The sequence below is a fragment of the Lissotriton helveticus genome, chromosome 8 (assembly GCF_964261635.1).
Source record: "Lissotriton helveticus chromosome 8, aLisHel1.1, whole genome shotgun sequence".
In the NCBI taxonomy this organism is placed as follows: domain Eukaryota; kingdom Metazoa; phylum Chordata; class Amphibia; order Caudata; family Salamandridae; genus Lissotriton; species Lissotriton helveticus.
The window spans coordinates 1,196,285,410-1,196,573,767 of NC_136069.1; the positions used below are offsets into that span (position 1 = coordinate 1,196,285,410).

Genomic DNA, 288,358 nt, shown 5'->3' on the forward strand with positions numbered 1-288,358 from the left:
GATTTCGTAGTCAGTGTTGTCCCATGCTACCCCACCCGATATAGGATTGGCTGTGAAGTTGACTGAAGAAAGTTCTCTTTTCTCGATGTGTGAAGATGTGTGTGGTTTGAGGATCAAGTTGATTTTCTGACTTGCTGTGTCCATTTTAGCATATTTTCCCTCAATGAAGCGTCCCAATGTTAGTATCATGATGAGCCAAAGTATGAGGATAAATGCACCAAAACCCACCCAAAATTCAATCCATGGAGAAATCAGATATGTTCCTTTCAGTTGTTTCAAAAGTACTTTAACTTTATCTTTAAAGGTTTTTGTTGATGGCTGTGTTTTTGATTCAGTGAAGCCTTCAGAGGAATCATCGAAGTTTATGAAGTAGCCGGATGCAGTTCTGTCAATTGTTCCAATTGCTTCAGGATTACTGTTTCTTGCATAGTCGTTTGTTACTTCATTATAGATTGGTGTGTCTCTGCTAAATGTTTTTATTTGGGTTTTCAGAGGTCTAAGTTCCATTGCAGTGTTGCATAGTCCTTGTTGTAGATCTGTAGGCGTTTCGAATGTGATCAGCCTCTTAGATTGAACCTCTGTGTTTGTAGCAAATCTTGGTGTTCTACTACTTATTGGGAGTCCACTTGGCCTACTATTTGTTATCGGCCACATGATTGTGGTTTTACCAGGTCGATGGATACAACTCGGTTCTCCTTTTTACCAGCAAGCGGCGGTAGTACAACTGATCTTGTCCCGTTGACAGACAAGACAGGAACTGCTTTTCTGTAAGAAGGCCCAAATTCCTTCTTTACCGCGATCTTTTCTCTGACTAGATCCCCGACTTTTGGAATCCAGACAGGTCTTGCTGGGACAGGTGGTGGTTCTTCAGTGGTTGTTGGCTGCTGTTTCAACTTTATGTTGCTCAGGTCTTTTCTTGTTTCATTTAAGTCCTGCAAAATAGCCAAACGATCTTTGATATCAAAGCTTTTTTCCTTCACCACTGAAGTTTGACTATCGAGGTCTAAGATTAACATCCTAGTTCCAAATAATAATTCGTACGGACTGAACCCCTTCAGAGAATTTCTTGGCAGGTTATTTAGACTACGTTGGACACTTATTAGATGTTTGACCCACCCAGCTCCCGAACCTAATATCCTTTCTGTTATAGATAGCTTTATGCCTTGGTTTTTTCTTTACACCATCCCGTATCCCTCAGGAAGGAAGTGAGAAGATTCCCGCTGTGCTATGCTCATTTGGCCATGTTCCCCATCAGGCTGGAGGGCTAGAGTGAAAACAATGGTCAAACGTAGCATGCTCTTAGCGTATATGCCATTTAGACTCGCAAATCTTTGTATAACAGTCCAGACGTCAGCCGAGTGCTGGTGATCTACATTATAAGTGGAAACTAGCCTGTATATGTTAATCGCAAGCCTTGCTTTTTACTGTTGATTTTTTCTGGAGTGAAACGACATGGTATTACACCGTTTCTCTCACCATTGCGATTCCTGTTGCAGTTTGGGCAGTTTTTTACAAACATGGTGTGATGCAGGCTCATGCCTGGCCACCAGTACCTTGATTGTAATTCTTCCAGAGAATCTTTTAGTTTGAGGTGTCTAAGACCCTCACCCATATGCGCGTCTGCAATTAACAAGTTTCTCCTGTCCATGTTTGGAATCACTCTATCCCCCACTCCAGGGATTCGAGCAAAAGGGACGGAGTTTGCATCGATTATGTATGTATAATTGAGTGGATAGTTGATCGGTAGCGCTGAGCAGTCGCCTTTTGATGACGTTTTCACCGCCAGCACTGTTTCACCGTCAATATACTTCACTGTATGCTTTTTTCTTGCTACGGAAGCCGATTTAGTTGCTACCGCTGTGGCTGTCTCAGCCAATGAATTCCCTGCAACGTGAACGCCATCACGCTGATGACTCAGTGAGTGTGTCACGTGAGTCTTTGGTAGTTCTTTTTGTAAAAGAGCTATTTGTTCCCAAAGCAGTTTCTGCTTTATTGTTGCATCTGTGTCATCTTTGTAACCGTTTTGAATCCATGTCTGCAAATCGTTGTTATATGATTTGACGCAGTAATATGAATCGGACACTATAAGTGTCGGGAATTTGCGATCCGCATTATCTAGCGCCATTTTCAAATGCTATTATTTCAGTCTGTTGTTCTGAATTAGTTTCTACTGAGTGTGTTTTTGTTAATAGAGGTCTTAGTTCACCTCCGCGCCACACTTCTTTTGTAATCTCACATGTGGGCTTGTATGCTTGTTCTCCCCAAACGGAGGGTTGAGCATGTCCGTCTGTATAGATTACACAAGCGTATTGTCGTAAGGGCAGAATCTCGATAGGCAGAGGGAATGTTCTTTCGTATTCTAGATTTTTCAGTTCCTCTAGTTCTGGATCAAAGTAGTAGTATACTTTGTCCGTTGTAATTGAATTCACCCATTGTATCCATTCCGGATTCAATGTTGTTGTTGGTAAATTACATGGTGTTGTTAATGCCTCAAAGGCTGATTCTGCTGTTCTGACTGTGATACGTCTACCGTCAGCTTGATCTTTTTCTCTAGCTATTGCGGTTTGAACTGCATGAACAATGTTTTCTTTAATGCTGAATTTCTTTTCAGCTTCTGTGTACAAGTGTGATTTGAATGCAATTGGTACCTTTTCTCCCTCATTAGAGGTCAGGTATGTGAATCCGCATCTTCCTGGGATGACTCGAATCACAAGATTGCGTGTGTTATCACGTGTTTCTAATTTTGTTTTAATTAGCATGTCTGTTTGTAAGGATCTCAGAATTTCTGTGTGTATTTGAGTCCAATTGGTTCTTTTAAAATCTGGTTTTATTAGATCATAAAGGGGTTTTACCCTTTCTGCGTAATTTGCAATGTATGTTCTTCCGAAATTCAGGAAGCCTAGAATTGACTGTAGGTTTTTTAGTGTTCTAGGTGCTTGGAGTACGGCACATTTCTCTAGGAAATTGTCAGCCAGGCTTTTGCCTTCACTTGATAATTCATATCCTAGGAACAGGACTGTCAGATGGGCAATTCTGGATTTTTTAAAGTTGAATTTGTAACCCTCTGCTGCGAACCCAAGTATTATGGTGTTCACTCTCTTCAAGTGAGTCTCCAAGTCATCATCTGTTAAGTATATGTCGTCGACATACGATAATGCTTCGTCATCATAGGTTTGTAGTAATTCTGTTACTCTCGCTGAGAATACCCCTGGGCTATTCTTGTACCCCTGGGCTAACCGACAGAATTGTTTTTGAGTGCCATTTATTGAGAACGCAGACAAATATCTGCTCTCTGGTGCTATGTTTTGACAAAAGAATCCATTAGAGATGTCTAATGTTGTTTTGTATTTTTTGCGCACTATGTTATTCATTAGTGCAGCACTATGCGAGTTTTGCACTGCAAAAGTTTTGCAACATGAGTTAAGGTGTCGGTAATCCAAAACTAGACGATATGAATTGTCTGGTTTGGAGACCGGAAACAAAGGGTTGTTCATTTGTGAGGTGCAAGTTTCAATCACCCCCTGGTATTCTAGCTGATCTAGGATTTCTTTTACCTGTTTTTTAGCTTCTTGCTTAATTGGGTACTGTCTCTGTGCAGTAGGTTGTGATTTTAACTGGATTTTGTGAGGAGGAGAGTCCTCATCCCATCCTACGTGATTTTTATATAAAGCAGGAGCTAGAGCTACTGCCCACTTTCTGGCAAGTGTATATTTTTTATGAATTGGGATATGATTTGAGAAGGCAGGCATAATTATTTCTTCGCCATGAGGGCACTCCCTGACAAACTCTGGTGGCCAGTCTTTTTCAGCTAGAAGGATGTCATAGCCCTTGGAGAGATTATCCCAAAATAGTCCCCTTATTTTTCTAGTCTTATCCCCCTCTATACGTAAAGTTATTTCATATATTTTGTGAGGTTTGCTAACTCTGGTGTCTGCAGTTTCCACTTGAAGATATTCATTCGTGTCCACTGTCTCCAGAAGATTCATAAGGACTTTGCGAGCTATGCTCACTTCTGCTGCGCTGTCTAGCATTGTCTGAGCCCATTCTCCGTTTTTCAGTTGTGTCCTCAGTATTCTCGGCATTGTTAACTACCTTGATACTGGCTACCTTCTTTTTTGGAAATTGTAGTTTCTTTTTTAGATGAGCAGGTTCCTTGTCTTTGGACTTGGCGTGCTCTTCTCTTTGTTCTGATCGTCCTCTTCTTTCCGATTTCTGCGAGGAAGTCTGAAAAGATTGAGAGGGACGTGTATCAATGTCTTGATATCTATCAGGCTTCTTTATATTATCCCTATTTCTAAGGTTATATCTTTTCCCAGAGGGGTCACTCTGGGGTGACCTGTGTCTTTGGTTCGGAGATTTTTCTCTTCGCCTAGGAGACCTTCCTCTGGACTGGAATTTCTTTTCTTTAGGATTGGATTGTTTGTTTCCATCCCAGCTCTTTTTTTGTGATGTTGAATTATTATTAAAAAATATTTTTTCAGGACTTTCAATCAGTTGTGGTTTTACTGGTATTCCACCTAAACTATCTCTACCTAGTTCCTCATAGGATTTTTCTATGATTCTGGCAATCTCAGCTGGTTGGTCTGCTATATCTGTCTCCTTTAACCTCTGGCGGATCGCCACGTTTGCTGCTTCTCCCTTTATGTTGGCTAATAATATAGCCGAGACCTGCTTGAAGTCTTTTAGTAATTTCATACCAAGAGTTAAAGCGGGTTCTGGACCGTATTCGTCTTGAATTTGTTTTAGCACATCTGGTATTACCGAAATGGATGGAACACCGTGCGTTTTTGTGTAGATGGAAGCAAAGACTGTACCCCAAGTGTCACAGTCCTCCACGTGTGGTGCGATTCCCATTGGAAGACAGATAGTCAGAATCCTGTGTTTTTCTAACGGGGTGGTGTCTGGAAACACAGCCTCTATTTGGGTGATTTTTTGTGCTAACCAGAATGGTATTTGTTCCCGTTTAGCTGGTACTTTACCTAGGCAGGATTGTATGTTCTGAGGTGTAATTTTATTTGTGTTCCCCTGGTGAGGGGTCAGCTGTGGAATTTTAATTGCTGGTTGAATTGTTGAAGTCCGCATCACATATTGGACTAATTGTCTATGTATTTTTATTAATTGTTTTAGTTGTACTAAAAGATCTGCTGCAGGCATTCTTTCGAAGTCTGGATGTGGTGTGTATCCGGCTAGGACCGGCCACGTTGCTCCTGGTCTACCTAAGGGACCGAGCCTGGTGATGTGATTATTGTGTTTTAGGGCGCCATTAAATAAGAGCAGGTGCTCTTGAAATTTAAGTGGTACTTCCACCTCCTCGAAAGGAGTGTACTCTTCAGGAGGTTCCTCTGTTTTGTAAGAGTGGTAGTACTTTGTTATAGCATTTGCTGCTGGAAAATGTATCCATGAATAGTATACCTCTGTCTGCCGATATTCGTATGCCTCAATTACGAATATGACTGTGCCACCTCTAGGTGTCAGTCCATTTTCTATAAGGTTTAAAGTTATAGATTTCCTTTTGATGACCGGGATGAGTATTATATCCTGGTCAGCTTCTTGTATAGCAGTATCAGCTGCTACTATTTCAGCTGCTAATCTAACTGCCTCTCTTTCATCATCACTGTCTACCATTTTACCGACAGGAAGCTTATTTTGTTTGTTTGCAGATCAGGTTTCTTATGGAAACAAAGATTAGATGCACAATATTTTGGAACGGTGTATCCTTCAACGTTGACTAAACCAAGAACCATACATAGGAGTTTCCTCCTGCGAGGTCTGGCGGATATTACCTTTTACCCACTCCAGACGTCTTTGGAGTATTATGGGAAAAAGGGGTCTGAGTGAGAAAGCACGACTGAGTTACTCTAAATGTCTTACGTTAGTTTTATCGTCCTTCCAGATACGTTGGGCGCCATGTAGTGTAGTTCCTATTATCCCAATAGGCTCTGCGCATTGGAATAATACCTTCAATAGTATAGGCCTAGACCAGACGTTAACTAGGTCTACTACTGTCGATATTAGACTTAAAGTTTTGGGTTTGCCAGCTAGCTCAGAGTTCACTAGAAACTTTCTCGAATAGGCAAGGAGGAGTTGAACCTCCCTGGATAGACAAGAAGGGATTTAGTTTCTGACAACCATAGAACATGACAACTTTGCTCTCCCCTAATCAAGAGTGTATCTCTAGAGTCGTGTGAACAAAAGGCAATTTATTTTACTCAGTCAGTACGTGCATTCTTAGTCTCATCAGATTGTAGAGAAAAGGAAGAGACGGGCGTGTTCAATAAGAGATGTTATTTATTGATCAGCCTCTTTTCTCATACAAGAGAAATGGATCGATATTATTGCAATACTTATGGTTAAGTAAAGTGCATACATTAAAAGCAGAAGTATAAAATAATACTGTAAAAACATTGATATGGTTTCTAAGCCATATGAAGGTTTAAAATGAATAAAATGAATACATACACATATACATTTGACTAATCGTACTCAACTGGTGTTTCTAACTACGCCTACCCCGTGTACCGGACCTAAGCCTAATACGTGGGCGGGAATAGAAAGTTACAGTTTAAGTTAAGTTTGTTTTGCCAAGTGACTGACTAAAGAATTCTCTGCAAGGGGTTATTCAGTTCTATACCTGGAATCTAGGATGAATGAGGGATGGTATCTCTCGTCTCTGGTCTCGATATTCCAGGCTGCCTGCGAGGGCTACCCGGAAGCGCCGGAGCTGGATTTCTCGGCAGGAGAAAAAGGCAGCTTCTCGTTCTCAGCGCGTCAAGAAGGCGGGGCTGCGCCAGCGGGGTCTGCTCTGCTCTGGGCTTCGGCAAGTCTGGCTGCTCCGATCTCGTCACCACCGCGTGTGTTTGCATAGGGCAATATCGGTAATATTTATACCTTTAAGGTGCCGAGATTGACGTAAGGATGGACATAGATACGTCAATAAGGATGTCATACGACCAGGTCGTTAGCACATTCTTTTGCTGAAGTTCTCGGTGAAATCAAAACAATGGCCGCAGGGTTTTTCCCAGGTCTGTCATAGGTTTGATTTGTTTTGAGAACTCCGTATGCCCTATCAGGGGCTGGAGGAATATCGCTTGTCTAATTAGATGGCAAGCGTTATGACCTAATCAGATAACACGTTCCTGTGCCGTAGTGTGGCTTTATCAGATAACGGTTCCTGCATCATGGGGGTTTTCTGCCTCATGGGATGGCTGCTAGTTAACTTGTTAACCAGAATAGGGTCAGGAATAGGGGGATCGATACAGAACCTATAGGAATACATCACAAGGGTACCTGTAGACTACCATGCTCTGGGACTGTCGATCCCTCTGACCTGTTTGGTGAGACTCTCCTTCGACCTTCCCTATTGCTTCCCTCTGTTCAGTTGTTCTCTGGCGGGGTTTGAGGGGTTGGGTGGGGGGGAGATTTGTGGGGGGGGCTCTTGTGGGAGGTGGGGAAGTTGGGGACTGGGGGTACAGTGGTGGTGACCAAGGTGTGTGTATGCGGATGGATGTTAGATGGTGGTGCGCTGTGTTTTTGCCTTCTAACCCGGCGGGTCTGGGTTCATGGGGAGCATTGTGGCCGAGGGGTGAGGCCCGGAGGGGTGTTGGCTGTCATACGTCCCCCTGGAATGGGCTGTCTGTGGATGTGCGTGTGGGGGTGCATTGGCACGACGTGACTTTTGGTGGCCTTGGACGGGGGAGGCTGAGAGGTCTCTTCACTGCGTAAAAGTAGTAGGGGGTGAAGTCTTCACTGTGTAATGCCTCTTAATATAGGAACATGGAATGTGAAAGGTTTGAATTCCCCGCAAAAACGCCAAAAAGTTTGGAAGTATGTGCATGATCACCAGCTAGATGTGGTGGGCCTCCAGGAGACTCATTTAGCACGCAAGAACGAGCTCCGCCTCAAACATAAAAACTTCCCCCTTATTTATAGGTCATCGGCTTCCACGAAGCATAGGGGGGGTGGCCCTTCTCTTCCGGTCTGCCCTGCACTTTCAACCCATGGGCGTGCGCAGCGACAAGGAGGGTCATTGGCTGATGGTCAAGGGGTTGATGTATGATAGAATGTGCACCTTTGTGGTAGTGTATGCTCCGAATGCGGGCCAGAATAGCTTTCTCCAAGACCTGCTGCGGAGAGCGGATGATTTTGTGGAGGGCGTCCTGTTTTTGTTGGGGGACTTCAACCTGGTTTGGCACAAGGAAATGGATAGCTCTCATACTCAAAGATCCGATACTGGAGTGTTCTCCACTGAAACGCAGCACCTGATAGGTGAACTGGGGCTGGTAGATGGGTGGCGCTCTCTCCATCCCCAGTCGCCGGGACTACACCTTCTTCTCCCACGTCCATCACACTTATTCCCGCCTGGACCATATTTTTTTAAGCCAAGCCCTTAGAGGGGATGTCCGCGAGGCCCGTATGTTCCCACTCTCTGTCTTTGACCACAGCCTACTCGTGCTGTGCTTTAGCTGGTCGGCGAGGGGTGACGGCCTACGAAAATGGTACTTCCCGGCCTCGCTTGTCCGGGATGAAACTTCCTGTAAGGGGCTTCGTAAAGCCATGCGTGACTTTTTCGATCTTAATCCCGTATCCGATACATCGATATTCACCACTTGGGATGCCTTTAAGGCATCGATGAGAGGCACTTGCTTGGCCCTCAATGCTAATCTTAATAAACTGAGACGTAGGGAGCGTGAGGAGCTGGAGGGGGAACTCGCTACTCTTGAACAGGCCCATAAACGGAACCCCTCTAAGTTGACCCTTCGCCCAATATCGGCGGTCAGGGGGAAGCTCAGAGCCCACTATAACAACAGGGCGGAGTTTACTTTGCTGAAACTTCGACACCTCTCCTATTCCCAGGATAACACGGTGGGGAGACACTTGGCTCGCCAGCTTCGGGATAAACGAGAGCGGGAGTATATAGGGGGCATCCAAGATGCGGCGGGGACTCTGCACCATCGGGACGAAACAAAGGCCGATCTCTTCGGGCGCTTTTATGCAGCGCTCTACAGAGGGGAGGCCTCTGACCCTGAGAGTCAACGGACCTACCTGGAATAGTCTTCCGCTGCCCCGGGTTTCCGAGGAGTGGAATGAGCTGCTTGCGGCCCCGTTTACCAGAAAGGAAGTCTTGGAGGCTATTAAACGCCTGAAGCCTCATAAAGCACCTGGACCAGATGGCTATACTGCTCTGTTCTCTCAGACCTTCGCATCGGAGGTGAGCGACTTCCTGGTTTCCCTTTTTAACGCCATGGCGGAAGCTGGGGAAACATCGGGATCAATGGCTGAGGCCGTGATCTCGGTTATCCCCAAACCGGGGAAGGACCCGTCTCAGTGCTCCTCATATCGCCCGATAGCCCTTCTCAATATCGACGCTAAGTTGTACTCCTCTATCATTGCAGGGAGACTCCAGGACCTGATGTCGGCACTCATTCACCCGGATCAATCCGGATTTATTAAGGGACGCCAGACTCACGACAACACGAGAAGAGTCATCCACTTGATTGAGAAGGCTCACAGATTCAGGATCCCGGCGGTCCTGGTGGGCCTTGACGCCGAAAAGGCCTTTGACCGGGTGGACTGGAGCTTCCTCTTTCACACCTTGGCCACCTTCGGCTTTTCGGCTAAATTCCTATTGATGGTGAGAGCGAACTATAGCAGCCCCTGCTCGAGGGTGGCGGTTAACGGCCACCTGTCTGCGTTTTTCTCGCACTCTCCCCTCTGCTCTTCGCCTTGAGTATTGAGCCGCTAGCACTTGCTGTTCTGGGGCACGAGGAGATACGGGGTCTCCTGTTCACAGGAGAGCAGCACAAGATTACCCTATTCGCTGATGACGTTCTCCTCTCTATTAAGGACCCAGCTCATTCTCTCCCCTACGTCCAGCGGGTTCTGCTGCGCTTCGAAGACGTGGCCGGCTTCAAAGTCAACTACGATAAATCCTTTGTCCTTAACCTTACGCTCTCCTCCGCAGAGGTGGACGGATTGCGGCCAATCACTCCCCTGTCGTGGGCCCCCCATTCCATCCTGTACTTGGGGATCCGGCTGACTCCCTCGATTGGGCAATTGTACTCTGCAAACTTTCCCCCGTTACTGGCGCAGACCCGAGCAGACCTGGAGCGCTGGAAGCCGAAGTACATATCGTGGCTGGGTAGAATCCACGCATATCTCTTCCAGGCGCTCCCTATACCGCTAGAGGTTGACTTGTTCCGGCGTCCCAAGACCCAGATGCTGCGATTCGTCTGGCAGGGGGGGCGAGCACGGTTCTCCTTTGCTACTCTCCGCCGACCTCGGAAGGAGGGAGGGGTGGGCCTCCCCGACATGCTCTTATATTACAAGGCAGCGCAATTGCGGGTCTTAGTCGAGTGGTCCCAACAATCCTCGGAGAAACACTGGCTGCACATGGACAGAAGTGTAGCGGGCAGATCGATCTGGGACTTGGCATGGAAGCCTAAAGGAGACAGGCCCAAAAACGCATACATTAGTTCTCCCACCGGCACTACCCTGAAGGTCTGGGACACACTGGCTGGTGATGATCGCTGGACTACGTTCCCCTCTCCCTTCACGCCTATCCATTTTAACCCGGCCTTCCCGCCGGCGCTGCAGGAGGGGCCCTTCGACGTTTGGAGATGGGGGGGTGCCGTGCTCTCACGCATCTGTTCCACGGCCATACTCCGCTTACCTTTCACAACTGTATGCGGGACTACGGGGTGCCGCTTTCCGAGCGCTTCCGTCACATCCAGCTGCTCCACTGGGCCACGTCCCCTGCAGTCAACGATGCTGCCACGAGACCCCCCTCCACTTTTGAGGCATCTCTGCTGCAGACCTCCTCCATGAAAGGAGTTATCTCCTTCCTCTATAACCTTCTGCTTACCTCCGGGATGTCACCTCGCCCCCGGTACATGGGTACTTGGGAGGACCTCCTTGGGCGAGATATTTCAGACGCAGAGTAGTCGCACCTGTGGCGTGACATTGCTGCGCATAACCGTTCGGTGGAACTCAGAGAGGCCTATCTTAAGACTCTCATGGACTGGTACTTGTACCCTGCCAAGCTACATCGCATTTTCCCGTCCTCCTCTGACAGATGCTGGAGGGGCTGCGGTTTGCTTGGGGATTTCCGCCACATTTGGTGGGACTGCCCGATCATCCGCCCCTTCTGGGAGGAGATTCTGTCCCATCTTAAAGAGATTCTAGGATACCCTGTGGCCGACTCAATGGCACATGTCCTGCTGGGTCTTCGAGACCCGGAGCTCGAACACCAGACCCGAGCAGACAAAAAGATACTGTGGTTATGTCTCGGAGCTGCTAAACTCACTTTGGCTGCAGTCTGGAAGAAGCCGGAGGCTCCGGTGATCTCCCTGTGGCACGTGAGGTTGTGGAAACTGCTGAGCATGGAACGGGTGGCGGACATCTTCCTAGGCAACTTCAAAAATGTTATGTTCCACTGGGGCCCCTTGGTACTTATTCTTTCCAGAGGTCTACCATCAGCGGTTTGTCCATCCACGATTCGAGCCCTCCATTTATTTCAGGTGTGAATGTTGTATTCGGAATAACTGCCAGAATGAATGCTGTCACCACCACTGGGGGGAAGGGGCGGGGGGGGGGGGTATGTTCTTTGTTCATTGTTATTCTTGCGACACTCTCAATGACAATGAGGCAGGCTCAGGACCTAAGCAGCGGGCACATTTCTCTCAATGTGGCTCTTTTAACTAACTGAGCGTCCTCCCCGCTAAGACTCTTGGCTTGTGAATCACCTGCGACATTGCCTGAACCATCTACTGCCTACTGGTCTGTTCCTCCGAGCTGAGTGATGTTCGCTCCATTGTCCTTGCCGTCCTGGCGACTTGCCTCTCTGATTGCCCCCTGTGTGGGAAGTTGTGCGGAATTGTCGCTTTTTTTTCCTATGTCTTCTCTTCTTAAAACAAAAATAAAGATAAAAAAAAAATAAAAAAAAGAAACTGGTGCTAATGTAGAGCCCTCCAATACCTTCAGGTGGTGTTGGTGCTATATAAAACTGCACAAAAAAATGTGAAAAGCAAAGTCAGTGGAGGAGGGGATCTGTGCAACAGAGTTCAGCGTGGCAACCAGCGAAGGCAGGAGGTGGACTGGCAGGAGGTGGGCAGGCAACCAACAGAAAATGTGGGATTCCACGGGGAGATCAAGTGATTTGGCTGTAATCACAAAATATAGAACTGAGGCCGAGTCTAGGGAGACAATGTGGTGTCCTCTTGGGAGAGGATTTGGCGAAAGGGTCACAGCTGCCAACTACGAACTGCGAAACCGGGTTTTAATTTTGGCGTCAGCTTAACATCCATGATTCTGGGCAAATGACAATCTCCCCATGCCTGCAAAAAATGAATATGACTTAGTGTAAGGGAACTGGTACTACTGTAAAGCACTTTGGGTAGTGTTGGAGCCAAATAAAACTGCAAAAAAAAACTGAAAGCAGCACAGTGTTAGGCTGGTTAGTGAACATGAAGAAATACATTGCATCGGCAACCACATTTAGAAGGACTACTTTTGCCATGGACACTGAAGAGCAGGCAGACCTTGATGACAAAGACTCAGCCTTGCTCCTTTGAAGAGAATTCAAGTTTATCAACAATGGAGCAAGGAAACACTTCACCAGTGAATGCGGAAAAAGTAAGAAAGTGTCCAGACGGGAGAAATTTGAAGAAATAGAGTCCCACCCTACGAAATGAGAAGCAACAAAGAGAGACATGAACAGTTAGATTATTTAACACAGGAGAAACGTGGCTATGCAATTCCAGTAGAAGACCACAGGTACTCTAAAACAGAGGCCTTCAAACTGCCGGGCGCACCCCCTGGGGGTCTGTGGATGTTTTCCGGGAGGGGCCCGAATGACTCTGCAATTACATGTAAATGAAGATGGCCTGGAACTGTGGCCTTATTCATTCAGTTACACACATCCCTTGAAATGTGGAATAAAAAGATTGGAACAGTGATTTGGAGTGCAGGGAGGTCACAGATTTTCAAGAAGTTGGCTAAAGAGAAAATAACTAAATAGTCTAAGTATTTTGTGGTTTCACTGCCAGCTAACTGCATATAAAACAATTAGAAAACATTAACTGAAAAAAAATCAAGTTAAACTAACCCTTGGTAAATTTACTCTTGAGTTATAAATCCTCAGTTGGCAAGTAGAATCACTGCAGATGTCTGAGTCTGAAACCTGAGGAACACATAACTGAACCCTAGTTGACACTATGGGGAATAGTGACCTTTGTAATGAAAGTGCTGTGAGATCCGAGCCTGTGACAGAAAGCACTTCAAACATGTAAGTTATTACTGCACCCTCGCATTGCACACAGTCTAACATAGATAGGCTGGTGCAAAATGATGCAGTGTTTGAAATAAAATCATGTTCCTACAAAATATAGTTTTTAGTGATAAGTAATCAGACTGTACCTAATGCAAGCATTTTTATAAGTATCTCCATTATTGCAGAGTTCACCTGATCACACCCCTGCATTACCGCTCCCAAAAAAAATCTTTGTCACTATGAAGCATTAAGCAGGACCACTAGAATTATGTGGCAATAGGAGCCCGTTTCGCTTGGACTCTTGTTGCCCCACCCGCATCGGACCAGATACCGGCCATTCTCTTTCCTGCCAGTCAACTGGGAGGGCGCCAAACTACATTTCCCAGCGCTCCAAGCAGCGCAAACGCCGCCGACGCAGTCTTTCGCGCCTGGAGGCGCTCAAGTAGCGGCCAGGGCTTCCGCAGCGCAGGACGTAGGCGTTCGTGCCCGGGCCCGTCTGAGCCCATCAGAGGCCGAAGGAGGCTGGGCTGGGCCCGGTTATTGACATTTACACAGACGCTTGCTGAATCGCGACATTAAGGGGAGCTACCCAGTTTGGGAAGATTTCAATACCAAAGCTGGTGTTGTGTTCATAATACTGTATTCATATGCAACCGGAAAGTGACGGCAAGGAAAATAAACGTGTCGCTCTCAGTTCGCTTGTCGGCAGAAACGGGAGAAGAAGTGTCCGAAGAAGCAGCGCGCTGGTAGCAGGGAATGTAACGAAGGAAAAACGGTAAATTAAAAAAATATATATATATACTATTAAAACCAAATAAGCATCTTCACTTCAGCTGTGTAAGTGACTCCATCAGAAGTATTTTAATAAGAGCAGGCTTTAGAGACTGAGTGTGCACGAATCCAGCAGCAGAATAAAAAGACAACATAAGCGCAGTAGTGCCTATAGACTTAGATGCACTTTACCACAGCCATGCAATAGAGACTGAGTGTACATTCACCTAGCAGCCCAATTAAAATCGGGAAAAAAAAAAGAAAAAGCATAGCAGTGTCAACAATTTATAATTTCTTAATATAAAAAATGTATCTACACATAAAAGAAAATGAGTGACTTAGCTACAGGATGCATATGGAATCTCTCACCCCCTGAGGCATTTCTGCGTGCTGGTAGTGTACCAACTTTAAAGTGGGAAGAGTGGAGAGACTATTTCCTCAACTACATTTTCACAATTGAAGAAGATGCAGAATTGAAGCCTGAGAAAAAGTACAAGATGTTAATGCACAACTTAGGTGCAGGAGGAATAAAAGTTTATAATTCAATAAATAAAAAAACAAGAGGTGGTAATGATGGTGATGTATTCTCCAACGCAATTGATGACCTAAACGCATACTATAAACCTACAGTTTGTGTTGGGGTAGACAGGTACAAATTTTTCCATAGGAGACAGGGGAAGGAAGAGACAATAGATGACTATGTATCTGCTCTTAAGGATCTAGCGATTAACTGTCGTTTTGGAGGACTACACGATGAACTAATAAGGGATCAAATAGTAATGCAAGGCTCGAACGAGAACATCCAAGACAATCTTTGGGCAAAGGGTGAGTACCCACTGCAGAATATAATAGATATAGCGAGGAAGGCGGAACTTACTGGACGATGTGCCAAAGCTGTATTAAAAGACGATAAGATTAAGAAAGATTGTGACCAGGTCAGCAAAGTGTCCGATCAAAAGAGTTGGAAAGTCAACAAGCAACCTGTAAGAAAGGAAGACAGTATCAAACCAGACAAAAGACAAGAAACGGGGAAAGGGATATTGTTACCGATGCCTGAGCACTGCACACATGGCATATGATTTTAGATGTCCCGCCCGTGAAGCAAGGTGCACATTTTGCGGCCTAATTGGTCATTTCAACAAGGCATGTAATAGGAAGAAACCTCAACATGCAAAAGCAGTTGTAGAAGAAGAAGAAGAGCTGGATGATGACACAGAGGAAGACATCAACATGTACATCCTCAACATAGACGATGAACAAGAAGAAGTAGAGGATACAGGAAAAGGAGCTCAGACAAGAACACCGATGTGTACCATGACAATTGGTGGTGTGGAGATAGACTTAGCTGCAGATTCAGGCTCACTATACACCATCGTTAATGAAAGGGTATGGAAAGCAAAATTCAAGGAGGTGATCGGTGAAAGACTCAATAAACCGGACATATTTATCAAATCATTCGAGGAAAAACCAATTGAAATATTAGGGTACCGGACTCTCAGGTTCATATTCAAGAGTAGAGAGGCTCAATGCAAACTCTATGTATCGAAGGTAGGACCATCTGTACTTGGATGGATGGACCAAGGAAGTCTAGGAATCAAGCTGGATCCTAACAGCCGTGAGCCAGTGCTTAGTATGACAGACGCAGACGTCTACGCAGAATCTCAAAGTAAAATGCCTATCAGGACCAATATTGATATTAAAAGAAATGAAATGGAAGAGTCACACATAGAAAATGTGAGAAAGTGTTCCAGCAAAATAACAAGGGATGAATGGTTGGAGGAAAACAAGAAGAACAAAGGCATATGTATACCATCCACTCCTTGGGAAATGATTGGCATTGACGTAATTGGACCGGTGTCTGATGGGAATGAATCACAATATATAATGGTTATGATTGACCACTACACAAAATGGCCAGAAGTAAGGGTCAATAAAAAAAGCTGATTCTCTGCACGTGGTCCAATTCTTGGAAGACACCTTTACGCGTGAGGGATTACCAAAAAGGTTAGTAAGTGGTAACGGGGTGCAATTCACCTCAGACATATTCAAAGGATACATGAAGAAGCACCACATTGAACACATAACAACGTCAATATACCACCCAGCAGGCAATGGAGCCGTAGAGAAATTTAGCAGAGTACTTGAAGGTAACATTCTGATAGCCACTTCAGACCAATTGGACTGGAAGAGAGAAATAATGAAAACAGTGTGGGCATACAGGATAACGCTGTGCGAGTCTACTGGCTACAGCCCATTTGAACTCATACGTGGACGAACTCCACTTACAAAGGACAATGTGGGCTGGGTTAAGGCTGCCTGCAGGGTACACTGGTCCTCAGCGGTGGTGAAAGAAAGACTAGCTCAAACACAATGTAGGAACAAGAGTTACGACGACAAGACCCCTGGATGCAGGAAGGTGGACATCATGACTGGAGATGTGGTGAAGACAAGAAGAAGCAGACATGTCGGCAAGGGTCAAGAGAGATACACCAAACCCCTTGCTGTTTGTGGAGGGCACTGCAATTCCGCACGCCTGAGTGATACGAAAGCCCGGCGTCTCTCAGCATTGTCACCTCGCAAACATCCCGGAAAGGATACAGTGGGCAACACACGGTTTAAAACTACTGCAGTACAATCCGGAACGCAGAACGGTAGTACGGGAAGACAATACTTTTCTGACACTGAATCTGATTTTGAACGTCCTGCAACCCTAGAGCGGAGTAGTGATGATGGTGGGCGTAAAGGCACCTGACCAGAGGACGGTTTGGCCTCTACATCCAGCCCTGCAGGCGCAAGACGCAGGCTACCTGCCATCCCGGTCTGTGACCTGGCTCAACCTTTGGGCAGATGCAGTGCTGGTAGACTGTTTAGACTGCCAGCAAAACTTAGGAACTATACATGTGGTTAGCGGAGCCCTATGCTCCTTTCCTGTTCTTGTTGGTTTCAGTTCTCCCCAAGGAAGGGGGATGTGTTGTGTTCATAATACTTGTGTCCCTCCTAGGACACCTTACCATGTGTGCCCGCCTGTGTCCCTGCGAGGACACCGTACCAGCAGTGAGGTTACCAGCTGGCAACTGTCAGAAGTGACAGTTACCAGCTGATCGCCGAGGACTGCAGCTGCGCTCCACGCTTGAGGAGCGTACATGTTGGCCCTTGAATAAAGGAGTTTAAAACGAACTTCTTGTTTGTTATACTTAACAGCTGGAAAACTGCAATCCCAGCTTCGGGCCACAGTCACCGCAGCTGCTGCATTGTTGGATGCCTTTCCAAAAGAGGCTGACATGGCGACCAACACACGTGAATAAAGCAAGGGTCAGTGGATGAATCAGGGGAGCTCAATTTTACCCTGATACTTGCCTGCTATTACTCTGCCCGGCCCTGCGGTCTTTAAGGAGGGGACTGCAATAGCCAGCATTCCAAGTGGTGCGTTCGCCACCAACTTAATTTCCAACGAAGGAGGCCAGGCTGGGTTAATTCTTTAAGAACTTCAATACTGGGACATTTCGCAATTTCATAGTAACGTGCTTTTATATTTTTCTTTCCCACTGTCATTGACTTTGCACCATTAACATGAGTAAGCGGAAATTAAGTACAGGACAGGGTGTTGTTGGGACACTTGGTGCTTTTCTATTAGGGGCGGAGTCAGCACTTATCAATGAGATTACACTCACAGAATGTAGAGCCCTTGTCCTCTCAGATTAGACTCCCTACTGCCCCTGTTCATGCAAAACCTATGTCAAGTAGTCACGAAGTGTCTTCTCCTCAAATTAGTCCATTGCAACACATAGAGACAGAGATAGAAATGGAAATAGTTTACTTTATATCTTCTGATTCAGAGTGTAGATCTGACAGGCCTACCGTAACCACTAGAAGTCAGGAAGGCAAATTAAGTGAAGAATATGCCACTGATACTCCACCTAAAAAAAGGGAAGAGTTAAGGACCCCAGAAAGAGTAAATCCGGACAAAAAATAACTGGGCGGAAATCTAGAACTGCTATTAATGAAAGAGATCTTAATAAGCCCCCCCCAGTCGCTTCACATACTGTAATAGAGAGGATACCAGATTGTGTACAAGAGGAGGATTATTGGGGTAGATTAGAAACGCTGATATCAGTATTACTGGATCCAATATTGCTAAAATAACTATGTTATAAGCTAGATTAACTAAGCTGGAGGAGCTTGATAATAGCAAACCCCTGGCCTCATTGGTTATCAGTTCAAATATAAGCCCTGATTCGATGTGTAAGGGGGGATGGATAAGGGGGATGGCCAACCTGCGAGTACCTCTCTCAGTGGGCATGTGCATAATTTGATTACCTCTTATAATATTACCCCTAGTACAGCTAATGCCCCTACTCTGACTGGGCACCCACCTTCAAAAGTGGGTCACCCCTCAGTAGATCTCCAGGGACACTCACATCGTATAGCTGAACTCAATGCGAATGGTGGACATACTGTTAACTTTTTAAACGGCATACCTAGCTCTGCTATACGCAGATGACAGAGTATTGATGTCCTGCACACAAGTAGGCCTCCAGAGGGTGATAGACAGTTTTTCTAAATGTATGAAGATCTCGGTCTAAGAGTGAACTCCTCGAAGACTTTTATTATGCAGTGCGGCCATGGTACCAAGAGATCTAAGGACATGTTTGTGAAAGGAGGATTGGGGTCACCAAGAGATTCTCGTATCTGGGAATTGTCTTTGACCAAAATGACACCTGGGTACGAGCTGTTGAAACAAAAAAAATAGTACTCTTAAGAACAATATTCACCCTTACCAACTTTGCAAGAAAACTGTGTAGGAGACCACCTGAAGAGCTTATTAAAATCTACAAAGCAAAGTGTGTCTCCACTGCGGTGTATGGGGCTGGGGTCTAGCGTCTCGCTGATCTGCTCCCGATTCAAAGAGTGGAAACTTCTTTTTTAAGATATATTCTATCTGTACCGAATAGTACTTCATCGTACATATGTCATGCGGAGCTGGGTCTTCCTTTAATTTCAAATGTAATAAAGCTAGAGCCTGTTCTTTTATGGCACAGGCTCTGGACTAAAGAAGAAACTAAGTTAAACAGAGATATTCTTATAGATAGTCTGAAATTGGATGGGGCCCTAAAGATCCCATGGATAAGATATATCCAAGATTTTCTACAAGATTTAGGTCGCATAGAATATTTTACCAACCCGAGAACTACGCAGAGCATAATGAGGAAGGAATTAAAAAAAGAGGGCCTTCTGTTATTGGACAGTATAAGAATGTCATCCGAGATTACTAAAATGACTATCCTGCACCATCAGCTGATTTTAACTATTTTTAACATTCAACCCCATTTAATTTATTTCCAGGCCTTTTTGATAGGTTTTTATTAACTAGATTTAGGTTGGGGGTTTTTCACAGACTTGTTATCCTTCTGAAAATTAATGACTGGGCAAAAGATCTTCAAATGTGCCCTTGCGACAACCACAGTCTACGATACATGTTGTTCTCTTTTGCAGGTTTTACACTCATGTAAGGAAAATTTGTATACTACCAGTTTTAAAATCTTTGGGGCTTTGACAATGTCGGCCTGCTTTCCTCGCATTGCAATATTTGGATAACGAGCACAGTGTTCTTAGGATTGTAACTTTTTTAAAGTGAGTATTGAGACAGAGGAAATGCATGTCTATTTAATCTTTTTTTATTGGAAATTGGAACTACGAGAATTTTACTATGTTTAAGTTTTATTATGAATTATGGATATTATTGCCTAATAGTACTGTTGTATGGCGTTTTAGATTCCGAATGAATTTTCCCGATTCATGCCCTTATTATATAGGTACAATCCACGCTGCCCTTATATAGGCATGAAAATCAAGCCCTTATTTAGGCATAGCCCATGCTACCCAAATACAGGCATGGCTACTTCCATCCATTCATCAACGTCACAACGATTACTTAGAAAAACAGACTCTTATGCAGAAGGGACTTCCCCTAGCCTGGATATTGATTTCTCTAATAAACTCATTATTATGCATGAACAACTATTCCTTAGGGGTTCATCCATGACGTTCATAGGTCCGACTTTACGTCAAAGCTGGCATTCCTAAGCACCTTCAAGGTATAAATATACCTTCACTAGCTATAGCAAAGCACGGTGTGGTTCAGTGCAGTTCGACTACCTACTTGCCCGACGCAGCTCGCTACAGCTAGTGCCGAAGGAAGCCGACTCTCCAGCTGTCGCACTGACAAGAAGCTGTCCTCCTTTGCCCAGTATCCAGTTCCAGTGTTTCTGACTCCCCTTGCGGGGTGTTGGGAAATCAAGTCAGAGAGAGAGATACCAACCTCCTTCATTCTAAGGTATGGAGCGGATTAGAACCTAGAGACACCTTTGGCAATTCTTGGCAGAACTAAACCTATGCTAAAAGACAATCACTTACTACTTCCCTCATACTAGACTTAGGTTAGGTACATTGGGGTAGGCATATTTTAGAAGCACCAGTTGAGTATTTTAGTCTGTGTTATTTATGTATGTATTTTATATGCCATAGCACTAGACAATGCTATTACAGTATTATTTTATAATACTATTCTCGCTGTACGCATTATACTTTGCATTCTAACGATTGTAGCAGTTTATCTCTCTTGCATGAGAAAGAAGACTGTTCAACAAACCTTTTATTGAAAACGCCAGTCTCACTATTTCTCTGCAACTCTGTAGAAACGAAGCATGTACGATTGACTGAGTGAACTAGTTATCTATTGTTTCCACGACTTTAAAGATATTTGTTCCAGTCCTAGGGAAACAAAGTTGTCATGTTTATGCAGTTGTCAGAAACTAATCCCTTCTTGTGTATTTGAAAAAGTTTCTAGTGACCTCTGAGCTAGCTGGCACTCTCAATTAAGTTTAGTATATTCAATAGAGACATACTGACCTCAGTCCTATGTCACATCTATAGGATATATTATTGCAATGCGCAGAGCCTATTTGGAATATAGGACCTAACCAAACAACAGTATGATATTTTTAACTTAGGATATGATTGATGTGTCTATTCTTATGTGCTTTTATGATTATTTGCTACAGCTATCGAATAAAGCTTTCTTTGACTTTGATGTGGCATCTAGGCAACAGGGTTGATTAAATTATGCAAGAAGAAAAGGTAAATGATGCGGCGTAATCCGACACATTTTGTGGTTAGCTTTCCTTTTTTTGTCATTTTGCCTCATGGTAACACGGTCAGGTGAGACATTACACCTCATTAGTACCAGTTTAACACCCAAATACATCAATAAGCAACTGCAAGGTTGACCAATCAACCTTTATGAAGTGCCTTTTACTGCTCTAGATCAATTCACCAGCCACGTTTTAAGTAACTTGTGATCCGGTTGAACTAGAATCACATATTTTGGTTAAAATCTGCAGATTATGCAGCTGATGATGGATTCTGTAGCAAATTCGGTAAATTCGTAACTTTGCAGAAAACGCTGCTGCCTCAGAAACCCATAATTCTAATGACCCTGGCTTTAAGTGACTCAATTATTGGCTGGTAAGAGGCTGTTGTGTAATGGGCGAGCGGACAACCTTGAAGCTGGGAAACCAGGTTTGAGTCTTGGCTCAAGCATCCCGTGATTCTGAGCAAATCACTTAATCTCCCAGCACCGAAAAAATAACAAAAAAATAACATGTCTATCTGTAATGCAACTGGTGCTCATAAAAAGCGATGTAATATCTTCAGGTTGAGTTTGCACTTATTTAACTGTCTGCATTACCACGCCACCCTTGCTTTCAGGCAGAGGCACCTCAAAATCAGCATTAACCATTCAGAGGCAGTTGGTTTTGTAAAGTTTGAGTCCGTGGGGTGGCAGGAAGGAAGTCAGCAGGGTTCCATTCAGATGCAGATCTCGGATCCTCTCGACCCATGGTGCCTCAGAGTATTAGACACAAAAAGAGAGAGTTCTCCCAATTAGTTTCAGGTCCAGAGGGGGGAGACAAAATCAAGCATAAAGTACAGAATACCTCAGTAGGGACCTATATTGCTTTAACATTGAATGAATCTAAACCATTTTTGTAACAGGATGCCAAAGAGGGAAGTGGAAACTACAAAGTATTATCAAAACATATTTTATTTTTCTTTTTTTCTTTTTTTCAGATATGTATATTTTCAGACATTTATTCAACGGTACATACAATTTCATCAAATATCCTACTCAGCACAAAGTTCATGACTATTACAAAATAATTTTGAAAAAATCTGTAAAGTGCATATGCAAACTAGTAAAACATGAGAACAAAAATGCCCTCCGGTAATATATAATCCTAACATTCATACATACATGCTCGCATTCCAATCATACCAGTTCTAATTCTATAAAACATACCTATCAACCAAGACACAAAGACTAAATCCCACAAAACATAAGAAATTGACAACCCCAAGGTGTACTTGATGGAATACAGTAAGAACTAAGATGAGAAAGTTCTGCTAGTTGACTTTTGGTTTAGATGGAATTAACCAGTTTTTATCCAGACAGTAGATGTTGGGCCAACGTACGTTTCGGTGAAAGTCACCTTCCTCAGGGCCAAGGACAACGTATAAAAAAATATGACATAGATACAAAATCTCTATTCATTTTTAAAAGAGCGAGGGCATAGCACAGATTTCTTTAGTTGTACCGAGTTTTTCAAAAGTGAGAGTCCGTTAGATAATAGTAGCCCGGGGTCCGTTAAATGTGTAAAGCGGAGAGCTTCTGTATGTTTCGCATTGCTTCTGTTCGCTTGTACTGTTCGAATCTTAGGTTGGTAAGAGTCAGCCAGCCTTTATATCTGGATATAAGAGGGCTGGTGCTGCAACCGGGGGTTCCTGGGACTAAGCCCAATGTTAAAGATTTACGGGCGTTTAGGGAGGTTTAAATTGCAACCTGCTTGTCAGTAGGCTGATGCCGCGACCGGGGGTTCCTGAGACTAAGTCTCACGTGGGGTTGTCAATTTCTTATGTTTTGTGGGATTTAGACTTTGTGTCTTGGTTGATAGGTATGTTTTATAGAATTAGAACTGGTATGATTGGAATGCGAGCATGTATGTATGAATGTTAGGATTATATATTACCGGAGGGCATTTTTGTTCTCATGTTTTACTAGTTTGCATATGCACTTTACAGATTTTTTCAAAATTATTTTGTAATAGTCATGAACTTTGTGCTGAGTAGGATATTTGATGAAATTGTATGTACCGTTGAATAAATGTCTGAAAATATACATATCTGAAAAAAATAAAAAAATAAAAATAAAATATGTTTTGATAATACTTTGTAGTTTCCACTTCCCTCTTTGGCAACCTGTTACAAAAATGGTTTAGATTCATTCAATGTTAAAGCAATATAGGTCCCTACTGAGGTATTCTGTACTTTATGCCTCAGAGTATTAGTCCAGGAGAAAGAGGAAAAGAGTGAGATTCTTACATATAGTCAAAGAGATGAACCAAAAGAGAAGCACGGTGTGAGGGCTTCATTTTTATGGTTACAAACGACCAGAGATTGCTTCCTCAGAGAGATACCCCAAGGAAGGAGTTGATATAAGGGAGCCTTTCTTATATATAAAAATAGGGCCATCCATTAGTGCAGCAGGTAATACTGTCTAGTGTGTAGGTGACCACTGCTGCTGAATTATGGCTGTCTTACCCTGAAGTGGGTGTCCATTTTCCTTGCTAGCATTAGAGCCCCGGTTACCCTTGCTTTTTAGGTCTCGCAGACCTGCGTTGCAGCGCGCATGCGCTGCTCGCTCTGCGAGGCTTCTTGTAATCAGGACATTTCTGAAGAGTAGAGTTGAAGCCCGGCCCATCAATCTTATTGGCTGGCGTCATTGTTTATGTTAAACCTTGGCGTCTGGCTGAAAATGAGGCTGGTTTGTTACCGCCCTGTCTCCTTTTGGGGCCACCCATTCGGACTCAATGGTTTACTTGCGGCATTACACTGTCGCCTTTAACTAGTTGGTAAGCACTTTTTTTTACATTTGCGCTCGTGTATTGAAAAGAAGAATGTAGCACTTGTGCACTTCACCAGACATGCCCCTAGTGTATTGATGTAGAGTAGTAATTAGACATTCGTAGTAAAACAAAAGCGAACGATCTTTCCCTATGTCTTTCAAGGGCTTTGATGTTCCGGTTTGCTCCAGTAAATCACACACAGAGTGGTTTCCTGGAGTCTCGGGGCAGTCTTAAGATCACTGAATGAAAAGGAAGATTAAAATGCCGGACATTCTTTGCTCATTTGTGCCTCCCGGTTTTACAACTTGCTTTGTGACCACAATTATTGGTAGTCCAAGCAATCAAAAAATGTAGGTTAAAAAAAAAAACACGTTATGGGCTTGGAGCTTAAGTTTAAAGATGGTGCTGCCAGAGGAATGAAATGTTGTAATTCCAGCAAATCAGTCCCACCCCCACCCACACTGACATTTTCGAGGAAAGTGACTGTTAAGAACTAGAGTGCACCATAAACAAATCCAACATTTTTGTCTATAAATAGCCCACAATGCTTATTCCACTAGAATTGGAGCTTAAAGTTAAAGCTTAAAAGCACAAAACCTTTTTTGTTAATTTGTGAAGAAAGGAGGGCTAAAGTTCTGTTTTCTTTCAGTTGTTGCGTTACATTTAATCTTGCACTCCAGAGACGAGGTAATATTTTATCAACGGCTTCCACGTTACTTTTCCTCTTTTTTTTTTTACCATTCACTTAAATGAAATTCATACTGTTAAAAGTAGATGGAAGGACATATTGACTTTATTTTACCATTCACATGATACATGGATTTTCAGTGGCATAAACAAGATTACAGTTTATTATTAGGGAGCTCCCTTTATTTTAGCAACAAATCCGGTTTTGTTTTTTTACGTTTTTTTAAATTTGATGCCCTATAATGGTTATTTGTGATAGCACCTGCACTCAGTCGTGGCCTAAATGTGGTCCCAGGCCTAACAGCATGCCCAATTATTTTTCAGTACGCTATGGCCTTGATTTAGAGTGCATCGCTAAATTCCAATAGCTGTGCAAATACGTGTTTATATTATCCGCTTATCTGTTCAAGAAATTGTGAATACCAATCTACCGCTTGCTAAAAAAAGTCCAATACATTGTTTTTAAAAACAGATGTAGCACCATGCCTGAATAAGATATCTGAGTGTTTTTGTCTGTTAGTGGCAAATTTTTCAGAGAATAGCATCAATAGAAGCAAATTACGCCCACATTCAAGCCACTTGATCCCCACCATGTGATTACACTCCCAGTGAATAGACAGTTTTGGGATCTTTACAGTTGTTTGCATAATCTGAAGATGCTTCTGACGTGTCAAGATCCTCTCTGGCACCAATGTTATGTTACGTTGAATGATTATTTATAGAGTGCCCAGCTACTCAATTGAGTGTGCCGGCGCTGAAGCAGGATGAAGGCTAAGCCAGGTGGAGAAGCCACGCTCTGGAGTTTACAGCTGAAACAACCACGTTTTTAAAGATTTCCTAAACGCTAGGAGATTCTGAGTCAAGCTTAGATCCACTGGTAGATTGTTCCACAATTTTGCCGATTGCACCTGGAAGGAACGACCCCCGATACGTGCCCGAAGGTATCTGGGGGTCCGAACCAGTTGCAGTGCTGCAGACCGGAGTACACGATGTGGGTGGTAAAATTGGACTCTCTTCGTGATGTACCCAGCTCCTAAACCGTGGAGAGCCTTAAAAGCCAGGACCATGGCTTTAAAATTAATCCTTTTGCGGACAGGGAGCCAGTGTAGGGATTTCAGCTGTGAGGCCATGTGGGTTCTGGTGCCAAGCAGGAGTATTCTGGGTCACCTGCAGTCTAGTCAGTAGATACTCAGGCAGCCTCAGATAGAGTACATTCACGTAGTCCAGCCTATGGCTGGAGATCTGGAATTAATAGCCCCAAAAAAGATCTGTGGGACTCCCACAAGAGAGAGAGTTCATCTGAGGCTTTTCACACTTTGGTTTTAGACTTGCAAATTCTTCAAAAGAGGCAGACATTGAACTCATGTTCTTCTTTTTCACGCATACTTATACAGAGGAGCCTGACCTAGCTATTTGTTCCAATTGAATGAGTTTGCTTTTTGGTGTACTTATTTTCTCCCATCGAAGCTATTACACGTGTTGCTGCAAGCACAACAGTAACAAAGAACCCACTATATGCAGCAAACATATGACAGGAAGATGCTTGCCAGGATAATGGGGTATCCTCAGGACATAGAAGGCAAAATGATCTCATTGTTACAAGTTACGCTGTATGACCTCTGCAAGCCCTAGGCCTTCTCATTGTTGAGTAGAAAAATGCCTCTAATATGCAGCACAGGACCTGGATTCAAACCATTCAGTTTAGCCCCTGACTCAATGCATACCATTATCCTTCTGCACCATATATATGATCTTGCCTGTTGAAATAGACAGTAAAACCCAAATCTAAAGCCCAATAATAGCTGAATCCTAAACTATTCCCATACCGTACCAACACACTAACTCCATCAATTATGATCATTCTAACTCTTTTCTGTACCCTAACTGTAAGAAAGTGAATTGCTAATTAATTCGTAGTCCACCACAAGTAATAAAGTCATCGACCAGCTGCTTCCAGTCAAATGTTTCAGTAATTTAAACTTGAGCTCAACCCCTATTAGCTATGCCACAGAGCAGACAGTACCTAAACAGTGGACGTCAAAAATGTGACATTTATAACAATCGTTTGCAATGCAATAGGTCTCACATTTACGCAGTTTGAGCTATTGGCATTGTAAATAACAATGCCTCTTATTTATGTTTTGGTTTTTAAAACCTAAATAAAAGACATTGTCATATCCAATGCCAATAGCTTAAACTCATTTAAATGCGAGACCTATTGCATTGCAAATGTTTGTTAAAATAAAGGGGCAGAAAGAATCACTTGTACTGCAGGTACAGTGGCACCACGAACCAGAGATATGAGGAGCCAGCTAAACCTTAATTATGGCTGTTTACTATTCTTCCTTCTTAGCATTAGAGCCCACTGCACACTTGCCGGTGTTGATTTGGGCCTCAGAGCAGTAGCCCACGGGAGGGGAAAACAAATGCAGTGGAGAAACTTTTGTTTGGTCTCAGAGAGATGGCAGAGAAGGGTGTGTGGCTAGATGGGAGTCCATGTGGGAACTCTTTTTTCTGAAAAGGGCATGTTTAAAGATTAGAGTGATGGTCAGGCATGTTGGCAAAGGGGTATAAGAGGAAGAGGAGTTATCCTGCTACTCAAGACTGAAGTTATCATTAGTGCAGCAAGTTTAGTTGCATTGGGGTCCAGGAGCGTGAGGGGCTCACAACACCTCAATCGCGGAGAGCAGTATTTTTCGCTCAATAACTGTTTTGGTTGATTCATTTGCTGTTTTAGGTCTTATATTTAGTCTTATATTTAGTGTGGTTTATGACCAATAGAAAAAGTTCTCCTGAAATGATCTCAGAATTCATGCCCCCTATGCCGAGGCCCTTCCCACCCGCTCACCCAATCTTTGCTGTAAAGTTTTAGAGGGGGACCTGACTTTAAAACGTTTTGCTTAGGGGGCTCGGAGCAAAAAGTTTGAAGACTTCGGCTATAGAAGCTTTGACATGCCCTGTGATAACTCATAACTGATTCACTTGAGGTCTGATTTTCCAGCTATAAACACCATTTCCAAACGACCACATATGCAGTAGGCACACAACCACACACATATATATATACACATATATATATATATATATATATATATTTCTCTAGGTTCTGCACCAGCCGGTCCTGAACAGGTATTGTCCATGATGGATAGAGCCATTTGTACACTAGTGTCCTAAGGTACTATTGGTGCACACTTGATAACCAAAATATAGAATTTATGTACAAAAGGAGAGGCAGTTGTTAAAGAACTAGTTCCTTATTTTTGGTAATGATGTTTCTGATACTCTATCTGACCGCAGATTCATCACCTTGTAAATACTCCACAGCCGTCAGACTGGATATGTAAACTTTAAAGAAGTACTTCTGCATGCCAGTAGGTGTTGCTATGCGTCTCCGCATAGATGTTGCACTTCTCTGGAAGTGCCTAATGAGGCCACATATAGGCGCCACTCGTGTGCTGATGTCAGTTGCAATCTTAGGCTCAGACACAAAAAGAGTCCAGTTCACAGAATGGGGATGTGGAAGAGTCATTTAGGAATCCACAATTCGATTGAGAATCCACCAGAAATATTGTTAGAGAGGGTAAGCAATTTATTCTTTTGATGGATACTTCTAACTACAGATTCCTCACCTTTTCAATAGATACCGAAGCAACACCACACTCCCCGGTGGTGGGTCGTTAGAATGGCTCAGATCAAAAAGTACTACTCGATTGAACTGGCAAATTTCCCCTCCAGAAAGACCAGACTGTCGATGCAGTAGTGTTTTGTGAAAGTATGTCACGAAATACACATCACAACCTGACAGATGCAAAGGAAAGGTACGGCACATGTTATTGTTGACACTACGTATTCTTGACTGGTGAAAAGATGTATCAAGAGCTCATCCTAATAGTGGAGGATGCCATACACCACCTCAGTATGTAGATGGCAGTATGGCAGATGATGTCTGCTTAGTTCATCTGCTCTGGCTTTCAGGGACCATGCAAGGCGGCTGGGACCTATGAAGATGTTCTGGTGCTCTAACCTCTTCCAGAGGGACAAGGATTGACCACCTAGCACAGGACCTAGGATCCCACAGTGCCCTGCTTGCTGCAATACCATATGGCAGTGGACCCCTACATGTGAACCTGCACCAGCCTCCTTTTTATAGATGGTAGGAGGTCCTTGAGAGACACGCAAATGGTCCATAGCTATAGAAGATTTATGTGGATCTGGCCCTCCACTGGAGGCAAAAGGACTGATCGCCACCCCCTCCCCCCAAGAGAGCTCACAATCCATCAGCAATGCAAATATCACCGCCGTCTGCTCTGGGCAAGGAAGGGGGTTAGGCTGCTGCATAACAGACTGCAGCCCGCTAACTATCACTGCAGATTGTGGACCACGCTCTCCAAGATCCAGATAGAGTAGGAAAGGCGGCCTTTATGCTGGGCCCATTACAGGGGTCGCATGTGCCACCTGGCGTAGTTAATGAGCATGCAAGAGGCTAAGAGAACAAGAAGCCTCACAGCCACCCTAACCTAGATCACCAGAATCATAACCAAAATGTCCTGAACTGGTTGCTGTGGAGGAAAAGCTCTAAACTCCACAATGACCAGTAAGCCCCAATAAATGGGAAACTCTGATGGAATTAGGTGGAACTTCGACTTGTCTATCGAAACCCCAGTTGTTGAGGAAAAGAAATGCAATAACGCCTGCTCTCCAAACATTAGCAGCGACCACTACCATACATTTTGTGACCATCAAAGGGATACTAGTGAGGCAGAAGAGGAGCACAGTAAACTGGAATCTCCCCACTTTGAATCGCAGGTGGTTTCTGTGAGACTTCAGGATGGGTATATGAAAATATGCACCCTGCAGGTTTAAGGAGATCAGTTTCAAGTGCAGAAAGGATTTGAGCCAACATGAGTATTTTGAATTTGTCATTCTGCACAAAGGTGTCCAATGGTCAAGGTCCAATATAGGCCTGAGACCCAAAGAAGAAATGAGAATAAAAATCCCAGTCTCTCTCAGAGTCTTGCACCCTCTATGGCACCTGTGGAAAGTAATAGGCATACCTCCAATAGCAGGAAGGCAGATATGACCATTCAAAATGTGTGTTGGTGTGGGAGGTATATCGGGTAGGGAAAAGAGAAAAGGTAGGATAAAGTCATTCAGAACAATTTGCAAGACACATCTGTCGAAAGTAATAGCTCACTAAACTAGGATAAAGTGCTGGATCTTGCCTCCCACTGGTTGAGCATGTGCCACTAACCACAAACGCAATTGGTTTGTCGGCTGCTGTAGCAGTGGAAGGGGAGTTTGATAACTAATAGCCCTGCTGGTCTGCAGGCTGTCTGATGGTTTTGCATCCCACATAGGTCTGGGCTGTCTGTTGAATCACTGGCTGGGAAGGCTACCTCTGCCTATACGTCAAGCCTCTGGAATAGCCCCCTAAATTTCATGAACTGATGCGGAAATAATTTGGCATGTTCATTAGCTCCAAGTAACATGTAGGCTCAGTTGTCTTTACAGGGTTCCAAAGAGGAGCCCTATAAAAGGGCATATAGATTAGCGAAGCCTTACATTACCGGGGAAACCTCATCCAGGCATATGTACAAAGGACAATAATGTTACTGACTGCCATGCCAATGCAGTCTGTGGTATCCAAATCAATGCAGATAGAATACTTGCCAATGTTCTGTCTCACATGGATGTCTGAGCCAGAAAGAGCATTTGATTCTCCGAGACTGCCAGAAGGATCTCACTGGCAATGTCCCAAAGAGCATCAATAGACAGACTGTGTTTACAGATCGCAGTACTAGGCAAGCACAGTAAAACATATATTTGCAAAAGGCATCAATCCTTTTGGATTCTATATCTTGAGGATCGATTGGAAATGAGTTAGTGTTCATCCTACTGGTTGGGGTCTGTGCAATGAGACTCTTGAGAAGGGTGCTTGGTGATTAAATCAAAAACATTGGATAATCACCTATTACGTCTGCCCACCTGGTGGCTAACAGGTGGGCAAGACCATGATATCAATCAGGTAGCCATCAGAGTATTTAGAAGGGTGTCATTAAATGAAAGCATTGGCCCAGATGCTGACAGCCCAGGCTGCAGAATCTCTGTCAAAGCATTCTCTTCAGACTTAATGGAGGGCAGCTGTAATTCTAGCACTTTGGCTGCTGTAACGAAGAGGGTTGGAACACGTAGGAAGTCAATGAAGTCTTCTTTGTTGAAGTTACACATCAACAGGATAAAACATCCTATCCACATAGCACCAGCAGCAACTGATACGCTAGTGTTCTACAACTATTCAAGCTACATGAACACTCTGGCTGCTGTAACGAAGGAACTTTGTTCGTAGTGGAGTGAGACGTGAGATGGCAGACCATCACACGTTCCACTTTTTCAGACCTCCAGTCCTTTCCTTGAGTCTTGGCCAGTTGGATGGACACCTTTAGGTCTCGATTAAACCTCTCTACCATGCCGTTGGTTTCGGGATGATAGAGAGCACAACGCTTGTGTTTGATCCCCTTTCTTGTCAAATACTCTTCCATCTCCCTCGAGACTAGTTGGACCCAATTGTCCGTCAACAGACAGTCAGGGGGTCCTTCTCTGCAGAAGATATCAAGGAATTTGGCAACATCTTTAGTTTCAGTGCTTAGAGTGACTCTGATTTCCGGAAATCTGGGATACATGTCCATCTGCACCAGAACATAGGATTGAACAGATCTGCTTGTAATCGGCCCCAGGAGGTCCAGAGCTACCTCTTGCCAACAGCAAGAAGGGGTGCCACGTATAATCATAGGTTGAACTTCTGGTGTTCTATATCTTGTCACACGAATTACATTCCCTGCAGTCCGTTACCATGTGTTCTACAAGAAGATCAATGCCAGGCCAATAGAAATGCAAGCAAACCGTCTCCTTGGTTTTCGAAATGCCCAGGTGTCCCTGATGGGCTTGGTGGACAATTCTCAACATAACAGACGAAGGAGGAACCAATCTTGTACCCCTCCAAAGTAAACCAGTGCTACCAGACAACTCATCACATACATTCCAGAACCTACGGACTTCCTCACTCATACCCTTTATGCTTTTCTACCCTTCAGCTACCAACTTACACACATCACGAATTCAACATCACTCTCCAAGGAAGCTTTCTTTTCCATCCTCACTTAAGACATCCTCCATAACCTCACATATGTTCTAATCTTCATCTTCCCTTAGGTCCTCTAAGTCTTCAGAGGCATCACTTGAATTAACATGAACAAGGCGAGAAAGACAGTCAGAGACTTTGTTCTCTGCACCAAGTATGTAGTTTACCACAAAGTCATAGTCCTGAAGTGCAAATATCCACGTACAAATTCTTGAGGAAACAGCATGTAAACTTTTCTTGGTAAACAAGTCCTTCAATAGTTTATGGTCAGAAAGCACCACAAATGAGCTTCCCCCAAAGGAACTTCTTGAGCTTCCTAATGGCCCAAAAAATACAGTTTCTTTTTCAATGACTGAGTATTGTATCTCAGGTCCTACCAGCGCTCTCGAGAGGAACATAATAGTTATTTCTTTACCATTTTTAACTTGAGTACAGCACCCAGGCCCTTAAAACTTGCATCAGTAATAAGGATAGAGCGAGCAGCAGAGTCGAAACTTTGGAGGGAAGGTGCACAACTTAAAGCATTTTTAACATCACAAAACTCTGCTTGACAATGGGCTGACCACCTTAATTTCACACCCTTCTTTAGAAGTGAGCACAAGGTAAAAGTGCGCAAAGCAACCTATGGAACTAATTTATTATAATATTCGGCCACACCAAGTAAGGTGACAGGTGATCCCTAGATTCTGGCACGGGAGACCTTCAATGGTTTTTAACAGATAATCTCTAGGCTTAACACCTTCCTTTGACAACTTCTGTCCAAATAATCAATTTCAGCGAGATTAAACATACACTTGTTTTCACGCAAGGTCAATCAACGTGACCTAAATTGCTCCAAGGCGGCCCTACGCCTCGCATCATGAACCTTTTGGGATGAGCCATATATCAGAACATCATCTTGGTATATTTGCACACCAGGCAATCTATGTAGAATGTCCTCCATGGCTCGCTGGAAGACAGAGGCTACGGAATTCAAACTAAAAGGGAGTCTGGTGAATTTGTATGTTCCAAAAGGTGTTATGAAGGCTGTTAGATCCATAGAGTCACCATCAATTCTGATCTGATGGTAGGCGGCTCTAAGATCTAAGGTGTAAAAGACCTTGGCTCCCTCTAACGGAGTCAGCATCTCCGCAATATCAGGGAGAGGGTATTTGTCAGCGATGACAGCACGATTGAGGGCACGAAGGTCCACACACAGCCTTACCTCACCAGAGGCCTTACGGGCGAGAACCACAGGAGCCAGCCACTCACTTGCTTCAGTCTCAACAATAATCCCTTCTTTCTTCAACTTTTCCAGCTCATTGGGCATAGGGCTAAGGGTACACTACACACTTTGCACACAACTGGGGTGACGTCAGCGCTACGGGTGATCCTGTGTGTATAGTCTGATAAACAACCTAACTTTTCACTGAAAAAGAGTTAAAATTCACTGCGTAAGTCACCCACTTGATCAATTTCAATAGTGTAGAAAATAATTGGGGGGCACTACCAACCAGAATATAAGATCCTTAAGTATTGCCCGGCGGTGTCGCCTCTTGAACCCACAAAGAAGTTAAACTATTGAAGAGGCAGGCGCTGGAGACTGGAAGGCAGGAAACAAGGTTTTTATTTTCTCCGGAGGAGAACACAACGAAACGGGCAGAAGGTATCGTTCTGAGGTGCTCTAACTGCATCCCTGAGGCCTGGCCTCTTATACACATGTTTATCTGTTTATTGCATGTAACACATTCTCGTCGATACTTTGATGTACGGAAAGACATCCTCAGAATCCCCCCCTTTCCCAGCCCGTTCCCACGCAAGGTTACAGTGGAAGTCCCCGCCCCGTTCACAACAGGTGATGATCATCGCGCAGCTGGATATTCCGCCGATTCACGGAGTGTGTGGGGTTTGATCGGGTCTCGTAGGGCGGGGGCTTTGATCAACCCGGGGCTCCCTTGCTGGGGGGGAACTTTCTATTGTACGGGGAGGGGCAAGGAACAGTATCGGCAGAGCTGGGTGTCGGCCTGGGAACGAGGAAGACGAACGGGCACACGGGGAAAAGGGGTTTGCATCAAAGGGCCGGGGATCATAAATGGGAAGAAGGGAGGTGTCGCGCTGGGAACAGGACGAGGGCCTGGGGCAGAGCAGCGCTGAAGAGGGGTTTTATGATTCGCGGCAGGTGCAGGCAGGGGGGTTGTCAGTATGCGGGGGGGATGCCGGCGAAGCTAGGAGTGGGAGAGAGGCGCGCTGGCTCTCGGCGGGAGCAGGGAAGCCATGGTGTTCAAAATGGCGGCTGTTTTACGCGCACAAAAAGGTTAAGGAGAGCAAGAGGGCGCCGATAATGTTGACGGTCTCAGTCAAACTTTCAACAGTCCCCCCTTTTCAACATATCTAGCCACCTTGCTTTACTCAATGTCAATTTTCATCAAATTCCTAACTTCGGTATCATACAATGCTCTCATATGTTCGCTTCCAATGTCCACAGTTTTGGGAAAAATACAACTCGCACATAAAGAACACATAGGTGGCAAACATTGAATTCCTAAGCATAGGCCACATATTACAACTACGGGGATCAGGATAATGGTGAGCAGTCTCCAGCCCCAGCTTTTGACGGTGTCCCAGAACCAACCACCAAGCGACCATTCTTCTTGCTCTTGGTGAACTTCCGAAGAGAGTCTGTGAAGATGTTCGATGGCTTTGTACACTGAGGGTGAGTTGTCCGGTATGTATGTACAACAGCTGGACCCAATAATGCGACATGCTCCTCCACGGTCCGCCAGAACCACATCTAGAACGAGGCGGTTCTGCAGAGCCACCAAACGGACCGCTTGGAGCTCGGCAGTGTTGTTGGCAAAGATGCCCGCTGTGATGTTCATGGTTGTCTCGACTGCCTGGGTCAAATGTCGGATGGCACGGCTGTTTGCCATCGGGCCCCAGAGGGGGACGAGTCCTTTCATAGCATCGAGGAACTGCGCCCCTGTTGAGTCGGCTTGCTCAATGTCTTTGGCTCGTTTTTGCCTGTGGTGATTCGCTGGGGCCACATAAGTTGGAGGAAGGACGAAGGAGATGTAGCAAGTGCCCCCCCAGCCTTTGGGGAGCCAGGTGTAGGCCTTCGTGCCGCAGATGAAATACATGTTTGGGGATGACACAAAGGAAGGTGGATCCGTGGAATCCAGAGTTCTGGTAAAGCGGCAAGCGCTGCGACCCACCAGCTGTGTCCCAAGTCCTTCTACACACATGTGGCCTGTGACGTTGATGACCGTCAGGGCCACAGTCAGAGTGGCAGCCGTTCGTTTCCGCAGATAGGAGAAGGTGGGTCTGGTTGGATTGTTGAACACCTGCATTTCGATTCGTTCTTTAGCCGGGATGTCCATTTGGTTCGAGTCGCTGGGGGTCAGCGGGCAGAAGTGTGTCTTTGTCTTGTTTCGCCCGGCCCCATGAGAAGAATGTGCTGCAGTTCTGCTGGAGGTGGCATTGCCCGTATAGCTCTCTTGCAGGAGGATCAGCCAGGCAAGGCAGGAGCCGTGGACAGAGAAGGGTGAAGGGATGAATGGTATTGAATGTCCAGTGGCATGGGGTAGCAACCCACAGATCCAGCAGTTGGTGGTATTGGTGGCAAGATTGTGCTGGTGAAGTAGCTGCACGAAAGAGTTGTTCCAAAACTCCTTTCGCCTCTCTCTTAGTTGAGGAGAGAGCGAAATTAGATAATGTTCCTTCATGGTGGTAGGCTGAGCAGTGGTTAGGAATGTTTCGTGAGCAGGTGCGTGTTCTTCCATAATCCAGAGCGTAGTCATGAGGAGAAAACAGAGGAGGATTACGATGAAGAGTGCAATTGTCTTTGAGCTATGGAGTCTGTCTATTTTCGGATTTCTGTAGTGGGTATTTCCTGCTGTCTCCGTCGGCTTCTTATTTGGCGCTTCCATCATCTTCTTATCTGGCGCTTCCATCATCTTCGTCTTCAAGGTGCTCGGTAGTGGGCAGGACCACAGACTTAGTTTTAGCTTCTCTCCGGGTAACCCTTGGTAGTTTGGGTCACCGTTCTGAGATCCTTTAACCTAGTCCGTGGCCTACTTAGCCGAAGCTCCCTCCTTTCGACGCAGGAAATACCCTTCTCGAGATGGCACAGTGGGGTCAGGATGTTTTGAAAGTTCAAGTGTCTCAGTATCAGGGTAGCAGTTCAGCGATGGTCGGTCCTGGTTCAGGAGCTCTTCTTGGGTGTTGACGGTGTCTGTCGTGGCCAGGGCTGGAGAGACCTTTTTGCAGTGATGAGCGTGCAGCCAGTGTTTCTTCCCCTCCACTCGAAGTGCGGTCCGAGTGGTGATCAGCACTTGCCAGGGGCCCGTCCACCGGGGTTCCAAACTCTTTGATCGCTGAAAATTTCGGATCAGCACGAAGTCCCCCGGCTGGATGGCGTGACCCGGACCCCTGGAAGCATCGGGGATGGCCTGCTGCACCTGCTGATGAAGGACAGACAAAGTTTCAGTCAATTTGTACAGATAATCAGACATTAGGACATCCGGAACGTCATGAATGGAAGTTGGTTTCGGGGCAGACCAGACGCTCATGGGTCGACCGAAGACAACTTCATAAGGGGTTAAGTGATGTCGGGTGGGGGTAGAGCGCATCGATAGCAATGCCAATGGGAGGGCGTCTGGCCATTTCAGGCCCGTCGTAGCCACTATTTTGGCCAGTTTAAGCTTTAGTGTGGCATTGTGTCGTTCGACAAGCCCAGCAGATTGAGGGTGGAAGACTGCGTGGAATTTCTGTTTAATACCCAGCCCATTTAGGATGAGCTGGATAACTTTGGCTACAAAGTGGGGGCCATTATCACTCCATAAAACACGACAGAGGCCATAACGGGGGAAAAACTCCTTTAACAGAACCTTTGCAGTGGCCATAGCGGTGTTGTCACGGGTTGGATATGCTTCCACCCACTTGCTAAATGCGCACACCACGACGAGTACATATTTCAGGCCTTGGCATCTGTCTAGCTGGATGTAGTCCATCTGCAGGACTTCAAATGGGTGGTTTGGGACCCCAAATCCCCCCCGGGGTACTACAGTTCCTTTCCCGGGGTTGTGTTGCAGGCATATTAAGCATTGTTGGACCAGGCGTTTGGCGGAATCTGGGATCTTGTCATTGTGCCAAACCCTGGAGACAAGTTCGATCATGGGGGCTGATCCTATGTGGGCAGGGGAGTGTGCCATGGTTAATATGGGAATCAAGTACGAATCAGGTAGCAACCATCTGTTCGTGTCTTTTGTCCGCCAGCAGCCTTCATCGTCTTTCAATCCCACCCGTGTCCATTCAGTCAATTCGTGTTGTGTGCTAGCCGTTTGTATGTCTCTAATTGTGTCCTTGGCGTCAGTCCAGTTTTCTGCTTGTGACCTGGTCACGTACATATGTGTTGTCGTTCTATTTTCAGCTGTCGTTCGGGCGGTGATGTCGGCAAGTGCATTTCCCTGTCCAATAATGTCTGTCACTTTCTTGTGTGCCTGGCATTTGATAACGGCAAGTTTGTTGGGGAGGAGGACAGCTTCGATTAAGGCGGAGACTAAATCCCCGTGCAAAATGGGTGTGCCGTGTGAGGTCAAGTATCCTCTCTCCCTCCAGAGGAGCCCAAAATGGTGAACCACCCCGAAGGCATACTGGCTGTCAGTGTAAATGTTCGCTGTGGTTCCTGTTGCCAGGATGCAGGCTCGCGTCAAAGCAATCAGTTCCGCTGCCTGGGCAGATCGCTGGGTGATGCGGGCTGTTTCTACTACAGATCGAGCCGTGGTGACTGCATAGGCAGCGGAAGTGGTACCATCGGAGAGTTTGATGCAAGAACCGTCCACCCACAACTCCCCGTCGGGGTCAGGGAAAGCTGTGTCTCTGAGATCGACCCTACTCCTGGTCTGTTCGTCCGTAAGAGTCACGCAGTCATGTACGGGGTGCACATTGGGATCGTTCTCTGGCAAGGGTAACAGAGTTGCTGGGTTCAGTGTGGTGCATCTTTTCAGGGTGATATGGGGGGCAAGCAAGGTCAGTTCGTATCCAGTCAGTCGTGCACTCGTCAGATGTTGTGTCTTGGTTTGGTTCAGGAGGGTGTCGACTGCATGGGGTACCAGTACCGTGAGGGAATTCGAGAGTACAATCCCCTCACTCTGTCGGATAGAGACTGCGGCAGCAGCTACAGCTCGAAGGCAGGCAGGCAAGGCTCTGGCGACAGGGTCAAGAGTGGCAGAGAAGTAAGCGCACGGTCGTTGCTTAGGGCCGATGGCCTGGGTCAGGACAGATAAAGCGCACCCCTCCCTTTCGTGAGTGTAAAGGGAGAAGGGCTTTCTGTAATCAGGGGTACCCAGGACAGGGGCTGAGCAAAGGGCATCTCGCAGTTCTGTGAAGGAAGTTTGACACTCAGGAGTCCAAGGGAGTGGGAAAGGGACGTCTTTGTTTAGCAGAGAAAGCAGTGGTTTTACAACGAGGCTGAAGTTTGGTAACCATTGTCGGCAGAAGGAGGTGAGGCCTAATAGGGAGCGAACCTGCTTCTGGGTTTTAGGGACAGGGGTATCTAGAATGGTTTGGATTCGATCAGGGGTGAGTTTTCTTCCATCTTTGGACAAAAGGTGGCCTAGGTAAGTGACCTGGGGTAGGCAGAATTGCAACTTCTTCTTGGAGACCTTGTGGCCATTTTCCGCAAGGAAGTGCAAGAGTTGAATGGTGGCGGTAACCGCTAGAGGGGTGGTGTCGGCTGCCAAAAGGATGTCATCGACATATTGTACCAACACCACCCCGTCGGGTAACTGGACTTGGTCTAGTTGTCTTTTGAGGGCCTGGCTGTAGATGCTAGGGCTTTCCGTGTAGCCTTGAGGCGCTCGGCAAAACCTATATGAGCGGGCTTTTAGGGTAAAGCCGAAGAGATATCGGCTGTCTGGGTGGATGGGGATGGAGAAGAATGCGTTCTTGAGGTCGATGACGGAAAAGGTGGTGGCAGTGGATGGAATCAAGGTCAGGATGGTGGTGATGTCTGAGACCACAGGGTACTGGGGTACCACCACTTTGTTGATCTCTCGGAGGTCGATGATGAAACGGTATGCTCTCTCATCTCCCTCCCCCTGCTTCTTGATAATGGGCAAGATAGGGCTGTTGCAAACGTTGCTAACCACTTCCTCTACCACTCCTGCGTCTATCAGTGACTGGATAATCATTACCAATGCCTTCTCGCCCTCTGGCGATATCCGATATTGTGGGAGTTTTGGGAGTGTTGCGTCTGGTCGGACAGTAATGTGCACTGGGTCAATTAACATACGCCCTACGTCCGAATCCGCTTTGGCCCACAGATACGGAGGTAGAGTGTCAAGCAGGGACGCGTCAACGTCGGTGATGGAAAACATGTGTCGGGGGGAACAATGTCTAAGCAGAACGGGGTTGTCGTAAAGAAACACTCGAACTCCATCTTGAGAACACCTAATCGTCGCTCGGAAGTGTTTCAGTAAGTCAAGTCCCATAATGGCGTCAGGGCTATTGGAGGAAAGCAAGAACGTGGTGTCGGTGGTGTTGTTTTCTACGTCAAAGAGAATCGGGGCAGACAAAGGGTTGGTGGAGGGCGTTCCATCGAAACCTGTCGATGTTATGAGTGAGCCAGACAAGGGTGCCCTTGGAATCAGTCGTTTAGATAACGCACTACGTGTTGCGCCAGTGTCTACCAGAAATGGAGACTTGGTACCCAGGACCTTAGCAGTGACATAAGGGCCCTGCTGGTCAACATAGAGCTCGACTGGATCCCTCCCTCGCCCTTGGCTGTCCTATGCGAAGGTGTGAGTGTCGTCATAGTCAGATTGTTGATATTGGTTCTGCCTGGGTCGGTCGAACGTATTTGGTCTGTTTGATCTGTCATTAGTTGCGTCATTTGGGGGCCCTCGTTGTTGTCCCTTAGGTCTCGGTCCGTTTGCTACATCCCTGGGGTCTTTGTTTCTGATCATTTCCAGAAGAACTGGGCACTGGGATTTCCAATGGCCAGTCCCTTTGCAGAAAGCGCACTGGTCTTCTCTAAGGTCTGTGCGTCCACTGTAGGAAGTCAGAGTGCGGTCCTGGGGAAATGTAGTCTTAGGGACGTTTGTCTGGTAGTTTCCCCGGTATTGGTCTCGTCCTATAGTCACCCCTTGCAGTTTGGCAATCATCACCCTCTCTTTTAAGTCCTTCTTCTTTTTCTCTGTCGCCCTATCGTTTTCATTTTTCTGATGCTCATAATATTGGGCCATTTGGAGAATCGCTGTAGGTTTGGAGGCTGCCCAACTACTCTCGCTGGCCTGTAGTTTCTGGGAGATTTCCGATGATAGGCCCTTAACATAATTCTGGACAAACAGATGGTGTCCGGTTGCAGTGGTCATGTCCTGGCCGCTGTAATCGGAGAACACCGTTTCAAACCGGGAGAAGTATTCCGATACATCCTCCTGGGGTTTTTGGCGACAGGCTGTTACTATCGACCAGTCCACTTTCTTTTCTGGGATTAGGGTTTTTAATTTCTCTACGATTTTATCTGGGAGGTCTAGAATGGATTTCAACGGCTTTTGTCCTGGTCCCCGTTGTTTGTCCAGGTCATCGAGTTGTGACCAGGTATGTCCAAACAGCTCAAGGTGGTCGACTTTCCGGATTTGCTTCCACACATCAGCTGGTAGACATAACCCGAAGAACAAGTCGATGTCAGCCAGGGTCATGATCGTTGAACCCAGGGCTGTACCCAATTCAGTATAGAAGGCAGTGGGGTTTTTACGTAGGTCGGGTAGAGATTTCCGGAATGTCAGTATCTCTTGCCGGTCCCATGGCTGGTAGACCCAGTTGTATACTACCCTTCCCTTCGCATCTTGGTTGTTTGCATCATCGTGAGTCCCTGTACCCCGAGGAGGAACCCAGTAAGGGGCAGCCTCACGTATCGGCATCATGGTGTTAGATTGCTCGGTTGGTGGTTCGGTCACTACGGGGGCTGCGGATTTAGCTCCCGGCTTTCGTTCAGTGAGGTGGCGGAAAACCTCAAGCGTACGCGTAAGGAGGTCCGACACATCACACTCGCCCTCATCCCCGATATCGACCTTCCGGTACAGAGTCCTTAGGCTCTCGGGACCTTTGTCTCGATATCGGTCCTCGTATGCATTCAAGACATGATAACACAGTCGTACGGTAAAATGTCGTCTGTGACTCCCTGTATACGAGCTGAACATATCTGTGATGTACTCTTCATCATCCTTCCTTTCTACCAGTGTCCTTGCTATTTTGTCGATCCCCGCTCGCTCATCTTTGTCTAGTCTGTTTGTTCTTGCAGGGCCAGCCCCTCGAGTCTCATGGTCGTCTATCGTTGTTGTGGATGCGGGTTTTAATACAAGGGGTTCGGCTGGCACAGAGGCCATTGGGGCCGACGCTGTGGCGGTACCTTCGTTTGTACCTGGGGGTGGCGCGTGCTGCGCCAAGGGTTGAGAAGGGGCATATGGAGGGGGCATGTAGATGATAGGAGGGCCTAACAGCAGGTCCTCATTGGTTTGTCGTTTCGAGGGTAAATCAGGGTAGAGCATGGAGGGGGTTCTAACCGGACACTGGCTTGGCGTTTCCATTTCTAGTTTCTGTTTAGCTTTCTCTCTTTCCTTTATCTCTTTTTCTAGTTTCTGAGCAGCTAGGTGGGCTGCTTTTCGCAGCTCTTTTTCCAACCTACTCTCAGTTTTCTTTTTACGTTGTTCAGTTTCTTTTCGCCACATGCCGAAGCTGTCAAGCATAGTAGGTGTTGTCTTGTTTTTACCCAGGGCAGTTTCTAGCGTTTTTATTTTATCATCATCGAAGGATCCTATCAGGGGCCATTGACTTTCTTGACCCTTTTTTGTATATTTATGCCATAGTTTACTATAGGCTATAGCGGTCAATCCATGCTTCATGAACATGTCCTTATTAGGGGTGCCTTCCAGTGGGGCTGGATGGTCCATCTCTAATAGGCGGTCCGGGCTAAACAGGCTACTAATCAGTGGGGAGAAGACAGACATGACGGCTCGTAACGAGGGACTAAAAAGTCAGCACTGCCTATCTTATCACTAGGTGCAAAGACTGGACAGAATATTTCTATTCTACGTTGTTTGCAGGCAGTGAATACCTCATGGATCAAAAATAACAAAAGACCAATAAATAACAATGGGGAGAATGAGCAGGTCCGCAAAGATCTGCGTTACCTACCCTTTTCACTATCTGCAAAAAGGGTGGTCTCTTCCCTGTTTGCAGACAGGGAATCTCCAGGAAACAATAGTTTTGCGAACAACAGTTCAGTTTCAAGTGATTATTGAGTGGGGGAGAAAAAATAAGCACGGCTGCTGCCCTACCTATCCTCCACTGCTTGCAAAGAGAGAGCCCGTTGTTTCTCCGTTTGCAGACAGTGAATCTCCAAATAAATAAAAAGAGCAATACTAGTATTTTTAAACAAACAAGCAATCAAGCAATTATTTCGCGACTTGTCGTGGTTACACGACCTTACCCGGACCGCATGGACAGTTTCCTGTCTTCCGAATCCAGCGCCCGATCGTCCTCTCTTCTTCGTTATCCTCGCGGCACTCCTGATGGTTCCCAGTCAGGACCGTAGATCACTCGAGAGAGGTCTGTTCGGAACCAGTGAAGTTCGGATGATCGGCTGTCAGACGAGGGTCTATCGGACAGACGCGTTCCCGATCGTTGCAGTCGTTCACTTTGTCGTCAGGACCTCTCCCACTGGATCCATGGGTCGCTGATGGGCCCCACGCTTGGGACGCCAATTGTAGAAAATAATTGGGGGGCACTACCAACCAGAATATAAGATCCTTAAGTATTGCCCGGCGGTGTCGCCTCTTGAACCCACAAAGAAGTTAAACTATTGAAGAGGCAGGCGCTGGAGACTGGAAGGCAGGAAACAAGGTTTTTATTTTCTCCGGAGGAGAACACAACGAAACGGGCAGAAGGTATCGTTCTGAGGTGCTCTAACTGCATCCCTGAGGCCTGGCCTCTTATACACATGTTTATCTGTTTATTGCATGTAACACATTCTCGTCGATACTTTGATGTACGGAAAGACATCCTCAGAATCCCCCCCTTTCCCAGCCCGTTCCCACGCAAGGTTACAGTGGAAGTCCCCGCCCCGTTCACAACAGGTGATGATCATCGCGCAGCTGGATATTCCGCCGATTCACGGAGTGTGTGGGGTTTGATCGGGTCTCGTAGGGCGGGGGCTTTGATCAACCCGGGGCTCCCTTGCTGGGGGGGAACTTTCTATTGTACGGGGAGGGGCAAGGAACAGTATCGGCAGAGCTGGGTGTCGGCCTGGGAACGAGGAAGACGAACGGGCACACGGGGAAAAGGGGTTTGCATCAAAGGGCCGGGGATCATAAATGGGAAGAAGGGAGGTGTCGCGCTGGGAACAGGACGAGGGCCTGGGGCAGAGCAGCGCTGAAGAGGGGTTTTATGATTCGCGGCAGGTGCAGGCAGGGGGGTTGTCAGTATGCGGGGGGGATGCCGGCGAAGCTAGGAGTGGGAGAGAGGCGCGCTGGCTCTCGGCGGGAGCAGGGAAGCCATGGTGTTCAAAATGGCGGCTGTTTTACGCGCACAAAAAGGTTAAGGAGAGCAAGAGGGCGCCGATAATGTTGACGGTCTCAGTCAAACTTTCAACAATAGGTTTAGGGGCATCAACACCATTTGAAAATAACGGAGGGAGACTGTCGTTTAGAACAATACATGGATCGCCACCTGGAATCAGAATCACTCACGATCAGCTTGGTGTATCCAGCTCACAATACGGTCTCCTCTGGAAGAGATATAGATGTTCCCAGCAGTAAGCCTTCCTTTATACTCTATATCACCCACAAAGTAACCAAATAATTTTATGGGTTGACCACTATATGCAAGCGGTTTGATATCTGGTTTGAAAATCTTCCCTTTGTCACACAAGGATGTGTCAAAAACTTTTTGGGACCAAGGTAATTGTTGCTCCAGAATCAAAGAGCGTTTTAACAGAATGACCGTTCACTTGAACATTGTCTATGGAACTCTTACTTTTGTTCTGAGAAACATGAACCAAAACCTCACCACAGTGTAGATCATCAGGCTCAGAGTCACTTTCATTTTCTATCCAAACTTCTTTCACACTTTTTTTTGTATTTTTGCACCCTACAAGCTTTTGCCACATGAACTACTTACCCACACTTATGGCACTTTGAATTTAGAGCAGGACATGATTTGTAATTAGCTAAGTGACCAAACATGTCACAGCGAAAACACTTTACAATAAAAATCTTCTTGGTTTTTAAAGGGAGGGGTTCACTTTGCTTGGATACTTTTGTTTTAGTTACACTTTTTACTTTCTCCAGTAGAACCATTCTCTTTCTCAATAACCTCAATGCAAGCAAGGGAGTGTTCAATACGTTTTGCAATCAGGATGACCTCATCCAATTTAGGGTCATCTTTCTGCCACAATTTGTCCTTGATCTTTTCTATGTTGCAACCCAACATGAATTGGTCGCAAATGCGTTCATCAAGAGAACCTTGAAATTGACATGCTAAAGCAAGTTTTAGTAAATATGTAACATACACCTTAACAGACTCTTGAGCCAGTTGTACACACTTTCCAAAGTGGTATCTCTCTAAAATGGTGCTCACTTTAGGGAGGTAATGTTTGTCTAGTTTATTTATACAAATGTTGAACTCATTAAGGTCATCACAGTCAGCATCACACAGATCAGGTAAGTGTTCAAAAACTTCTTGATCCTCAGAGCCCAAACAGTGTAAGAGCAAAGCAGACTTTCCCTCAGCACTTAGTGAAACACCACATACTATTGCCTAATTAAGAACAACTTTTTTCCACTTGGACCAACGAATGGATGGTTCACCTGGATTAGAGAGAAAAAAAGGAGGTGGAGGGACGTCCTGCATAGTTAAAGTAAGGGGTGCCAGAAGAGAAGAACTGCCTCAGTAAATAAACAATGTGCTTAATACCACAGAAAGTGTGTATTTCTTTAAAACAAAACAAGTCAAGCTTTTGTAATAACGTGATGGAGGCACATGTGAAGGTAACGGGTGTGCCTACCACCGTAAAAGGCGAGTCTTTAGTAGAATATTGGGGTAGAGAAAGCACTTTACTTACGATATGTGTGCAGCAGCGCTGGCGTAAACAAAGCAGGGTGGTTTTCTAGGCAACTGTTGGAGACAACATGATGCATGCCGTGATGTTAAACAACTCAAGATGTTGTCACGGCGACGTCGTGAAATGTTATGTTATGTTATGTTATTAAAATTTCTTGAGCGCACAGCTGCCCCAGCAAAGGGGCGTCCTGGCGCTTTGACAGATGCTATAACATAACACACTAAAAAGACTAGCCAGAAACTGGAAAGAGGAAAGTTTTAATGGCCTGCCTGAAGGCGAACATATCCTCAAGAGCACGAATGTGGACTGGTAACGAGTTCCATAGGCCAGCCGCTAGAACCCTAAAAGAACAGCCACCCATCCTGCTCAACCTGAAGCGTGGGCAGACAGCCAAATGGAGACCCTCCGATCTTAAAGATCTCGATGGCACATAGGATGTAAGCAGAGTAACAAGTGCCGGTGGCGAAGAGGTTTTCAAAATTTTGAAGGCCAGACACAGCGCCTTGAACTTGATTCGCTGTCTGACCGGGAGCCAATGCAAGGCCATGATGGTACCCGACACCGAACAGTGTCTGGGAAGGCCCACAATGGCTCGTGCCGCGGCATTTTGTACTCTTTGGAGCCTGGAGGCCTCCGCTTGATTCACCCCTAACAGCAATGAGCTACCGTAGTCCAGCCTAGATAGTATTGAGGCCTGAACTACGAGCTGTCTGGTAGGGGGATCAAAGTACTTCAAGACTGGTCTAATACCACGCAATATTCCATAACATGTGGCAGCCACCTTCATGGTGTGGTCCTTGAAGGAAAGCGCAGAGTCTACCCAGACTCCTAGATTTCTCACTCCAGCCACTGGAATAGGTGTGACACCAAGCTCTGACGGCCACCACTGATTACCCCATAGCTCAGCTTGCTTCCCAAGAACCAATACCTCCGTTTTGGTGGCATTCAACTGGAGGCAGTTGGTGCGAAGCCAGCTTGCTACTGCCAAGAGACCCGCCCGGAATCTCGAAGCTGCTACCTCGGGGTCTCCACTAAGTGTCACCGCTAGCTGTGTGTCGTCCGCATATGAGGCCATCGTAAGGCCCCACTGTTTGACGACACCAGCCAGCGGTTTCACATAGAGATTAAATATAGTCGGACTTAGTGAAGATCCCTGAGGAACTCCCGTCTTCAGGGGGTAAGTAGTGGATTGGCCAGGTGGTATAGCCACTTTAAAAGTACGATCAGCCAGAAAGGACCGGAACCATTGGAGAGCGACATCCGTCACTCCCGCCTCCTGTAAGCGCTGGATAAGTATTTGGTGGGACACAGTATCGAACGCAGCGCTTAAATCTAATAATATAAGCGCTGCGGTATGACCCATGTCAAGTACCTGGCGAAGATGTTCCAAGATGTAGAGAAGTGCCGTCTCGGTACTGTGTCCTGACCTAAATCCATTCTGGCTAGAGTCCAAGATCTGGTTGCAAGCCAGATGCTCGGACAGAACCGAGTTGACATGCGCTTCTGTTACCTTGGCGATCCACGGCAACAGGGAGATAGGTCGGTAATTTTCTGGCAGTCGGGGGTCAGAGTTTGCTTTTTTTAATATGGGGGTAACCACTGCCTGCTTCCAGGCCGCGGGTACAGTTCCAGAAGACAGGGACATATTAATGAGATCCAGTATGGGATTGCGACACAGCGGGGAAAGGGTATTAATGAAGGCAGGCTTCAGCGGGTCCGCCGGGGAACCTGATTTGACCCTGAGGCTGAGTCTGTCAAAAGCCTCAACTGACAATTCAGGTAAGATAGCCAGAGGCTCATGATCCAATGTATCAGAGACAGTGGCTTCTCGATCCTGGTGGAGTGTGTCGAACCCGTGATATATTTTTTCCACTTTCTCCACAAAAAAAGAGGCCAGTTTATCACAGTGTGAGTCTGTGCAAATCGCCTCTGCTGTGGATCTATTTTTCATTAGGTCCTTCAGTACCTTAAAAATCAGTTTTGAGCGGTTGGTACTGGTGGCAAATTCCTGGGCATAAAATGCAGCTCTAGCTCTGCATATAGCTCTGTGATAAAACTTTAACTCAGTAAAATACCGGATTTTCTGAGCCGGGTCATATGATCGTCTCCATTCCCTCTCAGTCTTACGGCAGGATCTTTTCAATTCTGCCAAAGACTCGTTATACCAGGGGCTAGATACTTTTGTTCGGCCTTTCGCCCATCGTAAAGGTATCAAAGAGTCCAAGGCGTCAGTTATCCACAGGCAAAACTGTTGGTAGCCTTGTTCCACATTAGTAAGAGTGTTTAGAGGTTTCCGCTCTAATATACCGTAGAACTCCTCCAGCGTAAGTTTATACCACGGTCTTTTAAGAGTTAGCCTTTCCCTGGATATAAACGGCTTGTCATGGACCGGGCAAAGTGCCTCTACAAGTAGATGATCAGTCCACCCTATCCTCCTTGGGTCTGACACCCTTAACCCCTCGAGAGTAGAAAAGAAGGGGTCAAGGATATGGCCTCCAACATGAGTTGGACCGGTGACAAGCTGAGTGAGTTGGAGAGCTTCCAAGTCAGCCAACAGGGAGCTAACGGTAGTGGATGATCCATTATCGAAATGGATGTTAAGGTCACCCAGAATATTGAAGTTGGCACAGCCCAATGCTATAGGACTGACCATATCGGCCAATGCGGATCTAAATACCGAATCATTGCCGGGGGGGCGATAGACCAGCAGCCCACTGAAGGTAAACTGATGGGAGAAGGCGACTTTAAAAATGGCGCTTTCACATGCGGGTAGTCCTGATGGCTTCCATTCTGCTCGAAAACAGGATTTGACAGCCATAGCAATGCCACCACCTCTTGTGGTCCTATTAGAGGTGAAGATGGTATAATTCTGGGGAAATGCCAAGTTCAATATGGCAGAGTTAGAGTCCTGGAGCCAGGTTTCTGTCATTAAGAAAACGTCTGGATCCTCTTTATCTATCAAGTCATAGATGGACAGGTGGTGCTTCACAAGAGATCTCACATTAAGACACCAAATACGGAGATCCCGCGAAACAGCACGAGGCCGTATGACAGGGACGACGTTTTCCAAGGATCGTATTTTGGTTGGGCTCTTAAGAGACCAGCCTTCACAAACGCAGCTGTAAGGGCCAACTAAAGGGTCCACAGTCTTACACACAGAACTCCTGGACCGATGACCTATGGCCAACAGCTCCGAACGTGTATAATATATCATACCTGGCAGCGCGATGAAACGCTGAGATAGCAATTACGACCGAGCCTGCCCTGCCCCGCGCTGCCTCGACGCGGACGAGCGCAGACGGGCAGGACTCAGGCACGACTCCGGCTAAGCGACGGCGTCCACAACTGCGCGTCCCGCTGCGCGGGAGGGGGGAGCTTTAAATAGGCTCTCCAATCGTGGCGCGAGCGCGAGGACGCTCCAAGATGGCGCCTAAAGCTAGACTTACTGCCCAATCCAAGATGGCGCCCGCAGTGAGCCACCCCCGGGATCCAGGCCCGCCAAAACGGCAGTGCGGGAACAATTATGTGCGGAATGGGGACGGGGGCAAGACCCTGTTAAAACCAGGGGGAAGTGCAGAAAAGAAAAGAAAACAAAATACAAAATCAGGTAAGTTAAAACGAGCGCGCTAGCAAAAGCGCTGGCAACAGCAGATATTGCGCGTTAAAATCAGCATCTGTCAAGACCTGACAAGAGCCAGGGTCCGCCTTAAATAGGCTCTCCAATCGTGGCGCGAGCGCGAGGACGCTCCAAGATGGCGCCTAAAGCTAGACTTACTGCCCAATCCAAGATGGCGCCCGCAGTGAGCCACCCCCGGGATCCAGGCCCGCCAAAACGGCAGTGCGGGAACAATTATGTGCGGAATGGGGACGGGGGCAAGACCCTGTTAAAACCAGGGGGAAGTGCAGAAAAGAAAAGAAAACAAAATACAAAATCAGGTAAGTTAAAACGAGCGCGCTAGCAAAAGCGCTGGCAACAGCAGATATTGCGCGTTAAAATCAGCATCTGTCAAAAGCAAGGTAATGAGTGCAGAGACGTTAACAGAATGCTGTGGAAACGATGCAAAGAACGCAGCGGTGCAGAGGAGAGGCGCAGTTGCCTGGGAATGCTGCTCCGATGATGACCCAGTTGATAAGTGTTCACGAGGCGGAACAGGCGCGAGGGGTAACGGTAGGCCTTTAAAGTAAAATTGAGAAAGGTTACTTTTAAAGAGTAAAGTGTGCGCCGATATCGCGAAGCTAGCACAAACAGTACCTCAATCTTCAGAGTGGTCAGCAAAGAAGGGTAGAGTGGTCGTGTACACAGCTGTGTTAGGACGTTTATTTTGTTGAAGGTAGATGTTTTTGGGTCCTTTTCTTTTTGCCAGATCGTCACAAGTGTAACGAAGTGGGTCGGAACACGTAGGAAGGTTAATGAAGTCTTCTTTATTGAAGTTAACATCTACAGGATAAAACGTCCTATCCACATAGTGCCAGTAGCAACTGGATAGATGATGTGCTCTTCGAATTGGCATGTATATATGTAGGCCAATTCGAAGAGCACATCAGCTCAATTATCACTATATTTGTTTTGTCACGAGATTAAGTGTGGTATGATTGGTCTCGCAACTGTATTTTACTGCTGTATGAGAATCAGGCAATTTTTTGAATTAAGCACTAACCCCAGATATTTTGGCTACCCCAATTAATGATGTAACAAGGGGAGTTATGTTTGCTAAAGAATAGCAACAAACGAAATATTTTAAAGAAGGGTGAATTTTCACATGTGCTTCCATAGTCTAGGTCTTTGTGTTTTTGCTGCATACTGAGTGGAGGGCGACCTATTGACTAGCTTTTCCCTCTAAAGCTCCTCTTTTTCTTGAACTGGCAAAAAAAGCAGTCAGTTTTAACTTCAAGGCAACGTGTAAAGATTTTATGCAGCACACAAACAGTACCTAGTCGCATAAGACCGGGCCAACGTAAAACAATATGTCCGACCCCTATACATTGCGTGTGGACTGGGATTGGTCTGCGCTTACTTTCAGTATTTAGACTGGTATTTTGGCTCACCATGCCACTGGAATTAAGCTATCCTGGCTGATATGGGGTGATGCATCAAAACCGGTCCTAGGAAGCTTGTTTCTGGTTCAGGGAGGACATGACTTGGCAGTTCGCGCTGAACTGTTCCCATGGGGAGCAGGGTCAAGACTGATTTGCGTATGACTAGGTGCAAACTGAGATGGTGTGGTGGGCAAACAAATAATGGCTTTAGGCCCAGGTCTCTGGGGGAAAGTGTTTGACATTGTTCATCATTCTGTCCATCAATTGTTCTTTTTGCAACTTTCTAAAAGTGGCATCTTCAAAATTGCAATTTAAAATCCGACTTTACAATTAACCCCTTCCATGCTGCCGTCGGCCATGCCCGTTTTGTGGAAGGGCCGCACTTCTGCAAAATCGGCGGCGCAGCCGAGGGGTTGAAGAGGATGTTTACTTACAATTTCATAGACCTGAAATATGAAATGCTTAGCTGTTCCCAATCAAAAGATGGTACTCATTAAATGTAATGAGGCAACAAAATGTTATACCATGGGACATGTACTTAAAACAGATATAGGTGTTTTTCACTACCAGGACATGTAAACCTTAAAAGTACATGTCCAACTTTTAAATTACAATGCACCCTGCCCTGTGGGCTACCTTGGCCCTACCATAGAATGCATTCAGGCTGCAATGCCAGGGCAGACAAGAGACATGTTTTAAGGTGTTTATGAGGGTGACACAAAAATGCAGCAGACCCAATCAGTAGCATTTGATTAAGATGCCCTGGGTATTTGGTATAACACTTTACAAGGGAATTATAAGTGAATTAAATATGTTAATTAGAAGTAAGCCAATTTTATCATTTTTGGGGACTGCGCACAAGCACTTTAGCACTGGTCAACAGTGGTAAAGTGCACAAGCCCTAAGGCCAATAGAAACGAATTCCAGCAAAAATAGGAGGGGTGAAAGCAAAAGATTTTAGGGTGTGTATGACAACTGGTTGTGCCTCTGTACTTTCACAGCACGACACTGGTTGAGCTCGACCTGATGACATTTGGGATCAGACATGGCCATCAGATCATCCTCTGGCGCTGCAGTCACTGGTGTGGTTCTCGGACTGGAAGTCTGTAGTGGAGTCGGTAAGCTCCTGGAAACAAGTTACAAGTAAACAGAATGCGCTAGGCATGGACCCATCCGTGATAACCCGACTGGAGGTCCCCGAGGTTTCTAGGACAAAAGGCACATGAAGAAGCCTGATACACACTGCAAATGTGTAGCTTTCTGGAAGGCCTCGATCAGCTGTGGGGCGGACCACAACCCGGGAAACTCTGGGCATGTCAGGACCAACTGAGGCATCAGTTCTGTGGCTGGTGCATCGATGAAGTGAGACTAATCATGATGCCCTAGTCCCTTTTCTTAGGAATCAGTGTTGGCATGGAGCAGAGTTCTGCTTCGCTTTTTTATGCTTGTGCTCAGTCTATTTTTTTCCATTCTCTTTATTCAAGATTTACAGGTATATAAATTACTGCAATGGATGTTATAAAGAGCATTAACAGGCAGACTTCTCTCAGTGCCCAGGCACATATCCTTATGTTATGTTGTTAATTTATTTTTCTAATGCGCACAGCTACTCAAAAAGAGTTTCCCAGCACAGGCCCTGAAAGAAACTCTGAAAAACTAGATTAGAATTATTGGTTAAATAACCAAGTTTTTAATTGCTTGCGAAAATTGGGGTACAAATTCTCTTTCCGCATCACGTCAGGTAAAAGAGTTCCACAGGGTTGGGCCAAGAAAGGAGAAGGAGCGACCTCCCATTCTCACCAATTTGAACCTGGGAATTTTGAATTTCTCCTCCGTGGAGGAGCGTAACAGGCGGGCAGGATGATATGGGCGTACCAGATCTTGCAAGTATTTGGGTGCAGAGCCATTCTTGATTCTAAACATATAGCACAGGGCTTTGAATGTTGTACCGTTTTCCACCCTGAGCCAATGCAATTCTCTCAGGGCGTTAGGCATACTGGACATTCTAGGAAGTCTGCACAACAATCTGGCTGCAGAATTCTGCACCACCTGAAGCTTACGCAGCACATCCCTGCTTGCACCCAAAACAAGAATTTACAATGCAATGGTCTTGGCATTATTAAAGGTAGAGCTATTGGCATTGCTCATGACTTTTTTATTTGTTATTCTTATTTTTAAAATCGTAAATAAATGGCATTGTCATTTACATTGCCAATAGCTTAATCGTTTAATAAATGGCATTGTCATTTACAATGCCAATAGCTTAATCGCTCGCAAATGCATGACCTATTGCATTTACACCCACACAGAGCCACACACACACAGTCATTCACATAGAGCCACCTACACAGAGCCACCCTCACACAGACAGAGCCACCCACACATAGAGCCACCTACAAAAAAAGCTATCCACACAGAGCCACACACACATACAGAGCTACCCACACAGAGCCATTCACATAGAACCACCTACACAGAGCCACCCTCACACAGACAGCCCAACAACTAAAGCAAAACAATAGTCAGGTGGGCACTAAAACACAGTATGCTACCACTAGAAGTAATTAACCAGTAATATAATATATTATACCTCCTTCGCCACCCCTGCCCATAAATATAATCTTTTTCGAGTCAGGGGCCCTGTGCTGTACAGTGCGTGAGGCCCGTTAATCTTTCATGTAAGCATCTACGCCGTTTGACTTGCTGGACGAGCTACATATAGTTTTATTCATTCAAGGTTGCCCCCAAACTACAGCTGGGACGGGGGTCGATTCTTCATGAACTTTGCCCTCACTAGGGCACAGGTCATTGGGTCGCACTGGTACGCTTTACATGCATTGTACCGTTATCCGTGATGTGGGGACCATTGATTTTTAAAATTATTTTCAAACGCATAGTCAGTAGAACCCGAACATCCACTCATTATAAACTAGATGCGAATCCACCCACCCCTTGCCGAAACTATTCAGTGTTTGTTTGTTTGTTTTTAGTGTCAGAGGACATTGAATCACACCAGGCGTCAATTAGCATCTGGGATCCTTCCGTGTACTCTCTGCTTCAAATCAGTACCGCATTTCTGAGAAGAAGAACAGGGCAAAATCCCAGGGCGCTCTATAAAGTAACCAGGAATGTAACCCGTTTACAGAGACGGGTTTGGTACCAGGGAGGTTCGTAGTAGAACTCCAGCTGTCCTGTTGGGAAGGCACCTCTCCCTCTACATGTGCCCATGGGGGTAAAGTGTGTGTGTGTGTGGGAGGTTTTCTTGAGTAGCCATAGGGTATCAGCATGGGTTAAGCGCGTCTCTTACCTTGGGCACGTCCTAAACTCGCCCGGGTGCCTTCGCTCAGTGCTGCTGCAGAGCGCGGGGACCGCCTCGGTGTCTGTGGCTGACGCCGTCTGGTTACTGTCGTTGCGGATCCCGGCACCACAGCAGACAGTGTGGTTTGCTCCGCAGTGGCTGGTGCTGCTGCTTCCCCAGTTGAACTTTGCCGCCTCGCCTGTCCCAGTGAGAGCGTCCCTCGATGTCCTGTATCTAAGACTACCTTATGGCCTTTCCCACTTCTTGCTGTGAAAGCCGACTCTCATTGGCCTTTATAGCCCACGACCCCCCTCAGAGCGGCCAATCGCCGATCAGAATGGGACACTCCTCCAGCACCCCCGCCGTCTGATGCAACCCCCCTACAAGCGAGCTTCTAGCAGTGCTAGGTGATTTCAGCAGCAGCGCAAGCTGCAGATCAACAACAATACCAAAAGGGGGGTAGTGGCGCGAGCAGGGGGAGGGGGCGGCTCAGAGGTCTCAAAAGGAAGAGGAACGATTTATGGGTCATCACTTCTTAAAGGGGTGTGGAGGGGGGGGGAAACAAAGGGCCTTCCCGAGTCACCCAGACCGGCTCAAACAGGCTGTGGAGCTCAGGGCGGACTTGGCAGAGAGTAGCTGAACATCCAAGGCATGGCAGTGCCTCCAGCCGGACCGGTACGGGGCAGCCTGCTGACATGGCACAAGACGATCCCATCTCCCGTAAAATACATCACCCCCATAAACATGTTTTCCCGAAAGTGAACATGCCAATCAAACTGTGCCAAGGACCCCATAAACGTCATCACCAAGTACAAACGCTTCTCTCTCCCCTAGCCAGCACAACCCCCACCCATCCAGCGAAAATACCGCCCTCTAACCATATCTATTCGTAAGTACAAACATGATCATCTTATACAAACATGGCCCCATTTCTGTAAAAAAAACTTCTAACATATTGTTCTCCACAGAAAACATGCCCCTCTCTGCAAAAGAAACAACCCGCGCTAACATGTGACCTCAAGTGCACACCCCTCGAATATCCAACTCCTCTTCCAGTTCCTCAAAGCTGCGGGCCCCGAGCTCCCGAAAACGGCAGAGACGAGATGGCCGCCCATGGAGCCCACGCGAGTCGAAGCAGCGGGAGCCCCAGCGGACCTGGCAGGGACCCAGGCGGCAGCCCAGATAGTTTAAAAGCCGCAAGCAGCGGACAAAGTCCATTAAAAACAAGCGGATAGATGCAAGGGCCGGACGCGGTCGGGCAGAAATGGCTGCCGCAAAGCTCCAAAATTTTCGGAATCGGGGGCGTGTTTTTGGGTGAGTGACGGATGACGTCACAGATAGAAAGTACCTAAAAAACACAGCCCCGAATCCGAAAAAGACGGGGCTTAAAGGGAGTGACGCCCCACTCCTCCAATGGCTGGCCAGCATTTACGAGGCCAGACAATGGAGAAGAAGTGTGGGTTCAAGCCCCCTAACCTAAAAACATTAAATCTTCGGACCGAACTGCACAAGCGCAGCCTACGGTCCTTGACCTAAAAAGGATGTTTCCATAGTTCAGGCGAGATGTTACGAGTGCATGGACTACCGTCCTTTGGGTAACAACGTTAATCGTACATGTGACCTTGTTCCAGTCGCAAACTAGACGCATAGTCGATAATTTGCATTGCCGAGAATTGTGTTCAATCACAGGATACATGTTGTAGTCACAGAAAGAAGGAAAAAAATGCCAATGTAACAAATTAGGAGGGAGGGAGGTTGCAGGGTAAGAGCGTTGGGGGTGGTGACCTTTCAAGCTCATCTAGTCAGTGGGATTGATACTAGCCGCATCGGTGTATGCGGCTGGTGTATTTCGTGTTACTCCTGATCATTCGGGGTCCGATGTTGCGAGGGCTCCTCGTTCTCTGCGTGCAATCGCATATATATTTGCAGCGGGCCCCATATATCTTTAGGTTGAGATTGCATGGGCCTTAGGTCCTAATATGTGGACAAGTGTTCTTGACAGAATGCTGCGTCACAGAGCCATTCCTCTCTTTGTGTCCTAACCCGTGTCCTAACCCATTTCACTGCAATGCGTCTCTTAGCAAGAAGGAGGAGCATGGCAGTAAGCTTTCTGCTGTCTGTTAGGAGGTCCCTAACATGACCAAGCAGCGCCGTCAGTGGAGATCTTTCCATGAGTATGCCTGTCATTTCCTCTATAACGTCAAAAATAGTCACCCAGTAGGTTTGAATTTGGGGGCACTTCCAAGCAAGGTAAAGGAAAGCAGCGTCCGGGGAACTACATCGCTGGCATTGTGCCTCAGTGATCAGTCCGACTTTTTGAAGCTCGTCTGACGTCCTGTAGAGTCTGTGGAGGAATTTAAAGTGTATAAGACATAGTCTGTAATTCGGGGAGAGTGCGCGCACTTGCATGCAGCAGAATGTCCATTGTTCCTGTGTGATTGAGATGCTCCAGATGCTTGCGCTCAGTCTTAAGGTTTTTTTTTCTTCTAAAAAAGACATTCTTTATTGTTTTCATCCAAAAGCAGAAATATTAACAATAGCCATCATCAATAATGTAGCAGAGAAGGGCAGCCGATAAAACACAGGCAAATCTAAACTGCAGCATTATACCCAGATTAATCTCCATCATGAACACAGGATGAAGAATCCAGTCAGCACTCGATCATTCAACATGGAGGACCCACCCCAGAGAAATATTTAGACACCATCCGTGGTGGCAGAGTCCTGGTCATCTGTTGAGTAGTGAGTCCCCAGGGTGCATGAAGAATGCCAGAACGTCTGCCCACACAATAGACAGCCCCCACATTATCATCGCATCTGTACAGCTTCAGTCGCACCTCCTCTGCCACTGCCCACTCATCCACATCCGCCCTCCAACACTCCACTGGAACCCACCTGACTCATCTAAGGGAAATGCCCCCTTTGTTTAGCCAGCAGCAGCAACAAGTGTAAGAACTGAATCATCATCTTTTGGCCTGCCTATGGACATCACCTAACAGGCAAAGTGCAGGGTCCGCAGCATAGCCCTCACCCAAGCCACCATGCTCATCCAGAACATTCGTACTGCAGGGCATGTCCACGCCAATGTAAACAAAAGAGGCTACAGAGGCCTGACATCTAGGACAACCAACCAACTTACTTGGGCCCATTTTATGTAGGAGCATCGGTGTAGAAAAGGAGTATGCTTAAATCTGGCTTTGCTTGATATGGACTTCACCAACGCACACATTCTCACCCACTGAGCATCCTTAATATGTATCCCCAGGCGGCTATCCCATGCCGTATGGACAGGGAATGGAGTGCGAGACTGCTCGGCTGCCATGGCTTTGTGTACAAGATAGACTAAGTGGCCGCCCCCTCCATATTCGAACAAGTTCCAAAAAGTGAGTGAAGCCCACTGAGCTGCAGGGAAGGAGGGCCATATATCCCTGACTGTAGCTGCAATACTAGGATGCTACAGGCACTGTCCTGGCCCTAAGCAAAAGCTGCCCCTTGCTGCTTCAAATGTAATAAATTAATTTGGGGAACAAGTCCCCGCAGTGTCTTGCGACCACCCTCCCACCAGGCAGAGACATCCACAGATTCCACCAGCAAACAGAGCGCTGTCAGGTCCCCAAACACGAATTTCCTAGCAAAAGGAGGTCTCTGCAACACCACCATGCTGGTCCATTCCCACAAGGATGTGGATGTCTAATAAGGTATGAGACCCGGGCGGCATGCTTGGTCTTAGACTTGTCCGAGAACTTTCAGTGGGAGGTGCAGCGGTCCTGGCAATGGCCCCAGGACAGGGCCTGCAACTTACACCAAGATTGGAGGCGATGTCTTCATGTGTTCAGCAACTTCGAACATTGCCGCCATGTCTCGAATTGCCTTCAGGTGTATCTGGGCCCATTTATCACATAATTGGAGTTATGTCCAGAGGCCAGGCACCAAAGGCAGACCTCATGCTGGTCTGTGACAGATATTTGCTTTCTGCAGTCGCGGCATGGCTTTAATCCCATAATTTTTAGTGGGGACATTGTTCCCTAGCACACTGTGGGATATTTGGAGTCACTGGAAAACCAACAAAGCCAAGGGTGGAGCTTTGGATCAGAAAGATGCAGAAAGGTGCAGAAAGAATGGAATTAACATCAGCATGGAGGGGTGGTGCCTACATATCTGAGTGTAGAAGCACTTCTACAAACTATTCATCATCCAAACTGGCGTCTGGGGGATATTCTAAGGTGAGGTATCTGTGGTTAGAAGTATTCATCAGAAATATTAAGCCAGTGACTATCCTCATGATTTGCAAATACTAGGTGAGTTGTTGCTTTAGATCCAAAGGCAGAAGCTTGTTGAGAAACACAAAAATGATCTACCACTGCTAGGTTTCCAAGTAGATCAAACCTAAATCATCCGGAGGCTTACAGAGATCATCACGTTTTCAACTTCAATACTCGTGCTCTTTAAGTTGGCTGCACCTCACACCTAATTTTATCTATTTTTACCTATTTTGAGCCTCAAAGACCAACAGTGGAGAAGGTGGAAACATTCAAGTCAAAATCACAAGGAGAAAAGTGTGAAAAGTGTAGACTGACCCGATAACAAGCAAAAAGCATGGGGGCTGGAGTGAACATTGGAATATACAAGGACACAAACAAATTGGCTTGGGGGAGCATGGATAATAAGGAGTGAGTAGAGAGGTAAGTCAGTAAGGCATTGAACTGAGCAGAAAAGTGACAATGAAGGGTCGGAGAGAATGGAAACGGAGAATGGAAAATTAAAAAGGGACATGTAATAACAAAATGGAGGGTGGGAAAAGAAAAGGGAAAAGGAAAAGAAAAAGGAGGGCAAGAGTGGGTAAGGGCCAGCATACGTGGGATAAAATAAAAGATACAGTAAAATGGGAGAAGCTAGGAAGGTTCAGAAGAGTGGACAAAATGCAGGGAGGAGTCACAGAACATAGGAAATGAGAGTAGGTCCACAGGAAATGCCAGAGTGTGGCAGGAGGAAGTAAAGGAATACACCAGCCACAGTGAAGCCAGAGCAAAGCCACCACCAAAACTCCACCCCCGCCATATTCTCTAACAGTCCTGCTAGTAACTAGATTCCACAATCAGTGTCAAAGCAAATTGAATCAGTTCTTCCTCCCACTCTCTCAAAGACATAAGACTATGTTACAATAAACGTAGTGATCCATCACAATTAATCAAACACACCCACATTTCGAACTTGAAAGGATGAGCAGCTGAGACAAGAGAATATGTGCTCCAGTGAGATTCCAGTCATCGAATTTAAAAACATGTACATAAAGCAGACAATTTGCCTTTAGTCCTTTAGCATTAAAACCAAAGTTGCACAGTACAAGAAATAGATTTTGGTTTCCATATTTTATTAAAATAGCATATTCAAACACAAGTAAACAATACAATAAACTTTATTTCCCAGAGAACACACAACACAGTAGTGATTTCAAATATCCCACCCCATGATAACTGAATGTAAAAAGTAATCGTGACATTCTAGAACGCGTGGCCTTCTCTAGACCTTCACATGTTCCTGATTCACATAAAGACATCAAGCTCTGCAACTGAACTCCTTTCACTCCTTATCACGCTACACTAGGAAATGCCAGTGTCTCACTGTCCCGACAGTGCTGCAATGGCAGCTTTCTTGTAGTATGCATAGAATAACGTCTCACATTTAAAGTACCCATTTTTATTTCATAAATAAACTGGTAGTTTTCCACTCCACGTATCTATCATCTTTAGCTTCAAAAAGAAACCAGTAAATAAAACTGTCCACAGACAGTCACAAAATAATGACATCACAGCAAGATAAAAAAAAAACAGACCTGGAGAGACTTGGGATGATGAGTCTAATCTAATCTAGTGTACATAAAAAGACAAGGTTTAAAAAGTGCAAGGCAAGGTTTGCAGTTTTGTTTTTTTAGGCACATCCATTTCTTTAATGCAAGCTTCAGGATGAAATTCCAGTTTCTTCTTCATGACACCTGATCGAAGTCTTTTGTTTAAGAGGGAAAGAAAAGGAAAAGTTACATCCTGCAAAACGTCAAACAGGCATCCTGTCCTGTAATATGGAGTTTTCAGTTCTGTCTTGTTCTACCTTTTTTTATTCTTGCAGGTTTCGGCTTTGGGATGTATTGATTGTTTGCCTGAAATTCAAGTTCTTTTCTAAAGTAGTGGATGGTTTTATTCAAGCCTTCCTCTAAAGGAACCTGTTAAAATGAAAAAAAGAAATTATATGCATAGAATAAAGAAATTTCAAAGTTGAATAACAATGTTTTATGCATAAAGGACAGTCATAGTGGTAAGGCCATAGAAAATGTCTATCTCCTCACCTTTACCTGCAACTATCAATGCAGATGCTGTCCCAATCGACACGTATCCTTCAACTCGGCCTGGCCCACGACTCTCAAACCGTGCTTCAGTTACCTGCAGGATCTTAACACACCCTCACCCATACACTTCAAAATATGTCAGTTTCTAATTATCATATTCTTCAGAAACTAAGGCCTCGCATTTCCAGCTCATGCAGATCGGGCACAACTCTACATCACACTTTCACGATTAGGTGACGTCACCCTACGCACAGCCAGACCCACAACAAATCACGACCCTCAAGGTCTACCAGGATTGCAAAATAAGTATTTCAAACCATATCAGACCAGTATCCAAGATAGCCTTTTACCAACTCCTTTCGCTGTCATCAGCTCTCCCACGATCTTGGTGGTCGTTTAGAACAAATTGGACTACCCGAACGCAAACTCAGAATGTGAGTTCACTGGGTACACTACTGTTGGGTACTTTGGATGTCCATTGATCCCGATGACAACTTCAAAGGCCTTCTGCGATTGAAAGAGAACTTTGTTCTGAAAAAAAGGTAAGTCCAAAGGATATGTGCTATCCAAGAGCGGCTCAGATCAATGACCTTGATACATATACGTCTAGCCCTATGCTCTAACTGCAACTTTGATTAAGCTTTTGGTCTAAAACTCCATTCCTAAAGCCCAACTGGCTGTTATGAAATTTATTCCAGTTGGGGATACTACCCGTATAAGTTCATTACCAGAAGCAACTTTTCAAAAGTACTTTGAAATTTTCTTTGACAAGTGTCTGACCGCTGCACAATATGGTGGCAATACCGGAGGTCACATTTGTCGATGTGACAACTTACCTGCTGTTTTTCTGGGACTCTTCCCCAGATATCCCAAAAACATCAGGACGGAGAGTGGAATCTACATCCATCCAAGCCAAAACATCTTCCAACAACACTACTAGAGTTCTCTACTGTGTTGTACTACACTTCAGCTAGCACAGGAAAAATCCTGGTCTGGAGTGTTTGGTTGACCTCTCACTGGAATTAACATTGCTCATCTTCCTGTTCTAGACAGGGGATAGGGACATGGCATATTTTCATTTTAGAGGGCAGCAGTTTTCATGCCCTGGTCTCTTGTGTTTCTCCATGCAGCCCCATAGGCAGTCACGCCTCAAATCTGCTCATCTTACGGGGGTGAAAATAAATTGCCCTCCTTCTCTGCTCCATATAAAAATCTGCGATGTAAGCTAGACCAACTGGCTATAATGTGCTGTGCATGGAGGGGGAAGGAGAACGCACAACACAAGGGAATGCAAGGGAAAAAATTGTAGACCAATGCCAGCGGATCTACAGTTCTTTTAATGGCATTACAAACGTGGGGCTAAACAAATACATGGGGACTCCCAGTTATGAGCACTTACCCTTCATGTACAAACATGCTGGACACTATCATTACAGGAGTAGGCAGGGGTTTTGTTGAGGGGTCTGGGGTATGACAGACATGGCCAATATGCCAAGGAGGGCAAGTAGACTGTAGCCATCCCTTTAGTCTTCATGACTTTGAAGTGTTGTGGAGTAAAGGCATGGTAGGAGCCTAGAAAGAAATTCCACTTTCCAGCCACAACTGGTGATCTAATGGGTCTACTGCTAACCCCTAATAAATGCAAGATCATCAGCCATGTTTGAGGTATAGGGCTCAAAAATATGATAACTACATGGGATATACTATTTGATACTCACTCACCCTCCAACACTAGTAGTCACAGACTAATGACTGGCAGAACATTGAAATGTTCGGCTCTCCATCGAAAATAATGGAGTGCTCAGTGCTTCTAAAGTCCGGTAGAATCACGGAGCATCAACATTCCAATGTTTGTTCTCAGCAACAGCTGTGAACAAAGGCCTCACAGAGCCCAAGGGGATTTCAACCCCCTCAGAGTCCGTTAAGCCTTTATTTTACAAATTAGAATGGAATGTTCTAATAGCCATAGAGCCCTCCGTGGGGGGCTCTACTGGCCATTAAAGGCCCGCTCCCTTGTTAAAGCCCGAGCAGACGTGGAGGGGGTCTTTAATGGCCGGCAAAGCCTGCTACGCCGGGCTCTAAGGCTATAACATAAGCTGACCCCATTACCGGTCTCCTCACGGATCTGTGTCTATCCTTTCATACACTAGAACTGAGGGGCCTCTGTTATCCAGATACCAAGACTTTAGCATCCCAAATTCACTGCTGACTTGTTTGGGATCCATTATTCATTTTGTATGTTCTTTGGGTTAATAGATTTCTGTTATTCTGGCAGATTATTTATGTATTAGTATGCTGCAAATGATCATACAAATTTGTGTCCAAAGTTGCTGAGTGACTGTAGCATGTAAGTTTGAAGAGAACGCTTCTGCTATAACCCTACAATTATATGCAGTATGGTCTCTGCTAACATGCGGCATCTGTGGTACCTAGGAGGAACTCCAGACCAGTCTTTTTTGTTTTGTTACTAATGCAACTACAGCAATGTTGGTAAATTAAATAAATCCATCCAATGGCCTCAAAACATGTACTACAAGGGTGATGAGCTAAGCTTATAAGCGAGCTCTTACCTCTCCAAAGTACACTATCTTGGAGAAACTACACAAACAAAACAGTATCATTGTTGTCCTGACGTATGACTGCATAATTATAACTTGAAAGAACAAGTGGGACACTGGCATCCTAAACTCAAATCTAAGGTGACTTTACGGGACCTACCACAAGCAATAGGACATCATCACTGTTTTATTTGAAATGTGTGCACCTCACAAATGCAACCAATTAGATCACATTTAAAACAAGCATTGGTAAAGCAAATAGGCTTCACCTATGCAAAATCTATTGGATTTGTCAGTTTTTTTTACATAGTGCACAGTAGTTAAGTTGCTAGGTAACCTGGCATAAATAATAAAAAAAAAAAATAATAAGACGTGGTCTATGCTTGCCACGTCATAGTTGCTCCCCCCCCCTTTAAATCATGTTGAGCAGCAGTTCAACTGTGCAATATGTACAAAAGTTGGCAGGCAATTGCTGTCACAATTCCACGGAAAAACACATTATGCAATCCCCATCTGTAATATATGCTTCGTTTCAGTGCACGAGTACAGCGCACTTTGTCCTATATCTGCTTCAGCAACTAACCCCAAAAAGTTTCAATTAAGGTACGAAGGTTGCATTAAAACAGCCCTTTGAAGTAAGGCAGTTAGCTTGTTTGATATCTGATTGCGAGAGCGTATTGACTTGTAAATCCACCAGAGCTTGAAGTGGCTGCAGGAGGGGCTTAGGAATGTCGCTTTCAGGATATTCCTCTCAAATAATGTAATCATCATTTGACCCTCCCCCACTTTTCCTTTCTTTGAGCAAATGGTAAGCTTAAAGGGGTATTAAGCATGGAAGTAGCTATCCATAATGTAGCAGCACCTGGTCAACCGGTTGCGAGTGGCCTTTTGCACCTATTTATGGTTGCATTTTACTAGGCAGCTGGGGGCAGGGTGGCCCACGGTACTTGGTCGAGGAGCCATGAAACACTTGCCATGTACACATGCAAAGGGACACAGTGTATAGATTTGTCATATGTACGTAAAAATACAGCTGCAACATCGGTTGCAAAGATGGGAATTCACAGCAAGGTAAGACACTGATATTAACAGGACACAGGGACATGCACTCAAGAGTGCATATGGAAACATAACATGCACCTACGCGATCTGTAAGGTCAGCGTTTAATGTGTGACCCTGCTCCTTCCAGCAACACACCACAAAAACCCGTTCTCAGACTTATGCGAGGCAGCGGTTTGATCTTTCCTTACAAACTATTGGTGTGAAAACCTTTAAAAGATCTTTTGGGGGGGGGGGGGGGGGGGGGGGGACTTGTGCAAATATTTGGGCAAAAATGGACGGCGGAAAGAGGTGTTGGGGGTGCAGGGTAGTTACGAAACGGAAGGTATGAGGTTAAAATAATGTTTCAATCTAAATCTGGCTGTGACTGAATATTACATCCAGAATGGGCTCAGAGCATGTGTTTTATCCCTTCCATCTCCTCTTCGAGTAAGCATGAACTACTCAGACAGTTAATTGTTCCGAGTAAGTTGAATATTCTGGAGGAATGCTCGGGTCCCTTGGACAGTGGAGGTAACCAACAATACCCACCATTTACCTGCCCAGGAACTCTAAACCCTCTGGGGTTACAGAGAAGAAGCTTCACACATCAACCAGCTGACAGTCACATTCACTCTTGACGGAATTCAGATTGTATCCAAAGTGTGAAAATTAGTTTTTCTCAGAAAGGAAAGAAAGATGCTAAAATCCTAGTCATATTGAAAACTCTGCTACACTATATAACATCCTAAACTTGCTTCTGATGTTGGACAAAGAAGCACCGGGAGTGAGTGAGTGAGTGAGTGAGTGAGTGAGTGAGTGAGTGAGTGTGTGTGTGTGTGTGTGTGTGTGTGTGTGTGTGTGTGTGTGTGTGTGTCATTTTCAAGACTTGATTAATCCAGAAACTTTACTTGACTCCAACTCCTTGCTCTCACACACTGCTGATGCTCGCTTACTAGGTTGGCATACTTTCAAATTCTGTAAAATTACAAAACAATACATATGACTCACAATGTTACTGGAAAGTGAAATACTGTTCACAACTCAATTACATACCACAGGCTCCCAACCGAGCAATAACTTGGCTTTCCTGATGTCAGGCTTCCGTCTCTGTGGATCATCTTGTGCTTCAGACAGAAACTGAATTTCACTCCCGCTACCTGGCGTAATGAAACAAAACATGGTATTTAAGAATGTTCAGGTATGAAAAATACAATTACGTTGGGGATTTGCAAAAAGAGATAGTAGAAGCAATTTTTGGTTTTATGTACTTCAGGCTGCCGACCAGTTTCATGGCTTTAAGCTTTCGGCAGATGCAAGTGTCTTGCAAGAAAATGTTTGGGCCTTTTACTATATTGTTTTATAGCTTTCCTTCAATAAGAGATATTGGAGCCCAGCAAGGTGAGTGTTTGCTGTAGACAACTGGGCCCGTAAAATAGATAGAGCGCACTTTGCTCCTGGCTTTGAGGTGCACCATGGCGCAAACATGGAAAGTCCGCCCTATCATGAAGAATGCGGTGCTCTAGGGGGAGGCGTCAACTCTGCCTGCCCCTAGGGCAGCGCATTCAAAAGAAATACGGAGCAGCTGTTGAAATGCAGCCCCGTGTTTTTTCTGAACAGGCAGCAACACGCCTGCATTTTTAAAAGGGGTAAGAGATCCACTTGCAGGCGGATGCAGCGAGTGACTGCACCCGCCTGGAAGGGGATTGTCTGCGGGGATCCATGGGACCACCTGTCCCCCCTTCAGAGGGCTGCCATCATGGGGTGCACGGACAGCGAATCACCTTTTATTTAGCGCACCGTTAGTGCGCCTCCCGACAGCTTATTTGCCTCTGAGCCTGCGTCTATAATACGGCACAGAGGCAAAGGGGTCCCTCGTTTTTATGGGGCCACACCCCCATGCAAATGAGGGAATGTCCTCTGATGATAGCGCTGGCACTTTGTGCGCCAGCACTATTGGTCTTACAGAAGGGGACGTACAAGCGTCTGCAGTCCCTTCTGTAATACCAAAGTGCTCCGGGGCATGCAAAGCGGGCGTAAAGACCCATTGCGCCCCAGGGGAACTTCTGTAAAACAGCCCCAGGTGTTATCTTGAGATCATAAGTTTGATTCTTACCATAAATTGATAGTATTAACTTGAGTAGTAGCAATTGCTGTACTTTATGGAGCTTAGAAATAGAACACATTTTGGAAATGCCAACAGGCTCTAGATTTTTATTAATCTCAAGTGCTTGGTAGGCGAGTTTGTGAGCAAGTGGGTGTTTGGTAGTATGAATGGGCAAATCACTCAATGAGCAGTGAGGGCAAAGAAATCGGTCATCGTAAAGCAGTGGGTGAATGAGAGTAGAAAGGTTTGACTGGGAGGATGAATAAGTGGGTAGGTTAGTGAAGGTAAGCGACCAGGGGCTGTATTATGGAAAGTGCCCCAGGGACGCAACGGGTATGCAGGCCTGCTTTGCGCACCCAAAGTACTTTGGTTTTCCAGAAAGGGCTGCAGACACTTGTGTGGCCCTTTCTGTAATACAGATAGCTCCGGAGCACATTAAGCGCCAGTGCTATCACCAGAGGGTGAGCCCTAATTTGCATGGGGGAATTGCTCCATGCATATGAGAGAATCCCTATGCCTCTGCACCAGATCTGAATTATAAATGCGGGCTCAGAGGCAAAGAAGCTGTCAGGATGAGCACTGTCAGTGCGCCACCTGTTGGCAGCCTTCTGGAGCCGGTGAAGGGGGTCCTTTGGACCCCCAGACATCCCCTTGCAGGTAGGAGACGCCTGCAAGGGGATCCCTAATCTCCCTTAAAAGTGAAGGCAGTTTGCCACTTGCACAGTCAAACACGGAGCGACTGCTTCAAAGCCGCTCCGTATTCAACTTGAATGTGCTGCTTCCAGGGCAACAGAAGTCTGCAGCTGCCTTGGGGGGCAGCACATTCCATCTAATAGGGCACACACTCTTCATTAGCGCCAAACGCACCTTTTAAAAGGTGCACTCGGTGCTAACAAGGAAAATGTGCTGCATTGCATTATATGGACCAGGAGCATAATATTAAAACATGGTGATAAATTTGCAAAAGGAGGTACATGAGAAAATACCTAAAGTTGCGAGGGTATTAGAGAAAATACAGGGTGTAGGTTCCACAGGACAATGGGGTTCAAGGTAAATACGTCACAAATACATAGGTACTAAAAAGATATTACAGCCAAAAACGTACAGGGAAGAAACAGTAAGTATGGCTGCTTTATAGTCCTCTGTTCAGTCTGTGCACCATCAGCAAATCATGATCATTCATCAATACCTTTCTTGTAAAGGAATGTTTTGAGCTGGTTCTGGATTTCAAAGTTAGTTGGTTTATCTGATTTCTAAACCACGTTGGGGGGCATGGAGAGGGAATGACGTTTTAAGCCTTAATGCCACGATGGAAAAGGAAAGACTACCAAAAATGTTTCTGAAGATTCAAGGACTTAGCATTGCTCAGCAAACAGTGTTCTGGTGCGTATAGAGCTAAAGTTTGATAAGAAATGCGGGGAGGAGGTGTAGATGGAGCGGAGAACTAGCAACATTGTTTTAAATTGTATTCTGGCTGCCACTGGGAGTCTCCCAGCTAAGTATTAACCAGGCCCGACCTTGCGTAGCTTCCGAGATCAGGCGAGATCTGGCGCATTCAGGGTGGTATGGCCGTAGGCACCACTAGGAATCGATGTAAATAGTGAAGGGATGTTGCCTGCAAGAATGGGGTAGGAGGAAAGGGGCAGAAGGTCAGAAAGGACAAGTCTTGCAGCTTGGCTTTGGATATTATGCGAAGGGTGAAGACAGGGTTTGGTAAACCCAAGAAAGATGGCACTGCAGTAACCAAGCTCCAGGCAATGAGCGCTGTAACTGTGGCACAAAACTTTTCAGTGAGAAGTTAGGGGCAAATATGCACAGCTACGGCAGATGGAAATTGTATCAGACGCTATTTAATCATTCATATTCGAGTTTATCAAGTTGTATTCCTAGACGTTTCACAGAGGTTCCCGTGGTAGGACGCTGGGCAAATTTGGTGAGGGAGAAAAGGTTTGACTATACAAAGAATTCCTTCCCATTACTAAAATATCTATTTGATTAGAGTTTAGTTTCAGTCACTTTCCATTCATCCATTTCTTAATTTGTACTAGGCATATTCCTAGTTGTATGCAAGCGTTAAAGCACATACCAAGAGAAGCCCAGGAATTAGACTATCGAAGGTTACCAAAGAGTTACCAAAGGTAAAGAGACTACCAAAGGTTACCAAATATGATCAGTTTTATATCCAACAGTATTTTATGGCATTTTTCTTTTAAAACCGAATAAAATGACTTTCACCAACTTAACTTAATTTTTATTAAAATTCCAAATCTATCTTCGGACATTGCTGTCAAACACCTACATGGTGTTAGGTTTCCCCAGGCTCAAAAAGGTGTGAACTAATCCAGAAATCTCAAACTAAGTTGGCAACCCCTTCCCAAACTAGCAAACAAGAAGGCAAAAATGTTAATATTTAAGTGCTACACTCCTTAGATAAGTTCCAATAAAACAAAATCCATATCAGAAGTTGCATTGAGGCAAAGAGATAGGAAGGTCATTACCAGGCAGCTAACTACAATGAATATAAATGCATGTGGAGGTGAGCTATTTGAGCTATTGAAGCTCCAACTGTAGTATAATAAAATAAAAAAAAGTGTAAATTATACAATTGTACCATGCAATGAGAACCAGAAAAAAAAGAGTAATCTTTAATAAAGTCAAGGAAAAGACAAAGCTTTATTTCTGCTAGAGTGTGACAACACTATAGAATTTAGGCTTCAGGTTTCGTTGCGGCTGGTGGCAATGCACTGACCATGATGGTGCCACGACCCATATCTGTGAATATTTACCAGCTTAAAAACAAACTACGCTGCTCTGATTAGCTTCAAATAGGACGAACCCCACATCAGAGTTGTGTGGCAGCAACATGTAAGGAAACGGGGTACCTTTTGCATAATTACAACTACTATAATGCATTGAGCTATTAGACATGCAACTGTGATGTATTAGCCATCTCTCAAATAATCAATGACAAATTAAATGGGAGACGATAAAGAGAAGAGGGTGAAATAAAAATAAGCTTAGCTACTCACTGGTGGATCGATGTTCGTTCTGGAAGGGTTTTAGTGTAAGTGAGGAATATCGCCAGAGAATGTTTAACATCACCGTACTCTGAGGCAAAGTAACTTATCGGGGATGGAGCCAGTCCTTTTAACTCAGAGACCCAGTATCACTCCTCCATTTTAAATTAGGTGAGTGCTGTCCAAGTGGCCGACTTCCTCGTAAATGATTTCCAAACAATTTGCTACTGTTGTTTTTGCTTCCATCTAGTCTTGATGGTGTTGCCTTGGGTTCATTGTAGTCCTGCTTCATGTAAAATGACTGAAGACTATTTCACTGTATGTGGGAGCTTCTGCAGGTGTCCCGGGTCAATTAGGGGTTACTGAGGCCAGATTGTGAGGTTCACGGCCAGTTGACACTGGTCTCTTGGAGCTTAACCGTACTATTCGACCTAAAACTAAGCATCAAGTACATCCCTTTAGCACTTGACCCTCTGGGGTATGGCTGAGGAGATCAAGGCTTACTCAGGAAAGTAGTAGTGAGTTGGTTGACTTAACTCAAAAAACTGCAAATAACAGTCAATAAATAAGTTTCTAGCCAGCACTCTGGCTTATCAAAAGCAAATAACTTTATTGCACTCATATACACAACTAGAATTAGTATGCACAACAGTCAAAGGGCATGTACCGGATACGAAAGGGAAAAGTACTTATAGGGATTATAGAAACACTCTTGAAGGTAAAATGTGTCCGGTCAGGAAAAGGGATTCCTCCATATTATCAGTTGGGGGGACTAATCCTGCTGTTTAGCGCGCACACAGTCACTGGTTACTTCTTTCTAACCACAACCTCCTTCTTCAGGGAAAAAGTGCAATATACTTGCAGTCTGGGTAAGTTTGTGTGGTCACGTCAGCAGGCCGCGCCTACATTGGTCTTGGCCGTCGATGCGAGCCTGAGCTGGATATTGGGTGGTTTGTGGCCTGCCGCGCAGAGGGGCTGCCATCTCCGTCCCAGCTGACAAAACATGCGAGAAGCGCTGGTGCCACTACCTTCCAGTAAGGAGCGGCACCAGTAGCATCTTTCTGATGAACGTGCGCTGGAGGCAGTGGACTTTGCGGTCACTGGGATCTTTCCACTTGAGTCTTTCTTGGGCCTAGTTGCAAATCTCTCCACACAAACAGGTGCTCGCCATGGATGCAGAGTGGCCTTCTTTAGGGTGGTCTTTACTTTTCCTTGGCACTTGTAGATACTTGAGAGTCTGACTGTGATGGTAGTTTGCAGCTTGGCATAGCACTTAAGCATTTGTTGGTGCTACACTTCCCAGTGGAACTCACTTTTGGTTGCATTTCAGGAAACCCTTGATCACAAGAGGTGACTGTGGCTACTTCTGGGGAGACACGTCCCAGCCTCAAGCCTCACGCTCTAGATTTTGGTGCAGGTTGCACCCCATATCACAGTAGTGTTGCCAGCTCACCATGCCAGTGCCCTGACAGTCCTTGCTTAGTCCAAACAGCATCTTCTTCATGCAAGGGCACCTCAAATTCCCCTCCCGAGCAGTCCATCAGCTCCCTCCCTTGCATTTTGATGCAGACATCCCCTTCTAGCAGGCTTGTCATATCTCCCCTGGGTTCTGATTCCAAGCCTGGTAAGGAAAGCTGGCAGTTAAGTAACCCAAACCTGGAGCTCAAATAACTCTTCCGCTCATCAGTGGTGTGGACCCTATGCTTCTGGTAAGGAAATCTTGGCACACTGAATTGAGGTTTGTGTTCCATCTTTATATCTAAGTTACAGACAGTGTTTTCCAGTAGTTTAGTTCTGTGACCACTCTAGTATCTTTGTGATTTTGACGCATTCTGGCCCAGTAATCGTTTTTTTCAAAGTGTGACCAGGTAATTGGGGAAGGGGGTTTTAGGAGCTGGGAGGCTCCTCTCCAGAGAAACTCCAAACAAGGGCACTAATAGTATGCAGATGTTTCCACTCAGCTTTCTGTTCTCTGTAAGGGTGACCCTACTGCTGTTTAACCAAGTGGCAGAAAGGGGTAGGAGGGAAGACTTCAAAGGTATCCACTGTCTCCTCTCCTAAACACTCTCATGTCTAGCCCATTAGAAAGACTCCTGGAATGACTGAAAGGACTCTCCAATTGAAATCTGCAGTTTGGACTCCATCTAAGGACCACTGGATTTAGCCACATTCAAAAAGGAAGCTAATGTGGCCATGGCCACATGCACCACACAAACTTCACACACACTCATGAGTTACATATTGCTACACATCTTGTACATTGATGAGCAAAATATCTGGTTGCAATAACTGGGAGACAACAGAAAAGGTGGGAGATGCAGCGAGCCCCTCTCTCCATCAGGTGATAGCTAAAGATGCCTGACCTGCTTACTAAAATCAGTAACTCTGTCACCACAGTTATTCGTCTACAGCCCTTCAAGGTGTATAGTCACACTCTTGCAAGGAGGGGTGCACTTGGTGTGGGTCCCTCTGACCTTAGAGCCCCACTCTAGGTCTTATTCTTTGCCAAAAAGGCCTCCAAACAATCAGTGTATACAGAGGTGGGGGGGGGGGGCACACTATATTAGGGTATGGTGAAGTCCAGGCATAGTGGCATGCTCTCCAGAGCCATACAGACACCTTTCACTGCCCCACACCATGAAACCCAGAAATGACCCTCCCAGTCACCTCATGGTTCATTCAGTATATCATTGTGTTTTAAGTGATACTGCTCTACTAGGGTATCAAACAAAGCTGTGTCCAATCCTGCAGTACTCCCCCTTTTCTGTTCCATAGCAGAGCAGCAACATTACTATGTAGGTGTACTCCAATCTCCCTATGTGCTTTCTGTCAGCTGCTTTCATTGATGAGGATAAAATAGATCTCTGTGTAGGTCCACAAACCACGTCTCGTCCAGAGTTAATCTTTGAGGGTTTTAACTGTGGCAAAAATGTTTTGCTGACATTTTTCATTGCAAGGGAGACAATTCGGAGGTCAGACACAAAAGACCACATCGAAACTAGGCTTCCACAACATTCTGGAGTCAATAAATTGTAAAGCCGGACCTTTCCCAACATTCAAAATTAACTATTCCGCATAACGTTTGAGATGTTTTTAGAAATTGTGGACCAAACTAACTTTTAAATGGCAACTGGTAGCGGAGTAACCCTGCAGTTATCCACTTGACGGCTAATCATTCTGATAGCAGGCCCTCTCTCCCACAAGTATGGACAAAAAAATGTGCGCTCAAGTTTGTCCTGCTCCTAATACATAGGTACCTCTGAGATCTCTCTGCTATTTCACCTTGCAGGTTTCAAGAAGAAATATTAGAACTACTTGAATATCATCAAATTGCGAGTTGGCATTGGGGCTTTGAGGGTACTGCCTAATGTACGGTTTCATTCCTTTCGCCAACTTGTGCTGCAGCAGTCAGGCATTTTCTTTTGAGCAGTATCCTGGAGCAAATAACCTTTTAAGACAGGCTTTCCAATGACTGGATTCGATTTATTTTGTAATCAAAGGATGCTTTATAGTTTAGGAATTCTTACTATACTAAATGCAAAGCAACCTTTTTGCAAGGGGCCCTACAGTGGCCTATGTGCCTCTTTCGCCATATATATTTAAGTCTTAATTCTCATCACTATTTTTACTAAAGTAGGGGCATTGGCTGAACAGCCTTTGGATACTCTGGGGAGCAGGTATCAGTAAATGGGCTTATAACCCAACCATGGGATCATATCATGTGCAAATACATTAAAGTGTATTCCCTTTAGAAATGTAAAATGTCTTGGGTCAACAGTGCTTAGGCCATGTAGAACCTTCCTTCATTATCACCATTTCTCTACAGAGTTTGATTGTAGAGAGCTCCAGAACAGTCCAGGGTTGAGTTCCGAAGCCCATTTCATCATCATTAGGTGAATACAGGCAGTCATCTTTCAATATTAAGGGAACTACAAGCACAGTATATTTTCAACAAAACTGACTTCACAACCTTACTGCTACCCAGACTATTACAGTATGGTATAGGTTTCATACCCTGTTAAATTTATCAGCCTGTTCAACTACGAGATGGTGTTCAGACAAATGGCTGCGTCTAGTTAGGGTGACCTGAAATATAAAAGTACTTTCTTGTGTTTCTTATAAAGGTACAATGCCACCTTCTGACTTACAGCCATACTATGAAAAAGGTTTTTAGATCTAGTCTGATGAATTTCAAAAGGTGAGGAGTCTGCAGAGAGAAGTCTCCAATACACCTTAGGTGCTACATGACCACATTGAATTCTTGATTATAAAGGTGCCGGCTTCTATGTCTCCTTTAGATTCTACATAAAGCAACAGGGAGCAATGGAGTATTACCTGTTCACTTCTAATCATTAGTATGCTGATGACATTTGAGTGTTAGTTACATTTGGCATCGATTTATGACAAAGCATCTCAGGGCATGTTCAGGGCATGTTCAAATCCAGCAAAAATAGGATTCACCCTTATCCACAGGAAAAAAAGAATCTGCAATTTAAATTAACATGAAAGTACACTGAAAGCCAGGGCTCCATCAAACTAGAGACAAAGCAGTGTAAGAAATAACTAGGCAACATATCTTCTACATCTAGATCACTGACAGAATATGGGAACAGAAATATCGTGTGGACACAATATTGTCTCAAAAATATCTCTCTATATCTCTATATCTCTATATCTCTATATCTCTATATCTCTATATCTCTATATCTCTATATCTCTATATCTCTATATCTCTATATCTCTATATCTCTATATCTCTATATCTCTATATCTCTATATCTCTATATCTCTATATCTCCATATCTCCATATCTCTATATCTCCATATCTCTATATCTCCATATCTCCATATCTCCATATCTCTATATCTCTATAGTAATACTTTGCTTACCTGTAGAATTTTAACTTCACAATATTTTTGTCCTCTATATTCTGGACAAGATATTTTGTCCCACAATATTTTTGTTTCCGATATTCTGTCTGAATATCTCAACATCTACGCTCCCAGAACTTGCAATGATATCCTTATATCCATCAGGACTACCCGACATGTCTACAGTTTTGGACAGAGCAGAAGACTAATCTCTATAAAGAACATAACATTGTGACACAGTAGATAATAAATCCTCTAGCCTCCAAAAAACCAACAACCGCTGCCTACAAACTGATTGCAGCTCTCCTTTCGACCCTGTACAGTGCTGCAGTGCCTTTCAATTGAGTACAAGCTATACAAATTGCAAACTTTTAATATTCATGTAATATAAAATGGTCGTCCAAAAACAGAATATACTGTGCACTTTTTATGCAGTTTGTATAGAAGGTAGTCAAACCACAACTCGAAGAACATCACCTAGAGCCATTTAGAATGACAGGGGCAGACAATATTTCAACCCAGTAGACAAAACATACATTGAATTGCAATCAAAATATTTAAATCATTTCTGTTCCACTAAAAGCAGCATTACCAGAGTCTGATAAGAATTTAAAAGATAGGGCACTTACCAACAAGGTTTTTGATTAATTTGGCAAATTCTAGTATGGTGTGCTCTTCAGGATTCCCCTGAGGAAAAAAATCATATGTCATGAAACTCATTGAAAGATGTTATTTTGCTTTCAGACTGTTTACGGAAGTGAAACTGTTCAAATTATTTAAATTAGGCAGTTTAACTGCAAATCTGTGACACCGATTCATTTATTAAACAAAATGTGACATGTATTCATGTTTCATATTTGTCAGTCAGTCAAAGTAGCTTTATTCGAGATGAACTCATAAAAGCAAGGACAAGACATCCATGATACAGATTGACAAAGTTACATAGTACTAAGTTAAAATTACATAATTATAATAATTGATTAGGAAAGACATGATTTAGACAAATGGAAGAGTTAGAAATTCATTTACATTAATTACAATAAATAAAATCATATATTATGAAGTTAAAAACTAATAAAATCTAATTACAATGAGTCAATACATGGTCAAAACTCGATAACTTGGAATTGTTATTCAAAAACAATCTATTGTCCCCGAATTGAAATCTGCCTTCACACCCACACCCATCCTAGGTATTTGGCTACTGCTATAGAAATGAATGGCAAAGTACTGGTGCATATTAGCCTTTCGGCTTCAGAGATTCTATTAGTGCCAAGTAGCTTGCACATTGGGGTAAGCCAAAACAAGCCTTGGGGTTACATATACAGGGCAGGTGAAAAGAAGATGAGCAATTGTTTCCTTTTGAGACCCATAAGTCGGGCAGATATTAGTGCTTACATCAGACCACTTGGAGGTCAATGCCTCCAGGGGTAATGATCCAGCCCTGAGCTGAACATAGAGCTTCCTATCCCCAGGCTTGGTGATAATATCCAAATAGGATTCGAGCCTGGGCATAAGTTTTGACCCTAAAAAAGCCCCCGCCATGAACGATGAATCAGTATCGCTCCAGGCACGATATGCAGCCTGTTCCCAATATTTTTCCTTTAATAGATTCTTAAATGGGAATAGGGCTTCTGCTGGGTTATCCCACAGCGTTTGCATGCCTAGAGCAACAAAACTGTCTCTAAGGTAACTTAGCCACCTAATCTTGTGAAAAGAATCAGAGTTTATAACATCCACAAATCCTGCAGCGTATGGGGAAAGCTCAGGCGTCGACCACAACCTGCGCCAGTATAGAATAGGACGTAGCTTGGCGACATCTGCAATAGCTTTCCTGCCCAGATCATATCTTAGCGGCAGTAGGGGTGTACTCTGAGGGAGACTATTCATGTTTCACATTTGTTTATTTATGTGTTTGCATATAACACTGTGTGTAGCTGTCAGATTATGTACGAGACATACAGCTGTTGCTGCTGATCTTGCAAAAAAGGATAGAGGCACTGGGAATTAAGGGCAAAGCACTGAGCTGGTTGACCTCCTTTTTTAGGAAGTAGAAGTTTCTAGGTTAAGGAGGGACCTTGCTTGTCAGAAGTACATCAACTTAAATGCGGAGTGCCTCATGTGTCATCCTTGAGCCATACACTCTTCAATGTATGTATGCATCCTTTAGCGGATATCTTTTGCTGAACAGACTTTACGATGGTCTTGTATGCAGACAACACTCAGATTGTCGTGTCTCTAGCCTCTAACATTAAGCAAACCCAGGCCACATTTATGGAATACATGAAGCAGGTACATGCATGGATTTATAATAGCCGCCTCAAACTAAATGGCGAGAAAACAGAGTCCAGTTGGTGAGGAATAATCCCTCTCCTTAGGACAACCTTTTGTGGCCATCTTGTCGGGGCAATCGCCCCTTCCAACAGAGGAAGTAAAGAGCCTGAGAGTACTTCTTGATAAGAACCTCACCATTGTGGTACAGGCCAAGAACGTGGTGGGGTCATGCTTTGGTCTTCTAAAAGCCCTCATGAAAACAATCAAATGGCTTGCCATCGGCACATGTAGAATAGTAATACAAGGACTCATTCTATCACGTTTAGACTACGGCAACTCCTTTCATCTAGGAAGTCCTACCTATGTCACAAAAAAACTGCAGCTCATATAGAATGCCGCAGCTACAGTCCTTTTAAATATCCCCGATTCCCTGTCCGTAAAACCGGCACTGGCAAGCCTTCATTGGCTGCCAGTGAGGAAGAGAATTGATTTTAAGATTGGGTATGGTTAATAAGGCAAATCATGCTCAGAGCCAACATATTCTGAAGCAATGTATTATTCCTCACTATAAAGTTCGGAACCTACGATCAAACAAACAATTTCTTCTAAAAGTTCAAAGAATAAAAAATGCGAGAGGTGGTGGGCGTTCCTTCGCCTATCTGGCACCCAGGCTCTGAAACTCACTTCCGCTCTACTCAAGAGCCAATGATAATCTGCTCAGATTTAGGAAGCAATTAAAAACGTATCTGTTTTCTTGATTTACTGAGTCATCTTTTAAACCTCCTGTCAGCGCTGGGAAAAACGTGATTGGGTAGCCATGCATTTTACACGATTCAAAATAAATAAATAAGACTGAGTTTCAACAGACTGGTCTTAGTCATGTCTAATGATCTTCTGTCCGACCTCCAGGACCATTCAATGCTTTTTTTTAAAAGTGAATTTTTCATAGGTTTCCTGACTTGCGTGTGAGTGGGTTCAGATCTTAGCTAGTGGGTATTCCAGGTTCTTGACCACTGCACTCCCAGGGAGCTGCCCCATGTTCTTTCTCTAATAGACTTGTCGATTGATAAACTGAGCGGACACTGACATGTTTTCTGTTAGTTGTGTAGTAAGGAGCCAGCTTCTGGATGCATCCTGGGCCTTTGACCCAGTACTCTTTATGGAGAGTGAAGACCCTGAATTTAAGCCTGGCATTAACTGGAAGCCAGTGGAGTGTTTTCAGTGAGCGTTTGATTTGGGCATGCTGGAGGAAATTTCAGCACAACAATGCAGTCAGTTTGTAGACTTTATAACTGTAAGGCAATGACAGGATTACTTACTGATTGCTTAAGTCCAATGTCCAGGTCATTAACGAACCTTTGTGCAGTGCCTGATCCTGAAGTAGCCCTCAAACTGCAGATCTGATACTCCTCATTCATCTTTGCTATACTAGGATGGGGTAGGGCCTCCACTGGTGTGCCCTCCCTGTAGTCTTACTGGGGCACCTACTCCCTCAAACACTTCAGCACAGGCATGGATATGTACCTGTGCCAGCGTTTTGGGGGACAGTGGCAGCATCTAGAGCCGATGTGTACTGCCTCCCCTTCTCAATTCAGTCCGGTGGCCTGGTTGGATTGGCCCCCTTTAAGTTTAACTTTTAATGAGTGCAAATATGTGCAAACATTGTGCACATAGGTTTTGCAGTAATGATGGCGAATATTTTCATCGATGAAAGTGGGGCATATTTTACAATCACTTTCAGTGCACCAGACGTCAATCTTTACCTGGGATGATTGGGAGCAGTGGTATATTTGTAGAAATGGCAACTGCAGTGTACAAGGTCGGATCTCAGAAACAACAGCAAAGACATCCAACCATCACTTCCTCTCCTGCACCTTCATCTCCAAGACCAGTCGGAGGGGCTATGCAAGGTTTCTCACCAGCTTCTGCCCGCTTAAGTTGGATATGGCTACATGCAAACCGGCAATTCCATGACTGGGACTTCTGAGAAGAGGGCAAGGGTGTCCTCTAACACAGCCGGTTTTCCCAAATATGGTCTGTTGGATTTTTTAAGTGCAAAAGAGGCCCTGAGGAGTATCAGCAGTGGTCTGCTCCTCAAAAAACAACTTGGGTGTACAAGATGGAGATTCAAATATTGAACAATATGAACAGGTTTTTGTCAAACTGTTTTACCATAATTGATTATGTAATTTTTGTGTGTCTTGCTGGAAGCATATTCTGGAAACAAACAAACTAACACACACACACACACACACACACACTAAGAGACTCCACACGGTAGTACATAACAATCTCATATCTCACATAACAGTCCACAACCGTATAAATCAAAAATCCCTTTGCCAACTAGGCAATGGTCATAACATCAGTTAGTGTAACAGTAAATACTTATAAGTTGCAAACTCCATGAAACCAATACCATCACTATACAGATTATGCTGGTCCTGAAACAACACTCGTTATCTTATCATTGCAAGGTATAAAAAGACATAAACCGCAATATCAGGGCATGAAATGCAGCAGTTAGGTTAGAGGGAGAAACCACATGAGTTACCTAACAGAATTGTACATAAATCACCATATGTCATGATGAACTCCTAGGCCACAGTGCTTCTATGCGCTTGTTATAGGTACTGCAGTAACTTTTTACATCACATAGGTGACAGGGTAGGGTTCCCAGGAATCCCGGATTTGCCAGGACGGTCCCGGTATTTGGACAAGTGTCCCGGCACTTTTTTTCCAAATTTAAGAAAAGTAAATTTTTTGTGTAATGCCTGCATTAAAGCAGAGAAATGTCCCATATTTTTTGTTTAGTGCCTAGGTTGAGCATGTGCACTGGTGTAAAATAGATGTGTGCATGCTCACTTTGCACTACTGGAGAAGTTACAGCATGACGTCACTTAGGTGAGCGTTGTAGCTGGAGGAGAAATCCTTTAAAGAGAGACCTTTTCTCTCTGGCTTTCCCTTCTCTTTCTACAATAGCTAGCCACCACCGAGACCTGCTATGCCCTTTATAGAGAGCGAGCATGCAGACAGCAGCAGAATCACGCAGCAGAAAAAAGCGGGAGGGGCTTGGAGTGGAACCAACCTACATGACCCTTCACCAGCCCTAACAGCATCAGCAAGTCAGGACATACCTCCGCATCAGAGTTAGTCCAGCCAGTATCCTTCAGTAGCCACACAAGACTTGCCCTCCCAGTCTGCAAGCCAGCACAAGACTTGCAACATGACTATTTAAATGCTATGTGCCATTTTCTATTTGTTGTTTGGCATGCGTTTTATCCTCCTCCTCCAAAAATACCAGCTATTTGTTAACATTTTCTTGGGCACAAGTCTGAGTTGCAAGTGACTGAGGAGTAGAAGGTAAGTGTGATAGAGGGGATTGATTTGTGTGCACAACTGAGTTTCTGGTCCTGGGTGGAATAGCAATCAAAGCTCACACTTCGAGTGGCCTCCATCTTAGGACACCCCCTCACTGCTTTAAAAGTAAGGGACTTAGAAGTTCTTTTTGATGCAGTTATCTTTTCTTTCCACGTTAACACGGTGGTGATAGGAATCAAATTGCAACTCTCCCAATTTCAAATAACCCTCCCACTTCTCCCACCATTGGGATGGCAAACCTATTTGTAACTTGGTTTACAAATGGACTCCCAAAAATACAACACAACCAGGAGACCAAACTCTGCCAACACAACCAGGTGACCAGATTCTGCATGAACCTGAAGAGGCATGAACAGTTACTATCAGAATTGAAAGTGGGAGAGGTGTGGTGCAGTGGCCACAGCAGCTGCCTCCAGAGCGCGGGGACCCCGTTTCGATCTCCGGGGGCAGCTTAGCATCGTGTGACCCTTGACAAAAGCTCACTTAATCCCCTCCCCCCGACAGCCCCCCAAACATATAACTCTTCGGGTTATACGTTTGCGCTTTACAAATGTTTAACTATTGTTATTATAAGTTACACTTTAGTGGCCATTACATGCAAGCGTCAAGTTAAAAGTACTCTGCACATGGACAAGAGTGCTGGGGAACACTTGTCCACTTCAGAGGGGAGAGCCCAACCACAAGCACTCCAGGAGGTAAATGTGACTGTTCTAGAGAAGACAGATGTGAGGTGTTGGGGGGGTGAGGTTTGAATGATCACAGGTGGATGAAATTGCAGCCTGTCTGCCCACCTTTGTCGCATATGTTTTTCGAGGGCATGTGGAAGTGGTAATCACTAGAGATCTTTGGAAGGGGAGTCCAAATAAAATGTTTTGGTTGTTAAACTGGTACTAATGAGGTGAAATATTTGCCCACACAGATATTATCAAGTGTAAAAATAACAAAATATTGAAGGAATGCTACAAACATGTGCAGCTTAATTTGGCTTTTGTTGCTACACCATTTAGTCAATCCTGCCACACAAGTTAATGCAACCCTGCCACATAATTCCAGTGGCTCTGCATACTATATAGAGACCATTAATTATACAAGCATATAAATCAGTGCATAGGAAATAATACATTGGATGTGGGCTACAAGATGTAGGAGTCATACGTACTGCTAGCCATTAGGGGCCAGATGTAGGTCGCCCAGTACCGGTCGGTAACGGGCGAAATTACCGAATTTCGGCCGTTACCGACCGGTATTGGGCTTTTTAGATGTAGGTGGCATTTTTTTAAGATTCGGTATTTTACCGAATCGGTAATTTATGGATTCGGTAAAATACAGAATTCCTAACATACCGATTCGGTAAATTACCGAATCCAGGATGTAGGGAGCACTCAAGTTGGTGCATTCCTCAGTTAAGGATTCGTTATTTACCACCAAGTTGGTGGTAAATAGTGAAAACCTTTGAAAAAGCATTTTTTTTGCTTTTCCAACAGTGCGATGTGTCAGACATACATGCCCTTAGGGCATGTATGTGTGCCACATGTGCACCCATACCCAATTGAGGGGTGCAACAGGGTGTCAAAGTGACACCCTGCCACTTCAATGTTTTCCCCCATTTACCGAATCGGTATTTACCGATTCGGTAATTGCCATTCACTCCTATGGGCCTCTAGGCCCATAGGAATGAATGGCAATTACCGAATCGGTAAATACAGATTCGGTAATTACCGATGTTAAGAGTGTCTGGCCTGGAGAAACAAAGGGGCAGATTTGCTGAATTTCACATTGTGCAGTAACCAAAGTTCCTGCGTTGCATGAATCCTCCGAGATCTGGCTTTGCTGCTCTATCACTAGCAGTGGCACAATTAGACTGCCTTGCACCAGCACTCCTACTTTTTCACTGTAATGGAATTGTTTGTGCATGTCAAGCATAGGTTGTGTACTGGAATGGTGCCCCGTCCAGTTCAGAATACTATGCTTGACAAAGCAAACCTCATTTCCCACTAGCCATTACAATCAAAATCCACGGATGGTTGCATGGGAACTCTCATGTACGCCCCTTGATCCAAAGTAGCATTTAACACAATTTTACTTTATGGCTACTTTCCATTGCAAATCAGAATTTACGTTGAAAAGTAAAACCAAAGACAATTCTTTGTGCAGGATTTGCGTCACTTTTGTGATGTAAACATGATGCAGCACATTAGAAAATCTGCCCCACAAACTCAGGGTTTAAAACAGAACAGTGTTTGGGGTTGTCTATACTAAAAATGTATTATTACCCAAATAAGCCCTAGTTAGCACCCTCCCATAATGATAGTGTGACGGGAAACACACTATAAGGTTCTAAACCTGTGCATTGCAGTTTGCATGCATCTGTGTTTGTGAAGGAGGCTGTCAGTTCAGTCCCTTTTCGATGTCTATGAAAGCTGTAGTCCTACTTTCTTGTTGATGGTTGCTGTAAACTGTATTTCTACATCCATGTCTGACCTGTCGCGAACGCAACAGTTTTCAGGACGTCATCTCTACATATGACAAGTTCCTAGGAAGGTGAGGGCCCATCACAGGCTTGCACCACAATGGCCACAGATGCAAGTGCCCCCGCCTCCCTCCCCCAAACAGGTAGAATTCAACCGGGACACCTCGCTGGGTCCCCCCCATGTGTCCGGAAAGTAGAGCGCAGCAGCCCACAATTGCACAGGGCTGCTGCTTCACCCAGAAACGCCAAAGGCAGTCTGGAGACCACGCTGGGTCTCCTGCCTCGAGCAGCACAAGGCGGCTGCCCTCCATCCCGCGGTGCAGCTGCCACAATGAAGGCTGACACGCAGAAATGGGCTGGGCTGGGCTGGGATGGGATGGGCTACCCGCGAAGGTAGCGCAAGACGGCTGTCTCTTCCCCTCCAGCCCCCACGTTGCCGAATTTCAGAAAGTGCAAGGCACTGCTCAGAGGTGCCGGCAGGGTTGGTCATCTAGCATAGGCTTCCACCAGCATCACTCCACCAGCACGCTCAAGGGGAGGAGGGCCGTGCTGAGGGGTTCTCAACCTGCGGTGCAGTCTGGAAATCAGCCCTCCATGTCAGCTGATGAAGCCCCTCTGAGGGGGTTTTTTGCAGTGCGGCTGACTATTCACCAGCAACGACAGCCCGGTGGGCTGAGGGGAGGGAAACATGGGCAAAATCACTCTGGGCTCCCCACTTCCTGCAGTGCTCCACATGCCGTAGTTGGCAGTAACCAGGAGCCCCTAACAGTGCTCGCCACACACTGAATTGTAGAAAGCAGGAGAACAGAACAGCGATAGCCCAACGCTGATTGGAAACAGGAACAGCACACTTCACGGATTGAATTGTTCCCAATTGTGGCCAGACTCACGAGTCCCATGCTAATGTTAGGTAGATTTATTTTTGCTCCCTACAATTTCCAAAGGCGAGTAAGAAGGGGGCAGCTAGCAAGCAAGCTTCTTGAGAGCACTGGGGGCACCAAAGCAGAGAACAAGCAGCAGGCCAGCATATCAGTGTCCTTAGTAGGTCAGCATAACAAAGCAAAGCACCATGGCGATTCCTCCTAGCAGCATAACAGTCCCTCCTTGCAATGTGCAGTCTGTAGAGCTAGCAGCATCTGCATACAAGTCCACGCAGTGTATAAAAACATGGGGTCACAGCCCCAGTACTTATACTCATAATGTCTTTGATGTGGAGGTAACTTCAATACAACTACAGAATTGCGCAACACTTCTTAAGCAATTCAATCCCCAGCCCTGGCTGCAGACACAAAACAGGGGGGTAGAGACAGCATGGTGAAAGGCAGGAACAGCCTTATTCATGTGCCGGTGACAACAACTCCCACCACTCTAGCCCAGGAAGACTCATCAAGCTATGAGGGGCACAACTCCGCTCCCTATGAAACTGTCTTGCGAGAATGGCCCAAATAGGCCCCTGTCAGTCAATACCAGGCGTTGATTGGAGCCAGGCTACAAAGCACAAAGAAATGCCCACTTCTAAAAGGGGCATTTCTAAAATAGTAATAAAAAATCTACTTTCACCAATAAGGATTTATCATCACTATGCCAAACATACCAAACATAGCAACGCTACTCCTTCAAGATTAGAAATTACCACAGAAACACCTATCAGTGAATTCCCAATGCTCTATGAGAGTAGTAGCCTCACAGCAGTGAGAAACCAAATAGGCAGTTTGTCGCTACAAGGACATGCCACACAACAAAGGCAAGACCTACCTTTTACCTAAACAGTACCCTGCCCTTAGGGGTGACCTTTAAGGAGTAAAAGGGGAGTTTCAGACTTGGCAAGCACTTAAAATGCAAAGTCACTGTGGCAGTAAACTGCACAGGTAAGTCCTACAGAGGCAGTGGCCTGAGGTTTGAAAGGCTATTCCGTGGGAGGTGCAAGGAGTGCTGCATGCCCACTAGTAGCATTTAATTTACAGGACCTGGGTTTATAGGGTACCAGTGTACAAGGGTCTGCCAGATAAATTAAATATGCCAAACAGGTGTAGACCAATCTTACTAAGTTTACAGGAGAGAGCACATGCACTTTAGCGCAGATCAGCAGTGGTAAAGTGCCCAGTGTCAAAGCCAACAAAAACAGGTCAGAAAACAAAAACTTTGGGGATAACCCTTTAAAAAGGGCCAGGTCCAACACTGACTTACTTGCTGTGTTGTTCTACATTAACATTTAGATTGTTAATTGTCATGTGAAGGCTTTGCGCTATTGGACTCTTGTTTTTACTGTCAAATATCTATACTGTGAGATATTAAAGTGTTGTGTCTTTATATAAACCCACAACCATGTGTGAAAATTCCCATCTTTATTGCAACTTTAATAACTGTTGTACTGTATCTAATTTCAGCCCTACATCAATCCTTGTGAGCTAGGCTTTAAATGTTTGTCCATGTCTACTGGTACAGTCGGGAGGTTTGGAGGCCAGTTCCCATCACAGAGTATCCATTGCCCTGGACAGTGGAGACCACCAGCACCCTTGACTTAATAGTGCTTTGTAGCCCCTGTAACTGCAAGGAACAGCGAAAAAGCTCTACAGGTGAGAGAAATGGGTAGAGGAAAAATGGAGAAAGGAAGAGAGACGACATACTTATCCACACTGGAGAAACTGCCAACCCGTGGAACTCCAGCCTTTGGCCCCCACTGCTGGACAGCCCTCCATGCCCAGCAGGCTCCGTAAAGAGCTTAGGAGTCATAATCAGTAACGATCTGTCCAAGAAAGCCCAGAAAAGCTCAGTGGTCTCCAGTTGCTTTTTCCATCTACGCAGAATCCGCAAGATCAGCAGATTCTTGACCACTGAGGCCTTGACTCCAGTCACCTTAGCCATGGTAATCTCCCGAGTTGATTATGCCCACTCTCTATGTTGGCATTCCTGCTTATCAACTCCATCACCTGTAGCTGGTACAAAACCAAGCAGCGAGTCTAATCTAGCGTCAACCCAGACATCATCATGTCAGCCCTCTGATGAAGAGCCTCCATTGGCCTTCGGTGGCCAAACGCTGTGCTTTCAAGCTGGGCGCACCATTTTTAAAGCACTTACCAGGAACAGCCCTTCTTTAATCTCATCAAGGATTTAGCGCTATAACCCTTCTCGGGAACTGCAGTCCTCCTATCTAAATCTGCTGACTACCCCCGCCTACAAATGGAAAAAACATGGAGGACTTAGCTTCTCAGTCTTGGAACTTTTTGGAACTCGCTCCCAGTAGGGCTTAGGTCTGAGACTTCCTACAATCAGTTCAGACGCATCTTAAGACGTTGCTCTTCTCCCAGGCATATGAGTAGGCTAACTACCTTGTTGACGCCGCCTCCCCATCTGCCCTTAGTGCCATGAAACCGCCTGGTGTGCATGCGCTTACAAAAACCTTTAACATAATACGAGATTGATATAAGACACGTTTGAAAGACTCTTAATTGAAATAGGGGGATGGCAAGAGTTGGCCAAAATGACAGGAAGATCCCAGAGATTAGGGGAGAATGAAAGGAAGAGAGAAAAGAGAGAGGATGTGCCATAAAAAAACTGAGAAAAAAATCCAACCTTCTTATCATTTCTCATCCGGTCATAATTTACCAGACAACACATACCGTGCAAGGGCCTGGACTGTAGCTCTGGAGGGAGCTAAATGGGGGAGCTGCTGAAGTACAGCTGAGGGACCAAACCTGTAGCTGCTGTTAGCCGAAACAGTTTCATTGTGACTAGCTGAGTGACAAAAACCTACAGCCTTGGCAGTTGTCAAGTGAAAAAAAAGCTTGACACATCAAGGCTGAGCTGACAGGTCTGTGCTAATTCTACTTCTGCAGCTCCAACCTCACATTGTATATGTCATGGGGAGGAAAGAGAGAGAGAGAGAGAGAGACAGAGAGACAGACAGAGAGAGAGAGAGAATACTGTTGAGTGGAAAGGGTACAGTACAGCAGCTGAATGCTTCGATGAATCAATCAATGAACACAATCAGCAAATGTAGGCTGTAGAAGTTTATCAGCTAACAATTAAGACAGTAAACCTTGCAGTCCAGCCCCGGAGTCCTCTCAATAAGCTTACCAGAAGGACGTACATATCAGTAATTCTGCAAGGCCTGGTAAAATTCTCCTAAACCCTTCATTTGGTTTTTGCAATTCAAAGAGGCTTCTAAAAACAGGAACAGTGTGCCATACTTGCACCAATATGTACTGAAGCTAAAAAGCACTCCATGAATGTGAAACTAGAATGTAAAGCATAATATATATGCTTGCACCATGCTAAAGCTATGCACTTACAGAGCTCAAGTACATGAACATAAAGTTTCAAAATGTCCATACCTGTGTGAAGGGCAGATTTGTAAACAGTAGGCAACCAATATGGTATGCAAGTATAATATAAGTTAAACTATTGGTAACTACTAAATGAGTGTCATCGTCCACTTGTGCCATTTTTGAAAAACACAAAAAGAGAGGGAACAGAAGTGGTTTGTGCAATATGCTTACCAGGTTGACTGGACTGCTGACATTGTTGTTCATCAAGGACACCAATCCATTCACAAGGTCACTGAAAGTGATTAAGAAAATATAGTTTAATAGTCACAGAGGGGCAGAATAAACCTAAGCTCACCCATTTTCTTATAAAGGCAGAACTCAAATTGAGCCAGAGGCAAACCTAAAGTGCATGCATTATTAGTGCACATCAAAGGCTAAGTGAACATTTATTTAACAAGTGAAGAGAGTGCAGCCTTCTCTAGACCCCATGTATATAAAATAAACTACTTGTCATCCTCAAGAATGGACAACTCCGGTTCTAAACATCATATTTGGCAGTTTATATTTAAATATCTCCAGTAGAATTTGAGTGTTTCATGTTAAAGGCAAAAAAAACACCATTCCACCATAAATTATACCAAAGAAAGGTAAAGAGCTGTTCCTGCCCATGAATATTCCCTGCAAATGGAATCTGACTGCAACAGCGCACACAATATCTAAAACGAATCCATTCTTTGCTAGAGTGGCTTTTTTTCTGATGGCACAAATAAATCTAGCTTTATTTCTAATTTCATTTCTGCTGAAACAATATATATTTGGTGCTTTCCCAGAGTGCCACACAAAAATGAATGTTGACTAATGTCCATGCTGATAAAAGGGTTATTATAAATTATATAAAAGTATGACTAGTCATAAAAATGCCTGGGCGGTGAATTCCGTTCCGCTCGCGGAATGTGGGTAATTTCGCGTTCCGCGGAGAATGCAAAATTGGCCAAAATTCTGTGTTCCGCGAATTTCTTTTGCTTGTTCGCGTTCTCAAATGCGTGTTTACGAGATATTTCCCCCTGAGCACGCAAACAGCGATTGCGAAAAGCAAAAGAGCATCGTGAACAAGCAATTCCGCCCGTTAGCGGAATTTGTGTGTTCGCTTAAATTTTTTACCATTTTGCGGAGAGTTGCGTAACGCGATTACGCAAATTCCGTCCACCCCTAGTCATAATGAGGGTGTGTATGTGAAAAATGCATTTTTTGGGACAAGAACCTTCACCCACCGAAGGTGACATGCTTCATTATTCTGGCCCTTCCTCACAACAAGAACGAAGGAAAGAGCAGCCAAGAGGGCTAGACACCATAACAGATACTCACTCCTGGAGGTACTCCTGAAACAAACCTCTGACAGACTGGTATGTGCAAGCATCTTTAGCCATTTAACTGATACCTTAAAAAGAGTGGTAAACAAGAACTAGCATATCTTAAATACCGGTGAGACACCTCAAGAAACCAATGTCTGCCCTGAAAAAGAGCAGGAACATCAAAGATATAGTGGTCAATGCAAGACCTCAAGTTACTCAGAGGGACAATCACGACACTCTATGGACATTACCCCAAGTCAGGGACATTTCCTTTGTGGATCACGCTCAGTTTGCCATCTGACACAACCACAAACTCAGATTGATTTGGGACTTCGAGCCCCCTCGATTCTGAATAGTCACACAAACTACAATACCAGTGGGGTGATAGATGTCATCACCTGTCCCTGCAAACTCAAAGATGTGGGCATGACACATCTCAAAATAAAGACAAGGGTGGTAGAACATCGTAGCTCTGTGAGGTGTAAGAAGGCCAACACCAATATGATCGGGCATTTTCTGAAGTCACAACACACTAATAAAGTTATTAAATGGACTGTCATTGACAAACCCTACTACACCACACATATGGGTAGCTTGGATGATCTGCTGTTACAGAGGGAACAGCAATGGATTTATAGATTGAAAAGTCATCTACAAGGACTAAATGATGACATGCTGTGGACTGCACCAGGTTCATTGGGCTGATTTAAGATTCACTATTGACCACATTTTGTTTGATATGATTGAATATATGTAGATGGAGTATTACCAGAAGAATATCTGTTCCAAATGCTACCAGCCCTTCTAATAGTCACATCCCACATAGTTTCTAATGGCTATCCGATGGGACTCCATATACCAGAATACCTCACCTACACTCATCTTGTCCTTACAAAAGCCACATCGAAACCCACATCTTAATCAGTCTTCTACATGGTTACAAAACTTAATTAGTGTAATCTTCACTAATTCAGTTAATATGCAGCCATTTGGTTGGTTTTCAACACTGAATTGACAGTGATGCATGCGTGCCCCATAGCAGGCACCAGGACTACAATTAACATGGTCCCTGGGGACTGGCAATCGTTGCAGGACATAGAGACCTTTGGCTGCTCTTCACACCATCAACACGGATCTCTTTAAAAGAGACGCACCGGCTTGAGGCTTGCTCCTCTTGCTGGGTACGCCGAATGAGGACACAGATTCTCAGAAGGTATTTTTAGTCTTTCTTTTCTCTCCTCTATAAGCCTTGACACACAACCTGATCTCTACTTGCTGTGTCACCTTGCCTCTTGCTTTGGCTGAAAACTGGATAATTCTACAAGTGATTAGAGAAGCATTGCTTTGAATGAGTAGTGTGTGGTGAGCTGAATATCCCGTTCAGATTACCTCCTCACCAATTAGATGCCACCAGTCACTAGTACTCACACTGGTGTTGGGCACACTCACCCAGGTCTACTCACATTTGCTTGGTAGTGGACTTGATGTTATTCTGTGTGTAGGTTTGAATGTTTTTAACGTTGTCCTTTATTTCCTTATTATGTAGTACGACAGTGGACCCTCACAAACAAGGAGATTGGGAGTCCCGTTCTGTAGCAGTTGGCTAACCACCATTAGGTTTTATAATTTTTGTTTTCTATCACTGACCGACTATAGTAACGGGTCGCGACGAATGTCCCTGAACCCTTGGTTTGGGTCACCTATAGGGGAGAAACATGTCAACCATAAAAGGAAGGAGAAGAGAAGGAAGAAGGAGGAGGAAAAGGAGGAAGAAGGAGGAGGAAAAGGAAGAAGGGAGGAGGAAAAGGAAGAAGGGAGGAGGAAAAGGAAGAAGGGAGGAGGAAAAGGGAGGAGGAAAAGGAAGGAGGGAGGAGGAGGAGGAGGAGCCGGTGGCGGTGGTAAAGCATGTCATCTTTGAGTGGGTGAGGGTTCTTGTTCTAAAAATGAATTTGTTCACATATACGCTCTTTAGGAATAGGAACACTTGTTTGTGATCTATATTGATAAGGAGTAGCTTGCTTCCGGTTGGGTTATTAACTCCTAACAGACCCCTTTTAGCAACAACTCAACACACAATGCTGGTCAAAAACTAGACACTACGGTTTGCTTCGACAGTTCAAAAAAGGTAACAATATCTGTTGGAGATTACCTGGTACTATTCCTTTTGAACTTCCTAATAATCTGAGAACCAAAACAAATAAATGTTTTGAAATTAAAGTCTGAGACTGAAGGAAATTGCCCCTCCAAACGCAAACACAGAACCCCCCCACAGAACACCTGGCAAAATAAGGGAGCAACCAAGATTAAAAATATTTTTGATTTTTTTCTGGAGTCAACAAAACTTTAAAAACAATTCCTCCTGAAATAATCAATAGTTCACTCAGGATCTGGCTAAGATGAAACTGATTTTACACCAATATGAGCAGACATGGTGAAGAAAGTGCGAAGAGGCAGCCAACGCAAAGTATAAAGAATATGCTAAACTTTATTAAGAAATGTTTGCAAGTATAAGAAAACACATTTCTAAATCTATGAAGTTGCCCAATTTGGCTAAAGGACTCTTCAGAGTTCGAGATAACCTCCAGCAACCTATATCACAAGCATTCGGTTTCCAAAATCCATGGCTTGATGTAACCAAGCAGACTTGCACTTGGAGACCAAAATATCTAACATACTAATGAAATTTAATTTTCTCCCATTACTTATCTACGGACCCCTGATGAGTAAAATAGTTCATCAGGATCTCCGCAATTAACAGAGTTCAAAGCTATTTCTCCAACTGTCAAAGAGATGGTTTCCAGCATTCGACCATTGGGATCACCTAACAACCAAGCAAAACAGTCAAGGTCATGCTCTCCTAAGAATCAGAGATTATAGTCCCTATATTCCATCTGAAACTTAATTAACAGAAAAATACCCTCTGCTTGGAAACGAGTTGTTGTGAAACCCTTACTGAAAAAGCCTAATGTACATCCCAAGCAGGTGAGTAACTATAGACCAATCTCACCCATGTTATTTGGAAAAGTTCTACTGACAGTCAGTGAAATTTATTTTAGCAAAAACTGTTGGATCCACATAAGGCAAGTTTCAGACTGGGCTCAGTACGGAGATGGTGGTGGTGTCTCTCCTCGATGATCTCAGGACAGCGGTGGATAAAGGAGAGCGGTGGATAAAGGAGAGCGATGGATAAAGGAGAGCGGCGGATAAAGGAGAGCGGTGGATAAGGGGGAGGTCACTGCCCTTGCCTTCCTCAATTTATCTGCCACCTTCCACATCATCGACCACTCAGTACTAACTTTAAGATTAATCGAAGCAGGGATCCGTGGCAAAACCCTGAAAAGGATCAAAGGATCCTTTTGTTTCTTCATGAAAGAACACAAACTGTGACTAAAACATAATTCTTTCCCAAGCCCATAAATGTTAAATATGGAACAACACAGGGTTCAATTTCGTCTCTGCTATTATTTAATATTTATTGACACCCACTTATTTGCTTAAATCTTTGCCCAACGTGATCCTGGTTGATGTACCAAACTCAAGCTCCATCGCAGTCAGCATCAAATTGCGCCTAAGATTCAGTCTACAGAATCCATGGACTATTATTGGCACTTCAGGCTTCTTGACTCTTTCTTACTTAAAACTTTTTTTTTTTTTTTTTTTTAATTTTCATATCTCTGGTTGCCCTTATTGAAGTTCTGTCGTTTTGGTACCATTACTTTGTTACATTTTGCTCTATTTTTCTAATTTAGTTTGAGATTTCTATCGTGTTACATTTTGACGTTATCACTGTTTTGATACTGCATTAAATACTTTACACATTGACCTAATGTAAGTGTGTCTGCTCTGCATCATAGCTATCAGGGAATTAATCTCAGGTTAATTATAGTGACTTTGAGGGTTCATCCTGACAAGGGATGCGATTATTATTTGAGGTGGGTAGTCACCGACACAAATAATATTCCAATTCCTTACAACTAACACACAAACATGAATAAATCAATAAATCAATTCCAAAGCAATGCTTAGAGATTGTATTTTAAAACAGCTGAACATCTTCTGACACGGTTATATATCCTTAATGCACATGCACCTTATATTGGCAGTAAATCTACACCCTCAATGACCATAGTAGACCATCAGAGTTTGCCACTCTTCACAGTCTTGGGATTTCACAATCTGCATTTTATTGCAATTTTATGGAGGGATAAGGCTATAATCCTACGTTGTATTTTACAGGGAGAACCAAAAGTGAAATCCTGCTAATAAATAAATTGGGGCATGAATATAGATATGTTTTGTTTTAAAAATCCAAGGAGGACCCACTAAACATGTACATAGCACATAAAAGAAGCAGGAGATATTAATCAAAACTTTTAAATTTCCAAAACAAATGTACAACTGTTTTTTGACCTGTCTACTTAATGCTTAGAACAAGTGGCTGTGTAATTTGGCGGTGGGCTCAATTAGAAAAACAGAACTCACTTTTGGACTAAAAGAGAAGAGAATGTATGGAACAATATTCAATAACCGCTGTACTAAATTTATCAGGCAGACCAACAAGGCTAAGAAGTAAGAACACACCTACGAAAATCCCAAGAATTAAAACAGACCACACACGACACTAATTCTTGCTGAAGCTACCACTCCTTTCTAGAATTCACGATCAGTAGAATTAAAGGCCAAACCATCACTGCTTTCCTTCCACCATCTAAAAACTCACCTTTTCATACTCAAAACTAAACGTATTATCGTCAATATTCCAATCTTCCTTTTGGAGGTGCTGCTCGGATCCTGCTGTTTGCTGATAAGAACCCAAGACTTGTTGTGCTATGATCAGAACCAGCCTTCTTAAGTGCTGATTCAGTTTTCACCTGCTTCATTTTAATTATTTGAATGCATAGTTCTATATAGTGCTCAGGCACAAACTAGAACATTGGGTATTTTACATTATAAGACCAAATAAAAACAGTAGTCAAGAAAGTAAAGATCTATATCTCACACCAGGCGTGCGGTCACGGGGCACTATGGTAGTAGAGAAGGGGCTGCAGACACTTGTGCGATCCCTCCCTTTAATACGGGTACCCTTGGTGCTATCTTCAGAGGGCATTCCTTTGTTTGCAGGTGGGCGTGGTTCCATGTAAATGAGGGATTGATTTTGCCTCGGTGTTGTATTAGTGACAGGGCAGCAGAGGCAAACAGGCCCGTAGGAAAGGCACTTATAGTGCGCCACAAAACGTTGGTACATTGTGCGCCTCCCAATGGCGGACCTCTGCAGGAGGTAATGGAGGCCCTATGAACCCCCCAGACATCATTCTGGTGGCGGGCACATTTACTCCCATAATGCATCTGCAGGGGGATCTTAGACCCCTCTTTAAAGTGCAGGCGACTTGCCGCCTGCACAGAGAAACACGGAGCAGCTTTGTAACAGTCGCTCCTTTTTCACTGAATGTGCTGCCACCAGGTCAGCCCAAGCTCATGACTGCACTGAGGGCAGCACATTTATCATAGTAAGGCGCACTGTCCCTGTGTTCGTGCGGCACACCTGTTTAAAGGTGCGCTGTGGCACACACAGGGACATTGTGTACTGTCTTTTATACGAGACCAGAAGTGCACTTAGTCAAATAGATAATGCTTAAGATTTCTCTTTGCATACTAATGATCAGCTCTCTGGATGGTAGATGCAAGAAAGCATGACGTTTGGATCCAGTTCACAGAATAATAACAGTTGCTGAAAATTTCTCAGGCGCTTAGAGGAGCAGATTAGCACAAATTCACTGTGTGGACCAGAGGGTACCAGATAATCACTGATTTAATCGTCTTACCTAACGTACTGGAAAGCGCGCGTCTGGGTCCCAGAGCCATAAACCTGCAAACAAAATAGAAAAAGAGAAAAAAAGTAATGTTACTTGTGCCGCATGCTGTCTGTAATGTAGCTTCTGCATTGATGAGAATTGCAGTTATCCTTGATGTTCTGTGGATGAAGAAACAAATGTGCAGGTGAAAACAGTATATCCCATTTAATTATACATTTCAATCATCGAAAATCTTTTTCACACTTTACTCTCTGCTAAAAGACTCACCACATATAAAGGTGCCTAAAGAGAGATACATGTGTGACAAAAGGAGTGCACATTTCCTAAACGAGGCCTTTGAAGACCTAGAGTACATGTTCAAACTACTAATTAAAATAACCATGCAATATCTTGGATTCAATATTTTTATGATGGTTGACCAACTAAACTCAAGCAGTGGATTTGACCAAGTTAGACTGATATATATTCTTCTAAACAAACTTTTTACACCCAAAAGCCACTTGAGCTTCATATATGGTTCAACAGAAAATAGTACCACAAAAGTGGCTTCCTTTAGGTTAGTGTTTGCCCCTTTTTAAACAGTCGCTAGAATTAAAACGGATGCAAAGATTGGCTAGGCAAGGAGAGGCAATGCAGGGTTCTTACAGACAGCAAACCAACGGCTACACCGATATACGGACGCCATTACGGCAGTTCCTTCTGTGGTTGAGAAGGTCAGCGAGACGCAGTTCAGTTATTGGCACTCAATTACATGCTCCATTTATTCTTTAAAGCAATGAAGCACTTTAGCATTAGTCTTAGCCCTGCACGTCTCTAGCTGGCACTAATGAATATTTAGTCATCGGAATCCTGCCTGCTTTCTGTCTAAATGGTAATTTGGAGAATTGCGTTCTTTGGTCTGAGTAGTGTTGTCAATCAATTCAACAATTGAAAAGTTTTCTATGGATGGACATTGATTCAGAGACACAGATTTGCCCTACATTACGGATAAGATCAATGTTAATGGGTTATCTTGACGCTATGTATTGACAAAGGGGATTTTGTGGTTTTTGTACAATATCGTATTGTTTTACCTCTATCCTCTACGTGCTTCAGTAGAATTCTTATTTTATACTCACTATGTTGAAGTCCTCTGTGATATAGGACACGCGTGCTAAATTTGGGTTAGAGACCTGGCTAAGTAGCAAATCTTCTGCCTTAGGGTACAGTAATGTAAACAAGATGAATCGATCTTGCATTTTCAGTAAAAAGTCTGGTTTGAAGGGGGCAAAAGCAAGATAGAAGTTTTCCTTGAAGGAAGGTGTCAAAAATGATTTGGGGTGGGGGAGGGGGGTTACAGTTGTCTGTCACATTCTTAAAGCATGTGTTTCAGTTTAGAAAGACAGTTCAAATTTCAATTTAATTTAACTTTATAGCCATTAAAAGTTATACCTTTCAATAGATGGTGCATAACCAATACGCAAAATAGCAGATCAGAACAGTAATACTTGATGACATTACATTTCATTTATAAGAGGATGACTTGATCAGCTGGTAAATCTCTCCTTTTCGGGCAGCTTCAGATAGAATGTCTGAAACATGCGATTTTAATTTTATAGCTGCTAAATAAACCTGTACTTGGATAAGCATGGACTACATTGTGGTCCTCGCAAAGCAGATGTATAATGTTCAGCTATGGTTTCTGAACAGGAATGTATAATAGCCCAACTTGGTATTTCTTTCTTTCTGCCCTGCCCAGTAGCAACCTTAGACATGTCCCTCTCACCCAAGACCCCTCCAGTTCCCTCCTTACTCCCAGTCTTAAATGCACACTCCTTAACTGTAGATCGGCTTCCAGACATGCTGCGGACATAGATGAGCTCATCATTCCACAGGAACTAGACCTGCTATTGTTAACTGAAACCTGGCTAACTGATTCCTCCACCCCACTGATGGACATTCTAGTTACCCCGAACTACGACATCATCAGATTAGACAGAATCGGTAAGATAGGTGGAGGTATAGCCTGTATTCATTGTAGTGACATCACTCTAAATAGAGCCACATCCCCGGTCTTCACATCCTGCGAATACTTCTGCCTAGTCCTTAGCAGCAACGGCAAACAAGCTTGCTCATTGCACATCATCTATCATGCACTAGGTGACAATCTCATTTTCTCTGAAAAAACTCATGGATATGATTTCAACTAACAACGGTATGCAAAACAACCAAATATTCTTCGGCGATTTCAATCTCCACTGGAATGACAACAACGACACAATTGTCAACTGCCTCAGAAGCTTCCTGGATGATCTAGCCCGGACTCAAACCTGCAATGGCCCTTCACATAAGAAAGGTTCAACCCTGGATTTAATCATTTCCAAAACGGACGTCATTCAATTGGAATCGATACCACCCTGCGACTGGTCTGATCACCACATCATTACCTTCCTTATCAAAGAAACAGTCAAATTTAACTCAGTTCAGGCCACAAAACCAAAGATCTGGAAAAGAGACTTGAAACAACTCAACACAAACACACTACCTTTCTCAAGCTACAACCTTCTAATGCCTCCTGCTGGCACCACAGACGAGCATGATCTCACCAACCACTACCTCAACTCGATGACCGCAATAATCAATGAGGTAGCCCCTCTTCAACTTAAGAGAGTCTCCACTAAAGACTCAAAACCTTGGTACAATAGCCTACTCAACAAAGATAGCCGCTCTCTCAGAGTTGCTGAACGCAACTGGAGATCAGTCCCGTCGACTATTCACCTCAAATAACTAAGGAAAAAGAGAAATGCCTATTACAAGAAGATTAAGCGCACCAAAGCAGACTTTTTCAAACACCAACTAGACCAAGCTAGAATTCGCCCCAAAAAACTATTTGAGCTAATCAAAACTCAATCTAAGGACGCCCCTCAATGGTTACAAGACGCCGCCCAAGCGCAACCCAACTGTGAACAATTCTCCGCCTTCTTCACTCAGAAGACCCTCAACATCGAGAACGATCTCTTAAAGGACTGTGTACTTTATGCTGTGCCACATTCACAAACCCCCCTCGTCACCACCAACTACTACACACCAAATCCCTTCAAAGTGTGTCCCAAAGAACAATGCCGCCAGGTCGTCCTTTGACACCTACTCGGAAGAGGCTTTGGGTAAGATTCTAAATGCCATGAAACCTTCAACCACCTCATTGATCCGCTCCCTGCTAACGCTGTTCAAGACCTAACCCCATGGCTGCTTCAGCTATGGACCAAAATCATCACCAGTTCACTCCAACAAGGTTGCATTCCAGATACCCTCAAAGTCGGTCAAGTCTCACCCATCCTTAAGAAACCAACAGCTGACCCCACGAATCTTAACAACTATCGTCCTATATCCAATATCCCAACCCTGGCCAAACTGCTTGAAAAATGCATGCACCACCAACTAACAAAACATATCGTTCACTTTGACCACGACAGCCACCAATCAGGCTTCAGAGCAGGGCACAGCACGGAATCAGCCATGAGTCACATTATTGATGATGGACTTCAAATCCTGGACCAGAACGGCTCATGCCTACTCATCCTACTGGACCTATCCTCAGCTTTTGATACGGTCAAACACGAGAGTTTGCTGGATCTGCTCAGACTGAGGATGGGTCTTTCAGGACCAGTGCTAAACTGGTTTACCTCCTTTCTAGATAACCAAACACAACAATTCAAGATTAACAACACTCTTTCCAACCCAGTTCCAGTAAGGCTGGGCGTCCCACAAGGATCCTAACTTTCCCCGACATTGTTTAACTTGTTCATGGAGCCGCTCACCGAAATTCTTCAAGCGACTAACGTGCAATATCATATGTACGCTGATGATACACAACTGTATCTAAATATTAACACCGTAGAAGACATTAAACAGCTTAACTCCACACTCATGAACACCCAAACATGGTTGGCAGAAAATCTTCTCAAACTGACCGCTCTGAAGACTGAATTCCTCCTTATAGCCCCCCGCTAAAATCCCTTTGATGCAAAACTTAATCCAACATCTCACTGCACTCAACGTGCAACCAACTATTGTGGACTAAGCAAAATCACTGGTAATAACTCTGGACACCAATCTCACCATGCAGAAACAAGTCAGCAACGCTACAAAGGGAGCAAACTTCCAGTTAAACATTCTAAGGAAGTTGAAGCCATTCTTGCCAGTCAACGACTTTAAACAGGCTGTACAAGCGCTAGTTATCCCCCGTGTGGATTATGGTATTGTCTCTCTATGCAGCCTCCCATAAGCGACTACAGCCCCCCCTTAGAGCATCAATAAACTCTGCAGCAAGACTCCTCACCGGTCGAAAAGAAGTTCCCACATCTCCCCTGACCCAAAATCCCTGAACTGGCTCCCATTCGAAACATGAATTCAGCAAAAAATTGCTTGCATGACACATAAGGCCTTACACCACAAGGCACCCATTTATCTCGCACAGAAATTGACAATCTCTGGTGGCTCAAGGTCCTCTAGGGGTGCAGATAACCTTCTACTGAAACCTCAAAGATTCAATAAAAAAAAAAAACATATAAACGAACCTTCTCTGGGATTGCGCCTAGGATTTGGAATACTCTTCTCCCTGAAACCAGATTGAATTCTTCTTTGTAGCTTTCCAAAAGGAAGTAAAAGCGATTCTCATGGCAAAGTTTACTTGACCACTCTACCCGGTCCTGAACCTTTTTCATCCGAGACTCGCTGCTTTTGTGCTTGGAACAACTATGATCCCATGCTTTGGTATTTTACGACTTTTTGTGTGTTTTATTTTATTTATCCCATGCTTGTTCTCTATATTGTGTCTTGCTATTCATTTGGTATAATCAATTCTGTTCATTGTAAAGCGCTCTGATATCCGCAAGGATCTTGTTCGCGCTTTATAAAACCTTCTAAATCAAGGCCGGCCTTTAGAACGCCTGAGCTAAGCCACGCCCACAGCGCAGGGCTTCAGAGGAGCACAGGAGGAGGCTGCACCGACATGACTGCAAAGAAGAGTACATTTAAACACGGTTTCTGGAGGCTGCTTGGGCAGGGTGACCATATCTTGAGAAGCAAAAACCGGGATATTTTGGAAAAAGAGAAGGAGGACTACAATTTTTAATCAACGGAATGGCGCAGAATGAAAACTCTCATCAACATAGGGTCACAGAAAATGCATTAAGAAAACAAATAAAATGTAATTTCTAAAACCAACATCATACCTATGAATTACATTACTTACTTTTAACAGCGCCAACTACCACAGCTTTAGAACACCTAAAAAAGTGCCTTTCACGGTTTTCAGTCGACCCCCTCTAAAAACCGGGACATGAGCCAAAATTGCCGAAATCTGCCGGGACAGCTGGTGCAAAACCGGGACGGCCTGGGCAAATCCAGGACATCTTGTCACCCTATGCTCTGTGCCAGTATCTGCATTTTTAATCTTTTACTTCACTTGATTTCCATTTCATTGGTTCTCTCCCCACCATCTCCCTACCTCACCCCATTTATTCATCACAGACAGTTAAATAGAAAGAATGGGAGGGGTGCCAAATATGCTTTCACCCAGGGGGTTGTCTAAGCAAAGGCTAGCTGAGTTTTAGCCAGGCTGACCCGAATTATGCGATTCTACGGCCATAACGTTTTATATATAATTATGGATTTGCTTAATTTGCCACATAATCCATCTGCTGCACAATATGTAGACTTTCCCCCAAAAATGTGTTTCTACCTTAAACGGATTATAAGTCATTAAAAGCACAGTGACAAATGTTCCGCATAGTGTAAGACCCTTCGCAAAAGTTGAATAGCCACCTTTTAATTGCCTATTGCTGCATTTGTGTGTAAAAACTGTCCCTTATTAGGTGAAACCTTTGCCCATACAGTGTTAGCAGGTGTAAAAAAAAAAAGACAAAATAATGCAGTAATACGGTGACAAAAAGTGTGACATTACGCCACGTAATTTGCCCTTTTTTGCAGCACAATTTAGTCAACGCTGCTACATAATTTGGACGTCCCATTTTGTATAATTAAAGTGGCCCTGGCTCTAACGCACCTTCTACAAATGAACTTAGGCAAAATTACCGAATTTATAATATGTGGTTGGATTCAAGTTGCAAAACCTGGAGGACCTACTTTTCTTAATGCAGAGACAGGAATTTAAATTGATGTGGCCTGCTACAGCCCTATGGTAAAGTAGGTTGTATTGCACTGCCAACGCATTAAAGAGGCAAGTCAAGGCTTAGCTCTTCTTTACCCTCACCAGATCTACAGTCGATTTGAAAGGATAAGGAAAATGTCTCCATAAACCACTGTAAAAGTTAAATATGCATTCCTGGCAACTTAAAACCGTAACAAATTAAGACATTCCCATGGCCCTGTTTATACAGAATCAAGAACGGCCAATTGGTCATGTATTCAGCAATAATACAAGCAGCTTATCTGCAAGAGATCAATTTACAATGACAGTAACATTCAAAAGCAAGGCACCTCAGGGCTGATTTAATACATGCATCTCTAAATAAGTCAATTTAAAAAAGCAACTCAATGAATGGACATCATCTAAGTTAAGCAGCTTTAACTGTTTCTCTACATGGTCGAAGGCATAGGCGACTAAAAATCGACTTCAACAAGTATCTGTGAGCGGTTTACAAGAAGGGACACAAAACACAGACTCAATTCTAATTCTTCAAACTGATAGTCACTTGCCGGCAGGACAATGGACCCGCCAAGTTGCCCTAAAACCATCACATGGATTAATGAATGTGGACGAGGTTGAATCATGAAACACTGTAGGATGCTCATTCGGCGAATGCATATGCTTTGATGTTTACATTTTAAATATAGGGACCCTTTAGTTGTCAGAGAAAGGAGTGCGTCTGTTGAAATGTACAGAAGCAGCTTAATTAATCTTTTTCCAGATAATTTATTAGACAGCAACAGCAACAGCAAAGAAACACCCAACTTAAGGCAATGATGCAAAGAAAATGTCAACACTTTTAAACTTAGCAGGATATACATTAGTGAGACAATCATACCGTGAATGGAAGAACACTAACAACTTTGGAACACAAAGGGTTAAAATTCTGGGAGAGATTCAGACAACACGTACCGTTAAGGGTTCTCCCTGGAGAGCCTGAAGGATGAAGTTACTAACAACCCGACCATCGTTCATGTGCATCCGAGGACCGAAGGTGTTGAATATTCTGGCCACTCGCACTTCCACTCCTTCCTGAAGCGGGGAAAAACAAAGATGGCAGCCATTAGCACAACAAAAGGGTTATTCATCAAAGTCGGTAATAGATGAAGGCTAAAAAGCAAATTCTCAATCCTCCCTTATTGAGTCTGGCCACAAACCGCTTTAGCTGCGAGTAGGCCTCATGTGTACACAAAAGCATAAAACATACAACATACAGAAAGGCTTCAGGGGTGCCGCCTTTAGGGGACTACTTAAAGGGACGTCGGCCACGTTTTGGATTCGCTTGCAGAATTTCACGGATGTGTGCATTCTTTGTGGCAGTTGTGAAGTAAGTTGGGGATGGGTAAGCAGTCCACAGAGACAAGCGCCATTTGGTAATCTGCACAAGCTAAGCAGTTCTACCACCAGCAGGAAAAGTAGAACGAATGCTTCAGTAAACCGGCGTGCGAACAAATACCTCAGCCATGTTCGGGAGCTGCGCTCCCAATCAAAGCAGGGGGCAGCCGTCATATTCTCATCTCTTCCACGCACAACAGGCAGCACAATATGGCGTTCTTTAACGAGAACACAAACACAATCCATACTGGCCTGTGTTAGCGACAGCCCACCATCTCCCTTCTATGAAGAATGGTCAGGATTAGGGTGGGCAATGCTGCAGCGGTGTCAATCTGCCATGCTGCCTCAGGCAGCCACTCAGGAACGAGGCTCGGCAGAGACCAAGGCCCACATGCATTAAGGGTTTTTTGCATTCGCAAACGGTGCAAATCGCAAAATTCGGCCGTTTGCGAATGCAAATCCCGTTTTTGGGATGCATGAAGCTTTTTGCCATTTTCGCAATTTAAGAAATCGCAATTTTTTTGCGATTTCTCAAATTGTGATTGCATTTAAGAAATCGCAATTTTGCGATTTCTTAAATGCAATGCATGATTTTAAAAAAAAAATGCGAATTCGCAAACTAGAAGTGGTAAATTACCATGAAGTTAACCTTCATGGTAATTTTAGAAAACTTTCAAAAATGCACTAAAGTGCATTTTTGAAAGTTTCATTTTAAACTCACACATGCCCTTTGAGCAAGTGTGTGTGCAAAAAGTACTTTCAGGTACATTTCAGGGGTGCAGGGGGGGGGGTCCTTTAGACCCCCCCCTGCACCCTTGAAATTGCATTCTCATTTTGCGATTCCTTAATTGCGAATCGCAAAATTGGGAATCGCAAATAAGGAAAAATAAGGAATCGCAAATAAAAACGCGAATTTTTAATGCATAGGTATTTGCGATTTCTAAATTGCGATTCCTTAATTTTCGCAATTTAGGAATCGCAAATACCAACAATGATGCATGTGGCCGCAAGCGCCTACACGTGGGGAAGGATCATTTGAAACGCAGGAGCTGGTTATGTCTTAAGTAATAATATTGTGAGGTATCTGAGGGCTGGGCGCAACAGTCTGGAACCTGCAGATCATTCATCTCCTAAAGAGTGCATTAGGAGCAAAAAGGACAAAATGATATGCTAGAGTCTAGAATTTCACATTTTAATAAAAAAAAACTAAACTTAGAATAGCTCCTTTCTCATTAAAACTTCAATTTTGACATATTGTTTTTGATTTGTGAATTAAATCATTTCCATAATCTGTGGACCTGCTTGATGCATATGTATGTGTGTAATGTTTTTAGGTTCAAATCATATAGACTCGTTAGGCGATGGCCCGAGCTTCTAGTAATGATTCACTGGGGGGTCCACGAAAGTCAAAAGCTAAAGAACCACTGACCTAGACTAACAGTGACAAAGCATCGAGAGGTAGTGCCAGGGAAAGAAACTCTGGTTTACCACACGTGCAGAAGTTTCTATCTACAGCAGAAAAGGGGCGTGATTCACTTGAAATACACAATAAAGAAAGAAGCAGCATCTGCATTATTAACAAGTATTTGCAATGCAATCGGTCTCGCCTTTGGGACCTTATATGTATTTAGCTGTGCAGCACATTAGCCTGCCGCTGAAACATCTATGGTTCTTTAACATGGAGGGAAAGTAAGCACCAAAATTCTTAACACACCAGGTATGTGAACACATGGAGAGAAATATTGCCTTTCAGCAGGAAATGGAGTCCAAAGCTCCGTTTTTAATATAAAACCAGGGACTTCAGTGGTCATATCACTAAAAATACAAGATTTGAAAAAAATACTATTGTCTACGGGTGCTCTTGGAAGACAATTTCTATGGACTGGAATCTAGAGAATGCTAAAGTGATTCTGGTATTTTACTGACCCCTATTGGTCATTTTCTATCAGGAAAGTTAGAGGCAGTTGCCAGAAAATATAAAAAGTCCCTCAGCAGAAAGCAATTCTGGTATTTTACTGACCTCTACTAGTCGTTTTCTATCAAGACAGTTAAAGGCAGTTGAACAGAAAAAAAAAGTCCCTAAGCGGAAGCATACAAGTACTATGGTTGATCTCCAGTGCCCACAAAGAACATACACATATAAGTACATACTAAAGTATAAACATGAGGTCTCGAATGCTCGACCTAAAAAGATAAGGACGCTCAGACAGCACCCAAAGGACTGAACCATCGGAGGTTCAATATGTGGACCAAGGAGCCGCTGAAATAAACCAGACCAGCTGATTATCCATGGATGATCCGATGAACTTACTTGGGCAAGAAATGCGCATTATTTTTGTATTAATATAGTGCAGGAGAAGAGACCAATTACATCCTTGTGACCAGCTAAATACACATGCAGTGTCACAACCCTGACAAAGATGTGGCTATGCTATGTGTATTTTCAGGGCCGGGGGAACATATACGTTTTAACTTCAAAGGTTCTACGCAAACGCTAAAATAAAATTCAGAAACTATTAGAAAGTGTCATTTGAAACCTGGATTTGACATACAATGGCACATTATTATATTAGTTTGATATTATCCACCAATCTTCAGTCCTCTGTGCATTTCAAATACACCTAACAGTGGAGTATTTGCATGTGAATTCTGGACTAAATGCTGGTGACTGAAAGTATAATATTAATGATAACCTTGTTCACAGCTTTTTAAATACATTTTGGAACTAAAAGAATGTTCTGCTATGAAAATGTGTGTACTGATACTTGATTCAGGGTCTAAACCTTCACTAAAAGAAAGGAATAGAGAGCGGACCACCATTTTTTACTTGTCCCATTGTTCTGAGAAGTGCTTAACTTGTTAAACACCCAAGTGTCAGGGTCTTCGTCAGGAAGCTACTGGAGATTGCTCCACCCATTGTTCATGCTAGGCAGCCGATGCCAGGTGGCAACACAATTCATTACTAACCATAAAACGCCTGTAAATATGACAATTCAGAATATTCCATGACCCCCAAAGCTATAAGAATGGCTTGGGTGGCAGGTATTAAGTCATTTTTAATGTATGTTACATTAATAAATAAATGCTGCTGTGCTCATCTCCAAATCAGACAAACAGTGTCACCATGTGGCAGGCTGTCAAAGGTGTTGTTAAGTGCCAGTGCCGAAAACCAGAAACCGCGGTCTCAAATTAAGCACTGGTTACAAGAGGTGCAGTAGTAGAACACATGGCTTGTGAGGATGAAGTAGCATTTGCAATGAGCTGTCAGCAAGGTTGCACAGTCCAAGCCCCTCCATACCATAACCCCTGAGCAGACAACATCACCAGGGATTCACCACCTGTGTGCGGATGCTGCCATCTCTCTTCGTCTCCGCACTGGTTAACCTCTTAGCTACTGAGGCTTTTTTCCCCGCAGTACCAAGTGGTTTTTTTAGGTAATGGACACCGCGCTTACGCCTCCGTAATTGCTTTCCACACAAAAAATATCCAAGCCAAATTTAGCCATCCCCCCGCTGCCCCCACTCACATCATGGGCAATATCTAAAGGTACAGCACAATCTCCACTCTCCTCCGCTCTCTCATTCATCCCAAACCCCATACCACTACAATGATCCCCAAAATACCCCTTTCTGGACTCTTCCCTACTCTACTTCATCTTACATCATCTCATTCCTCTTTTTACTATTCCTTTACCCCAAAACAAGACTTTTTAAACCTTTCCCTCCGACTCTTCCCCCTCCACCTCCCTTTTACTCATCCCAAGCCTCCTCCTACGGCTATGAGCTCCAAAACAAAAACAAAAAAACGAAAACATTCTAAATCCTTCCTCTTCTATCCTTTTCAATCCAAATAACAGACTAACATGCCCACCACTCAAATTACTTTCATATTTCACTATACCAATTCTCCACTAATACTTCATGGGTTCTGGAGTAGCCTGCTACTCACCGAAAAGCACTTCAGCACTTCATAAGGGGTAGAAAACGCTATATAAATGCAAACCCTTTCTCCTCCTCTATTTATTTATTTATTTTTGCAATTTGTTAAGCGCGAACATATGCCCAAGGGCGTCTTGGCGCTAAAAACTCGACTGATATCTCTACCCATGTGGTTGCTGCGTGATTTACTGGGAAAATAACCAAGTCTTCACATCTTTACGGAAAGAGTAAAGGGAGTGGCTCAGTCTAATTGAAAGCGGGAGTGAATTCCAAAGTCTGGCTGCCGTGACTGAAAAACGTCTGTCACCCCAGGAGACCGTCTTAATGCGAGGCACCGTTAATTGTTGCAAGGTCGTAGATCTTAAATGCCTTGCCGGAAGATAGAGTTGGAATTGATCCCTAAGGAACTGCGGGCCAGAGTGATGCAGTGCTTTAAACACCAGACAGAGTGTTTTAAATTGTATACGATTTTTTATTGGTAACCAGTGGTAATTCCGAATAATATGAGCAATAGGGTTAAACTTGGGAGTTTTGGATAGTACTCTAGCAGCAGCATTTTGGACTGATTGCAATTTGTTGACAACCCGGGCTTGAGAATTGGCAAGAACGTCATTGCAATAGTCAAGTGAGGATAATACCAGAGTACTGACCAAAGTTTTACCTGCACTGTCAGGCAGGAATGATTTTTTTAATCAATTTTAACTTATAAAAAGCTGTAGCTGCAGTCTGGTTAGCTTGGGCGGAGAAGTTGAGATGTTCATCAAACATAACTCCCAAATTCCTGACCTTTGAAACTGGGTTGGGCAAGGTTCCAAATGATACAGGCCACCAAACGGAAGACCATCGAGGGGAGAGATTTCCAAAGATAACCACCTCGGTCTTCTCGGAGTTAAGTTTCAAGCAACTTGAGGACATCCAATCTCCGATTGCTTGCATACCCTCCTGGAAGCGCTTCGCCATCTCTTTCCCGTTGTTGTTGATGGCGAGGACTAGCTGGGTGTCATCAGCGTAGGAGGTAAGGCCCATCCCATAATGTTTGATGACTCTGGCTAGGTCCGACACATAGATATTAAATAGTGTCGGACTCAGGGATGAGCCTTGAGGAACCCCGCAAGGTAATGACAACTCAGCTGATTGAAATGGTCCTAGCGTAACTGTCTGGGTTCTGCCGGACAAAAAAGATGTAAGTAGGCTTATGGCTCCCGATTGCAGTCCCATCCTTCCGACACGGTCGATCAAGGTGGAATGATCGACCGTGTCGAGGGCCGCAGAGAGGTCCAGCAGTACAAGTACTGCTGTACCCCCTTGGTCTCTAATGACCCTGATGTCATCAGCGGCTTTAATGAGGGCGGTTTCCGTTCCATGATGTTTTCGGAAGCCAAACTGGGTGTTGTCCAGCAATTGATGTTCCTCCAGATACTCAGACAGCTGCTGGTTTATTGCTTTCTCTGCCACCTTAGCCAAGAGCGGCAGACTGGCTATTGGTCTAAAAAATTTTGGCTCATCCATAGCCAGATGCTGTTTTTTTAAAAGCGGCTTTACAAGGGTGTTCTTCAAAGCTTTTGGATAGCTCCCTGAGTTAAGCATACAGTTACAAAGTTGTGTGACTATAGGAACTATTGAGTCCAACACAGGTTGAAGAACTTTGGGAGGACACAGATCTAAGGCCGATCCTGATTTTATGGATTTAATAATATCCATGGTTTGTTGCTCCGTTATTTCTTTGAATTGGGAGAGAGGACTGTCAGATGGTTTGAGGCAGGTAGGATGTGTGGACAGATCGTCTTTGGCAGCAAAGGCTACATAAATGTCATTAACTTTAGTATAAAAAAATTTAGCAAGTGCATCGCAAAATGATTGAGACGGGGTTGTTACCGGCTAATTGTTTGACAACCTCATAGTTGTTTATTTGAATTTTTTGCATTCTCAATTTGGGTGCTAAAATAATTTCTTTTGGCTTCGGTGATCATTTTTTTATAGTTCACCAAAGAAGCCTTGTACCGAGATTTATTTTCTGCGTCAGAGTTTACGCCAAGCCCTCTCCCTATTCCTACATATTTGTTTTTGCGTTCTTAACATATCCGAAAACCATGGAGCAGACGGGGTTGATCTATTTCTGGATATAGTCTTTTGGGGTACCAATTTATTTATAGCATTGCCTAGCCAGTTAGTATATTGGCTCATGGCACTGTTAGGGTCATCTGCAATAGTCGGGCGGGTGTTGTCCAGCAGTTCTCTGAAATCTTCATTGTTTAGATCGCTCCACGCTTTAAAGGTCGTTCGGCAGGAGTTGTTTGGTCTGCCTAGTGACATCTCATTAATAATGATATCACAGAGCACGGCATGATGGTCAGACCAAATAAGCGGGAGACTGTCTACAAGAGAGATCCCCTTGAAGCTGGAAAAGATGCCATCTAGCGTATGGCCTGCCTCATGTGTGGGCAAGGTGACCAATTGAGATAACCCCAGAATTTCCATGTCCGACAGTAAAGTCTGTGTTTCACTATCATTACATTTTTTTAAGTGAAAATTAAAATCGCCCAGGACCGTGAAACAGTCCTCCAAAGCTAATGATTCTAATAATAGATCCAAATTAGACAGGAATTGAGCGCGGGCTCCTGGAGGTCTATACAGGAGCATTCCTTTAAAATTATGCGAAGGTGTTAGCAAAATTGAGAAATGGGTGGCTTCACATGAAGATGAAGGTATGGGGGAGAGCGTCACCTTAAAGATATTGCGAGCAATTATTCCTAAACCACCACCCTTCTTTTTGTTTTGTCTGTCATGTCGGTAGATTCTATATCCTGGTGGAACCGCAACCACCAGATCAGGATCGGAGGTGTTGTCCATCCATGTTTCGGTAACGAATAGGATGTCTAAATTCCGGTCTATAATAAAATCTGAGATGTCCTGTCTGTGTTTCCCTAACGACCGGGCATTAATGAGTGCCATAGATATGTTTGGTTTTACTTTGCAGTTCTGTTTATTGGGGGGAGATATGCTCGTTATAGAAGGTATTAAAACAGTGCATTGAGGGCAGGTACTATGATTTAGTAACGGAAATAACTCCGGATCAAGCACAGGGCATGTATTAATCGAGGTGGGGCGATAATGTAATAGCGAGGCTTTTGAGTAGGAGATGCGAATTGATGATTGAGCAGGGGTCATGGCCCTAGGCCCGGTCCCGGCGCGGACGGGCGCAGACGGGCTTGCCTTTGGCGCGCCTTTGGCGCGCCCGCTGCGCCCGCCCGCTGTGCGGACGGAAATCCATCTCCTTATATCCGTCAATTGAGGAGGGTGGGAGGCGGCCAGCCACTCGACCGGAACCCTTTCCTCACTCAATATGGCGTCTCGCTCCTACCCTTTCTCCCCGAGCGTCACTGATCAAACATGTGCGCCGGGAATCGGGGGTCTACGATGCTTCAGGATGTGCAGGTAATAATTAAAACAGCTGACAGTCAATGCGCTGATAGTGCAAAATTATACAGTTTAAAATCATTCAAACAAACAGAGCCCCCGGCTTCCGCCTCAGGGGAGAGACACGAATAGTCAGCGCGCTGCGCTAATAGGCAGGTTAGGTAGCCTGGGAGGGCGGGAGGCGGCCAGCCACTCGACCGCAACCCTTTCCTCACTCAATATGGCGTCTCGCTCCTACCCTTTCTCCCCGAGCGTCACTGATCAAACATGTGCGCCAGGAATCGGGGTCTACGATGCTTCAGGATGTGCAGGTAATAATTAAAACAGCTGACAGTCAATGCGCTGATAGTGCAAAATGATACAGTTTAAAATCATTCAAACAAACAGAGCCCCCGGCTTCCGCCTCAGGGGAGAGACACGAATAGATATCCCTCCTCTAACCTCTCCAATCCTAATAACGGACTAACATATCCACCACTTAAATTACTTTCATATTTCACTATACTAATTCACCACTAATCCTTTATGGGTTCCCGAGTAGCATGCTACTCAACGAAAAAGCGCTTTGACGCCTTGTCAGGGGTAGTAAGCACTATATAAATGCAATTACAATACAATCTCAGAAATGGTGCGCTTTGGAACAGCCTTGCCCCTTCTTTGCCTCAGCAAACCCAATAAGGAGCTGATCGTCCATCCTGTGGGGTTTGGTGCAATCAATATAAAAGAGAGCAATTTTAGAATCTAGTCTATGGAGTCACTCCTCTTCCCTGGAAGGGTGAGGCAGGGCTCAAAACCGGTCAGTGTGATACTTTGGCCAACATAGAACAAGATTTACCACTTTTGGAAGTAAAGAGATTTGTGTTCGGAGGACAAACTTATCCAGGAAGAACATAGTTTACTGAAAGCTTGTCGACCCTCGTGGCTGATGCAATTGTCACAAGAAAGACCGTCTTGATGGTAAGGAGCTCTAAAGGGCAAAAATGGAGCAACTCAAAATGAGTACACATAAGAAAGGTGAGAACAAGGTTCAGATCCCATTGGGACATGACAAATGGAGCAGGAGGAAAGAGAGAGCACAAATATTTAAGGAACCTAGTCAGAACGGGTGACTTAAAAAGAAAAGGTTGATACAGCAGCCACAGGAAGGCTGAAATGGCAGACAAATAACCTTTGACAGTACCCCGGGCGAGACCTTGACCGAAAAGAGAAAGAACAAACAACAGAACCATTGACAGAGGTGCAGCAAAGGGATGCATCTGGCGTGTAAAACACCACAAATCTTTTTCAAAGATAGGCGTAGATGTATATGGTGGAAGGACGCTTGACTGCAAGAACAACATCACAAACTAATGTAGGGTGATCAAACACCTTCAACTGGCACAGCTCAATCTTCATGCATGAAGCAGAGGGGTGTGCTGGTTTGGGGGCAGTACCCTGTCTTGATGCAACAGGATGTCCTCTCGAAGGGGAAGCCTGATCAGAGGAGCAATGCTCAAGCTCTCTGGACACTACACCCTCCGAGCCCAATCCGGGGCTACTAGGATGACTTGGGCCCAGTTGGCCCGAATCATCTTGAGAACTTGAGGCAGTAGTGGTATTGGGGGAAAAACATACACGAGACCTGAACTCCACTCAAGACAAAATGAATCTGAGTGAGAGCGGCTTTGGAAACTCCAACGTGCAGAAGTGAGGACATTGTGCATTCCCGTAGGCGGTGAACAGATCGAGCAAAGGCTTGCCCCACTCTAGAAACAGAAAGTGTGTCATCTCCGGTTGCAGACGCCATTCCTGGTCAGCCAGCAGCGGAGTTCATCCGCCCTGGCAGTCTAAAAAGCAGCCAGGTGCTGAACAATCAGGAAAATATACTGGTGATCCAGCCAGTTCCAGAGGTGCACAGTCTCTTGGCACAGGGTCCACAACTCCACTTCGCCCTGCTATTGCAATAGCACATGGCAGTGAAGTCTACAAACCTGAACCAGAATCCCTTTGATGGATGGTAGGAAGGCTTTCGATGCCTGACGGAACGCTCTCAGACACAACAAATTGTTGTGGGGCTGTGACTCCGCTGGAGACCAGAGTCCTCTGATCTCCACCTCTCCTAAATGGCCGCCCCAACGCTGAAGTGAAGCTTCTGTTACCACTGTGAGATTGGTTAGGGAAGGAAGAGGGGTCTGCTGATGAACCAATCACAGTTCTTTAGCCACTACTTTGGCAGTGCTATCCGATACCTGGACCAGGGCGAAGAACTTCCTCTGATTCTGTGCCCACCAGTACTTCAGGCCCCAAAGCAGAGCTTGCATATGCCAACAAGCATGTTTTACCTGCAGGAGTAAGTGTAGAAGAGGCCACTGCACTCACTAAAAGTGGTCGGATTGATGTTCAAGTAGTAAAAAGGTGTGTGATAGTGATATCCTTATAGGTGCTCAGAGTGATCACCTCCTGGTCCATGAGGTGCTAGAACAACACGTGAACAAAGCCTTACTGCGAGCAAGGACTGCCACTGAGCACTCTTGAAGCGCAAAAGCGCGTAAAGACAATGTATGTAAATTAATCAAAATGTAGTAGATCAGAACGTCATCTTTTATTTGTGGTTCATTGGCAGTCCTTACATGCAGGAGGCCATGAAGCCCAGGAGCCTCAGAGTCCGTCTCATCCAAATCCATGATAGAGACAAACATCGGTGTCGTAGCCTAAATATCCCAGACTGAGTATTCTGGAGGATAGGCCCAAAACTGCACTGTCCTGCATGGCTCAGATAAAATGAACGTCTTAGAGGGAGTCATGAGAGACTTCAGCAAGTTGATGGAAAACCCCAGCGAAGGTAGGAGATACGCCGTAGTCTGCAGGTGGAAGCAGACTGCCTGGGGAGAGGCCCCTTAACAGCCAGTCGTTGAGGTAGTTAAAGAGACTGGTGTGGGAAGTTAGCCTGGCATATGATGTCCACTAGTTCTAGTGGGCACCTTGCACCAGTCTAATCGACCCTTATTGATGGTGGTTGTAAAGTCAACCTTATAGAAAGCTATCCTAGTGGTAGCATGAACCAGCAGTCTTCAGGCTAAGACTTCAGTAGGCGAGTTAAGCAAGTTGTTTTACCAATTATAATCCCTTGAGTACCAAATGAAAGGACACCACACAAGGTATATATCAAATACATATGTATTTAATCTAAACACAACCCCTCTGCACTCTTTATGAGGTCAGAGGTAAAAATACAATACAAGTCACGCAGTCAATATACAATAAGTTGCACAGTATACGTTATGCCCTAGGGGCCTCACAAACCATATACTAAGAAAGTGGTATAAGAACCACGAGAGAATTAGAAAGCAGGCCTGGGCCTGTGGAATCGCTGGTGCTACTCTAGTCGACCAAACGTTAGGAAGTAGGAGGCCCACGGGAGACGCGTGCAGTGTCTAAACACAGGGCGGGTTACCATTGATTTTCTATGGAGAACGTAAAAGTTACAAATCTACAATTTAAGGACGCTTCCGGATGGACTAGGATGGAACCCTTTTAAACTAGGACACTTCGAGAGTCAAGACCCACGGGAGCACCGAAGTACTCAGGTTACCTCACCCAGGGAATCCGGGTGCATAGGTATCTTTTCGTGTCGGGTTTCATTGTCGCTTTCTATGGAGAGCTGCAAAGAAGTGCTGCAGGCGAACAGAGGAAAAGTGTCCGGGTGGATCCAAGGGTGGATCGAAGATCTAAAGAACCTGAAAGCAGAAGGGACAGAGTCTGGGTCACTACCCAGTGACCAGGAAGGAACCAGGCGATGTCGGGTGATTTCAAGTGAAGTAGTCGAACTTGTCTCTTCAGCCACGAGGTCCAGGAGGCATCGAAAACGAATTGAATGGATTCGAGCTGTCCCACAATGGATCTAGTTGACTGCGGTGTCGGTATCCGGATTGTACCCAACAAGCCTTGGCAACCGCAACCCACGCAGGATGTCGAGATTGGCTCTGTAGCAGACCAGCAAGGTCTATGGCGCTTCTCCTTTACAGGGAAGCTAGAGCAAGCCTGGAGCAACCAGGAAAGCAAGTTAAATTCAAAGAAAGGTCTTCAGGGGGCTCACTAGCCAATGGACTAGGAACCGGGAAGACGCGTCGAGCTCAAATGCAAAAGCGGGGCCCACGGAACACTCGCGGACTGTGGGGGCCTAGGCTTCGGTGCAAATGGTGCTCGGGGCTGGGGCTTCAAGCACCCCAAAGCACAACTTCGAGATACCTCGTTGAAGGAGTGCAGCTTGCAAAATGCAGGATGTCCAGGAGTTCCGGTCCCACGTCTCTCGTGTCCGCCACGGGTCTCAGCTTTCCTGTGGATGGGGGTTGGGGAAGTCTGGAGGTCCAGTTGTGTCGCAGATTCTTCAGGTTCCGGCGGGAACCTCGAAAATGCAGACCGGCAAAGTTGCTGTTGGTGCCTGTTTGAACAGGGTGGTCACTCCTTGACTACAAGGGAGATATCTTCCATCTTCCAGTCAGAATGGAACGTCGAAGTTCCAGGATAGGTCTTTCAAAGATTCCTCCAGGGTAATCTAAAGTCCTAGGGACCCAGCTCCTATACTTATACTAAGGATGGGGGCTGGACTACCTGGCTAGGTCCCTCCTATGGGAGGACCTGATAAGGGGGTGGTTACACCCCATTCCTATTGTCCAGTTTTGCACCAGAACTGGGGCTGTGTGCCCCAGCAACCGGTTTGAACTGGGCTATGCATGGAGCACCTTGTGTGCCCCAGGCAGTGTCTAGAAACATTCACTGAATGCAACCCTCCCTGCCCCAATACACAAACCCCTGTCTGGGGAGATGCCAGCACCTCTCTGGACAGGAAACCTATTGTCCAGGCCTCCCCTGCCGGAGTTTCGTCCAGCAACACGAGGTCAGACTCGTGTCTGTGGGAGCAGCATCCATTTTGTGATGCTGAGGCTCTGTTTAACTTTACCCGAGTAAAGCAGTAACTACAGGTCTTCTCCCTCTAGAAGGGTGGAATGCTACCCCCGCCGCCAGGACTGGCAGGGGGGGGGGGCTAGTATTCCAAAGTGTTGGGACACCTTACACGACATGTTTTGAAAAAGCCAAACCAAAGTTAATATTAACCGCGAGGATTATAATGCACTTAAGAGTATATGGTATGGCTATATCATAGAACAGCTATAAGGAGATGGTTCCGAAAGCTGCAGAGGGGCTCATCTCATGCTAGGGCACCCTCTCACATAAAACCAGGCACTCTGCCTCCCGGATTGTCGAAGCCTACCATAGGAGTGGCTTATAGGTGTATATGTGTCTATATATAAAGGTAGATATAGGTATACTATATCTAAGTAAGGAGTGATTACACCACCTTACCCAGGCTGTGCAAACAGACCTGTGGTGTCAGTTTGGAAGGCAGACCAGGGGTGGCATAATACATGCTGCAGCCCCTGGTAGGCCTAAGGTGCACCTATGCCCTGGGTACCTATGGTACACTATACAGGGGCTCACAAGGGTGACCCAGTAACCAATCTGGTATGTACCTAAAGTACATGGTATCAATTTAGAGAGAGAACAGCTGGGCTGTGGGTCTGACTGATTAGCAGGCCCACAGCCACACTTTGGGCAGCATAGCTTTCACTTTCTGGCAGAGTAAAGCGAGATGGTCATCCTTCAGCTGTTCCTGCGCTGGTGGCAAGAGTTGGCAAGTGTCCAAGAATGGTAGGGAGTACCCCTTCTGCACTATCTGGAGCACCCACCAGTCCAATGTAACCATTGGGACAGGTGCTGTCTGATCCTGCCCCCTACAGGATTTGTGTGCCTATTGGAGAGCATACTAACGAGGTTACAGCAGCTGGAGGAGAGGGGGGTCTGGGCAGCTCGCAGGGCATGGTTCCCACGTCCTCTTTGGGCTCAGTGGCTCCTCTTCGACAAAAGGACTGGGCTGGCTGTTGTACTGGGTAGGGCTGGCATTCTGAATGCCCAAAATTACCCCTGCAGTGGCCTTGTACGGACGAAAGGACTGCTAATGCAGCTGGATTGAAAGAGAGAGGGGCCCAAAGATCGAGGGGTGAACCTACTTTGGAGAAAGGCCCATCAGCCTTCTCACTGAAGAGGAGGAACCCATCGAAGGGCATGCCAATCAATGAATGAACATCCCCGGAGAACCTAGTGGACCGTAAACAATCGTGTCAGTTAAGCGCCACTGTAGAGGCCATGGCCCTACCAAGGAAATCTGCGGCGTGAAGTCCACACTGTGGCCGCATCCTTGCCATCCAGTAAAGCCTATGGGCTTTCTCAGGCAGCCTGGGAAGCAGCTAAGCAACAGAATCCCACAATGTCTAGGATTAGTGGCCCAGTAGGCATGAGGTGTTAAAATGCAATGCAAGGCTGGAGGAAGAAAAGATGACCTTCCCGAAGGTATCCAGCCCCTTGAATTCCCTATCCGGTAATGTGGTAGGGAAGGACCTTGAGTTGATTTTGGCTTTGGAGACCTGAGCCTTTGGATTCTTCGTTCCGGATTCGGGAATGGATCCTGAGGCCCTGTCTCTGCTCCATAGGGCCAGACGATGCGCCATAGGGAATCCGGGGCCCAAAGTTGGCATGCATAGCGTCATCAAATTCCCATAACTAGGCAAGCATTGCCCCGTTGCTGGGAATCTCCAGGTAGCGCAGGGCGGGTCCTGACACTGGCTCTGCATGTAGCAAATGAGAGCGGAGCTAAGAAGCACAGGGTCAGCTGGGTGAAGCCAAAGAACAGTTTGACGACTTCTTGCACTTATCTGATTTCAATGAAGAGGGCTTGAAGATGATCATCTGTGACGACGACTCCTACTCCAGCCTCGAGTGAATCCATGAGAACGAGATCAGGACCGTGAACACTGTTGAGCCTTCTGACGCGTCACCAGGAGCTGCAGGGCCCGCTCGTGGATCGCCTTCGGGTGCATGGACTGGCATGGCATGCAGGTTTTGGGGTGGTGCCCAGTTCTCAGGCATCAGAGAAAAACCAGTAGGGGATCAGACACCAATATCTGACCGGGACAAACCCCAGAAGGCTTAAAACCAGATGGTTCCACAGGGGACATGCCCCTAGTAGACTGAAAGCAAGGGGAAAAAAAAACAATGTTTGACAAAAGTTTAAAAAAAAAAGTCAACCAAAAAATGTTTGAGGTAGCTCTCTGGATCCACACTGTTGGTGCAGAAAAAGAAACTGATGTCAGCTCGCTGGAGTGGCCCCAATGAAGGCACCACAATGTCACTTCTGGCGCAGAGCCAAACCACGGCATCTACTGCTCAAGATTTTCCAGATCTAGTCTGACGCCTGGGGAGTATTCTAAAGTGAGGAATCTTCAGTTAAAGGTTTTCATCAGATTTTCATTGATACCCTGCTGCTTCAGTCTAGCAAAATGGAGAGTTGCTGAAATAGAAGGAAATCTAAAATTTCTGTTGATCGATATTTTGGCTCTGAAGAACCCATTTCTGCTCTGGATCACGAACACCCACCAGTATTGGTTCTCAAATTCTCAATCTCTCTGCACAGATTTTACTATGAGCTCTGGTAAACAACTCAATGGGAGAACATTTTTTTTTAGAGTTGGAGTCTTGCATGTGCATTCTGTTAGGGAATGTGATCATAAGCGATTCAATACATGTGTGAGGCCAACAAGACTGAAGAAAAAGAAGTTGAAACATATAGCAAGAGTGTGTATGGCATGTCAGCAGCAGATGTGTTGCACGCTAACTTTTCTAGACCTGGGAGTAGTTTGACTCTTCAATATCATCTACATCCCACATTGCTAGTGGTACGCAAACCTGGACAAACCAAGACAATGAAATACAAAATGACATACTATTTTGCACTACTTTCGGTAAACCACTGTCTTTACCTAGGATATCTGTCTTGCTTTACTCCAAAGTCATCTAGTTTAATCTTTATTTTCTCCATGTCTGCACATAAGGCTTCATTGTGTTAAACATTGGTCTGATTCAATTTTTGCCTTCGTTACCTGGAACAGTGTATAAAAGTGTTATGTTCTTGCTACATACTAACTGCATCCTTCTATCACTGAGACCTAACCCCCCACTATCCCTCTGTTCTATTATACTTTCACTCATGTCGTTTCAGTCAACTGAACAGAATAAACCTCAGCCTAATCTCAGTACTGCTCATACTGTGATGGAAATTCCTTTGAATGTGGCGGGCTTGCCAGAGGGAGTTAATGAATGGAGCAGAAGCAGTCAGTCATTCAGATCACCTAGAGCAAACCAGTATAATGCTGTCAAAGGAGGCCACTGGTGGGCAAACAGATTGTACTGGCACAAGCCCAGAACGAAATAATGAGGAGCTTGGGACTCATATCCAATTGTGATGCCAAAAAGAATATGGTTCTGCCAGAGGCCATCTAAAGGTGAGGGCCAGTATAATGCAACCAGGACAGAGCAGATGACCCAGTAGGAGCCTCTGGACAATCTCAATGGAAAGTCGAGTAGAGCTTTCTACTGAAACCTCGAGTGGCAGCATAATCCCAAATAATTGCATTTGGTGCTTTGACTACCTTTAGTTCCCTAGATATTTTACAACTTAGATTACTGAGTTTTTCATCTATGAGGACCCCCTTCTGTTAGCTAATCAATGAGAATAGGTGGCAGAGCTCCTCAAGATTATGTTCAACTGCCACTGCTCACTAGGACTACCACATAGTTCTTTATTACTGACAATTCCATTTTTCTTTCCGCTATGAACTCATGGTTTGCAATCAAATGCCCTTGTTGGTTTCCTGAATACATCACTTTTAATAATTTTGCATTAAACTGTGCTGTCTCATTGAGTCGAGCAAAGTACTTTGGTAGAAAATCATTATAAAGTTCCATAAAAAAACAAAAAGGAAAAGAAATTCAGCTACGGTGCCTCAGATTGGCCCCAGTGTAAGGCCGCAAAAGGTAGCTCTGACAGAACCCAATAAGAGAAGTCCAGGAGGAACTGTAGCTCAGAGGAGCTAAGTCACAAAAGGGTTAAACAAAAGAGCGTCACTGAAGTCTAGTAGAGAACAAAAAAAGGGTTGGGACCTTGTTTGGCATCATAGCAGCAGAATCACACTCCCTACTAGCTCCTGTCCCTACCCTGGCTGTTACACTGAGCGAGACGTAGTAAAATGCTCACCATAGGACAGTGCTTTGGCCAGAAAGTTACCATGGGATAACCCCAGAGTGAAGCACAAACTAAGGGATCTACTGGAGGCTTCAGAAGGCAGTCTATATGTGCTTGAAAAACACAGAACACCACCAATATAATACCAGATACACAACTCAAGCACAATCGGGCACACAAGCCCATGCGTACAGTGGAAGACACAAAATCCACTTTGGAGAAAAAAAGTCTTGTACTGGGACATTAATGGAACCTCCAGCAGAATCCTCTCCAAGAAGCCTCAAAGTGCAAAGCAAGGCCAAGAGTATTAAGAGGGGATTCACAAGGGGGTCGCGGAAATCACCAGTTCACACCGAGGAAGTTCCATCAGAGGAACTCGATAAAAGGCCGAAAACTGCATCCTAGTTCCAGAACCAAGTGAATCTAGCTCAGGTGGTCTTTTTATATTTTTATTTATTGAAATTTTCCATCAGAAAAATACACAATGTTGGCCATACATTTTGTTATTAACTGTTGAAGTAAAAAACCTGGCTCATTATGAACAATACATTCAGCCATTAACCTTGGGGGCTAGGGCAGGGGTTAAGCCATACTGCAAAGTAATCTGCAACCTGTTGTCCACTAAAAGCAAAGACTATACTGTGGTGAATTAGGGAGCACATCGTAATCATCATATATCAAGATCGCTTGATTGGGCATTCCAGCTGTATGCACGGCTATTGTTCGAGTGAGCAAGCTAAGGACGGCAGCTGGTCTGATCAGGTAGTTACCACTGCCTTTTGCTTAGATGTGTTCAGCTTGAGGGTGCAACCAGAGTGCCGTGTGCAGCTATGCTCTGGGCATTTGTCTCGTGTGAACGGGGCCCATATGTCCTTGGGTCTGGACGCTAGAGGCATCAGCTCCCATACTCTGTTAGCTGTTCTTGGCAGTAAGTGATGTCCTGTAACCAGGAGTCTATTGAGGGGGCCGTGATGGCATCCCAGTGCATGGCTATTCTGCGTATAGCTAGCAAGAGCATCATGGCAGATAGACGGCGTGTGTCGGAGGGGCTGTCTTTAACGTGTCTCAGTAATGCCACTAACGGTGTGCACCCCAGGCTCAACCCTGTACTTTGATGTATTATCTCATAAACCCTGTGCCAGAACTTCGCGATGGGGAGATTTTTTGGGGGGGTGGAGGGGGGTCGAATCATGTTGGATGCAGGAATGATGTTTGAGTGTTCGTGCATTTCCAGTAGTTTGTCAGACCCAAGACCCATTTTGAGCATCTGTATGGGGGTGCGATATAATCTATGAAGAAATTTAAAATGGATTAGGCGTAACTTCTAGTTTGGGGATAAGAGCTCAAGTTGAGAACAGCGGTAATTCCACTGCTAATCAGTGAGGGGCTGTTCTAATTCAGTGCACCAGGCAGCCTGTGCCTTTACCGTGGTCGCCGGGGCAGTGCGCGGGGTAGTATTGTACAAGCAGGTTATGGGTTTTAGGGCCATATGTATCAACACATTTCCCCATAGACACAGAATGGGCAAAACCCTTTGATACATCTGGTCCTTAGAGAATAGGGATTAGTCAGAAAATGCTTGAGTGATGACAGGATGGGCGGCACGTCAGGGAAAGAAGCGTGTATCTGCCAGCATGTTGCTGTGATTTGGTTGTATGTGAGCAGATCCGATAAGGATGGGGGGGGTCTCGACTGTGCACTCTGGCTCCACTGTCATGTAGAGAAGTGAAAAGAGGGTGGTGTGCTAGTGGGATAGCTGGATCGTAAAGAGACTGGATGTCTGCACGTCTGCGCAGACCCTCCTATGCCCTCCTCAGTTTCCACAGTGTTGACTTCGCCTCTAGGATGCCTGTAGGTTTGATATATAGCGACGTGAAGTGGGGTGGGAGCGGCTATGTCTTTTTCCACTGCAACGTTTGGCTGGAATGGTGTCAGGTGTACCCAATAGTGCAGGAATTGGGCCTGTGAGCACAATGCGTATTAGGTGAGGTTAGGGGCGCCAAGTCCTCCCTGTTTGAATGGCAATGTGAGAAGCTCCCAGGATATGTGAGGTTGTTTACCCTCCCAGAAAAGGGCCAACCTTTGGGGAGATTCTTGAAGAATGCACAGTTTAGTGGTAGGGGTAGGTTTAGAAAAGGGTAAAGAAATGTTGGCAGAACCACCATTTTTGATATCGCGGTTCTGCCTGCCAGGGATAGGGGAAACTGGTACCACAGCAACACCTTTTCTCGAGCCAGTTCATAGTGCGCCCATAGTTCATGCTCCAAAGTTCCTGCGTGTCTCGGCTTAGCCAGATCCCCAGGTATTTGATCGGGCCTTGGGTGCATGCTATGGGGATGTCCAATTCAGATTTGGACCAATTTATATTTATTCCTGACAGACCGCCAAAGAGTGCGATATCCCTCAGTACAGGGTTTAGGTTTTCTTCAGGTTTGCTTACATAAAGGGTTACGTCACTCGCATACTTTGAAACTAAAAGTAGTTCCATAGCTACCGTGAAAAGGAGGGGAGGAGACATCCCTGCCTGGTACCGCGTGAGACCGCAAAAGGGGCAGATATGTCGATGGCTTTCAGCCTGGCTGTGGGGTTTGTGTAAAGTACACCTATTAATGTAATGAATTGCATGCTAAAGCCCATTCTGGATAGTATGGTGAATAAGTATGCCCATTCAAGTGAGTCAAATTCTCTCGTGGCATCCAGAAAGGCAGCGAGTGCCGGTAGGTGAGGATCTAGGTGATGCAATGTAGAGAAGAAGGTGCCCAAATTATGCATCCTGGAGCACCCAGTGATGAACCCGGACTGATTTGGCCTAACGATATGTTGAAGGAGAGGTTGAAGCCTGTTAGCGAGGAGCTTAGTGAGTATTTTGGTGTCGATGTTTAGGAGAGACAGTGGGCAGTAAGAGTCGCACTGATTGGCGGGTTTGTCTGGTTTTAGAAGTGAAATTATCACTGGTTCACGCATAGATGGGGGTAGAACCCCCTTGTCTAATGATTACTGAAATATTGTGTGGAGGTGGGGTGCGAGTATGACTGCATACGCTTTATAGAAGGAAACTGTCAGCCCATCTAGTCCAGGAGCTTTGTCTCCTGGCATGCTTTGAATGGCCTGGTTCAGGTCATCGGATGTGAAAGGCTATAGATATGCGCAGTATGCATCTTCTAGCCAAACTAGTTCGATCGACTTGAAGTATTCGCGCAGCTCTGAGTTTGAACCACTGCCTGTAGAGGTGTAAAGTGTAGCATAGAATTTTGCTAGGAGGTCAAGAGTGTCACGTTGTCCTCTAATAGGACTGGAGTTATCGTCTAACAGCTTAAATATATAGGATGATGTCCGCGGGCATTTGAGTATTGAAGCTAAGGTTCTGCCGGTGCAGTCTCCCTCTCCATAACGTCTGGCCCATGCATGTTTACCAGGAAAGCAAGTTTTTCGGTGTGCCTCTTCCCCATACTCTGTAATTTTCACCCTCATGGTAGCTAGATGTTTAGGGTCATTGCTGCGATGGTATACGAGTTCTGTGTCGCGGATGTCTTGTTCTATTCGTTCCAGGGTGTGCCTCATTGATTTCAGTATCCTCGGCTGTTTGGCTATGCATGTTCCTCAGATTATGACCTTGAAGGCCTCCCAGAGCTTCGACGGGGAAGATACAGATCCCTCATTGAGTGTGAAATATTGTAGTATCTTGGTGCAAACCTCCTCCCGACATACAGTGTCCTGTGTCCATTGTCTCAATTGAACAATACCCCAGAGATGTCTGGGGTATTGTTCAATTGAGAAGGGCAGGTGAGTGGTCGGATAGAGTGCGTGCTAGGTGTTGGGTATCAGTGCCCCAAGCCGCCAGGTCTCCCGTTGTCAGCCAAAAGTCCAATCTAGACCAGGCATTATGGTACGATGAAATTCCAGTGCCTTCAGCGGTTTCTGGATACCATTTGCGCCAGATGTCTATGAGCCCCCGTTCCTGGTTTATGGATAGTAGTTTATGACATGCCCTGGGATGAAGACTCCGGGCGGTGCCAGAACGATCCTGTGTGTTATTCAGGATGGCATTAAAGCCTCCCCCATATTAGAGTGTCACATTCCATCAGGGAAATATTGGACCAGACCATGTCAAAGAAGTTAGAGTCATCTGTATTTGGCCTGTAAATTGCCGCCAGGGTGATGGGTTTTTGTCCAGTGTGCCACTTATGCTAATGTATCTGCCCTCAGAGAAGACTGTGGTATGGGAGATGGTCCATCCTAGTCCTGTTCGTATCAATAGAGCCACTCCACGCGCATAATTTGAGTAGACCGGGGAGTGCACCTCACCCGAGTGTCTGTTATGTAGTTTGGGTCTAACATGTTTTGGAGATGCGTTCCTTGTAGAAAGCATATGTCTATCTCAAGTCTGATTAAGTACGAGTAGAGGAGGCATGCTTTTCTGTGGTCATTAAGCCCTCTAATATTCTAAGTAAGGAAAGTAACCAAAGTCATGAATGCTGCTAGTGTACAGACATGTTCCAAGTATGCCCGGGTTTAATGTTTAGCTCTTGTTCAAATTGTAGATGTCCAAGGTAGGTATTTTGTTGAGGTTCTTTGATGTACAGGGTGAGTGGGTGACCCCTTGTGTGCTCGCTTTCTAGTGTTGAGCCCTCCTGTCCCAAACCCGCCCCAACTGCAAAACTAGTCCCCTCCCCCCACCAAACCCTCAATTAGGTTGTGATTTACATCCCTCCCGCCTCCCTCCAACTGAAATGTAAATCAAAAACTAACGTAGCAATGGCAGTTCTCCTGTGGAGGCCATAGTCACCAGCGTACTGCCCAGCCACAGTGGCGGGGTGGCCGAGCATTGTATGTACAGTAGGCAAAGTAGGGTATGCAGTTATGAGATAGTATTTTGAGCACAGGCCTTATGGCGTAGATGTACCAGCATTTTGTATTGCAAGTGGCCTAGGCTTAGTTTTACATTATCAGTCAGTCACTCATGCCAGTGTCTGCTCCAGTGTTCTGAGTGGGCCTGGGCGACTTTTTACGGCTGCTGATGTGCTTGGCGTATTTGAGGGCTGGCTTTGCGTATGTGAAAATGTATGATTGTCCATCAAGGTCACTTTTAATTTGGCTTGGTGAAGCAAAGCATATGGAATTTCGGCCTGTTGTAGGATGCGTTTGGTAGGCCGAAAGTCACGGCGGCCGCTTGTAACGTGGGGGTGAAGTCAGCATAGAACAAGATATTGTTGCAATGATGATCAATAGTTCTGCGCTCTTTAACCAGGTACAAAATGTTGTTGCGGTGCCGATAGTGGAGTATACGCGCAATGATAGGTCTTGGTGTGGTGCCCACTGGGGGGTCTGGGACCCAGCATGCGGTGTGCATGTTCTACTATGAACACGGAGGAGAGATCTGTGCCGAATAGGTCACACAGTAGAGTCTCTATGTAGGGTTCCAACTAGGGGATCGCGGTCTCAGGAATTCCTGTTATACTGAGATTATTTGGCCTAGAGCGAGCTAAGTCCTCATTTTTTGCTTTGATCACGCGGAGGACCTTTTCCATCTGGAGAAGTTGGTCTTTGGATTCCACCTGGCACTCGTGCGCATCCAAGACTTGATTTTCTAGGAGGTCTCGTCTGGTTTCATGAGCGTCAACCTGCGTTTTGACTATGTCCAGCCTAGAGATCAAAGTGTCCACTTTGGTGTCAATGGTCTTGAGGCTTAGTTCTGACCTCAAGCAGGATCCCCGCAGGTCCTCTGACCCCCTCGGCTGTCCCTGGTGCCCGCCTCTGTGTCAGAGTCTGGACCTGATTCCGTAAGGCGGGTAAGCAGTTTATTATCAAATGGCAACTTTGATTGCTTGAGGCCATTTTTCCCCATTCTGCAGAAGAGAGGGTACCAAGACCACAGCCAGCGAGCAATGAAAGGTGTATGTGGTAGGGGCGGAGCGCGGCAGGGATGAACCCGCTGTGAGATGAAGCTGTTAAGCGATAGGCTGTATTTCAGTTTTAGCCTAGATCTTCAATTCTGCCTTGAGGCGAACACTCCTCGATCATGCGGCTCTGAGCCCCTGGGGGCCTTTATGGTGTTTCCTCCGGCTGCAGGCTGTTTCGCCCTCCCCCACCCGGGCAACATTTTTGAGTGTGGGGGAGGTCACAGCACGTATGGGGATAGGCCCGCACGATGCACTGCCCGGCCGCAACCCCACCTAAGCCCAATACCTAGTTGAGCAGCAAGCAATGCGCGGCAGCCCCGACCACACAACAATTTAAGAAAAAAAGACCTACAATCAAGCCTTCTCAGGTATGGCTCCAAGGATCTGGAACTCCCTCCCCCCCAAAGTCAGGATGAACCCTTCCACTGCCCTCTCCAAAAAAGAAGTCAAAGGGCACTTGATGAAGAAATTTCAACGTCAGTCAGGCTTCTCCATTGAACTCTGAGGTCACAGACGTTCATTTGTGGCCCAGCTGCCTGGCTCACGAGAATGTAAGACATTACAAGACTGAATTTTTCACTTTGTTGATTCTGTTTGTTTGCTAGGACCCTTCCTGATTCATAAACTGTAAAGCACTCGGATACCCTCGGTGGTCATGTTCATGCTATATAAAATTTTCTAAATAAATAAACTGTTTCTTTGATAAAGTATGTTGTGCCTGGTGTTGTATCCTCGTATAGAGGATACTAGTGAGTGTTATATAAATAAATACATATTTTTATAACTACTGTGTGGTTCTCATTTCATTTAGTTAATACTAAAGGTGATCATCTGGTAAAACAAGCTGCTTCACATTCCTTCAAGATTAAGCCTGAAGGCTGCTCTCCACAACTACCACTGGGATAGCTAAAGGTTATCTTTGACCTTATACATCATTAGGGTCGTTTGGACTGGTGCATGGTGCCCACTTTAATTAGTGGATAGCATATACCAGGCCAACTTCTCACAACCTCTACATTTAGATAAATCACAGTTCATGTGACCTACTCGCTATTGTGTTTTAGCTTTTGACAGTAGTGTGGACAGTATAATCTCAAGCATGCTAACCAACCTGCTTCATGTAGGCATAACACATAGTTTCAGCAACTCTTTTGCCTTCGTCATAGCAAGCTCGGGGACCAATGGGGTTTACATGGCCCCAGTAATCTTCATTTTGAGGGTGTACTTCAGGATCTGAAAAGACAAAAACTACAGTAAATATCAGACATTCGTTTTTGGCCTAAAAGGCCAACATTCTTATGTAGGTGCACTTAAGAAATGGCTCAGCAGGAGAAGGCAAGCTTGATTTTAAAAAGTATGTAATCTGGCTTGGTTGTTGTAAGTGTAGTAGTCTGAAGTTCTTAAATGAAATGAATTGCTTAAATGCCTTCAAGTAAAGTGGTAGAGGGAAGTGTTAAAATATACAAAAAAACATTTAACAATATTCAAGATGGGCTGTCCCAAGAAATACCGAAGGGTCTGGGGGAAGTGGTTGGGAGGAATGGTTTAGTCTCGCCGGGAATGTTCAAATGTATATCGTATGAATTTGTCTATCCCTGTTAAATGGGTTACTCAGAACATTGCCTATATTTCTATATTATCATGGTGTCGGGATGATTGGCTGGTGCTCTTTGTTAAATCAATAAAAATGTGGCTGGTTCTCTTTGTTAAATCAATAAAAATGTGTTTATCAAAAAGACTATTTTCAAGATAGAGACAGTTTTGTACATTTCAAAACCACAAGACTGGTAATTCTGGTTCTAAACAAAAGTCAGAGACACTTTACATTCAATGTGTGGTGCAGAAGGATGTCTTTGAGTGTTAAGTTTAAACCCCTTCCAGAGAAAATGATAGGCACTGGACATCTCTGTACTATCATAAAGGATATGCTCCAACAGGGTAAGGGGAGCTAGCCTCAAATCCGAGACCAACAGCCTAGAATAACACTCAATATGGCGTTCACACCACTTTAGCACTGATTAAGTCTTTCAACATAGTCACGTTTAGACTATAGATCTCTCACACACAGAAGTCTGCACTACAATCATTCAACTAGGTAATTCTCCTAAGATCCACCCTTTCATCAATTATTTTTAATAAATGTATGAAGTCACTGGCTGCCCTACTGTACGCATACAATTCACTTTTCTTCATGTATGCAAATGACAATCTGGTTATCATTTTTAAGAATGAATACAAGGTGAGACTGTCTGCCAGCAACTGTTCCAATGCTTAAATCACTCAGCTTATGATCAGATAAACTTCAAAAGTTTTGTGTATAATTCTAGTATTGCCATTTCATCGACTCCCAAGAGGAAACATCACCATTGTCCACAAAAGCTCTCTCCGCATGACAACCACCGGCCCGAACAACACTACGACCCTCATGGAGCATCTCCACTTCCAGTTCCAGACCAACTCTAAAACTACTCTCCATGGAACCCTCATGTGCAGGCCGACCGGCCACCACACTCCTTTCACAGACACCATCTCGCCGACCTCATCGCACCTCACGCCCTCGCTTCCACAGACTACATCCTACTCTGAGATGTAAACTTCCACCTGGACAACCACTACAACTCAAACACCATCGTCCTCTTAGAGAACCTCGCCAACATAGGGCTGAAGCAACTTGTCACCGCCCCTACGCACACAGTGGGACACACACACTTGACCCAGTCTGCGCAGAAGGAAACAGCGTTTCCTACAGCCACACCAAGGAACTCCTCTGGACTGACCACCACTGCATCTACTTCTCCTTCAGAAAACCCACCATGCACAAGCACGCCAACCACCTCCCCGGTAGAACCTGGAACAAAGTCACCGAAGTACAGCTCACCTCTGCTCTCACTAGCACTCCACCTCCAACGATGCCACACGCTAACATTATGGCACGAAACCTCCGCCGCTGGATCACAAACTGCGCAGACACACTAGCCCCACTCAAGAAAGCAAGCTGGTCCACCCCTGCACTCGAAGAATCCAAGCCAACCTGACGACTCGAAAAGACATGGAGAAACAGCAAAAACCCCAAAACACGCACTGCCTACAGAACAGCCACCACCGAACACCACCAACTCATCAAATCCACAAAGAAAAACTTGCTCCAAGACAGAATCCTCACCAACGCCCACAACTTCAAAGAACTTTTCTCCATCAAGGAATTTGCCAAACCCAGCAGCGAAACAACAGACATCCCACCCTCCCATGACTTCTACAACAGACTCGGCACCTTTTTTCACCTCAAGATTAAGACGCTCTACGACAACGAAGACAGCGAAGACCTCTGCACCGCTCCAGCTCCCCCCCCCCCCCAGCGATGCCACCCAACACACCCTGCTCACGACAGAAGACACCTTAAATACTGGATATGCTTATTTCTCACAGAGAGAACTCAGAGAGTCTGACTCCCGCTCTACCTCTCGGAACCCACAGAGACCTGATGTGGGTTGCTCCAGGGATCCTCCATCAGCCCCACCCTCTTCAACATTTACATGACCACCCTCGCAACAATCGTCAGAAACCACACAATCAACATAGGCTCCTACACCGACAACACCCAGGTCTTCCTCTCCCTCACTAAAGAACCCAACTTCACCCGGCACATCTTCCAAGAAGGGATGAAAGCTGTTGCTACCTTGATGAAGAAGAGGTGCCTTAAACTCAACTCGGAGAAAACATCCTTGGCTCCACCCTCTCTGCATCGGACACCTGGTGGCCCTCTGCCCTTGGAACCCCACAGCCCAACCCACCCTGACGGATCATGCCCGAAAACTCAGCATCATACTTGGCTCATCGCTCAGGATGAACCGCCAGATCAACACCGTATCCTCTGCCTACTTTAACACCCTCCGCAAAATCCGAAAAACAATCAGATGGATCCCATCCGAATCCAGAAAAAACTGTCACGCATGCCCTGATCAGTAGCATCGCCACAGCATCGCTCTCTACCCCGGAATCAGTAATAAACTGCTTCACATGCTACTGACCGCCCAGAACACCACAGCCAGACTGATCCTAGACATCCCCTGTCGCAACCACATCACCCAACACCTCCACAAACTCCACTGGCTCCCCATCGAAAGAAAAAGAACGTTCAAGCTACTTATGAATACAAGGCCCTTCACAACATCGGACAAGACTACCTAAACAACCGCCACTCCTTCCCACGCACCCAAGAGAAACCTCTAATCAGCCGACCTATCTCTAGCCATCATCCCCGGCATCTTCAAGACCAGAACGGGGGGAAAGTTCTTATCCTAACTCGCAGCCAAGATTTGGAACGACCTCCCCCTCCAGCTCCGGAAAAGCACTACACTGCTCCAGTTCAGGAAGGACCTCAAGACCTGGCTCTTCTGAATTTGCTCATGGCCCAATGTACCGCCAGTGCTTCCTTCTCGATCACTGAATAATTTACCTCAGCCTTGCGGAGTGATCTTGAAGCAAACGCTATGGTCATCTTTTTCGCCCATCTGCGTGAGGCCTGCTCCCAGTCCTTTCGAACTTGCGTCGGTGGTCAGCACAGTCTGCCTCCTTGGTATAAAAGATGAGACTCGGAACTTCTGCCAGTGCCCTTTTTGTGTCTTCAAATTACTTCTGGCACTCCTCTCTCCATTCGAACATTACCCCTTTCTTAAGTAGATTGCGTAGGGCATATGTACGTCTAGCAAAGTTTTGTACAAACTTGCTATAAAACTCTATCACCCCATGAATGATTTTATCTCATCTTTGTTCTTAGGTGGAGAGAGGTTGATGATAGTGTTTTCTAGCTCTGTCTACAGACGGATTTCCTCTGCCATTACTTTATGACCCAGGAATTCTATTTTGGCACAGCCAATCTTGCATTTCTCTTTCTTTACTGTCTCTTCAGTACTTTTCTCAACCTGAATCCATGTTGTTCCTCATTCTCTGCGAAAATCAGCACGTCATCCTGGTAGCACATGACCCTAGGAATGCCTTTGAGCAAGTTAATCATTATCCTTTGGAACACTGCCGCAGCAGAGACCAGCCCGAACGCCAAAAGCTTAAATCTGAACGCCCACATGGGCGTGATAAACGCCGTGAGTTCTAGCTAGTCAGGGTGGAGTCTAACCTGGTGATAGGCAGAGGACAGGTCTAGTGTGGTAAATATCTTTGCTCCTTCCAGCGTGCACATCATTTGCGAGATGTTTGGAAGTGGGAACTTGTCCACGATGACTTCTTTGCTCAGCGCCCTAAGATCAATGCATAGCCGAACAGCCCCATCCGTCTTCTTGGCTGCGACTATTGGTGCCAGGCACTCTGTGGCTTCAGGTGGTTCTATCACCTTTAATCTGCATAGTTTCTCCAACTCTTCCTTCACCGCTTCCTGTATGGCAATGGGGAGGTTTCTGACCTTGGCTGCAACGGGCTTGGCATTCTCCTTGAGCTTTATTCTATGGGAATAGTTTCTGAGGCAACTCAGGTCCTCAGCAAAGACCTCTTTGAACTCTTCCTCTATTCCCACTATTGCTCTTCCCACTTCCTATATTAGTATCTGGGGATCCTTGCTGGAATTAAGATATATGCCTAGTTCCTTTTGTGCTTGCCACCCCAGAATGTTATCACCCTTTCTAGACACGTAGATCTTGGTAGCCGTTACCCTCTCTTTGTAGCCAACTGTACCCCAAAGGTACCCTTTCATGCCTATTGGCTGCCCCCCGTACCCTCCTGGTCTTACATCCATTTTCTTGAGACTAATTTTGCTTTTAGACACCCTCTCAAACTCTACGGCAGATATGATTGTGAAGTTGGAACATGAATCAAACATTGCTTCCATCCCAGTCCCTTCCACAGTTATTTCATCCTTGGGACTGCAAACTGACTCTCCCTGTACTTGCAACACAATTTCATCGCAAACATGCGTGGAGCTCTCACTACCCTGTTGTTTGTAATTGCTAATACTTCTGCAACATTGTCTGAAATGTCCCCTCTTCCCACACTTTTTGCATAATGACTTCAGAGCAGGACAATCCCTGTCACTCGCCATGTGACCTTGCTTGCCGCACCGGTAACAGTTTCCTTTGAAACTCCAACTCCCTCTTGCCTCCTTTTGCTCCTTTTTTGTTCCTTGACTGCGAGTATATGCTCACCTTCCACTGACACTTCATTCACCTTGACTTTACTCCCACCATCTTGCTTTATTTCATTCACACATTGCATCATGTGTTCCACTTGTTTCGCTACTATGAGCACCTCCCCCAGGGGCGGGTCGTCTTTTAGCCATAGCTCCTCTCTTATGCGTTCAATCTTACATGTCAAGACAAACTGGTCACGGATTCTCTCTTCACAGGCTCCCCCAAACTTGCAGGTAGCTGCTAGTTTACGCAGTTCAGAGACAAACTCCTCTATCGTCTCACCTTCTTTTTGCCCTCTCTTCTCAAAATGATAACGCTCCATATTGGTGCTTATCTTCGGTAGGTAATGTATATCTAGTTTTTTCAGGCTTAACTCAAATTCATTCAATCCCCTCGCATCATTCGCATTCAAACCTGGAAGATGCTCCAACACCTCTTGTCCTTCTGCGCCTAGATAATGCATTAAAAGGGCAACTTTCCTTTCAAGCCCTAAGTTTGGTCCACACACCACCGCATAGTTTTGGAACACTTTCTTCCATTTGTTCCACTTGAGGGATGGGCAAAAAGAATGGAGGAGGGGTTACATTCTGAATGGCTGTGCTAAATTCCAGGTGAGAGTGGTGTATAGGATAACTACTAGTGGATGGAAAATACAAAAAAAACCACCAGGTTTTTAGGTCATAACATCATCACCTTCCTAGCAGGAATACCAAACAAAGAGGAGACATCAATCACGGTAAGAGATGGTGGCAGAAACAAGTATAAGGTGTATTCAAACGAAGCTTAACTCTTATTCCCAGAAGATGGCGCTGCAGCACTATAGTATATACCCTGAGAAGGCAGACACTCTAACGCTCTGTCTGAGTGTTCCTCCTGTACCCTTTCTTCAGGAGAGTTCACACGAGCATTTTCGGGAAGACCCTGGCCGTCAAATCTGTCTCAATTGGCCTTACACCAATGCCTAACGCTGCGATATTGCCCAGAAGCCACAGGGCTTCTACGTGGTTCACTTGCTCTGGCCCAATACAGCCCGTATTCCAATCAGCCCAGAACCAAAGGTCATACCCTACAATGACACAAACTGTCTCTGGGATCCCTATGTTGGTCTGGTCGGTATTTTCTTTCCCGTGCCTCCTCCGTGCTCTCCCTGCTGCGCTGACGTCACTCTTCTGACAGGACGGGCCCGGCTTCGTTCAGTATGGTGCTCCTCCTCAGCTCGCACTGCCAGTCACCACTAACAGAATGTCCGGGGATTCTTCACACACCACCACTGATCAACATGCGCACAGAAATCCGCTCCACTTCATAGCCCCATGGTTCCTCACCACGCACGTCCGTCTGCATAGGTCTCCCTCAGCACCAGACTCTAGATGGGTTTCTCTCTTCCTCTGCCGTATCACTCCGCGCTGCCCCGACAACGTACCTTCAGTGCTCCTCGCTGTCACAATACTCTCCTCGCACCGCTCCTGTCACTGCTGCCACTCAGATCTTTCTGCGGCTGCTCCGTCCCGTACGTGGTGAAGGCGATCACTCCACCAGAGGCAGGTAAATCCCGGTTATTCCTGCCCTTGTTCTTCTTTAAGCAAACCGTGACAAGTGTGCCGCTACAATCAACTGAAGCACTCTCACCCGCGATGAAGTTTCTTTTTCTCACGTTTCCTTCTGCTCGCAGTGTGAGGACTGTGGTTTCTTTTAACAATACAGAGTGTTGGGGTCTTTGTTCCACTTCCTGTCTCGTTCTCGTTGCCAGTGTGGAATCAGATCTTAATCAGGACTCAGGAGATCAGGTTGGCGCAGGCAAGAATCTTTTTATTAAGATAAAGGTTTCCAGGAAGAAGACCCCAGCCACAGCTCGCCGCAGTAGGATCGACTCTCTCACAGGGCGCTCCGCTCGGAACGTTCACCGCTGTGACATTCTACATGATGTCACAGTGGGGTCAACCAAGTGTCAGCTTAACAGGGGGTGGGAAAGAGGGTAAGGTTCTCACTAGGGCTGAGGATACCACACTCTACCATCAGAAAAAGGAACTCTTTCCTCAAGGAAGGAATGCCATTGAGATTTTAGAATGTGTACCTAATGTCTCAGATTGCTTTGGGAAATAAAAAAATTCAATCCGGAATTCAAGTGAATCAAGTGGTAGCAGAGTTAAACAGTAGGCAAGAGAGATGCAGAATACGAGAGTAAGCTCTACAGAAGAGACCACTAATCATCCGATCATACTAACATTAGGGGTTAACCACCGACCTCTTGAAAAAGAAAGCAGGTAAAAAAAAAAAATACAAAATTAATATGGTGACTGAAGGCAGGAACAACAGAGTTCAAATAAAATAAGGAAAGTCATTCAGCAAAGCAGATAACTTACCCCCATATACCTCAGATGTGGAGGCTAGAAGAAGCCTGGCCCCAACACGCTTTGCTAATCCTACAAGAAGGAGAACACCGGTAATTTGCATAAACACAAAATATACTTTGTACAATATCAGCTACAAAACTTAAAAATGAGTCTGTAAATATTGTGACTTTGGCAATCAGATAAAACACAGCCAGTCAAAGTTAATAACGTGTGTTAATTGTAAAACACTGATGCAGTTGGCAGGCTTACATGCTGTCAATCACACACTACAAATAATTATCTTAAGAACATCTTGTAGGAGGACAAGATGTCCCACAATAAGCTAAGAATTACATTTCTGTGGGGAATGACAAACTACCTTTCAAGAGGGCCAAAGTCCTGTTACAACATCTTAAGAAATAAGTCTCCTTTGACGGGTGAAAATTCACCAGCTGTATTAAAGAAATATGTTATTGCATGCAACAACGCTTTGAAGGAGTCAGAAAGTGCATGTAATGACGTATAATACTGTAATAAGTGCAAGTATGTATTTTATACTGTCTGCAGGGTTTGCAAAAATTAAAAATGGCAAAACAAGTTGGAGAAAATGTAGGTATCCAAAATATAGTTACGTTACATTATAAGTATTTACAAAGAGATAATCATCACGAATGGTCCTTAGTACAATCAATGTAGAAACTCAAGGCTCCTTTCAGATCTGAAGGTGATTGATTGTCAGACATGAAAAGGCGTCAGCACCGAATGCAAGAATACCGTCCTAGTCCACAACACCAGGTTGTCTGGTAAAAGGTGGTGTACAGTGGGTGAATGGACAGGGGCTGCAAATTACTCACAGGACGAGCAGAAATTATTGTCGTGTATAAGGCGGTCTTGACAGTCAGCAGATGCAAAAAGCACCTGTCCATCGGCTCAAGTGGGGCACACATAAGCCGCTGTCGAGGTGGTCCCGGCCAGGATTTTCACGGCAGACATATTGGGTGTGCTGGAGTGCTGTGACTCGATCTAGTCGCGTACATAAGGGGGCGGGCATGCCTCCGCGCAGCGGACGCGACCAGCGGACGCGCCGGACCTGTGCCGGAGTCGTGCCAGAGTCCTGCCCGTCTGCGCCCGTCAGCGCTGAGGAAGCGCAGGAGGCCAGCCAAGCTGCCCAACTTGATCCTCCCATCCCCGGTAGATGCACTTATTCAGTACACACCCTGCTGTCCTTTAAACCCTCAGCGATACCTTGTCATCACATGGTCCCTCCTGAGGGCTTTCCAGAGGCCCTTAAGTGCTCATGCACGGGAAAGAAGGCTAGTCCCCGCCTCCATGTCCCCCGAAGTAGACACTCGAGACGGGGAAGGCATAAGCTCTCCCAGCCTAGTAAAGAGACTGGGTTCCTTATGAACACTAGATCCCTAATTAAAAACAATTTCGCCTACAGGGACTTTACTTCCAACAAGAAACCTCCCTGGGTCTTCATTACGGAGACCTGGGCAGCAGATCACTCTGGACCTGAACTCCTGGATGCTATCCCGGAGGGTTATTCGCTGTCCAGAATGGACAGAGTTGGGCGAATCGGTGGAGGGCTGGGCATTCTACATAGATCCTCTATAAGATGCAGAACTGAGCACCTTTCCTAGCCATTTGACTCCTTTCAGGCTCTTTATTTTGTGCTCAACCCCTCCCCCTCAATCTCCTTTACGGGGATCTTGATTTACAGGCCTCCTGGCCCCAGCCTCCCTTCGTTCAGAAGCTTCTCAAGCTGCTTGAATCCTATATTGACAGACCAAATGTTACCATTCTTGGAGATTTTAACTTCCATTTAGATATAGAGGACTCCACAGATACTGCCTCCCTGATGGACTCTTTGGCCTCCTTTGGTCTAAACCAGATAGTAGAGGGCCCTACACACTCAGCCGGTCACACCCTGGACGGGGTCTTCACTAATGACCCCAGGGTAGAGTCCGGGATCCCCCTTCCTCGGTCTTGGTCAGACCACACGGCCATCCCTCTGGATTTTACACTTCCCAGCCATCCAATCCCCTTAGCAAATTCCTGTAGGTGGGAATTTAAAAGAAACTTCAGAGCGTTAAATAGTCATCTATTAGCTCCTCTTTTGCCCACCCAACCCCATTTATCTACAAATGATATGGACTCCGCAGCTTCTGATCTGCATAATGTTATTCTAAAAGCGGTGGATAAACTGGCTCCGGTTAAACAGACTTATTCCGCTAGGAAGCGTCCCTCGGCCCCTTGGTACTCTGATACTCTTAGATCACTGAGGCAGGGATGTAGGAGACAAGAGAGGCTCTGGAGAGTCAATCTAGATCCAGATGAGAAGACCAAACACAAACTCTTACTCAAAGAGTATAAAACTGCTGTGCTCGCAGAAAAGAAATTACATTTTTCTAAATTGACTGCCTCCCTCACCTCCTCCAGGGAACTGTTCAAAATTGTTGACTCTTTATCAGTCCTACAAGCCCCTAATCCGGTAACAGAATCCCAGGAGCTTTGTGACAAGATATCCACCTTTTTCCACACAAAGATAGCTGACATCCACTCCAGCTTAGAAGCTCACAACCAAGAACTAGGATCCCCCCCTGTCCCACCACCTTATCCTGCCACAGAAGACCCTACAGAGTCACCACAGGGTAGCTCTCTTACTTTCCCCCTGATCACGTTAGAGCAACTCAATGTGTATTTGGATAGGCTTAAATCAGGTTCTCCCCTTGATCCCTGCCCTCTGAAGGTCTTCAAAGAGTGCAGAGATGTTCTACTTCCCGTGTTCCTGGAAGTCATTAATCTGGCCATCCACCAAGGTGCTTTCCCGACCCTCTGGAAAATGACTATAGTTAAGCCCCTTCTTAAAAAGGCCTCGCTCGACCCTAGGATCCTTAAAAAATTTCGGCCTATCTCATTACTCCCAGCACCCGCAAAAATGCTAGAGGCCCACTTAAATCACCATCCGAGTGCCTTCTTGGAGAACTCCAGCCTTCTTGATCCCTCTCAGCACGGCTTTCGCAGGTCTCACAGCACCGAGTCTGCCCTGACAGTTGTCACCAATAACATCCGTGCTAAGGTCGACAGTGGCCAGACTACTCTTCTGGTCCTGCTCGACCTTACTGCCGCTTTCGACACCCTATCCCCCTCCATCTTAGACGAACGGCTCAAGGAGATAGGAGTGGACGGACCTGCACTTAGTCTCTTAAAATCTTTCCTGGACGGCCGTGCACAGAGGGTCAAGCTGGGGGACTTTCTTTCCCCAGCTAAACCTGTGCAATGCGGGGTGCCTCAGGGTTCGTCCCTGAGCCCCACGCTCTTTAACATTTACGTTACACCCCTAGCCAGGCTTGTTAGATCTTTTGGGCTGGAAGTTCTCTCCTATGCTGATGACACTCAGAACATGGTCTCTCTTTCTCAATCCGTCCATATTACAGCCGGAAACTTTAAGAATTGCATGGAAGCGGTTGCAAACTGGATGGTGAGGAATTCCCTTAAATTGAATGGGGAAAAAACGGAGGTGCTGATCTTCGGAGGCAAGGAGGAGATCTGGTCAATGAACTGGTGGCCTCCCTCCCATGGAGCCTGTCCATCGCCCTCTCAGTCTGCTCGGAACCTAGGCGTTATCTTTGATACCAAACTCTCCTTCCAAAAACAAGTCAGCAGAACGACCTCTACCTGCTGTGGTGTCCTTAGAACCCTGAGGAGATTAGTACATTATCTTTCCACCAATGCCCGTAAATTGGTTACGACGGCCCTAATCTCCTCAAGGCTAGATTACTGTAACTCGTTGTACCTGGGAATTAACAAATCCCAGATACAGAGTCTGCAAACAGTTCAAAACGCAGCAGCTCGGTTTGTTAATGATGCCCCGAAACTCGCCTCAGCCACCTTTATTAGGAAGGACCTTCATTGGCTTCCTATTCAGGCCAGAATAGAGTTCAAGGTTCTATGTCTCACCCATCGTGCCTTGCACGGGCTCGGCTCTGAAGACATCAAACCCCTGGTGACCCCGTATGCCCCCGGCAGGGCACTTCGTTCAGCTAACAAACATCTTTTGTCTGTTCCTAAAACCAGCAAAGCCAGATGGGGCGACCGAGCTTTCAGCTCCTGCGCGCCTAAAATCTGGAACACTCTTCCGGCTGAGATTAAGGAACTCACCTCCCACCCCCTTTTCCGAAAGGCTCTGAAGACCTGGTTCTTCAGGGAGGCCTACCACTGACCTTTTCCCCCCCCGCCTCTCCACCATACAGCCTTTCATTCCATCTTTAGCGCCTTGACGCCCTTGGGCATAGTAGCGCTATACAAATTCTCCCTCAACTCAACTCATAAACAAAGCAAGAGGCAAATTAAGGTCCAACTGCGACATCATCAGGGGCTTGGGTGGGAAAATATGAATCAGACCTTCAAGAAAACACAACAAGGACAGTTGAACGAGTAAACGCAAAAAAAGCCAACAGGGACGAAAAATAATATTTAACAGTGCCCACAGCAACTCCACGCTGAGCTAACGACAGCACAAAAAGCGAAACACCCGACAACTTGGTCTGTAAGGGGTCATTGAACATTTTCATAAACACTCAACTGGCACTGGTGAGGACAAAAAGGAGGACTGCGAAGTGAAAAGGCTCCTGGCACACAATGATCAGGAGTTTGCGCCTGTGGGTCTGCAAGGCAAGGACATGGAAATAAAGGTCCTGCAGGTTCAACGTGACTATTCAGTCTCCGGAGTCTGGGCAGAGCATGAAAATCTTTCATTTGTCCTTATGCAGGAAGACGTTGAGATAGCCAAGATCTAAAATAGGATGAGGGCCTCTGTCCTCCTTTGTAACAAGGAAGTAACAAGTGTAACACCCAATTCCTATTTGCGAGGCCGAGACCCTCTCTATGGCCCCTTTGGCCGAAAGGCGCTGTTACTTTGTGGTGCAAGACTGATATGTGATTCCTGTCAGCCACCCTGAAGGTGGTGGAAGGTGCAGGGGGGCAGGGAGAAATGGAATGGCGAAGTCCCCATGTACCATTTGCAGGACCTACTAGTCTGAAGTAATAGCTTGCCACCCTTGGAGGAAATATCGGATCCTGCCTCCGACAGGATGGCTGTGTGTCAGCAAGGGCACAATAAAATGATTTCGCAGCAGTGGATGTTTGAGGGGTCAGGGACTGAGCTGCACGCTGTCCCTTATTCCCATGGACATGGTCATTGTGAGCCGCGGTCTCACCACAAAAAGCCTAAAAGGACTGCTGGTCTGGCAAAAGGGTCAGGCACTGGTGAAACTGAAAACCCTTACCATAGCAACAGGGAGGGTGAAATTGCTGGGGCATATGTCTGACGGGCCAGACAGATGTAAAGAACATCAGGAGCTGAAAACTTGCCTGGGACGCCAGCGGGCGGTGCCGTGAGGTGAACGGCGATACTTTGCTTGGCAGACGGGGAGCGCCGGGAGACTCCCCGAACTACAGCCCCCAGCAGCCTCAGGGGCGGCGCGCCCGTGACACGCCTGGAGCGCCCGGAGGCGATAGAAAAACGCTGACCTCCCTCTCGCCCCGCGAGTCGCGCGCGGGAGCAGCCGGGAGAAGCCCGGGACAAGGGCGGGACAGTCGTTGGTAGGAGGAGGCAGGGCAGGGCCACATACCCTGCTCCTCGCAATGGGGAAACGCAAGCTGACTGTGAACGGTGGAGAAGGTAAGAAGGCCAAGGTCCCTAGGAAATCAGAGACTATCATATCTTACCTGACATCTGCTGTGGGGGCTCTTAATGACGAAATTGCAAATGCGGAAAAAGAACTGGGACTCGGCCAGCCCGCTCTTGAGCCCGGGGACCTAATCGACCTAGTTGTCCCCGAGTCTGCTTCTCATATTCCACTGGAACCCAATGTTGTTAGGGCTCCTACTATTCCTCCCGCACCCAGGATTACCACCTCACCTCCTCAACCAAGTAGTGAAATTGTATATCCTGAACTGGCTAATAACATACCACCTAAAGCTAAAAGCAAACGAGGCAAGACAATTCGTAAGGGTGACTCAGGCAGTGCGGACAAACTGATTCCCGAGGATGTTCGAGCCAACCTGGCCGTAATGATCGAGGGCTTATTCGAATCGCGGTTGGAACCATTGTTGGTAAACATAGCGAAAGACATTGTGGACACTCTGAAATCATGTGTGAATAACATTATGAGTAAATGCGACAAGATTGATAAATATTTATATGAGCGCAATGCACACAGTGAGACGCACTCTAAAAGTAATTTAACATCTGAGCAACAAGGGAGGGTCTCCATGACAACTAATGAGCCAGTCAGCTCGCATATGCAATCGCATAGCATTAACTGTGCCCCTATGGTCATAGCACGTGATGATAGGATTGCATCTTTGCGAGGGGCACAAAAGGCTGATGGTGCGGGGGTTGGGGCACCAAGTGTGGCAGCGACCCCAATAGCGACCCCAATAGCACAGGGGCACCAACCCAACGATCCTCGTAAAAGACTGACCCGGGCAGTGGACCTTCCACCGGATGCTGCCCGTTTAGTCGTTATTTTGACTGGGATCCCGTGCCCTAAACCACACCAGAGTGAATCTAAGTCCGAGCTGCTACATAGAACCTCAAATTGGTGTTCACAGTTCAGTAGTGGGAGTGTGGATGTGGGCAAACACATTATAGCTGCTCGAAGGGTGGATTGAGTGGGAAGGAAGGTCAAATGCATTCCCGGAGACTGTGTAATTGTTAACTTTAACAGATGTAATATGGCAGATACTCTTCTCTGGGATGGTTCTGATCTAGTTGGTGCTGGTATTAGACCACTTCCACTAGGGTATTTTTACCCCCCTCCCACACACCCTCAGCCAAGATCACCCCACCCGCCTATCCCACACCTGATAGGAAAAGCAGGAGGGATAGGGGCTCAGCCACATATATCCTACCAAACCCACCAGGCTCTACTGCGGGTGAGACTAAATCCCGTAGTAGCTCCACCCACCCAAGAACATTATATTGGTAGTCAGGGGACAGGAATCTTACTCAGTAATAGGTTCTCTCCCCTTTCTACTGACTCTCCCCTAGATTCCAATGATTGACAACCATCCACCGTGCCCTCTATCACGGAGGTCAGCCCTGCACATAGGTATCGCGACATACCAGTGGTAAGCTGGAACATCGCAGGGCTAGGTAAGAAAGCCACAGACGCTAGATGGTTAAACTTTATGTCCCAATACGAGATTTTGGGCTTCCAGGAAACATCGGATGCCAGTGATAACTTTTTCTTGGACGGGTTTCGGAGTTTTTCAGTCAAGGCAACCCCCGGGGAGGGTGGCAGGCACAAAGGAGGGCTGCACATACTTTTCTCTTTAAAATTGGCGGGTGTCACTAGTAAGATTGATTGTACCTCTGATAACATCTTATGCATAGAGTGGGCCAGGCCAAATTCTCCCCTAACTCTGATAGTTAACCATTACAATGCCCCTACAAGGGATAGAAACTGTTCACACTTGAAGTCCCTATTTCTGTTTTTATCTTCATATAAGTCAAAGCAACATGCTTCATTCGATATCCTGTTAATGGGAGATTTTAACGTCCACCCATGTGGCTGGGGTTGTTTGGACAAAGAGGTACTGGGCCCCCCAGGAGCTGTCAGTACTCACTTTGAGCACACTGCACAGGGGGCGGACTTGGAAGATCTACTCGCAAAACTAAATTTATACGAGGCTGAAGGGTCATGGGGAGATGAGAGGGCACCGACTTTTGTAGGCAGGGATGCCAGTACGATTATCGATTACATTTTCATTACTCCCGGGCTAATCGATATGGTGGTATCCTATGAATTGTGTACTTCCCCTTTCAGTGACCATAATCCTGTAGTCTTGACCCTGGACATGGGTAGCAACATTGTCACCCAGGTTGAGCGTCTGGGGAACCGTGGTGATACCCTTGTCCCTAGGGAGCAGGGCCGCAGATTAAATTGGGCAAAGGTCGTCCCGGATAGCTTTATGAACAACCTTCTACAGAACAGACAAGCTGACATCACAATTTGCATGGACAGCACATCTGAAGGCACCGCCATCATTAGTTCTTTCACCTCTATATGTACACAAATTAGCCTTGACCTGACGAACATAAAGAAACGAGCGGATTCATCTAGCCCTAGATGGTTTGACAGGGAGTGCTCTAAAAAACATAATGTTCTCCTTCAGGCTCAAACAGCAGCCAAGAGATAGGGAGTTGGTGGGCCGGCTTAGAAAAGAATATAGGCAGGCTACCGAGACACGTAAAAAAACTATAAAAAGTGAGGCCTGGGACAGCTTAACAACGGTTAGTGTACTGAGAGACAGTTCCCAATTCTGGATGATTTTAAATCACCCTTACTTTGCCATCTCAAATAACACCGTTCTGGATTGTGTGATTCCCGAGGATGCCTGGGTGAATCATTTTAGTAAAATATATAATAGCGAAGATGGGCCAACTACACTCCGTCCTCAACAGCCTTTGACTGAAGCATCCCCTCTGTCCTTTTCTGAATTTGAGGTTATCAGGGCAATCGATGAAATGACCAAACATAAGGCCCCGGGACCAGACGGTGTCCCTGCAGACCTATACAGCTCCCAGTCACCATTATGGGCCAAAATTCTTACCAATGTTTTTAATTCAACTGTTAATGAGGGATTTCCAAAAACCTGGTCCACCTCAACCATTATCCCTATATTTAAGAAGGGCTCCAGATCCGATCCGGCCTGTTATAGGCCGATCTCGCTTATCGATTCTGCCGTTAAGATTCTTGGCAGAGTCATTTTATACAGACTAGGCGATATCATTAAGGAGAAGGGGGTGCTCTCTGACCTACAATATGGTTTCAGAGAGAAACGAGGTACAATAGAGCAGTGTTTGAACCTCCACATGCTGGTCAGTAAATACACTATGGCAAAGGAGGGCCATTTATATCTGGCCTTTATGGACCTCTCCTCAGCCTTCGACCTGGTCAATAGGGCCAAGTTATGGGCCATATTGGCTGGCATTGGTATTTATCCCCCTCTGGTAGACTTCTTGGCTGCACTTCACGCAGACTTATCAGCCGCCATTAGAACTAATCGTGAAGGCAGTACCACCAGACCTTTTAGTTCTAGAAGAGGTGTGAGGCAGGGCTGTATTTTAGCCCCACTTCAGTTTACACTTTATATTAACTCCCTAGATAAAGCCTTGGAGGGGTCCACACCTGATATCCCCTACGTGGGGGGGTCCGCAGTACCCGCAGTACCCGTACTCCTCTACGCGGACGATGCGGTGCTCTTAGCCCGTACAGGGGTGGGGTTACAGAGGCTTCTCGACGCATTTGGCCACTTCATGACTTCGTTAGACCTTTTGGTCAATAACAAAAAATCACATATCATGCTGGTAGGGAAGCGACCTAGGCCAAAAAAGTTGAAATCTTTTAGCTGCTGCGAAGAGGGATTTCGAGGGTACAAGTGTTTACCTACTTGGGTGTGATATTTGAAGAGAAGGGCTCGTGGACCCCACAGGTGGATGCGAAATCTCTAGCTGTCACTAGATCCACCTCCGCACTTTTGAGTTTCGCTAAGCGTCTTGGGTCTCGACCGATGGAGGCATTATTGAAGGTTTACAAAACCAAATGCTTATCTATAGCCTCCTATGGAGCCCCACTGTGGGGTTACTCTCACTGTGGTAAACTACAGACAGTAGAAAATCACTTTCTTAGGTCTTTATTGGGTGTTCCACAATCTACACCAGTCCTATCGATACACACTGAGTTAGGGTTGGGATATATCACTGACTTGCTCCAACTAGCGCCCCTAATATGTTGGACCAAAATCTGGCTGAACAAGGACATTACACTAAACCATACTATTCTTAGGGACTGCATGTCCTTGGATAATGCCTCAAAGATTCCGTGGCTGGAATACGTAAAGGGGGAGATGGGCAGACTTGGCAGGCCTGACCTTTTTAGTCACCCAAACACTATACTTAGGGAAGACCTGAAATGGATTAAAGAAAACTTTATGAGGAGGGCAACCCAAACACGGGAGGAGAAAGAACTAACTAAACCTAGAGCTAGAGCCAACTTCCTCCTTCTGACTACGCCCCAAATTGAACCTTATCTAAAAATCGTGAGCAGACCATTCCATCGTCATTTGCTCATTAGATTTAGGTTCAATATAATCCAATACTCCCTGGGTGATTTTCCTGTGTGGGGTGTTCCCGATGAGTCTACCCCATGTAGCTGCGATAATTTTTCTGAGCAGACCCTCCTGCATTTCGTCATGTTTTGTAGCCACTATAAAGAGAGTAGAATGAGGTTTTTGGCACCCATTTTAAGAGACGCAGGTTTTGTCCAGGTACGCCCTGCTCTACTTTACTTGCAGTTATTAGGTAGCACCAGGACAACCCTCGGGGTTGCTAGCTTCCTGGTCGCAGCCATGCGTGGAAGGGTGACCTCACTATCTTGTATTCGCTGCTATTGTTTTTTAACTATATTTAACCTTTTTTATACTGTGTATAAATTATATTGGTGTGAACTTTTATATCTACGTACAGTGGACATTGTTACAGATTTTGACCCCTGAATGTCTTTTAACTTCATGAAATTTGTTACACTGTAATTAATTTCTAAATTTATGCTGTCTTGCTGCTTTTATGATTTTAAATGTAATCGAATAAAGCTTGTTTTGACTTGACTCGACCAGGATATAGTTCTGATTTCTGTGAAATGCTCTAGGGCAGAAACAGTTTTTCGTCAAAAAGGTGAGAGCAATCAACCGGCATGTACATTAAGGATGTTTGGACAACACCGGAGAAGCCAGCAGACTTCATCCAGGCATGGCGCCGAAGCCCCATAATACCAGCCATTGATTAATCCCAGCAGTTAGTCATGTGCAAGTCACAAAGTTTTACAAATTTCGCTGAATGGTGGCCATACTGGACAGTCTGAGTAAGGGATGTTCAAAGGCCATCTGGAACGGACTGTGAAACTTGTGCCACCGTGATCCAAAGGGGGTGAAACAAGCGGCTTGAAAATACACTCACAAAGTGTCTCTGTTCGATTTGACTCGCAATAGGGGGTGGGGGAGAGGTGAGAAATGGTAGGGAAGGAGTTATAATCTTAGGGATTTACCTTACTGGTTGGCGCCTGCCCCACTAAGCTCTCTAGCTTAGGATGCTGTGTAAGGAAGGTTCGGTCTACTGGCGCTGGAGGTAAGTGACATACCTAATAAATGGAGGTCCTAAACATAGTGTTGCCCAAAGTGCCCAAGAGAGTATCCGTGAGGACCTCATTAAATTGGAATAGAGGTTATATAGGTGCTTGGCCAGGCTTGGGTACCTTACTCTGCACATTAGTCTTCACTTCCATGGTTGGGAGTGGTTGGTCCAATACTTTCTGCTGCCCTTTCCATATCTACAGCAAAAAGAGGCGCTTTCCTCAGAAGTTTCTAGGTTTGGAAGTGTAACTATAACTTCATTTCAATTGTTGTTTTAAAGGAATTGCTACACTTTTATAAACAAAGTTAATTTGTTATGAGTAAACTTACGTTTAAAAAATTATTTTCAGTCCATAAATGCCTATTTATTCCATGTCAGTGAAAATAAAAGTGATCTAACAAAACATATCTTTACTTTAGTAATAAAAAACACATTATGCAGTTATTCGATTGCAAGGGCCAAATCCCTTGCTGTTGCCATATTATTGTAGAACTAAACGTGATTTCATTTTGTAATCCTCTATGCAAGAGCACCTCTTCATCAAAACTCAAATAGACTAATTAATAAGATTTTAATTAACACAAGAGTAACCTCATTTGCTTTGGTTCTGGTTAAAAGCCTCTGTTCAGAACGTCTTCATGTGGAAAAAAAACCCAGTGGCGTGAACCATACATACAGATCCATAAAGAGTAATGTGCTTCTTAGTGTTATCGCAAGACAAAGCCAAGAAGGGCATCATCACACTTGTTCAGCAATCCCTTCCCCCCCCCCACACAATTCCTAAATTAGGATCATGTCCGCGCTATATAAAACTTTTTAAATAAATAAACATATCCTTTACTTTACATGAACAAAGGTAAATAGTAAATTATAATACACAATATACAGTCACATGTATTAACATTACAATTTTTCCAAGAACATGCTGTTCACCTCTGTACAATATACAAATAATTACTATCAAAACAAGCTTCAGAAAAAATGTTCCACTCCAGAATCCAACTCACCCAACATGTTCAAAGTGCCAATAGTGTTGGTCTTCAATGTCTTGATAGGATTATACATGTAATTAGGAGGGGATGCTGGAGAAGCTAAATGATAAATTTGATCCACTGTGGGGGATAAACAATTACATTAAAGAAAAAATGAATGGTGCATCAATGCAAACTTTACATGTAATGCAGTCAAACTTTAAACTATTGAATTGACACCATATGCAAAAACACTGGAATAACTAGGGGGAAACAGTTTGCTAATAGAATCAGATGCTTTGCAACATATGAAGACTGAAAACCATCTGTTCAACAAAACCATGGTCATTTATCGAGAAAATGCTTGATACGCTTCAAATAGCTCAATTTTTGACTGGACTGGAAAGGGCTTCAGAAGCTGATTGACCGCAGATTAGTGGGTTGTTTTAGAAAGAGAATACACTTTTACTAGTTTCGAACTAAAAGCAAGTCAATCACAGAACAATGGTACATGACAATTCATGGGTATTCTAGTTAAACAAACACCTAATTTATCAGTCTGCTGTTGTTTGGTCACCAAGAGGAGAAACAGGAGCATATGGTTACGAATTTAAGACGCTTCAAACTTTGAGTGGTCTAAAGTGGTATTGCAAGGTCATGTCAATTTTACTCAATGCTTGATCACTGAGACTTTACAAGAATTACCAAAGCCAATAGGTCTCACCTATGCAATTGCTATTGACTTTGGCAATGGGTTTTAGCCATGTTATATACCAATGTGGCTGGTGTTCAGCATGGCTAAAAGTTGGTAGAGTGGGGGAGTGGGTTAGATTGGGGTAGATTGGGGTGGAGTGGGGTAGAAGGGAGTGGAGTAGAGTGCAGTGGGGTACATTGAGGTAGAGTGTAGTGCGGTAGATTGGGATAGATTGGAGTGAAGTGGGGTGGACTGGAGTGAGATAGAGTGTGGTAGATTGGAGTGGTGTAGACTGAAGTGGAGAAGAGTGGAGACTGGAGTGCAATAGATGGAGTGGTGTAGTGCAGAGTATGCATGGTGTGGTAGCGCACTGTCATTACAAAACAATTGCTGTGCAGCAAAGTCAACTGAAATGGCTTTAAAACTAGGCAGCTTCAAACCACATGAGATGCAACCAGAAAAACTACTAGCTTTATTATGTGTAGTTATTCTGTAAATCAACCTCTCTACAGGATCACCTCCCTGACAAGATGGTATTCTTCTTGCAGAGGAATGGATGTATTTTTTTTTTTTATATATCGAAGGGAATATGTGGAGGTAATACATAACACTTTGAAATGTAAATGAAATTTGAATGTAGATAAAAAAAACTTAAAGACACTTGTCACCACTTCTGTTACACTTTGGTGAATGGAAAAAGAAATTGAAAAGTTCTCCACTGGCAGTTAAGAAGATAAAACGCTTAGTTTAACATTGGAAGCATTTAAAGATTACATAATTTTAAGAAGAAAAAAAAAAGACTTGCATCCAGTCTTACAACTGACCTTCAATGTAGAGTGGCTCTACAACGTCGTGGTTAATGAGTTCAAAGTTCTCATGGCCAATCCAATGTTCCACGTTTCTTTTCCTGCCCGTAAAGAAGTTGTCCACCACTGTGACTTCATGACCGTCCATCATAAGTTGGTCAGTAAGATGAGAACCCACAAACCCTGCTCCTCCAGTTATCTGTATTAGGACAGCATGCATGAAATATTTACACCACCACCATCAAAAGGTCCCCAAACAAAAATGCAGCTTGATCAATAAATTGGTCGCAATTTCACATTTTTATAATTTCTTGGACACTGGAATGAGCTAGTTTCATGTCTATATGACCACAAAAAAAACATAAGAATGCAGGAAGAGTCATCTGGTCAATTCTGGCAGTTTTATAGCAAATTGAATCTGCTATTTGCCATCGCATACACACAGTTTCTTACTCAGCAGACTAACTCACTCTCCCCAATAAGCTGGGCACAGTAGGACTCATTCTGGCTCCTTTTGCATTCTTGCTGCACAAACACATTTATTCTGAAGCCGACTGATAATCAATGCTCTGATGGCAGCTAGATCACCAAGAACGATTCAGTGGATGACACATGAAAAATAAATCTTCTCTTATTTGTTAGTAGCGTAAGTCTTGAAAAGTGTTGCAGTGGAAAACATTAGCAAGGCCAGAACCCAATACAACTACTTGTAGAGTTTGTTCAAATAGTAACAGCTTGTCAACATTAACCACTTTTAATGGTGTAAAAAGATGTGATGTGATTCTTGATTAGATTCTGGATTTCCAATGTATAGTCTATATTAATTGTTATTAATTACTTCTAGTACATATCCAGTAAATCATTTATTCTCAGGAACAAAAGCGAACACAAATAAAGCTATCTGCTTGAAGTGAACCCTTCGTGGGGGACAGCTAGCTTTCCATTCGAGTTAGCATGTACAGCTTCAGAAATCCACACACAACAGTTATTAATTATCAGTATGGGAATCAGTAAGGCAATTGAGTGCATATCCTCAACTGCGTGTGCTGGTTACAAATACATATTTCAAGGGCTTTCTGCGTGCATGCTGGCAGATCTCATCAAGTGAAACAAGTTGTTGAAAGACATATACATTCTAGCTATGACTCCAAAGGAACTGCTCCACGGTTCAGACAAAAGTTATCTGCTAAACAAAACGTCCTTTGACCACACCACATTGTTTAAATTTAACTTATTGTGATGTACAAATAGCTGCAAATATCAAGTTAAAAGATCTTGACACAAAAAAAACTCAACAGGCTTAAAATATATTGGAGGCAAGGAATGGTTGATAAAAATAATGTGTTTAAAGGACAGGCACCTTTGTCAGACTCTAATATGTACAAATAGAACCACCACTAGACTATAAACAGTGAGTAAGTAGATAATATAATAATTTGTTTATCAGACTTTCAACAGCACCAAGATGCCACTATATTTGCAAAAATGTATTTATCATATCAAAATGAAGCAAGGCACAGGTACTAAATAACAAATAAGTTATCTCCGGTAATTCTCTTTCTGGTGAATATTCTAGGTAACCGCAAACTCCTCACCAGGTGCCAGACTGGATATGGAAATGTTTGGTCTTTGAATGCTCCCATCCGCCCCCTGGTGGCTCAATGCGGCTGGCATGTACTCTGTAAAGTGGATTCCTAACTTGTAACCATTTTGAATTGTTAAAAAGAGGCCACACCATAGAATAGAAGGCGAGAGGGTAGTGAGGAATCTGTGATTAGATGTATTCACCAGAGTGTGTGTTATGGAAGGGAAGTTACTTGTTATTCCTATGGATAGTCAAGGACCGGCACTCAATGTGATAATGCCGTGGTCGCAGCCTTAGCCCTGGTGGCTCATACCTTCCGGTGGCTGCTTCTTGGCTGGAGAGTCCTCCTCTGCATAGTCTTCCCTTTCTTTGTCCCACACAACCCACAAAAAGCTGATCATTCACATGGTGTTCTTAGTACGATCAATATAAAAGCTTAAAGCCTTTTTGGGGTCCAGCTGATGAAGACTCTACTCTTTTGATGGGGGAGTATGGGAAAAAGAACATAAGCAGGATGATAGATTGCCCACCGTGGAAAGGAGTCCCACCATTAGGCAAGAAGGCTTTGAGTTCAAGACACCAGTGAAGATTCACCGACAATATTGAAACTCACACATGCGACAAGCTGAAGGAATCGCAATGAGTGAGATAGCCTTGAAAGTTCAAGAGACGTAGTGAGCAGCTATGCATCAAAGGGCATTCACATAGGAAACGTTAAGAACAAACTAAGGTCCCACTGTGGTAACACAGATGGTTTAGGAGGAAACATGCGTGTCAAGCCTTTTCATAAACCTCATCACAACAGGTGATTTAAGCAAGGCCTGTTGATACACCAAACGCAAAATGTCCAAAAAGGGCACCAAATAACCATTCATTGTGCCCTCTGCAAGACAGCGAGACAAAGAAACATTTCTGTTTTTCTTAAATGACAGCTTAGATAGTAAAAGGTGAATCTTAAGTTTATGACACACCAAGTCACAAACTTGTCCCATTGCCCAGCATAAATGAACTTTGTGGAAGAGCGTCTGGTGGTGAGAGTGAGACCCACTACTTCAAGCTGCACAAATGCAGTCAACTGCTGCCGCTCAAACTTCATGCCGGCTGAAGTGTAGTTTGTGTATATTCCGGTGGAGGACCCAGTCTTGTTGCTGAGACAGAAGATCCTCCCAAAGTGGCAGCCTGACCGGAGGACAGGTGCTCATTTCCCGAATAGCTCCTAGGGCCACACTCTCCTCGCACAATTCAGAGCCAGTAGAATGACTTGGGGCCCGTGGTTCCTGATCTTTTTCAGAACTCTGGGTGGAAGAGGAAATACATACAGGAGCACAGAGCTCCATTTCAGCCACATTTAATCTTCTAGTGAGTATTCTCACAGAAACTCCAATGAGCAAAATTCAACATGGTGTTCGACAGTGGTGAAAAGATCTAGCTAGGGTTCTGCCGGAAGATCTCCTGTGCCATCTTGGGTATGTAATCACCACTCATGGTCTGCCAGACACAATCTGGTGTGCTTGTCTGTTTTGGATTTCAAGGACCATGCCTGATTCGTGATAAGATTGATACTCTGTTGCTCCAAACAAGTCCAGAAGCTAGAACCTCCTGCCCCGGGTTCGGAACCCCACTCCACTCGATTTGTTTAAGGAGGTTTAACTTTGTGTGTATGTGTGGTCTACGACTGCCTGTGGAGAGCCAGTCTTCAACAACATATTGCAGAGTTAAGGGAAAGCTACTATCCTTTACCCCCAAAAGATGGGCAGCGACCACCACCATCTTTTTCATTAACACCCGATGAGCACTGGTGAGGCCGAGGAGGAGCACGGCAAACTGAAAATGACCTTGTCATAAATTAAACAACAGGTAACATCTGTTCAATTGCAAGACAGGCTTATGGAAATTAGTGTCCAGCAGGTCCAAGGACACTATCCAGGGCAAACAGGATCGTGGCCAGTATGAGGATTTTGATTTTGCCATTCAGAGGTAGCAGCTCTAAAATGGGCTCAAGGCCTCTATTCTTCCTCAGCAAAAGGAAATAGTGAGAGTAGCAAATTTATTAGAGGTCAGAACTCTTCTGATAGCCCCCAAGGAAAGTAGGACTCAAACCTCTAGCAAAAGGAATGGGCAGGCATTCCTCTGAGATTTGCTCTGGTGTGGTGTGGTGGTGATCCGGGGGAGCTGAATGAAAGGGTAGGGCACAGACTTGCTTAACGATTTGAAGGATTCATCTCTCAGATATAATGGAACACACCCTGTGAAAATGTGCTTTATCCTGCCTCTCACAGGTTGCTTGTGTACCACTCAAGGCACACTATAGTGGCTTGGTGGCTGCTGTCGCTGGGTATGGGGACTGGGAGTACTGGTAACCTTGTTGGCCTGAATGTTGCAGGCCAGATCCACATTCTTTGCCTTGAAAGCACTGGGGTGATTGAAGCTGCGGTTGGAGAAACTGACAACGCCTTCCTGCCAGCCCCCTAGGGAACCCTCAGAATTTCATAGAACTGCCAAGCACCAGAAGACCCAGGAAGATTGTTGTGCCCCTAATTTTTTAAAAAATGTTCAAAGAAAGAATTGGCTTTCTAACCGAACAGGTCTGAACTATCGAAAAGCATTTCCAAATTAGATGCCAGTAAGTCTCCAGAAAGTCTTGTGGAGAGCATCCACATAGGGTGGCAGAGCATCACAATGGTGCCAAACGCCCTTCCCAAACAATCTATTGCATCAAGGCCAACACAAGTCATGAATTCTTTGAGATAGTGAGGCCCTTAGGTTTTCCAGTTCTGCTATCAAGATCTTGCTGGCTATGTCCCAGATGGCTTGCATGTATTGGCCCTATAAGCATACTGTGCTGAACTGTCCTGAACGATTGCAATACTAGGCTACCTGAGGAGGAAAAAGAAGGGTATTAGTCTTGGTATCAAATAGAGGGAAGTTGTAGGTCCAAGATCTCAGATGCTTGTCAGAATACGACTGCAAAAAATGCACTCTCTTACGGTTGGTTATTCAAATGGCTAATGAAACCCTGTATCAGGGGAAGTATCAAGCCCACTGGCCTCTTGCAAGTCTATGTAAAAATTGTCATCATCATAAATGAGGGAGTAGGCCATCCCTCTCCCCACATCATCTATGTGTGGAGGTAAAATTTGAAGCCATAAAAGTGGAGCCGCTGATGAAGTGTTCTGGAGGTACTGGATCAGGGCCAAACTTTATGGCCACAATGTGCTCCTTAACAATTTCATAGCATGACTTTGGTCGGGTCACACACTAGAAACAGCATCTAATCCTCTTCCGCACCAATAAAGTTGGTTGGAGTTATTGGAGAAGGGTGTGGAGCAATGATGGAAGTTTGTACCGGAGTCAGAATGGCCCTCGTAATGGGTTCAAGTGGTTGAGACTGTGTCAAGGACAGATCCGCTGGTGGTTATCTGTTTGGAGACTCTTTCGGATCCTTGGAGCCTGAAGGTACGCCAGAGGGAGATGGACGGACTTCAAATATCTGCAGCATGAGTTTAGGAAATTTGTGGTGCACTGGGATCAATTGTAGAATTGGAAGGAGAGAGAATGATATTGTCATACCCTCAATCCTTCTCTTTTGATAGAGACTGGCAGTTTGGGTAGAGTCCCGCTACTCTTTCTTCTGTTTGCATTTGGACTTTGATTTTGACTGGAGGACTCCAACAACGATGCTGACATCTTGCAAGAGTGGCAGCAAGCCGAGCTCTAGACTTGGGGAGAGACCTACTTGAGGCCCATGACTGTGTTCAGCAAGGTACAGCTTCACCTCGGTCCCGGATCACCTTTGGGTGCATGATAGCACAATTGTTGCATGACTTAGAGTCATGTCCTGCAATGAAGCACTTAGGACACATCAAATGTAGGTCCGTGACCAACATGTGTTTTCTATAGACACAGCATGGTTGAAACTTGCAGTGTTAGGAGTGGACATCATTCACTAGAACAATTTCATTAGCCTTCCAACGACTCCTAAAAAATTGTTGGAAGGCTAATGAAATTTGGAGAGGAGTACTGGATCCACATTAAGAAGCACAGCAACAAAGGAACTTAAGTCAGCCAGCAAGTGTAGCGTTTACATGCGGCTCAGTCATCACTTCTGTGGCAGTACAGAGTCAAAATGGAGCCACACTGCAACGCCAAGTAGCATTATGAGAGAACATTTTCCAGATTCATGCTGTACCCTGAAGAGTTTTTTAAGGTGAGGAATCTACAGCTAGACATATCTGTCTGAAATACATAACAGTCTACTAAAGGCTTAAGCTGAGGCCCTAAGGTTAACCAAATCAAAGACAATTACAGCACACTCCTGAACAAGGCCAGATTAGAATCTAGGCAGAAGAAACAGAAATAAGACCTGGACCAAGTCAGATAGAGAGGGATACAGACATTGAAGATATACAAATTGTGCCACAACTAAATGAGAATAAAAGAGCAATTGAAGAAAACCAAAGCACAGTGCCAGCCAAAAGGCTCAGGAAGGGAGATAAGCGGCCTGGGTTTGTCAAAAGACCGAAAATTCGTCTTAAATCAATAAATGAAGAACCAGAGCAAGTAAACAAAATATCATGTCAAACTGGGCTTTCCACAGAACAACCAAGAAGGAAAAGTCCATGACTAAAAAGACTGAATAATAAGTTCAGAGGCCCTGAACGGACCGATCTCATCCTTGAAGATTTTGAAAATGTAGAACTAAGTGATGAAAGTGATGACGAACTGATTAATGACCCAACAGATGAAAAAGTGAGTCCAACTTGAAAATTTCACAGGTTAAAATTCTTTTAAAGGTCTCAAAGAGGGGCTAAGTCTCCTTAATCAAAAATGGCTGATTATACGGTTAATGGTAAACCGAAAAGAAACTGCTTAACAACATGCTGTAGAATATGCACATGTAGTGTAGTAATGGTACTCATAGTATGGTTAGGACTTACAGTAGCTATTCCTTATCTAATGAGGAAAGGTGAGAAGAATGACACTAACATTCATGAGAAAGTAGATGTACCTGAAAAGTTAAATATACATGGAGGAATAGATAATTTGAGGCAGCAAAGAGTAGAATTAGAAGCATCAGATGAGGAAGGATTGCATTACGATAAAGTTAGAAATAGAACACACTTGAATGTATTTGCAAATTTATTAGTACATTATGTGGAGGCAATGGAAATAAGTGATTGCTACGTTTGTATGAAGTTACCATTGTCTGTAGCGGAAAGTGTCACTTATCACCATTTGCCCCTGACCTATGGTATTTCATGTAGTATTTTAGCTAGTTTATTTCACAAAAAAGGACCCTTGCAGTATTATTATTCTAACTCAGACGTGATTTTCTCTGAACTTCCTATACATACTTACCTGAATCCTGTACACACTAAAAGTGACATAACTCGTTATAGGGGTGAATATTTCCTAACAGTAGGTACAATAGATATAGCTGAGGCACAAAAGAATAATTTAATATGCATTTTACATGAAGAAGAAAATATATTTTTGAATTTAGTTGAGAAAAGGAGAGAGGATTTCCAGAGAAAAGCTACTGAACAAAAACGAAAATTTCCTAAATGGGCAGAAAATAAAGAATACACCTAGAATGGCAAAACTCATGCCGCTATGTTGCTGGACTTTGAAAAGAAAGGGAAACTCTGTCTCCACATGGAGAGAACAAGTTATTATAGCAATATATTCATTGGTTCTAGTGAATGTGAACATAATTATAAAGTAATTGGGGGTTGGGGTTTCAAAGATGGAACTGAACCAGTATTTCCTAGAATTTACTACATATGTGGGAACAAGGCATATTACAAATTGCCTGATCATTGGTATGGGAGTTGCTATTTTGGAATAGTATTCCCAAAGGTATATCATGTAAACAAAATCACTGGAAGCAATGAAGAAACTAATGGACTAATACATAGTAAAAGAGCTAGTTTCGCAGAAATTGTAGGTGATATATTTAGTGCATTTATACCTTCAGTGGGAGTGGTTCTGAATACTCAAAGAATTTGCAAATTGTCAACAGTGGTGGATCATTTATCGACTGACACTGCTGGAGGTTTTTTAATGATCAATACTGAACTAGTTGCCGTAAGGTCAATGGTTTTACAAAATCGACTTGCTCTTGATACATTGTTGGCAAAAGAGGGCGGAGTCTGCAGAATGCTGAAAGCGCAACATTGTTGCACTTACATATCTGACAAAAGTGTAGAACTTAAGGGGTATGTAAGGAATATTACACATTTAGAAAGAGAACTCAAACCACTGGAAGTTGATAGTGCACAGAAGCGACTGACAGATGGTCTCTCCTCTTTAGGTAGTTTGTTTTATAATATAGGTAAAAGTTTTTTAGGTAAAATACTGACGCCAATGGTGGGAATAGCCCTACTGATTTTAGGGATAATAACTTGTTGCAAATGTTGCTAGCATAAAAAGACATATACAGTGAATAAAAGAGGAAAGAAAAGAAATATTAATGAAATTGAATTATAAGAGCACAATGAACATTTGTACAAGAAAGTGAAAAACCTTCACATGAAAAATAGAAAGAAATTTAACAAAGTTTGAAGAAATTGAGTTGGGTGAAATGTGAAAGTTGGCATCTGTTTCATTAATTAGTGATGATATAAAATATCATCAAAGAGGGGATTGATGGAGCAAGGTTGCACACGTAAAAGCGACTTGCTTGTATTCAACCCTCTCGAAAATAATATTAATGTACTAACTAACATGTTTCGTCAGCTTAATATTGCATTACATAACATTTTAGGTATCTAGGGGAAGCTTGTCAATGTGCTTTTACTAACTATAATCTGCTTGCATTAAAATGGCTGCTGCTACGCAGGATTTTCTACTGCGCATGTGTCTGTCACACTCACGTGATATGACGTGTTATCTCGCTTGGTGGGAAACCTTTTGCTTCTGCTCACTAAAACTAAGATGGCTGTTCTGTGTCCTAACGTGCATGAAGCTTGCATAGCTGCTTTGCTAAGCTGTTCGTTTTGCCTAACCTTTAATGCAATAGTTTAAATGAAATAATGGGAATAGAGTAGAGATAAGTCGTATACAGTGCATTCATTTATTCTGTATCTCTAAAACTGTTTCTCTTCTATTCTTGCATGTACCGTATTTGGGCCTGAAATGTACCTCTGAACTCCATCTTTAGAGAGACTGCGCCTGTGCGAAAGAAACCCCAAGCCATTGAAGCTGTGGCATTGAAACAGGGCCAAATCTGACATGGATTGAGAAACTATGAGAAGAGTGAACTCCTCACCCTGCCAGAGGAAGCTGAATTGAATAAATATGTTATTGTTACATTCACTACCGGGCGGAATAAAAAGTACATGGGAAGATAAAGTTATGGGAGGGAACATTTAAATACATATTTGACAAGTTACCTCAGATTAATATGGCGTGAGGACTACTCCTCGTCTTTTTGTCCAATAAAATTGTGGGATTCACACATTTGCAACATTGGGGGGTGGAACACTGACCAGGAAAATAGGGTAGGCTTAGCTAGTTAGACTGTCCAACTTGTCGGAATAGCTGACCTGTCACTGACCCAACGCAGTCAATAGGTGATCGAGAGCAGAGGTGCTGGCGGAGCACTCTGTCAGATAACCCAATCGGGGTTCTGGAGAAGTGTTTCAATGACCCAATCGGGGTTCGACTGTTAGCTGCAGAGAGGGTTTACAACGCTGGCGTTTTGAACTTTAGCTGTGGTGCCAGTCTTAGCCTGTGGTGGTCCTGTCCTGTCCTGATCCAATTTGGTCCGTAACCTGTCCTGATTCTGGTCTGCACCTGTTCTTTTCGCTGGCATCTGCACTTTGGGATTCTTATCCTTTGACTCCGCCTGTGGCCAGGGTTGGTCGTCACACCATTCTAGGTAACTATAAAGTGTGGGTTTGTCATTGTACTGTTTCTTTTCTCCTTCTCTACCCACCCTTTGTCTAAATGCTTAATGATATTTTTCTTTCCAAGTTATTGCACATGTTGTTTCAAATTTTCATCAATTTAATAATACAAGCAATTATTGATTTATTATTGTTTCAAACATTTCTTAGATAAAAGACAAACTTTTCCCGAGTTTGTTGTTATTTAAGAAGCGTTATGTTATTCTACTACCTATTTTCTTGCTAACTACCTTGATCCTTTAGGACTTTAGGTATTGGTGACTTGGATTGGTAAGTTTAATGGTAAAGTTCTCGAATGGTAAAAATTATAATTGATTGTGTGTAAGTTTACCTGTTTAAATATATACATAGTTTATGGGCCCAGGTGAGTATGTTGAGCTTGCGCTCTATCAATTATAAATAAACATCTTCCGCATCATTTGTTGCCATCAGTATGTATGCAAAGTTGAAGGATTTACTATGAAAAGTAGCCCAACAGTGTACGCCATTCAAACAAAGACTTCTGTATCACAAAAGAAACTTACTAGAATTCTTTTACGATCTTTTTCTGAAAGAAATTTCACTGGAGGGTACTTCTGGGTGAAACTATACAAAGAGAAACCAACAACACAAACGTTTATATTCTGGAAAACGTCTTGCTTAACAAAGGAGGCATGAACAGCTCATCCACAGAACCTTCACTGCCTAAAGAGTTCCTCAGACACTTAGTCAATTATCAAACAGTTCTCATCAACAACAGAATTTAAAAGACACCTAGAATACATTCAGATTCAAATGCTACCATCAATTTCTCTTTAACAGCTTTGCAGTGTTTTTTATTTCATTAGGGTATTGACAGTCTGTCTTGCCAACAGTTCTAGCATTACATTCCGGAGATGTTGGCCCATCCTTTGCTTGTACATTGCAGTTATCTCTTTAAGGGAACGCAATTGTGTTATTATGCGGTTATCACACACACACGCACACACTCTGCAAAAGACATCAGCAAGCATAATCACATATCAGTTCTGGCTGCCAAGCTTGTGTTGTACTTCCCTGTGAAAACACACACATTTCCACTTTAGTGTTTACCATTGCATGATTCTAATGCAAGGGGTCTGAGTTATAGGCTGGTTAATAAACAGAAACACACCTTTTTTCTAAGTCTTTGATCTTCTCTCTCAACGGTTCCACGATCTACAAAAAACAAATGGAAAATAAACTTTTTATAAACAAACTGGCAGATTTAAAGTTTCAAAGGCAAAGCAAATGAGCAACCGCCTAAAAAGCAAACAAAGAGATCTATTTATATGGGGAAAGAGAGGTTGGACGCAAATGCAGAATAGAACGAGACAAAGCTAGAGATCTGATAGACAGCAGAATTAAAATAGGTTTAAAAGAATGGACATGGAAACTACAAAGGCCATAATAAAGGAGAGGAGTATAGCCAATAGAAGAGCCTTCATGCTATCAGAATATTGCAAATTGTTGTGCCATTAACAGCAGATTGGCAGCAGGAACCGTTCTAACTCTTTTTTATGTTTAAATGAAAGGAACAAATATGGATGAATTCTAGCAGATAAATCCCAAACGTACTATTTAAGCGCTAGACTCTTTAGCACTGGAATCATGTGAAACAGGTTTGTAATACGGAAATAAAACTTTAAGCGATTCTGGAGCTTAGCACTGAGCTATTACAGGTTGCAATTTGGACCGTCTTCTGACGGGAAGGAAGGCAAAGCTTCTACTATTGGTTAACCTAAACATCACCCACATCAAGACTCATTAAACAATGTCAGCCAATGGCTGGTAAAGGTCCAGCTGGCACTTACTTGATACCTATGTTAAGTGCAAGGCATAGAGTACCCTTTGCAAAACAGTAACTTAGTGAATTTAACACACAACATTCTAAAGATATAAAAATACCACTGAAAGCAGCCACAAGCACCAAAAATAAGGAGACAAGCCTTATCATACAGGTATTATCTACTTGCAGCCACGTCCATGTAGGTAACAGCGGTCGGGCCGTGTTGGGGGGGGGGGGGATTGGGGGGGGGGGGTTCGACGGACGATACCGAGGGGAAAATGAATTATTTAATTTTCCCTCTGCATAGTCCCTCAAAACCCCTGCTCACGCGGCCCCTCCGCTGTTACCTGCACGGACCGCGGCTGTCTACTTAAGTCTAAGGTGGAGTACAGTTTTCCGAAAAATGTTTAAGTGTTGTTATAGGTCCTTTTAGATATGAAGGCCTACAGGAAGTGCTCTGTTTGGAGTACAGACGTTGATCTTCAGCTAGCTGGGAAAAGGTTGTCGTTGAAAGTAGGAAATGGAAGGTAAACAGTGCGAACAGGTTTCTAAAAGACAGAAAAAAACATTTCCTGCCGGACTTGAGATCAGGGCCGGTTCTAGGATTTGTGAGGCCCTGGGCTAAAAAGGAATGTGCGATGTCCCTCTGATGTAGATAAGTGGCCCCTTGCAAGGAGACCATTCACAGACACTGTGGGAGGCCTATTGTCCAGCATTTTGTCGCCCCCACAGTTTTAACTCTGATCCCACAAGCATTTCTCACACCTTCAGTCCGATAGGTGAGAGAATTGCTTGTGGGCTGAACGTTAAAACTATGGGGGCGCCAAAATGATGGACAATGGGCCTCCCACAGTGTCTGTGACTGGGTCTCCTTTCAATTGACGGGAGCGTCTCCCTCCCTTATGTATCCAGATACCATCCCTGAGAGGCCCGGGGAGGGGGGTCCCTCCATTTCAAAGAAAGGTGACACCTTTCTTTGAAATGGATCGCCAGGGAACCGACAGGACGCATCACCAGTGCGTGGCCCCATGCTGGTGAGCTGAGTGCGAGGCCCTGGACAGCTGCCCACGCTGCCCATGCCTAGCGCCGGCCCTGCTTGAGATATTAGTGTTATTTGTTACTTCAGTCATTCTCCAAACGGATTTATCAAGATTGAGACACATTTCGGACTGCCACACTAGTAATGGGTTAATTTATCGCTCATGTTTTCTAAACTGATCAATGCTCTTGATAATGCTACGTCAGAGTTCGAAATTACACCGACACTTTGCAAGCCGCAGCTTACTATCACTAACCTCTTCGATTTTCCTTTCTATTCTCTGATCACTGTTTTCTTGTATTGTCTTGCTAGAAGAAGAAAAAATAACATTAAAGTTACACATTGCTTGGCAGTTTCACATGATCGCTGAAAGTCTTGTTCGGAAGACATACCTAAAGAGACATATGGGAAGGTAGCAGACCCGAATACACATTTACAAAACCCACCGTCCGGTCAAACCCTGCTTCTATGCACCTATGCTGCATACCTATGTCAGACTGACCAGAACATAATACCTGCATGTGCTAAATGGCAACAGGACATTTCCAAAATGGGACAGTATTTATTAAATTTGAGGAACAGGGCGGCGCAGCAAGTCACCTTGCTGCGCTGCCTCACAGAGAAATATCAGGAATGTATCATCTATTCAATACAGCGCATTCCTGTCCTTTCCCCCTGCGCTGGCGTCGTTTTGGCGCCAACGCAGGCACTATTGCACCACGGCACAAGAGTGTCTGTGTTGTAGGCTGAATTGCTTTTGAGCAGGAAGGGGCACCTTCCTCCCTAAAAACAATCCTGAGAGGCTGTTTTCTCTTTCTATGTGTGCTGCATTTTGCGAGAAATAAAAATATTTCTTCCGGTTTTACCTCTTCTGGGGAGGCATATCTTTTTGGCGCATTCCCAGGTTTACAAGTCCTTATAAATCTTGGAATGCATTTAAAAAAATGGGAGTTGCGTGGGAACACCTACGGCAACGCCCAACGAATGCCTCTCTCGTGCAGAGTAAGGCAACGCAGCGATTGGTGCTGCGTTCACTTACTCCAGATTTTTCAAGCATACACAAAGTGGCGCTGCATGGCTTCCTAAATCTAACTTGGAGGTTTGCATCGCGCAAGTACCACATTGCGGGATGCAAGCATGACGCACAGCTCTCATAAATACGCCCATGGAGTATTGTTTAGTGCAAACCAGCCCAGTGGCCACTACATCCCCCCTCTCATGTTCTAATTCTTAGAGATATGTAATCATGCATTTTACAAGCGAAGGACTAGAGAAGTGTGCAGCAAACCAACCTAAAATCAGTCCAGGCCACAGAGACATGGCTGAGCCAACACACTTCGCTCACAAGTAACTGCTAAAGAAAATGAAGAGGTAAGAAGCAAAGGCGTGTGGATGAACATATGCATGTGTACTACAAGAGAAGCCTGACGTGCAAAACCACTTTCGACAATCCAATATGGATCAAAGTTGTATTTTACAATAGATTCCAGGCTAAGATCGTTGTGGCTCAGGTGGAAGTTACCTCAAAGTACTCCTCTTCTCTGACATTTTACAAGTTATATTAATTGTCTGAGTCGATTCAGGGATATAAAAGAAATAAGGTAGCAAAAAATATTGCAGAACATAAATGTACAAACAGAAAAACAACAATGAAGCATTAATCAAAGATGTATTACCTCATATTGACAAAGTTTCCCCAAACAGCTGAAAAAGAAAATAAAGAAAAAAATCATTAAAGTGCTATTGATCAACATAAACCAAACTTAAAAAAAACAAAACTATTTTTTCCGCATTTCAAAATGTTAAAATCTTACAAATTCGCTAAGAAAGAGCTAACCACATTTCTACTCAAGCAACATATTTCTGTGGCGTTCCTTGCCACCACAGTAGCCATCTCTTTCAAGTGCAACAAGCACCTAAAGATTCTACATCAACTGCATAGCATGCCTCTCTAGGACCATCCAACCCAATTATTCCCCCAAATCACTTATTCACAATTTAAATATTATGTACTCACTACATGTGTATTACTATTTTAATTACAGCTATTAATTAAAACAAATAGCAATAACTTATTAAATAATCTGTAACATCACCAAGTTGCCAAACTGTTGTATTTATGTCATTTACTACGATCCCACTAGGTAGAACTCAAAAATTCGATGATGAAATCAAGGCAGCAGAATTCGGACTGTGCCAGGAAAGAATAAAGGTAAAAATAAGGGAGATCCAATCGGAGAGAACAACATCTAGTTGGAAAGAGTCACAGAGGTAGGGCATTCACAGGGGAGTAATACAAGAGAAGTCTATATCATATAAACCAGCAGAACATATATTTCTGTGTATTCATATATTCCACACAGGAAACAATGGTCACTCAAGTTGAACGGGTAAGGTATACATATGCAATTCCTTTCTCTGTATAAGCAGGTCCTGAATGCATTTGCTTGTGCGGTTTCCACAGTACTAGTCATTGGCATGCCCAGTGATAGGTTAACATTTATCTATCTTCACCCTTTTAATGTACCATACAGGACACTGTCGTCAGTCAGGAGGTAAGACTGCCCTTGCCGACGCTTGACAAAATTTAACTCTTACGTTACAGGAAAGCTCTTTTCACATACGTGCACAGACCTATTTCACTGCTACCCCTCAAGCAATACCAGATACATCTTAAATCAAATGAAACTAAATGCGCTGTGAAAATGGACTTTCTCGTTGATTATTTCTCACTGAGTAGCTACCATCCACCTTTAAAAACAAGCAAAACAAATTTGCATCCACACTGTAGATTACGTAACAAGAGTGGCTACTCCGCCAAACTGACATTTTTCTTGTAGGCTTCAGGCTAGAAGATTGCTTTCAGAATTGGATGAGTTGCAATGCCCAAACCATACGCAGGTAGCACCATTCTCATAGGCCTTCCTGAAGTGTGTGGCTAGTTTGAAAAACTTTGCCAGGGCTGATTTTATTTACCAGTCTGATCCTGCTCCCATGTACCCAGACACTAACTTAATTAGTTAGACTAGCTTGTTCTTCTAAGCATGAGAAGGCGGTCAGTACCGGTAATGCACTTCGTGTACATCCCTTCTAATCAAATTACAGTCCCTTCGTCATCAACTGGTTATCTCAGTTACCAAACTCCTCCTCTCCAGCCCTATATTTACATACATACCACATTCTAGTTTTTAATCCAAATCCATATATGTATACAATTTTGGGCACCTGCCACTGTGCAAATGGTCATTCTGACATACACAACACACAAAGGCACCCAATTTTTAAAGAGTAGTCACTGCATAAAATTCTGCAAGGGGCTACACACACCTACATCATTCTTGTGAAAAGGTTGCAATGTTTAAAAATCAATGGAACGCTTTTAACTCACCCAAGACTTGTTTTCACCTGAAGTGCATGCAACATTAAAATCCGTCTGGCACAGCATTATTGCGGATTTCGAAATTATCTGCAACTTCACTCAAGATGCAACTGGGTTCTGCATTGACTTATACAACTCACCTCCATCTTTTAAATGGCATCATACGCCATTAAAAGAAAAATACTACTCCTTTCCCAAGGCATGTCAGTCTATTACACTTGAACATAACCAAGAAGCAGGCGTGCAACGCCCATTAGGTTGAAATGGCTTTACGCCCCGCCCCCGTCATCTCTAGTCGCTAGGGCTGTGGAGTGCACAGGCACTTCGTCAGGTCGGGCAGGGGCTGACGACTCCGACTCTGTCACATCCAAAGTACTTTGCAGGTCTTCAAAATACATTTATCAGTTCACGGGTCTTTGTGTGGTTTAACTGCTACCAACCCCCTTGCTGTCCCCACTCTTATTCTGGACTGTTGCTGCTACAGTGGGAGAAATAATGAAATGATCTCATTCACAATACAAACGTTTGCATGTAGCAAATTAATATAAAGTGCCCAGACGTTAATATAAAGTATCTAGCCATTCAAGTATCCAGCCATTGGGCTAGTTTTCCTTTAAGCTCCAAAACAGGAATTGAGCCCTCTGATTGGTATATAATTCATCATTTAAACATGTGCCAACAACACAAATCTCAAAAAGAATATTTCTTTAACTTGGAAGAGTGTCACTTCAGGGGTTACTGTGCAAACCTTTTGCGACCTTTGAGATCCTCACCTGCTTTCCTGGGGGCGCTCTGCTATTCGGCCCACTGTTGTTACTTGGCCCAGCCATCCTATGCCGCTGTGCCCGCGCACCCGCACGCCGCCGCATTTCTAAACCATCGGTGCGGCCGCCGTGTGGGGGTGAAGGCGGGGCACAGGAAACTACCTTCTCCAGCTGCCTTTGCGGGCGGAAGCCGCTTACGGGGGAAGCGCGCCAGGAGGCGCATAAATCATTGCATTAATCCCCGCGTCGCGGGAGCGCACGGGACTGCGCCGGGCTAAGCCCGGGCAAAGGGTGGGCCGTCTGTGGCCATCCGGGGCTGGGCTGGGCCACCTCCCTTGGCTCAGACTCAGACTATCCGGGACACATAAGTAAGAACTATATGCTATATGCATAATTAGAAACTATTATTTCCTGACTACACTTGTTTATTTAGTTGCAGTTTAATTTGTGTTTGCAGGAATTGATCACTATGTCCAGTTTAGGCCGGAAATCGCTGCAGGGAGGTTCTGTCAGAGGCACATTGGATAATTTCATAACGAGGGCCGCCTCAGTGTTAGAACGGGAAATTGCATACACTGAGCGGCGTATATCCTCCGAATGGCAGAACAAACGCTCTTCTCTAGGGGCTATCCAGCTAGTAACTACCCCATCGCATGATGGTATTAGCATAGAACAAGCAAGTGATATAGGTATTCCCCCACAGTTACAAGACCTACCCGAACGACCGGTGAGATCTGGGAAACCCGATGTCACAGATATCAGTATAGAATTACTAACTGAATCCTCCTTTGAGGAACAACCATTAGTGATATCTAGCAAGTCTACTACCAAGAAGATTAATACAACAAAACCATTAGGACCAGGTACTTCCACAAAAAGAAAGCGGGGCGGAAATAAGCAAAAGGGAAGTCGATCAAAAACTTCTAAAGTTGCCATGAGTCCCACTAATCATAAAGGGCCCGCTGAATGTAAAACCGCCCATGAATACTCAACTATACCCTTTCATCAAGATCTAATGAAGAACATAAAGCAATTGATCAAATCTTTATTATTGCCTCTTGTTGAGAGGGTAAAGAGAATGGCGGAGCAACTTGGGTCTATTCAAGACACTGGGACTGCTAACACAAACTTACTGAAAGAGCTGTCAACAAATAGGCATCTCCTGATCCCTTCTGTTCAGGTGACAGCATCTAAACCAACTAACCCGGTAAATAGTGCAAAGCTGTTACCTTCTGACCTTGATAATACTATGGCCACACAGATTTTAAAAACAATTCCTGAATCTAATAAATCTAGGGAAGTAAGAGGCAGTGGGAAATTAAAAAAGATAGACCAGGAATACGTTAACACCGAGAGGAGCTCCCACATGGACACAAAGCTTAAAGGACCTGCTCAGCACATAGATCTCCCACCAGAGGCAGAACCTTGCGTCATCGTACTCACTGGGGTACCAGAGTTGTTAATGGGGAAATTTGAGAGTCATCAAACCCTCAAGTACAAGGCTATGCATTGGCTAAGAGTGAACAGGCCATTACCCCCAAACTTAGATGGCGAGAGTCTACATGTTAGAAGGTTAGGCTGGGTGGGCCGAAGGCCAAAGGATGTACAAGGGGATATCATCATTATAAACTTCAGGGATCATAGGGCGACTTAATCACATCATGAGGGAGGCATATCCACTCGAGATCTCAGTTATTTTTATCCAAAGGCCCTAGTAGGAAACCCCATGCGACCAGAATATCCAAATACCCGGAGTATGGCGGTTCCTATGTTTAACATTGCCACCTCTAACCGCTTCTCTTCACTTTGTGGAATGGAGGGGGTTGATTGACCTTTAAAAGGGATTGACGAGATCGTGAGGGAGCATGAGATATCCATAAATATAGCTGAGGATATAACAAATAAAGAAGAATTCTTATGTGGCCAAGCACAGGAACAGGGAATAGCTTGTACAACTGATCATAGAATGTGCATCCCTATTAGCCAAGGAATTAAATCCTTCTGTAGAAATAGATAGAATTATCAGAGTACAATCATCCCATAATAAGGTTAGAAGTAAAAATAACCCAGACCTGAGAATCCTGAGCTGGAACGTTGCTGGTTTAGAATCTAGATTAGGTGATACTGACTGGCTGCGTATAATATCCTCTCAGGATATAATTATGTTGCAGGAAACATGGGCAACACACGATTTATATATTGAAGGCTTCCATTGTTTTAACTTAGGGGCACCCAAGCCCAACTTTGGAAGAGCAGTTGGGGGGGTTATTCATTGGCATCAGTGTAATGCTAGGTGGGAATTTTAAAATAATACACACAAGTAGCCCTAATTTTCAAGTAATAGAGTTTAAAAGTCAAGTATCTTTTTATTTAATACATTTCTATAACAATGACTTTTACTCTATTCCAAATAAGAATTACATTAGGCTTTTTAAATTTATTTCCAATTTAGAGAAAGTCGGAGATGATGGCATGGGGATTGTTTTGGGTGGGGATTTTAATGCCAAATTATCATTAGATCCAGGAGGTACAGGATTACGACATACTGATTCCCTACTTAAGGAACATATTCTGTACAATGTAATGGATTTAGGTCGACCCTCCTCTAATCAGCTGGTACCGACATTTAGAGGAAGGGACAGTGCCTCTACAATTGATTTTATTTTTATAACTGCGAGGCTTGCAGACTGCCTATTGGGTAAAGAAGTCCTCGTAACTGATTTTGGGGATCATAACCCGCTTACAGTGGTACTAAGACTAGCACAACGTCCTGTGTATATCAGTGCATTAGGGGCGAGGGATTTAGCCCCCACAAATGAAGACTAAAATGGGGGGGGGGGATAGTGGGGCAATAACAAAGATCTTATTAGAAAAACATTCTTTCTAATTGCCTCATGTTTGTCAAATAGAGCATCCTGTTCTAGTATAATTGCAGATTTCATCATACTCTGCTCGGAGATTAGATCTTTATTATCAGTGCCAGTTTGCAAAGAGCGAAAAGATCCAAGGTGGTTTGACCACAACTGTTCAAAGGCGAACAGAAGCTTGCGCATGGCACTAACTGCCAAACCAAGAGTTAACGCTGTATTAGATTAGCTAGGAAGGTTTATAAAACTACTATATCCGAGCGCAAGGGGACCCTTTTGAGTGAACGCTGGGGAGCCTTTGTGGTAATTGCTGGAAGATCGACTGGTAAACATTTTTGGTCTGCAGTGAGAGAGCTACGCAATATGGGCCAGCAGCTAACACCGATCAGCTGCAATATTACTAGTAAATCATGGGAGGATCACTTTTCCAAAATCTATGCATCACCGTTACCCGGTCCCCAGATCAGTATGTCCAGGGCTACTCTGGAAATTTAAAAGTAACATTGATAGAAGTAGAGGATGCTATTACACAGAGTCTTGGCAAGAAGGCCCCTGGACCTGATGGGTTGCCCATAGACATTATACTATGGAAACCGGCTCTCTGGGCCCCAGTTTTATTGAATGTTTTTAATAGTCTCCCAGAAGCTCCCATGCCTGATTCATGGGCAACAAGTGTAATTGTCCCAATATATAAAAAGGGAGGCCGGTCGGAACCGGCCAACTACAGACCGATCTCCCTGTTGGACAATACCTTAAAGATCTTGGGCCGTATTATCTATAATAAGATTTTGGCATGGTCAGAGGAAAGTGGTATTTTATCACCATGTCAACTGGGTTTTAGAAACAGGGTTGGCACAGTAGAACAGTGCCTGAATTTAAATCTAGTTATTAACAAATATAATATTGCCCGTTCTGCCCCCATTTATTTAGCATTTATGGACCTATCGTCCGCATTTGATTTGGTAAATAGGTCCAAACTTTGGTCTATTTTAATAAATTATGGTCTGGACGAATCTTTAGTCCATTTCTTAGCATTCTTGCATACTGACTTCAAGGCACAGGTACGGATAGCTCAAGGTGGGGAATTGTCAGGTGCTATTAAGATAGGAAGGGGAGTTAGACAGGGGTGCGTTTTAGCACCTCTGCTCTTCATCATCTATATCAATGGTTTGAGCGGCCATTTGAAGAATGCAACCTCAGATGTCCCCCTAATTAATGGCAACCCGCTGCCTGTACTCCTCTATGCAGACGATGCGGTCCTAATGGGCCACACTCCGAATGCCTTGCGCTCCTTGGTCCAAAGTTTTGTGGACTATATGGATGGGTTAGACCTATGTGTAAATTATAAAAAAAATAATTTATCATGTCTTGTGGCCCTGGGAAATGCCAACTCAATTCCATACATGTAGGGAGTAACAGACTTACCTCCACCCAGAATTTCCCGTACCTGGGGATGATCTTTGCTGCGAATGGCTCGTGGACTGGGCATGTCACCCACTCCACGAGCAAATTCTCAAAGGTCATTAACTCCATTTTGAGTCTCCCTCGACCAAGAAAAATAGGTGCCACTGAGGCTATTTTAAGGATTTTTAAACTGCAGTGTGTTCCCGTCGCTATTTATGGGGCAGAAATATGGGGTGCGGCAGAGACCTGGTGTATCCAGCAGAAGGAAAACCGGTTTTGCAGAAAGCTGCTGGAAACACCGATCTCCACCTCCCAATATATTTCCCACAGAGAATTATGCTTGCCTTTTATTTGGGATCTTATCAGGGCTCGCCCTGCGCTATTTTGGCATTCAGTCTGGAGGAATGATTCAGCTAACCTGACCCAAGAAATTATAAAAGACTGCCTTGGATGTGAAAGAGGGATGTAGATTGCCCTGGCTTTCGGGGGTGTATACAAGTTTGTGCAGTATTGACAAAGGTGATATTTTTCTGGATCCGGGTACATCTGCACATAAGAATGACCTGAAGAAAGCACGCCACGCACTTTATGATATGGATAGGGTCAGGGAAGAATCCAAGAAAACCACGGTCCTTATTTATATGGGCAGGGAAACACTCAGTCACATTCCGCCGTTATACCTCATGCTGCCAATGACAAACTCTGAACGAAATTTATTGTTTCGATTGAGGTCAGGGTCTGTGAGATTTTTGTTGAATTTTCCTCTAGGTTATCTGTCAATGGGTGATAACACCCTTGCGACGGAGTAAGTGCACAAACGGATTTGCACTTTCTTTTTATTTGTAAATACTATTTAAAATATATCAAATGTTTTTTAATTCCTCTTTTTAAAAAATATAGACCAATCACTATGGGGGAATCTTATCAATTATTGCTCTCCCTGGATAATGAGAAAATAATTTGCCGCACTAGCACTTTCCTGAGGACTTCGGTACGTGCTCGAAAAATAATGGCCAAACCTTGACTATCCTCTATTTAATAACTGGAAATGTTGTCTTATCTGATTCAAATTTGTGTACATGTATTATGTAATATTTTATTACTATTGTATGTACTTTTATGAATTCATGGAATTCGAATAAAGATTCCTGAACTGAACACTTAAGTACACTAAAAATAATATCTGCGTTGACTGACATTGATCAAGATTCACAGTTTTCAATGTAAACTTTGAAACATTCATGCCTGTGAATGAGGATGCTATTAGCAGAGGCACTGGAATTATGTGATTCAAACATTTTTAGAATAGTATTGGATTTTCCATATTTGCCACATGATACTTTGTCTGCTTGAGCAGTAGATTTTGACAAAAAACAGTTTCTAGCTCAAATGGATAAAAATGTACTAAAACATGGCGATACATGTTCCTGTGCTCTGGAAGGCCCTTCACAAAGGTTGAATGTTCATATTTTGAGTTGCTTAATGCTGTATATAGATGTTAAATTGTTATTAGTAAGGTGACATCTTTCAGGAACAGTGTTCCCTTGTGTAAAAATGACAAAATAATGAGGCAATAATATAACAAAATGTGCAGCATTACACCACATAATTTGCCTTTTCTTGATGCATAATTTAGTCAACAGTGCTGCATAATTTAGTTTTCTACTGCCGCATAAATCCAGTGGTTATGGTTAGCAGTGAATCAAGAGGCAAGTCAGTTGTCATGTGAACCCCGCTTAGATTTTTATAATATATGGAGCAATTAAAGTCTATTAAAACATATGGGGGGCGCTAGAGGGCGCACTAGCTAATGGCCGCACTTCAGTGAGGCTCTGGCTGCCTGGCCAGTAACATCCTAAATATATCCTTTTAACCTGCGAGTGACCGCCCAGGATTTGCAGCGCTGGTGGACCTACTTACTCCACGGGTCCTGTCCAATTTTGAGAGAAATCCGAGGTCGGATGCCGGAAATACGCGGCTGTTTGCTTTGACCGGGGAGAGCCGCTGGAGAGAGCTGCCGAGGCACCTGGACGCCGGACCACGCGAGGCCGCGGCTTCCCACGAGGTGGCTAGGCCCCGGAGCTGCGGGGCTCGAATCGATCGAGGTGAGACCTGCTGGAGGCCTATCAGGGGGCGGCGGAGGTGAGTCTCTCCCCCTCTGGGGCCACTGCGGAGTGCTAGGATACTGTGCGCTGCACTGGTGGGCCGCCGAGGTAGCGAGTGATCAGCGCGGCGCCCGACTGGGCCTGCCGAGGAGGTCGGGCATCTACCCGGCCCTGCACCGCGTGGCCCCTGCAGCTGCCCCGGAATCCTGCTGTGATCTGCCTGCATCTGGGAGGGGTGGCCTGTGGAGTGATTGGGGCCTCCCGGAGGACATAGGCATTGGCCGGCTTGTGTCTCCTGAATCCCGCGGTTGGCGCGCTGACCCTCCTCCCGCGCCTAGCGGCCTACCATCACCCCCCGCTGCCATCCCCTGGGCTCTGGACTACGTAGCTTGATACGGCGACTCACCATCTTGCCCGCGGCTGACTCACCGGAGCGGGGGCTCTGCGGAGTGTGGACTCAACCCGTTCACTACTGGCCTGCATCCTCGAGGAGGCAATACCGCCTCAGACGAGACCGCTGCGCGGAGGGCCATCGGGACGCGCAGGCTCCGCCGGGGCCAGTGGACACAGACACTTGCGCCACTCGCCGGACCTAGTGGGCGCTCACAGCAGAGGCGCGATGGGCAAGAATGACAATAAGCAGCCCAAGCTCTCTTTCGAACCTCCGACAACCAAAAAACCACTGCGCAGCATGGCGGGGGCTAGTGGTGCCCCGGGTCCGTCAGGCGTTGACCCTCCCTCTACTCCCTTGGCCCCGGAGCTGAGACTGATGATGGAGGAAATGCGGCAGGGCTTCGCCACGATAGTGGATAAGGTGGACCGCTTATCATCCAGAATGGATGGCATTGCGCAGAAAATAGAGGTCCACGAGGAGCGCTTGACGGAAGCGGAACGGCGCATCTCAACATCGGAGGACACGGCCACTGCCCACGACGCGCGCCTAACTAGAATGGACAATATCCTGAGGGTGATAGCGGCGAAGAACGAGGAGTTGGAGGCGAGGAGCAGGCGCAATAACATCCGCGTCACGGGGGTTCCGGAGTCCACCAACACTGGGCGCATGGAGGACTACGTAGAGCGCATCCTCATCACGGCAGTGGGCAAGGAGGCCTTCTCCAGTCAATTTATTGTCGAGCGGGCGCATCGCTCCCTGGGTCCGGTTCCCAAACCAGGGGCGCAGCCGAGGCCCATCATCGCCCGGCTGCTTAACTACCGTGACCGTGACGCAGCACTGCGCGCAGCCCGTACGAACCGGAACCTGACATGCGACGGTGTGCAGTTCTCCTTGTACCTGGACTTTACGCCCATGGTGCAGGACCAACGGAGGAAATTCTTGGACGTGAAAAAGAAGCTGAGGGACATGCAAGTGGACTACGCGCTCCTGTACCCAGCGCGTCTCAGGGTGACCCATCAGGGCAAACAACATTTTTTTACGAACCCGCAGCAGGCTGAGGACTATGTTCGGAAGCTTCGCAATGCCAGGAGGGACAGGCGGAACGAGGGAGAGGATGAGGCAGACGTGCTCCCTGCTGAGCACGAGGAATCTTGAATGCGCCATCGCGAACATTTGCTTATTGACTCCATGTGATGGACTGTCGGATGGACTTGGACTCTTGTTGCCTGTTACCGTCGGGGAGACCCGGCCCTACCTGCAGAGACGTTGATGACTGATTTGCTGCATTGTGGCCTACTGTTGAGCACCATCTGCTTTCGTGTACTTTGCCCCTATGCTGGAGTTGATCTTGGTCAGGGCAACCCGATGGTGGAGCAGGACCTGGAATATGCAGCGGTTGCACCTTGGACAGTCCTCCTGAACTCATTGGTAACTTTTCTTACATGGAGGGTGGTGATGAGAGTCGCTGACTGGTTGTCTGGGTTTAGCCTGCAGGAATAATACAGGCCGGGCACCACCCCGCCTTCTCTATCTTCTTCGTATGGCACATGCGGGTCGAGAGGAGAGTGGTGGGGTGTTCGGGTGCATTCCTCTAGTGTCACTAGGAGGGGATTCCCCACATGGTTTTTCTACTGTTCTTGCTTGTTGGGCTCGGGGTGGGGGGGAGGGATATGGTACTGGCAAGATTGGGTTGCTTCAGTGGGTGGGGGGTGGAGCGGGTGAACGGGGTTTGAAGGTTGTGCATGGAGGGAGGGGAGGGGTTTGGCTGCTGGGTTGCTAGTTGTTGAAAGTGTAATTGTTGTTGCGGTTGGCGCTCATGACATGTGTGCAGGTACTGGAATTTGTGTGTATGACAGCATGACTGGTTGTATGGAGAGAATGTTCTGGACAGCGGGCAGTTCGGCACTTGGTACATTCAGACTGAGGGCTGGAGCGTTGACCAAAGGCTTCTTTCAGGGATGCGGAGATAACCGTGGGTGATAATGCTTTGACTACTGTCTCAATAATGTCCTGGAATGTCCGTGGCCTTAATGACCCCCGTAAATGCAGGAATGTGATTGCATATTTGGATAGGCACCATGTACAGATAGTGATGCTCCAAGAAACCCACCTTAGCCCAAATAGTGTCCCCAAGTTTGCGAGCAGATGGGCGAGTGTGAGAGAGTTTTCTTCCTATTCCACGTACTCTAGAGGGACTGTTATTTTAATCAATAAACAACTCCCGTTTCAAAAGTTGGGGGTGCGGGCGGATAAGGAAGGGAGGTACATCATCCTTTGGGGGCGGTTGGGCACCGATGTGATAATGCTTGTGAATTGTTACGCGCCTAATGTTGACACTCCTGGTTTCTTTTTGTCGCTGTGGGGTCATGTGTTGGAAACTGAAGTCACGCACATTGTCTGGGGGGGGGGACTTCAATTTGTCGCTATGTCCTATGGTGGATAGATCGGACGGTAGTGCACAATACAACACTAACGCCAGGGATGCCCTCCAGGGTATAATAACAGAGGCTGGACTCGTAGATAGCTGGAGACACACATCCGACGATTAGGGAGGGTACCCATTTCACAGCGCATACACGCTCATGGGCACGGATCGACTACTGCTTTATCTCGAGAGGCCTTGCTGGGGGGGTTGTTCGGGTGAACCATCTGCCTCGCACCTACTCGGACCATTGTCCTGTACTGTCTGTCTTGGAGATGCCGGGGTATGCTAGGGTGAGACCGCCATGGCGGTTCCCTCCTTCAGCCTTGCTGGACCCTGTCTTTCGACATGAACTGGGCGAGGAGATCGAAGCCTTCTTCCCTAGGAACAAAGGATCAGTCGACAAGGTCGAAACAATCTGGGAAGCCTTTAAGGTGACAGTGAGGGGGTTCACGATCTCTAAGAGCTGCGGGATACTGCGGGACATAGTGCGCACATTAACTAAACTTGAATCGGAGCTTAAGGCGCTGGAGGCTGAGATGGTCGGAAATCCCTCCCCTGACCTAGCGGGGGCATTCAGGACTAAATTATCGGCATATGAGGAAGAAGCAGCCAGGGAATTGAAATTCCGGGGCAAATACTGGACGGCTAGGCGCTATTGTGAGGGAGACCGGCCGGGTAGGGTGCTGGCGGCGCTCACGAGGCACCAGCGCTTCGCTACCCATATCCTGGAAATCTCCGACGGGGAGGGCAGGACTCACCAGGATTCTAATGGAATTCGAAATACCTTCCTACAACATTATAAGCGGCTATACTCCACTCAGCAGGTGGGCGATGTGGAGTTCGGTAATTTCCTTGACGACATCGCACTTTGCTGGCTCAGCGACAGCAACAGGGCGTTCTTGGGATGCCCGTTCGAACTGGACGAGATCAGGGAGGCAATTATGTCCCTTAGCAATGGCAAAGCGGCAGGGTTGGACGGTCTACCGGCCGAATTCTATAAGTGCTACATCGACATCATGGCACCTGTCCTGAAAGAGGTCTTTGACGACTCGCTTGAGGTCGGGATACTGCCAGGCTCCATGAGGGAGGTAGCGATCACGTCGCTTTTGAAACCGGGGAAGGATCCGAAGGACACTGATGCCTATCGACCCCTGTCGCTGCTCAACTGCGACGCGAAGATCCTCGCAAAAGTGCTAGCGACTAGGCTGTCCCTCCTTATGACTACTCTGGTGTTGCCGGATCAATCTGGCTTTGTCCCGGGGAGAGCTACTTCCCATAACTTGCGTACGCTGTTCTCCCTGATACCCACCATCTCGCCCGACCTGCCGATCGCTGCTGTGTTTCTGGACGCCACCAAGGCGTTTGATTCGGTGGAGTGGGGTTATCTGCTGCCAATTCTGGACCGAATGGGCTTCCCTCGAATCTTTATAGCCTGGGTGAAACTGCTCTACACCTTACCGGTTGCTAGGGTCGTCATCAATGGAGTGCTTTCGGCACAGATGCCGATCACGAGAGGGACTAGGCAGGGATGCCCCCTGTCGCCCCTGCTATTTGCCCTGGCAATAGAGCCGCTGGCTTGTAGAATACGTCAGTTGCACAAGGCTAGTGCCTTTAACTGTCAGCAGCGTCAGATTAGTATTTCTCTCTATGCAGATGACGTCACTCTGTATGTGCGTCACCCACAAGATCACCTTAACCCGCTTCTGAGGGAATTTGTGGCATTCGGCGGCATATCTGGGGTACACATTAACTGGAAGAAGTCGCAATTCTTCCCCCTCACGGCATCGGTTGCCCGGTTTCCGTTGGATTACCCCCTGGAATGGTGCAGTTCTGACTTAAGGTACTTGGGCATAGAAGTGACGCTCAATAAAGACGACACAATCCGATCCAATTACGGGGTGGCTATCTCGCAATTGGCTGATAACGTAACCCGCTGGCGGGCCCTGCCGCTCTAGATGGCAGGGAGAGCCTCCCTGATCAAGATGGTCGTCCTCCCACGGTTCTTATACCTATTCCAAAACATTCCATACTTCCCGGGGGCCTATTTTTTCAAACGGCTTAGATCTGAGCTGCTTCGCCTTTTCTGGGGTGGTAAGCAACCACGCCTTAGCTGGAAGGTCTTGACGCAGCCATATGATAGGGGAGGATTCGATGTGCCTGACATGGAAATGTACTACCTTAGTGCTCAGGCTCAGCATTCTTATCACTAGGTTAACCCCGCTCCCTTTATGCCACAGGTCGCTGCTGAGGCCTGGATCGTCCACCCGATCCCGCTTAAGGGCATGCTGATGGGACTGGTTGGGGATGTCGAAACGCCTGCCACCACAGTTACCTGTACTGTCGATGCTTGGCGGAGAGTAACTAAACTGCTGAACGCTCCCTTGCTTTATTCCCCAGCGATGCCCCTTGCATACCACCCAAAACTTTCCCTCCTAACGGAAAACGGATTTCGGTCCATGTGCAATCGCGTACACCTTCACACGTGGGGTGACTTATTCCATGATGGAATGTTCCGTACCAAGGAACAGATATTCCGGACTACACCCCCGACGCCCATGGAAGTGTTCTACTATATTAGACTCCGGCAGGGTATGCGAGACATTCTCCCCACCTTCCCGGAGGAACCGGGGACGGTATTGCCATTGCATGTCATGCTCGTGTCGGATGGCAGGCACTTGGTGTCCAAACTGTATGCCGCCTTGCGTGAGCAGCGCCCAGCGGTCCTGCCGAAAGCTCGGACTAACTGGGACGCTGACCTACCAACTGCACTCACAGACGAGCAGTGGAATTATTGCTGCTCGGTCACGGCTAGAGTCTCCTCCAGCTGTCGTCTGAAAATCATTCATTATAAGTTTGTGCAACGATACTATTATACCCCAGTCAGGAAACTGCGGTTTCACCTCGCGGAGGATGATAGGTGCGCTAGATGCCGGGCGGATGGCGCGGATTTCCTCCATCTGGCCTGGGAATGTGGAGCCATACAATCGTACTGGGAGCAGGTACATACTGCGCTCCAAATAATGATCGCTGGCCCCCTACCCATGGAGCCGGTAGTGATGTTGCTAGGGTACACCAAAAATTTGCCCAAGTCAGTTCGCAAATTTGTCGACCTTGCGCTGCTCCTTGCTAAGCGGAGAATAGCTTGCAGATGGGGAAGGGGGAGAGCACCAAAATTTAAGGACTGGCTTGACGACCTCACATACTGCCAGGACCAACATGGCGTTTATGCAGAACTGTTGCCTGCCAGGTGTGCGCCTCGTGACTTTTGGTCCCCCCTGCAGGTGTACTGGCTATCTCAGGCGACACATAGCGACTCCTCTGGAGATGACGAACCGGTCCCGGGCCCGTGAGCGCATAGGTGCTTTACATTGCATTCAACATGCTACTTTACACGTGACGGGAGGTACTTCACACCGCCTGACTTTAGGTGAGAGGACATGACTGGGGAACACACACCGAAATCTTGCTGTTGAAGAAACTGGGAAATTCGGAGGACAATGTGATGTTGCTTCAGGGAGGGGCCTCTCTCACTCTTCCACCACTTGGGATGGGGATGACGGACAGACACACTGGGTATTACGCTTACACGACGCTCCAGATGATACCTGGGAGGGGAGGCACTATGTGCTGCTTCACACTATACTGCACCCCGATAATCCATACATTTGACCTTAGATGAGCTCCTCAGCGAAGACGCATACGCCTGGCGTACGTATGATACACTGATACACATGATAATGCGGCCAGCTACCTGGTCGGTGCGTTGACAATCTAGGGTTGGTGGACTCTGGCGATGCCGGCCCTACATGCCTGCCTTCCCGTCTGAACTGGGAGGGGAGGATGCTGCTTTCCTTATCACGCCCCGGTCCTTGGAGGGGGGGAGGGATCCTAGAATGTTGGCCTCCCGCTGCTGTACATGGAATTATATACCTGTGTTTTATTGTCATTTGGGAAGTTGATACCTCTCTACTGTATGTACCACGATTATTGTTGTACTGGATTGCAGATGCTGTCACTGTCATGACTTTGTACTGAAAGCAACTAATGAAAAGGTTTAATAAAAAAAATAAAAAAAATAAAAGTCTATTAAAACATAAAAGTGACGTTTTTGTAGAGGGCACATCGTAAATTGAGTTGTCTTTTTATGGTACTCTTAAAAAGGACTTCAGAAGACAAGGAGACACAGTGAAATAATGTAATTGCTTAGGGTGAAACACATTTTGTCTAGCAGGTAAACCGTGTTTGAAACCATTATATGTGTAAAAAGGGAGTGCTTAGGAAGTCCCAATTTTTTTTATTATCTACATTTAAATTAACTTAATACAATGTTAGTCCAAATTCTTATTACAATCATGCAACTTCTTCGTTAAGGTCCAGCCAATGCATAACAATTGCTTTGGATGCCAAGTATTATTCCAAATTTAGCTTGATGTAGTAATCATTCAAACACAGAGTTTCTTCTCAAAGATTTCAATAGAATACAGGAGACAAGGCATAATATTTCAAAGCAAACTTCTTTATTCTTTTAAACAAAATCCAACTGCAGCCCAGCCAACACGTTTCGTCCCGAACAGAGACTTCATCAGGAATTAGAAAAATATTTGTTATTCTCTCTTTAAGTTACGCTTTTCTAGATGCAAATATCCCATAAAAATAAAGGTGAAGAGTGAATGCATCCCCAGTGGGACCAGCTACCTTAACCAGAATGGCGACAAATCCCATCTACACGAATCCTTATCGTCCACATTCTCACTCAGTTCAACAGTCCTTAGGTCTGGTGGAAAAACTATACTAGAGAAGGTCGCGACACCTAGGTCTCATCTCTGGCAACAACATTTTCATTATTGGAGTACCTCATGTGAAGCCCAATGCCTAGCAAGACAGGTAATAAACGAGGGACCCATAATTCCAGTGTTAGCTATTTCTACTTTAGTTCATACTCATGATAGGTGTACTCTTCAGTTCCTATTACAGCTGCCAGCCTCTTACACAGAACGTCAAAATGCGTTCGAGAAAAGAAGACAATATGAGGAACTGTCTTTCAAAACATCATAAACATAAAAGATTTAAGAGGCACTAAGTGATGAAACACCAACTTGGGCTTTTACTATATTTTGCGGTTTACCCAATCAGTATGTGGTTTAATGCACTATTGAACCATGAATACAAATCTGTCAAGTTTATAGAATATAGTCTCCCTGCCCTCCGACACAACACCTGAATAAAATTCCCAGTAAGCAAGTAACAGTTACAGCTCCGAAGAAGCCCCATGTCATGTGAAACGACATCAGATAGTCACAGTCAACAATATATTGCATTCTGGGACTTGTTTTTGTTAGTTTTGCATTTCACATTACAAACTGCCTCTGAAATATGCTGAAGTATTTAGGAGGCTGAAAATCCTCGGTGTTCTTTTCATTACAACCAGCACAGCACTTGCAACCAGGTACAGTGATTTTGCATGCAACTTGGATATCCAGGGCTTCAAGTTCATTTATATTATTTGGTTAATATCTGTACTATATACTTGAATGGATTAGTTTTAAAGGATCCATTTATGCAAGACACCTGTGGCAGTCCACTCCACCTTTATTTTGACTGTAAAAATTGGGTAGTACTATACCGAAGCTCAACCTTCATACCATTTCCTTTGGGTATCTTGGTCAAGCAGTCTAAGCCTATCGCAGTCTAGTGGACTTTGAAGGCCAACGATCCACTTCGAACCAAGTACCTGGTGTACTGGTTAGTAAGGAACGCCAGCAAGCTCACATTCAGTATCACTAGGTTGTCCTTACATCTGCGGTCTGCAGATCAATCAAGCTCTGGTCCACACTTCATTTACTGATGGTCCTGCTATGCCTGTTCTCTACGAGAGCTAGCCTTGCAATGATGTCCGTGCTACACCGGTTTGCTATGCAACCTTTAGCTTACAACTCTGCTGTGGCTTTTCAATGTGCAATTGGAAGCTTAGTTGTGTACACTGTTGATCACAATTTACACTAAATTGTTGGGGAGCAATGTGAGTGGGCTTGCAACATGGAATATCATGACTGTCATGTTATTTTTGAGTTCAGCTCCAAATAAACAGGCATTAACTTTCAACTTGCCGTGCCAGAACATTAACTGTTAGGTTACATCATTTGGTGGAGTGTGGCCATTTTATTTTTACTGGGGGTGAATGGTGGGTTTTGGCGTAATAATTTGAAGACCATGCACTACACGATCAGATATGGTTTATATCAGCCACATTTTATTGCCTATAGTGTGTTAAACAAAGCACTGCATGTCCACTCAAGAAACTGCGCAATTTACTGGTAGCAGCAGCTATTTCTTAGCGGATTCCCTCTTACTGTACTGTTTATAGAGATGCAAGTGCGTCGCCGTAGCCTTACTGGCCAATTTTTGGGGCAAGTCAAAAAGAAGTAACAAAATCGCCTCTCCCCCCCTTGCATCAAGTTATTGATATCCTCCACCTCGTCTTTGTTTTTTGATACCGTAGGATCAACAGCAAAGTGATGGATGGAATGCTTAAATTAATCTCTGCCACTAGCGATCTCTCGTGGGCGCATCCCGCACCACCATTTTTCTCCCCTTATGCCACCTCAGTTTGGACCTATCTATATGCAAATCAGCTTTGAAATTGATCCTCACAGGAACAGTCCAGCCTGAGCGGCCAGGCCATGTCCTCTCTGAACCAGTATACAAGCAACCCATAATAGGTTTCGCCCTCAAGAAGGGCTCACCAGCCAGGTATAGCTTGATCCCAGTGACACAGGGAGCACGGGACCCACGTCTAGGCATACCTGTCACACTTAGGGTATCAAAAAACAAAGTGATGGATGGAATGGTTGAATTAATCTCAGCCACTGGCGCTCCCTCGGGGCAGAATCCCAAAGTACCTTTTTCGGCCACCATGCCACTGCAGTTTAAATCCAGCCATATGCAAATCAGCCTTGCCCCTGCTCCTTATGGGAATAGTATAGCCCGAACTGCTAGGCCAGCTTATCCCTGAACCGGAATACAAGCAACCCAGAACAGGTTTCACCAGTGGCTGAGATTAATTCAAGCATTCCATCCATCACTGTTGTGTATACTTTAGCTGGTCCTACTGTGGCCCAGCTTCCAATCTCAGCATTGTTACAGCAGAAGACCTCAAACCTTGTGCCAGATCAATAACGCCCACACAGAGACAAAATAAGTTTAACTTTCCAAAAAAGGAGTTTTTCCTCAGGAAATCGTACCCAACATGTGCTTTTCCTGATGTCCAAGAGCACTTATAGGAGTTACTACCTACAACCCAGATGCAGAGTACACTTTCCCAGCAATAGGTGCGAGACCTTTTATTTTTTTAACCAGGGAGGCCAAATTGGACAGTTATGACATTGTTTATTTTTCCATCATAAATAATATTCCGCACAAGTATCAGGCAAATTTACTCTTCGCCTACCATGATCAGCTTGGGCAATTTGCTTAAGATTAGTTTCTAGCGATTCAAATAATGTAATAAATTGTAACTGGAACTGGTATGTTAAAGGCAACAAGTACATTATAGTTCAACATAAGAGCCAATGTCAATATATTAAATGGGAAAATAATCAATTGTACTAAAAAGCCTGACGCAAGCTATCATTAAATACAGATCTGCTTGGCTTTCGTCCAAGAAGCAGATTACTGTAGAAAAGGCTCTACCAACTTTAGGTACTACATGAACTTCGGAAAACTTTCCAACAAGTCTAACCCTAAAAAGGCTGTGGAAGGGTTGGTGCGATACAGCACACAAGTCATCACAAACAATAGGGTCAGAAGTTTCTTAGTACTACTCTAGGACAGCTGGATTTCACAGAACACAGGAACTATTTCCATAGGAGGAATGGGCAATTGGCTTTCACTACCAATTTAATCTTCTCCATATTTATAAGGCAGGAAGTGGACAGCATGGGGACATTGAGAATCTGGCACATAGAGAGATGAAAGCGTGAGTGAAAGTAGACAAGAGCTGTTGGGGAAAAGTAAGGAGAGAGTTTGGATTTTTAGGGGTGGAATCAAATGTCATCACTTATAAATGGTTTCAACATCCCTCTACACCTCACTTCCTGTACCCCCTCCCAAAGCAGGGGGAAACGTGAGCGGAAGGGTCAGTGAACATTAACAGGAAGCTAGACCTTGCAGGGGCTTGCTGCAGCAGCGGAAGTATAAAAATCGGGTTCAAGCCTACCGATCAAGATCTTCCCAAACATTTTAAAGCCAGTCCCCCACTGGAAAAAAGAGCCAATGTTCAGAAGGAAACATTCCCGCCGCCCTAGAAGCTCGTTGAGCACCAAGGAGCACTGGCTTATAGACGTGCCCCCTCCAAACTGAAACGAAAGAGATCTCTGTGAAGGTCAAACCATATTTTTAGCATCAATCAAAACGTGGCTTCGTGAGCTGCTTCCCCAAAGCGAAGCTAATCACTGCTCAGAAAGCAGGAATACCGTTGTTCCGTGCTACTTAACTGGTGAAGGAGGTTAGAGAGTTAAAAATTCAAACGTATCCTGTGATTACCGGTAGAACAGTAGTGAAGAAGGCGGAATTATGAAGCTGTTATGTCAGCTGAACATGTACAATAATGAGAAGGAGAAGCAAGCTGAAATTAAAGGGCAGACGAATCAAGTGTCAAAAAATGGAACAGGAGACACGACGACAGATAACTCCACAGCAACAGAGCGTAGAGGTCAAGAGAGTTAAAAAAAAAAAAAGTGACCGAAGTGAGGGAAAGGTAAATGAACCCAACCCGAGGCATGCTCAACAGCCTATCAAATAATCAGCTTGCTTCTAACACATTTGAGGAAAGGGAAAACGTTCCCGTTATTCACTTAAGTGACAAAAAAAATAAACTACTTCCGCACAACCAGCATTAAAATAATAAGCTTAATAGTGATTTTTTAAAAGTTGAAAAAAATGCAGGTGAAAAAGAAAAGCAACGTTTTAGCCTGACATAATAGTCTGACTAAAACATTGTACTGTAGATGTGGAGGGCTTCATGCTGAAGAAAGACTCCGTGAGGACTTGGCCTCTGCCATTCTTCTTTTATTACACATTGGGAAGGAAAAGCCAGAGCCTCGCCTATGATGCTGCATCTTCAAATACAAATAAAATAAAGTTGGTGTATGTTGGCGTTGGACCGATAACTGCGATTGCTGTATAGAACATGCTCATTAAGCAACCTTGCTGACCATTCTATGCCAATACTTCAAACTGTCTTTGTTGGAAGGTTTTGCACATTTTTACTCTCAATTGCGATGGGTGATCTTTAGTACTCTTCTTTTCTTTCTGTATGTGCAGCTTTTGCTCCATGTCATCATCCCCATGTCTCGATTTTGCAGTTCTGTGCCTCTATTTTAGAGCCTTGAAGAGTGCTTGGCAAATAAAATAATTACTGCCTATGCATGATAGAGGCTTAAAGAAGATCTCATTTATGTAGTGCTACCACAAGAGCATCGAAGAAAAGAAGAAGTTGAATCACTAAGATTCTTCAGAGGACCCCGACCTTTCTCAATAAGGCAAAAAAGTATTTCCGGCTATATTGGCCTGCAATCAGATTTTCCTCAAGTAAAATGAAGTTGGTTTTTGGAACATTCCTAATGATTAATAGGGGATACTTAGTAATTGAATGGATCACTTTACTTGAAATAGTCCTTAACCCCTTCGATGCTTGTGACGGAACCATTCCGTCATCAGTCACGGTTGAGCTGTGCTGATGACGGAATGGTTCCGTCACGACCCCACCCTGTTCTGGAATGTCCAGCACCGGGGGAAAATCGGCGCCGCACGCAAGGTGTTGAAAGGATCCTCTTACTCGCTAGTAAAGAAGCAATAGGGCTTGCATACCTTAACACATGGTGGAGGTGAGCCTCTGCTTACATGGTTTGAGAGCTTGCATGCTAGTAACACTTCATTCGCACTACAACAGACACGGCAAATACGCTTCTTATCACTGGTTAGACTCCATCAGGGACAAGGTGCCTACAGTCGTTACAAAATCAAGCAAGATGGAAACACAGATTAGTGACTCGTGCTTTGGGCTTGAGGAGCTGCGCTGGGACCCTGTCCCAATAAGAGTCTTAGGAATCAGCTGCTCTTTTAGTTGGTCCTACACTCTGGACTATCCAGCTCTTCAGAATCCCAAGTATATTTGAGATGGTCTCCCCTGACCCACCATCTTATAGCATAACATGAAGCTGAAGTTGGTACATTTCCTTAATCTCTGAAGGCACCAGAAATGCATGTCAACCTAATCCATGTATCTTGTGACAGGCCAGTGTGGGTGAGCTCTTTAATAGGGGATGTGGTGGCCCATCTTGGCAATCTAGGGATTCTTGAGCTACAATGCCCGGGAACATAGAAGTTCAGAGGGATGTGAAGGGTCAGAGAGTAAATTCTGGTTCAATTATCACTGTAGAAAAACAATAAAACGGTGCAGTGCTGCATCTAAGAAGTGGTGAAGAAGTACATAGTCCTGTACCTGTAGATGTTTGACACAAGGAAACTCACATCACCAACCGAGTCTTGCCTATGCACAACATTAATCTCTAACATACCAGAGGCCCAAAAACAAAAACATGATGGAGTTGCACAGCTGCAGTAATAAAATTAATATGTAAGAAAATGCTCTTTTTTGCACGATCAGCCCCATTTTTGTTTTTAAAACTGATTTTATTGGTTTTTGGACTGTGCACTGGAACCCTGCTAACCAGGCCCTAGTCAGTCAGTGCATGTGCTCTGATCCCTCTTAACACTTTTTATTGGTTAAAAATATTAATTGGCACATCTAACTTACCTATGTTGCCCAAAGCCTGTAAATTAAATGTCACTACAGGACTGCAGCATCCGCTGTGCCACCACTAGCGACATGCAAAGTAGGTCTACAGGCCTGCCCCTGCAGCCTGAGTGTGTAGTTTTAAAACTGCAAATTCGACAAGGAAAAATAAACCTTTTGACAGACCTAAACCTTCCTGATAATACTTGTAAGAGACTCCCTAAGGTTGTCTCTAAATAGGGGGCAGAGGTTGTCTGACTCCAAGATGGCAGCGAGTTAATTGAGCTCCGCCGATAGCCACCAATATCCGTCATAATCCTGCCGTATATCCTACCTGCTTGTCCTCTTCGGAGGGCCCGTGATTGAAGCTCGCTGCGGACATATAAGTCAGGGGCAGCCAGAACAGCGTAAGTGATCCTGAGGCCTTCGTGCAGCGGGGCAGAGAACCGGGCCCCTGCATTGGCCTGGAGAGCTGAAACAATCACTTCAACTTTGCCGAGCGGAGCTCGGAAAGGCGATGCCGGAACAAGGGCAGCGAGGCGATAGGCGGTGATCCAGCCTGCGACGAGTGTGAAGTTACTCTGAGGTGCGCGGGGTGAGGTGTGGCCTGCTCCACCGCCGGTGGTACAGAGTGCATCCTGCAGTGCAGGGCCTCCCATGGGGGCCGAAGGCAGACCAGGTGGGTTGCGGTGGCCCGCGAGCCCAGAGGCGTATTGCAATCACACCGTAACGCTGAAGAGGCTCAGGGGGGTTGAAAAAACTGGTGCTACCCCACCATTGACGTTCATACCGGTGAGCAGCTGCGAGTCACCGACGCAATAGGGGGAGGAGTGGATGCAGCAGCACTGCCCTGACTGGTCCGCCGCAAAAGAGAAGCTGTGCCCCAAAACGTACTGTGGTTTAGGCTAGGGGTCCACAAGAGTGACGTGAGGACCAGTTTTGCGGGGGTCTGGTGAAGGTCCTGGGTAGCAGCCCAGTGAGGCTCTTCCGCAATAGTTACATTGGAGCCCCATATCGCATTAGCAGATCCCCGGGCAATTTTGGATTCCCCTGTGGCGGTCGGGCGGACTGGGCCTGACCTGGAGCCTACGACTCACAATGTTTCCTGAGGGCTGACTGAGATACGTGAGTAGCGGTCCACGCCGGAGTCGGGGCCACAAATCGGTGCCCTCCCCACTGAGACACGCTGAAACCCCACCACTCCGGCCCATACTTCGTTTTGAAGCACATCTATGCATAAGCACAGTGGGCCTCAGAGACTGATATAAGCCCAATTCTTCACTCCATAATGGGTAAATCGGATAAACTCCAATTGAAATTGCAGTTAGGGGTCCGCAAAACTCGCAGGCCATGGGAGTTCACCCCCACGTATCCTGAAGCCACATCAGACCACCAGGGCATCGGATCAAATTACCAAATGTAGGACTCTGTGACTAGGCCCATATTTCTGTCTCCAAAGGTATATCCAAATTGTTTTATAATGCCTCACTCAATGTATAAAATGACGGCTGAAACCAATGTGCTTTGAGACAATCTTCAGACCCTGACTCTGTTGCCTGTTCTGCCGGCTGCTGTTTAAACACATTATTCCTGTTTTGGCAAATTCCACGCCTTTCATTTTTTCAAGGTAAATTCATACTTGAGCAACAAAGATACAACGGACCAACCTCATCAACGCCCGGTTGAAGGAATAAGTGCCCGTCTCCAATCTCACTAACCAGAAAACCCGCTAATCAACAATGTAACACACCCAAGCTTAGGAAAGGTTAACCAGATTGGCAGGAGGGAAATGGATATGGGGGTCTTCTGAGGAAAGTCTTTTCATGAGAAAACTGAGGCTCTATAAACAGATTTCATGCATCCAAGACTTTTTAATCACAACCGCCTCAACTCCTTTAAGAACATGCCACAGGAAACATTCACAGTGAGAGGGCAAGTAACCGGATTTGACCTGACAAGGAACACTGCTCTGGTCTGTGCCCAGCATGCACACTTCGGGTGCACTACAGATCAGAGTGGGACAATGAACTGTATCTGAAATGCAATACAGGTTTCGAATGGTTCTTCTGTTTAATTTGCCAGGTTAACACCATAAATGAAGTACTGAACTTTAGACCGTTTCCAACTGTTAACAGTGGATTATTGAAAACACAATATTTTAGCAGATTGCACAAGATAACACTTCCTGTATGAAATATTTTGTGCATTGTACACCACATGCTCAAATGTCACACTGAGATATCAGTTTGATGAGGAAAATGAAACCATGTCTTCCTGCAGCAACCCATCATTTGCAGAAACAAGTGCAAGAGGTTGCAGCGCCTGTGGAAGTTCAATATTTAGTCAAAAATGCATGTCAATGTCGCCTACTTGCATTGCCTTTTAACAAAGTATGTGAAGAAATACTAAGAGGCAGGAGATCATGACTTGGAACAAAAAACATTTGGGCTGAAGACGTATACATATAATGAAATGATTACTGTCATCCCCTGATAAAATCCAGGTTACAGACACAAATCAATACACTTCCTATCCTGATCTCTGTTAGATGCCATTCTTTCCCAGTGCTTGAAGACCATTAAAGTACCAGTAGGGTTAGAGTAGAGAATGTCTTCTCCAACCAGTCTATACTTAAAATGAGAATATAGTCCAGATGAGAATTACGGCAGCTGTGGCAAGAGTCAAGTGGACAGACAAGAAAGCATTAATTCCACTCTAAAATCAAATCTGTGCTTACATTTAGTCAATCCTAGCCTGGAACATGATGGTACAAATATAGCAACTAGTAACTACGTAGCCACAGAAACAGATTACACCTTTTTAAAAGGAATCTGTAAAAGATTTAGCAAATTTTTTTTGCAGAGTTTTATATAGCGCGAACTAGACCCAAACCGAACCAGGTATCAGAGCGCTTTACATATTTTTCCAATTACGTTACATTTTTACGTTTTCCAGTTACTTTCATTTTAGGCACGGGGAGATTAAGTGATTTGCCCAGAATCACAGGAGGTTTTGGCGTCTGTTACCGAGACTCGAACCCAGTTCCTCCAGGTCCGAGGTCGAGCGCCCTAGCCGTTAGGCCAACTCCTCTCCCCTGACTAAATTACTTAAAATATATATATATATATATATATATATATATATATATATATATATATATATATATATATATATATATATATATATATATATATATATATATATATATCCTACTGGCGGTCGGCAGTAGGGATTTTTGAAAATTCTATGTCTAATAACTTTGGCGTTTGTGGACGGAATTGGCTGAAATTTTCAGGAAAATGGAACATTTTGTTTCTGAGCAGCCACTGAAAATTGGGGGGGGGGGGGGTTCGTCAAGGGGGGGCCGAGAAAAAAGGGGAGTCCCAAAACGCGTTTTTCCCATGTTAATTTCCATAGGGCGGTTGGCCTCACTTTTAGCCCGAACGGCTGAATGGATTTGCACGAAACTTGGCAAAATTGTAGGGACTGTTAGCCCGATGTGCCTTTGCTAGGTCTCAATATATGTGCTCCAGTGGATTTTGAGAAATTAACGTTCAAAAAAAGATATATATCTGTAACAGCGCTCCGGGTAGCGCTCCGGTTCGCGTACTTGACGCGTAACGGAACTTCGCGAAGCGAAGCCGATTGGCTCTCCGGTGTCTGTCAACATTCTAAACAGTCCGGAGCGCCCGCCATCTTGTCTCTCGGTAGGATCGAGAGACAAGAGGAGGCCAAAGCGAAGGGGCAAATGACCATAAGGGGGCATAGTAGATCATCCCTGACCCCCTAGGTTTGATGTGGAGGCTTTAAAAAGGGCCCCGCGGGGCAAAAAAAAAAAAAAATATCGTTTTTTTTCGTGGGGTGCGCCCGGTACGCGTAACGGAAAGCGGACTGGGGAGCGTACTACAAGGAAACAAGAATGATTGACTTTTAACTTATTGTATGTTTATAGACTTTTTTTTTTTTTTCTGATGAGTGACGTCTCGGCCTATCTCCACGGGATGCAGTCCCTACCATCTCGGCGTTTAAGCCCAGGGGGACCGGTAGTGTGGGAGAGATAACGTCTGTTAACGTTCGATTCGAAGGAAATCAGGAAGTGTTGAAAAACATTGTCTGCGCCATCTTGCCTTTTTTCAAATGCCACACTTTTGTCGTGCACGGCAGCCATTTTAGATGCCTTGACCAGACCCACTCTCTGCACGCTGTCGATCCTTAGCATGGCTCCCCACCCTCGCAAGCATCTCCCCCAGGCACTGGTCACCCCCGCTCTCTGTCTTATGCATGGGCAATAAACCTCCCCCATCTGCGCTGCTCTTCCTTGAGAATCACACCCTGTGCCCGCCCGACACCTCCCTTTCGCCCTATTCACTACCGCACCCTCTGACACTCCTCTTCCTCTGTGTCCGATTGTCCAGGCCGGTCCCAGGCTATCACCTAGCCTTGCAGATGTAGTTTATGGCCCCAGCTGTAAAGAATCACCCCTCTTCAAAGGAGTTACAGTAGATCAAGGCCCCCACCCGATGAGATCCGTCACACCACACGCGTTCCTACTATCTGAAAACCATCCTGTATTGTGATTGGGGAGGGGACCGAGCCTGAAGCGGAAGATTCCAGGGATGCCTCTTTGTACATCAAAGTTTTTACAATTATGTGTCACATTAAAAATATATAGCACTCCAACAAAGTAGTAGGATTATAAAACTTTAATAACTTATAAATATATACAACGCAACAAAAACAGTAAATACATTTAAACATTTTTTTGAAAAAAGAAGCAACAATGGTCAGTAGCTGTGTTTTGTGCGAATAGTCCCAAGGCAGCACAACGTGCTGAGTTCTGGACGGCACCCAGGTGATGTTACCTGGGTGCCGCACTGGTTTTTGGTATCCTACAATGCAGCTCCGAAAAACGGCGTGGGGCGTCCCGGGGGGTGCGGGGGGAGGCCTCGTCAGTAGCGGTCTGTTGTGCGAATAGTCCCAAGGCAGCAGAACGCGCTGAGATGTGGATGGCACCCAGGTGATGTCCAGTAAGTTGCCGCACTGGTTTTGGTATCCTACAATGCTGCTCCGAATAACGGCGTGGGGCGCCCCGGGGGGGGGGGGGGTGGGGGTGAGGCGGCGTGAACGGGCCTCCCCAGGTGGAGGCTCGTCTGCTGTAGTGGGGCGCCCCTTTACCGTTTCAGTTGCCATTCCGCCCGCTTTTGGTACACTGTGCCAAAATCCGCCATTCAGCTGAGTTGCGCCCACTCTTGCGGTGCAGCGATAGGCGGCTGCCACAGGACTCTCAAAATGGCGGCAGGCTCTTTCCTTCTTGGGCCTGGTCCACTGAAATGGCCCTGGGACACCTTGGAACTCGGACGCTTGTCTGCTAGGTCTTGGACCCCATTCTCGAAAGCGTCCCCTCAGCCTTGAAGATTCTACAAAAGTCTTGGGGGCCCCCGACTCCTGCAGGCTTCCGGTGGGGAGCGGCTGCCATGATTGCTCGCGGAATGACCACGACGGAGCCACGAGATGGTGGTGCTTTCATGCTGACGCCAGCTTCAGTCTGAAACATCCAGAAACAAGGTGGGGCTTTCATCGTTTGGGAAAAAAAAATGTTTTAATCCAATGAAAAGTGTTATTTTTAGGTCATATGATCAAGCCTTCCATCATTAGGAAACCAAAAGTAAAATGAACCAATGAAAAGTTTTATAAACAAGTCACATGACCTGTTATGCGGCATAGGGCTATAAAAAGCGTAGAAAATCCGTTGGCACATGAGGCGGCGTCAGTAGCGGACCGATGTGCGAATAGGCCGAAGGCAGCACAACGCGCCAAGATCCGGATGGCACCGAGGTGGTGTCCAGCAAGTTGCTGCACTGGTGTGGCCATCCTACAATGCTGCGCCGAAAGTCGGCGTGGGGCGCCCCGTTGGCCTGTGAGTTCGCGTCAGTCAGTGGGGGCTGTTTGAGGATCTGACTGCATTGGAAAGCAATGTGATGCTGTGCGTCGCCCCCAAGATGGAGGTTCCTCGGCTGCAGTGGGGCGCCCCTTGGTGTTTCACTCGCTATGCAGCTGAGTTGCGTGCGCACTTGCGGCGAATAGGCCGAAGGCAGCACAACGCGCCGAGATCTGGATGGCACCGAGGTGGTGTCCAGCAAGTTGCCGCACTGGTGTGGCCATCCTACAATGCTGCGCCGAAAGTCGGCGTGGGGTGCCCCGTTGGCCTGTGAGGTGGCGTCAGTAGCGGACCGATGTGTGAATAGGCCGGAACCAGCACAAGGCGCCAAGATCCGGATGGCACCGAGGTGGTGTCATAGTTGAGAGTTCTGAGCAGCGCTTGTAACACTGTCTGAAGCTTATTTGCACCTGCTGCAGCTTCACTATTGCCCTGGTGTGGCCTAAGATCGCCCATGACATAGGCGGCGCCTCCCGGGGTCCGGCAGAACTTTTTTCCTTTTCCTTTGTGCATCTTGTCCCACAATCCGTTTGACCTGAAGACACGACCAGGTCCCTGAATGTGTGCAGGGGGACGCTATTGATTGAATCAAAATGGCGGCTTCACACAAAGCTGACTCAAGCGTTGCTGCTGATGCTATACAGACAAAAACTGGTTTTCAGTTTGTACATTCTTCAGGATTTTTCCATCAAAGGCTGGTTGAGAGTTTGTAGAACAATGGCTTCAGATTTTCAACATACTACTCTTCAACATTCTACCTAAATGTAACAATGTGAGACTCACTAGGAGAACGGTGTAGTGAGGGCCACAAACGGCTGTTTATCTTTCCTTTCAAAATGCTGCCAACAATATTTTCGGAATGGAAGACACCACAAGGCGCTGAGATTCGGTTGGCACCGAGGTGGTGTCCAGCAAGTTGCCGCACTGGTGTGGCCATCCTACAATGCTGCGCCGAAAGTCGGCGTGGGGTGCCCGAAGGGGGGGGGGGGGAGGCGGCGCAAACGAGCCTCTCCCGCTTCTCCATGTGGAGGCACTTCATCTGCAGTGGGGCGCCGAGATCCGGATGGCACCGAGGTGGTGTCTAGCAAGTTGCCGCACTGGTGTGGCCATCCTACAATGCTGCGCCGAAAGACGGCGTGGGGTGCCCGAAGGGGGGGGGGGGGGAGGCGGCGCAAACGAGCCTCTCCCGCCTCTCCAGGTTGAGGCACTTCATCTGCAGTGGAGCGCAGTCTAGCTGAGTTTCGCCCGCTCTTGCTGCTACAGCGACAGGCGGCTGCAACATGACTCTCAAAATGGTGGCCTGTTCTTTGGATTTGGGCCTGGTCCACTAAAATGGCCCTGGGACACCTTAGAACTCGGATGCTCGAATTTTTTTTCCTTTCCTCTACATGCAAAAAAGGTAAATGCCCGGTACGTTACCTGCCTCATCTGCCACGATGTACTCTCCAGAAGAACCGAAAAAATATATAGTTATGGTAATTATACCATGCATCGTCATATGGAGAGGTGGCACCGATTAATTATAGTGCTGCACAAAAGAGAGATTTGGAGGACAACCCCCGACCTGCCAGTACATTTACCAAAGAAGTGGCAATGACAGCATCAGAGGCAAGGGAAACGGTTCCAAATATTCAGAAGAACTTTGGAAAGATTAAAATGACATGTTTAGATTGTGGCAAATTAATTTCATGTGGACAGATGAGTGTTACTCTAATAAATACAGCATATGAACATCATCATAGTCGATGGTTGGTGGAGACATTTTGACTATATCCTGGACCTGCCCGTCCTCGCCCAAAATGGCGCCGGAATAAATGGGACTCGTAACTCCTTGTTGTGTACTGGTTGCACAACCTTGATATCACGAGATACATATGCAGTTTTGAAGCACATGGCGGGCGGGGACGAGAATTGATTGAATATTTCGTTCTGATGTGTTATTGATTACTGTACTATTGAAAGTTCGAATTAACGTCACCCATGGTACTTGCCCGCAAATGTATATCTAGATAATTTTATTGTAACTGGCCCTGTCGTATTTTAATTATAAAATGTACGTCCACCGATTCCGCAACTGTTAGACACCTTAGTTCTTGCAACCTAATGGCCCGCCCGTTACGTTCCTCTACAGTGTAAATGTCTCCTCATCATATACGATTACAGTTTGCTCCGTGGCCGGCCCACGTGGTTATAGGCCCGTATTTGTATACTGACATTTTCACAATAAAGGTTTTTAAAAGAAAACATGGTAGTAGTATTTACATTGGTAAAGTTTTTAATAATAGTCACTGTTTTCGAATCAGTAAAAGGCAAGTGAAATAAAGCAGTCCAATTACATGAAGGGTAAAAGGTATAATACGCAGGAACGCAGTAAAGATAAATGGTCAAGGGCTGTTGTGTTTTCTACTCCTGCAACATAAAGTGATCGATAAGAATCTGATATTCAGGCGTATCGGCGACTAAGACAGCAGGCCGAGCCTCTTTTGCTCAACGGCTCCGTCATGGGACGAAGAAACGCCCTTTTTCTCGAAAAAATAATATATTTTACTTGCAGGACAGTTGTAAATTTTCCGGGAAAGTACATTAGCTTGGAACATTATAACATATATGTTTAAGAAAAAATAATGTTCGAAAGTAATAAAAAGTGTAATTTTTAGGTCATATGACCAAGCCTTTCATCATTAGAATAAGAAAAGTAAAATGAACCAATGAAAAGTTTTATTAACAAGTCACATGACCGGTTATGCTTACGTTACGCGCTGCACGCCGCGCCCCGGATCGCTTCTGGGAAGCTGCGCTTCGCGCACCGGAGCACTTCCGGATGCGCTAACGCGGCGCGTCATATGACGCATTACGCGACAACGCAGGTCCAGAATATAGTCAAAATGTCTCCACCAACCAGCGGTCGGAACACAACTCCTTTCAGCAGGCTAAATAGTTCTGTTAAATGACAACAGAAGGGACAGGCAACAAGAACCATCAGTCAAAGAGGGGAGGGCAAGTTCTTCTCTACCGGGTCACGTTGGGGCGCTACCGGAACTGATCGAATTGGTAGTCTACAGTGTTTCTGGATGTTTCAGACTGAAGCTGGCGTCAGCATGAGAGCACCACCATCTCGTAGCTCCGTCATGGCCATTCCACGAGCAATCATGGCAGCCGCTCCCCACCAGAAGCCTGCGGGAGTCGGGGGCCCCCAAGACTTTTGTAGAATCTTCAAGGCTGAGGGGACGCTTTCGAGAATGGAGCCCAAGCCCTAGCAGACAAGCGTCCGAGTTCCAAGGTGTCGCAGGGCCATTTTAGTGGACCACGCCCAAATCTGAAGAGCCGGCCGCCACTTTTGAGAGTCCTGTGGCAGCCGCCTATCGCTGCACCGCAAGAGCGGGAGCAACTCAACTACATGGTGAGCGAGACGCTGTAGTCGCAAGAGCGGGCGGTAAACAGCTGAATAGCGGAAGAGGCACAGTGTAGCAAAAGCGGGCGGAATGGCAAGTGAAACGGTAAAGGGGCGCCCCACTACAGCGTGTCTTTAGGTCAAACGGATTGTGGGACAAGGTCAAGAATGGAAGAGTCACCAAAAGGCAAAAAGTTCCGCTTGACCCCGGGAGCCGGCCACCTATGTCGGGGGCGATCTCAGGCCACACCAGGGCAACACGACTTGGGGAGGGGGCCGGAGCCAAGCGCCCCCTCCGAGTCCGCGCCATCACACCGTCCCTCGGGGGCCTCCGTCAAGCGGTTCAGGGAGGCACCGCATCACATTGTTTTCAAATGCAGTCACGTCCTCAAACAGCCCCCACTTACATTGAGAATAGTGAAGCTGTAGCAGGTGCAAATAAGCTTCAGACAGTCTAACAAGCACTCCTCAAAACTTTGAACTATCAGAGTGCATGAGTTTCATGCTCGATCGATTGAGCTAGCCGGATCGGGCAACAAAAAGTATAAAATAGTTATGTAAATAGTTATTTAATAAAATGTTTTACCCTGTTACTTTGCTGGTGTGTTGTATATATTTGTAATATTTGCATAGAGTTTATCGTTATTTTGGGCGGGGTGGGTGGCGGAGCCGAGCTGTCTTGCAGCCATCATGGTGTGTAGCTCAGTTCATCTCACTAGTTTCGTATTTCTCATGAGGGGTTGTTCCTAATGTTTCTATTTTAGCGAGGTCAAAAAGAGATCCCATTAGTGGCCTACTGATTTTGCTCGATTCCTTTTGTTTTTTTACACGATTTTTCACTATCTGCAAAGACTAAACAGAGTATTGTGACTCTGTGCTTGTTTGTAAATAGAGAATGAACCAAAGAGAACAATCAATCAAATGGAGAGAGAAGCAGGCACGACGGATTACAACGGGGGCAAAGGCCTGCGTTAAATACCCTTCACTATCTGCAAAGAGAGAGTACTCCTAATAGAAATGAGGGGGGGGGCAGCATTCAAAGCAGATCAGTGTGCATAAACACGAAAATATTTTTACTTACCACGTACTTGACATTCGACAGCTTTTGATATTTGCTATTAAAAAACCATTGAAATTCACTGAAAAAACCATAGGTTAGAGACCATATATAGTTAGGAATTAGCATTTACAAAACCACGAAAATTCACTGAAAAAACCATAGGTTATAGACCATATATAGTTAGGGATTAGCATTTACAAAACCTTATTTTACTCGCACAAAACCATTGAAATTCGCATATATAGTTAGTTGCGCTAACTATATATCGCGCACCCGCAATCCACTGCTGATGTCACATATTACATCATTCATGACATGGTCAGTGACATCACTGATGACATCACTGATGACATCTCAAATGACATCACTGATGACATCTCATTTGACATCATTCTTGTGCTAATACGATGAACCTCTTCAGACTCTAATATAACCTTAGATACACTCAGTGTATACAGACACTCACACACTGTCACTCATCCATGGAGTTACTCACACACCTAGTCAGTCATGCAAAGAAACAATCTCACCTCCATTTCCTCAACTATACAGTTATACACACCTTACTTATTCAAACATATACTAACACATATTTACTCTCTTATACAATCCCTGATACAAGTTCACAATGATCCATACAGCCACTCACACATTCAGTGGCTCTCATGCACAGTTATTTATATATGCCAACTCTCACATGTACTGTGTTTTACATATGTACTTACTATGACATGTAGCATTGAGATATCCATTCACTCATCAATACACTCATGCACACAGTCAACCGCCCATGTAGCTGTTTCCACATGCACTCTTGAACTCATACACCTAGTGAATCAACTGCTCACACATCTATGCACAGAGTCACACACCTCCCAGCCACCCCCACACAAACTCAATCTCCCATACAAATACTTGGGCAACCAATCAATAACACATATAGCCTCTCGTATAGCTAATGATCAACACATGCAGCAGTTTACATCACAACAGACATACTGATGCACACATTCAGACAGTTTAGTCACTAACCCATGCATTTAGTACGACACATTTATTCACTCACTCATACAGTCAGTCACGCACCTACTAAATCCTTCATCCAGACACTTATACATCCACTCATTCTTCAATATATCAAACATATTTAAACTTTACAGAAACACACAGTCACTGGATGATGTAATCAGTGATGTCATCAGTGATGTCATCAGTGATGTCATTTGAGATGTCATCGGTGATGTCATCAGTGATGTCACTGACCATGTCATGAATGATGTAATATGTGACATCATCAGCAGTAGATTGCGGGTGCGCGATATATAGTTAGCGCAACTAACTATATATGCGAATTTCAATGGTTTTGTGCGAGTAAAATAAGGTTTTGTAAATGCTAATCCCTAACTATATATGGTCTATAACCTATGGTTTTTTCAGTGAATTTTCGTGGTTTTGTAAATGCTAATTCCTAACTATATATGGTCTCTAACCTATGTTTTTTTCAGTGAATATATATATATATATATATATATATATATATAAAAAAAAATTTTATGGGACAGTTTAAGGTTGGTTTCCCCAATTTGTTTCTTCATCTTATCTTATGTGGAGTAGTGTGGCTCACTGGTTAGAGGCGGCAGGCCTGAGAGCAGAAGTCAGCCTGGGACCAGGGTTCAATTCCCGACGCGGCAGGTTTGTGGACCTTGGTCAGCGGACTCGATAATTCTCGCTTCGGTGCTTATTCTAATCAGGGGTTCCACTCGGCAACTCTGGGCATTAGCTTGCCTAATCTCCACAACGGCCCCACCAATTCCGGGGATGCCTGGCTCCACCTTGGGGACTCCCACCAAGGGACCATCCCACAGGGAAAGCCAGGACGGGTTCCCCAGAGTTATACAGCGCCGGGACGCCCCGTTGCTGGGGCAGCTGTGCGCTTTACAAGTATACTACACATCAATGGAATTCTCAAAGTATCACATTAAACAACTTCAAATAAGATCAAGTAACTCAGATAACACAAGCATTTGCAATGTAACAGCTCTCGCATTTGCGAGTGTTTAAGCTATTGGCATTGTAAATGACAAAGCCTTTTATTTTTTGTGCTTTAACAAAACCTGCAAGCAGTGCGCAAACACGCACATTGTACTTATAGTCGTTGCTTACGAGAAGCAAGGCTGGCGGTAACTGCACCTCTTTTACTGCCAGCCTAGCTTCTAAAGTCTTGTCTAGTGAATTTTAAATACATAATTACAAGTTCAAAATGTAATGTAAAACTCTGACAGGATGAGATATTCCATGGACGCATGAGAGTTCTGGTTGCCAATTACAATAGGACTTCTGTTCTGAACCCTCAGAAGATGCAATGTGACTCGAACATCAAGGTGAATGTGACATCCTTACTCACATACAGGTGGCAGGGAAGGTCTGGAAGCCCGAGAGAAAGCAGCAGAGCCAAGGAAAGCAAGCAGGTTCTGGTTCACAAGGACGGGGAAGAGGACGATGACCTGAGAGGGCAAGGTAGAAGGCAACCGGACTGGTCAAACAGGATTTGACTCTAAAAATTGGACAGTATTGATGTCAGTTATTAGAAACAGTAAATTAGACCAGTAAAGCCAGCAGACCGGAACTAATAAAGTAGGATGGTTTAACTAATATTTATAGAACACCCTTGGGTGAGGTAAACAAATATTTTCACTCTTAAAGGGTAGGAATAGTTTAATTTTTCTGCTTGCTCAAATGGAAATCGGGATGATTTTTGTGTGCAGTGGGGGGGTTTAAGAAAGTTGCGAAACTATGAACATTGTTGAATAGTGGAAACCTCCATCGTTATTAGTGTAAATTGCCAAGCATCGTAGATCCCACAGAATAAGTTGGGAAAGCAGACAATAGTTAAAGCAACGTTATAAACATCCTTTTTTACACAAAGGGGTATCAGCAAGCCTAGAGGGGCAAGGGGCACCGACCAGTCACACTGCCCTGGAAGCGATAGGGGAATCCTACTCACCTGGTAAGGAGACAGGCAACACCAGCACCAGAAAGTAGCAGATACTTACCTGGTTCCGATGTTTCCTGATTGGACAGTCTATCACGTGACCATGAAGAGCCAATAGGAGCCTGTGCGGATGTAAACACACTGGGAGGACGATCTCTCACAGTCTAGGTCAGATAAACAGCTTAGATCACACAAGCATTTGCACTATAAAAGGTCTCACATTTGCGAGAGTTTAAGCTATTGGCATTGTAAATTACAATGCCTTTTATTTAAGTGTTTTGAAAGCCTGCAAGCGGTGCAGAAACAGCACTTGCAGGTTTTCCAAACCCAAATAAAATGCACTGTCATTTGCAATGCAAATACCTCAAACTCTTGCAAATTTGAAACCTTTGAGGCATTCTCGCTTTAGCTGTAAAACATTGAAAGCTTATGTGCAGATGTCACGATTGCTTCAAAAGTAAAGAAATAGAAAAAAAATCTTCTATTTCTTTACTTTTTAAGCATATCACAGCACCCGCGCTTTAGCTTCCGATGTTTGCAGCTAAAGCGAGTGTTGCAAATGTAACAAAAGTAAGCAAATAGAAACAAATGGTGGCTGGTGCTTCCCCCCCCCCCCTTATTTGTTTACTTTTGTTACAATGGCGGCACCCGCGCTTAGGCTTTGAATATCTAAAGCGAAATCGCGGGTGCTGCGATTGCTTCAAAAGTAAGGAAATAGAAAAAAAAGTTTCTATTTCTTTGCTTTTGAAAATAAATCGCTGCACCCACGTTTTAGCTTAAGATGTTTAAAGCTATAGCGCAGTTGATTACATTGCAAAAAAAAGTAAATACATATAAAAAAGGCATGCAACTTCGTGTGGCGATCCCAAGGAACAAAAGGATTAGTGCGGACGCGTGCCGTGCTGGTTAAATAAATTTGTTTTGAACCATTGCGGGAGAGCGTGTTCTGCCAGCAAAAGCAGGCAGGAGAAAACAAAAGGGTGCTCAGAAGCTGTAATTGAAAGCTACAGAGTAACAATACATGTAACAGGGGGTGTCCTGATGGGAGGTAACAAAAGAAGAGAGGGAGATACTAAGGAAGCACTAATAAGCCCATTAACAAATGAAGGCCAACCTTTACAAAGGACGGTGACAGGAGCCAATTACAAAGATGGGCGGAGAGAGGGCAGAACCGACAGTCCACACCTGAATTCAGCAAGTCTCAAAGAGACAGCGCAATCGTTGCCTAGGCAAGACCTAACAATATGTGTAACATTTAACCAGAGGTGAGCGGACACTGCCTGTCTAATCTCAAGTAGATAATTTACCCACAAATTGTGATACTAACAGCTAGCTCGATAATTGGCCATCGACAACAATAAGGCGTCTGAAGGTTCCCAAGGACTGGAAGTGTTGCCCACATTTTGAAAAGGTAGGCTGCAGATAACAGATTACAAAAACAAGATGGCTTTAATACTTACAAAACCTACTAAAATTAAAAAAAAATGGCAAAGTATCTGCTGCTATTCCCGAGCCCATAGAATAATTTATTTGGAAATAATGTTTGGTTTTACTTTATTACAAAAAGCTGCATGGTTAAACGTTTGAACTGTTGAGGACAAATCTGCAAGAAGGGTGAAGAAGCATTCAAGCTAAAACAAACAGTCCGATTATTATAAATCAGCAACACGTGCATCCAGTGTAGACATTTGTTTGGTAGCATGTGAATTAACTACAACGTGGTCTAAAATAGTTTCAGAGACACCATTAGGTTAACAAATGGCGTTCAAAACATAACTATTGATCATACCTACTGCCACACACCAAGGACTACATGTCGAATTGTTTACAAGAACATCCCCATAGTAAGGTGGCAGCAGCAATACAGTGATCTAGTACCCTTAGAGTTTATGCAAGTCGATCAAAAGATTATATTGATTGAAGGATATTTCTAAAGCACACAAACGCCTGGAAATGGGCTAGGAGTAGGCCTTGAGGAAGGGAAGATTGTTTGTAGAGATTTTCTGAAGGTAAAGACATTTTTTTAAATCGTTTTTAATATTTGTGGATAAGCAAGAAAAATCCCTACAGCCAGATCTTACCTTCAATATCTTAGGACAATTAGCAAGGAACACAGATGATGATTGAAGTCAATAATTAGGGATGTAGAAAGAACATTTCTAAATAGAAAGCGAGGTACAACATTGTGGAAAGCAGTGTTGCAAAGGCGGAGGGCTTTAAAAATAACACCATGGCTATTGGTAGCCAATTAATTAATTGTAGCTGACCTGACATAAGCGTATGAGAGGTGAGTATTATTAATAGTTTAGCAGCAGAGTGTTGAATGATTTACAGCGGATGAACTGGAGACAGGAAAGACACAGTAAAGGGGATTAGGTAAAGGGGATTACAACAGTCCAATTTACCCAAGATTTTCCTTTGGACCCCGGTCTTCCAACAGTCCAAAAGCAGGAGGGGTGGAACTCTTATCAGCAGTTTCAGCTAATCCCAAATGGAGTAGACTCAATTAATGAGAGTAAAAAAAGTGAGGTCCTGGTCTACAAGGACGCCTAGATTTCTTGCAGAATACATTTTTAATGGTGCTTGGTCTGCTGCCTATACGTTTGTAGGACCCACAAGAATGATGACCTTCATCTAGTCCCCATTTAAGTTTTAATGAGTTAGGAGTATTGGCAACCCTAAGATCCAAGAATGGAAGAAAATAGCTGGAAATGCAATCTCTTTTGCGACATACGATGAGAGAAGGAGGAAGATAATGTATCAAGCCAATCATGAAAAGGAGCTCCATTTCAAACTCTAAAAGGTAGGAGATGACAGGAGAGACGTTCGTAAAATTGAGAAGTAAAGCACTGCGAGATGGTCTGACAAAGGGGAAAAAAAGCATAGAAAAAGTCAATAGCTCTCATCTATGGTCAAGCTAAATGCTCGGGCAATCTGGGTAGGGGTGGTTACCGGGAGGGCAGGTGAGAGTGGTGAAGGAGAGAGCAGGTGGGAGGTGTATACCGGGACTGGCAAAAAAGCATTAGGAAGTGGCCTGCACTGGTAGCTTCATGTCCCTTGTTTTTCCTCTAGTCTGTTGGGGAGGGAGGGGTAGAAAAAACAGGGACTGGTGTGGGAGGGGTAGAAGAAACAGGGACAGGGGTGGGTGGGGAGAGGAAAAAACAGAGGGTGGTTGGTAGGAGAAGAATAGGGATGGGGGAGGAGGGGGGTGTATTCAAATTTAAGCTTGCCAGTGCAGAAATAAATAATATTTCTATGAGTAAGACTCATGAAAATAGGCTGCACAAGAGAAGGGCTCAAGTAAAAAATGTAAACATGTTTATCTGCCGTCCATCTGATCCCTGCATGCAAGCCAGGGGAGAGGATGAGGGGTAACGGCCAAAGTTACCAACTCTGGGGAACCTCGTTCTGATCTAGGCGCTTTGGACATCAGTAATAAGAACAATTTTACATGGTGTTTTGCCCTTTGTAAACGCTGTAAATATTATGAGTTTTTTTATTGAATTTATTGGTAACTCAGTTTGTCATTCTAGGATTAAAACTTGCGACCATAAAATCATCCAATTTTTTGGGGTGAGCTTTCAGCGAACTGAGCCACCCTGATAGAGACAAGAGTACCATTCAGACCCAAATGACCAGTTTGCTTTAGCTTTAATCTGAGAAGTTTCATGCCAGTCTGGGAACATTTGAATGGCCCTCCGTGACCCTAGTGAGCTTTCACATCCAAACAAACACAGAGATGCCCGAGGCATTTCAGGAGAGGCGCGTTGCTTCTTCAGAGAACACCTGAGAAGACCTGCATGTGGAAGTCACTCGAGTATGCTCTGAATACAGCAGGCATCTCCAGGACGCACCAGCCTTGAGAGTGTTTAAGCCCTCAGAAAGGCTGCACTTCCCTAGGTAAGAGGGGTAGATTTTGAAAAACAGATTTTGAAAAGTAAACAAACAGACTACAATTTGACAGTGCCCAAAGGGCACAAGATGAAAACTCAAAGCGCGTATCAACATAGACAACAAACAGGATGTTTATCTTACCAGAAACAAGCAACCTGAGACCGGTTTCGGGGTATCAACCCTCAACAGCCAGGCTACCTTTAATTCAGTGGCACGGTGAGCATGGGACCCACGTATGGGCATACCCTTCCCACTTAGGACTATTGTAACACAAAAAGATAATGGATGGAATGCTGAACATTGTCAAACTCTCACCCCTAGTCCATCATCTTGTTGTGTTTCTATGTTCGCTCAAAGTGGTCAGGGTATGCCTAGACATGGGTCCGATGCCCACTGTGCCAATTAATTCAAGCTAACCTGGCTGAAGGGGGGTTGATACCCCAAAACCAGGGTGCTTGTTTCCGGTCCAGGGAGGACCTGGCCTTGCAGTTCGGGCTGGACTTTTCCCATGGGGAGCAGAGTCAGGACCGATTTGCTTATGGCTGGGACCAAACTGGGGTGGCATGGTGAGCAAAACAACAATGGATTTAACCCAGATCTGCAACTGGGGGTGAAAGTTTTGAAATGTTTAGCGCTCCGTCCATCATCTTGTTGTGTTGCTATGTATGCCCCAAGTGGCCAGGGCATGCCCAGATGTGGGTCCCTTGCAGCTGTACCACTGGATTCAAGCTAGCTTGACTGGCGAGGGGTGATACCATGAGGCATGGTCAAGACTGATCTGATTGGCATATGGCTAGGTCCAAACTGGGGTGAAATGGTGAGCAAAAGAATGCTGGATTTAACCCAGATCTGTGGCTGGGGATGACTGTTTGAAAAGTTTCAGCACTCTGCCAGTCATCTTGTTGTGTTGCTATGACAGATCATCCAGGGTCAAGTCTAGTTTATTCACTGGGTGGGGGTGGGAGTATTTTGTGGTAGGTTGTTCAGGGTTCTTTCGGACACAGTGAGTGGCAAAGGCTGTGACCTGGGCGCTCTTGTGCCAAATGTCTGAAAGGCAGTATGACAAATAGTAACTCAAGATCGTCTGGTGTCATACACAACAGGGGCTGCACACCAAGCTTGGTCATGCTCAGTGTCTGGGGGTCTGTGACTTGCGGGCTCTATCCCTCCATCCCTCTTTTACCCGGTGTCTGGCAAGGCTGTGGATAGTGCTCGCTGAAATCCTGTGCCCAACAGGGGCTGTGCTTCACTTTATTCACGTGCCATACCGGAACCAGATGTGACTAGAGGTCCTCTTGTATCGTGTCCGACAGTGGTAGTGAATTGAGCTCTCTCGTGGTCACGGTCTGACAGTGTCTGCGCTTGACTCTTGCATATGTCATCTGTCTGGCAGGTTCTTTGCTTGACACTCACATGTGCCGGGTGTCTGGCAGAGGCCGAGCTCTTGCTCGATGTCTGACAGTGAACAGTTAGAGCTGCCATCTTTGGAACTTGTGGAACCAGGTTTGAGTCTCAGCGATGAGCTCAACATCCAGGTACTCTGGGCACATCACTTAATCTTCCCATGACTACAAACAAATGTATGTATCCTTGTGTAATCTGACTGGTGCTCGTAAAAAGCGATCTTGTACCTTGGGGTCCAGTTTGCCCCATGTAAAAACTGCAACAACAAACATAAGACAGAGGTTTTCAGGGAAGCAGGATGGGACAAAGGCATTTGACCGCCCGGGTCATTTATTGTGCCTCTGTTTACTAGGTGTTACGTTACCATTGCTCGCCCATGGAGCATACAACACGGAGTGAACAAGACAGCAAGAGTGAACAGCCGACCGAGGCAGCTACAAAAGATGCACTGTATAGAATGGCTCAACAAAAAGAAAAAACTAGCCTTCAGAAACGGGAGCAGTGTAAGGAAACAAGTATTTGGGCCGTGCTCCAGGGAAGGGTCACATGCAAGAAAAGGCAAATGGCAACCACCAAGCTGACCAGCAGGAAGCAAACAAGTGAAAGCAGCGGTGACGCCAACCAATGGTAAGTAATAGGCAGCCTAGAAGTCCACTAAGAGTAAACAAAAGGTCTTAAAGAGACAGCGCATTTGTGGTCTAGTTGAGACCTCTAAAATTGGATTCCCTGTAAAACACAGAGAAGGAAGGAGTCTTTGTGGGGGAGAAAAGCAGTTTTTTTTGGACTCCAGGTTCCAGGAGCCCTACGGCCAGTGACACCTGAACTGCATCAGCCGTACCAGAGGGCAAAGGGCGGGCCCGTTTGAGTACGGAAGAGGACGGGCCGGGCCCCCCCTTTAACTCGTCTTATTCCATAAGGTCAGTCTATATGATTTCTTTGTCTGTCTGCGGTCCCAAATTTCACCTGGTATTGGGAGTAGTGGGCCCATTACTGTAGTAGTGGAGATCTCATGATGGCTTCCAGAGGCGGAAAGGGGAAGAATCCGCTAACGGGTGGGTCTGTTGCAGGTACGCTGGACCAGTTCATTATCAGAGCAACTTCTGTTCTGGCCCCTGAGATAGTTATGACCGAGCGTTGTTTATCGCTGGACTTTGTACAATCCAAACGTTCATCCTTGGGAGGACTGATCTTGGCAAGATCTCCAGAGCGACCTGTGGTCGGGGCTATAGATACTTCTGCTCGGGGAGGGGTCTCTGATCAGTTGCTACCATTTCATCTGACACTCCCCCTACACTGGATCTCCCACGCGCTACTTTGCTAAATGATCCAGCACAAAAAGTCCCTGGATGTAACTCATCACCACGTGTTTCAACGAGGTCAGTGCTAGCTCTGTTACAAACTATGGATCAAGCACCTGAACCCGCAACTAAGAGAAAACGGGGTGGGGGCTCCCAGAGGAAGAAAAACGTAAAAATGTACAAACCTACTCAGATTGGTGTACCGGAACCTCTAGAATCGTTGGTTCCAACAGACACTAGGTCATCTACTTCCCTACTGGGTTTGCCCCCTACAGATATGGTCGGTGCTCACCCACCTCAAGTCGACGAAGTCTTTTGGGATAAATTGGGAGCGCTTCTTACCTCATCATTCACACCCATCATTGAAAGATTATCGCTAATAGAGGACAAATTGATGTACCTTGATTCACTTTTTACATTAAATGACGTCAATGGTGACAATTTACAGGGGAATCCAACGGGACCCCATGAAATAACTACAAACCCAACTTGTAATCCTCCAAGCACCATCAGACAACTAACTGCATCCCTGCCGCCTAGTTTACCACTGGCATCTGCTACTAGGAGCGCCGAGGGTGGTACTATTTCGAACACTGGCAATGTGTTACATGGTGGGGGGGATTTAAATGAGTTTGTGGGGTTAGGGTCACGTCCCCAAGGGGGAGGCTCCGCGCCCAAAGTTACCAGTAAAGACAAACCCTATGACCAACAATTGCCCCCCCTCCCAGTTGCAGTGCAGTGAATTCTACTCTCCCATGTATAGATTTACCACCAGCATCGATTCCATATGTTGTTGTTTTGGTTAAAGTACCTGCCCTGGAACAGGGCAAAAAGGAGTCGTATATCGATCTAAAAAATAAGTGCACTCATTGGCTAAATATGCATAGACCACTTCCACCACACGTGCATAGTGAAATTTTATTTGCACGAAGAGTTAGTAGGCTGGGACAAAGCAAGAAATGTTTTGAGGGTGATTGCATTGCGATTAATTTTAGAGACAGGCGGGTGGTTGAATGTATAGGTGATTGGCACACGATGAGGGTGGCTAAAGGGATACAGCCCCTTTCCTTAACTTTTTTTATCCTTATCACTCTGCTCACCCCTGATTAGAGAGGGGGGGAAATCTAGGGAAAGATGGGAAACTATGGCCCAGGTGGGTAGTGTAAACGACTGGAAACAGAAATATGATACTTTGCTACCAGTGCCCTTCCCTGTAAGCAATAGATTCAGTGCTCTGGACCAGGTAGATTGACTGACCCCTAGGTTTCACCCCATCGTTAGAGCTCAACAATTATGACCATCAACTGGTAATGATGTGGCAGAAACTATTGATTATATATCGACTCGATGTAGAGAAACTGTTCGTGAAGAACCCTTTAGGACAAACATTGATGATGCACAGGAGGTTAATACTATCATCCCTGGTTGGGAGGGGGGCCACACCTATTATATTCAAACGGGGAGATCCCGTCATCTTACCACAGGATAATGCAACCCAAGGGCCTCAGGGAGCTGTGGCTTGCGGCCATTATCACAAATGGGGTTACCCTATAAAGTCAAGAGGACCTGGGTATCGTTTAGCACAGAAGAACAGTGGTCCTAGACTGTAGTAGGCACTTAATTCATATAGGATTTTCCCTATCTGGCTACTGCATTTACAATATCACAGTTATTTGAAGATACCCCCCACCCCCATCCTGAGGAAGACCCGCTGCTGAGGAGCATACTTACCCTTTTGCAATAGGGTCAAAACGTTGACGCTCCTGATTAGGCCTACACCCTGCATCTGCCCCCTACATCAGACGCACAGATGAAGTTTCACTGTGAAGAAGGACAGTCTAATTAACACATTGTATGCAACTGTGTCCATGTGGGTAGGCCTACCTGTTTCTTAAGGGAGACCATTACAACCCATGTAGGCTCCCTATTCTAGTAAATATTTAAAGAATCCCCGATGCTACTACCATTGCTTTTTCTTTTCCGTTTATTCTTTCACCTGAGCACTACCTTTTCACGTATCTCCTTCTCTCTGATAATAACCGTGTGGATATAACATTGTATATCTTGTGGGGCTTGCGACCAGCCACTGTTGACTAATGCCTTCCTAGAACCAGCGAATGCCGTAGGGAATGCAGATAGCTCTATTCAGGCCACTGCCCAAATTATTTGTGATTGCGAGAAGGAGAATCCCCTTTAGACTATTGATCTAGGGGTGCTCAATGCAGTTATGCAGAATGCGAAGGTAGTAGTTAGTACTCCAGGGTCTTAAGATGTTGTCCTGGAACATAGCTGGTTTAAATGCTAAAATGTATCTCTCAGACTGGGGCGATTTTATCGACCCTCATGAGATCTGCTTATTCCAGGAGACCTGGGCCCTGAAATCTTTGCATACGGCGGGATATGCTACTTACTGTAAAGCAGCTATTCAAGGGCCATGGGGAAGACCATCGGGAGGAGTATATGGTTTGGTGTACACCTTGGTTGTGCAGTGAAGCTGATACAAACCCACTCCCCAGACATATTATGTATTATTGTCTCCCTTACTAACTTCCCAAGGTGGCCATCATCAATGTTTATTCTCATCCTGTGAGGCATGGACAGACCTCGCAGACATTAGACTGTTTGGCGGCCTTTCTTGCCACGTTGCCTGAGCAAGTCTTTTTTATCATTGGTGGGGATTTTAACTGTAATTTTGAACCTTTAATTGGTTTACCCCATCCTATTACGAGCGAAGAGGACTCAACTATGGGAATTCCAATGTGTAACCTTTATCCAATTAGGGGCTGGACCCCCCTAGTCCTGCAGTTGACTTCACTCACCCTCAATTATTCTCCGAGGGCTTGTAATGGTTGTTTAGCCGCTGACAATCCTGGCAAGTATACCTTTGGGAGGAATGGTCAGGCCTCAACAATAGACTATGTCCTAGTAAACGTGGATATTTGGCATAGGATTGTGAACTTTCAGGTCCAGAAAGTGATCACAATTCGCTGGTTGTAATCCTGCACTGGTGTCAATCGACTTCAGGACAAGTTGTTACCAATCCCCCTCCAACTGATTTGCTAGTCACAGATGGAGGTAGGAGGATTCGCTGGGGAACATTCATATAATCACCCGAGGCAATGGCATCCCTGTATAAATCCATCATCCCTTTTTTCGAAAAAGCAAGTTCTATTGTAGAAAACTGTGATGCTAATGATCATGTTGAGGAGTTGGGGAAAAACCATCTGGATGAAATTCTGGCAGGGTTTTTTTTCAATAACTCAACTCATAAAAGGAATAAAGAAAGCTGCATTAACCCTTGGTTTAATAGGGCCTGCAGAGACGCAAAAAGTTATTTGTTGATTAAACTTCGAGAGGGCGACAATCTGAGCATCAAGATAGCAAGGGCACATTTTAAGTAAATTATTTTAGCTGCAAAAAGTGAATGGGAAATTGATAGATGGAAGGCAATTAAGAAAGCCCTAATTGATAAAGATCTGAAAGGGTTTTGGAACCTGGTGAAGACAGGGCAACCTGAGGGCCGGTTCGCTATCGAACCAAACCTCGGGGAGGAGGTTTGGCGAGCTCATTTTAAACTTTTATATTCCAAGGCTCAATCGGGTACATCTGCGATGGGTCCTATTTAGATCTGAACAGGTAGTTTGGACTCCGTATCTGCAGTCCCTTTTCAATGCAATCCTTCATGGCCTGAAGCCCCCTCCAACTTGGGCGGGTGCGGAGTTCATCCCTATTTTTAAAAAGGGGTCACCCCTAGAACCGGCAAACTATAGGCCTATCAGCCTAATAGATGTAACTCAAAAGATATTTGCCCGTGTTCTCTTGGGAGGATTGCAGACTTGGATGGACGATCATAACATCTTAACTCCCCTACAAGCAGGTTTTAGGTCCAAAACCTCAACCATAGACCAGCTATTCAGATTACAGCAGATCTAATGGAAAACGATAACGTTGGAGGGTGGTTCTCTCTACCTAACGTTCGTGGACCTCAAATCCGCGTTCGATATGGTAGATCGAGAACAGTTGTGGAGCTTACTGCTTGAGATGGGAGTACCACCTTACCTCTGCCAACAGCTTAAACGCCTGCACAATGGCACTTTTGCCACGATTAGATTTGGGAAGGGTGGTAAATTATCAGCGCCATTTCCCGTTGAGAAGGGGGTGAGACAAGGCTGTGTGCTTGCACCAACGCTTTTCTCCCTCTTCCTTAACGGTATGAAGGATCTCCTAGCTGTTAGGATATAGACTGCCCAAAGCTTGCTAACCGCAAAATACCTGGATTGACGTTGCGGATGACACTCTGCTCCTCTCTAAATCACCTATGGGGATGCAGCGTCTTACTTGAATTTAGCTCGTTTTGCAAGAAAAGCACTCTGGAGGTAAATATATATTTTTTTTAAGTATATGGTCTTCCATGCTGATTCTACAAATTGTCCCCAACCCAAATTGGATTTTAAGTCTTTAGAGAGGGTCCCGGTATTTGATTACTTGGGCCTTACCCTAAATGAAAAAATGGAATGGGGGCTGCAGATTACTAAGGCAAACATAAAACTCATTCAGGCCAGTGGGGGGATACTAAAAGTTCATAGGAGCTGCGCTGTAAAAGTCATTGCCCCATACAGAAATATACAAGGTTCAAGCAAGGGGAGCCACTATGTGCGGTGCTGAACTTTGGGGCCACTGTACTAGCAACATTCTGACAGCGACGGAAAACAATTTTTTAAGGTAACTTGTGGGCCTCCCACAAATTCCTCTGAGGATGGATTTGGGCATTGCCCCTATTGCTGATTTGATTGCTTTTCACCCACTCCTGTATTGGCGACTACTATGGAGCACGCTCGAATTATAAAATTATAGAGAGGAATTAAAATCAGTCATGCTCATCAGGGGGGCGGGGAAGATTCCCTGGTTGTCCTTTATCCAGGAAACATTTCGCAAAATAGGGAGAAATGATCTGTGGATGGAACCCGAACCGATTTGTTTGGCTATTTCTAAACAATCACTAACATTTGCTTTGAAAGAATTTAGATTAGAGCGTATCATTCAGTCTATAGAAACTACTAGCCTTACCTTTGGGTTCCTAGATGTCAAACAGTGCTATAATTTGGAGCCTGTTCTAGATATTATCCAACCCTTAACAGCCAAGAAACTGTTTTTCCAATTTAGGCACGGGACGTTGCCCCTCTACGCATTTACGGACAGTTGGACGGGAGCAAAAAAAAACTGTTATGTCCTGGGTGCAAAACTGTTGAAGAAACAGAGATCCATGTGATCTTATTTTGCCCTGCTTACAGAGCTTCTAGGGCTAAATGGCTTCTCCAACTTCGTAGGAATTTGGGGATAAGAAGCTATAGAGATGTCTATAGGATATTAAAATATGATACCTACCCGGTTTTTGTTGTCACAATTGCTAATTTTTTATTTGCAATGTGGTGCAAACATAGGCGTCTTGCGATTAGCTAGAGTAGAAAATGTATATGATTCTTAATCTATTGTATGACCAATTTCCCCGATTTAATGGCGCTCATTGTAGCTAATCATTCTTTTAACTCTTATTTCAGTTTATTTATATTTTTAAAAACAAAAAAATTGCCTTACAAGAAGCTGTTGATTAACATGCTGCTAATCTCGCCCTCAAATGTGATATTTGCGTACGTTTAACATTTATATGGGTTATTTTTGTGTGGGTGCATGAAACTGTCTTTGCTGCTATGTTCTCAGGGTTCAATCTGCTATTCGTAAAACTAATAGCTACTGTTTCTCCCTGTTCAATTTTTTATCCATTTCTCTTTTAATCTACCAGTTTGTCATTATATGATGATTTTATAAAACTAATTGTATTTCGTACTTTTATGGCAGAAATTGCCGAAATAAAGTGTTTTGACTGACTGACAACTGATTCGGACTATGAAAGCAATTCTCCTTGAAATTAAAATTGCAAAAATAAAACCACCAGCAATTGTCCTAATGCCTGCCACTTTATAAGCATCATGGAGAAGAAGAACATGGGAAAACTTGAATAAAATATGAGATATATCATACTTGCATCTATAAATTCAATCTGATGCCATTTTAACTGAAAAATACTAGGCAGAATAAATGTCACTGCCAGAAGATTATGCAGGTGAATTGTTAGGACAATATGCAAAATTCAATATACAGTACACATAGTGATACTCCTGTATATTTGGAAGCCACAGAATAGGCAGGGATATTTTACTTCAAAATGTTGTGGAAACAGAACCATCAATAGGCAGCCAAGTATTATTATAGGCCAATGTTGAAGTTGACATAGTAGAGGACAAAAAAATCACTTATTGTGTCATTTGTAGTAGTGTTTTGCAACAGAACTCAAAATTATAAAGTACACCATCAAGAAAACATTGATTTCATAAATTCCAATTCACCCATAGCTTTTCTTTCCGGTAAAGCCGGTGCAGATAAACTTATGCTAAAACTGTAGCGCTATATCTTCACCAGTGGAGCTGCAAGAAGTACTTTATTACACCAATGAGACAGACCAAGACTAACAATAGGTGCAGCATACCAAGAGCAGATGGCCTACAAATCGAAAAAATATGCAACATAGCATTTCAGATCCAGAACTCTGTAATAACGTAAATACTCCCAGTTGAAAAGTCAGCCATAGTCCGGGACACAGTTTAATACACTTTCGATAGGTTTGAATTAATGACTTAAAACTTCTAGTGCATTGTTCAGCTATAAATGTGACAGTTTTGATGGACAAAAAACAAATGTGTCAGCTCCAACTCCTCTTGAATCGAAGGACTTTCAGAAGTCCACTTGAGGGCTATGGAAAAATTGGACTACGCTCAATACGAAGTCCTTGCCTCCTTTCCATTTACACTTCCTCCTAAGATGACAGCCTCCTTTGAATTTCGTACTATCTGTCCGCTGACTGCACGTAGGCCTTTATTCTTTTCCGTCACCTACCTTGTCTATGCCCACCACTGCACAGACAAGCAAAAATCTGAGACTGCCTCACCGGATAGTCCACCACGCTTTTGTGAACATCTCTTTAAAACAGAGATAATCTGTTGTTCTGTCTCCTTTGATCTCAAAACACCCATGTCCTAATAGGATTACACCCTGGACACTCCAGCCGCACTCACTTCCACCAGAAATCTTGATATACACTTTAACTTGCCACTCAATCCAATTTCCACTCCATTACCATAGCCACTAGGTTCCAGCTACTAAATATTAAAAACCAATCCACTGCGTCCTTTCCAGCTGGTCAAATGCCAGCTCATAAGTAAGTGGGACTATCAGCCTGCAAATGAGAGTCCTGCATTACTCCTTCACATATGTTGCAAAACAATTTGCTTTGCGATAAGAAAACTAAACAACCTCCCCAGAAACGTTTACCCTCTCACTCCTGGCACCAAGTCAGCTTGCCATATTCCGAAAAGACGGTTTAGTACTAACTTCTTAATATTGTGCCCAAACCAGTTTGCTGCACAGCATTCCACTATGTCTCCCCCAACAATCATAAGCTTTTATTCGTCCATTTTATATCATAACCATACTCTGTGCCATCCAGGTTCAGACAATTCTAACTGAAATATTTTCCAGTTGAAACCCTCTAAAGCCAACACATTTCCTGCATACATTCAAAATCACTTAGGCTTGCAACTAATAAACCACCACCGTTTCCGCTTCTTCTTGACTCGTGACTATCTTTGGCCCTCCCGTGCTCCATACTGTAAATAACGAACTTTGAAATTATCCTCTGTGCTGCAGTGTCTGTCTCAACTCTCTTCAAACATATATCAGTACCATACATAATTAGAACACAAGCTTCTGCCAATGCATTATGTATTGCTATGTTACCAAGACCGAAGCTGCACAGCCACCACATCCCACTCTACATACAGACACACTGACCAGCAGCGGAGAGGGAGCGAATGGCAGAGGTTACCATGACAGAACATTTCTACATGGCTGTCATCATAACTCAACAGAAGAAGTTTGCCTAGAGGAAGGGCCGGTCCTTAAAGTGACAATTTTACTGCTTGCAACCCGCTTAACATTAAGCAAATTTGAATGAATGTAAACATAACAAGGAATAAAGGAATCCTTGTTTCCAAATATCAGAGTAAGAGATATTTTGACAACACCATTTTGGTACAATGGGAAGAATTGTGCTAGATTGCAAAAATTGGCATCAGTTGTAATAAACTGAAACAGGATACAGTAGTATTTTGTTTTATCTCAAGTATAGTTATTTCTAGAGCCTGTGACAAATCACTAACTGCAAAGTTCTATTTCAAACTTGTTCGAATCATGCATGCATGTGCTCACTGTACAAAATTAGCTACAAATAAGAAACGCAGCAGGAATGAGTGATAGTGTCTACATGTAAGGGGTGACAAGGGTATGCGCCCTATTAGGTCCATGGCACGCATGCTGCTGTATACCGACAGCTGTTAACTGCCTTAAGACAGCATTATTGCACATTCTTGTCTTGCGCCTATAACTGAGTGCAAACAACGAAAGGACCAAGTGGAGGAAGATAAAACTAGCTCAATGAAGCAGCTGTCTGGAAAACACTACCCTCTGGAATCAATAGCCAAGGGAAGCAGACATTGAGCTTATTGTGGTTTGAATTAATGGACGATCCAGAAGTATGTAACGTTTATGTATAAAGTTGAACTAAGTCAGGTATTACTATCACTATGAGGTGGCTTTGTCGCAATCATAGCACAAGTGTCTCAAGTACACAGAACTAATGGAGAAGAGAAAGACGAGAGAAAAAACAAGCGGAGAAAAAAGGAGTTGAGCAGCGGCCACGAACACGGAGTAGAAAGTAAAATATTTAAAATATAACACAACAAAGGTATAAAGCATATCCAATTATTCACCTTCAGAGAGCCAGGCCTCCTCCCACACCCAATTTGGGGTGTTGCGAACAGGTAGGGGCTAGGGGTAGAGTCCAATAAAGCACATCCACTAACATACCTAAAGCTGCTCAACTTTTTTCCAAAACCACAGCAGACAAATAAAAATTCAGTCATCAAACTAATCCAGGAAAATGGCGTTTTGTGTGTTGCCTCAGACAGCCACATAGTCACCTTCTTCTGCAAAATATATCTGCATGTCCAGAAACAGCCACTTTTGCGGTCAGGTGATAGTGAAATGACCACCACCTTGAAAAAAACAATGCAAAGTCGAGTAACAATGAGTGTTGTCCAGACCACCTCTACGTCAGGATGAAGGAAAACTACCAATGCCTCATAGTGGTCCAAGACAGAGGGTCTAGTTCTGGATGGTGTGTAGATAATACATCATTGTACTTGCTTTGGCTCTTGGAACAGCTCAATAACTAAGTTTAAAAAAGACCTGGACATCATTTTTTGAATTTCAGAAATAATATTACCCATAAAAAAAGAATTGAATGGTCACAAATATTTATTTCCCAATAGTGGAGTGTGCAAGGTCTCTAGCTATAGTTTGTCTAGACTACTTCAAGATACACTTGTACCAACCACTCCAGGGATGAAGAAATGCAGAGGACAAAGTTACTAAGAAAGATGAGGGAGGGGGTGTTCAGACAATGGACTTTTTGTGTTCAATTAGTGTAAAGGTGTATGTGCAGGTCTTTCAAGATATAGATCCCTAAGGACAGTTTTTTATCCACAATTATGCAAATCTGACTAAGCAGGTGCTAAGCTAAAGGAAATTAACGGGTAGGTAGGCTTTCAGGTTGAACATTACTCTGGGGCAAGTTATCACACTTTCAGAGAATTGGATGGCGCATTTTGCCTTAAACAGATTCTAGACTGAAACACAACTTGAAATGTACTACTGTAAGACAAAGGTTTACTACTCATGTACTGGCCATTATGACTAGCAGAAATATTCAGTGTGGTTGCCGAGCCCAAATGAGTTGCCACCTACAGCAGTGCTTGTCATGCAAGAGCAATAAAAGTACTAAGATTAACTCCAAAATGAAATACTTTAAACTTTGGGTCATGGTATTCCTAAACTACGTCAAGAGGTGCTCATGAAAGAAAACGTTTGGAATTAAAGTTTTTTTGAGAGCCAATCCATTCAGATGGAGCCAGCCAATATCAATAATGCAACTATTTCCTTGAACTCCATCAATACCTAAAATTATTCTGGAGTACAACATAGCTTATACCAGTGCTTCAAGTATACTGTACTAACAAATAGATTCTACCAGTTACAGCTATGATAAAAATTCACGTTTGCCAACCTACAAATCACTTGCATAGAAGAAGCTACAGACTTCAGTATTACTCTCTTCCAAAACTCTCTACAGCAAAATCAAACACTCAAACCCCTAATCCTGCAATCATGATTTTATGGTGTATATTGTGGACTCTCCCAGCCACTTAATGCTTTTAAGGTTAACAAAATCCAATAGGCCACAACATTGTGATTTGCAAAATGAACCAACTATCTTTGCACCCTGCAGACACATCATTTCTGCCACAACATAGATTATTTAAATTCACCTTTAACAAAAGGCGCTGTTTAGCGCTTCAAGCTTATTCATAAGGGCATTACAGATGGATTGAGTCAGAAAATCCCCTGGCTGTTTGCTCTGTATCCGGTACTTTGATATTGGCTATGGCAGTAGCCTACTCACTAAGCCAAGCCACGCTTTACGTTTTAAATGCGAGGCCTTTTTATTCTCTAAAATTACCATATTTGAGACTTGTGTAAGTCAGGCGTTTCTGTACAGGTTCTCTAAGCAGATGTCAAGGGTATATGGAAGTGCAGTGGTGGTGAAGAACAGACTGATCCAAAAACATTTACAACTCTGAAAAGTGTGGTTTAGACTTCATGCTTTACTAGCAACCGATGCGACTGGAGTACACTCATGTTATGTAATAGGCCAATAAATGTGTAACTGTTGACTGGAGTGTTCAATCAGAACAAAATGTTCTACAGAAGGATAAAAAAAAAGACCATTAGCGCAGGTTGCTTATAGTTATGCTAAGCAGAGACAGCAGATATGGGGTATTTTTACAGATTGTGTGTATATTCAGCTACATTCCAAAAAACATACACATTTCTGCCTCGAATTACCCTCACTTCACATTTGATAAATGCGGACGTCTGCAGGAGTCACTTTAAAGGGTTCTCACAAGAAACACAGGATGGCAGGACAAACTTGCCACTGAAACTTGTGGACAATTACTCGACAGTGTCTGAACACTCTGCCCCTGGAGAGAGCTGGAAAAACAGACTTACCTAGGTCCTTTGCCTGAGGGAACAACATGTACCTAGTGATGCAGACTGCTGGTTTTCCCCTGAAGCTCAGTAGCATGAACTGGAAGGGACATGGGTGAAGTTGGAGGACAAAGAATAATGGTGTTTTTGAGACCTAAATGTCACCATTTCAGCATGTAGCTCTGGAATAGATTTGATGCCATCTGTAAAAAGCAAGAGTGTCGGAAGCATGCAGAATAATTAGAAATGGCTTAGAAATACACCCGATAGTAAGCCGGTTTACCTTTTAGAACAACCCACTTGGGCCACTGCACATAGAGAACCTGACTGGAGTTGAAGAAGAAAGGAAGGCTTCCCGATCTGCTACGCTGGTATAATCCCAATGGCTCACCAGAGACCTTGGAAACTTTTGTCCCCAACTCTGTCTTCAACTTTTGTTTCCAGTACGCCTCACCAAAACAGGCAGCACAAATTCTTGTCTTGGGGTCCACCTAAATATTTAGAAAAATCCCCACAGAAGCGCATGCCCGCTAGTGGGACTTGTTCCATGGTACAGCAGAGCTGAAAGAGCCTGCCCACTGCATGGTGCTATCCTGTGAAGTAGGAACTTGCAAAGGGCTCTGAAAAGAGCCTGCTCAGAAAGATTGCTGAAGGAGGACTGGTTAAGTGGAACTAGCCCTGAAAAAACCTGCACCCAGCGCAGTGATTTATCACACATATCCTGGAGATTTGAGCCACAGAGACCCTCCGCATCGAGCCAGCACTCAAGCTTCGCTCTGCCTTCTAGCAAGTATAGAGTCTCAGCAGGTACCTTTATCCGCTCAGAGAGTTCAACACAGCGTTGCTAAGAGGAAGTCACTTGCCCCATGAAATGATGCCTAGTTGCTCAACTTGCTAATCAACACTACCTGGGGTGAGATGCATTGTATTAGAGCAGTCATCTTTGTTCAAGTTTCTTAGCAAGCAATTTAACCACTTTTGAGTCAGTTGTTCGGCTAAGCGGAGGAGAACTGCGTCACATCCTCCATCTTCGAGGCAACTCATCATATCTTAATACTTCTGCAATATCTCTTTAACTCATTCTCCTCCAAGCCCAACTTGACTTGTTGTAATGAAATGCTATCATCTCGATCAGCTTTTTGAGGCACAAAGGCAGGATATGAGGGAAAGTCAAAAGGTGGCAGGGTAGAGCTATGAGAGCAGAAGGGGGTGGGGGCAAGAGAAATCCAGGAAAATAGTGAAAAGAAAAATGGAGGAGGAGGAGTGGATGGGCATGAACCAGAGGAAACCACATAAGGGAGTGGCCACCCCGTTAAAGAAAAGCATGAGCAGAAGATTAGTATGTCAAGGAGAAGGGTGGAGAAGCAGATGGGAGGAAAGTGAAAGGAGGAAGAGATCCAGGAAAGAAGCACAAAAATATGAGGGGGAAGTAAGGGAAGGACAGCAGACAATAGTCGCAGGATTTATTACACCCGAAAGAAACCAAACTTGAAGAAAAAAATAAAAGATTTAGAAAAAGACATTTACCACTTTGGAACAATCAACATGGTGTAAGTCATTAGCTTTGACAATATAAGAGAGGAAATGGTGTAGCAATTAAGATGCCAACAGAATTGGCTTCCTCAATTTGAACTTCCCCCAGACCAAACAGAATCACAGTAATCTCATATGTACATTTACAGTGACTCATATTTACAATGCAGTGGTAATTAGCACAGGTCGAGTTTGGTTTATGGGGAGTTTGGTGTATGGGGAGGGGGGACAAGGAGTAAAGACAATTATGGCTTATCCAGAGTCCATGTTCTCCGGTGTGAGAATGTTTATTTATGGTTCTTTTTAAATCCACAAAGGAAGGATTAAAGAGGCAAGTAGATACAATACCAGAACTGCTAGTGTGCACAATGAGAATGTTACATTTAAGAGCTACATATAAAAAAAAAAAACAGATGGAAGAGGGTTGGGTGCAGCAGACATCACAGTGAAAGCGAAGGCGGAAGAGGCGCCACGGGTGGCTTTGAATTAAGGAGGATTTTATCTTATTGTACCCTGTACATCCGTAATAATGAGAAGATGTGTTGGCTGAAAAAGTGAGCAACTACTATACCACAAGTGTTACGTTTTGAAATGTATTGAGGGGAAGGAACGGGGATTGGGGAGGGTGGCGCTCCGGGGCACCTCTAGGCCATTACAGTACTGAAGTATACTCACAACCATTATACTGATCAAGGAGGTAGCTGACTGAGAGGGAGTGTGCTGGAGATTTTCGACATGATGAGAAGCTAAAGCCTTGCTGTTCTGGAAGTAGTTAAGGACTGCAGTTGAACAGTGGATTTCAATGTCACCCCTAAATTCATCAAAGAAGTTGTCGACATAAGCAGAAGGAGAGCAACTATGTAAGCGAGGTGGAGGGGGGTGGCCCATAGGTAAGTAACTAGAGGATTACCTGCTTAGAGGAACTGAGCCTTTAAGAAGTGGAAAGTAATGGTCTGGTCACTGACAAATAATCAAGAAAAACTATGGAAGTGTAGTACGATCTATGTGTGACTGTCATTTAAATAATGTTGACATTTTAAAAGAAGAGGACTGCGGAGGAACAACATCACTGAAGGAGGTCAAGAATAGCGAAGAAGAACCGAGAAGATAACTGTCATCAAAGGAAGCCTGCAGGAGACAGACTGAAAATCTAAGACCGATACACTAGGAGAACCACTCTATGCTTTAACTGCGGCATTTTGGAAGGAGTGCACATATTTGGTTCAGCAGACCACTGTTCTATCGAATGGAGGAAAGAAAGATGTGGCTCCTAAAGTATGTTATCTTTACACCACAGTCTTGATAAATACAGGTAAATACCACCTAGGCCGTTTCAGGTGCTTTAAAAAGTGGGACTTTACTACGCATATAATTTATGTGTTTTGTTTAAATGGCATAAGCACGTGTGTGCGCACGCACACACATACAGACAAATATAAAATACTTAATTGACTTACAAAATATTAGACATTATTAGGTTAACGGATGAGTAAGGGTTAGTAAGGGGTATTCAGGGACAGGTTTAGGGTTTTGAGGATTCAATGAAGAGTAGCGTTAGTAAGGGGCCGATTACGATATCTGTGGGACCTACACTGGCGTGCCGTTATTATCAGTCCCACCAACATCTATAACTATGGTCAGACAGCCGCATTCGATGTGGTAGGTCAGACCGCATTGCCCCAGGGACCGACCAACAGCTTCCGACAGGCTCAAGGAGCCCGTCGGTCGGATCACATTTCCCACAATGGAGGTGGTGCCTACTTAGGTACTGCTGTGGGGATTACTGTCCACCTTTCCGTCAGCCTTTTTGTATCAGAAGAACCGACTTGAAAAGGCTGACAGAAAGGATTTTTTGGGGTCCCTGTCCACCATGGCCCCCCACTATGGGCCCTATGGGGCACCTGTAGTAGTGGGCTCGAAAAATCCCAAAAAAATAGTACTAGTCCTTTAGGTCTAGTACCTTGAAAAATCTCCTCGACCTAACTGCAACCTACTTGACCTCCGTCTCTGAAAGCGGAGCAAATGTGACAATATAACAAGATTTAAAGGCATCTTTATTGCTCATTCGATTTGTGAGCAATAAAAATGCCTTTAAATCTTGTTATCTTGTTACATTTGCTCCGTTTTCAAAGACAGAGGACAAAAGTTAGTTTGTTTTCCTACTCGCCAGAAAGGGCAAGTAGGAAATAAAAATAGCTTGCCCTCATTAATTCTACCTCGCAAATGCGAGCGGGCGAATGGATTTGTGGAGCCCTGCAGTACTACCCTAAACATTCCTGCATTGTGTGGCAGGCACCGAATGGTGCAGGGATGTTTACAAACATGCCTTGGCATTAGGGATTGTGCTGCGGCCCTTTTATGGGCCACAGCACAAGCCTCAACGCAAAGAGGCATGTTTATGACTGCCTCCACAGCGGTTGGATCGTAATTTGGCAGGCGGGACCACCAACTACCTGTTGGCTGGTCCTGTTCCCACAACGATGGTGGTTGGAGGCTAGTCCGACCATCATCTTAATCAGCCCCTAAGGATTTTCTAATGGTTTACAGATGGGGTAAAGGCTAATAAGTGTTAAGAGTTAAGGGATGAGTAGGGGTAAGGGGCATTAAGAGAGGTGAGATATAAATACCAGTACTTTCCAGTATGTTTGCATAGTAACAGTACAACATTATAACATTGTAATACAAGGTATTGTAAAGTTCAACGCGTTACGATGGGACAAAAGACTGAGCCAGCATACACCTCTCTGGCAAAGCTTGTGGTTAAGGGAGGTGGCGACCCTGACGGGATTCAGACAATGGGACCACATCGAGATATCCCCATTAGGGGACGTTTGGTTAGGCAACCACATTAGGGCGTTCCAAGACCTGCAGAAACGCTACACACTCCACACCTCACAATTTTATAAGTATTTGCAACTTTGTCATGCCCTCAAAGTACACATCTCAACAGGCACGTCACTCCTCGAATTCAGTCCGCTAGAAGCTCAGGTCATGATGGGGATCTTGGGGAGGGGTGTCTCGAGTATACTGTACCCTGGTCAACAACGGCCCGGCAACCCTTGATCCGCTCCGTGCCCGCTGGGAAGGATGGCTGTGTCCCCTGGAGGAAGAAGATTGGCGTGACGCCCTTATGGCTCCCAAAACCATCACAACCTCAACCAAACTTCGCCTCATTCAGCTATACTATATGCACCCGGACTACCTCACCCCTGCACGCCTCCATAAGGCAGGGTTGCATCCCTCACCAAATGGTACGCGCTGCGGCCAAGCACCGGCAGACTTTTATCACATGATTTGGACATGCCCAAACCTTGCCCTTTACTGGTCAGCAAGAGTCGTAACTCACACAGGTCTTGGGCTTGCAGGTCCCCCACGATCCCATACGTCTCATCCTTGGGGAAATGGACGGCCTAGATGGCTCTAAATTGGACAGAATATTCCTTGGGACGGCAGTTGCGGTGGCCAAATTAGATATTGCAGCTACCTGAGCGCAGGCTAAACCCCCCAAGCATAGCAAAATGGTGCAGAGGAGTGGATTGGTGTGCTGCTCAGGAAGAACCCTAATTTGAGGCTCGTTGATGCCCAACCAAATATAACAGGGTCTGGGGAAAATGGCTAAATCAACAGGACTAAATGTACCAAAACGCACTTCTGTAGATATATGTAATGTTCTTATGTCACAGTGGCTCGCTCAACCAATAATCTGTCTGTATTCCAAATTAACTTCTGCGGTAACGACTTGTATCATTGGAAAATGTCATATGGTGGTAATGCATTTGTTCTTTAAATCAATAAAATTATCTCAAAAAAAGTTCAACGCGTTGTATTATATATCTTGTTGGGCACGTTGTTGCCAAAGTGTGCATGGCAACGATGATATTTGGCTCCTTGATGTCAGAAAGAACGAGATGTTTGTAAGGGCTATTGTGAAAAAGTAAACGTGTCAAAATGCAAACTGAAGCTCAAAGAGCAGATTACAGTATCATGATCGGTCCTGGAAAAGAGGCTGACTGTTCATCCAAATGAAAGGTAAGGAGAAGCAAAGGGAAGGAAGTTGCTGACTGATGTTACATAGAAATGAGACCGACCAACATGGCTGCTGGTTGGGAAGATATTCTACTCCAAAAAAACAATCAGGAAAGATATTCAGCTACATGAGGTACTTTCATGTGCACATTAAGAGGAAGACAGTAGAGCTCACAGGACAGAAATGGAGCGGTGATACACAAGCTAAATAGCCTGGAATTTCACAATTGCTTTTGATGTGTGGATATCATATTTAAGAACCATTAAGGAGCTATATATAATAGTAATGCTTTAAGTTCGATCTATATTCACTTTAGCAGCACAGTCATCAGCTGTGAACCGGTCAAGGTTATGAGAGTTCATGGGTAATGAACTGCTGGACTACCTACAACTTACTGCCATTACTGTTTAAATGCTCCCTAGTAGAGTCGCTCCAGCACAGACACAAACATCAACTTGAGGGACAAGTAGGTGCACCAGACACCTTCTATTGCCATGCACATTTTCCTCAACTTGGTCAGCTTTGGATGGCAAACCTAACATTTGGCGAGAAATTAAAAACAGAAGGGGAAGATGAGAGTGTGTGCTACTGCTGGGTGAGAAAGAGGCTAGAAAGAAGCAGATGGAAGCGTAAGCAAGAGAGGAAGATAAATGTAAAAAACATGAGTGAGAGGATGAGCAAGAAGGATGGAGTGGGGTAAAGAAAAAAGTTATACTAAATGGAAGGGAAAAAGAACGATCTGAAGAGTGGACTGAGGATAATTTATTGAGGATAATTTATAAGAGACAGACAGCCCTTACAGAATAAGATATTACAGCAAAGGACGACACAGCAATCCTTTACAGTACCTATTATCAGGATCTAACACAGATGGCAATAATTTATAGAGGCCTAAAGAGCACAAAAACACAAGACTACCCGAGACCCAACCTGCTTTCCTCCAAACTGCGAAGGGGCTAGATGCTTAGCGGAACAAACACAGGATATAGTACCAAGTAAAGTTGATTACAATACTTTCAATTAATAACAATTTTAAAGAATAATATCGTTAGAAAACTGTTCAAACATGCAAACAGAATAAACAACAGGTTGAAGAGCCATGACAGTCAAAATACTAGACCACACTAATACAGGTTGAAAAAAAGTGGCATATGCTGAAAAGAACCTCCACCTACGAATACAAGTCCCTACTTTATTTACAACGTTGTCAGATAACAGGAGACAGGCAAGGAATGTGAGAAGCATGGTGTAAACAATAGGGACGGTGACACGATGGAATGCGCATTAAGGGGAGGGGGCAATGGCCACGTGTGCAAACAGAGAGGCGGGAGCTATCTGCCCCCAAAGAGAAGGGAGGAAGGCATCGTAAGGCACCAACAATTTTAAATATTGCAAATCGTGAAGAGTCCTGGCCCCTGGAAGAGAGAGGAGAAAGGATGCAGTGTCTACAGGGAGATCCGGTGCAAGAAGTACCAGTAATGAATGAAGCCCCCCAAACTCACAGGCCACATAGGCGATGAGAGCCATTCCAATCAGCAGCTTCATCATTTTCCTATTGATTATACTCAGCAGGCGCTGCATCCGCTTCCTCAGCATCCCAGGCCAGGCGGCGGCACCGACACAGTGGGACAGCCGGGCTCATGGAACCCGGCGTCACACTACGCTGCTAAACGAGGAGGGGAACCGCGTCCACGGTCACTATCATGACCATCCGGGACATCGCGCAGGCGCAAAAGTCACTTCCCTACAGGGCGGAAAAAAGGTCCCAGACGATCGTAGGGCGCATGCGTGATAGTTCATTGGCGGGCGAGAAATAGTAGGAGGAGTTAAAAGCCAGGCAAGAGAAGTCACAGAGCCGTACGGTTACCGCTGATGCTGCGCTCTGTGGCTCGTCGTCGAGGACCCAGTTGTAAAACAGCTTGACGTCTCGGACTTTCTCGTTGTCTGGTAAATCATGCCGCGGAAGCAACGCTGACTCACCTTGTCCTGGAGAAAGTTGAAAAGCGTCCTGAATCTCTAGAATGAATGCCGTTGACATAGCTGCCAAGGTTTCAAAATTCTATGGGTGACATTTTCATAATTTCAATGTAATTATGAGTGACATTTCAACGACTATGGGCGACACTTTCTCACAAGCAAAATCAAGTCACAATCCAAGGTGATCAAGTCCGGGTGAAGTTTTACCCTTTACAAAAGGCTGTGTTTTTTTTTAGTTCAGCCAGGGCTTTAACACCTTCACTGCGGCGGCTATTCCGCCGCAGTGCTACGGGTTTTGAGAGGCCGCGCGGCGGGCGCATGCTGGTGACGGAACCGCTCCGTCACCAGCGTCGGTTGAGCTGTGCTCGTGACGGAGCGGTTCCGTCACGGCCCGCCCCGCTCAATAGAACCCTCAGCGCAGGCGCGGAATTCGCGCCGCGCATGAGCGTTCTATCGAGCTGGGCAGGCCATGACGGAACCGCTCCGTCATCAGCACAGCGCGACCGCGGCTGATGACGGAGCGGTTCCGTCATCAGCACCGAAGGGGTTAAGTGGGATGAAACAACTAGGCGGTCTCCCAAGGGGGCGTGGCTAATGTAAATAAGGGTTTGGCTTAAAACACGCAAGCTAAAAATCTGTGCTTAGCCTAGTGTCATCCGACTGGGATTTTGCCGTTTCTGTCATTGCATCAAGATATATTATACAACAAGTAACATCATACCTACAACAAGTCAGGGCTATTGGCTTTGTCAATGGTTGTTAGTTGCATAAGATAAATGAGCAGCAACTATGACTTGTATTACTATTGAAAAAGCTTCCACTTACAGCCCTGATAACACCACGACAATGCTGCTGCTCCTGAGTTTCAAAAAGGGAAGGGAAATCCAGAGAGAAAATGACTCTCTTTAAAGGATTTTCCTTCCCCTACAACGCTCGAAAAAAACAAACCACCTGTGCCAGGGCACAAAACAGAGCCCGATAGAGACCCGTTTCAAGGCCTCCTTAAAAAAACTGCCGGTGCTCAGACCTGGTGAGACCCGGCCCACTTAAAGCCCTGAGTTCAGCACTACTAGTACTCTTTTGAGGGTACAATGCAGGCCTATGCTATGTATGATTTAAATGAGGCTCATCTCAGTTCTGCCTAGTGCCACCCATCACGCATTAACCTAACGCATTTGAAGGCAAGTCTCTGCATCACCGCATTAAATATAATCATCACACATTATAGCTCTTCCTCAGTGTCAAGCTGAAGTGCTGCAGTATAGGAACTGTCCATATAAGAAATATGGTAGCCAGTAAGCGGTATGTGCATGAGGCCTCTCAGCTCTTTCAGTGTGAACAACATAATATCAGGGCGGCCATCGGCGTCCGGGAAAGACAGTCATTATCTTGTCTGGGGGTGGGCGGGCTCGGAGCATGAGAGCCATATTAAAGATGTGCTCTCGCTCGCCTGACTACCCTGTGGTGCTGGCCACAGCAAAACAAAATCGGCCAGGATCCTTCACCATGCCTGCTTCGCTACCCACTGACAGTGTTGCAGGAACATTGCAAGAAAATCAGCAACACAGGCAGAGAAGTAAGCAGCAGCCAGTTGCAGATCTACAAGGCGTGGGAGGTAGTACTATTAAGGTGTATTATAGGATGATGTCTACGGTTAAAACAAACATAGGGTTAGCTACACTATACATATTAGAGTGTGGGCAAGGCTTAGTTAAGGATTTACAGTTCATGCATGGTTGGGGTTTGAATTTGGATGAGTTTTCAGTGAGAGTGATTAAACAATGTTTTGCTACAGAAGACTCAGTTGTAGATAGTCCACCATGGTGGGTAAAGTAGGGGTAATTAAGACATCTGTTTGGAGTCTCATTGTGAAGGATTCTCAGAAAATATCCTTCTGAGTGACAGTCTTCTGAAATGACAAGCATCCCCTGCACAGTGCTCCTCCATCAGAAGACACCCTGCCCAAAATGCCACCTGCCACATGTTTTTTCCTCCTCAGTTAACTTTCCACTGGGAGTGCGTTGACTCTACTGTCTGCTGTGCTACCTCTATATAAAGACACTACATGGACTAAATAGTAAATCCAGAAGTAAGGACGAAAACACATACACACACACACTGCATTTAAACCTACATGAACAGCATCCACACATGTACATATCACTGATAGGGTAGGGAAAAGCATGGCATAGTTCATAATATAATAGCTCAGTTAGTATTCAAGAGTCCCTTCACTGGTATGCACTCTACCATTCCCATTCTGTATCTCAGTAAACAGGACTTCATTAAAAACAAGCATCAGCATAGCCAATAGGTCTTGCTTTTGGGACCTTTATAAGTATTTAGTTATGCAGCACAATATCCATGGTGCAACAACATCAACTGTTGCATGGCTAAACATTTATAAGGTCCCAAAGGCGAGACCTATTGGCTATGCCAATGCTTGTCTCTAATGCAATATCTTTGTTGTTACTATCAGGCTAGCAGTGCAAGGAGAGGACAAGAGAGAGAGAGAGAGAGGGAGAGATATGTATCAAGATGAACAGCTGCAAGTCGAGTCAACCAACTCCAGTGTGTTTCTCATTATCTCCACAACCCATTTTTCCCCCTCACAAGTACCTGTAGGCTGAAGATTACCCACTTTTCAGGCTGAAGCCACTTATTTGGTGGCTAGTGGTGCACTAGTATCAAAGCCTATTCATTCAGCCTTTCCCACGACCATCCTGGGTCATAAGGTTGTGAGATCTAGCTATTACTGCACACAAGTTCACAAGGACAGGGCAGGCACTGAGAACCTTGAGATGTATGTCAGTTGAAAGAAAAAGGGCCATTTGACATGGAGATAGATTCACAAATCCTTGTAAGTGGGAGAGCAGAATATTAAGTGTTGAGGATACTTTGGGTCCATATGGGATGTGAATAGTGAGAATACGGCATGTTGTGTGTCTACAGTGGGAGAGGTGTGGCGCCGCGGCCAGGGCGACTGACGCTGGAATCTGGGGACCACGGTTCGATCCCCGGCTCCGGCGGCAGGTTAGCCCAGCACCATGTGACTCTGGGCAATAGCTCGCTTAATCTTCCCGACGGCCCCCCAGCGCCTAGAGACCCTTACGGGTGATTGTGCGCTTTACAAATGTGGACTTTACTTTACTTTACTTTTACATTGAAAGAAAGCATCCATAGAGACTACTGTTGCAATGAGGAGCACACTCAGTACCACAGACAGCGTATTGCATATCTAAACACTGACTTTGATACTACTTAATATAGTAAACTATTACTTGATTACTTATAGATTTACCCCTATCATTGTTTGTTTAGATCATCAACTTTTCAGGAGCCTGGACGCTTCTGTCATAAGCCCGATAAACTCCAGCAACGTCAATAAAGAAATGAAACCAAGGTGTCAAAAATACCTTGTGCTTAGTGGTTAGGACCTTGTTCCGGGGTTAAAATCTAGTCAAGCTAGTTATCCATATGTTACTTCTTCCATTTAAAGAGGGTAGACCGAGAAAGACAACAGACCTATAGGTGCAGACCCTCTTCAGGGTTAAAGGGAACATAAATAAAATGGGGGGGGGGTTAGTTGAAAAGCTTCTCCTGGGCCTTTTTATGCTTTTTATGTATACGTTGTGTTCCTAACTGAAGTGCCTCAAGGGGTTTGATTTTAATTGTGAAGGCAAACAAACCAATAATGCTAATTTACAATGACTCTCACAAAACATGAAATCCTTGGCACAATAAAAGTCAAGTGAGCTCACCCAGTTCAATCAAGGAATGCACCAGCAAAAGATCCACAAGTTGTCTTGTGTTGTGCCAGCAAACAAAATTGCAAAAGAATTTGTTGTCAACACCCCGCGATACATAGTCACAGAACAGTCCTGCCAACGTGTTTCTGCTTTCGATAAGCGATTTTCACTGTTTGTAGAATAACTTCTATACAAGCATCTTTGTCTTTGATCCCTGTGAGAAGTGGGAAATGTGTGAAGTTATCACCCTGCGCTACTCCGAAAAGCTGCAAGGTAATGCTCTCTCTGTTGCCTGGGAAGAGTTATGTTATCATCTTAGTTTAGATGTGTGCTGGAAATATTCAAACTCTACACGCAATCGAGCAGTGCATTATAACACACCTTCACTGCCGAGAGAAAATACTGTAAATTAGCTTGTGCTGTGTCTGTAAATAATGAAACCACCTGAGCTACTAATCATAAGAAATTACTCCACAGCACTACTGAGCTGCAGAAACAGGCAACATGCAAACTGCCACACAGGGGGTGCATGATAGGGCCCACCAGGCCTTTGGGATAGACCACAGCAAACTGCTGCATGGGGGTATATGATGGGGCCCACCTGGACTTTGGGATAGACCACAGCAAATCGCTGCGTGGGGGGCACATGATGGGGCCCACCGGGCCTATGGGATAGACCACAGCAAATTGCTGCATGGGGGGTACATGATGGGGCCCACTGGGCCTTTGGGATAGACCACAAGACGACACCTGCAGCTGAGAAAGAACATGCAAATGAGAGGAATTCCCGGATTGGCCGTTGTTCATTACAGACATACCCAAAGGCCACAAATTACCCATATTTCTACCCATCCTGGCCACAGCAAATGTACCCACCACAGGTCCTGTATCCCGCAAATTCAGCCTCACACCAAGAATCCCTCTCAAGCCGCTTCCAACCGTATGTAGTGCTACAGAGACATAAGTTAACAAGTAGATAGACTTCCGCCTTGCATTTCACCTCAGAAACATACCGTTAAAGTACAGTGGCCCCAAACAGCACAGAGTATAACGCCTGTCAGTATGGCAGCCCGAAATAACATGGCTTATGTAAGTAGCACGACCTGCCGATATGGCGGCCCAAAAATACAAGGTACATGTAAGTAACACGCCCTGTCAATAAGGCAGCACAAAACCAAGCGAGGTAAGTAAACTGTCCTGTTTCATGCCAGCCCAAAACACATGGTTCATGAAAGTAGCATGACCTCTCAGTATTGCAGCACAAAAACACAAGGCTCATTTAAATAGCATATCTTGTCAGTACACAGGCTGAAAAACACATGATGCATGTAAAGAGCGGAAAAACCAAAGAAAAACACCAATATTGCCAAATAGTTTCAACGTGGGGCTATTTTTTACCTCACAACTAACTGAACTGAACAGTAAGTCATCGGACAATTTTTTTGTCCTGAATAAATCGATTACTTTAATTATTTTTTCAACAGTACATTTTAGAATATTCACATAATTAGAAACATTGCTTACTTCACTCCACACTTGCTCATATACAAAAATTTAGCATACATTACTACCACTCATTCAAACATACATACCAAACAATACATACAATAACATTTTTTACATCAGATAATATAAATTATTATTTACAACAAACATTTCAGAAAAACAGCATTGGTAAACATTTAAATTTCAAGCCGTTCGTATTTTTGCAATAGAACTCCTAACGCTGTAAGAAAGCCATGTGTGTTACAAAATATGTACAATAACACTTATTATAATTATTGTTATTGTACATATTTTGTAACACACATGGCTACCTAAAAGAAGGTTTCCCAGCGCCCTGGGAAGCACGTTCCCCATCCATCACTTATGAAACGCTTAGGCTGCAGTCTTGACCACGTGCATTCGGGCTGGATATTCCTTGCCTCCAAGTGCTTAATAGAATTGAAAATTCTTGAAGCGTTAGCTCGAAAAAATGTTCTTCTAAGGAAAGACTCGGAAGCTCTTAGTATGCTTGTTTGAAGCTGATGTACCAAAACGGATGCAACATCAATAATAGGCTTATGATTAAAGGTCTTAAAAGTGGAATCTGAGGACCAATCAACAGCCAACATAATATCCTCCAATCGGAAATCCAAGGCATATGTCTTAGAAGCCATCTCACCCCTGGTGGAGTGGGTCCCAAATCTAGTGAAAGCAATACCTACCTAAATTAACAGATAGCAGACCAATCTAGCAAGAGTTGCAGCTGGCGCCTGGCCAAATGGTTTGTGAAACTCAATCAACAACCAACTCCGCAGAGTTCATCTCAACTCAAGCGTTTTTGCCTCATATTCTTTTAGATAACGCACTGCACACAATTTATAATTGTTTGCGAATGCAGGGTACGAAATGCATAGAGATTTTTTTGGGAAATAGTAAAAAAAAAATCCATCCTGAGGAAAAGCTCTACCTGTCAAGTTCAACTTTTTTACACCTGACACTCGCCTACAGGAAACCAAACACAACAACAGGGTTAGTTTTACCGTTAAATGTTTCCTAGATGAATCCCAATTATCTGGCCACTTCTCTAAAAACCTTAGGACCAGGGAAACATCCCACAAAGAAATGTATCAAGGTTTTTGGGGATTTAAAAATCTGACCCGTTTAGCAATTTACACCCCAGAAAATGTTGTCCTTTTGGTTTTCTGTCCAACGGAAGATGACCTGCAGAGATTTTGGAACAAATATTATTCACTGACCCGTAAGCCAAGCCAGTCTACGATTAATGGGACAAAAAAGGATCACAACTGACAATCCTACCTGCACGGGATTACTATTCAGTTTGTTACTCCAACTAACCCATCTTCGCCAAGCAGAAGAATACGGTTTGTGGGTAGAGGCGGACCAAACCTGTCTGATATATCGATCAGCTTGTGGCAAAACGTCTCTCAGGCCCTAACATTGCCGGAAACCCGCCATGCCATCAATCGCAATTGACCAGACAGTATCAATTGGTCTAGCTGATATGCTGGATCCAGCAACAGATTCAGGGATATTGGAAGGGGGATCAGAAAGTCTTAAGACAGTTACATCAGGTTTGGAAACCAAGCTTGAGTCCTCCAAATTGGCGTCACCAAAATCATCTCCGAAATCTGTCACTCACTTGTGACACTACTCATGGAATCTTGGCAAAGGGAGGGAAGGCTTAGAGGAGCGATTGAGACCAACTCTGCAGAAATGCATCTGTAGCTACTGCTAAGGGATCCGGCTGCCAAATGAAGAAAAGCAGAAGCTGTTTGTTTAACCAGAAAGCAAAGAGATCCATGTAACATGGTCTCTAAACACATTGAAGCTCTTTGACATTAGTTGTGAGCAATTTCCAATTGCTGTTGTCCACTAACTGATGGAAGCACCAATCGGCAATCACATTACATTGCCTTGGAATGTGCTCTGCAGTTGCCGAGATACGATGTCGGGGGCAATAATTCCAAAAGTTCTTGGCTATCTCCACCAGTAAAAAGGCAAATTATGCAACATAAAGCAGGACATTTTGTGATTGATTTGCTCTATTACTTTGTACTTATTCATATTTTAACACTTTAGGCAAAGGTGTCCCTTTATTAGTAGCAGTTTATCAACCAAATAGAGCAATAAGCAACAGAAAGGTAACCTGACAACCATTGGAATGAGTCTTCCACATTGCAGCAAGACTGGGAGCTGCGATTTTAGTACCTTTTAATCAGTTTGTGCTAAAAACAATTGTTTTGTTAAAATCTGCAGATTATGGAGCAGATGATGGATTATGTGGCACATGCGGCAAATCCAATATTATGTGAAAAACTTTGTGGCTGTGAAGTCGCATAATTTAAGTTGCGCTGACTGTTTGGGCTCAGATTCTTAGAGCAGATGAGGTAACATTGCAGCCGACTCAAGTTGAAGTTGAAAAGATTTGTTAAGCGCACGTTGACCAGCCGGTTTCTTGGCGCTGAGGACAAGTGTAAAAGGAGAACTGCTCACTCAGCGAAGGCTTGTGAAAACAGCCAGGTCTTCAGCCGTTTGCGGAACTCCATGTAATGGGCCGTTGTTCTGATAGTAAGAGGTAAAGAATTCCAAAAGGAAGGGGCCAGATAAGAGAAGCTCAGGCCACCATGTTTCTTCTTTTTGAAGCGAGGGATATGCAGGAGGTTTTGGTGGAGGATCGAAGGTCACGAGTATGGACATAGGACTTGAGTTTGGCAGACACAAACACAGGGGCAGAACAGGCTAAGGCCTTAAAGATCAGGCAGCCCAGTTTAAACAGAGAACGTTCAGTGAGGGGTAGCCAGTGAATGGATTTTAGAAGAGGGGTAGTGTGATGATATTTGGGAAGTTTGTAAACTAACCTTGCCGCTTGGTTTTGGATAAGTTGGAGACGGCGAAGCTCGTAGGCGGGTATACCGACATACAGAGCATTCGCGTAATCCAAACGCGAAATAACCATGGCTAGCAAGATTAGTTTAAGCGCCTCGATGGAAAAATAGCGGGACATTTTGTGTATGATGCGCAAATTAGGAAAACATGAGGACACCACAGCGTTAACTTGGTGATGCATAGAAAGGTCGCTGCTGACCTTAATGCCTAGGCTTTTTACAGTTTTGGAGGGAGAGGGGAAGAACCAAGGGAAGGGGGCCAGAAGATGGAAGACCAGGGACTGGGAGTGCCACCGGTGAGTACCAGCTCGGTCTTTTCTGGGTTGAGCTTAAGATGGTTTCGAGCTCATCCAGTCACTGATAAAAGTCATGACAGATTGAAAATTGAGGATAGAAGAAAGAGAGGAAGAAATATTAAAGATAACATGGAGATCATCAGCATAGTTAAATACAGTGACGCCCAGTTTGTGAAGGGCCAACATAAGAGGGAGGATATTAAGATTGAAAAGGAGGGGAGAAAGAGAAGAACCCTGGGGGACACCACAAGTGATGGAACAGGCAGTGGCTGAAAAGCCAGCTAACTGAACGGCCTGCTGACAGTTCTACAAGAATGAGGAGATCACAGCTAAAGAGGATCCCCGTAGGCCTGCACTCTTGACACGGTCGACCAAAATAGCGTGGTTGACCGTGTCAAATGCAGCCGAGAGATCCAGGAGAACCAAGGCCTGAGAAGAGTTAGCATCCGAGCCGCATCTAAGTTCGTCAAGAACAGTGAGGATAACAGACTCCGTTGAGTGCGCAGGACGGAAGCCCGCTTGATGGGGTCCCAAAAATTCGAAGTCTCACCAAAATAACTTAAACAGGATGTAACATGGCTCTCTAAAAACTTCCCCAGGAAGGGGAGCAGAGAGATAGGGCGGAAATTACTGGTAAAGGAGGGGTCGGCCCCTGTCTTCTTCAGGATGGGTATAACCTTAGCGGACTTGAAAAGGTCGGGGACCGTCCCCAGTGTGAGAGAATTATTAAGAAGTGAAAGAGGGGGGTCAGGACAAGCAGAAAAGACCTCTTTCAGTAGGTGGACAGGGCAGCTGTCGGTGGGGGAACCCGATTTGACTTTGGAAAGCAAGATAAGAACATTTTCCCTAGAAATGTGAGGAGACTGTTCCAGATGATGGATATTGGGCTGGTAAGCAGGGCAAGAAAAGTTGGGAGAGGGAGAGGGAATGTTCACTTTGATAGTGTTGATTTTGTCAATAAAGTACTCATTGAGGGAGTTACAGAGGGCTTGCGAAGGGGAGGGTTTAAGGGTAACCCTTGCAGATGTATCGCGGTCGTGAACAATGGAGAAAATATCCTTGGGTTTATTAGAGGAAAGAAGAATTTTAGATGTAAAATAGTCTGATTTGGCAGAAAGAATAGATTTGTTTGTAATCATGCAGTAAGGTGAGATACACAGATCTTAAAGTGGGGCAGTATCCGGGCCTCCATTGACGCTCAGCCTGCCTAAGGGCCACTTTTTTTAACTTTAACTCAGGTGAAAACCATCTGTTGGAATCGTGAAGGCGTTGAGTCTTAAGTAGTTTTAGGGGTACCAACTGGTCGCAGGCAGAAGAAACTGGATCAAACAGAAAAGATTATTGTACAGTACACATCATGAACACATCTATTTGATAGGGCTCTCTTATGTATTATTGAAAAATGGAGTCTTGGAGAAATAAAAGATTCACTTAGGCTCACACAATTTGGTCAGGCAGGGAAGCCAAGATTGATTGCAGGCTATCTAGTTTCATGTGCAAATCAGCCACTAGGTGGATATCTCATTCTCCAGTTTTGCATTCACGATTAATGCTTTGTCTTTTATTCTTGGTGTGTGTTCTTACACCGCGGGTAGAAGGCAGAAGTCAAATAAAAGCTCAGCTCATTTTGGGCTTGAGGGTCCACTAGAACTTTAAGGGAAGCCAGAGCCAGGAATCTGGCATGAGCCATCAGTGGTTCGCCCTCCTCTATTTGCAAGCCACTGAAAACTCAAGGCAGATGCCTGGGTCTGGTTCAATTTGGGTCCTCTTTGAATCTCAAGTCCAAAGCAAGCCAAGCTTACAAAAGAGGCGATGTGGTTTAGTGACCATAGCTGATGACCATGTAACTTAGTGAACGAGGTTCGAATCCCTATGTCTGCTCAGTTACCTGTAAATTACAGCAAATCTCCCTTTTCCTAAACAAAACAAATGTGTAATGTAGTGTGTCTGTTGTAAAGAACTCATATGTCCTTGGAAAAGGATAGTGGTATGTAACACTGCCAAAGAATCTGTCACCCACGCTCTAATCTCATACCCAACAGTTAAAGAAAAGGTATTAGTCTTTGATGTCACATAGTGAAACACTTTTAGTGTCTGAATTGCCCAGTGTGTATCTGGAAAATGTGGGATGAATCACGACTTCCCTACCTGACCAATTTGTGGGATTCTAGCCAAATATTTTATTTTCCAGATTCTCCTTTTTGTTCATTAGCCTTTCATCCGTGTCCCAGTCATTACTCATGAGGGGTTCCCACTTCATAACACCTCTAAAGCCAGGACGTAGGAGTTGATCTGACATTTGTCTGCCTCTTCATGGGTGATGTAAGGCATAATATATCCATAATATTTCATGTTTTTTTGCTGTCTTGCGGCTGAAATGAGGCAGTAGGTGGATGAGATCCCTACTGGGGTTGGATCACTGATGATACTTTGTTCGCTGTACAGCGCACTGCTGGTTTTGCGCTCACCTTCTGATCCAGCACTTTCGAATCTCGCCGCACCCGCTCCGCGGGTGCCGCTTCGTCGAGGGACCTGCACCAACTTTGCCAGCTTCCTGTGGGGGAACCCCTGTTTTGACTTTGGGGACAGCAACGCTGCAGGGCTGCGAGCGTGCAGGGACTACCTGATCCAGGTGTCCCTGCGAGACCGCGCCCAGCTTCCGGTCCGCTCTCCCTGCAGCTCCACCCCCCGTCCACCAGAGGGCCATCAAAACCACCTGGACTAGCCCCTACCACTGGGATACTTTGTGCGCTGTACAGCGCACTGCTGGTTTTGCGCTCACCTTCTGATCCAGCACTTTCGAATCTCGCCGCACCCGCTCCGCGGGTGCCGCTTCGTCGAGGGACCTGCACCAACTTTGCCAGCTTCCTGTGGGGGAACCCCTGTTTTGACTTTGGGGACAGCAACGCTGCAGGGCTGCGAGCGTGCAGGGACTACCTGATCCAGGTGTCCCTGCGAGACCGCGCCCAGCTTCCGGTCCGCTCTCCCTGCAGCTCCACCCCCGTCCATCAGAGGGCCATCAAAACCACCTGGACTAGCCCCTGCCACTGGGATACTTTGTTCGCTGTACAGCGCACTGCTGGTTTTGCGCTCACCTTCTGATCCAGCACTTTCGAATCTCGCCGCACCCGCTCCGCGGGTGCCGCTTCGTCGAGGGACCTGCACCAACTTTGCCAGCTTCCTGTGGGGGAACCCCTGTTTTGACTTTGGGGACAGCAACGCTGCAGGGCTGCGAGCGTGCAGGGACTACCTGATCCAGGTGTCCCTGCGAGACCGCGCCCAGCTTCCGGTCCGCTCTCCCTGCAGCTCCAACCCCCGCCCTTTTCCAACCACTACAAACAGTACTTGTTCTCCTGCAGCGCGGGACGCAGCCCGGGGCGAAGACCGGGCTAAGAGCGGGCCGTTTGAGGCCGTTCGAGGACTAAGAGGGCTGGGCTGGGCCACCCCCCCTGCACGGTGCATTATACAGTTTTATTGTTTTAGTATTTATTGTTATTTTTATAATCTGTATAATGTGCACTCGGGGTAGCCGTAGCAAAACCCTCATGGCTGCGAGTAATACCAACAGAACCCTGGATGATTTCTTAATCAAAACTAACTTGGCTATTGACGAGGAAATTAGTAAAATGCAGCACAGGGTGTCTCTGGATCTTGATGCTGCACGAAGGTTATCCGAGCACTTAGCCAGCACAAAAAAATCATCCCTGGGGAATATTGCTTCTGCTCGTACCCCCGAGCATACATCGGGTCCTCGGCCACTGTTAACAACGGCAGCTATCCATCCTGCCCCTACTATTACTTGTCCAATATTTCCCCCCAATTTTCTACCCACTCCTGCGAAACCCAATCAGGATCTCGTTCCATTTACCTGCGCGACAGGCTCCTGCTTCCCTTCCAAAACTAACCTACCCACGACATCAAGCAGTGTTAAGAAAGCTGCCACTTATAAAAAGAAATGTCTTGCTAGGTCCATATACGCACGGAAAAAAGCTAAAATTGCTAGATCACAGTTTTTTAACAGCAGAAGGGCATTGTCTTCTTACGGGTTGAAGGATGATAGTTCTAAAACTAATTCCTGCTCTTTGGGTGGGGAACTTGCTCTTGGTTCACATAGCCCTGTGGAAGACCATTCCTTGGATGCCACTCCAGTTACGAATAGAGTGAATGAAACTGAGGGTCGGTTGAGTGGATCTGAGAAAGACAGTGGGGGTGATGAAGAGTTCCTTAAAATAGTTTGGGGTACGTTAAAACAATTACTCACCCCCTTGGAACTAAGGCTTTCTCGTATAGAGAATAACTTGCTAGAAATGGACAGAACCATAGTCACCCTGGCTAGTCTCAGCCTAAAGGAAATGGAAGCAAAACTCCCACGTGAAATCGTCCCAACCCCACTGACTAAGGCATTAGAACTTACGCTACTTTCCCCACAAATTTCCCAAAGTATTCCAGTGGCTCCGCCAATACCCAAACCCATACCAAAGCCCCGTACTACTGTTGTAAACAATATTGTATCCATCCCTAGTACTGCTGCACAAAGCGCTCTTCCCTCGCAAAGTTTAGCCTACCCCAAGCAGAAACCTAATCCACGAACCGTACCACACCACGCCATAAGGCCAGACTTTGTGAACAACTCTCACCGGCCAGTTAGTCGCCCTAACTTTCGTGGAGGGTTTATTGACCTTCCACCGGAAGCTGGGCCCTATGTTATTATATTAGCTGGAGTTCCTGAACTGGGCCCACAATCCCAGGAGAACCATCACTCTCTGAAAAACAAAGTCATTCATTGGCTTAATTCAAACAAACAGCTTCCCGACCACCAAAGAAGTAGTGTATTAATGGTACGTAGAGTGCCTTGGATAGTCCCCACACACAAGTCCATAACTGGTGACTGTATAATGGTATCCTTTGCAGACCCTCACACAGCACAGCACCTTTGTGCATGGCCCTCTTATGAAGCTAACCCCACAATAGTTGTGAGACCCCTAACTTTTTTCTATCCTCCAAGGCAGCTACCAGCAAAGGAGGGTTTATGGTCAACCGTCCAGAATGCTAGATGGACAACTCGTAGGGTTGATGGATACAGCCAGCATAACTGGTGGCAAGGGGCACCTACCTCCAATATGTTTGGCTGCTTGGAGGAGGTCGATTGACTTGGGGGGCCTTTTGACATAATGCCTACTGTGGAATCCCCTCACCCACGGGGGACTGCCCTATCTACTTCATTGACAACACCCACAAAGGGCTTAACCTCTCTTAAAAATATAGGTTCAATTTCAGACTCTGCTAATATCCCAGTTAAGAGTAAGACAGGGGAAATGGGCCTGGCACAGATATTTTCTGCTAACGGCACGGATAATCCATTAAGAGTGGTCTCTTGGAACATCGCAGGGTTACGGGGACGCTTGGACAACGATGATTGGGTCGACTTCATTGACTCCTATGATATCGTTGATCTTCAGGAAACATGGTCAACAGTCCCCCTACTTAGACTGGGTTACCTAAACTTTACTAAACCTGCTATTCAGGGTCCCACGGGTAGGGCCTCTGGTGGCCTTACCATTTGGATTAAAAACAATCTGGGCTATCACGCTAAGGAAATTCTGGTAGAGAGTGCCGACCTCTTATGTATCACCTTGAGTAAAGCCAATACCAAGGATTTTCTCCTAATTGATGTCTATGCCCGTGGCTGTCAGGGTGGGAGGAAACAAGCTGTCCTGAACGACCTCGATCAATTTCTTAAGAAATCTAAAGTTGATCAGCTTGTTATAATAGCGGGTGATATGAATACATCTTTCGAGCCCATCCTTACCTTAGCAGAGGATGTGGGATCTGAAGAGGATACTGCCTGGAATATCCCCCCGCTAACCATTACCAAGGGAGTTAGGGGCACTGAGGCAGCTCTACACTGGTTGGGTTTCTGTCTGGAGTGGGGCCTTCGGGCAGTAAATGGGCGCACACGTTCTGACAGTTCAGGGACAGAAACCTTTGATAACGGTCTGAGTTCTAGCCGTATCGATTATATATTGATTAATATTGAATCATGGTCATATGTGAGAGATATGGTGGTAGAGTCCAGACCAGAGAGTGACCATAACCCTCTTTCCCTGGAGATTTTGGTCTCCGGTCTGGGTGCTCCTGTCATGGGAACTAATTATTTAACGTCTGATGTAGTTCTGTGCGACAATAGACGGCGAGTTAAATGGTCCAGGGTTTTAGTTGATCCACCTCTTATTTCTAAGATTGAGGAGCTGGTTCTTAATGTGTGGAGCAGGATGTCACCATTACCCCCCTCAGGTGACGTTGATTCTATAATCACCAATCTCCACGAGGAGTGTTTTTTGGGCCTTAAAAACCTTCTTACCAAACCCTCAAAGTCTGGTATTGTAAAGGTGCACAAAAAATGGTACAATAAGAGTTGCAGAGACGCCCACAGTAACCTAATAGTTGCTGTCAAGGCCCGGAATACTGATGATATTAGGATAGCTAGGCAGCGCTATAAGCATACTCTTTGGGCAGCTAAGCGGGACTGGGATGACTCTTACTGGCTTGACCTTCTCAGAGCTTGTGAATCCTCTAACCAAACGGAATTTTGGTTGATTGTCAGACGGGGCAGGGACTCAGCTCCCCAAACACCGGACAATCATGTCTCAGCTCAGTCTTGGGTGGAATTTTTTTCGGCCCAATTTAAAGACTCAAGTGTAGCACTGGATCAAACCACTGTAATCGCGCCACAGACTACCTTACCACAATTGGGAGACAGACTTATATTTTTAGAATCCGATACTGTACACGCTCTTAAGTCCGTCCAGTCTGGTAAAGCCCCAGGCTTAGATGCCATACCTGCAGACCTCTTCAAACTAAACCCTGACCTATGGGTCCCCTACATCACGCTACTGGCTAATAACATCGCTGCTGGGGCTGAGATCCCTAAATCCTGGAAAGGGGCGGAAATTCTGCCAGTATACAAAAAAGGCGACCGTTCCATCCCAAATAATTATCGGCCTATTAGCCTGATCGATTCGATCCAGAAAATAGTATCAAGGATGGTTCTAGTAAGAATTCAGGGTTGGATCGAATCGAACAACATACTTTCCCCTATGCAGGCAGGGTTTAGATTTGGTACCAGCACTATAGACCAGGTGTTCCGTTTTTCATTGCTTTTTTGGAAGGTGGTTTTTTTTGGGTGGTGGTGTTTTATAAGCCGCATTTGTCGACCTTAAGTCGGCTTTTGATTTAGTCCCAAGGAGGAAACTATGGGAGGCTCTTAGATTAATGGGCCTTCCATTAGAACTATTGAGTTTAGTCCAGAGTTTACATGAGGATAATTTCGCTCAGGTAAGGTGGGGGAGTCAGGGACAGGTGACCAAAAGCTTCCCTGTTCAACGTGGGGTGCGCCAAGGCTGTGTCTTGGCCCCCACCTTGTTCCTTTTGTTCATTAACCAGGTGGTCGAATATTTTAATAATACACAGTCCGACGCACCCACTCTGGGCGGTTTAAAATATCCCATGTTAATTTTCGCGGACGACACCCTTTTCCTCTCGAAAACAAGGGGTGGGCTACAGGTAGCCCTGAACAGATTCTCAGAGTTCTGTAAAACTAATGACTTGCAGATAAATGTTGAGAAAACCAAATTTATGTTTTTTTGCAAGAAAACCCCCCCTAATTGTTCTGTCACTTTAAACGGCGTCCTAATTGAGCAGGTCAAGGTCATGACATACTTAGGTGTGACTCTTGATCACCAACTCAATTGGAATCCCCAACTGGAGACAACCAAACTTAAATGTAACCGTCTGGCTGGATGTTTGGTCCATGAACAAAGGAAATCCCTCACAAAACGCATCACTCCTGCCTTAAAAATCTATGATGCGAAGGTTATTGCTGCAACCCTATACGGAGCTGATGTTTGGGGCTACAAGGACCTATCATGTTTGGCCATTGCACAGAATAGGTTCCTACGGAACCTGGTAGGTCTCCCGCAGTCTGCACCTATAAAACCTTTGCTACTAGATCTTGGCTGTAGACCTATCAATGAGCTGGCACAGTTTCGCCTAGTGGCACTATGGCGTCGTCTCTGGACTACTCCAGAGCTCAGTCTTTTCTCCCGTGAGCTAGACGAGGTAAAATCATTGTGGGGTGCGCAAAAAATACCATGGCTCAGGGAAGTTAAATACATCCTGTATATGATGGGCCTTCCAGAGTTATGGTCTAATCCAGGGGGGTCTATTTTTCCATCAAAACCTGAGTTTAAGGCCCTTTTTTGGGCCTGGAAAAGATCTGTTTTAGTAACCCAATCCTTGGATACAAATCTAACTGGTTTATTCTTAATGCATAAAGTTATCCCTTCTCTTGAGCAGTATTGGGACCTGATTTCCAAGGTGTTAGACCGTAAACTGTACCATCAGTTCCGTACGGGTACCTTGCCTGTCAATTCCTTTACTGCAAAGTGGGAAACGAAAGCAGGAAACAAATGTTTCTGGTGTCCTGACCAGGAAGAAAGTGTTGGTCACCTATTCTTTGGTTGTCCTGTCTATCGATCCCCTCGAAACAAATGGCTAAAACCCATATGTGCAACCCTGGATTGTAGTGGTCATCGAGATGCACTTACAAAACTACAAGAAATTAGATCAGAAACGGTTGTGGTTTGTGTTGCTACATTTTTGGGTTGGGCCTGGCTGATTCGAGCCAAGAGACTGAATACACTTTTAAACTGATTGTCTTAACCATATGTACTTTTGTATCCTGTTCGATCAGTATATTGTGGATTATTAGCGGTATTAATTTACGTGCTTGTTGTATTGTATTTTATTTTGTACTGGGGAAATGCCAGTGGAACTTTTTACTGAGAATGGTTTGTATGTTGTCTTTTATGATTTTTTTTTAATTCGAAATAAAGACCAAATGAACCGAATCACTGATGAACCACAGTGTGCACTTTGCTGTGCATCAGGAGATGCCAAGGGAAGGAGGCGTATCCTTGGTCTTCACTTAAAAACCTGTACTCCACGGATTCTTGATAGTGGGAATTAAGAAGCTGGTGAGGGAAGGTGCATACCGCTTGTTTTGAATGCAGGTCGTGGGTTGCAGAGGGCACAACAGGCAATTACTTTAAGTTATTTATGGGTAAGTCTTTGCAGCACATGTTAGATGGTCACAGTGTTCATGCTGACAGCATGCAAGGTAAGTAAGAGGCACAGAACATGTCTCTATTTTCAGTTTTTAGTGTGCACTTTCTTTTTTCATAAAGAGTGCTCTGAACCAGTAAGAAGGGTTATTTTTTTGTGGAATAATAGGATTATGCATTTTGTTGATAATCGTGGTCAAACAAGTAAATCAAGGCATGTAGAGAACTCTTAATCCTCCAATTATGATTCTCATTCTAGATCCCCTTCACCTCCTATAAAAGGGGCAAGTAGTTCCAGAGATCGTGACCTTAATCACTAATTTGAGGAAAGAGCCACGAAAATATTGTTAGTGACCTTGGTGAGCTTTAAGGATACTTCAGAGAGAAGAAAGAGTGCACAAATCCTCCACAGGATGTGAGGAAGAAGAAGAAGCCATTCCTGTGTTCAAAGATATTTAGATATTGATTTGCTCCCGGAGATTCTGGCTAAAATGCTAGTGAACATGGGGATTCCTTCTGTGAATAATTTTCCTTCTACCACTGCTGAGCTGTGCCTTAGACAATTTGTGAACACAAAGACACCTGGATTGCCGATCCACCATCATGTAATGGATTTGATTTTGAGGGAGTGGAAAGACCCGGAAAAGATCATTATACTACTCCTTATGTCCTAACTGTATGATTTAGGTGACATGGAGTAGAAGATTCCTGAATCCGTTCCAGTTGACTCTGTGGAGGGGGAAAACATGATAAAAGTTCCAGCTAACAAAAAGGTGGACTCAGCCTTGAAGAAAGCATATATATGTAGGAGCCAATCTGGCTATGCAAGCAGGCATCTACTAGCTAGTCGATGCTTATCGGAATTTAAGGAAATGTTTAAGGCTGTGCAAGAAGGTGAGGGTTTTTCATCTTTAATTAAGTATTTAGAGAAGCAAGTATAGCTCATGTCAGATATTTCTTATAACATTATCAGAGGGATCCATTATAGCTGCACAGAGAAATAGGTTTCTGAGAGATTGACATACTGATTATGCTCAGAAGAATGTTGCTGCATGACATTTGAAGGTAAAAAACTCTTAGGACCTGAACTAGATGAGAGGTTACATAGCATTCGTAAAGAAAAGAAGCATTCCTTATCCTTCAGAGAGAGCTAATCTTCTTGTACGCCATTGTCTGCCTCAACGACAAACAAGTCTTAATTTAGACAACTGTTAGGATGGCAGTATAACCAAAGTGAGAAAAGACAGAGTCATTTTCATAAAACCCTGAGAATAAAAGTGGATTCTCACTACCAGCAAAGTCACAGAGATCCTGAGTGTGCAGGAAATGGCCAGTTGGAGGAAGGATTACTCACTTCCTAGAAATGTGGAAGCAAGCTACGTCAAACTCCTCGGTCCAGAAAAGAGTGAACAGAGGTTATCTGATAGAATACCTGTTGGCTCCTCCAGAGACTGAGATGCTTCATAGACAAAAACTTCCAAAAACAAAAGAGGGATGCTTTAGAGGCATCAATCTAAGCACTTATTAAGAAGAGAGCAATCACAGAAATGATGGAAAGGGAACAGGGCAGGAGCACGTAATCTAGCATTTTTCTGGTTCCCAAAATAGCAGGAGGATTCTGTCTAGTTATAGACTTTAAAGAAATAAACAAATGAATAAAGAATATCATTTTGAAGCTGAAGTCTTTGCAGAAAATAATCCCTCTTGTTTTTCCTGGGTTTTATATAGTAACTCTGGATCTCATGGAAGCATATTTCCATATCCAGTTTGCAGTGGAACATCAGAAATGTCACAGAATCTGCGTTTTAGGAAACCAATATCAGTTCGAGGTTTTGCCATTTGGAATCAAGTCTGTTGCAAAAGTTGTTACGAAAATGATGGTTCGACTGGTTGCTTTCCTTATTCTTTAGGGTCTTCATGTTTTTCCACATCTGAACGCTTGAGTTTTGGTAGCCAAATCAAAAGAAGAAACTCCAAGCGGTGTAGAGATCATGGAGGAATATCTCAAGGAACAGGGACTGATTCTTAACTATGCAAAGTGTAAACAAAATCCATCTCAAGAGAGAAGTTTCTTGAGAGTTCAGTTCAAAACGATCAAGGGTTTGGTTTAGCTTCCAATGGACAGAACAGAGAGCCTCAGACAGACTGTGTTAGGTTTCAAACAAAAAGAAGTATCAGCAAGACTCTGGATAAGAGTACAGGGTCATATGGCATCTTGAGTATTTTTAGTCCCATGGGCGAGAGTACATATGAGACCATTAGTCACCCATCTGCTAAAGTTCTAAAAGCTGTCATCAGTGGAATCCGAAAAGAAGATTCCTGTTACAAGACCAGTTTACGTACAACTTCTATGTTGGTTAAAGATATCGCTTTTAAACAAGGGATTGCATCTCAATCCCAGACCTCCGATATGTTTTAACAACCTATGCCAGTCTAGCAGGTTGGGGAGTAACACTCTTCTGTCAGACAGTTCAGGGAAAATGGTCAATGTAACAGAAACAACAATCTTCAAATTGGAGAGAGCTGCCAGCAATCCAAGAAGGATAAAATGTAGGCTTAGGGAGGCATGGGAGGAGGACCTTGGTCCTTTGGAGGAAGAAGACTGGACGGAGGCACTGACCTCCCCCGGCAGGCTGCAATAGCAATGCTCCTCCGATTGGTTCAATTTAACTATTTACACCAGGTATATTATACTCGAGTCAGATTGTGGAAGGCTGGCCTGGTGGCTTCTCCACTTTGCTTGCGATGTAGTCAGGAGGATGTTACCCTCTTTCATACAGTATGGCAGTGTAGCGTGATTGTGAAGTTCTGGCGAGGAGTGATGGCCTGTCTGGTGGAGGTCTTGGGGTGGGGGCTCCCCTATTCACCCAAATTAGGACTGTGCATATAATGGAGGGGGTGGGGGGCAATCTCTGCAAGCCCCACTTGATGTTATTAGGATTTACACTAGCTAAATGAGACATTGCACGGAATTGGAAGGCGGAAGCGTCACCCTCTTTAACAGCATGGAATAATGGGCTGGTCTTTACCATGGGGCTGGAGCTCCCTATCTTCAAGGCACGGGGTGCACACAAAAGTATGTAAAGATCTGGAAAAGGTGGGCAGAGTATAGAGGTCTTCCTCTGGCTCCTGTTTCTACTGAAGATGACAGGATTCGGGGATAGGGTTCCAGAATGCGGTGCAGGATATCAATGGTGTAGGGAGATTTGTCAATGATGCAGTGGGAGTGGAGAGATTGCATGAGATATGGTGCAATGGCAGTGCATGGGGGGGGTCTTTGTTCCAATGTTCTTTTGTAAATTATATTTCCTAAAAGTCAACACAACTTCCATATTGTAAAATGTAGAAGTTGGTCTCTGAGTTACAGAGCTCTGCATAATATTTGACGATTGACGCAATAAAAATTGTTTTAAAATAAAAAAAGGAAGGATAAAATGTTTTTCAGGGAAGTCTGAATCATCATCATGTATGGATTTGAACGAACAGACAACCAGGTGGCAATTGCCCACATCAACAGACAGGAACCAACATCGCCCACCCTGAATCTGGTGGTAATGAAGATTGTAGCCGGGCTGAGAGGTGTCTTCTATGTCATTCAGACAAGTACTTCAGAGGGAAGGACAGTACCTAGGCAGACACATAGAGCAGAAACTTTCTAACGTCCCGAGACCTGTGTCTATCTCAAGTAGTGTTCAAGAAATTCAGGGAAACCTACCTGGACCTGTTTGCTTCCCGCAAAAACTTTCAACTAAGGATCTTCTTTTCCCATTGTACAATCCCAGGGGTGTGAGAGGTGGATGCATTGACTATCCAATTGCCTCTCAATTTTGTTATGACTTCCCTCCTCTTCCTCTGATATTCTGATTTCTGTTGAGTGCTCGGAGGAAAGAAGCAGAAGTGATAGTGGTTGTCCTTTTCAGCCCGAGGGAATCTTGCTCCTCCGTGGAAAATTCCAATGGTTCCTTCTCCTCTGATAAACCAGGCATCCCTTTTCTGCATCACTTAGCTCTTCCAGTTTGGAAGTTGATAGGGCGGGCTAGGAAATAAAGTAGCACCTGACAATTTATCAACAGTCATTCTGCAGTTTAGACGTTGTGATATGACGGAGAATTGTAGGAAAGCACCCCATTTTGACATGGTCAATGTAGGAAAGTAGGATCTGGTTTCATGGATCCTCCACTTTTTGCTGCTGTAATTCTGTTTTATGACTAGTCTGACTGGGAACCTGCTAATCAGGACCCCAATCCCTGTGCTTTCTCCCTAAATTTAACAGTGGTAAGTAATCGGGTACCTTCCCAATTGGCTACCGGTGTACCCTTCTAAGTGCCAAGTATATGGTACCCAGGGCATAGGTACACCAAGGGCCTCCCATGGACTGCATTATGTATTATGCCACCCCTGAGAGACCACTCAAACTGTGGCTACAGGCCTGCCTTGACAGCCTGTGTAAGGTGGTGCTAGCGCTACTTATGTAAGATATACATTTTCTTATATCTGAGGTCACTGAACTTGAAATGAAATTAAATGAATACATATTTGTATAGCGCATGAGTACCCTGAGGCATCTCGGCGCTTGTATGAATACCGCTGAGGAACCCATCCTGGCTTTTCCCTGTGAAATGTCCACTCCTGGGCACCCCCAAGGTGAAGCCAGGCATCCCAGCGCTGTTGGGGCCGTTGTGGAGATTAAGCAAGCTATTGCCCAGAGTCACAGAGTGGGACCCATGATTAGACTAGGCACAGAGGCGAGAATTATCAGGTCCGAGGAAATTGAGCCCAAGACCCGCCGAGGCAGGAATTGAACCCTGGTCCCGGGCCACACCTCTGCATCAGGGTCTGCCGCTCTAACCATTGAGCCACAGTTCTCCACTCCACTTAAAACCTATAAGTCACCCCTAAGGCAGGCCTTTCAAGCCTGAAGGCAGGGTGCTAGGTTCTAAGTGTGAGGTTGCCCTGCATGAGCAGGGCACCCCCTACAAACCCCGGAGTCGACTCTCCAGGCTTTGTAAGTGCGGTCAGCCATTTTCAAACACATAGAGGCCATGCCTCATTACTCACTGGTTAACTATATGTTGGCTGTGCTGAACCGGGCATGTTTGGTATCAAACATGTTGGCAACATACCCCAACACCATTATGAGTGTTGGGGATATGATTTAATTCACTGGGGGCTCCTCTGGGAAGCCCCCAGTACTCCTGGTACCAGCCTTCTAGGGCCTGTGTCCTGTTTCACCTTTCAGATAATACAGAATCTTCCACACAGTGGCTCAACACTCAGCGAGGCAGAAGACATTAACACAAAACAAACAACACCTTTAGAAAAGGGTTTTATTTTACAAAATGCAAAGGCTCTCTTTTTAGAATAAGGCTTGGGGTTTTATTTTACACAATGCTCTCTAACAGAAAGCCTTTCCCAGATGCCAAATGCAGAACATTCAAAATACACAAAGAGATATATATGTTTATGTTGGAGTTCTGACCTGCCAAGTGATGACAATTCCAGTTATGGACCCTTGGAGGTGGTTCTTTTGCTTCAAGATATGAAAACCTACACATCACCCTTCCAGCTCCGTTTTTCCTGCCTCAAGCTTTGCATGTGGTTGAAAAACCAACGCATTGCCGTGGTGTGGCTGAAAAATCAAAGCAGTGCCTGTTTGCGGCCCGAAGATCTGCAGCAGCCCCAATCCAGAGCACTGAGTCTCCGACATTCGAGACCCCCTCTCCGACTTCGATGCAGGCCCTGCTGTGTGACTGAAGGAATCAACACATCACCTGTCTGTGGAAATCAATGCAGCGCCTTTTTTCCGGTCGCATCGCCCCGCAATTCCTGGATTTTCTCACGCATCACACCTTTGCCCCAAGTCTACATCGATGCTGGGCTTCAGTAAGGAACTGAGGTTGCGCATACAGAGAAATTACACATCACCTCCCTGTGCGGTAAGAAACCAAAGCATCACCTCCTCTCACAGTAAGGAACAAATGCATCACCTCCCCTCCATAGCAGTAAGGAACTGATGCATCACCTCCCCTGGAGCAAGAAATCTAACCATCACCTTCCTTGCGTGTAAGGAACCGATGTATTACTTTACATTTCAGAGCCTCACCTCCCCTGCATCTGTTTTTGGCTTGTGATTCTGACGCATCCCAGGTACTTTGTGCTCAAAGTGACGCTTTTAAGCCTTTTTAAAGTGATATCTTGATCTGTGTATGTTAATTTTTTGGCCTTGTTTGGTTTAGATAAAGATTTGTTATTTTTTTAACTGGTGTGGTGTCCATTTGTGATGTTTCCACTGTTTTACAGTGTGTTTATGTGCAAATGCTTTGCACATTGCCTCTGAGATAGCCTGACTGCTCATGCCAAGCTACCAAGGGGGTGAGTAGGTGTTGTCTTAACTGTGTGATCCGTTTACCCTGACTAGAAAGAAGTGTCCCTACTTTGACAGGGCGCATACCACTGCCTACTATAAACCCTCAATTCTAACAGACATGTTGAATTGCAGCTGTTAAATTGCTGTAGTCAAGCCACAGTCGTGGGCCTGAAGCCATGTTTGCACTGCCACTGTAGCGGATGGCACAATAGGTGCTGAAGTCCACGAGTGGCGTTTAACTTACAGCTTCTGGGTACACTTTGTGCCATGTGCTGGGGAGGACAAGATGGTAAATATACCAACTATGAGAATGCCAGGGGCGTGGCCGAGCAGGGCACTAAGATGGCCGCATAGTCCGTCGGCTCTGCCGACCGAGCAGCTAATCCGTCTATTATCCGCTCAATTTCACCTACATTGGGGCTTATCCTTTCACAGCAGTAACCGGAAGGGCTACGGAATCGATTAATCCCTCCTGTGGCCTGAAAGGAGGTGTGTAACGTCCACGACACAAACTATGCCATTGAGCCGGAGAAACTGCTGGGCGGCCTGGTGGCGGTGTGGACCTCGGGCTGCGCGTGACTATCGCGGCGTTGGCCTATTGCATTGAGACTGTTGTGCGCCTGTGAGCGGCATCCAGCCGAATCTGAGGGGGAGACCCGAGACGGCCATTGCCTTCTTCTGTGGGCCACGACTCACTGGGGGCTGGCCACCGGCGCCCCGGCATGACAGTGAGCTGAACGCCGTGTGACTTCCCGAGTGCCCGGTGGCATAATATCCGGCGTCGGTGCCCGCATTGGCCGTCTCAGCCACTTCGGACACCGGTGAAGAGTTAGTGGTGAAGTGACAGCCCGGCACGGGCAGGGTGCAGTATGTGGGATTGGCTGCTCGTTGTGTCATTGGAGGGAAGTACTGTGGCTCCGTGCAACAGGGAGGGGCGGGGGCCGGTGTCGCAGCGCTGCTGCACTGCCAAATCAATCCTAACAGCAACGCGACCACAACGACTGCGCTCTATTAAAGTTGCCTGAGGTCTGGTACAGATTGTTGGAACTTGTGAGGTACTGTGTATGGGCTTGCTACCCCAGACACTGAAGTGACCCCTATTGCTGCCTTGCATCATTACATTACGGCATTGCTCGTCTAGTTTCATGGTCGCAGAGGGGCGGTGCACTGGCCTCTGCTGAACGGCTCCTGCGGTACAGATCCTCTCTCCTTTGGCGTGGACTCTGGGGTGCGTTCTCTGCGTGGCTATAGCGCACACTTGCCGCTACCACACACAGTAGGTCACCTGAGATACGTACCCATGCTCTATGAAGACACGTCGGAGTTCCAGAGGAGAATGGTAGACCTGCAACAACATGCTAGGAAGCTCGAAGCGCAGTTGGATGACTATGAGGGATGCTCCAGTCGCAATAATGTCCGCATAATCTGGGTTCCGGAACGCCTAAAGGGAGCTTCGGCGGATCTTTTCGTGGAAGAGCTGATTACTACTTACTTCAAGCCGCGAGGTCTCTCCAACTTCTTTTCGGTGGAACGGGCGCATCAGGTGCCGGGGGGTCGGCCGTGGCCTGGAGCTCCCCGCGACCTCTCCTTGCTAGGTTCTTTAACTTCCATGACAGGAATGTCATCCTGCAATGTGCTCGCTCTGCCCCACCAGTGTAATTTCAAAACAGTCGCATCACTTTCTTCCCGGACTTCCCCCTCAAGGTGCAGAGACAACGACGGAGCTTCTTGGAGGTCAAAAAGCTGCTCTGAGACAAAGACTTGAAATATGCAAGGATGTTTCCAGCCAAGTTAAGAGTGGAATCGGATGGAAAAGCATGGTTCTTCACCTCGCCAGAGGAGACCGTGGACTGGTTCGAGGGCTAGCGTACGGCAAGCCGCCACAACAATCACGGCCGTGGTGTGAGGAGGGACGAAGACTCCTGAGCTTCCGGTGGTGGCTCACCGCTGCAGGACCCGAATGAAGCGACAGGTGGTGCCGAATGACTGGTCTGTATGTTTTCCTTGGGGGAGATGGAACTGCCCGGATGGCCCGGGGGGATGTGGGGACAGACCTTCCTCCGCCATAAGTATCAAACCCTGTTATTTGGAGCTCTTCTGTCCTTCATGACTTGGCTGACTTGATTTCACCATGATTGCTTGTTCCCCGATCCAGCGGGTGGGCGTCATGAGGTGTATCCTGGGCCCTGGCTACTGATCTAGTACGATCATATTAGATGTTCATTCCTATTGTTGGTTTAGCGACCATTTCTCAAACATGTATGCTCGGTCCTTTAACACACAAGATGACCCAGCACTAGATTATGTGAATACAAAATGAACAAAAATGTTTATATTACAGTAACAAATGTGATGTCACAGGAATAGCTTCTCAAAGATAAACAATTTCAAAGACTTGATTGTAGATAGGTATATTCTTTATTTTTTTAAATTCATTAAAACATGACAGGATTGCTTGTCGCCAACGCGTTTCATCCCACCAGGGACTTCAGGGCTGAGTTTCTAATGTTGCAACGAAAAAGTGAGCGTCGATCTTCTAATATTCTTATGGTGCTCATATAAATAAATATTGTAAGAAAAAGGCAGGAAATAGTATTTCAAATAATCACAAGTTGATTCCTCATCTCACAAATCACCGAGTTTGTCTTCCTGTTCTCATAATTTCACAGTATTTTTGCAACCATGGTATGGTCCATTAGTAGAATTCCCAAAGTGTACGGCCCATCGAATGTAAGGCTGTCCTCCAGTTGTGCACCTATCTACAATCAAGTCTTTGAAATTGTTTATCTTTGAGAAGCCATTCCTGTGACATCGCATTTGTTACTGTAATATAAACATTTTTGTTCATTTTGTATTCACGTAGTCTAGTGCTGGGTCATCTTGTGTGTTAAAGTAAAAAGTGATCTGTGATCACTGAATTTGGGGATGTTTAAGGGTCAAATCCCAGACGCCATGCACAGATAAATAGCAAGGAATAATAAGGCTGTACTTAGTAGTGATCAGAAGTGCCGGTCTAGTATAGCTCTGACCCTTGTTTCAATTTGTTATGTATGCTCAGTCCGGCTGAACGACCCTGCTAGTTCTTGGAAGGGTGGGCGATAGGCACTCTGATAGTTTGGGGGGCGGGTGGTTTTGTTACCGCCAAGCAGGGAGGCAGGGAGGGGGGATCGGGGAAGGTGTGTTGGGTCTGTGGGGATGGGGGCTCGGAGTTAGGGGTTGATTTTTGTGTTATTTTTGTTTTGGCATGTCACTTTCGATGGGTCTAGGGAGCAGGCCTCTGCTGCTGTGGCATTGGTGGTGTTCTCATTGGCAACAGTATTCAAGATTGAAAGGATATCCTTCCCTTTCTTCCCCTTGCTGTACTCTTCAGTGGGGGTCCTATAACTATGACATCGGATGATGGGTACCATGAATAGACAGAAACTCAGGACCCGATTCACAGAACTAACTTAAGACAAAATCCTAAACTTACTACCATTTTGGTATTCACAGAAGGCACTTACTCATTTTGGTATTCACAGAAGGCACTTACTCATTTTGGTATTCACAGAAGTTAGGACTCCTAACTTTAGAACTCCTAAATGCCTTCTGTGAATACCGAAAGTCTTAAAGTTAGGATTTTTCTCAGTTTAGGAGTAGTAAAGTTAGGACTCCTAACTTTAGGACTCCTAAACTGAGAAAAATCCTAACTTTAAGACTTTTGGTATTCACAGAAGGCATTTAGGAGTCTGTTTAAAATGATGACCCTTCCCCGACTGTTATATGTGCTACACAATACACCAATTCCGGTAGCGGTGTCGTATTTCAGGGAAATAGAGTCTTTGGTGCAGGAATTGCTTTGGGAGGGTAAGCCCCCCTCATTACCACGCAGAAGCTTGCGCTGGATTGGTTCGACGGTGGGATTGGACTCCCTGATATGAAACGGTACTACTGGACTTCACAGCTCATTGCCGTCAACCAGTGCCGGTATAGGCGACACGATGACCCGGCCTTCCGGATAGACCGTTGGCTCCTCCCAGGTGGTGGCTTCGAGGGGGCGGCGTATAGTACATCTCCGATTCCGTCCTGTCCGGTCCGACTAAACATGCCGTACTCGTGTGGAAAGACGCTATCAGGAGTCTGGGTTGGGAGGGTAAACTCACCAGTGCCACACTGTGACCGGTTGGGTCGATTGTCGCTGTCCCAGGGATTCGACAAATGGGAAACCATTGGCATCTCCAGAATTGGGGACCTAGGGAAATCGGACGAGGTCATACCATTCTCCCAATTGCAGCAAGAATATGAAATGGCCAACTCCGAACAGTTTTGGTATCTCCAAATCAGACACGCTTTGCTCGCAGCTCTCCCAAAAGGGACTGACCTCTCTGAGTCCTCTCCGCTGGAGGACAGGATTTTGGATGGCGATTTGCCAGAGAAGGCTATATCCCTTATATTCAGAAAACTCATTAACAAAATGCCAGATCCCTTGATCCGCCTCAGATGTAAATGGGACCACAATGTGGCTGCGTTGGATGACGAGGAGTGACGGGCTGCAGTGGCGTCTCTGCGGGAGGTCGCCATTTCTTCTAGGTTACGATTGGTCCAACTCAAAATTCTTCACAGAACATATTTGTCTGGACCCTCTCTGGTCCATATGGGCTACGCCCAGGACGTTAATTGTGTCCAGCACTGTGGGCAAGAAGGCACATTTATTCACACATTGTGGGAATGTGCTACAATACAGAAATACTGGGAGAGGGTGGTACGTATGATGGAGGAGGCGTTGGGACAGCAGATACCATGTAATATCAAATTGATTTTGTTGAAAATCTGGGACCCCACAGACCTCAGTGCTAAGGAGAGAATTTGGGTAGCAATGGGCTTTATGGTAGCCAAGCGTAATATTGCACGTCTATGGCGGGCGCTGAACCCACCCAATATTGACGATTGGGCAAGGGACATGGACTGGTGTATGGTGACGGAGGTGCCTCTATATGTTTCACGATGGTGTCCGACGAGATGGTCACCAATATGGGGGTCATGGAACACTTTTCGTGGGGATATATGTGAACCAACTGGGAGCGGGGAGGAAGTTGCTGCCGAAATGATATAATTTGTGATTTTTTGACAATATTTGTAATGTACTGTGCCATGAGTAATTGCTGCTGTGTTAATGTGCTTCACAGACCCTTTGAACGTTGTGGTGCTTCTATTGTTTATGTGCCTATCTTTCAATTAAAAAAGTGATTAAAACAAAATGCTATGAGAATGCCAACTCAACCTTGTTTTAAGGAGGCGCACAGACACTTTACTACTGGTCAGCAGGGATAATGTGCACAGAGTTCTAAAGCAAACAAACATTTTGGGCTCAAAAGGAGGAGAAAAATCCGGGGTGACCAGGCAGAAAAGTCAGAATCCCTACAGCAATGGATTGCGAGGTGCAAATTCTACATTCAGTGTGTGTTCGGAAGAGTGGGCAGGGAAGAGGAATTTGTATTGCTTGATGCCCTGGACATGAGAATTCCCATCGGGAACAAGAAGTTTGACTGCCTATTTAGTCTGTGGAACAAATAGACATTCACTTTGGACCTTCTACTATAGCTGCAAAGTCAGTTTTCAAATTGCAGTCTGTTTTAATGCACCTTATTCAGCTGTAAGTATGGCAGTCATAATAAACAGACAAGCCCTGCAGGTGGACGTAAGTGGTACAGAGCGATGAGACAAGGGGTCAGTAGTACCTAGGGTCACAGTCTGTTTCTTTTTTGCTGGTGCAGGCAGTGGGAGAATCAAACTGCCCCATAACATGCCCCTCCCTGTCAGCTGATAGCAAGACACAGGGAGTCTTAGTTGAAAAGTTGTTTTAAAATGCTTTGTGGTCCTTTACCACTTTGTCCAAGAGCGCTGCAGAGCTGTAAGCAGGTTCCCTTACTGACAGCTCCTTGATGTTATTCCAAGCTCACAGTGCTTCTGCAAATCAATACCTACTCCTCACCTTCTGCCACTGTCTGTTGGAAACTATTATTCTGAGCTGATTCCCGATCAGCTCTTGCACTTTGTGCCTCATTCCCGACCTATGCTACCTTTGTCTTTAGCCTGTTGAGTCACTGGCAGACTCCTGCAGCCATCTCCCTGAAGCATCTCACTTTCTCTGCCAGATCTCTACATTCACCCCTCTTTGCTCCTTGTGTCACACACAATATACTTACAGATGGCTGTCATGTACACTTCAACTGATTTGCTTCATATCCTCTGTCGTTTTGTCTAGTCCTTCTCACCTCCATTGTTTCTTTCCTCCTACTGCTTACTTCCTGTATACCGCCTCAATTCCATTCTACACTCCTCACCCCTCCCTCACTCTCCTTAAAAATCCTCCCTGTCTTCTAGTAGAGTATTTCTCTACTATAACCTCCTTCAGCCCACCTGACCCTAGTACAATGCGCTTTTCCCTCTTGCTACTTTTCCAAAACCTGCCCTTCTCCATCTTTATCTTTACTGCCCTGTGTCAATCAGCTGTGGCTTCCTTCCTTTACCCTTTTGTACTCTGCCTCAACAAGCACAGCCCTGCCAAGTACCACACATTAGGGGTTACACTAACACTTTTTAGTGCAGATTAAAATGCATTAGTCACGCATAATTAAAGTTCCTACGACTTTGTGCAATGAAGAGGAGCTGCAATTTCTTTGAACAAAAGAAGCCAGCACGCTCTGCTGCTACTACAGCTTCCTACCTGCCACAGGCAATTTTATGGAGGTGTGCAGGACTGAACCTTTTTGCTATAGACACATAGTCAAAAAACACAGTGGAGAAGTTAGTTTCTTGAGCGCAGAGTAGGGTAAGTTCCTTTAAAAAAAAAAAGCAATGGTGAGCAGAGGCCAGGACCGGCCTCCCAGACCACATGGATCCGGTGACAGATGAGTCAGTATACAAAAACAAACACGGGACTCCACTTCTTTTGTGTATCCAGCTACTTCTGCTGGTTAGGTCTCGCTTAGGCAACCTATGCGCTGTCTCTCGAGACATGCTGTAGCTACTGTTAGGGCATTCAGCATGCTTTTGATTGGTTCCTTCATGTGCTTTTGAAAAATCCTTAGTTTTGATTGCTCAATAGCTTACATTTGCCCCTCCTTTTGCTGTTTTGGTTACACCCTGGAGACCGCCCTTGTTACATGCAATAGTTCACAATGGGCCATATCGGTTACTGTTGCACACTACTTTTTCTTTTGCCTCGTCTTCTTATGTTAATGACCCGCTCATGATTCCCGCTCCTAGCCCGCCTCTAGTCCCACATTTCAGCCCACTGCATCCCACTTTTCATTCACCCGGTGTCAATGTCATGTTGCCTTTAGCCCCACCCTATCCTCCTCATGCTGTTCAAGTTGTAAATTCTCCGCTCCCCTCCTGTTGTCAATGTTTCCCTGCTCCTAGCTCCAAGCCCGCCCCACATTTCTTTCACCGTGTCCCACTTTTCATTCACCCGGTGTCCATGTCGTGTTGCCTTTAGCCCCTCCCCTCCTCATGCTGTTCAAGTTATAAATTCCCTGCTCCCCTCCCAGTGCAGAGCACCATACTGTCCATTATCACCCGAAGAGCAACACAGCAACCAGTCCTGTGACCATGTGACACAACTCATACACTGGTGAGAATGCAGGCCAGAATAGCTCTGCACTATTTTGCTGCTTCTGCAACATGAAATGAAACAATTACTTTTTACCGATGTCCATAACATATAAACCCTTTTGCGCCAGCACAAATCACGAGGACAGCACTGTTGCCAATTGAATCCAAGCATGCAAAGTAGTGATTCAGGACTCTAGAGGCACAGTATTTCTGAAACCTATCATGCAGTGGGCCAATAAGCATGACTCTTGTGTGGAACTGGGCCTTGGTTTCATCAACAATAAAAATACAGAAGACTGTCATTAAGGACATATTCTTCCAGTCCATTTATTCCTTCTGCAACTGTTTTTGATCTACGATGTTTGTCCTACTAAGGCAGATCAGAACTACAACTCCCAGAATACACTCGTTAATTGAAAGCCATTGACTGGACTTTTTAAAAAAATATCTTTTTATTAACAAAACCACAAAGAAAAACATCAGGTGACATACACCGCTCTCGCATTTGTCATATATACACTTCCGTACTACAAGATAATACATATTGAGTAACATTAAGGGATCACAGGGACTCATGCGGTACAGCTTCGTCCCGACCGACTGGAGGAACACAAATATCACCACAATAGTTATTCCAGGCTCCCCAAAACTTCCTCCACTTAGCAGGACATCCCCTAGCAACGTAGACCGACCTCACCCTGTGCATGCACCAGTCCAGGTCCTCCTTCCACCTCTCGCCCCTTGGTGGTTGACTGGCACCCCACAGCTGAGCAATGTTGCGCTTGGCTACCATACATGCCAGGGTCGCCCATTGTCTCCCATACGCGCTCAAATCCGTAGGCTCCCAAACATTCAGGACACATCTTCAAGCCGATTTTGGAAAAGGGGGGTGGTGATGGACAGAGTTTCTGAATGATGCAGAATACTCTTACCAAGTCAATAGATCATGGTTTTAATCCATCACCGTTTTTTAGCTCACTGCACCATCCCAGCTCAGAACCTGGCTATATGCAAATTAGTCTGTCCCTGGCCCAGTGCATCATGGGAACAGGGCAGACCAAACTACCAAGCCAATTCTTCACCAGAAAGGAGACAAGCTTCCGGGGACGGTATACTCAGACATGAGTCCCTTGCTCATTGCACCATCAGGATTCAAGCAAGCCGGGCCGAAGAAGGCTGTGATGCCAGAAACCGGTCCCCGGAAGCTTGTTTCCTTCCCAGTATAAGAATTGGCTTGGTAGTTTGGTTTGCCCTGTTCCCATCATGCACTGGGACAGGAACAGACTAATTTGCATATAGCCAGGTTCTGAGCTGGGATGGTGCAGTGAGCTAAAAAACGGTGATGGATTAAAACCATGATCTCTTGACTTGGTAAGAGTATTCTGCATCATTCAGAAACTCTGTCCATCACCACCCCCTTTTTCCATAATCGATTTTATCCACACTATGTGTGGGAGGGTATACTCAGACGTGAGTCCCTTGCTCATTGCACCATCAGGATTCAAGCAAGCCGGGCCGAAGAAGGCTGTGATGCCAGAAACCGGTCCCCGGAAGCTTGTTTCCTTCCCAGTATAAGAATTGGCTTGGTAGTTTGGTTTGCCCTGTTCCCATCATGCACTGGGACAGGAACAGACTAATTTGCATATAGCCAGGTTCTGAGCTGGGATGGTGCAGTGAGCTAAAAAACGGTGATGGATTAAAACCATGATCTCTTGACTTGGTAAGAGTATTCCGCATCATTCAGAAACTCTGTCCATCACCACCCCCTTTTTCCATAATCGATTTTATCCACACTATGTGTGGGAGGGTATACTCAGACGTGAGTCCCTTGCTCATTGCACCATCAGGATTCAAGCAAGCCGGGCCGAAGAAGGCTTTGATGCCAGAAACCGGTCCCCGGAAGCTTGTTTCCTTCCCAGTATAAGAATTGGCTTGGTAGTTTGGTTTGCCCTGTTCCCATCATGCACTGGGACAGGAACAGACTAATTTGCATATAGCCAGGTTCTGAGCTGGGATGGTGCAGTGAGCTAAAAAACGGTGATGGATTAAAACCATGATCTCTTGACTTGGTAAGAGTATTCTGCATCATTCAGAAACTCTGTCCATCACCACCCCCTTTTTCCATAATCGATTTTATCCACACTATGTGTGGGAGGGTATACTCAGACGTGAGTCCCTTGCTCATTGCACCATCAGGATTCAAGCAAGCCGGGCCGAAGAAGGCTGTGATGCCAGAAACCGGTCCCCGGAAGCTTGTTTCCTTCCCAGTATAAGAATTGGCTTGGTAGTTTGGTTTGCCCTGTTCCCATCATGCACTGGGACAGGAACAGACTAATTTGCATATAGCCAGGTTCTGAGCTGGGATGGTGCAGTGAGCTAAAAAACGGTGATGGATTAAAACCATGATCTCTTGACTTGGTAAGAGTATTCTGCATCATTCAGAAACTCTGTCCATCACCACCCCCTTTTTCCATAATCGATTTTATCCACACTATGTGTGGGAGGGTATACTCAGACGTGAGTCCCTTGCTCATTGCACCATCAGGATTCAAGCAAGCCGGGCCGAAGAAGGCTGTGATGCCAGAGACCGGTCCCCGGAAGCTTGTTTCCTTCCCAGTATAAGAATTGGCTTGGTAGTTTGGTTTGCCCTGTTCCCATCATGCACTGGGACAGGAACAGACTAATTTGCATATAGCCAGGTTCTGAGCTGGGATGGTGCAGTGAGCTAAAAAACGGTGATGGATTAAAACCATGATCTCTTGACTTGGTAAGAGTATTCTGCATCATTCAGAAACTCTGTCCATCACCACCCCCTTTTTCCATAATCGATTTTATCCACACTATGTGTGGGAGGGTATACTCAGACGTGAGTCCCTTGCTCATTGCACCATCAGGATTCAAGCAAGCCGGGCCGAAGAAGGCTGTGATGCCAGAAACCGGTCCCCGGAAGCTTGTTTCCTTCCCAGTATAAGAATTGGCTTGGTAGTTTGGTTTGCCCTGTTCCCATCATGCACTGGGACAGGAACAGACTAATTTGCATATAGCCAGGTTCTGAGCTGGGATGGTGCAGTGAGCTAAAAAACGGTGATGGATTAAAACCATGATCTCTTGACTTGGTAAGAGTATTCTGCATCATTCAGAAACTCTGTCCATCACCACCCCCTTTTTCCATAATCGATTTTATCCACACTATGTGTGGGAGGGTATACTCAGACGTGAGTCCCTTGCTCATTGCACCATCAGGATTCAAGCAAGCCGGGCCGAAGAAGGCTGTGATGCCAGAAACCGGTCCCCGGAAGCTTGTTTCCTTCCCAGTATAAGAATTGGCTTGGTAGTTTGGTTTGCCCTGTTCCCATCATGCACTGGGACAGGAACAGACTAATTTACATATAGCCAGGTTCTGAGCTGGGATGGTGCAGTGAGCTAAAAAACGGTGATGGATTAAAACCATGATCTCTTGACTTGGTAAGAGTATTCTGCATCATTCAGAAACTCTGTCCATCACCACCCCCTTTTTCCATAATCGATTTTATCCACACTATGTGTGGGAGGGTATACTCAGACGTGAGTCCCTTGCTCATTGCACCATCAGGATTCAAGCAAGCCGGGCCGAAGAAGGCTGTGATGCCAGAAACCGGTCCCCGGAAGCTTGTTTCCTTCCCAGTATAAGAATTGGCTTGGTAGTTTGGTTTGCCCTGTTCCCATCATGCACTGGGACAGGAACAGACTAATTTGCATATAGCCAGGTTCTGAGCTGGGATGGTGCAGTGAGCTAAAAAACGGTGATGGATTAAAACCATGATCTCTTGACTTGGTAAGAGTATTCTGCATCATTCAGAAACTCTGTCCATCACCACCCCCTTTTTCCATAATCGATTTTATCCACACTATGTGTGGGAGGGTATACTCAGACGTGAGTCCCTTGCTCATTGCACCATCAGGATTCAAGCAAGCCGGGCCGAAGAAGGCTGTGATGCCAGAAACCGGTCCCCGGAAGCTTGTTTCCTTCCCAGTATAAGAATTGGCTTGGTAGTTTGGTTTGCCCTGTTCCCATCATGCACTGGGACAGGAACAGACTAATTTGCATATAGCCAGGTTCTGAGCTGGGATGGTGCAGTGAGCTAAAAAACGGTGATGGATTAAAACCATGATCTCTTGACTTGGTAAGAGTATTCTGCATCATTCAGAAACTCTGTCCATCACCACCCCCTTTTTCCATAATCGATTTTATCCACACTATGTGTGGGAGGGTATACTCAGACGTGAGTCCCTTGCTCATTGCACCATCAGGATTCAAGCAAGCCGGGCCGAAGAAGGCTGTGATGACAGAAACCGGTCCCCGGAAGCTTGTTTCCTTCCCAGTATAAGAATTGGCTTGGTAGTTTGGTTTGCCCTGTTCCCATCATGCACTGGGACAGGAACAGACTAATTTGCATATAGCCAGGTTCTGAGCTGGGATGGTGCAGTGAGCTAAAAAACGGTGATGGATTAAAACCATGATCTCTTGACTTGGTAAGAGTATTCTGCATCATTCAGAAACTCTGTCCATCACCACCCCCTTTTTCCATAATCGATTTTATCCACACTATGTGTGGGAGGGTATACTCAGACGTGAGTCCCTTGCTCATTGCACCATCAGGATTCAAGCAAGCCGGGCCGAAGAAGGCTGTGATGCCAGAAACCGGTCCCCGGAAGCTTGTTTCCTTCCCAGTATAAGAATTGGCTTGGTAGTTTGGTTTGCCCGGTTCCCATCATGCACTGGGACAGGAACAGACTAATTTGCATATAGCCAGGTTCTGAGCTGGGATGGTGCAGTGAGCTAAAAAACGGTGATGGATTAAAACCATGATCTCTTGACTTGGTAAGAGTATTCTGCATCATTCAGAAACTCTGTCCATCACCACCCCCTTTTTCCATAATCGATTTTATCCACACTATGTGTGGGAGGGTATACTCAGACGTGAGTCCCTTGCTCATTGCACCATCAGGATTCAAGCAAGCCGGGCCGAAGAAGGCTGTGATGCCAGAAACCGGTCCCCGGAAGCTTGTTTCCTTCCCAGTATAAGAATTGGCTTGGTAGTTTGGTTTGCCCTGTTCCCATCATGCACTGGGACAGGAACAGACTAATTTGCATATAGCCAGGTTCTGAGCTGGGATGGTGCAGTGAGCTAAAAAACGGTGATGGATTAAAACCATGATCTCTTGACTTGGTAAGAGTATTCTGCATCATTCAGAAACTCTGTCCATCACCACCCCCTTTTTCCATAATCGATTTTATCCACACTATGTGTGGGAGGGTATACTCAGACGTGAGTCCCTTGCTCATTGCACCATCAGGATTCAAGCAAGCCGGGCCGAAGAAGGCTGTGATGCCAGAAACCGGTCCCCGGAAGCTTGTTTCCTTCCCAGTATAAGAATTGGCTTGGTAGTTTGGTTTGCCCTGTTCCCATCATGCACTGGGACAGGAACAGACTAATTTGCATATAGCCAGGTTCTGAGCTGGGATGGTGCAGTGAGCTAAAAAACGGTGATGGATTAAAACCATGATCTCTTGACTTGGTAAGAGTATTCTGCATCATTCAGAAACTCTGTCCATCACCACCCCCTTTTTCCATAATCGATTTTATCCACACTATGTGTGGGAGGGTATACTCAGACGTGAGTCCCTTGCTCATTGCACCATCAGGATTCAAGCAAGCCGGGCCGAAGAAGGCTGTGATGCCAGAAACCGGTCCCCGGAAGCTTGTTTCCTTCCCAGTATAAGAATTGGCTTGGTAGTTTGGTTTGCCCTGTTCCCATCATGCACTGGGACAGGAACAGACTAATTTGCATATAGCCAGGTTCTGAGCTGGGATGGTGCAGTGAGCTAAAAAACGGTGATGGATTAAAACCATGATCTCTTGACTTGGTAAGAGTATTCTGCATCATTCAGAAACTCTGTCCATCACCACCCCCTTTTTCCATAATCCACATCTTCAAGCCTCCAGTGCTAACTCCACCCCCAGCAACTCTCGCATCGTGTCATGAATTTTCACCCAATACTCCTGTTTCTCTGCACAATGCCACAGAATATGCATGAAGGTTCCAAGCTCCCCGCACCCCCTCCGGCACTCCCCACTCTCCGCACGATCCATGTGCACCAGCGGGGCCCGGTGACATATGACCTGTGAAGAATCTTTAATTGTACCAGCCTGAGCCTCATTTGAATAGCCACTACCTTTGGAGAGGAGACTGCCTCCCTCCAGTCCTCATCATCTAATTCCAATCCATCCGCGCCCCATTGCGTCCTAACGGTTGCCAGCAGGTCCCCCATATTATTGATACGTTTTTTATATATTAATGAATGGTCTAACACTCGATCTTCCTGGGGGAAGGCGCCCGGAAGCGTAGTGCCTCTGGTAATATGTGTAAGAAGGGCATGTCTAACTTGTAGGTAGCGGTAGTGCTCACTCTCCTGGAGATGGTACTTTTCTTGAAGGGAATTGAACGTGAGAACTGTGTCCTTTCCCAAAATATCCTTAATCTGCGTGATCCCGATGGGATCCCATTTGTCAAACCCCTTTGATTTCCACAGGCTGCCCATTCCCTGCGAGTTCCACAATGGGGTAGCAAGCGTGAGTTTCCCGTCCCACTTAAGATGCCGATTAGCCGCATGCCACACCTGCACTGCATGAGCCGTCGGTCCAACAAGGAGAAATCGGCTGGTTCCGGCATATAATGCCCTTGTGATGTCGCCCCCCGGCACCTGCCCGCGGTCCATTGCATGCCCGGTATTTCCAGGAGACCCATATATGGCGTGGTTCACCGCTGCTAACTGGGAGGCCCAATAGTATTTCCGCATATCTGGCAAGCCAATCCCACCATCATACCAGGGGAGAGTGAGCTTGGAGAAGGCGAGGCGGGGCTTGCCCTGACAAATAAGCTGCCATTGAAGGGCCTCAATCTCCCCAAAGTAGGACGACGGTACCGGGCCCATTGCGTTTTGGAGCGCATAGAGGAATTGGGGAAGGGCCATCATCTTGAAGAGCACCGCCCTACCCAAAAGGGAGAGCGGTAACATCTTACACCTGGCCACATCCCTCTTAAATCGGGTCAGCGAGGGGCCCAAGTTCTTGGCATATCGCAATTTCGGGTCTAGCATCACATAAATGCTGAGGTATCGGAATCATACCGGTTCAATTTGTATCGGGCAGGAACTCGGGATTACCGGGGGATCCCCACCAAGGACAAAGAGCACTGATTTCGACCAGTTAATTGCGAAACCAGAGTATCTCCCAAATATAGCAAGCACGTTGAGTATAAAGATCAGGGATTCCCTGGGAGGGGTGAGGTAAAGCAGGATATCGTCAGCATATAACCAGATCTTGTCCTCCCAGTCCAGCGTCCAACGCAGCCCTCTGATCGAGAAAACACTGTCGACACCGGCAGCAGAAACTGCTGTGCTTCAGCGGCTGCACACGCACGGCTACGGCGGAGGGGGCGGCCCGGGGCTGGAGCGGAGAGTGTACCGGAGCATCGCGAGGCCAGAGGAGTACCTTATTACCCCAAGGTTCAGGAAAGACGGACTGCGACTGTTTGGCAGATCAGCGGGCCCCCAGTACGACGTGCTCATTTGCGAGCACCGGAGGGGGAGAGTGACCGCGAGGGAACAATGGCGGCCGGGTGAAGGTGAGCGTGGCCCGCAACAGAGCCAAAGCGAGACAGCTCGGACGACATCACTGAACCAGGGGTGGGGGATGGTGCAGGCGCCCCCCCCGTGGGGGAGAGAGGTGCGGGGCTGCTTCCCCCCTTTCTTCTCTGCTACAAAACATTCATAGCTAGCTGATAGAGAGCCCTGGGGTGGAGGCGGCCACCATTTAGAGACGTTCCAAACATACCGCCGCCATCCTACACGATCCGCTGGGCTAACGACTGGACGGCGCTACCCCCCTCGGCTCGGCCCGAGGTGCGCACCCTCCTCCTACACACTAGCCTGAAGTCCTCGGAGTGCCGGCCTCTAAGGGGTACACGGAGCAAACACTTGTCCGATTCAAAGTCAGTGGGTGCCCTCGACTCCACCCCACACTGGGGGCTTGTCACCCCATCAATTACCTACTGCTCGCCTGACGGCTCCCCACGGGGATCCATCGTCCTGAGGAGTGGGAGTTCCTCTTCATTACTGCAGACGGTGCCGATTGATTGGAGTGGGGTGGCGTGGGAGTCAGCTCGTTCATCCCCCCCGCCTACTGTAAAACCGAACTTTGCTGATTCGGAGGTCTGCCCCGCAACCGTGGCCTGAAGCGACACCGTCCCACAGCGGGCGACAACGGGCCTCCCCCTCGGAAGTGCTTGGTGCTGCGTCGTATCTTTCTGGACCCGGCCCGACGGAGGGCCAGGCCCCCAACACTATGGGCCGCACTGATACAAAGCAGACGAAAATACCATTCGAGACCCGTAGGGCACCCAAATCGCAAACAACAGACCATGCTGAATCGGAGGCCACGGACGGGGGAAAGGAGGACTGGAAGGCACTCCTATTGAGTATGAAACAGAGCCTTGGTTCCATCGACTCAAAAATAGACACCATGAATTCCAGAATTCAAGCGGTGATCAATAAACTAGACCAACACGAGCACCGCATTAAAGAGGCCGAAACCAGAGTTTCCAACTTGGAGGATGGTGCTGCGGCCCATAGTAGTCAACTTACGCGCATGGATAAAATACTGCGAGTCATAGCAGAAAAAAATGAGGATTTAGAGGTGCGCTCCAGGCAGAACAATGTGAGAATTTTAGGCCTGGCAGAATCCACCAATGTGGGCCGGATGGAGGACTTCATCCAGAAGCTTGTCACTGACCTATTCGGCAGAGAATCCTTCTCGGCTCACCTGGTGATTGAACGTGCCCAAAGGTCCCTGGCAGCCAGACCGCCCCCGGAGTGGCGCCGCGCCCAATAATAGCTCGCTTTCTAAATTATCGCGACAGGGACACAGTTTTGAGGCTCTCCCGGGAGCGCAAGCAAGTTCACTATGAAAATACCACGCTGGCGTTCTTTCCCGACTACACTCAATCAGTGCAGGAGGCCCGACGAAAATTCTCAACAGTAAAGAAGAAACTCCAGGTGCAGGAGATCGCCTACGCAATGCTATACCCCGCGAAACTGAAGATAACTCACCTAGGGAAGCAGCACTTCTTTCAAAATCTGCAACAAGTTGAGGACTACCTTAAGCGCCATAGGAAAGCTGCGTCGTCAGGAACTGAAGCACAGGATCATTCCAGATCTCCTTCTCCTCCTATGGTGCAGGAATTACATCTTCACTGCCTTCGGGCTGTTCCTGGGCCACGGGGCTGCTCCGCTTCTACTCTCCTGAGCTGCAGGGGTGATGTATAAACTTGGTTACTACATATGTACTCTATGCATCTGCCCGGCAATTTGCCCCCGTCCCGCCGAATCTCACTGCTTGTACGGGGAGTGTGGCGAGTATGGGAGGCAAAGGGCGGGTGGTGAGCCCCTAGTGTTTCCCTACATGGGCATTACCCAAAGGGACTTGATATCATTGAAATGTAAGATTTGTGTTGGGATGGTTCGAATAGGGGGTGGTAAGTTTCATACCTGGCGAGTTGGGGTTGCCGGAGTGGGAGGGGGGAGGGTATTCTCACAACGAAACATGATTACCTGTTCTTGTAGTGGTTACGCAATGACACAGTCGAGTATGGATCAGGTGTCCAGACGGAATGACTGATAATAACTGTGATAAACACGCTGTCACACTACTAACGTGGAATGTTCGCGGGCTGAACAACCTGAGGAAAAAGAGGCAATTCCTGGGATACCTGGACCGTCATCATATCTCAATTGCCATGTTATAGGAAACACATACAAGCCCTGAAGCCACGCCCAGTTTGCATCGCGCTGGGCAGCTTACCTCTCCTTTGCTTCTTACTACACTTATGCCCGGGTGTTACGATTTTAATTAAAAGAGGGGTGCCTTTTGTGCAGGGAGGTACAGAAGCAGATACGGAAGGCCGCTATTGCCTCATGTGGGGAAGACTAAATTCATATGATGTTACTTTTGCTAACTATTATGGCCCCAATTTTGATGACCCCATGCACTCCTTCAGCTCTGGAGTAGGATTCAGGAATTAGGCACCACATATGTTGTTTGGGGGGAGATTTCAATACCGTGATGCAGCCACACCAAGACAGGTCTACTGCCTCCCCTGCCCACTACACTAACACATGTAATACACTCCAAGACCTCACGAAGGACCACTGCCTCATAGATTCCTGGAGACATATGCACCCCAATGGGAGGGAAGGTACCCATTATTCGGCGGTGCACTCTTCCTGGGCCAGACTTGATTACGTATTTCTATCTGCTGGAATGACACCCTGGATAGTTTGAGTATCACACCTAGCTCGTACGCACTCCGACCACTCCCCCGTCCTTGTGGGTCTACAGCCCCGACGCAACATTCCCCTTATAGGAGCTGGCGCCTCAATCCACTACATTTGCAAGATACTGCCTTTAAGGCGGACCTAGAGCAAGACATCCAGGACTTTTTTGAGCACAATCTGAACTCAGTGCCCAGTGTCACTACGGTGTGGGAGCCTTCAAGGTCTTGTTTAGCGCCCCAATGGCAGCTAAACAAGATGCAGAGAAGACCTCTCACTGTTCTGCCAGAGGGCCGAAAACTGTACAATCTAACAAACTAGATAGATACACGATGCCTACGGGGTCCCCTACTGATTCGAGTCGAACCCCATCGGCGGGTGGAACTGCCTTCGGCTCTTCTGCGTAACCCACGCTTACAGACGTCATGGCTGCCATTACGGGCATACAAACATCCTTGGGTTCCTAAATGGAGGCGTTAGATAATAAACTAGATGCCGTCACAGTCTAGGTCACCTTGATACGAGCTGACCTTACAAAAGTAAGGGAAAAAGTCAAGTCGCTTGATATCAAGACTGCTAGCCTAACCGATGATGTGGCTCTGCTGCAGCAGGAGATGCGTGATCTTAACGCCTTTAGAGAGCAGACTGACCGGAAGCTCAATGAATATGAAGGAAGGGACAGGCGTAACAATATATGCATTCTAGAAGTACCCAATAGGGCGGAGATCCCGACTGCAGACCTGTTTGTGGAAGACATTATCCCCGCATATTGCCATGTAAGTGTCACCAAGTATCCACCCAATTAAGTCCCTGTGCCATGTCATTAAGTTTAGTGGAGGGGCTCACCACCCCACCGCCCCCGGGATGAAACCTATCCATACGGCTGTCCATAACATCATTCCAATCTCCCCCAATGACTGCCAGCGTATCAGGAATATCCGCCCATATCACAGTTTTTTGACCAGGGACCACTGCAGGGGAGGCGGAGCATAGACACTCCCTAGGACCAGCGGTTCCTCACCCACCATACCTTTGATAACGATATATCGACCCTGCGTATCAACCCATTGAGCTGAGTGGACATCGGGGATTCTACGGTGTATGAGGATGGCAACTCCCCCAGAGCCTCTCGCAAAGCCTGCATGAAACACCTGTTGGAAGCCATAGCGCTGTAGGCATAATGTTTTTGTGCCCAGTAAGTGGGTTTCTTGGAGCATCAGCACATCCACGCCTGCCCTCTTCGCCTGCCGCAGTACCGCCCCCCTCTTACCCTTGTCCAGAACTCCCCGGACATTCCAACTGAGGACCCTAAGAGAGCCCTTGGACCTACGCGCTCTATTCTCAAGATCTGCCATTAGGGAACATCTAGGGTGAACGCCCAGTCCTTGGGCCCAACCAGTGCATGCAAACCAACACTCCAGACCCCCATGAGACCATGCGACCCTCCCCCCCATCGAACCCCGCCCTGAACTCTAACAATCTCCCCATCCCCCTACCCCCCCATACCTCAGAAACGTTGAAGTACCTGTCGCGGCATAGCGAACACCCGACCCCCAACGGGAGGCCGGAGGCCGTCTACCCCAATAGATCCCCATTGAACTCTCCCAGCCCCTCAACCACCCACAACCAACCCGCATGTCGGGGAACCGCCCGCCCAGAACGTCCCCCCCCGCTCCTCTGCGCCCCCTTATCCTCCGTGCTGTATGCAAATCCATTCCTCAAGGGCCGCTCGCCCATACAGCAAAGCTAAAGAAGGAAAGAAGAGAAATAACCATATCCACATGCTACTGTACAACAGTATGTCCGAACTTGCAATAGACTACACCCCCGAGGTGTGACTGCCATAGATATCAAGTTCCTTCGGCTCGGTCGCCAGGGGCCCCTTTCCCCCTCTCCGATGCACTCCCGGACGTAGAGCGCTGCCGGGACCTGGACCTCCAATTACCCTTTCGCTGATCTCAAAGTTCTGCCCTGCACCCGTGTTTACAACATTTCAGACTCCACTTCGGTCTAGTTCATTGGGTGGTGTTTATCTCCCCAATAAGTATCACGTCACTAACCGGGCAGCTGCAATGAGTGTCTTGGTGTCTAGTTTTACCGCTGGCCTCAGGTGAAGTTTAAGAGTTCGATATAACCAGGGCCACTGGCATTATGGGAAAGGAGTGATTACACTCCATGCAACACAGTTCAACTCCAGATAATTCCACTACACATAATTACACTCCAAACTGCGTAATTACAATGCACACCACATAATTACTCTCTACATATTTCCACTCAGCTCCAAAACACATAATTACACTCAACAAAATTCAACTCCACAACATGCCTCATATTTGCACTCCTCATATTTCCACACAATACCACATTACACAAGTCAACACCACACAGTTCAATACCACACAACATAATTACACTCCACTCCCTACCACATAATTACACTCCGCATAAATCTACTCCATGCCACAAAGCAACACTCCACACCATGGCATATAATTCCGCTCAACATCATTTAATTCAATGCCACACAATTCCACACAACACAATTCAATTCCACACAATTCCATTCCACCGCACAAAGTGCAGCTCCACTATGCACAATTCCACTACATACCACATACATCGATCTTCAACTCACAATTTCACATCATGCCACATAATTCAACACCATGCCACATAATTCCACTCAATACATGCCAATCCACGGGGAAACATCATTTACAACGCAACTTTTACCACGCAGTGCCTTTACGACGCAACTTTTACAACGCAAACCATTACAACGAATTGCTCTGGGAGGCGCTCTAGGATAGTGAATGTGTTTAATGTACTATCCAACACCTTCCCTACTATCCACGGGGACTGGAGTTGGAATAGTAAATTAAACAATTCACTCTCCAGCGCCTAAAAGCATTATGCGTTGTAATGGTATGCGTTGTAAAATACGTGTTGTAAAAGCATGCGTTGTAATGTCATACATCCCAATCCACGACACACAATATCACTGCACATAACTCCACTACCCTTAATACCATATCATTACTTTCCACATAATTCCATTGCACGCGCATGCACTGATACAGCATTTCTCATATTGGTTCACTTCAGGTCTTTCAACACAGTTTCTTTACCATAACTTTTTTTAAATAAAACCCGCAAACACACTCTCTCCTTACTCTCCTCCTCTTCTTTCTGTATCTTCTGCGTACACAAGCGCAGACTCTTTATTATGCATCTATAACCTTCTTTCCCCTTCAGTCTCTTTCTTACACACTCTTTCTACTGATCTATCTAGAGTTCATTCTGTACTTCATAAACAAATTACCTATCACTCTCAATCGTACTTTCTATCTATTTTACACAGCTCTCGCCTCATCTATTCACCATACCACATATTTCCAATACACAAATACACTACACACCACACAATTCCACCCTACACAATTCCACAACTAACAATTCCCTATTCAAACCACATAATTCCACTGCAAAACACATACATCCACTCCACTACAAACAAATAACAGAAGTTAAACAAGCATTGGCATAGCCAATAGGTCTCACTTTTTGGACCTTCTAAGTATTTAGTTATGCAGCACAATATCCTTGGTGCAACAACATCATCTGTTGCGTGGCTAAACACTTATAAGGTCCCAAAGGCGAGACCTATTGGCTATGCCAATGCTTGTTATTTTTTGTTCTTGGGGGAAACCGGGCTAGTGCCAGGAGGGTCACGGGTGAGTGGCAGGGAGGTGAGGATTGAATGCCAGGAGGGACAAGGGTGACTGTCAGGCCATGGGGGTGAAGGGTGAGTGTCAGAGAGGTGAGGAGTGAGTGCCAGGGAGATGAGACGTAAGAGTCAGGAGGGTCAAGTGTGAGTCCTGGGGAGGGGAAGGGTGAGTATCGAGAAGGGGAAGTATGAGTGCCAGGGGTGAGGGGTAGCTGCCATGCCAGGGGGGTGAAGGGCTAGTGCCATGGAGGTGAAGTTTGAGTGCCAGGTCAGGGGGATGAAGGGTAAGTGCCAGGGAGATGAAGGTTGAGTGCCATGGAGGTGAGATGTAAGAGTCAGGAGGGTCAAAGGTGAGTGCCAGGGAGGTGAAGGGTATGTGCCAGGGAGTCGAAGTATGAGTACCAGGAGGATCGAGGGTGAGTGTCAAGGAGTTGACAGTTGAGTGTCATGGAGAGTCAATACTGAGTGCCAGAGAGGGAGAAGGGTGAGTGCCAGGTGCGAGGAGTGTCTGCCAGGCCTGAGGGGTGAAGGGTGAGTGCCAGAGAGGTGAGAGGTGAGTGACAGACTGCAAACAGTAGTGAGCTTGGGTCTAGAAGGAGGTGCGTAGATCATCACCCGGTGTGTGCCAGGCTGGGACGCACCAGTGCCAGGCCAGACTTGGGTGGATGCAAGAACCTCTGAAAGGCGGGTGCCAAGTAACTCGTAACCTTAGTACAGGAGTGGGGTGCGCAGGAGAGAGTAACATCTTCAAACAAGAATCTATTCAAAATCCCGAAAACTCCACTTTATGGTCTTGCAACCTTATGTGAAAAATAATTAGCAAATGAATGGGCTTCCGTAGCGGACTTGCAGTTTGTTACAGCAACTTATTGAGATAAAATTTGCATTGCAAATAAGCCAAAGGTAACACAATTTGAATTAGTAACAGTAAGATTCGCAATGAACTAGCAACAAGTTGAAAAAGCACCCCAGAATTGAATCGAGGATACAGAATAATAAAAATGTGGGCATTATTGGTGTCCTTTTCACAGCTGACAGCCAAAAAAACAGGGTGTTGTGGAGGACTCGGAATCTGGTGGAATCAGAATTTTTAAAAGAGTCAATTTTTCATAATTTTTTTTTTAAACAACTTTTTTGAACACAGTAGCGTATAGTGCCATGCGAGTGCCACTGCCCTTCTCCTAAGACACAACCTCTGTGAAAGAAACCGATTAGAATAACTGTTTGCTGTTTAAAACTAAGTGGGGCATGAATGCAGTTTAGTATTCTGGTTATTGCTTGAAGGAAGGATAAGAAACCAGGTTACCTTTGTCTGTACCACTGATATCTAGGTGGATTGGAGAAAATGCATGGAGTGGTATGGTTGACAGGAGACATGCAGGCTGCTTAAATATTGTAGAGATTGGATTGTCAAGCACTAGGAAACAAGAGTGAATGCTGAATAAAACTAGAAACGCGAACACCTTCATGGCGAACGTTGCCGTGAAAGTGAAACCGATCGCGTGAAAGTGAAACTGATCGCGCTACCTGGCTGAGAGGAGGCTGATAAGCAGTGAGTGGCCGGAGGCGGTGTGTATGTGTGTGTGTGTGTGTGTGTGGTTGGGTGTGGTTGTGGTTGTGTGGTTGTGTGTGTTTGTGTGTGTGTGGTTGTGTGTGTGTGTATGGTTGTGTGTGTGTGTGTGTGTGGTTGTATGTGTGTGTGGTTGTGTGTGTGTGTGGTTGTGGGTGTGGTTGTGTGGTTGTATATGGTTGTGTGTGTGGTTGTGGTTGTGTGTGTGTGGTTGGTCGTGGTTGTGTGTGGTTGTGGTTGTGTGTGTGTGTGATTGTATGTGGTTGTGTGTGTGTGGTTGTGAGGTTGTGTTTGTGTGGTTGTATGTGTGGTTATGGTTGTATGTGTAGTTGTGTGCAGTTGTGTGTGTGTGTGTGTGTAGTTGTGTGTGGTTGTGTGCGTGTGGTTGTGTGCATGGTTGTGTGCGTGGTTGTGTGTGTGGTTGTATGTGTCTTGTGTGTGGTTGTGTGTGTGGTTGTGTGTATGGTTGTGGTTGTGTTCATGGTTGTGGTTGTGAGTGTGGTTGTGTGGTTGTGTGTGTGTGGTTGGGTGTGGCTGTGTGTGGTTGTGTGTGGTTGTGGTTGTGTTTGTGTGTGTGGTTGTGTTTGTGTGTGTGGTTGTGTGTGTGGTTGTGTGTGTGGTTGTGGTTGTGTGTGTGGTTGTGTGTGTGGTTGTGCGTTTGAGTGTGGTTGTGGGTGTGTGGTTGTGTGTGTGTGGTTGTTTGTGTGTGGTTGTGTGTGTGGTTGTGGTTGTGTGTGTGGTGTGTGTGTGGTTGTAATTGGATGGTTGGGTGTGGTTGTGTGTGTGTGGTTTTGGTTGTGGTTGTGTGTGTGTGTGTGGTTGTGTGTGTGGTTGTGGTTGTGTGTGTGATAGTAATACTAAAAGCATCTCAAAATAAAGGAACACAAACATCGAGTTTGTGGAAAGAGAAAGCACGTTGTAAGTCAAACGGGTGCAGCAAAGCATTAACACAACAAAAAAACAAGATCACTTAGCGAAGACTGAGTGCTGATAATGCCCATCATCTTAAGAGTTCGATTGCAACCATTGTGCACTCAAACCGGCCCCCTCCTTGTGAGTTGCATCCCATATTTCATGAGTTATAACTGCTGCACCCAGCATACCCCTTTGAGATCTAAAGCGCTACATTGGTCTAATCAACTAACCAGTCACCAACATGCTGTGCTTTTAAAGAGAATGTGCCAAATGCTGGGCCCGAGGGAAGCAGAGTAGCAGACTAGTCTTTCCCCGGGGTCTTTCGCGCAGGGGAGGACCAGGCAGGGTCAAGGGGTGGGGTTAGAGGGTGGGTATAAGAGCGCAGGGGAGAAAGGCAACTTCCTTTTCCTACTCTTGGCACCATCGGGAGGGCTAGTCTTGAAAGGAGTCGTTTTTCATTAGTGGAGTTGTAGTGCAGGCCAGGGTGCGAGGTTGCGGTGTAGCGGTGATTTTTGGCAGGCGGTGAACGGTGTGTGCAGGAGCCACTGGCCGTTGGTTCTGTGGACTGCGGGCGAGGTCGCATTGGTGGAGCGATGTCGGCGTGTTGGCCGACGAGGTAAGGGAGGCCATGCGGGTCCTTGGGTCGCCGGGCGGGGGGATCTCCTCCGGCCCGGTGTGCTGGGTGAGGCATGGGTGGGGCTTGCGCGGGCTCCGCAGGCGGCTTCAGTTGGAGTGGCGGCGGCAGTTTTAGCCTGCCAGGAGGAGCCGCTGCCGCTCGGGAAGTGCGCAACTGGGAGAGGGAGGGGCACGGCCAAAAAAGAGCCCACCCGTGGAGGTCGCCGGAAGAGCCTGCCTCCGCGCCTGACATTCCCTCAGCTCGATTTCGTCTCCCCTGGGGCGGGAGGACCAGGGGTGGGGCAGGTTTCCACCACGGAGCTGCTAAATTACAATGAAGGCATGCGAGTGGAGGAGGGAGGGGGGAGGGGGCCGGGGGGCCTAGGCCCATGCAGGACATGGCAGGAGCAGTTCTGGAGCCAGCGGTGGTGGGAGGGGGGCGGGGGGCCCTGCACCTCGAATTTAGAGCCTTGGCTGGGCATGGGGGTATGAGTGAAGGCTTGGGGCAATGGGTGGACGCTCCCATTGACCTCTCTACTGGGTCCAGGGTGGGTACTCTGATTCCTGTGGGGGGAGAAGGTGGCGCAGGAGGTTTCTGCCCAGGTGGCAGGCGTCAGTGTGTTGGTGGGCACGGTGTTGGTCCCCCAACCTTGGATATTGCAGCCTTGAGGGGGGTTTCAGGGCTACTGACCCCCCTCCCCTTCCATGCTGGGAGGCACTGGCTTGGGAAGACAGAATCAGGGAGCAGCGCCTTTTGGTGCAGCTGAATGAGCCGCGGTGGGCAGAGCAGAATGTGTCTAGGATGGTTGCGGTCTTGGAAGCTGAGGTCGAGGGCCCCCTACTCCCACCTCAGAGAAGGAGAGGTGGGGGGAGCAAGAGGAGTTGGACAGGGCTGAGAAGGGTAGGATAGGGGAGCTGGTAGCCTTAAAGGGCCACTCCGCCAGGTCGGGACGGCCAGGACGGCTTTGAGGCCTGATGGTGCCGGGGCCCACTCAGGTTGGAGCGAACTGGGGTGTAGGGGGGATCCAAGCCGACGGATGTCGGTAGAGTGCAGGGTGGCCCGGGGGGGCGCAAGACGGCTCCTGGACGCCGGCTTGAAGCAGTAGGGTGCTCCGCGGCAGCCATCCCTCCAGCGCTAGAGCGGACATCCGCTTCGTGCATGACGGGTGGTCGGGGAGCGGGTGCTGCAAAGAGTAAAGGTGTGAAACGAGCGGTGAGAGAGGTGTTGTGGGCGCCTGTGGATGTCGAGCCGGAAGTGGAGTTGGACTATGATGAGGAGAGTGATGAGCTTGAGGACGGGGAGGTGAGGGATGACGATGACAGGACAGGGCGGGTGAAGAGGAACAGTGATTCTGGTGTTTTACAGGTCCCTAAGCAGACAAAAGGCAAGGCAAAGGCAGAGACACCCAAGGCTTCCACCTCCAAAGGCCAGCCCGGAGAGATGTACTAATCACTGTCAGGTGAGGGGTCTTGGTGGTCGGCTTGGGATGGTGGACCAAAAGGGGGTAGGAAGAAGGCATGTAGGTCGGTGGGTGTGGGGGAAGGGTCAGTGCGGGAAGACGGGGGTATGCAGAAAGACAGGCCGACACTGGTTGGCAGGCAGGTGGGAGGTAAGTCGGTTTCTACGACGGGGGTTCAGACTGACAAGGCGGAACGGAAGGACGAGATGGGGGACAGGTCTGAGGACAAACACCAGAAAAAGCTTCCCTACATGGGGCTGGCCATGCCCCTGGGTTCTCATCTGTCTGACAAGATTAAGAGTAGGATCTGGAAACACAAGTATGTAGACATGGTTAAATTATTGCACAGGGAGGTGCAGGCAAAGGAGGGTTCCAAGGAGGAGGAGTGGGAGTTGACTAGGCAGCCCAGGGTGCCTGTGACTATGGAAAATTGGACTTTGACGTTTCTCATTTACGCTAGTATCTACTGTGAGAAGCACCTGGATAGGGCTATAGCGCTGAAGAAGAATATGGACATCATCAGGAAGGACCAAATGCAGTTTGGGGGGGTTCGCCTGGCTGAGTTACAATGAGGAGTTCAGGGCCAGGGTTAGCGCTAATCCGGACAAGCATTGGGGGGAAGTGGATCAGGAACTATGGATGCAGTGGATGGCATCCATGTACTCATCGGCATCTACTCACACAGCCAGCGGTTTGCCGGTGGCTTATCGGTCTTTTCCGCCGCGTCCCGCCCAAAGCCGGGGTGGGGGGAACACCGCCGGTGCCGGTAGCACAGGCCAGACCACTAAGCCAGGCAGCTACAACACCGGGCCCTGTTGGAGCTACAATCGGGGCTATTGCTCGCGGTACCTGTGCAATTTCAAACATGAATGCTCCAAGTGTGGAGGCAAGCACGCCCTTACCCAGTGCCTTACACTGGTCACGCTCTCGGAGCAGTGGCGAAACGCGAAGAGGAGGGGACAGGCTGGACAGAAGGGCGTCTACACAGGTTAAGGTGGAGACGATGGCCCCGTGGCTCTCGTATTACCCGGACAAGGAGGCGGCTTTGAGGATTCAGTGGGGTGTCACAGAGGGCTTTTGGGTGGGCTATCAGGGTCCCAGGGTGAGGAGATGGGTGGAAAATCTGAGATCTGCTAAAGAATTGCCGGGAGTGGTAGCTGCCAAATTGCAGAAGGAGGTGGATGAGGAGAGAATAGCGGGCCCGTTTAGCGACTGGCCAGCGGATGACTTAATCATCTCCCCGCTGGGGGTGGTGCCCAAAAAAGAGGAGGGTGAGTTTCGCATGATACATCACCTCTCGTGGCTGGAAGGACAGTCTGTGAACGATTTCATTGCAGAGGCAGACTCGAGGGTGCTTTACGTGTCGGTGGATGATGCGATCTGCCTTGTGAGAGTGTGTGGGCCGGGGGCGGAATTAGCGAAGTGTGATGTGAAGTCAGCCTTCCGCTTGCTGCCCATACACCCAGCGGATTTCTCTCTGCTGGGGATGCAGTTTGCAGGGGCCATCTACATGAACAAAGTTTCGCCCATGGGATGCGCGATTTCCTGTGCGCTCTTCGAGCTGTTTAGCACATTCTTGCAGTGGGCTTTTACACAGATTAGCGGGCATCGGGAAGTTACTTACTATCTGGACGATTTCCTCTTTCTGGGGAGGGCACACTCTGCGGATTGTGGCTGGGCCATGTCAAGGTTCCAGGAGATGTCGCAGCACTTTGGCGTTCCATTGGCCCCTGAGAAGACCGGCAGGGCCGTGCTGCAGCCTGACATTCTTGGGCATTGAGCTGGATTCCATCAATGGATAGCTCGGCACCCTGCCGCTAAAGTGATGGAGACAGAAGAGGATCGCATTGAGGGCGGTGCAATAACTGTTGGGATTCTTGAACTTTGCGTGCAGATTGATCAGGGCGGGATGGACATTCTGCAGGCGGCTCGGCATGGCCATTTCGGGGGGCAGTTCCTCCGCACCACAGGGTCCGGATCTCCATGGGGGTCCTGGCGGACTTGAGGACGTGGCTGACTTTCTTGACGGATTTCAATGGGGTGTCCCTGGATTTTGAGGATGAAAGAATGGTTTGGGGATGTCAAATTTACTCTGATGCAGCCAGGGCAGCCAGTTTTGGGATTTTCTGGGATGGCAGGTGGTGCGCGGAAGACTGGCCGGCTCACTGGGTGAAGCAGGGGAGGGACATTGCATTTCTGGAATTCTTTCCCTTGTTGGTGGCACTGGAAGTGTGGGGTCTTGAGTTTCAGAACAGGTCTGTGCTGTTCCACGTGGACAACATGACTGTGGTTGAGCTGGTTAACAGGCAGAGGGCAAGGAACCTGAGTGCTGAGATTGCCCAGAAGCTTCATGTTGAAATGTTTAAGATTGAATGTGCTTTTTAGAGCCAAGCATGTCCCTGGAGCGAATATTGACATTGCGGATGCTTTGTCTCGTTCGCAGTGGCAGCGGTTCCGGCAATTGGCACCAGGAGCGGATCAGTGCAAGACCAAGCTGCCGGTCGGCATCTGGGCCTTGGGGGAGTGAGGGTGATAGGCCTGGTTAAAAAATCTATTGCTGATACCATAAGACGAACATACAGACTGGTGTGGGCGGAGTTTGGATCCTTTATGGGCTGGCGTGGGGAATCTGCTTTTGGAGATCGCTCAGCGGTGGAGCAAGGAGTGTTGCAGTTTGTATTGCATTGCATGGATGTATGACATCACAACGCATACTTTCACAACGCATGCCATTACGACGCAACTTTTACAACGCATACCATTACAACGCATAGTGCTTTGAGGTGCTGGATAGTGAATAGTTTAATTTACTATTCCAACTCCAGTCCCCGTGGATAGTAGGGAAGGTGTTGGATAGTAAATTAAACCTATTCCCTATCCTAGAGCGCCCCCCCAGTGCAATGCATTGTAATGGTATGCGTTGTAAAAGTTGCGTCGTAATGGCACTTCGTAGTAAAAGTTGCGTTGTAAAGGTTGTCTCCCCATTGCATTGTCAGAGGGCTGACGGCTGCGACTATATCAGGAAAATTGGCAGAAGTGTCCTTTTATTGTTGCTTGTTTTTTTGGTTTTGATCCTACGAAAGATGTGATTATCAGTAGGGTACTCAGAGGTTGGGGTAGGGAGAGAAGGGGCGGTGGGGTGTTGCAGGAGGCAATTACGTTTGATTTGTTTGTCAGGTTGGTCGAGGTCTTGCCGCTTTGTTGTTATGATTCTTTTGAGGTGCGTGTTTTCCGTTTGTGTATGATCTGGATGTTTTTTGGGGCTTTTCGGGCGTCTGAGTTGCTGGGCACGCGGTCATTGTGTGGTAGACGGTATGAGGAGCTAAGGCTGGATGGCGGGCGATTGGGGATTTGGTTGGGTCACTCCAAAACATGATCAGTTGGGGCGGAGCAAGTGGGTTTGGTTGTGCGAGACTGGTTGTGGGGGTGGGTTCCCGGTGGCTGAATGGAGGACGTTTTTGCTTTCCACGCGGGTTGCGAGTGGTGACATTTTTTGTCACATGTCTGGGGCGAAGATGACTTCAGGGCAGTTGTTGGCCGTGCTGCGTATGGCTTTGCAGCACCTGGGTTTGGAGCAAGTGGGATCCGGGACTCACTCTTTCCGTATTGGGGCGGCGACAGCTGCGGCACGGCTGGGGTGGTCTTGGGACAGGATTCGGCAGATTGGGAGGTGGAAGTCTTCGTGCTGTGAGCGGTATATTCGCATGTGAGAAGTTGGGGGCCTGGTAGGGTGTTGGGGAATTGGTGTGCTTGGTGCTTGGCTATGTTTCTAACATATTTTTCTCTCGTAAGCTGCGTGGGTGGACCGGGGGCCAAGATGGTCACTTGGATCGTGGGGCATTCCTTTGTTCATTGGGCCTCCAAGTATGCAGAGCAACAGGTGTACGGACGTAACCTGGGACTCAAAGAAGAACATCACAAGGTGCATTGGTGTGGTAAAGGGGGGATGCGATGGGGGGCACTATTGCCCTGGCTCGCGAAGATGGTCCCCCAGAAGGGATGCCCTGATCTGTTGATCATACACTTGGGGGAGAATGATTTGGTTCAGCTGTCGGGTTTGGCGCTCTTGCAGCTGATGCAGAGGGACTTGGAGATGCTGAAACACAGGCTGGCAGGGACTTGCATTGCCTGGACCGAGTTTGTTCCTAGGAAAGTTTGGCGGGGTGCTATTAGACACGGGCTGTGGAAAAAGCTCGGAGGAAGCTCAACAGAGCGATGAGACTTTTCTGTGGGGACAAAGACATTAAGGTCATTGCTCATGCTGACTGCGACTGGAGGAACCGCTACTTTTTAGGGATGACAGAGTGCATCTTTCGAGATTGGGGAATGCTTACTATATGATGGAGATGAGAGATGTAGTCAGCAAGTTATGGAATGAGTCGATTTGGTGTCACAGGAATGCGTGAGTGGGTGTAGACGAAAGATGCACTGTCTGGGCACCAGGTGGGGGGGGGGGCAGGTAACTGCCCTACAGGGGGTTCCCTGGTTGACAATACTTTGGAGGGTGGGGAAGCCAATAGCCAATAACGGGCATACCCATCCCTCGGGGGGGGGGGAGATTGAATGATGTGGGGAGCTGGAGGCATGACTGGAATGCCAGGTGATACCGGGGAGGATGCTATGAGAATTGTGGAAATAGATGAGGAACGGAATGGGCATGGAATGGTTTGAGATGTGAGTTCAGAGTGGGTGAAGAGAGGGAATGGATGAAGAGTTGATGTGGGGGTTTTGTTATTGATGTTGATGTTATTGGTTTATTGATTACTGTTGTGCAGCCTGGTCCTAATAAATGGCCTTTTGCGCTTTAAAACATCAGCGTGGTCTGTTTATTGCGCGAAGTTTCCAGCTTCCTCATCGTGTCGTCATGAATTAGCCAACGAAAGGACTGCCTGAATGGTGCAACGTACATGAAGCAGCCGCTGCAATCAGAAATAAACACTGTGAATGTTGTCCAGTTTCACGGTAACATTTCCTTAATGTTCCTTAAGTCACAAAACAGTAACAACCATTGGCCACGCGGCTCACTGAGAACATCAAAGGGGCGCCGCGAAAGTTAAAGTGATCCTGGGCGCTTAAAGAGGGCGCCTCTGCTTCTAAGCGCGCACTCGCCACATGCACTGAAGCTCTAGGCTGGCCCTGGTAGCATTTTCTGAGCCCTCACTAAAAGACCTGCCAGACAGCGCATGCGCTGAGTCAGGCGAGACCTAAAAAATACCATTTACAACCGCAAATAGCTCTTTAACCTTCACAATGCGAGACCGATCACATTGCAAATGCTTGTTTTATTGGTGCGTCTGCGCCTCTGGTGATAGCAGCAGCTCTTGAGACGAGCCCTCACAGCATACAGTGTAGAGGTGGCGACCATCCACAGTGGGGGAGCTGTTGTGAGCACGGGCGGGCAGGATATTTTCATGGCCCGGCCGATGCCACTTCCAGTTATCACACCCTGCTCTCCCCTCGTTCAGAGGAGCCTCTGGGCGATTGATGATTACGTGTCACATTAGTCGCTGTCAGATCACTGCTGCAGTTCTGGATTGGTGTGTTGTTGACACTTTAATGTCAACAGCTTTGAACCCTGCGCTAGTCAGCAGCCCACACCACACAATGCAAGTGTGGCAACCAGCAAGCCAGCCAGGCCTCTCGGAGCAGGACAGACGTCGGGTACCTAAACTACAGTGCCTGCATCTCAAAGGCCCCCTGCTCCCCCAGAACCCAGCCAAAGATGCACTCTCTGGCTCAGCATGTCACTGTAGTGAAGTTGAGAATCCAGCTCCTTACTGGAAATGACGTCTAGCAGTGTGGAGTGGGGTCATAGACATTGCAGCTTAAAGGTCAAATTATTCTGTTAACTATTTTGGTCTTTGATGTTCTTTGTTAATTAATTTCATGGTGATGCAATTGTATAACACTAAAATTATTCTAGAAAAGGATAGTAGGTTAGTGACCTTCCATTTCAGATGTTTTGCAGCAGTTTCAAGATCTTTTTTGAGCTTGTAATGGCTAAAAAAGAGTGTAACTATTGATACTAATTTCTTTTTACTCACGTCATTGCTTGGTTCTACTTGCAAAAAGTGTCACTCTAAGTGTCGCACATTTGGTCATTGAATGTCACTCATAAGGAACTTAAACCAAGGAAATGTCACACATAAGCATTGTGAAAACTTGGTAGCTATGCTTTCAAACATGAACCACTGCATCCTACTCTTCAATACACTGCACTTAAATTCGTCAAGTTCCACTTTTAAAATAACACTTTTAAAATTTCTAAGAGCTATAAATTACAGAGCATTTGCCACAATGTAATTAGACTCCATTGAGCAACATCGAGAGGATGGAAGGTTGAGTTTGCCTCGGCAGGATTTCATCTCATGACCACCATTTCACATTGTTGACTTTGTTGAGCCTTAACCCCTCTGAGATATTGTTGATTCTGCCTATTCTACTCCGTATCTGTAGTCCACAAGGAGCACGTGATCTCTCCGTTGTTTCTGGCCTTTTCATCTGCTCTCCTTGTGTTCTGTAATTTTCTTAACTCATGCATGTGTTCTTTTCTGTGCACTCATTGATATATATATATATTAGGCCGAGCCTGGGCACTGCGAGGCGTACTGTATTGGAGTATGGACTTGTAGCCCCAACCATATTTTTAATTGGCTTGTGTCATTGTCCTTTGTAAATGCTGACTTCTGATCCGTTAATAGGCTTGTTAGTCCCTCCTTAGTGCCACCTTGTCTTTACATTTGTAACCTTCCATGAGGGCTAGCCCTTTTACTTCTGTTGTTATATGATATGTCTTATTTAGTCTGAAAGCACTACATACATGCCATTAGACCCGATTCAGGCGGGAGACTACCGATTTTTCAAGCCCCAAATTGCTTTATTTTACCTGTCTCCTGCCTGAAATTGCATTTTCTACAACAGAAGTCAATGGGGAATTTTCATTCTCCCTATTTTTTACTTTAAATCTCCCACGTCCCTGTCCTAAAATGTTGGCATGTATGGCACTATTTTCTTCAATGCTTTTCTCCTACTGCAGGCACGACATACTGTCCTGCAACTTTCAGCGTGCCATGTGCGCTTTCGCTTTCCAAGCAGCCCGGGACAATGGCGGCTGAGTTCTTGCATTTGCGGGAGTTTGAGCTTTTGCCATTGTAAATGACAATGCCTTTTATTTATCTGTTAATTATCAATGGCAATAGCTTAAACTCTCTCAAATGTGAGACCTATTGCACAGCAAATCCGTGTTTATTTTTATTGCTAGCTTTCTTTCCTCGATTAACTGTTTAGTTTCTGCCAATGGTTTTCCTGCACCACTGTTCCAAGGCCCTCAGCTTGATATCTGCTTTCTTAATCCACAAATTCGGTGCTCCATATTGTAGTTCTGCCGTTTTCATGTGCTACAAATAACATGCTACAGACCCTCAATGTGCTGGTACTCCATCTACTGATCCCAGAAGGATATAATGTGAGTCTGCTGTGCTTGGATTTTATTGTGACTAGTATATCACACCGCATGTCAGCATCAAGCCTTAGCCCACTGAGCCATCTTGCCAGCCGGTCATGCCTGCCTCTGCTACTCTCCATCCAGGGGCCACATGCAGTGAGTAAGTTCTCTTCCTCTGATCCCAAGTCTAGTCACTTGCAGTCACTCTGTCCTGATATTTCCCTACCTCCTGCACATGTGCTATTCCCTGGCCTCCCCATCTGCATGTTTTTTGTCTTGCCAGCTTTGTTTCCTCCATGAAATGAATTATTGTATTGTATTGTAATTGCATTTGTATAGCGCTTACTACCCCTGACGAGGCGTTGAAGCGCTTTTTCGGCGAGTAGCAAGCTACTCCGGGACCCATAGAGGATTAGTGTTGAATAAGTATAGTGAAACATGGAAGTACATTTCAAGTGGTGGGTATGTTAGTCAGTTATTTGGATTCAGAAGGATAGCAGAATGATAGAAGAGGAAAAAAGATGTATATTTATATAGCGCTTGTTACCCCTGATGGGATGTACAAGCACGCTACTCCAGAAACCCATAAACGATTAGTGGCGAATTAGTATGGTGAAATATGAAAGTAATTTGAGTGGTGGATATTAGTCAGTTATTTGGAGTGAGAAGGATAGCGGAGGGATAGAAGGGGAAGAAGGCTTTGAATTTCATATAGCACCTGTTATCCCTGATGGGTGCTGAAGCGCTTTTTTGGCGAGTAGCACGCGACTCCGGAACCCATAAAGGATTAGTGTTGAAAATTAGAATCGTGAAATATGAAGTAATTTGAGTGGTGGATATATTATTCAGTTATTTGGATAGAGAAGGGTAGGTGGCGTGATAGAAGAGGGAAAGATGTTTGTATTTATATAGCGCTTGCTACCCCTGATGGGGTTTTGAAGCACTTTTTTTGTGAGTAGTACGCTGCCCTGGAACCCATAAGGATTAGTGTTGAATTAGTATGGTGAAACATGAAATTAATTTGAGTGGTGAATATGTTAGTCAGTTATATGGATTGAGAAGGGTTGGAAAGGGGTAGAAAAGGGAAAAAGGTTTGCATTTATATAGCACTTGTAACCCTGATGGGGTGTTGAAACGCTTTATTGGCGAGTAGCATGATACTCTGGAACCCATAAAGGATTACTGGTGAATTAGTATAGTGGAATATGGAATTTGAGAAGTGAACATGTTAGTCTGTTGTTTTGATTGAAAATGATAGTGGAGGGATAGAAGAGTGAAGGTTTTTTTTCTATTTTTGTTTTAGGTCATATCAGTAGGAGGAGGCTTTTGAATGTGTTAAAAGGGTTTTTGGAGGGGAAGAGTCAAACGGAAGAGTTTAGAAAGGTTTGTTTTTGGGGATTGGTACAGTAAAAGGTGTCAGATGATGCAAGGAGGGATAGAGTAGAAAGGATTATTTTGGGGATCATAGTAGTGGTATGGGGTTTGGGATAAATGAGAGAGTGGATGTAGAGGATATATTGATAGATGTATAGGGTGAGAGATAGGGTAGTGCATTGGAAAGAGTAGTAGAAAGAAGTTTGAGATGAGTCAGAAAGTTGGGCTAGAAGATATATTGAGAGAAGTATAGGCTGAGAAATAGGGTAGTGCATTGGAAATGCTAAATTAGAAGAAAGTGATAAATATATAGATCCATAAGTACATTGAAAGTATGCAGATGCATAAAGGAGGTAATTATATGTTGATTAAAGATATTGATAGAGGTACAGGATGAGAAATAGGGTAGTGCATTGGATATGCTTTTCGGGAGAAAAGTAACAGACACACATACCCAAGTACATGGAGGTACATAGATGCACAATGGAAGCAAGTACATGTAGACCAAAGATGACTTTTTAATTTTTTTTTAACAACATTATTATTGTACATTTTTATACACAGCAATACACAAAGATAGGTACATATTTATAGTGAAAATAAAGGATTATATACAGAGGGATATGCTGTAAATTTCTGTTTGCATATGGTGCGTATGTGGGGTAGAGCCAATTATGTTGCCTCACTCCTTGACGCTGCTCTTCTTACTGGAGTTTTTCTGTCATTCCTACTTGTGTGTCCTTGTCCCATGGCCTATGCCCGATCCCCGTTTTATCAACTCTTCTCCCGTGAATAGCTTGTTTTTAGCATAGCGCTTTATAACACATTTACAAGGTTTCTATGCACTATAATTAACGGATACCACTCAATGTGCCTGTACTTCATTTGCTGATATTAGAAAGATGGGACATTGAGCCTGCCCTGCTGGGATCTAGCCTGCTGTCATGTAATTTGCACCAGATGTCAGTAGCAAGCCTTTATACTGAGCTATCTATCCTATCCTGTCTCTTCTTTTTTCTATTGTTCCTCTTTGTACCATTCATGTGTTCCATTGGTGATCTGTCAAGAGTGGGACAGCGGGAAAAACATGATGGACTGAGGTACGGCCCAAACTGATTATCAGTGGCTAACATTAATTCAAGCCTTCCACCATTTGCCTTTTTGTTTCCTCACTCCGTGTGAGGGAGCAGTTTGCATGGCTGTTGGATCTGAAGGGTAGGAAACAAAGGGGGCCAAGGAAAAGAAGAGAGTGGTGCTGAAAGTTCTTCTGTAGCTATGTACAAATCAACTACAGGCTATTTGTAGTGAAATCGGAGAAGGCAAGGGAGTTGACAAGAGTGCAAGGGAGAGTTTTGGAATCCAAGGTAAGGTATTGGAGAGGATGCAGGATGGAGCCTTTGGTGAGAGTTGAGAGGGATATGGAATCTATGATGAGCCCGGAATGATGATGGTACATGTAGTGGGAAAATGGTCGCAGCTGTGGTGTGAAAGATTGAATGAGATGAGAATACGGAACTTGAAATAGAGGACTGGGGATTAAGCCTCTCATGATACAATAGAAGGCACATGGACCCCTTGATGAGTCAGTGGAAGTGATACGATGCCTATAGAGATAAGAGGAAAGTCAATAGGTTTAGTGTCTGTGGTTAGAGAGCAGTGAAGTTAATCCGTTGCTTTAAGAGTTTTCACAGTTGCTCACTACCATGTAGCGAACTGGCTGAGAAGGACAAGTTTACTTGAGATCCTGAACTTGTCAAGTGCACATATGCTAGCCCTTTTAATTGATGTAGGCAGTAGGTTGGGCAAGTGGATTTCTTAGGAGGGTGTAGGAAGGTAGGATGCTTCTGCACGGTTACCCCCCACTTTTTGCCTGGTACTAAGCTGTGTTTTTGACTAGTCTGACTGGGATCCTGCTAATCAGGACCCCAGTCTATCTGATTTCTCCCTAAATTGTTGTGTCCAGTACTTAGGTACATCCTGTATTGGATACTGGGGTGCCCTTGTCAATCCCTAGTATATGGTACCCATGCACCTAAGGCATAGGTACCCCAGAGGTCTCTCATGGGCTGCAGCATGTATCATGCCACCTATGAGAGACCAATCAAATTGGAACTGCAGGCCTTCCATTCCATGGCAGCCTGTGGAAGTTGGTGCTTGCACCACTTACTAAAGATATAGGTTTACTATATCTAAGGGTCAATGCACTTAAAACCTATAAGGCACCCCTATAGCAGGCCTTTACAATCCTGAAGGCAGGGTACCTGGTCCTCAGTGAGAGGGTGCCCCTGAATGAACAGAACACCCCTGCAGCCTATGGAGTCTATTCTCCCGGGTTGTCAGTGAAGCAGCCATATACTATATAGAGGGGGATCGCGTAATCGCACGATAACCACCTAAAAAACGGCTTCAACGAATCCTATCATGTTTGGTATCAAACATGTTGAAATCATACCTCTAACCATAAACGGTGTGGGAGGTTTGATTCCAAGCTTGGAAGAGCCCAACGTTATGCTCTCCGTGTTCCCGGTACCAGCCTTTTAGCCCCTGACAACACAAAATTGTTCCGGCCGACCAGAGACACATTTCTGCCCTCCTGCTGCTGAGCCAAGCTTGAGCAGGGGAAGGTAAAACAATAGGCATCCTGTCACAGGGAGGTGTGACCATCTCCTGACAGAATTTAGTGTATTAGGGCTGGGTGGGTGCACCTGCCAGTGCCTAAATGTCTGCATGAGAGGCACATTTGGTGTCCCAGTGCATAGTCCAGTTCAAACCAGTCCTGGGAGCTGTTGGCTCCCACTCTGGCTCGAAACTGGACAAAGGACATGGGAGTAACTTCCCCCCTGTCCAAACCCTATGTGCCTGTGCATCACAGGAACCTTCCAAGGCCTGTGTAGCATTAAAGACTACTGAAGTAATCTCTCTTGGAGTGAAGGAGTCCCTCTCGTGCATTCACAGGCATAGCAACTAAGTCGACCAGTCTGCAGATCCTGAGCTCCTCTAGACTCCGTGGGCTCTGCAACACACCTCTACCCTCTCACCAAGTTTGAGGCCAGTAGTCCTTGTGGGGGTTGCAATAACTGAACCCCTGAGTACTGCGTCTCCTTTGCAGTTGAAAAGACGTGTTGCCATCTTTGCAAGAAATACTTCGGGCTCCAAGTAACCCCAACCTCGAGAACCTCCAGTGGCCAGCATCTTCAGCCACATTGCGTTGTGTGCATTGTGGCCTGCATCTTTTGGTGAGCTGCTTGAGGTCCTCTCCCGACTCCAGTGCCTCCAGCCTGTGGGTCCACTTGAGGATCACACTTGTTTCTTTTGGGCTCCCCTGATTTCTAGGCACCTGCCCTGACTCCCCTGTTTGTGGTGAGTCTCCTGATCCTTGCTGGTCCCCACCGTGCACCTTCTTTACTTCCTGCATGGTTGCATTTGCCAAGGATTGTTGTTGCTCCCGCCAGATATGAACCCTCAGCACTCGTCATTCTTCGTAGGACAACTTGTATCCGGGTCCTGGTCATCCTCAGCATCGCCTGGTCCTCGCAGCTGCAGAGTCAAGGTCACCGTCATCTTTCCTGAAGCACCCGGCATCAGAGGGCATTCGTCTTCTAAGTCTCCTGTCCCCTCTACTTTCAGGTACTCCTTGTCAAGAATCCATGTTTGGATTCCTCCGGACACTTTCTCCTCTTCCAGCAGCGGCACTTTCCTGAAGTCCTCCATTAGGTTAGACTGCGGTTTCTGACGCCACTTCACACCAATGCACCTGGCTTGCCTGGGATAGGTAACTTGGGAACCAAGGTATTCACCGGTGGGCTGGCTCTCCAACCTTCTATCTTCCACTGGGTTTCTTCAGGAAATCCAGTTGAAGGTCTTTGGTAGGAGATGGAGGGTGTGAAAACAGGAAGAAGTGATGGCGTTGATTTGGCAGTCCATTCTGAGTTCGGAGTACAGGATGATTCCGTGGTGCGTGCATGGTCCATGGGGGTGGGTGGGTTCCTGAGGGTGGGGGGCCACCAGGTGTCATTACAGGCGTTCGGGTGTGGGCCCATGATAAGTACTTCGGTCTTGCCCGAGTTTAGTTGTAGGCAGCTGTTCTTCATCCAACTGGAAACTGCTTTCATTCCTTCTTGAAAGTTCTGTTTGGAGACATTGGGTTTTGGTGGATAAGGAGAGGATGAGTTCAGTGCCGTCTGCGTAGGATCTAATAATGTTTAGTCTGTGGGATCTGATGATGGGTGCGAGCGGGGCCATGTAGATGTTGAACAGGGTGGGGCTGATGGAGGATCCTTGGGGGACTCTACAGGTGGTCGGTGTGAAATCTGAGCAGAAGGGTTGGAGTCTGACCCACTGCGTCCTGTCAGATAGGAATGAGCGGATCCAGTCGAGGGCCTTGTTCCGGATTCCTGCGTCATGAAGTCTGCAGGCTAGGGTGAAGTGTGAGACTGTCAAAGGCTGCAGGAGGTCCAGGAGTATGAGAGCCACAGTTTCTCCTCTGTTGAGGAGGGAACAGATGCCGTCTGTCACGGCGGGAAGGGCGGTTTTGGTGCTGTGGTTTTACCTTAAGCCTGATTGGGAGGAGTTGAGGATGTTGTTTTCTTCTATGAAGGAAGCGAGATGGCTGTTGACAGCTTTTTTAATGACTTTTGCCGAGTACAGGAGTAATGAGATCGGTCTGACGTTCTTGAGGTCGGTGGGGTCCACCAAGGGTTTTTTCAGGAGAGGGTTGATTTTGGCGTGATTCTAGTCGTCGGGGAAGGAAGTGGCCTTGCAGGAGCAGTTGATGATTCGTTGAAGTTCGGGGGCAATGATGTTGGTGGCTCTTTGGTAGATGTGGTGGGGGTAGCGGTCCTTGAGGGCCCCGGAGTGGGTTGACTTCATGGTCTTCGAGGTGTCGTCAATGGTGAGGGTTGTCCAGCTGTCAAGTGTCGGTTGTGTGGTGTGGGGAACAGCGGTTGTAGGTTCCACATGTAGGTTGTCGTCATTGAAGTTGTCATAGATGGTCTTGATTTTGTGATGGAAGAAGGCGCTGAGTCTGTCGCAGAGGCCCTGGGAGGGTGGGGTGTCTGTTGTCTCACTGTTGAGTTGGGCAAACTCTTTGATGCTGCTGAAGAGTTCCTTGCTGTTGTGTGCATGGGTGGAGATTATGTCCTGGAGTGCTTTCTTCCTTGAGTATCTGATGAGCTTGTGGCGGGCGGCGGTGGCTGCTTTGAAATTGTCGAGGTATGGTGTGGTATTGTAGTTCCTCCATAACATTTTGAGGCATCTGTAGGTTTATCTCTATTCTCGTAGTTCGTGGAGAACCAGTTGGCCCTCTTGGTGTGTGGGTTAAGAGATTTCTTGAGGGGGGCGATGGTGTTGGCACAGTCGGTGATCCAGTTGTGTAGGGTGCGGGCGGCGGTGGTTCGGTCTTCATCTGTGCCAGTGGGAGTGGAGCTGCAAAGAGAGGAGGCGGTGAGCTGGTCGTCGGAGATCTTGTTCCAAGTCCTGCCCTGGAACTGGTGTGGACGTTTGCGGGTGATGTTAGTTTTGAAGGTGAAGTGGACACAGCAATGGTCTGTCCATGTGAGTTCAGAGGTATGGCTGAAGGTGATGGAGTTTCCTGCTGTGAATATGGAGTCGAGGGTGTGTGAAGCTGCATGTGATGGTGACCACTTGAACAATGTAGATTTACTAACAATTGCAAGAAACTATGGAAAGTTGGTGCACCGGCATCTCAGTAATAGTCTTCAACTAATTTGCTTCCTCATAGCTAACAAACATTATTGTGTTCTGATAACTTTGCCATCCAACCATCAAGCACAGAGTCCTCACCACCGTGAATGTCAATGTCTGATTATAACCTTTAGGATTCCTTCTGGCCATTCAAGACCTTGGCCTACATTAGCTCTCTGATGACACTCAAGTGCACTACTAGAGTTTGTTAGCAGCTAACATCTTGTGCCTAAAAACATTACCTGTACAACATTCGCTCTTTGGTGTCCATGTCAATAGTCTAAGCTAAACTCAATTGAAGTTGAGGGCAGACTGAATATTATCACAAATCCATGCTGCTCAACATAAACACCGTGTCCCTGGGTTCTCACATCAGTTTATGCTTCTCATTAAAAAAGCAGCTAAAAATTAAGTTTGACGCACCATGGTACCAGGTCATCCCCCTCTGATGATGATACTGTTTACATTTAAATGTATCCTTTAATGTCAACATAATCTGCTTACCTGTATAATAGAAATAAAACACATCAAAAAGGCAAGTTACCTAATAAATGGTTTGAAAGGTTTTACTGACTGTTTATTAAGGAAAACATAGTATTATTGATCAATAACTTCATGAACCATCTCCAGAGGGCCTGACCTGTGGGTGAACTCAACGGTATTGTATGTACAAAGCCATACAAAATTGCAAATAATTTACACAGGAAATTATCTCACCTTCTTCATTTTCAGTCCTCCCACTGGGTGGAAGCACACTTGCTTTCCCTTTCTGAGGTCCTGCGGATAGGGAAACCACTGTGACCTAGGGGTGGGCTTCCCAGCACACAGTGTGTAGTAAGGTAGGATCCTTCTAACATGGCTCCCTCACTTGTTGCCTGGTGTCAGTGGGTTTTGACTTAGTCTGGTGAGATCATGCGAAGCAGGACTCCAGCAACTGTGCTTTCTCCCCTAAATTGGTTATGGTAAGTACTTTGGTACTTCCACAATTGGTTACTAGTGTACCCATGTAAGTCCCTAGAATATGGTACTAAGGTACCCAGGGCATAGGTACGCCAGGGGTCTCCCATGGGCTGCAGCATTTATTGTGCCGCAAATGGGAGTCCACTTAAACTGTGACTACAGGCCTGCCATTGCAGCCTGTGCCATTGTACCTCTCACAACAGATGTGTTTCCTTATATCTGAGGTCCCTGCACTCAAATCCTATAAGTCAACCCTATGGTAGGCTCGTTAGTCCGGAGGTAGGGTGTTTGGTTAGAAGTGTGAGAGTGCCCCTGCATGAGCAGGACACCCTTTCAAACCCCAGAGTCGATTCTCCAGGCTTTGTCAGTGCGGTGAGCCATTTTTAGACATATAGTGGACATCAGTCATTGTGAGATGTCTAACTATATAGTGGCTGCCCCGAACCTGGTCATGTTCATTATCAAAATTGCTAGAATCATACCCCACCACTGATTCCCATTTTGGAAGTATGATCCCATGTACTGGGGGCCCCTTAGGAGACCCCTCTGTTCTCCCTGTAACTGCCTTTCAGGGTCTGCAAGCAAGATAGTGCTGCTGTCGACCACAGACACGATTCTGCTTTCCTGCTGCTGAGCCAAGCTCGTAGTAACAAACTACAAGAGGATACCCATAAACCCAGTTGAGACCTGGGTAGGATAGTATATAGCGTATAACAATGTCTCAACAGGTATTATGTAGATGACAATTAGAGAAATGGAATATGCATATAATATGTTGCTGGGAAGGGGGAAAGAAAAAGTGGGGGAAAAATGAGACAAGAAATCAGGAAACAATTAATGCAATTTTTTTCCATATATTTGATTAAAAGGTCAAAGCAAAAGCAATGTGTGACATTAAATGTCATGTAACCTGTACAAAACTGTGCACAAGTGCTCATGAAAAAGGTGAACGGCGCAGGTGACAAGTGAAAGTATATATACAGCGGGAGACGGCGCTGGAAAACAATAATATATACAGTGAACTCTTATTGGTACCAGTACATTAATGAACAAAGATAGTTTTCAGGGACCACGAGGGTGGCGCTTTCAATTGCGCTGCAAAGTCAACGGTTTTTCGGCCTGTATACATTTTAGGCCATCATCAGGACCAGGTTACAATATTTACACAAGTGCTTGCATGGATGCGAAGGTAAATACAACAAGCAGAGTGTAGTGCTGCAATGGTGCTATGGATTAATTACGACCACGGGAGGGTCAGAGGTAATGAGGAATGCGCCTCGTGAGATTAGGACTGCAAAATAAGGTGAACAAGGTGCTTGGTTTGCCACAGTTAAGGAGGTAAATTCACACCCGGAAAAATAATACCGTCATCGCAGCGCTGTAGGTTCGGTAGCCGATCAGGGATCCATGCTACGCCTGCTTGAGTCCGAGCCGAGCTCGAGCAGGGGAAGGTAGAACAATAGGTTTCCTGTCACAGGGAGGTGTGACCACCTCCCAGGCAGGACTTAGTGAATTGGGCTGGGGTATGGGAGCTTGCCAGCTCCACCAGACTGCTTCGAAGGGCACATTTAGTGCCCTCCTTGCATACTCCAGTATAAGCCAGTTCAGGGAGCCCTTGGCTCCCGCTCTGGTGCGAAGCTGGACAAAGGACATGGGAGTATCCCCCCTTTTGGTGAGCCCCTCCTAAGGGAGGGACCCTGAGTCAGCCTAACCCTTCCCTCTGGGTATTTAAGGGATCCCCTGTGAGTCGGTCCTGAGATTTGTTGCGGGACAAGACTCAACCCTGAAACTACATTGCTCTTCAATCGTCTGGACACTTGGACTTCATTGGACATTGACTGGAACTGAGAATGTACCAAGGAAGAATACTGCTGCTCCTGGTATCGCTGTTCGTCAAGTCTTCTTCGTTGTCTGTGTCTGTGCTTCCTCCAGGTTCTTCAACAGACCTGTGGGCATCAAGGACATCTGAATAAATCTCCCTTGGAGTGAAGGAGTCACTCCCCTGCATCTGCAGGTACTGCAATGAAGCTGACCGGACTGCTGCTCCTGTCATCCTACCGACTTCCCTATGCTCAGCAACACAGGTGGTGGTTCTGCAACTCCCTCGAGGCCTGACCTGTCCTCTGCAATTTTGAGGCCAGTATGAGACCAAAAGCCCTGTGCACTGTGTCAACTTGCTGTTGCCAAGTCTTGATGGCTCTGCACTCCAGAGATCTTCAGACTACAAGAAGCTCCAGTCTCCAGCATGTCTTCCCGCCAAACACTGCATCCTCGCCACATCCTCTGTTCCATGGTGAGCTGCTCGAGGTCCTCTGGCGACACCTGTGCCTTTGGCCTGTGGGTCCTCCTGAGGGTCTTCTCTTGCTTCAGAGGGCTCCCCTGCTTGCTCGGGGCCTGCTCTGACTCCCCTGCTGTTGGTGAGGCTCTTGGACCTTGCTGGTCCTAAAGTTGCTCCTCATCTTCCACGCCAGTTGTGGCTAGCAAGGCTTGATGGTGCTTCCGCCGGACACCGACCACCTAGTCACCAACATTCGACATGGGACAGCTCGGGCATGGCTCCTGGTCTACCTCAGCATCACCTTGTCCTCATAACTGCTGCAACAAGGTCACTGTTGACTCTTTCCTGAACCTCTCCTACCTCGGTGGGCATTGCGTCTCCATATCTCCTGGTCACCTCGAGTGGCATATACTCTGTCCACTCTGCATGCAGGATCGTCAATTCCA

The 288,358-nt window shown here is 45.6% G+C and overlaps 1 protein-coding gene across 2 annotated transcripts; it reads right to left on the reverse strand.

Moving 5' to 3' along the window:
• Positions 1-58,606: 58,606 nt before the first annotated feature.
• On the reverse strand, positions 58,607-219,727 carry LOC144773239 (UDP-glucuronic acid decarboxylase 1). Of its 2 annotated transcripts, XM_078658145.1 has the most exons (16): positions 219,496-219,727; positions 158,780-158,807; positions 157,360-157,411; positions 155,411-155,454; positions 154,803-154,863; positions 144,802-144,982; positions 143,320-143,424; positions 131,140-131,199; positions 123,754-123,875; positions 99,850-99,969; positions 92,757-92,800; positions 85,814-85,874; positions 73,819-73,876; positions 64,250-64,353; positions 59,362-59,473; positions 58,607-59,259 (listed from the first exon to the last, which is right to left on the reverse strand). In XM_078658145.1, the coding sequence occupies exons 1-16, from the start codon at positions 219,587-219,589 to the stop codon at positions 59,240-59,242; spliced, it is 1,266 nt and encodes a 421-aa protein (XP_078514271.1). In that variant the 5' UTR covers positions 219,590-219,727; the 3' UTR covers positions 58,607-59,239. The 2 variants fall into 2 exon arrangements, with proteins under 2 accessions (XP_078514271.1, XP_078514270.1); XM_078658144.1 differs by lacking the exon at positions 58,607-59,259 and having other exon boundaries at positions 59,340-59,473.
• Between the last annotated feature and the right edge of the window lie 68,631 nt (positions 219,728-288,358).

Bases quoted from the DNA above. Each gene is read 5' to 3' on its own strand.
- LOC144773239 (XM_078658145.1), bottom strand. From the start codon at position 219,589: ATGCTGAGGAAGCGGATGCAGCGCCTGCTGAGTATAATCAATAGGAAA. The intron at 99,970-123,753 runs GTTGGTTAGCAT...TCCCCGCTTCAG, and splicing joins GTTATGCCTACATGAAGCAG to GAAGGAGTGGAAGTGCGAGT. The intron at 85,875-92,756 runs GTAAGACGATTA...AATCACTTTCAG, and splicing joins CGCGCTTTCCAGTACGTTAG to TGACCTTGTGAATGGATTGG.